The sequence below is a fragment of the Dendropsophus ebraccatus genome, chromosome 3 (assembly GCF_027789765.1).
Source record: "Dendropsophus ebraccatus isolate aDenEbr1 chromosome 3, aDenEbr1.pat, whole genome shotgun sequence".
Taxonomy (NCBI): domain Eukaryota; kingdom Metazoa; phylum Chordata; class Amphibia; order Anura; family Hylidae; genus Dendropsophus; species Dendropsophus ebraccatus.
Genome location: NC_091456.1, coordinates 95,152,832 through 95,416,953, shown reverse-complemented (window position 1 = coordinate 95,416,953; position 264,122 = coordinate 95,152,832). Strand labels below are relative to the sequence as shown.

General features: G+C 44.3%; 4 protein-coding genes across 8 annotated transcripts in view; 2 read left to right on the top strand and 2 right to left on the bottom strand.

Moving 5' to 3' along the window:
* Positions 1–106,494: 106,494 nt before the first annotated feature.
* SUGP2 (SURP and G-patch domain containing 2) lies at positions 106,495–159,901 on the bottom strand. The gene is made up of 11 exons (XM_069962256.1): positions 159,819–159,901; positions 144,142–144,266; positions 133,322–134,653; positions 130,085–130,235; positions 125,959–126,431; positions 123,895–124,006; positions 122,879–123,219; positions 121,549–121,610; positions 111,121–111,257; positions 110,392–110,521; positions 106,495–109,250 (listed from the first exon to the last, which is right to left on the bottom strand). The coding sequence occupies exons 2-10, from the start codon at positions 144,254–144,256 to the stop codon at positions 110,392–110,394; spliced, it is 2,853 nt and encodes a 950-aa protein (XP_069818357.1). The 5' UTR covers positions 144,257–144,266; positions 159,819–159,901; the 3' UTR covers positions 106,495–109,250.
* Positions 159,902–159,939: 38 nt separating this feature from the next.
* ARMC6 (armadillo repeat containing 6) lies at positions 159,940–176,288 on the top strand. 2 transcript variants are annotated; one of them, XM_069962254.1, is made up of 8 exons: positions 159,940–160,203; positions 165,525–165,678; positions 166,187–166,269; positions 168,633–169,203; positions 170,288–170,433; positions 174,055–174,186; positions 174,482–174,619; positions 175,861–176,288. In XM_069962254.1, the coding sequence occupies exons 2-8, from the start codon at positions 165,558–165,560 to the stop codon at positions 176,071–176,073; spliced, it is 1,404 nt and encodes a 467-aa protein (XP_069818355.1). In that variant the 5' UTR covers positions 159,940–160,203; positions 165,525–165,557; the 3' UTR covers positions 176,074–176,288. The 2 variants fall into 2 exon arrangements, with proteins under 2 accessions (XP_069818355.1, XP_069818356.1); XM_069962255.1 differs by having other exon boundaries at positions 159,940–160,272.
* A 6,388-nt stretch (positions 176,289–182,676) lies between these two features.
* On the top strand, positions 182,677–233,342 carry SLC25A42 (solute carrier family 25 member 42). Of its 2 annotated transcripts, none has more exons than XM_069962253.1 (8): positions 182,677–182,803; positions 189,602–189,724; positions 190,303–190,417; positions 197,260–197,285; positions 204,979–205,145; positions 219,035–219,151; positions 223,687–223,838; positions 230,260–233,342. In XM_069962253.1, exons 2-8 carry the CDS (start codon positions 189,641–189,643, stop codon positions 230,583–230,585), a joined length of 987 nt encoding a protein of 328 aa, XP_069818354.1. In that variant the 5' UTR covers positions 182,677–182,803; positions 189,602–189,640; the 3' UTR covers positions 230,586–233,342. The 2 variants fall into 2 exon arrangements, with proteins under 2 accessions (XP_069818354.1, XP_069818353.1); XM_069962252.1 differs by lacking the exon at positions 182,677–182,803 and adding an exon at positions 182,849–183,031.
* A 26,560-nt stretch (positions 233,343–259,902) lies between these two features.
* Positions 259,903–264,122, bottom strand: part of TMEM161A (transmembrane protein 161A) — a 15,882-nt gene continuing 11,662 nt past the window's right edge. For all 3 annotated transcript variants that reach the window (XM_069964414.1, XM_069964415.1, XM_069964413.1), the window contains exons 9-12: positions 264,040–264,122; positions 263,702–263,876; positions 261,440–261,536; positions 259,903–260,648 (exon numbers count right to left, since the gene is read on the bottom strand). The exon at positions 264,040–264,122 is cut by the window's right edge and continues 31 nt beyond it. In XM_069964414.1, the coding sequence (XP_069820515.1) occupies positions 260,371–260,648; positions 261,440–261,536; positions 263,702–263,876; positions 264,040–264,122 (633 nt within the window). In that variant the 3' untranslated portion in view covers positions 259,903–260,370. The remainder of the gene's footprint in view (positions 260,649–261,439; positions 261,537–263,701; positions 263,877–264,039) is intronic.

Below are 264,122 nucleotides of genomic sequence, written 5' to 3'. Positions count from 1 at the left end.
CGTTAAAAGTAACCAATTATAAACGAATAGGTTGAACAGATTCATAAATGCAGCGTGAACCCAGCCTTAGCCCCATGCGCTGCTGCTTGGATCTCCGCCTGTCCCATAGACTCCATTCTTTGCTCCGGGGGACTCCGCCATCCGCCCAAGGAATTGACATGTCAATTCTTTGGAGTCTATGGGACGTGCAAAGATTTAAGCGAGGGCGAGCGGCGGAATCCACGGTAAGTTCTCAGCATGGATTCCGTAGTGTGAAGTACCCTAAGAGGTAGGGAGCGGAGGCGCGCAGGCCCTCCCATAGACAAACTATGAGGCAGGTGGGATTCCACTCCGGAGACATCTGCCACAGAATTCCACCACATTTACTAAGTGTGAACATACCCTAAGGCAGTATTTACATCTATATGTGTGCACAGATATTAAAGAGGAACTACACATGGATAAAATTGTTGTTACCCCTCTTTAATGAAAGAAAAACCCACGATGGGCACAGGAAAAAACGCTAATCTGGCAAAATTAATAATACATTGAAATTCTATGAAAATGAACAAATGAAAGTCAGACAATACTTTTCAACCAAGCTTCAACAGAATTAAAAAGAAAAAATAAAACTGATAAAACTGCCTGGACAGAAATGATGGTACCCTTCTTATAATAATCAATGAAACAGGCGGGCCGGATTGGAGTTCTGGGGGCAGTGCTGTAGACCGAGGATTACACTGCTAACAGCACGGGAACGGCGCAGAGGAGAAAGGTAATAGACATACCTTCCTCCTCTGTGCCCTGTGCGTTATAGGGGGCTAGCAGCAGGTTAGGTTCATCTAACCTGCTGACAGTTCCCTTTTAATGTGGCAAATTATTAGATTCAAGATACGGCTGCTTTTTATACGAATTTTACTGTTGTATTTTGCTTTTATTTTGTTGCTGCAAAAAGTAAAATGTGTACAAGTATACAGCAGAGGAAAACCCTACATAACCACTGGAGAGGCTGTCGCAGCGGCAGTGATGAACTATTACCTCCATACTGCTGCTAAACAAAACGCCCTATATTCAGAAAGATATTACCAATGATAGCCTACCCCAGGCACGTCATACTCTGGCCCATGGTGTCAGGATTTGTGGCCCACCAGGGAAATCACTTGATTCCCTTAAACTAGCTAGCAGGGTGTCGCAGCAGATTATAATATAGGCGGTCCAGACAACCATGTGGACTGCCCATACTATAATCTTCTAGGCCGCAGGCAGTTTTCAGCCAGTGACCTAGAAGTGAGTCGCATCCCGGCAGGAATTAAAAGGGTATTTCAGGATGAACCCCTCAAGAGTAGGAGATCTCGGGGGGTTAGACCTCCGTACCCCCTGCCACTCTCTGTATTGGGCTTTGTTATGAATAAAGCATCAGGTACGATGCAAGCCCCGCAGCTCTATTCATTCCTATTAAGCGACGAAACGAGCCGAGTGCGCCAGAAGAGTGCTATACTTGGCTCTTTCCATTGGCTCCATAGGAGTTAATACAGCTGTGGGTCACACGCCATACACACGGCTCTATTCATAACAGAGTAGTTAGGGTCAATATGGAGATCGACAGGATTACAGAGGTAGGACATGCCACAATTTCCTACTTTTCCCCTATCCTTGGAACTCAGCAGTGGTCCTGGAGCCAGTGATGAGGCGCTTTAACCACTAACTGTTAGGGGATTAACTACTAAATCTGGCACTTTTATGGAAATTAATTACTATATGGGGCACTATTATGGGGTTACCTACTGCATGGGGGAAATAATAGGCTAACTTCTGTGTGGGGGCAACTACTTAACAGGGAAGTATTAGGGGGTTCTATTAACTAATAGCACATGGAATACATAAATTTGGCATTATTACCATTTTGGCCACTGTGGATTGTATAAAGGTGGGTAGGAAGTGATAGAAAGGGCGGTGCCTCAGGTAAACTATAGATATGGCATGGGGGGAAGTGAATAGCCCATGGCACTTGGTAGAGTTAATTCCCCACTGGTGTCCACATCACTGCCATACATACCGCCCATGACACTAAATGGTAGCCTAGCCATCTCCATAGGATGGTGGTACGTGTATCATGGCGGGGCGATGTGTCGGGTTCTTACCAGCTCTTCAGTGGTGCTCTGTGTCTCTCTCCTGCTCCTCCCAGTGATCTTCCTTCTTAGGACCCAACTGCTACGGGTAAGGGGGGGATCTTCTGTGTTGGATCTTCTGTGTTGGATGCTCTTTCCCTGGTGGGGCGGTTCGGGGAGAAGGAGGGGGTCAGGTTATGAGTGAGGTAGGCAGCGGTGGTGGGGCGGATCTATGCTGGGTATGAGTGAGGTTGGATATGAGGGTTAGGCTTGGGCTCATGCTCCGGCGGTTTCCATGTAGCAGTAGCCGGCATCCATGGGACCTATAGATGCAAGCAACTGTGCGACTGCTGTAGCGACGCCACTGGATACAGGGGGGCCCTAAAGCTAGTGGGCCCTGTGCAAATGCACCATCTTTCCTCTGGTTAAAGTGAACCTCATTTGCACTATAGACTTGCGGCACTGGGGTCATGGATTCAAACATAATCCCACTGTGTATTTGAGTTTGGCAACCCTGGTCTACACTATGCCAAAACAATGCTTGTAACTGCAGCTCAGGTCCCTTTCAAGGGATCGCCACTGCTACACAGTGAATGGAGACACTGTTCACTGTGTAATGCAGTACCGAAAAGCTGGCACAGGAAAATAGGTAGGTAACTTAGTAGGTATTAGCTAGTCTTCCCCATTAGGTAGGTGCCCCCTGTAAGTAGTTTCCACCATAAAAAAGGACCCCCTCCCCATTTGTAATTTCCCCCATTAGTCCGGTTCCCCCTTTTAGTTAATTTCCCCCATTTGCCAGGTCATTCCTATGGGTAATTTCCACCACTAGACAGCCCGCGCCACTCACCCACCCCCATATATATGTCCTCAAGTAGCCAGGTCCCCTTGAGGTAGTTCCCCCCCAGTAGCCATCTAGGCCCCCCTGTAATTCCTCATTAGCCAGGTCCTTCCTGTGTATAATTTCCAGTAGCCAGTTACCCCATAGATGGTTTCCCCAATAGCCAAATTCCCCTGAATATAGTCTACCCAGTAACACCAGCCAGTCTGAATCAGGCAGATTTCCAACATCGGAAAGCTTATTAATGGGTTTATTTATTATTTTTTATTCAATATACAATATTTCCCCAGAGGAGGTTCAGAAATTTTAAAAGTACATATGAAACAAATTGGCTTTATCCCAGTTAAAACACATAAGTCCAGTGCTGTTATGTTCTGTACAGTGTGCTGAACTATGTTGTAGACCGTGTGTGTGTGTGTGTGTATTATGGAATTGACTGGCACTCACTGACACCCACAGTCAGCGTGTGCCAGGACCATGGCAACCACACTGTCCAAATATTATCAGATTTTCAGTATTATCAGATGTCTTACGAAGATATGCCGACCAAAACCAAAAATCTTAGGTTTAGACTCATCAACTCAAAAAATGGATTTGCTTTGGTCTGATCCTCTTTTCCACTGTCACTTGGCCCAAGAAAGTCTCTTTTTTATTATATTTATGCTTCAGTAGTGACATATTGCTGCCATGAAGGCCTAAATCATGTATATTTTCATGTTTGCTGGCCTATTGGAGATAGTATTGACAGGCCCTTTTTAGAGGCTGGTGACTGTAATAAACTTACATTGTGTAATTCATCACAAATTTATTGTAGTGTTTTATAGTTTTTACCCCAGAAACTTAATTACATTTTCTGAATCTTTGCTAATTGAATTTTTTGTTTCTCATATTATAGACTATAGACCATTATGTACTGTATTATAAGCTGTTTAACCCTTTCAGGACCTTTCAGTGACTTAAAGAGAACCAATCACCTGAAATTAACTGTCCCTATAATAAAAGATTATCTCTCCCTAAGTCTATTCCTGAAGATACAGACTGCCTGTGCAGTCTGTATCTTATGCTTTTACCTAATCCTGTATAGCGGAGAAGTAAGGCCGGGGGCGGCCATCTTGATGACGTCACTGTGGTGCGTTCCAGCGCTGGAACGCAAGGGATGTAATCAAGATGGCGCCCGGCTTTACTGCACCACTACAGAGGAGTGGGTAAAGTGTAAGATACAGACTGCAAAGGCAGTTGTCACAGCTGCGGCGGCATCCCGTGCTCCGGGCCGCCGCCGCAACCTCCCTCTGCCCCATGCAGCCGCCGGGGTCCATGTGCAGGGACCTGGCGCTGCTACTAGTTCGGCCCCGGGGGGCGCCTTACCTTGCCATGCTCCTGTCTCCGTCTGACCCGGCCGACTGACCCTTTAAATCTGAGACAGCCGGCGCGCGCGCCCTAGGTGGCGGGGACGCGCGCGCCGGCTGTCTCAGATTTAAAGGGTCAGTCCGCCCCTAATTGGAAGTTGCACTAAGTCACTCCCTATAAATCCCAGCATGCCCTGTCCCTCGTGTTGGAGCCTCTACTTGCTTCCCATAGCGTTTGGCCCAGCTCCCTGTTGTTCCTGTCCGCTGTCCCTGTCCTTAGTTCCTGTCCGCAGTCCCCGTCCTTAGTTCCTGTCCGCTGCCTAGTCCATTGTTCCTGTGCTCCGCCTGTCATCCGCGGTGACGCCTATCGACCACTGCCAGCACTATCACCTACCTACTGCTCCTGCCACACCTCGCCCGCCGTCACTAGCAACCAAGCCAGGGGTAGCGACCTGGGGGTCGCCTGCCGCAGCAAGTCCATCCCGCCTTGCGGCGGGCTCTGGTGAAGACCAGCGGCCCCTTAGACTCCGCTCCCTGCTGCGGTTTATGCCATCGCTAGTGAGGGTACAGAGGATCCACTACACCAGGCGTTACAGCAGTCTGTATCTTCATGAAGTTTATTTCTGAAGATACAGACAGAGCCGTTTTAATACATTGGTGGGCCCAGTGCACAGCCCTCAAGAGTGGGCCCCCCCCCCCCTTCCCTTTCGGCACATTGTATAATGTACTGAATTTGCCCCCACACTGTATCAAGAGCCCCAATACATACAGTAGTTACCTTATAACACTATTTCCACCATACAGTGATTACATATTACATAAAAACTGCACTGAACAAAACAGAAAGATATCACCAATGATACCATTACATAATACCGCCACATCATGACCCCTAACACTACAACCCTATAACAGAGTGCAGTTACATCCAGTGACTCACTGGGGGAGTCTTCTCCGATCAGAGTCTGTCACCTTTTCTTTTTCTCTCCATCCAGCCTGGGCCACCTTGAAGTCTTCTCCTGGCTGTGAATCTTCTCTCCAGAATCTGCCAGACAAATATTTTAGGCTCCAACACATACAGTAGTTAGTTCCCTTGTACCCCTATACAGTAGTTACACCCCTCTGTACCCCTACATAGTTACACCCCTCTGTGCCTCCATAGTTTTAAGGTGTCCCTGTAGTATATAGCCCCTCATGTGCTCCTCCAGTTATATACAGCCCTCCTGTGCGCTCCCCCATTAGTATATAGCCCCCCTGTGCACTCTCCCCAGTAGTATATAGCCCCCCCTGTGCTCTCCGACAATAGTATATAGCCCCCCTGTGCTCTCCCACAATAGTATATAGCCCCCTGTGCTCTCCCCCAATAGTATATAGCCCCCCTGTGCTCTCCAATAGTATATAGACCCCTATGCTCTCCCACAATAGTATATAGCCCCCCTGTGCTCTCCCCCAATAGTATATAGCCCCCTGTGCTCCCCCCAATAGTATATAGCCCCCTGTGCTCTCCCCAATAGTATATAGCCCCCCTGTGCTCTCCATAATATATAGCCCCCCTGTGCTCTCCCCATAGTATATAGACCCCTGTGCTCTCCCACAATAGTATATAGCCCCCCTGTGCTCTCCCACAATAGTATATAGCCCCCCTGTGCTCTCCCCCAATAGTATATAGCCCCCCTGTGCTCTCCAATAGTATATAGACCCCTATGCTCTCCCACAATAGTATATAGCCCCCCTGTGCTCTCCCCCAATAGTATATAGCCCCCCTGTGCTCCCCCCCAATAGTATATAGCCCCCTGTGCTCTCCCCAATAGTATATAGCCCCCCTGTGCTCTCCATAATATATAGCCCCCCTGTGCTCTCCCCCATAGTATATAGACCCCTGTGCTCCTCAATAGTATATAGCTCCCTGTGCTCCCCAATAGTATATAGCTCCCCTGTGCTCCCCAATAGTATATAGCCCCCTGTGCTCCCCAATAGTATATAGCTCCCCAGTGCTCCCCCAGAGTATATAGCCCCCTGTGCTCCCCCATAGTATATAGCCCCCTGTGCTCCCCCATAGTATATAGCCCCCTGTGCTCCCCAGTAGTATATAGCTCCCCTGTGCTCCCCAGTAGTATATAGCTCCCCTGTGCTCCCCCATAGTATATAGCTTCCCTGTGCTCCCCAGTAGTATATAGTCCCCTGTGCTACCCCATAGTATATAGCTCCCCTGTGCTCCCCCATAGTATATAGACCCCTGTGCTCCCCAGTAGTATATAGTCCCCTGTGCTACCCCATAGTATATAGCTCCCCTGTGCTCCCCCATAGTATATAGCTCCCCTGTGCTCCCCATAGTATATAGCCCCCTGTGCTCCCCAGTAGTATATAGCCCCCTGTGCTCCCCCATAGTATATAGCCCCTTGTGCTCCCCCATAGTATATAGCTCCCCTGTGCTTCCCAGTAGTATATAGCCCCCTGTGCTCCCCCATAGTATATAGCCCCCTGTCCTCCCCTATAGTATATAGCCCCCTGTCCTCCCCATAGTATATAGCCCCCTGTGCCCCCCCATAGTATATAGTCCCCTGTGCCCCCCCCATAGTATATAGCTCCCCCTCCCATATAACATTGAAAAAAAATAACACTGTTACTCACCTAGGTCCTCGCGTTCCTCTTCTCTTCCCTCTTGTGGCCGCACTTCCTGCAGTCACAAGAGGCTGCACTCCCCTCACCCTCGCGCCGACGCTCCAGTGACGTCGGGCGCTAGAGGGAGAGTGCGGCCTCTTGTGACCGCAGGAAGTGCGGCCACAAGAGTGACTGACAGGGAGGGAGCCAATGGCTCTCTCTCTGTCAGTATCGCTGCTGCTGCAGCGCTGAAGCGCCGCAGCAGCAGCGGGCGGGGGCATCGGCGAACGCCGGGGGGGCCCTGCAGGGGGCGCCATGGAGGGGTAAGTAGATTACCCATCCATGGCGCTCCCCCCTGACAGGCTGGTGGCCGGAGCCCTGTGTGACCGCATTGGTCGCACATAGCAACGGCTGGCCTGCTCGGGGGGCCCCTTTAACCAGTGGGCCCGGTGCACGTGCACCATGTGCCCTCTGGTTAAAGCGGCCCTGGATACAGACGTCCTGTGCAGTCTGAATCTTATACTTTACCCAGTCCTCTGTAGCGGTGCAGTAAAGCCGGGCGCCATCTTGATAACGTCCCTTGCGTTCCAGCGCTGGAACGCACCACTGTGACGTCATCAAGATGGCCAGGGCCTTACTGCTCCGCTATACAGGATTAGGTAAAAGCATAAGCTACAGACTGCAAAGGCAGTCTGTATCTTCAGGGACAGACTAATAGGCCCAGTTAGGATAGACATACACAGCGATCTCGCGCTGTATAGCGCGGGATCACTATATATTTACAGAGCAGCGGCAAAGGCTTATGGGAGCCCTTCCCGCTGCTCAGCATGCCGGGAGCTTCCTGTCGGGAGCTTTCCTGAGACAGGAAAAGAAAATGTGTATATTGCGAAAACGCGGCCATAAAAGTAATTAATTCTAATTACAAATATTAATAAAATAACAATTTTAATCTAATTATTGAAAAAAAAATTAATTTTCGCCCATGATTGGTTCTCTTTAAGGACCAGAGCCCATTTTTTAAACCTGACCTGACTCACTTAATGTGGTTATACCTCCCTGATGCTTTAACTAATCCTAGAAATTTTGAGATTTTTTTTCTGACATATTGTACTTTAGGATAGTGGTAGATTTTGGCTGACATCCATGCAATTTTCTTGTGAATAATGTCCATTTTTCATTAAAAAAAAATTACAAATTAGCATTATGAATTTTTTGCGGTCACCTTGCAGGTTTAATCACATGCTCATTTTATTGCCAGCATTGTTACACACGCAGCAATACTAAATATGTATACTTCTTTTCTTTTTTCTTCGTTTATTATTGCATTGGAGGCTATAGGGATTATGTGTGTATTGCATTTTATTTATTTAGATTTTTATTTGTTTGTTTTTTTACTTTTAACTTTATTTCACTGTCCCACCATCGTGACATCACTTTCTGATTGCCTGATGACAGGCACATTACATTACATAGTTACATAGTTAGTACAGTTGAAAAAAGACACATGTTCATCAAGTTCAACCAAGTAGGGGATGAATGCGGGGAAGAAGGTATACAGGGAAGGGATGGGGAAAGGGAAGGGGGATTGGTGATAGGTAGGTTTTATACATATGCATTAATGTTATTTTGTTCTAAGAACTTGTCTCTGCCTGTTTTGAAGCCCTCTACTGTTTTTGCTGTGACCAGATCCTGTGGTAGACTGTTCACAGATTCACAGTTCTCATGGTAAAGAAGGTTTGTCGCCTCCGGAGATTGAACCTTTTTTTCTCCAGGCGGAGGCAATGCCCTCTTGTCCTTTGAGGGGGTTTTACCTGTAACATCTTTTCCCCATATTTTTTCTGGGGGTTATTGATATATTTAAAGCGAAAATACCATCAGGTACATTGCTGCTTTTTTTTTTACTTTAATCGATCAGCGCCAGTGTGGGGATGCCAGTGGTGTAGTCCTTTTTTTTTTTGAAACGCTGTTCAGTTTTTGTGCCGGACATTTTCTGAGCACCAGCGTCACAGGTGTAGAAGTTTAAGAGGTGGCTATGGTCCGGAGGAAACAGGCAGGAGTGCACCGAAGAGCATGGACAGGTAAGTATAAAACTTTATTGTTTTCACTACCTGTACACCCTGGCCGCCTGTCACCAGATGACCCTGGGCGTACAGATACATCCTGGGTGTATACCTCGCTATAAAGTGTGTTCTGGAGCGGAGCGCGCTTCATAGCAGGTGGGGGCCGTCTGCTACCAGCAGCCAGGCCCTCACCATTAATGACAGGCTGCACCGATCACGCTGCACAATCGCAGCGTTAATGTGTAGCTCCTGTCACTTACCGATCGGGACCCTGGCAGTGTGACTGCGGGGGTCCGGATCACTGTGTCGGACCACCAGAGGTCTCTTACCTTCCTCTGTGCAGTTCGATTGGCGCTCTGCTCATTAAGTCTGCCACAGAAAGGCTTAATGAGCAGAGCACCTATAACTCTGTTCAATGCTATGCCTATGGCATAGCAGTGATCAGTGTATGCAATCTAACGATTGCATGTAAAAGTCCCCAAAGGGGACTTAAAAAGTGTAAAATAAAAAAATAAAAATCTTTTTCGGGGAAAATGTATGCAAATGGGTAAGTAACTGGTTGTGTGATAGAAAACAGAGGGTGGTCATTGATGGAACATGTTCAGATTGGGTTTTAGTTACTAGTGGGGTACCACAGGGGTCAGTGTTGGGTCCACTTCTTATTAATATTTTTTAATAATGATCTTTATGAGGGGCTACAGAGCAGAATCTCCATTTTTGCAGATGATACTAAACTGGGTAAAGTAATCACCACAGAGGATGATAATATCATATTACAGAGGGATTTGGAGAAGCTAGAGGCTTGGGCGGTGAAATGGCAAATGAAGTTTAATGTGGATAAATGTAAAGTTATGAGCTTGGGCCATAGAAATAATAAATACAGTTATGTGCTAAATAATAAAACACTGGGTAAAACTACTTCCGAAAAGGACCTGGGGGTATTGGTGGACAGTAAACTCAACTTTAGTGATTAGTGCCAGGCAGTAGCTGCCAAGGCTAATAAAATAATGGGATGCATCAAAAGAGGTATAGATGCTAAAGATGAGAACATAGTTTTGCCTCTTTATAAATCACTAGTCAGACCACGTATGGAATACTGTGTACAGTTTTGGGCACCGGTATATAAGGACACAGCTGAAATAGAGCGGGTGCAGAGGAGGGCAACAAAGGTCATTAAGGGAATGGGTGGGTTACAGTACCAAGACAGGTTATCAAGCTTGGGGTTATTTACGCTAGAAAAAAGACGTCTTAGGGGCGATCTGATCACAATGTACAAATATATGAATGGACAGTACAGAGAGCTTTTTAGTGGTCTTTTTACTCCTAGGTCTGTAACAATGACAAGGGGGCATCCTCTACGTCTAGAGGAAAGAAGATTTTATCATCAGCATCAACGCGGGTTCTTTACTGTACGAGCGGTAAGACTGTGGAACTCTCTGCCACATGATGTTGTCATGGCCGATTCATTACATAAGTTCAAGGGAGGCCTGGATGCTTTTCTTGAACAATATAATATTACAAGTTATGGGCATTAGATTTCCGGTGATACGTTGATCCAGGGATTGTTCTGGTTGCCATTGGATTCGGGGGGGGTGGGGGGGGGGAAGTTTTCTCCCTGTGGTGGGGTGCTTGTCGTCTCCTTGCCTTCCCTGGATCAACACAGTAGGGTTTCCCTAGGTTGAACCTGATGGACTCTTGTCTTCTTTCAACCTTATTTACTATGTTACTATGTTACTATGAAATACCCCAAAGCCCCTCCCCCAATAAAGATTAAAATCACCCCCCTATTCCATAATATAACTAAAACATATAAAAATAATTAACCCCTTAAGGACAGAGCTTGAAATGGCCTTAATGACAGAGACAAATTTTATGAATATGACCTGTGTCACTTTATTCATTAATAACTTCGGGATGCTTTTACCTATCCGGCTGATTCTGAGATTGTTTTCTCGTGACATATTGTACTTCACATTTCTGGTAAATTGGAGTCGATACTCATAATGAATCTTTATGAAAAAAACCCAAATAATGTGAAAAAATGTGAAAAACTGCATTTTTCCAACTTTGAAACTTTTTTGCGTATACAGAAATTGGCTATACCACATAAATTATATATTAAATAGCATTAGCAACATGTCTACTTTATGTTGGCGGCATTTATTAAACGATTTTTCATTTTTTTTAGACGATAGGAAGCTTAAAACATTAGCAGCAAATTTCCAAATTTTCAGTAAAATTTCAAAATCAGATATTTTTAGGGACCTGTTCAGGTTTAAAGTGTATTTGAGGGGCCTGTATGTTAGAAAGCCCCACAAAGCTCCCCATTTCAGAAACTGCACCCCCCACACTCTGCAAAAGCATATCCAGAAAGTGTTTTAACCCTTTAGGGGAGTCACAGAAATAAAAGCTAAGTGTGTAAGGAATTTGAAAATTTTAATTTTCTGTGCAGAGATTTTATTGTAATCCAATATTTTTCATAATTATAAACCTATTACCAGAGAAATGCACCCCAATAATTATTGCCCCGTTTCTGCAGTTTATAGAAATACCCCATATGTGGCCCTATTGCGCTATTTGACGCAACCACAAGCCTCAGATACAAAGGAGCGCCTAGTGAATTTCAATGCCTCCGTTATATTTGGTCATTTCTGACTGTACCACTTCAGGTTGGCAGAGGCTCTGGGGTGCCAAAACCTAAAAAACACCCCTAAAGGGACACCATTTAGAAAACTACACCCCTCAAGGAATGTAACAAGGGGTGCAGTGAGCATTTGGACCCCACAGGTGCTTCACAGATTTTCCGAATAATGTGGCGTGAAAAAAGAAAAAAAATTTTTTTACACTAAAATGTTGTTCTAGCCTTCAATTTTTCATTTTCTTAAAGGGATAAGAGGAAAATAAAGACACAAAATGTGTAGCGCAGTTTCTCCCGAGTACGGAAATACCCCACATGTGGCGATAAAGTGCCAAGGGGGCGCAGGACGAGCCTCCAAAGGGAAGGAGCGCCAATTGGCTTTTGGAAGCTGAATTTCACTGGAAAGGATTTCAAGGGCCATGTCGCATTTACAGAGCCCTCGTGCTGCCAAGACACTGGAAACCCCCCACAAGTGACCCCATTCTGGAAACTACACCCCTCAAGGAATCTAACAAGGGGCACAGTGAGCATATGGACCCCACTGGTGACGGGCACAAATGTGGAACAATGTGACGTAAAAGTAAAAAATTTAATTTTTTCACTTTCATGGCACAAATGTGCCCGTCATCAAGGGGTCCATATCCTCACTGCACCCCTTGTTAGATTCCCTGAGGGGTGCAGTTTCCAGAATGGGGTCACTTGTGGGGGGTTTCCAGTGTTTTGGCAGCACGAGGGCTCTGTAAATGCGACATGGCTTTCATCATCCATTCTAGCCAAATCCAACCTCCAAAATCCAAATGGCGCTCCTTCCCTTCGGAGGCTTGCCCTGCGCCCACATGGCGCTTTATGTCCACATGTGGGGTATTTACAGACTCGGGGGAAATTGCTCTACACATATTGTGTGTTTTTTTCTCTTTTAACCCCTTGTGAAAATGATAAATTCAAGGCTAAACCAACATTATAGTGTAAAAAATGTAATATTTCATTTTCACGCCACATTGTTCCATATTTGTGCCAGTCACCAGTGGGGTCCATATGCTCACTACACCCCTTGTTACATTCCCTGAGGGGTGCAGTTTCCATAATGGGGTCACTTGTGGGGGGTTTCAACTGTCTTGGCAACACAGAGGCCTTTTAAATGCAACATGGCCCCTCGAAATCCATTCCATTCAAATCCAGCCTTCAAAAACGAAATGGCGCTCCTTCGCTTTGGAGGCTTGCCCTGCACCCGCATGGCGCTTTATGTCCACATGTGGGGTATTTCCGTACTCAGGGGAAATTGCTCTACACATTTATTGTTTTTTTTAATCTTTTAGCCCCTTGTGAAAATGAAAAAATCATGACAAGATTAATGATTTAGAGTAAAAACTTTACAAAAATTACACTAAATGTTGGTCTAGCCTTGATTTTTTTCCATTTCCACAAGGGGTTAAAAAAGAAAATGAACACAAAACGTGTAGGGTAGTTTCCCCTGAGTACGAAAATACCCCACATGTGGGCATAATGTGCCATATGGGCACAGGGCAAGCCACCAAAGGGACAGAGCGCCATTTAGAGGCTGGAATGGAGGATGGAGGCCATGTCGCAATTACAAAGCTCCTGTGCTGCCAGGACAGTAGAAACCCCCCACAAGTGACCCCATTCTGGAAACTACACCCCATAAGGAATCTAACAAGGGGTGCAGTGAGGATATGGACCCCACTGGTGACAGTCACTTACGTAGAACATATGCCGAGAAAATAAAAAATACCATTTTTTTTCATTTTCACGTCCCAAATGTGGCCGTCACCAGGGGGCCATATCCCCGCTGCCCCCCTTGTTAGATTCCTTATGGGGTGTAGTTTCCAGAATGGGGTCACTTGTGGGGGGTTTCTACTGTCCTGGCCGCACAGAGGCTTTGTAATTGCATCATGGCATCCTCTAATGGGAATAGCGGCCATACCTATTTAGCTGGGGAAAAGGGACAATTCTAATTTATTTGGGGGTATTAGGCCAATTATTAGTTTATAAGGTTGAAAATGACAGGTGTCCATCAAATTCAACCTGTGTTGATCCATCGTGAGGCAGACGACAGTAGCCTCATCACAGGAGAAAAATTCCTTCCCGACTCCATAATGGCGATCAGAATAATCCCTGGATCAACGTGACCCCTGAAATAGGAATAAGGGACAGAATTTAGATAATGTAGAACCCCAGTGACGTGTGGTGCGCCTTGGAGCGATCCAGTATGCAGAGGTCGGGGGGATCAGGACAGGCGTCACACTGGAAAATGGTGTCCTTCCTGATCCCCCTGTTACGCCACACTCTGCACTTCTTCTGGGGTCTCCCGTTCTCCAGTGTGGGGGACGTCACCTGGAAAATGTTGTCCTGGTGCGATACGGGGTCCCTCATATCCAGAAGCGCTGGGGCCGCTATATGGCTACTAAATATTAGGGCTCTATTACTACTTCTGATATGTTCGGATCATGCCGCAAGCTACAGTAGCTCGGGCAGCGAGGGACCAGAAGAGGGGGTGCTGGTATAAAAGTTATCCCCGTACAGGTGGTGACCTTTATCCAGCAGTGGGAAGATCAGTTCCCGGATGATCTTCCCACTTGTTCCGAGGATGGGGGGGGAGGGGGCATCTGGGGCTGGATTTGGGTGTCCCTTCCTACATACACTCTAAGGGTACGTGCACACTGCGGAATCGCGACAGATAACCCTTCGTGCATTCCGCAGTTGGCACCCGCCGGCGGACTGATGCAGGCGCACGTCTCCGTCCGTGTCATAGACTCCATTCTATGCACGGGCGGATTCCGCTCTCCGTCCAACGTATTCATTCTTTGGATGGACGACGGATTCCGCCCGTGCATAGAATGGAGTCTATGACATGGGTAGAGACATGCGCCCGCATCAGTCCGCCGGCGGGTGCCAGCTGCGGAATGCACAAAGGGTTATCCTTCGCCATTCCGCAGTGTGCACGTACCCTGGATCTGTAAGTGTACCCTGAGGTACTCTCACAGAGTTTGTAGAATTTCACGCCATACCGTCATCTCTTATTGGGACGGTACTGGCGGAAAAGACGTGTCTGGGAGGCAGCATACGCTACGCTACCCCCCAGACATGTCATTGGAGGATGAGGATGAATGGAGGAAAGAAGGATCCCCCCCATTCATCCTCACTGGCTGTTTCGGTGTCGGAGGCAATAATAACGTATCCCTCTGACGCCGAAAACACCCTGGGGGCCATCTTTATACGGGGATTGGTATATGGGGTATATAGTGGTGTAGTGTCAAACTTTATTCAATGTAGTGTGGTGTAATGTAGTGTTTTTTACGTGTTTTTTTTACAGTAAGTATAAAAAAAAAACCTACGCCAACAAAGGAGTTGCTGATAAATGCCGCACTTATGTTCGGCACTTATCAGCAGACCGTGGCAGTAGGATATAGAAAAAAAACACCCTACGCCAAAAAGGAGGAGTTGCTGATTAGCAGCGCACTTTCGTGCGATGCTGATCAGCACTCAGCGGCGATAGGGTGCGGAAAATAGAAAAAAAAAAATTGGGAAAAAAATAAATAAAAATTTCTACATTCTGAACATCCCTATAGTGGCTGATACGTGTATTACACATATCAGCCGCTAGAGGGCAGCAGAGCGCAAATTCCGGAAAATGACGAGGCTGGAGCCGAAAATAGCCGAGAGAAGACGACGGGGATCGCCGGAAAGACCCGAAGACCGAACGGAAAGATGGAGGACGCCGCGAACCCGGAAGACGCCGATCAGGAGCCCGGGACAGGTGAGTAATGTACAAATACCTGCTCTGGACCCCTCCGCTACCTAGCTGAGGGGTCCAGGGCAGGTATTTACTATTTTCTGGGACTCTGATCGCCGTGCCACCGGCCCGATCGCCGTGAACGTCCGGGCGGCCGTTCACGGCGATCGGGGCGGTGGCACGGCGATCACCATTACTTTTTACAGTAATGGCGGTCGGTGCCGTCCTCGGACAGCACCGACCGCCATTTTTTTCCGGGTCATCGGGTCGCCGATGACCCGGAAAGGTTCCGATCGCCGCTATTGGCTGATCTGAATTGATCAGCCTATAGCAGCGATCGTAAGCACGGGGGGTGTTAACCACCCCCCGTGCCGTGAAGCTACGATGGCCTGCTATGATTTATAGCAGGCCATCTTCCCCGACCGCTGTGTGTGAACACGCAGCGATCGGGGAAACATCGGGCGTAAATTTACGCCCTGATGCGCCAAGTACCAGGGCGCGAGGGCGTAAGTTTACGCCCGATGTCGTTAAGGGGTTAAACAAATAAACATATTATATATTGTAGCGTACGTAATTGTCTATCTATCTGTCTATTAAAATATAACAATTGTCATCCCGCACGGTGAACGGTGTAAATGAAAACAGGGAGAAAAGCACCAGAGATCATGGTGCAAAAAAGGACACCCCATTCAGCCCCGTAGGTGAAAAACTAAAACCGTTATAAGAGTCAAAATAGGACCATTTTATTAATAATTGCGAAAAAAAAAAGCATTTCATGAAAAAAATATATAACATTAGAGAATCTGTGTAAACCTGCATATGGTTGTGTTCGGACTGACCTATAGAATAATTATTTCATGTCACTTTTATCGTATAGTGCATTAGGTAGACACAGGAACCCCCCCTATTGCATTCTTTTTTCCAATGTCACCAATTTTTATTTTCATAAATAATATTTTTGGGATTCCGTCATACATGTTATGGTAGAATAAAAGACGCCATTACAAAGTACACCTGTTCCTGAAAAAAACAAGCCCTTACATGGCCCTGTAGATGGTAAGTTGAAGGTGCTAGAGCTCTTAGAAGGGGAGGAGGAAAAAACGAAAACGCAAAAATGAAAATTAGCGTAGTCATTTGGGTCATTTTGGGCTGGGTCTTGAAGGGGTTAATCAGCTGCCAATCGCTCGCCTCCTACGGTATTCCACAAAGCAATGCATGGTTGGTGGACAATGATTGTACAACATGCCAAAAGACAACAATGAGCCAATGATAGGCTTCTCGGCTGATCATTGTCTTTATTACATGGGGCAATATCTGCCCAATTCTGCCAGATTGAGCAGATAATCATTGCATGTAATAGGGCCCTAATGCTCAGTATCTGATTGCCATCACCCAGACCCTATTGTACGCTGACAGCAGAGTGATTCTAGCTATTGGCTAGGTTAGACAATAATAGCTAGCGCACCAGAAACCACTTCTCATAAGCACTGAATATGTTTGACACTGACTACACTGAATTACATGAACACTAAGGGGATACCATAACAAGTATGGAAGAGAAACATCAAGACAAATACTGTACTATGTTTTATTGGGGACAACGCTTTACATTATTAACCACTTCTTGACAGCCAATTTTTGTTTTCGTGCTTTCATTTTTTCTTCCTTGTGTATCAAAGGCCATAGCACTTACCTTTTTTCACCTACAGACCACCTACAGACTTTTTTGTGACACCTATTGTACTTTTCAATGACACCTAACAATATGGTGTGAAAAATATTTATTTGTGTGGTGAAATAAAAAAAAAACTTTTTTTTCCATTTTAGTGGGTTTAATAGGCAGTTTATATAACTTTTATTTTATTTGACTGCTTTTAAAAAATTCTAACTTTTTTTATTTAAAAAAAATGTATTTGAAATTGCTCTATTATGAGCTTTATACATTTTAGAAACTTTAGTTTTTGGTCTATGGGGCTATTCGAGGTGACAGTTTTTGCGCCACTTTTTATCGGTACCTTGCTTGCGTTTATGCAACTTTTTGATCACTTTTATTTACATTTTTCTTCTTGTGATGTGACAGACTTCATGTGATGTGACAACTTTGCTGCAATCGCATTGCAGCAAGTTGACCCTGCCATTGGACCATCAGGAATGGCTTCTACAAGCCATTTAAAAATACCACTGTCAGTTTTGACAGTGACATGTAAATGGTGATATCAGCCGGGAGTGGCACAGTACAGAGTGGGCTCATGTCTCAAACCTCCTGTATACCCAATTGACAGCATATTGGCATACAATTAAAGGACAAGTGCCATGAAAAACTTTTTCCCAGTAATTGAAGCCCATTACAAAGTTATATAACTCTTTAATATGCTTCTCCCTGCCTCCCTTCCCTGTCTTTTCCCCCCTCCACCCCCCACCAGGAAGTGTCCTAACTCACACAGACCTAATGACTGCCGTCACAGTCACCAGGCAGCTCCTTCTTGTGAGGATGAGTCATCAGCAGGAGGGCTGGTCTAGGTCCTGTTATAGCAGCCCCCCCTCCCCAGTCCAAGTGATGGCTTGCAGTTGTTCAGCCAATGGGAGCTGAGCAAGCTGAGTCACCTGACAAGGCAGGGGAGGGGGGGGGGCTGCTGTAACATGAGAAGGAGCTGAGAGAAGAGCTTGGTGACGGTGATGACAGTAATTAGGTCTGTGTGAGTTAGGACACTTCCTGGTGGGGGGTGGAGGGGGGAAAAGACAGGGAAGGGAGGCAGAAAGGTGATTGAAGCACATTACAGAGTTATATAACTTTGTAATGTGCTTCAATTACTGGGAAAAAGTTTTTCATGGCACTTGTCCTTTAAGTCTTACAACGTTAAAGGGTTAAGGGTGGTTTTAAGGCCCTATTACACCAAGTGTTAAAAGACAGAAATGTGAAGAACTTACTCTCGTCAAATAGATGGTACCAACGGTTTGGGGAGGGGTGAGTTGGTGTATACATTGTCGCTTTAAAAACTAGGGCCCGTGCAAATTATTGTGATATGGTTTGAATTCAAACAATGTGTAAATGCAGGAATCTATCAAACTACCAATGAGAAATTGTTCATCGTTCGTTTGGTGCTGACACTAAAATCATCATTAACCGTTTACTGTAATTCTGAATTCATTCGCTGAAATTCTGCATTTGTTCACTAATCGTTCAGTGTTATTTCACATTTTCCCTTCATTTGCTGGGATGAGACGGAGTAAATGATTGTAGTAATGATCGTAACTAATGACTACTGTTCTGTGTAATATGGTTAATGATTGCAGGTTAACAATAAACAATCTTGTTTGTGATTGTTTATTGTTAATTGTTAATCGTTAAAAATTGCTTTGTCTAATAGGACCCTTAACCCTTTGAGGACCAGCAAATTTTGATCTTAGTGTTTTCGTTTTTACCTCCTCCCCTTCTAAGAGCTCCAGCACTCTCAGTTTTCTATCTACAAGCCATGTAAGTGATTGTTTGTTACAGGAATAGTTGTACTTTGTAATGGCGTCTTTCATTTTACCATAACATGTATGATGGAATTCCAAATATATTATTTATGAAGATATAAATAGGTGAAATCGTAAAAAAGAATGCAATATGGTAACGTTTGGGGGGTTCCTGTGTCTACGTAATGCACTATATGGTAACAGCGACATGACACTATTATTCTATAGGTCAGTCCGAACACAACCATATGCAGGTTACACAGATTCTCTAATGTTATATATGTAATTTTTTTATGAAATCCTTTTTTTTGGCAATTAAATATTAATAAAATGGGCCTATTGTGACGCTTATAACGGTTTTATTTTTTCACCTACGGGGCTGTATGGGGTGTCATTTTTTCCGCCATGATCTCTAGTTTTTATTAATACCATATTTGTGAAGATCGGACGTTTTGATCACTTTTTATTGATTTTTTTTTATATATAATGTAACATAAAATCGGTAATCTGCGCACTTTTTCCCCTCTTTTCGTACACGCCGTTTACCGATCACAATGACGCTTGTTATATTTTAATAGATCGGACAATTACGCACGCTACGGTATATTATATGTTTATCTATTTATTTATTTTTATATGTTTTATTTATATAATGGGAAAGGGGGGTGATTTAGACTTTTATTAGGGGAAGGGGTTTTGGGGTAGTGTAATAGTGTTTTGAACTTTTTTTTTTTTACACATTTGAAGTCCCTTTGGGGGACTTGTACATACACTAGTTTGATCTTTACACTGACCATTGCTATGCCATAGGCATAGCATTGATCAGTGTTATCGGCGATCTGCTCATTGAGCCTGCCTGTGCAGGCTCAGTGTAGCAGATCGCCGATCGAACCGCACGGAGGCAGGTAAGAGACCTCCGGCAGTCCGTTTCAACGATCGGGACCCCCGCAGTCACACTGCGGGGGTCCTGATCGGTAAGTGATAGGGGACTCCCCCTGTCACTTACACTTAAACGCCGCGGTCGCCGCGGGGTTAATGACACGTGGCAGCGCGATCGCTGCAGCATGTCATTACCGGTGAGGTCCCGGCTGCTGATTGCAGCCGGCCCCCACCTGCTATGAAGCGCGCTCCGCTCCGGAGCGCGCTTCATAGCGGGAGAAACACCCAGGACGTAGGGTTACGTCATGGGTCGTCTGGGGACAGACTTCAATGACGTAACCCTACGTCCAGGGTCGTCTAGGGGTTAAAGGGATACTCCGGTCCGGGGGTATTTTTTACCAATTGCCAGGGAGGGGGTGGTTATAAACAGCGCAGGTGACTGAATGGCTGAGCTGCCTTGAGACATCACGTCTCATGTGGCAGCTTACACCAGGAAGCAGCCGTGGGACAGGGGTACAGGGTGCCGCGATCCGGGACCCGGCGCTGGAACCGGGGAGGTAAGTCACCTGCGCCATTTATAACCCCCTCCCCTCCCCAACCATTGGTAAAAAATACCCCGGACCAGAGTACCCCTTTAATCTCATAGGTCCCAGGCTGGTTTTAACTTGCAGCCCAACACATGTTATAATTGCCTAAATAGGAAAAGGAGCTGAATATGAAGTAGTGTTATCAGTAATTGACTACAATGTAAATGTCCATATCTTAGTGTGGTCTAAATATAGCCTCATTTTGATACATTTCTTTTTTTAAAACATGTTTACATTGACCCTTACTATAAAACTATAACGATTTGATTTGGTGGATTTGGTGAATAAGTTATAATTACATTCCAGAATTACTAATCTTGGTTGCCTTCCCTCCAAAAAATAAAAATGATCACAAGGTTAGAAATATTGCAAGTTTGGTACTAATACAAAGTATAGCTCATCCTGCAAAAAAAATCCCTCCTAGGAGTCAATGATTATATTATGCAAAGGAAGACAAACATGACTGAATTACTATTTTATTTCTCCTGCTTCCTCCAAAAATGTAATAAAAATGATCAAATAGTCATATGTACCACATAATAGTGTAGTTGGTGGTGAAGGCTGGAAGGACTGGTTAGAGATGGTGATATTTTTCAGTGCAGGGTGGGGCTAAAGCACAGAGACAAGATCCACTCTGTCACAGGAGGAGTCAGGGAGCTGTAGACAATATAAATTTTGTATTTCTTACATTTTTATCTTACTGTCAGGGGTAAAAACGCATGCTGAAGTCCGTACTGTTAGTGATAATACTATAGTCTCTATATGTAATGGGATGAGTTTTATTTAATTACACTTTTCTGACATTGGAATACCCCTTTAAATCAAGTGACTCATAAATGAGATCTTGTCTAATTGGAGTCATTCACTTTTTCTAACCTTTTTAATCCATATTAAATCATGATTGAATACTTTTTATTGCCACAAATCATCGCAGCAGTATTTGCTTCCCAAACTTCTTTGTCTCTTTTCTTTTCCTGTAGACTGTGTTCTCAAACTCCCCATCCATAGCATACCATCGGTAAGAGTAAATATAAAGACCCAGGCGGGCACCACAAATATTCACTAGGATGCTAGTCAGCCTGCTAGAAAAGTATACAATAGACCCAAGAAAAGATAGGCAGGTATACACAGATTGCACATCCAGATATAGAAAATAAACAAAATTTCTTCATTAATTACACACAAGAAACACTCTCAGCAGATTAAAATAATTTATGAGTACATAATCATCTCACCCCCATGTGGTATGTGGGAGAACAGTATGAAATAGCAACATCAAATATGTAAACACTGTAACCAAACATCAGAAAAGTCAAGTGCAACATATACTCAAAGCAAACTGTCATGACTAGTAACACCTAGAGTGAAGAAATAAGATCATAGCTACTGTTCTGTGGGGCGGGTGCCACCAGTGGCATTGCAGAACTGGCCTCTGACGTGACAGGCCACTCAGCCAAACTCTGCCCGCAGCCAGTAATTGGATAAGCGGCCTGTCACTTCAGAGGCTGGCTATGCAGTACTCATGGAGCTGCAGGACCAGTCAGAAGACAGGAAAGTACTATGGGGTGGGCAGAAACACTGGGAAGCATGGTATGGTATGTATGAACTTTATTAGGCAAGGGTTGCACAGACATCACTGCACAATGGTCGAGCCGTGCAATGCGCTCAGTAAATAAGTGCTGATTTAGCAGATCGGCACTTGTTTACATTATTGGTCGGACCATGTAATACAGCCCTAAGGCAGAACACCAAGCCTTTAAATCATTACATGATAACACCTCCTTTGTTATAAAGGTGGCAGACAATTTGTGGATATGTGTTGGTGGCAGACAGTTTGTGGATATGTGTTGGAAGGAAGCTAAATGTCAACTAGCCAATACCAAATTTTATGTGTCTTTACCTTCAGATCCCACCAGCCAGGACTTATGATATACTGTACTTACCAAGAGACAGATTGATTATATCAAGGTTGAACTGGATGAACTACCTGGCCGTCCCATTGTGGAACACTTTCTCCAACGTGCATAACCAGCTGATACTATGGTGAACTAATTTCTGATTAATCTATTGGTATTAAGCCATAATTATTTTGTTTTTGATTGTGTGTTCTACCTACAGGTTTATGGCACTGCAAAAGGTGTTCGCTGTGTATCCTCCTATGCCAATCTCTTCATAGGGTGGTTGGAGGTTGACAGTGTGTATGCGTGGCTGGTGTTTCACAATTTTGATTTGCATTGGTATGGATATTTAGATTTATTTTTAACAGGTAATGAACAACAAGAACCTAAAGGGACAACTGATGAACAACTGATGTGGATAGAGGTAGACCATTGGCTCCTTCCCTTACTGTTCACAGGGTCCTACAAGATGTGACAACAGGGAGAAAATAGATGGGATCCTCTCTAGCAGATGTGGATTACATGAGAATGAGGTATAGTATATATTTTATTGTTTGGGTTTAGTTGGTTTTGTTTCTGTTTTTGGTCAGTTTCTTGACATTTTCTTTTTTTTTTTTTTTTTCACACATATTTTACAACACAAATTAACTCTTTTTCTTCACAAGCTTATATTAGTTCTTTATTTTATTATCATACACATAACATTTCGCACAAAATTTTACATTTTTCATATAATAGGGATATGCCCCTCTTCTTCACATACACATGTGTTTCATATTAATTATCCTCTTAACTCCACTTAAGTACACCATAAGAAATATTGTTTTTCTTTTTTCTTTTGTCATATTTATTCATAATTTAATGATAAAATTACTATTATTTTACGGTGTTCAAATATTTACCGTGCAAGGAACTTCACAGTCGGGATCTTAGGTCCCAATGGATATGGGACTATTTGAACATTACTAGAGATGAGTGAAAAAGTGAAATATTCGATTTGATTGGATACGATTTGAATAGCTCCCGATATTCGACTATTCAATAGAATATCTAAACCCATTCTAGTCTATGGGAGAAAAATCCTTGGGACCTGGAAATCAAGATTTGATGAATTGGAGGTCACCAAGTCCAAGACATCTTTAGAAAGTGATGAAAACACCTCTGGAATGCATCGGGGAAAGCAGGGAATCAGTATAACAGGAATCGGTAGTACTGGGGTTAGCGATCCCCGGCAATAATGCAGATTCCTGTAATGGTTAATATTTAACCCCTTCAAGACCAAGCCTATTTGCACCTTAATGACCAGGCTCATTTTTCAAAATCTGACCTGTCTCACTTTATGCGCTTATAGCTCAGTGATGCTTTAACGTATGCTTGCGATTCTGAGATTGTTTTTTCATCACATATGGCACTTTATATTAGTGGCAAAATTTGGTCACTACTTTGTGTGTTTTTTGTGAAAAACATCAAAATATCATGAAAAATTAAAAAAAATTTGCATTTTATCAACTTTGAAATTCTCTGCTTCTAAAAAAAGAAAGTCGTATCAAATAAATTAGTTACTAAGTCACATAACCGATATGTCCTCTTTATTCTGGCTTCATTTCATAAACATATTTTACTTTTTTAGGGTTTTACAGGACTTAGAAATGTATCAGCAAATTACCACATTTTCGTGAAAGTTTCCAAAACTGATTTTTTTAGGGACCAGTTCTTTTTTTAAAGGGAACCTGTCACCCCCCATGCCGGGGTGACAAGCTCCCGACCCCCCGCTACAGCCCCCTATACTCACCTGATCCCGCCGGGTCCCGCTTCTGGATCCGGTCGGGTAACGGAGATCTCAGCCGCTGCAGCCCGGTGCAACGCTCATAGAGAATGACGGAGCGCTGGACTCTCCGTCATTATCTATGAGCGTTGGACTCATCTCTCAGCGCACGCGCCGGGCTGCAGCGGCTGAGATCTCTGTGACCCGAGGGGATCCAGAAGCGGGACCTGGCGGGATCAGGTGAGTATAGGGGGCTGTAGCGGGGGGTCGGGAGCCTGGGAGGACAGGTTCCCTTTAAGTTGATTTAGGAGGTTTGTATACTGGAAACCCCCATAAGTGACCCCATTTTTTAAACTTCACACCTTAAAGAATTAATCCAGGGGTATAATGCTCATTTTAACCCTACAGGGGCTAGAGGAAAGTATTCACCATTAGGCCGTAAAAAAATGAAAAATTAAAATTTTCCAATAATATATAAGTTTAGATTAAAGTTTATCATTTTCAAAAGAAACATGAGAGAAAAAGCCTCAAATATACATAGTGTGAACCCAGCCTTAGTAAAAATGAAAAACTCGAATTTTTCCAATAATATGTTCCTTTAGTTTGAAATTTCTCAATTTCACGAGGAACAGGAGAGAAAATTCACCCCAAAATTTGTAACGCAGGTTCTCTTGAGTACAACGGTACCCCATATGTGGGCATAAACCACTGTATGGGCACACAGCAGGGCTCAGAAGGAAGGGAGCGCCAATTAGCTTTTCCATTGCAGATTTTGCTGAAGATGTTTCCAAGCGCCAGGTGCGTTTGCAGAGCACCTGTAGTGTCAGCAGAGAGAAAAAACCCCATAAGTCACCCCATTTTGGAAAGTACACCCCTCAAAGAATTCATCTTGGGGTAGGATGAGCATTTTGACCCCACAGGTGTTAGAGGAAAGTATTTAAAATTAGACAGTAAAAATGAAAATCTCAAATTTTTCCAATAATATGTTTGTTTAGTTTGAAATTTCTCAATTTCACGAGGAACAAGAGAAAAAAAGTACCCCAAAATTTGTAACGCAGGTTCTCCTGAGTAAAAAGGTACGTCATATGTGGGCATAAACCACTGCATGGGCACACAGCGGGGCTCAGAAGGAAAGGAGCGCCAATTAGCTTTTTCAATGCAGATTTTTCTGAAGAAGTTTCTGAGCGCCAGGTGCAATTGCAGGGTCCCTGTAGTGTCAGCGGAGTAAAATCTCGCCATAAGTCACCCCATTTTGGAAAGTGCACCCCTCAAGGAATTCATTTTGGGGTGTGGTGAGCATTTTGACCCCACAGGTATTAGAGGAAAGTATTCAAAAGTAGACAGTAAGTAAAAATGAAAAACTCAAATTTTTCCAATAATATGTTCCTTTAGTTTGAAATTTCTCAATTTCACGAGGAACAGGAGAGAAAATTCACCCCAAAATCTGTAACGCAGGTTCTCCTGAGTAAAACGGTACCCCACATGTGGGTATAAACCACTGTATGGGCACACAGCCGGGATCAGAAGGGAAGGAGCGCCAATTAGCATTTTCCGTGCAGATTTTTCTGAAGAAGTTTCTGAGCGCCAGGTGCGTTTGCAGGGTCCCTGTAGTGTCAGCAAAATAGAAACCCCCCAAAAGTCACCCCATTTTGGAAAATACACCCCTCAAAGAATTCAACTTTGGGTAGGATGAGCATTTTGACCCCACAGGTATCAGAGGAAAGTATTCATAATTGGCCAGTAAAAATGAAAAACTCGAATTTTACCAATAATATGTTGGTTTAGTTTGAAATTTCAAAATTTCACAAGGAACAGGAGAAAAAACGTACCCCAAAATCTGTAACGCAGGTTCTCCTGAGTACAATGGTACTCCATATGTGGGCATAAACCACTGTATGGGCACACAGCGGGGCTCAGAAGGGAAGGAGTGCCAATTTGCTGGAGCAAAATCGCAGCTAGTAATAGTTATTAGAATAGCACAGTTACTAAAATTTAAAAAAAAAAAGATGACAGGTAATGCGGGGTGGTTACGGGTAATCTGGAGGTGGTTACAGTCAATCTGGGGTGGTTAGAGGCAACCTGGGGTGGTTACGGGAAACATGTGGTGGTTACTGACAATCTGGGGTGGTTAGAGACAACCTGGGGTGGTTATGGGCAACGTGGGGTGGATACGGACAACCTGCTGTGGTTACAGACAATCTAGGGTGGTTACAGGCAACCTGCTGTGGTTACGGGAAACATGGGGTGGTAACGGACAATCTGGGGTGGTTACAGGCAACCTGGGGTGGTTACGGGCAACGTGGGGTGGATACGGACAACCTGCTGTGGTTACGGACAATCTGGGGTGGTTAGAGGTAACCTGGGGTGGTTACGGGCAACGTGGGGTGGATACGGACAACCTGCTGTGGTTACAGACAATCTAGGGTGGTTACAGGCAACCTGCTGTGGTTACGGGAAACATGGGGTGGTTACGGACAATCTGGGGTGGTTACGTATAAACTGAAGTCTTATATGTAATCTGAGGTGGGTACCTGTAATCTGGCATGGCTACGGGCAATCTGGAGGGGGTCATTGGCAATTTGGGGTGGTTAGAGGCAAGGTGCGGTTGTTAGTGGCAAGGTGCGGTGGTCAGTGGCAAGGTGTGGTGGTCAGTGGCAAGGTGCGGTGGTCAGAGGCGAGGTGCGGTGGTCAGAGGCGACGTGCGGTGGTCACAGGCAACCTGCGGTGGTTGCGTGCAATCTGGGGGGTTACATGTAATCTGGCATGATTACGGGCAAGCTGGGGTGGTTATGTGCAACCTGGGGTGGTTATGGGCAACCTGGGGGGGTTACAGACAATCTAGGATTGTTACGGATAAACTGAAGTGCTTATAGGTAATCTGAGGTGGGTACATGTAATTTGGGGTGGTTACAGGCAATCTGGGGTGATTACGGACAATCTGGAGGGGGTCACTGGCAACGTGCGGTGGTTACGGTCAACGTGCGGTGGTTAGAGGCAACGTGCGGTGGTTACGGTCAACGTGCGGTGGTTATGTGTAATCTGGGAGGTTACGTGCAATCTGTCGTGATTACGGACAACCTGGGGCGGTTATGGGCAACCTGCGGTGGTTACGGGTAATCTGGGGGGGTTAGGGGTAATTTGGGAGTAAACTGCAATTATTACTATAATAAAAAGTGTGTGTTTTATTTTTTTGTATGTTTGTCACTTTTTGTACTTTTATACATTCATTTTCACTGTATTACTATGATTACTGTGATATATTATATCAAATTGGTCTCTGTCACTTTAAACTTTCAGAGTTGGCTGGTTCTGGAGCGCATGCGCACTTCAGAAACAGCCTGGACGTCGAGGAGGAAGGACCTCCCAGGATCAGGTGAGTATATGGGTAAGGGGGGGGGTGACTGAGGGATGGGGGGTGACTGGGGGGGTAAGGGGCGACTTGGGGGATGGACAATATCACTTTTTATCCCCTGTCACCAATCATTCATGGTGACAGGGGATAAAAAGTGATGGCGGCACATGGCACAAGCGATCAGCACAAGCTCTCCTTCCCCCCCCCCTCCCCGCAATACACGGGGGGGGGGGGGGGAAGGAGAGCTTGTGCTGATCGCTTGTGCCATGTGCCCCTGTCACCGGTATTTTTATTTGAATAAAAAATATTTTTCACTTGTGTCGTGACTTTATTTCTTTACTATATAGAATTAGTAGTGGAAGCCGTCGGATAGACGGAATAAATTACTAAGTTAGGGCTTAGTGTTAGCCGGTATAAAATGGCTAACATTAACCCCCCCCCATTATTACCCCAGTACCCAATAACACCAGGGGTACTGGGAAGAGCCGGGTGCCAGTGGTCCCGGAACGTCAAAATTGGCCCTCCGGGACTGGGCGGCAGCAGGCTGGTAATATTAAGGCTAAAAAAGGCCAAGAACAAATGGCCCTTCCCACCCTAGTGTTACTAGGCTGCTGTTGCTTGGTTTTTAACCCGGCTGGTTATGGAAATAGGGGGAACCCTACACGTTTTTTTTTTTTATTACTTATTTTAAAAAAACGTGTAGGGTTCCCCCTATTTTCATAACCAGCCGGGTTAAAAACCAAGCAACAGCTAGTAACACCAGGGTGGGAAGGGCCATTGTTTTTGGCCCTCCCCAGCCTTAATATTACAAGCCTGCTGCCGCTCCCAGTCCAGGAGCGCCAATTTTGGCGCTCTAGGACCACTACCATGGTGGGGAGGACCATTGTCTTTGGCCCTCCCCAGTCGCCCAGTCGAGGAGTGCCAATTTTGACGCTCCGGGACCACTGACACCCGGCTCTTCCCAGTACCCCTGGTGGCATTGGGTACTGGGATAATAATGGGGGGTTACTGTTAGCCATTTTATACCGGCTAACACTAATCCCTGACTTAGTAATGGATTCTGTCTGTTAGACGGCTTCCACTACTAAGTATATATAGTAAAGAAATAAAGACACAACACAAGTGAAAAATATTTTTTATTCAAATAAAAACACCCCCACACCCCTTGTTGACCATTTTATTAAAAAAAAAAAATCCCAACAACCGCTGGTCATCAATCACACAAACAGGAGCACAACACCCATCATTGTAAGCGGTGTTGTCCATCCTTACAGTATGCAGCATCTTTACAGATCGCTGCTTACAATGTTGCACCCAAGGGGTTAAAGGAGGATACATTGCATCCCCCTTAACCCTTTGGGTGCCATATTGAACAATCTGGCCCCCAGGGGGTTAAGTAAGGGTCCCCACTTAACCCCTTGGGGGCCAGACTGATGTCAGACTGCACCCATACCAGCAAGGAAGGGGTTAAGTGAACCCCCTTCCTTGCTGGGATGGGTGTAGTGTTGGGGGGGAGAGAGCTTCTACTCACCCTCCGATATCTTCTATCTTCTCTCTTCTATCTTATCTCTTCTTCTTCTATCTTCTCTCTTCGGCAGTCCCTGGCACACTGAGCTTAGTGTGAGGGGACCGGCTCTTTATATGTCCGCTCAGCCAATCAGCTAATCATCTAAATGTTTCTTCTAATGTTGCTATTGTGATAAAAAAATAGCATCATTAGAAGAAACAATTGCTGTTTTAATAAAAGTAAAGTATTAATAATTACATTCAGCTGTATTACCGGCAATAGGTTTTGTCGGCAATAGAACTTTGTGTAGTAGTTAATATTTAATTAATAAAACACATTTTCGTTCTAATAAAGTTATTTTCATTGTTCAATAGCTTAAAGGAGAAGTCCGGCCAAAATTATATTTTTTATATGTTATTACTTATGGAAATGCTCATATACTGCTATTTCCCTTAATTAAGTGACGTCACGACAAATGGTGTAATTCCTATGGAGTGTCCAGCAGGGGGAGCTCTATATATAGAAGTTAATTAGTCCTTGCTCCCCAAAGTATCCCATAAATGTATTCAATAAATACATTTGCAGGGCACCGAGCAGGGAGGAAGAGAAGTGCCATCTACCTCCCCCCTCCCTCCCTGCTCGGTGCTGGGCACATATACACAGTACTACTCCCCCATTATCTGCAGATAATGGGGGAGTAGTACCTGTGCTATCTATGCCCATCATATCGCCGCCGCTCACACAAGGGCCGCCCTTCATGCCCTCTCCTCCTCCGCTCCCCCTCCTCCTCCCGGCTTCAAACTAACTATCGCGCCACTGACTCCCCGCCGCCTGCGCCGCTGACTACCACCCGCCCGCTCCTCACACTATCCCGCCGCCGGCCGCCGCTCTCTGCTCCTGCATGCCGGCCGCGTCAACCCTCCCCCACCCCGGCCGGGGACACCAGGAAGCATCGGGAGCGCCGTTTGAAGCCGGGAGGAGGAGGAGGGGGAGCGGAGGAGGAGGGGGCATGAAGAGCAGCCCTTGTGTGAGCAGCGGCGATATGATGGGCATAGATAGCACAGGTACTACTCCCCCATTATCTGCAGATAATGGGGGAGTAGTACTGTGTATATGTGCCCAGCATCGAGCAGGGAGGGAGGGGGGAGGTATATGGCACTTCTCTCCCTCCCTGCTCGGTGCCCTGCAAATGTATTCATTGAATACATTTATGGGATACTTTGGGGAGCAATCACAAAGTACAGTACAGTACATAACATTACATTACATACAGATCAAAATATTCAATAGAGTGTCCAGCAGGGGCGCACTATATAGAAGTCAATGGTACTCATTGACTTCTATATATAGAGCGCCCCCTGCTGGACACTCCATAGGAATTACACCATTCGTCGTGACGTCACTGCTTCTGAGAGAATTCTAACACTTCCTGATACACTAAATTAAGGGAAATAGCAGTATATGAGCATTTCCCATTATTAATGTACATTAGAAAATTGTATTACTTTCCATAAGTAATAACTTATAAAAAAAATAGTTTTGGCCGGACTTCTCCTTTAATTAAAACAAATACATACTTCTGCAATTAAATATACTGTAAATAAATAAATATATACATATTTATTTCTTTTTTTATTAACAGTATATTTAATTGCAAAAGCATGGATTCGTTTTAATTAAGCTATTGAACAACGAAAATAACTTTTTTAGAACGAAACTTTGTTTTATTAATTAAATATTAACTATTACAGGGATCAGCATTATTGCCGGGGATTGCTAACCCTGGTAATACCTATCCCTGTAATATTGCTTCCCTGCTTTCCCAGGGAGCAGTAAACCTTATTAAGGCTATGTTCACACACCGTTAGATACCGGCCGTTCCGTGACCCCAGCCAGGTCACGGAATGGCTGGTCTCTGCCTGGATCATCCCGGCCGGTACTCAAGTGCCGGCCGGATGATCCGTCCGGCCGCGGAACTCTGATGCGGGTGCATCAGCGTGCGCCTGCATCAGAGCTTCCCATAGCACACAGTTTTTTGCAGCCCCGCATGGGCTCCCGGCCGGAGCGTATTCATCAATAGGCATTGTTCCACCCCGCAGAACGACGGCCGTAGTTGTACGTTGTGTGAACATAGCCTAAAACAGCTAAATAATTGTTTAGCTGTTTTAGTAAAGTTAATTTAGATTTGAATATTCGATCACATATTCAATCGAACTCGAATCTTTCGAACACTGCAGTATTCGATCGAATAGCTATTCGATCGAATACTAGTCGCTCATCTCTAAACATCACCCATCGTGGGCAATCGGCTAATGATGATGTGCACCCTTGAAGAATATTAGTGGCGGACATAAAGAGAAAGAAAAGGAAATAAAGGACTGCAAAATAGGATAACAGACTACAAGAGAATATACAAGAATAAGGAATAAAAGAAATTAAAAGTACTAATTTGTGGATGTTAAATAATATAGTTACTTTAACGTAAGAAAAAATAGAGTCTAAGCAGCACCAGAAGAAATATATATATATACATGTATGCTGGCGCAACTCTCACCAGACCAGGTCTAGGACCGTATAGTAATCCAAAAAAGTACACAGGAGACCGCACTTCCAAAGGAAACAAAAACACAGAAAAATTCAACAGCTCACCACAATGGTAAGATACAGACCCACTACAGACATGAAAATAGTTAAAAGCAGCACACCAGTGCAATGTTTCAGCTATAGATGCAGCCTTTCTCAATCATCACTTAAGAAAGGCTGCATCTATAGCCGAAACGTTACACTGGTGTGCTTAAAGAGTGAGGATTCCTTTGGAAGTGCGGTCTCCTGTGTACTTTTTTGGATTACTCTAACATAAGAGATTATGTCGCTTTGAGTTAATGTGAGCTGCAAACAATTGGGACGTGTCCTTGATTTATGAATAACCTATTCACTATAAGTAGAATCCACATGAAAAAGGGAGATATGTCCCCGCGCAGACCATAAGTATAGAAGATAATTTTATTGGTGTATATCCACAGGTACCTGTGGATATACACCAATAAAATTTGCTTCTATACTTTTGGTCTGCGCTGGGACATATCTCCCTTTTTCATTTGGATTCTACATATGACTACGCATACCTGAGTGTTCTGCGGCTGAGAGTCTCCTGCAGCGGCCAAGTGTACATTATACCGTTTACATACTGTTATAGTGGTTGTGGTTCCTCACAACCACATCAGGTGAGCGTAAACCTGTGTGTAACTTCATCGCCACGGTGCTTTTGAATATACAGTGTCACCCTATGAGGCGCTGCCCTGTGTTTTTTCTGTTTCCCCATTTGCTATTCACTATAAATGATTGTTGGCCCCAGTAGATAGTGTGTTATAAATATTGTGACCTTAATACTTCTACTTATACTCTCACAACTACATGTGTGTTATGTCATAAGGCTACATTAGACACCATTGTAACAAGCCGATACACACATGCGCTTGCGGATCAACCATGGATTTAATTCTGTGACTTGCACTGTAATATTAATCTTTGCGCAATGCGACTTTATCAGCACTCTACATGATAGTATTTAGAATACATGTTATGGATATTGGTCCTGATGTACTTTTTTTGATGAGAGGAATAGCATACTCCTTTTCATCTCCTTGATCGTTATTTATGGAGCTACCAACATATATGTATGATCGCATCATTTTTTCCCCTCGATATGGGTGCTTTGCTGATATTTGGCAGGTGTGTGGATGTATAGTGAGATAGACTGTACATTGTATATAGTACATTTAGTACAGAATCCTTTATAACTTCATACTTTACCATGATATACCTAAAGATCACATTGTATCCATCAGACTATGATTTATATACTTGTTTGTTTACGTTACTCCTACAAAGCACCCCATACTTGGGTTGAGTGCTGGTTAAAGGGAACCTGTAACCCCTGGACGGTCCCCAAACTCAGCCTACCCCTGGAAACAGCCGCCCATCCCACTGTGGAGATACGGCCACCCACTCATCTGCGTGCTCAATATGCAAATAAGCGGAGATGAGTCCAATCTCCATAGGAAATCACCCAAATGTAAGTGCACTTGTCTCCTGTCCATTATGCTGGACATGGTACATCATGAATGTTCAGTCTGTGTATACCTGCTTATCTTTTCTTGGGTCTATTGTATACTTTTCTAGCAGGTTGACTAGCAGCCTAGTGTTTATCTGTGGAGCCCGCCTGGGGAGTTTGAGTATAAAGTCTACAGGAAAAGAAAGGAGACAAAGAAGTTTTGGAAGAAAATACTGCTAAAATAATTTGTGGCGATAAGAAGTATTCAATGTCATTTATGAGCCACTTGATTTAAAGGGGTATTCCAATGTCAGATAATTGTATTTAAATAAAACTCATACTAGTTTCATGAATAACAATAAACGGCCTTAGCTTCTCAGATATATGAGTTTACTCACTGTTCGGAGGGGAGTAGTAGCCAGATTGCCCCCCAGGCCAGGAACATCCTTTTCTTATATCTCCTTATGACATTGGGAACTCCATGGCTGCTCAAACTCCAACTTGTCCAGCTCAGCAGTAGCACACACCTTATTGCAGAGGGAATGCTTCAGACACTTCAAACCTCCTTGAGCTTCACCATTCACTAACTATATATTATTGGCACTTCAGGTAAGTAGAAAACATTTATTTAAATACAATCCAACGCGTATCGGGGGAACACTGTACCCTCCCTTCCTCGGGGATAAACAGAATGAATGACAATACAAGACTTTTAAAACCACATATAGGCTCCTTTCCCCTCCTCCCCACTGCCATGTGCGACCAGAATCCTCATCAGACCTGTCCATCGGACTTTCTCTAGCATTTCATTTAACCCATTAGGCACCAGAGTGCTCATTCTAAAAATCCAGTTACTCTCCCTGCGGCAAAGTTTACTGAATCTGTGCAGTTGTGTGTCTATTTTCTCTATCGGATACACTTTAAGATCATCTGCATTAGCTTCATGATATTGCAAGAAATGTATAGAGACACCATGTTTATTAAAACGGTGACTAATGTTAAAACGATGAGTATTTATTCTACGCCTTAGGGTCTGGCTTGTTCTCCCTATATACTGGAGGCCACATGGGCACTCCAGTATATAGATAACGTACTCGCTACCACAAGTTAGGTGACTTTTTATCTCAAATTCCTCTCCTAAAGTATTCTTTATCACTTTTTTTGTATTATTCTGTATATAAGGGCAGGTTTTGCACATCTTTTTACCACATCTATATATTCCCTTCTCATTTTCATTCTTCCTCCCTTTCTTCTTTTTATTTTTATTTAAATCTGGAAAAAAGAGGCAATTATTTGTCCTAGTGTCCTTGATCTTCTGAAGACCTTCTTGGGTCCTTTTTTCACATATATTTTTTTAAAAAACAGATCTTCCAATAAAATACTCCAGTTTTTCTTTAAAATTTGTTTGATGTCTTTAGGGTTAGATGAGTACTTTGTAAAAAATAGAACTTCCTCCTTTTTCTCTTCTGATTTTTTTGCTCTTTTTCTTGATCCTTCTATCACCTTACTTAGGAAATTTTTTTGCTTCAGTCTTTTTTCTATCACTTTTACTTGTTCGTTGAATACCAAATCTTGTGAACAGTTTCTTCTTATTCAAACCATTTGCCCAAATGGGATATTTGTTTTCCACTGTTTTTGATGTTCACTTTTAAAATGTAGATATCCATTTGCATCAACTGGTTTAAAATATGTTTTGGTATTCTTGATATACAAATTGATATACAAATTTAGATCTAAAAACGAAATCTCTTGGTTACTAACATTTTCAGTGAAAGCCAGACCCCACTCATTTCTATTTAAAAATTCCAAAAACTTTTTTAATTCCTCCCTTGTACCACTCCAGATAAAAAACAGGTCATCAATAAAATGCCCATAAAATCTAATATTTTTCATAAAATTACTTTTATAAAAAAAACTCCTGCTCGAATACCCATATTTGCAAAAACTGGTGCGCATTTCGCGCCCATTGCGGTACCAAGGTGCTGTACTTAAAAATCTTCCTCAAAAATAAAAAAATTATGTTTTAAAATAAATTCAAGACTTTCCAAAATAAAGTGCTTTTGTGCATCCGGCATTAAAATATCTTCCTCCAAGACCTTCCCTACCGCTCTAATACAGTACCTCTATCATGGGGGATGTTGGAGTACAATGCTGCTACATGTAAAGATACCAGTAAATCACCATTTTCCCAGTTCAATGTCTCTAGTTGAGTTAAAAGATGCCCTGAATCTCTTATATATGACGGAAGAGATAAAACATATTTCTGTAAAATTCTATCCAAGTACTCTCCTAAGTGACTTTTGAGGGAACCTACTCCCGCAATAATAGGCCTTCCAGGAGGACGCTCTTGATTTTTTTGTAATTTTGGCAGAAAATAAAAATATGGAGTGGAGGGATTGCTTACTTTCAGATATTCTTTTTCTTCCTTTGTAAGGATACCATTTTTACTTCCCTCCTCTATCAGGGTAGACAATTTTTTTCTGAAAAATATCACTGGGGTCTTTCTCCAATTTATGATAATACTTTTCATCTTTGATTATCCTATGTGCTTCCTCTATATAATAATTTGTGTCCATAACCACTATCCCTCCCCCCTTATCTGCCCTTTTTATCACTATATCTTCATTTTCTCTTAATTCTTTAGCGCTTTTTGTTCACCCTTGCTTAAGTTTGAGCTAGTAATATTTCCTTCCCTAAGATTCTTTTTCTCTAATTTTCTAAGATCTTCTAGAGTCATTTCGTAGAATGTTTCCAAGAAATGACCCCTAGATTGAGTGGGGTAAAATTTTGAGGCATTCTTCAGGCCTGACACTATAGGTTCATTTAGAATATTGCTTGTAAGGGTCTCCAAATCTTTATTATTGTCTCCCTTCTCTATTTGTTGTATATAAAGGGGAACCTCTTTCTTCCTTTCTTTTACTTCAAAAAACCTTTTTAGAGTTAACTTCTAATGAAATCATTTAAATCTACAAATATTTCAAACAGGTCCATATTGGAGGAGGGACAGAAGGTTAGACCTTTGCTAAGGACCTCTAGTTCTTCCCACGTTACCTGGTGCTGGGAAATATTAAACACTCCACCTGTTCTCAAATCTTCTCTATTGGGGAGTTCTCTTTCTCCTTTTCTTTGTTTACTTTTGATTTTTTGGATACGTTTTCCCCCTCTCTTTCTTTTTCTTCTTTTTCTTCCACTTCCATCTCCTCCCTCTTTCTGGTCCTTATCCGCCCGATGGGCTTCTTATCCTTAGTTGCATTTGCTCTGCACAAGTAATTATTGGGAATTTTTTGTTCTGGTCCACTATACTGAGGTTCTCTGGGGCAGGACTCGCACTCTCCTCCGGTCTGTTTGCAGCTCTTAATGGTAGGAGACTTACTGACTGTGGGTCCTTGAGTGCGAGTGGTAACCCTAAAAAAGAGAGGGGGGAATGGGTGGGCGCTGATATAGAAGATTCTTCAAGGGGTGTGGATTGAAGCGATTTATCCCTTGCTCTCTCCGTCTCTATAGTGCATTTCTTATTGGTATAATTAAATTTACTATTATAAAAAGTTCTAGTCAATGTCCTAGTTACTTGATTGGAAACCTTCCCCTCCTTCGCATATTGTTCTGTATTCTCTAACCTTACATTTGTTCTCCTATCCATATTGTGTGTCATCTATTTTTGGTTCATGACAGGTTTTTCCTCTAAGTTATTGTAGTTCCTCTCATATTTTTGCACTGCTGCACCAAATCTTCCTTCATACCTACCTCCTCTTATTCCAAAATCTCTTTCTATCTTCTTTGTTTTTTTATCTATTAACTGTCTTTCTATTCTATTAACTCTATAACAAGCTTCTTTACTCAATGTAATACCTATACTCTTTCTAATAATTCTTTCTAAAAGAACTTTGCAGAGGGCTTTTCGTTTAGCCACTAGCAGGTGCATCAAATTACCTGAGAGTAGCAAAAAAATGTGCTTGCCACCATGCAGTAAAAAAAACTATCATTCTCAAAACTGGACTTGGTACTAAAATCAAGCCCTTTTGGAACCTTCTTATTAGCCATACATAAATTCAAGAAATAGACATCTATTCTATGTCTCAGGTACAATTCCATATCTTTAACCAATAAAAGATCTTCCTTATATGGGAGGAGGGATGTACCAGACATAACTTCATTCATTTTAAAAGTACACAGTTTACTCAAAGTCCTATCTGTCTTAGTAGGAAGTACATAATTACTAGTCAGAACCTTAATAATGTCAAAAAAACAATCTTCAACCTCCAGCAAGCTTTTTGCTATTTCCATATTCAAACACTGCAAAATCGTGTCCGCTTCAACCTTGTATTCCAACCGTTCCTTAGAACATGGATGGTAGAATATCTAGACTATATTATAAAGACTATAGTATTATCACTAACAGTACTGACTTCAGCATGTGTTTTACCCCTGACAGTAAGATTTTTATCTAAGAATGAATGTAAGAAATATAAAATGTTTATTGTCTACAGTACTCTGACTCCTCACTCTACAGAAAACGCATCAGCCTGTCACAGGGTGGATCTTGTCTCTGTGCTCTAGCCCCACCCTACACCGAGAAATATCACCATCTCTGACCAGTCCTTATAGCCTACAACACCATTTTCCTGTAATATACACAGATACATATCTATCTTTATTAGGAATGAGGTATAATTACAGCATTCTGCCTTTTGGGATAACAATATCTTTTTTTATTTTTTTAGTTAACATAGTTGTGAGGGGGGTTGTTTTTTGTAGGATGAGCTGTAGTTTTTTTGGTACTATTATGGGGTACACATGACTTTTTGATAATTTTTTATTAAATTTTTTTGGGGAAGCAGGAGAAATAAAATAGTAATTCAGTCATGTTTGTCTTCCTTTGCATAATATAATCATGAATTGTAGGAGGGATTTTTTTTGCAGGATGAGCTATACTTTGTATTAGTACCAAGCTTGCAATATTTGCAACCTTTTGATAATTTTTATAGTAATTCTGGCATTCTGTTAGAGTTGGGAACTGGACGACAAAAGACAGGTGCAGCCCTGACACTGGCACCGACCCCGCTGTGCCTGCCTATTTGCCTAAACTGCCCTAGATGGCAGCAGACAACTAGACAACAGTCCATAAGTTGAATAAGTGAACACAGAACAAGATAAGACTGACAGATAACACAATAAAACAGGGTCAGAAGTCGGGGCAAACATGAACAGGCAATGCAGTTCAAAAAACGTATCCAAAAGTAAAGTCAGAAATCAAAAGCCAGAAAGCCAAAATGCCAGGGGATGAATGCAGGAACAAATGCCAGGTTAGGAGGGGTCTGAGGTTCTATCACAGACAAGGAGGGAGGGGAAATACACAGGTTATATGAGAGGTGAAGTCCCAGCCCCAGAACTGATTGGGGCCTGGGACTCCAGCCTCCAAACAGAGTCCGATGAGTGCCCGTCAGAGTCCTCAGCATCATGACCAGGCCGGTTACCATGGACGCCGTCGGCGTGGCCCAGCTCATGCTTTTTTATAATGTATTTTTTTCCAGCATCCACCAAATGGGATAATAGTTCTAGTTTTATAGTAAGGATCCTTATTAACTGTTGTATGCATTTGCTCCCCAACTTTTGTAGGAATCACTAGAAAGCTTAAAATGTCACTGTCCTTCTAACTTTCAAAATGTAAATTAACAGTAGATGTGAAATAAAACAAGTTTGCAATATACATTCATTGTTTTATTTACGTATCTTGCTATACCAGAAATCCAGGTCCAGTCTCCTGAAGGCAGATTTTGACTGGCATGTTGAAAGACAAACGACTAATATAGCAACGATCTGCCTCCGTCGCTCCGTGGAATAGCAGTGGTGGCAGCAGACTGCTGCTATCGTCCATGGGCTGCCCGGACGGTCTAGCAATGACCTGGGCAGCCCCTCCGCAGCTCCCCGTGGCCCCCCCCCCCCGATTCTCACCCACTCGCTGCCGACGCATGTACTAGCGCCGGCAGCGTGCAGGGAACAAGAAGCAAATGAGAGCTGACAGCCCCCGCATAATAGGGGCTTCACTCTGCAGCACATAAAAGAGTATTGATAATCTGGAAGGGAGATTACCTTCAAGACAAAACAAAGGGGTCATTTATCAAGACTGTGTACTCGTACGTTAGTCTTAAATAAAGCCCTGCCCGCTTTTCCCCGGCTGGATATACTAAGAGGCGCATGCCAGCCAGCCCTGCGCCTGGCACAGACATTGCTTGAGCAGGTGTAAATTTTTGCCTGGTTTACACCAGGGGCGGGGCAGTGCTCTTAACGATCTTATCTAAGTGCACAATAAGAGGCACAAGTTCATCCTCGGCCCCTCCTGTGCAATAGGGGGCTATTAGCAGATTCATCTAACCTGCTGATAGTTCCCCTTTATATATCTTCTTCTGGGAAAGTTTTGTTTTGCACTTTAACAATTCACCCAACTCAAAATGAGTTCACCTAGTTTAAAAATATTAATGGTGAAGTCATATCAGCTGTCACTGTTCATTAAAAATAATTAGAATAGATAATGATATTTGCTAATATTAGATGTTTAATTCTCAAGTGTTTTGTACTAATGAAAGTAATGTTTTGTAGGCGCTTTTTTTTCATAGTAGAGCAGAGTGCAATGTCCAGTACAAGCATTCACTCGTCTTTGCATACATTTTTCACTTTCCCACTCTGTTTGGAACTGTTTTGTATGTCACAGCAGCTTTACAATGCAGATATGACATCTAAAGGGTGTAAGGGTCAAGTTATGTAGCATTTTTAGCACTGTAGGCAGCAGGATTGTGATAAAAGGCATGTGAGCTGGGCACAACATAAAAGAAAATCTGGTCATCACAAGAAGTGTTTAATCTGCAGACTGAGTTCCTTTTCCAGATGTTGTGCAGAAAGAAAAAAGGCAAATTTTACAGAAATAAAACAGACTAATAGCCAGCAATTACTAAAAATAAAAACAATGAATAAGAATGTAATTAGCATAAAGACTTTCGGCTATCTGGTGGATTCACTGGGTTATTACTAACAGACTGTTTATTTTTATTACAGGTAGAAAAGAATGAAAAGTAAAAGATAATGATAAGTGGCTAGAATTTACCCCTTTAACCATACAATTGCATCAAAGGACATAGGGGGAGATTTATCAAACATGGTGTAAAGTGAAAGTGGCTCAGTTGCCCCTAGCAACCAATCAGATTCCACTTTTCACTTCTTACTTCTCACAGACTCTTTGAAAAATGAAAGGTAGAATCTGATTGGTTGCTAGGGGCAACTGAGCCAGTTTCACTTTACAGCATGTTTGATAATTTCCCTCATAGTTTCTTATACATTTGTCAGGTAGCCCTGCTACCATTTTGATGCAGGCCAGGCATGGAGTCTAAGGAAGAGACCAATGTCAGCACCTGTGAAGTCATATAAAGACAGCGCTCTAATGGTTCTGACAGAGCAAAGAACCATTGTCTCCTTGTCCTACTGATCATTCTTGTTTCAGTATTGTAGTAATCTAAATTCGGACTACTTATCTCCAATGTCCATATGCATCAGAAAGTAAATATATCTCCTACAAAAAAATGATGCTAGACAGTACACCCAAATCAATAAATCAAATCCATACTTTATTGTCACATATAGAAAAAAGAATATATATTTAAAAACATATTAAAAACAAGGAGGCATGAAAATAATACAGTACATGCATCGGATGGCTTACAAGGCAGATGGGATAATATATACTCTGTATAGCAGGCATGTCCAAAGTCTGGCCCGCGGGCCATTTGCGGCCCGCGTTCCGAACTTTTACGGCCCCCCAGGTATCCGGCAGCAACAGATACCTTGCGCCACGCCACTCTAGTGCACAGAAAAGGAAAGCCGAAATCTCGCGATGTCCGAGATTTCGGCTTTCCTTTCCCGTGCACTAGAGCAGTGTTTTTCAACCAGTGTGCCGCGGGCGCCGCCCCCCTCACCTACTGGCCCGGACGTGCTCCTCCAATCAGGGGAGACCAGGAGCGTGGTGCGCCACACACCACGCTCCCGGTCTCCCCTGATTGGAGGAGCACGTCCGGGCCAGTAGGTGAGGGGGGCGGCGCCCGCGGCGAGCATCTCAAGGAAGGTGAGCAGGGATGGGGGAGAAACAGGAGAGAAGCAGGGGGGAGAGAAACATGGGGATGGGGGAGAAACAGGGGGGAGAGAAACATGGGGATGGGGGAGAAGCAGGGGGGAGAGAAACATGGGGATGGGGGAGAAGCAGGGGGGAGAGAAACATGGGGATGGGGGAGAAGCAGGGGGGAGAGAAACATGGGGATGGGGGAGAAACAGGGGAGAGAAGCATGGGGGAGAGAAACATGGGGATGGGGAGAAACGGGAGAGAAGCAGGGTGGAGAAAAACATGGTGATGGGGGAGAGAAACAGGGATATCCCTTTTGAGTTTATTGAAACAGGCCCAGGTTTCACACTGAGTGAGTATAAATACATTATGGGTACAAACCCACACACCGTATACACAGCAGATACACATCAAAAACGCAGCAGATTTGAAGCAGATTTGGTGGTGCAGATTTGATGCTGTGTCCAGTTATTTAGATCTAATCTGCTGTGTGTTTGTTGCGTATTTGCTGCGTATCGCAGCAGTAAATAAGCTGCGTATACGGTGTGTGGGTTTGTACCCTTAGAATCTATATTATTAACTATATGTATAATATGTACTGTTTTAGTGTCATTTTGTTCCATTTTGGTTGGTGGTGTGCCCCGGGATTTTTTAAGTATAAAAAGTATGCCGTTTTCAATAAACTTTGTAAAAAAAAGTTTATTTGCATTCATTTTAATGGTCCAAAGAATGTCAAGCAAAATGGTCGGCCCTCGCACATGTTCACTTCATCAAATTTGGCACTCTTCGAAAAAAGTTTGGACATGCCTGCTGTATAGCAATTAAATTGATGATATGTCACTCAATCACAAGGGATAACAAGGTGTATGAATCTAGGAAAGCAATATACTGCTAAAGTGCTTAAATCTTTAGTACATATGTATATGCACAAAAGGGTGAGCTGCAAGCGCAAATGAAAAAAGTACAAAAAAATACCAGTGCAAAAATTTACAAAAGAATATGATCAAAGAGAAAAACAAGTATAAGAAAGTGATGCAAAAAAAGATACTTAGACCTCTGATACCAAAAATATGTTCTGCCCAGTAAGACCACTCACCCAACGCTGCTTTTCGCTAAACAAGCTTTGTCAAGGCTTGAGCGTGAATTTGTGCTGTGCATTATTAGGCAATAATCACACACAGTAATTTTGCTTAGTATTTTGGTGAGAGTTTTTCAACTAAAACCAGGAGTAGATTGAAAACACAGCTTACATTGAGTTGAGTGCATGGCAAAAAAGCAACGTACCTAGTGGTACATTGACTTAAAGAACCCTTTTAGCCATTTATACCAAATAAAGATATCAATTCTTCTGTTACTCCTTTATGTCTCAATTTTGTTACTGAGTTTTTCTTCTTGGCTAGATGCCTGGTTCATTGCATGTTAAGGAAGTAATAACATTTTAAAAAACTCTTTCTGGGAATGTACAGTAAAGAGAACTGCAGACAAGAGTATCTTGCTAGTGGCTATTGCCACAAACCAGCAATCACACAGTACTCTGTCAGGATTAGTTACACTGAATTTGAGCGATCCTTGCCCCACAAAAGATTATTTTTTAAACATCTGATGCTACTAAACACAGTTTTGCTATGGACCAAATTAGATACAGATGTGTAAGGCAAATATTTTCAGCATCTATCCCTGAATTGATAAAGCATGTTGTCATTTGGAAGAACATCAGAGTTCCTCTTATAACAAATCATGACAACCGACAATAGCTTTGTATGTAAACAGGAATAGCCCACAGATGTATAAAACAAGTTAGATAATAAGATGATACTGTAAAATGCCCTAAAATAAATATAACTGTAAATGCCATAAAAATATTGAATTGCATATAAGATATTACCTAATAGTGTATATCTAACTATTGCCTAATATACAACAAAAACAAATTAGAAAAGATTTTAAATACATTTATTAAACAAATAGAAAAATAATGTTTGAACAACTTGCACAAAACAAAATTTTCTTTACTATTTCTTAAGACGATCTGTCAGCTATTTTAATGAAGGCTAAAAATACATACAAGGCGCCATAGGGTGATACCGTAAGGCAGAGGAAACAAGTGAATAGTTTAGAACTGCTCACCTGATGGTGTTGTGCTCAGAACACAACACCTCTATGCGTATTTAGTGTAGAAGATGATGGTGTTGGTAGCCGGAGCAGCCTGGCTACAAATATGGTATTAATAAAAACTAGAGATCATGGCAGAAAAAATTATGCCCCATACAGCCCAATAGGTGAAAAAATAAAACCGTTATAAGCGTCACAATAGGCCCATTTTATTAATAATTAATTGCCAAAAAAAGTATTTCATTAATATAACATTAGAGAATCTGTGTAAAGCTGCATATGGTTGTGTTCGGACTGACCTATAGAATAATGGTATCATGTCACTTTTACCATATAGTGCATTACGTTGACACAGGAACCCCCCAAAAGTTACCATATTGCATTCTTTTTTACAATTTCACCTATTTATATCTTCATAATTAATAATAACTTTGGGGTTCCATCATGCATGTTATGGTAGAATGAAAGACGCCATTACAAAGTACAACTATTCCTGTAAAAAACAAGCCCTTGCATGGCCCTGTAGATAGAAAACTGAAAGTGCTAGAGCTCTTAGAAGGGGAGGAGGAAAAAACAAAAGCGCAAAGATCAAAATTTGCGCGGTCCACTGGGTCATTTCGGGCCTGGTCCTCAAAGGGTTAAGAGCGACTTGGGTACCGTCCCTTTAAGAGCGAATTATGTAATGCCCCTTTAAGAGCGGCTTGGGTACCTTCCCATCTGCTCTGCTACTTTACTGACTGAACTCTGCTACTTATAATGCTCATGCTACTTATAATGATCATTGCTGTTACCATGATAATCTTACATATGTCAGTGAGACAAAATCTTTAAGGGCCTTCCATCTTCTACATCTTCCATTGGCCAATAGTGGACATGTGACTTTTGCCTTCCTCTGGATCAACACAGGTTAAATTTGATGGACTCCTGTCCTTTTCAACCTTATTAACTAATAATTGGCCTAATACCCCCAAATAAATTAGAATTGTCCCTTTTCCCCAGCTATATAGGTATGGCCGCCATTCCCATTAGAGGATGCCATGATGCAATTACAGAGCCTCTGTGCTGCCGGGACAGTAGAAACCCCCCCAAGTGACCCCATTCTGGAAACTACACCCCATAAGGAATCTAACAAGGGGGGCAGTGGGGATATGGCCCCCTGGTGACGGCCACATTTGTGCCGTGAAAATGAAAACAAAAATGGGGTCTATATGCTCAATGCACCCCTTGTTAGATTCCTTCAGGGGATGCATTTTCCAGAATGGGGTCACTAGTGGGGGGTTTCTACTGTCCTGGCAGCACAGGGGCTTTGTAACTGCGACACGGCCTCTATCCTCCATTCCAGACTCTAAATGGCGCTCTGTCCCTTTGGTGGCTTGCCCATTATGTCCACATGTGGGGTATTTTCGTACTCAGGGGAAATTACCCTACACGTTTTGTGTTCATTTTCTTTTTTAACCCCTTGTGGAAATCAAGGCTAGACCAACATTTAGTGTAATTTTTTTTTTATTTTTACACTAAATCATTGATCTTGTCTTGATTTTTTTATTTTCAGAAGGGGTTAACCCTTAGGCGACCCTGGACGTACCCTGGCTATTAGTGGGCACGGTGCGATCGCCGTGCCCACTCATACAGTAATCGGATGCAGCTGTCAAAGTTGACAGCTGCATCCGATTACTTGATGCAGCCGTTCCCTGGTATCTAGTGGGGAGGATCGCTCCTCCGGGACGTTGTCACGGAGGAGCGATCCACACATCTTATCCCGTAGCCGTAATGGCGCTGATCCCGGCTTGACACTCGATTGCTTCCGGCTGCAGCAGCCGGAAGCAATCAATGTGCCTATCTCATCGATCTATGCTGCATGTCTATGCAGCATAGATCTGTATGAGAGATCAGTGTACTTATACTAGAAGTCCCCCAGAGGTGCTTTGTGGGGCTTTCTAACATACAGTCCCCTCAAATACACTTTGAACCTGAACAGGTCCCTAAAAATATCTAATTTTGGAATTTTACTGAAAATTTGGAAAATAAATGCTGATGTTTTAAGCTTTCTATTGTCTAAAAAAAATGAAATATTGTTTAATAAATGCTGCCAACATAAAGTAGACATGTTGCTAATGCTATTTAAGACATAATTTATGTGGCAAAACCATTTTCTGTATAAGCAGAAAAGTTTCAAAGTTGGAAAAATGCATTTTTTCACAATTTTCCACGTTATTTTGTTTTTTTCACAAAGATTCTCGTACAATATTACACGAGAAAACAATCTCAGAATCAGCCAGATAAGTAAAAGCACTCCCAAGTTATTAATGAATAAAGTGACACAGGTCATATTCATAAAGAAGAAAGTGGGAAGAAACCCCAGCCCCTCCATGACGTGACTCCATTAGAATCAATGGAACCCTATCATAGAGGGATGGGGGTTTCCTCCCACTAAGGGTGGGTCGGCCCGCCTCCAGTGCTTCAGCCTGGGCCTGGTGGTACAGTCACTTTAAGGCCATTTCAGGCCCGGTCCTTAAGGGGTTAAGCATGGACTGGAAATGGTGAATCGACCTGTTACAGCTTTAGGAAGTGCTGGAGTCGAGTTTCAGAGGTAGTATGTCTTGCTTGTAGCTTGTCATATTTGCAGTTACTGAAGTAGTCAGAGGCAAGGTCTCTGCTTGTACCTTGTTATTTTTACAGACACTTCTAGAACCTTGAAGAGGAAACACGTCTCTTTACTGTGGAGGAAAAATCTTCTCCTTTGGCTTGACCTTTACAGACTATCAGGCTGAGCTCAGAGGCAACTTCAGGAGCTGTAGCTTGTCTCGGAATATCTCTCTATTTGCTTGTATCTTCTGGTCTATAATGTTACACAGGATACTGTCACCTCCCCCGCTGCCTCTCTCCCCTCACCTTGTAGACTGTAAACCCTTGCGGGCAGGGTCCTCTCTCTCTATGTACAAGTCTGTCAATTATTTTGTGTATTTTCATTAAACATAAAAAAAACTATTGGTACATAGATGTTTAGGATTTAAATTACTCCAAATACCACTCCGATGCATGTTCAGCAAGGAGTATGAAGTATAACCGTATGAAGGGATGTCACGTTAACTGTTACCCAAGTGAAATCCACTCTCCACTTCTTTATCAACTTATATTATTAACATAACATGAAAGTCATCATTAGCTGCATAACTGGCTTGCTAGGACTGATCTTCCCAAAATTATTTTTGCATTAATACATTGCCCACCCGTAGCTTTCCATCTTTCCAATATAAAGTTATTATGGATTCTGCATAGCTTTGCTGTTAGCTAAATGCATTCACCCCCACCGAATGCATAGAATCATCAAACCTCATCACCCGTGGCAGGCGTCCCCTGGGCCATCACCCGCGGCACCCCCCCCCCCCTCCCGGTCATCACCAGTGGCAAGCCAACGCCCCCCCTCCCCTGGCCATCACCCATGGCACCCCTCCGCCAGTTATCACCCGTGGCACCGCCCCCCCTCGTCCTCACCTGTGGCACCCAAATACCCCAACTTTGCTACTCCGCTGCCTCAACTCTGCTGCCTCAACTCTGCTACTCCGCTGACTCAACTCGCCTATTCCGCTGCCTCAACTCTGTTACTCCGCTGCCTCGACTCTGCTGCCTCAACTCTGCTACTCCGATGACTCAACTCTGCTACCCCGCTGACTTAACTCCGCAGCCTCAACTCTGCTACTCCGCTGCCTCAACTCTGCTACCCTGCTGCCTCAACGCCGCAGCCTCAACTCTGCTACTCCGCTGCCTCAACTCTGCTACCCCGCTGCCTGAACACTGCTACCCTGCTGCCTCAACTCGGATACTCCACTGACTCAACTCTGCTATTCCGCTGACTCAACTCTGCTACTCCGCTGACTCAACTCTGCTGCCTCAACTCTGCTACTCCTCCGCCGCCTCAACTCTGCTACTTTGCTGACTCAACTCGGCTACTCCAACTCTGCTACCCCGCTGCCTCAACTCTGCTACTCCACTGCCTTACCTCAACTCTGCTATATCTTGTGGATATCAGCTCTGCTACATCATGGACCAATCAGGCATAAGCATTGCATGATGGGAGATGTAGTTTTCTGGCCAGTGCCATGTTGGATATATTTGGGCTTTTTAAAAAACTTGTAACTTTGGCCAATTTTCTACCTGTCTGTTTTTTTTTTTTTGGCTAGCTTATGTTATACCTTGACGTTATTGCCTATGTTGGGCATATTGTTTGTATGTCTTGTATGTTTGTATGAAAAAACTTAATAAAATCTTATGAAAATTAAAAAACTTGTAACTTTGGAACGGAAGCAGCTAGAGCATTTTATTTTTTTAGCTCTTGGGGGGAATACCCCTTTAAGTCCGTGGAGCCTCAGTTACGAGTCTCAAAACACGGGATAGCCAGATATCTCTGAGAGATATCTGGCTATCCCGTGTTTTGAGACTCGTAACTGAGGCTCCACGGACTCTTGTTTTGCATATTTAAATTTTTGGGGGCATCAGTGGAGACTCTTGATTGAGTACTTCATTGGAATTTTTTTCGCTGTTCTCCCTGAGTTCAGTGATTACTGGGTTTTGTTGGTTGATTTTTCATTGCCCCAACTAGCCAGAATCCTACCCCACACTGACGAGGGGCAAAAACCCCGAAACGGCTGTCTGTGGGTGGAAGCCTGCCTTTGCAAGCCCTTGTCATGATCGCAATACTCGCACCTTGAGTTAGACATTGACAAAAGGGGCCACCCTGTTGTTTCCCTGTCTATGTTCCAATACTCGCAACCGAGTGGGACTTAAGGGGCTATTTATCAGGGTGGTGTGGTGCTCTCCCCATCATGGAGGCACCCCGTTGGCAACAGGCTAGAGATATCTGGCTATCCCGTGTTTTGAGACTCGTAACTGAGGCTCCACGGACTCTTGTTTTGCATATTTAAATTTTTGGGGGCATCAGTGGAGACTCTTGATTGAGTACTTCATTGGAATTTTTTTCGCTGTTCTCCCTGAGTTCAGTGATTACTGGGTTTTGTTGGTTGAATACCCCTTTAAGGCATAATAGATAAAGCAAAAACAAAGTGTAAAAAAGAAGAAAATCAGAGGGCACTCACCGTTCAATTATTTTTTAAATCTTGCGTACTTCGCATAGACGCAGACGCCATGTAGATGGCGGGGGCGCCTTGTGCAAGACAAACTAATGAGTGACAGCTGTTTTGCCACTACTGTGCCTCTACTGTGCTTCTACTTTCTTCCGGAAAGTGTATAGTCTCTAGATAGAATTGTACATAACAATTTTGTTACACTAGAGTGCCTTCATGCATGGAACGGATGATCAACGGATCAAAACAGAGGAAGATGACTCAGTTATTAAATCCTGTCAAGTAGTCTAGACACTTGGGAGTCTATTATGCATGCCGAAGCTCCACAATTCAATAATCTTAGAAAGAAAGAATATAAAGAGGGGAAAGGAAGGGGGTTGCCCATGGGAATAGGAGAAGGGGAGCTGGGATCAGAAGTGAACCTAATAGCCAGCGATAAACAACTGGCTCTGACTTTACTTTATACTGGATCAGGAGCTCGGACCAGAGACTGATTGGTCCGGTCTCCTGATTCCAGCCACAGTACAGCTGCGGCGCTGCAGGCCGAGTGGCAGAGCGATCTGTCACTAAGCCTGCGCAGGAGCCGCATCAGCCGTGCCGGCCGGTCGACCATCACGTGGGACCGCGGCCATCCCGGTTACTAGGGACGCCGTGACGTCACTCTGCTCCAGCGGGCGTAGCGACGGCGCGCTCTTGAGCTGGCCACCGAGCCAGAAGAAGACGCCGCAGGAGCCAGGTCAGGTAAGTTCCTGACACTTTCCTTGCGTATTTCCACACTTTAGTGCTAAACTAGTGGGTTACCTGCAAGTTCTCTTGTAAGACACCACGTGGTGTCTTGAAATGTTTGTTTAATTTTGTCTTGGATTTGGAGGGGTAGTTTAGGGATAAAGGTTTCCCAAATGATTCTGGCACATTTAAAGGGGTATTCCCCCAAAGAATTTTATTGCATTAATACGTTGCCCACCCCTAGCTTTCCATCTTTCCTATATAAATTTATTATAGATTCTGCACAGTTTTGCTGTTATCTTGATGCACTCACCCTCACGGAATGCATAGAATCATCAAAGCTCAGTCCAACCCGACACCGCTCCCTGCTCCTGGCCTGCACCCTCCGAGACGGCATCACATGTTCTCCCTCTCTTCAATGGGCTGGGTTAGCGCTTCTAACTCCACTGAAGAGAGGGAGGACAGTGAGACGCTGACAGCTGCAGCTACTGATCAGTGTCTCCCGACTCCCCCCCCCCCTCCTGAGCTCAACTGTGGCCCCTGACGTTCCTCCCCCCCTCCCCCCCGGGAGACAATGGCCATATGCTGGAGGTGTATGGGACTCGCGGCACCCCACACCACCTCGGACTCCCCCGCGGCACCCCGCACCCCCCTCCCCTCAGGGCTTACCCCGGGAGGGGGGGGGGCGGGTGAGCCCGGGGGTGCGGGGTGCCGCGGGTGATACCGGGGGGTGCGGGGTGCCGCGGGTGAGTCCAGGGTGTGTGTGTGGGGTGCCGCGGGTGAGTCCGGGGTGTGTGTGGGGTGCCGCGGGTGAGTCCGGGGTGTGTGTGGGGTGCCGCGGGTGAGTCCGGGGTGTGTGTGGGGTGCCGCGGGTGAGTCCGGGGTGTGTGTGGGGTGGTGTGTGTGGGGTGCCGCGGGTGAGTCAGGGGGGGGGGGGGTGCCGCGGGTGAGTCGGGGGGGTGCAGTGGGTAAGTTCGGGGGGGGGGTGCAGTGAGTAAGCCCTGGGGGGTGCAGGTTGCCGGGGGTGAGTCCAGCACACCTCCAGCACATGGGCATTGTCTCCCCCAGGGGGGGCAACATCAGGGGCCACAGTTGAGCTGGGGGGGGGGGCGTAGTCGGGAGACACTGATCAGTAGCAGCAACTGTCAGTGGCCTGCTACATCATGGACCAATCAGGCATAGGCAATGCATGATGGGAGATGTAGTTTTTTGGCCAACGCCATGTTGGATATAGATCAGCTTTTTAAAAAAACTTGTAACTATGGAATGGAGGCAGCTAGAAAGACGGGAGATGGCTCAAAATTCTCAGGGGGGCTTGGTGAGTAAGACCAGCTAGGTTTGGTAGCATATTATTTTTTTAGGTCTTGGGGGGAATACCCATTTAATGCAATCATGCACTCTTGTGAGATCAACAGGTGGCGCTTTGCATGCTTAAAATTTATAATAAAAAAGTCTGGTAGCAAGAGAAGGAAGGTTCCTGGCCTACAGTTATTTTTCACACTGTTGCTCTTTCTCAAGGTGCAACAATGCGTAAAACTGCCATAGGCTGGGAACCAAGTGCTGCATCAGCATTTTCTTTATGATTTGAAGTAACAATAGATTATGGCATGCTCTGTGGTCTGTGGGGGAGTAAGCGGTGTGTATCGCTTATCATGAATGACTTGTACCTGTCTTATATATATACTCCTGTCACCTTGCACTGTCTGTGATAAGGAGGAGACCTCTAAATAGGTTTTCTGTACAGACCAGGAAGTGTCAGCTTATTATTAGGCTCAGTGACCAGAGTTAACAAAATTTCAGGATTATTTTTTAATAAAGATAGTAAAAACTAAAATTAGAAAAGAAAAAGCTTTAAAAATATGTTTAACATAAATTATATTTAGTTTATAAATAGGTAACTTTCTGATTACACATTCCCTTTAGGAAACATTTCACATTTTTTGTGCTGTTCGTACCTCTTTAATAGGGAAAAATATACATTTCCAAGCCAGGAAACTACATGTCAAAACCACAAACAGCTTCTTTATTTGACTAAAATATTAATAGACAGATCACAAAAATACATACTTTATACTTTATCCCCAAGAGATTTTATAAGTATAAAATCAATACAACCCCTATGTGAATTGAAGCCATTGCTCATGCAGTACATTTCTCCTGTGGGGACCAAATTACTTTGCAAATAAAGGCATAAACGGATGAAAATGCAATCAGCAAGGGGACTCTCGAAAGGTGTGAAAGTCAATTACAGTTACAGTGACCCCTTTATGCCAACAGGATTTTGAAACGCATTTAGACCATACATTTTCTACTATGTTTCATAGACCTATTGTTGTAAAGACTAGAGGAGTTCTACACTGGAGGACACATCCAATGGAGAAAAATATTCTCTTTTGTCTGAAACTGATTCTGTCACTGGCAACAGTTTTTCCTTCTTTTCTTTTTCTTTTTTTTATTATCAGGAACATTCATTCTTCTGTGACATCTGCATCAGTTTTGAGCCTGTTTTTTAGCAGTTTCAGTATTCAGACTTCTTAAATGTTCCTATATGTTCACAGCAGGGACGGCCTTAGGCTGAGGGGTGTGCGACCTGTGCAACTGTACCATCAATCAAAAGGGGGTGCAAGCACCCAGCAAGTGCTGGGGCCACCACCGGGTGCTGCGCAATTTCCTTTAATTATAAGCATGTCTAATCACGTTTATAGTTGAATACTATACGAGGGTGGAGAATGATACTATATGGTGGTTGTGTAATGCCAGAAGGTTCTGCTGCAGTATTAGAGCATAGAGGTTGGATGTTATCACCTCCGTCCAGCAGAGGGAGTCAGTTCCCAGCTAGGAGTAACAGAGGTAACTGGGGAAGGAAAAGCCAGAGACTCAGGAAGTGTGACCCATCCAGTTCCTGTAGGAAAAGAGAATTCCAGTGCTGGAGGTCAAGGGCATTGACCTGTGCCAGAGCTAAGGAGAGTTGTGACATGGTGATCCCAAGCAAGCAGGACAGCTCAGCCAGGTCCATGAGAGCTACAGCAGACAGAGCAGTGTGCAGCAGTGAAGGAAGAGAGCAACACAGCCCAGTGCTAGCAAGTGAAGTGCAGCGCACCTGGGACAAAGAGACACTGACACAGGAGTGTCCAGCCAGCCTCATCACTGCAGGAAGAAGGAAGGTACTGACACAGGAGTGTCCAGCCAGCCTCATCACTGCAGGAAGAAGGAAGGTACTGCTCAGGGGAGATAGAGCTGGTGCTGCAGGGGAGTCCATTGTTACCAGCAGGATCAGGAAGTGGGGCCCCCTGAGAGACTGTATATCGCTAAGCTATACCACATAGACTGAAGTTATATCCTCACTGATACTTACCTAGTTTCTAAAAGAGACAGTATCCCTGCTATATAGGAATCTTCCTGTTGCACAAGTTGAAGAGGATGTTGTGGTGTTGCTGAATTATCATCAGTAAAGTTATTCTAACATTACTCAGCTGTCAGAGTGAGTTTGTCGCCATCCACCTGCACCCTTACAGTTGCACAGGGAGGACTCATACTATATTGGGGTGCACAGAGATGCCTGAAACTACACGGGGACTGCACAGAGGGGCCTATACTGTATAGGGACCTTATTATATAGAGGCATAGAGTATACCAAGCTATTAAATGGGGGTATAGGGGAGCTTTAAAACAGTATGGGGCACAGAGGTGTCTGACTACTTTATAGGGGCACAGGGGGCCTAAGCTATGCTATGCGGTGAAGCAAGGAGCCTAAAATGTTTTTCTGGTAGATTTTAGAAAGTGGATTCATGGCCAGGAGAACACTTTCAGATAGAATAGAGAGAAAAAGGAAGACACCAATATGTATGAGGCAATATGTAATCACTCTATGGTGGTAACGTTTATTGTTAACAATGTTATAAGATAACTATGTTTGTATTGGCCACTTGATTCTGTGTGAAGGCACTTTGAGGGTATTATACTGTGTGTGAAGCACTAAAGTAGGCATTATACTGTGTGGGGAGACTTAAGTCCCTATAAAACAGGGCGATGCAGAAGAGCAGAAATGAGTGCTGACCTGTCAAGTCAGTGCTCGCTTGCTCTAGTTCCCTGCTAATACAAACTTCGTCAGCAAGCGGGTAAGAGCCAGGGGGCCGTGGGGAGGATTCCCAGGTGATCGCCGGATCGTCTGGGAAGCCCATAGATGATAGTGAAGGTCTGCTGCCGCTGCTCCTGTTACAAGGAGCAATGGAAGCATATCGCTGCTATCATGATCATTGACATTTCACAATATTGAAAGACAACGATTAGACAAATATGGCCGATAATCGATTCGTATAATAGGGCCTTTAGATTGTGTCCTTAAAGGGGTTTATATGGGCAATAAAATTATTAACAGACTACTTCATATATATATATATATATATATATATATGTATATGTGCACACTTCCTGTATGCATTCTGGTCACATGTCCTGATGATTTTGGGAGTTGCCAAAATGAAAATTCTGCACAGGGTGCCGTCTACCCTAAGGCCGTCCCTGGGTCACACAATCGTATTTATGGCTTGCTGTCCTAGACACTAGCCCCCATTAAAAACCTATTTACACTCATTTTATTTACTCTCATTCCTGAAAAATGTAAATGACATTTGGTTATAGTTAAGGGAAATGAATAATAAAGTTATTGTTTTTATAAATGTTCAGAAAAGGGATATACACTTTTAAATTTTGCATAATGCTATGTACGCTCTCAATCTATCATACAGGGGTGCACCCTTTCACTCCCTTAGAGGCTACCCCAAGTTCCGCTTAAAGGGGAACTCAGGGTAGAGGTTAAAAAAAAATTTAACTTCTGCAGAAGCATATAGTATCACTAACCTACCTATCCCAGTTTTGAAACCAAACCAAAAATCCATGGGGGGGGGGGGGGTTGTTCTGTATTGTGTTTTTGTACTTGCTGGTTGAGCAGTTCCCAGAATGCAGTACTGGTTCCAGAATGCAATGCTTTCCCTCAGCTGTTCATCACAGTCCTCCACCATGACCATTCCTTGCCAGATTTGTGGCAGAACATCTAGGCTGTGTTCACACATTGCAGTTTCATTGTGTTACTGAATTATTTGCAGTACTTTATCATTTCATTGTGATCCCATCCACACAGCATGCTGCATTCTCTACCCGTAACACCACACAGTACACAGTTACTACCTATAACACCACACAGCATGCTGTATTCTCTGCCTGTAACATCACACAGCACGCTGTATTCTATACCTGTAACACCACACAGCATGCTGTATTCTCTGCCTGTAACATCACACAGCACACTATATTCTCTACCTGTAACACCACACAGCACACTGTATTCTCTACCTGTAACACCACACAGCACGCTGTATTCTCTGCCTGTAACATCACACAGCACGCTGTATTCTCTACCTGTAACACCACACAGCATGCTATATTCTCTACCTGTAACACCACCCAGCACACTGTATTCTCTACCTGTAACACCACACAGCACGCTGTATTCTCTACCTGTAACACCACACAGCACGCTGTATTCTCTACCTGTAACACCACACAGCACACTGTATTGTCTACCTGTAACCCGACACAGCACACTGTATTCTCTACCTATAACACCACACAGCACGCTGTATTCTCTACCTGTAACACCACACAGCACGCTGTATTCTCTACCTGTAACATCACACAGCACCCTGTATTCTCTACCTGTTACATCACACAGCACGCTGTATTCTCTACCTGTAACACCACACAGCACCCTATATTCTCTACCTGTAACACCACACAGCACGCTGTATTCTCTACCTGTAACATCACACAGCACGCTGTATTCTCTACCTGTAACATCACACAGCACGCTGTATTCTCTAACTGTAACACCACACAGCACGCTGTATTCTCTGCCTGTAACACCACACAGCATGCTGTATTCCCTACCTATAACACCACACAGCACGCTGTATTCTCTACCTGTAACATCACACAGCACGCTGTATTCTCTACCTGTAACATCACACAGCACACTGTATTCTCTACCTGTAACATCACACAGCACGCTGTATTCTCTACCTGTAACATCACACAGCACGCTGTATTCTCTACCTGTACCATTACAAAGCACACTGTATTCTCTACCTGTAACTCGACACAGCACACTGTAATCTCTACCTGTAACAACACACCATTTTTCTTCACTTCCTTGATTTCAAACAGCTACCAGTGTAATTAACCCAAAACATATATAGCGTATAGCATATATGAATGAATAATGATGAAGAGGAGGAGTGCAAGCTACCTCAGAAAGTAGTAACCAGAATAAAAACAAAGAGCAAGTCTAAGGAGAAAACACTCTGCACTTTTTTTTTGGGTGTTCAAGGAAACCAGAGTACCCGGAGGAAACCCACACAAACGCAGAGAGCACATACAAACTCTTTGCTGATGTTGCCATTGGTGGGATTTGAACCCAGGACTCCAGAGCTGCTAGGCTACAGTGCTAACCACTGAGCCACCGTACATTACAGGTATACATATGAAAAATAAACATAATACAAAAAATAATACATACAATATTGTACAAACTCCCCTGATCGTTACCCCCTTTCTTCCCCAGCAGATAGCATCTCCCCTGATAGTTACCCCCTCCTTCCCCAGCAGATAGCATCTCCCCTGATAGTTACCCCCCTCCTTCCCCAGCAGATAGCATCGCCCCTGATAGTTGCCCCTCCAGGTCATAGCATCTCCCCTGATAGCAGTGGCGTAGCTACCATAGAGACAGGGAAGGCAGTTGCTATGGGGCCCATGGGGAGAGGGCCCAGGGATGCACAGGGAAGATGAGCCTCCTGTGTCCTTCTGCTTAACCCCTTATGTACTGCAGTGTGTAAGTGGCCCAGTGTTCTCTTACATGCTGCAACACAAAAAAGTGTTAATAAGCTAAAGACAATTAGCTCTCTGCTTCACTGCTCTGATAACCTCTGACCTCTGAGCGCCTGCTGAGGTCAGGAGTTATCAATGCAGGAGAAGTGAAGCAGAGAGCTAATTATCTTCTGACTATTAACCCTTTTTTGTGTTGCAGCATGTAAGAGAACACTCGGTCACTTACACACTGCAGTACATAAGGGGTTAAAGTAGAAGGTAGTCTGCTCCCGCACCTATGTATAAAACCATGGGGCTCCTTATAGGATGTCATAATTTTTGGGCACATCACTGAGTGTGTGTGTGTATATATATATAATCTATATCATAAAAATGAAAGTCTGTCTGGCTGTCCTTCTGTCTGTCTGTCCTTCTGTCCCATATAGACTTCCAAACGCCTGAACCGTTTGACCCCAAATTTGACACACAGATATACTGGGTGCCCGGGAAGCTTTTAGCGAAGGCCCCGTCCTCGCAAGATGTACAAGAGGGGAAGGGGAGGGGGAAGAGCGGCACCCCATAGAGATGAATTGGAAAATCTCCACACTGCACACACATAATTAGCTGCAGCTGCCCAGAGAAAACGGCAGTTGAGAGCCTTAGCAACCAATAGGATTACTGCTTTCATTTTCACAGGGAGTTCTGGTTGCTAGGGCAGCTGCCTCACAATAGATCCACAGAAATAAGTGGTAGACCCCCTACTCCATCTATACAGTACATGTATATACAGGACCCCCTACTCCATCTATACAGTACATGTATACAGGGCCCCCTACTCCATCTATACAGTACATGTATACAGGGCCCCCTACTCCATCTATACAGTACATGTATACAGGACCCCCTACTCCATCTATACAGTACATGTATACAGGACCCCCTACTCCATCTATACAGTACATGTATACAGGACCCCCTACTCCATCTATAGCCTTACTGTGACTGGATAACACTGTCATATCAGACCTGACCAATACCGCCATACTGTGACTGGATAACACTGCCACACCAGACCTGACCAATACCACCATACTGTAACTGGATAACACTGCCATACCAGACCTGTCCAATACCACCATACTGTGACTGGATAACACTGCCATACTAGACCTGACCAATACCGCCATACTGTGACTGGATAACACTGCCACAGCACCTCCACCAACTCTATACTACAGGTATACAGAACCCCAAACTATACACTACAGGTATTCAGGACCCCAAAACGATACACTACAGGTATACAGGAACTCCACCAACTATATACTACAGGTATACAGGACCCTCAAACTATACACTACAGGTATACAGGACTCCCGAACTATATACTTCAGGTATACAAGACCTCCACCAACTCTATAATACAGGTATACAGCACCTCCACCAACTCTATACCACAGGTATACAGGACCCCCTATACACACTGACACTTTATACCCAGGCAGCGCTGGGTACATTTTCTAGTATATATAAGAAAAAAACATTTTTTTAATTATATATATATATATATATATATATATATATATATATATATATACATATACACTCACCGGCCACTTTATTAGGTACACTATGCTAGTAAAGGGTTGGACCCCCTTTTGCCTTCAGAACTGCCTTAATTCTTCGTGGCATAGATACAACAAGGTGCTGGAAGTATTCCTCAGAGATTTTGGTTCATATTGACATGATGGCATCACACAGTTGCCGCAGATTTGTCGGCTGCACACCCATGATGCGAATCTCCCGTTCCACCACATCCCAAAGATGCTCTATTGGATTGAGATCTGGTGACTGTGGAGGCCATTTGAGTACAGTGAACTCATTGTCATGTTCAAGAAACCAGTCTGAGATGATTCTAGCTTTATGACATGGCGCATTATCCTGCTGAAAGTAGCCATCAGATGTTGGGTACATTGTGGTCATAAAGGGATGGACATGGTCAGCAACAATACTCAGGTAGGCTGTGGCGTTGCAACGATGCTCAATTGGTACCAAGGGGCCCAAAGAGTGCCAAGAAAATATTCCCCACACCATGACACCACCACCACCAGCCTGAACCGTTGATACAAGGCAGGATGGATCCATGCTTTCATGTTGTTGACGCCAAATTCTGATCCTTCCATCCGAATGTCGCAGCAGAAATTGAGACTCATCAGACCAGGCAACGTTTTTCCAATCTTCTACTGTCCAATTTCGATGAGCTTCTGCAAATTGTAGCCTCAGTTTCCTGTTCTCAGCTGAAAGGAGTGGCACCCGGTGTGGTCTTCTGCTGCTGTAGCCCACCTGCCTCAAAGTTCGAGATGCTCTTCTGCCTACCTTGGTTGTAACGGTTGGCTATTTGAGTCACTGTTGCCTTTCTATCAGCTCGAACCAGTCTGCCCATTCTCCTCTGACCTCTGGCATCAACAAGGCATTTCCGCCCACAGAACTGCCGCTCACTGGATGTTTTTTCTTTTTCGGACCATTCTCTGTAAACCCTAGAGATGGTTGTGCGTGAAAATCCCAGTAGATCAGCAGTTTCTGAAATACTCAGACCAGCCCTTCTGGCACCAACAACCATGCCAAGTTCAAAGGCACTCAAATCACCTTTCTTCCCCATACTGATGCTCGGTTTGAACTGCAGGAGATTGTCTTGACTATGTCTATATGCCTAAATGCACTGAGTTGCCGCCATGTGATTGGCTGATTAGAAATTAAGTGGTAACGTGCAGTTGGACAGGTGTACCTAATAAAGTGGCCGGTGAGTGTATATATATATATATATATATATATATATATATATATATATATATTAGTGTGTAGGGAAGGGGGCCCCATACAGTTTTTTGCTATGGACCCTAATGGATCCTAGCCACGCCCCTGCCTGATAGTTACAACCCCCAGCAGATAGCATCTCCCCTATAGTAACCCCCCCCCCCCGCAGATAGCATCTCCCATGATAGTTACCCCAGCTTTCTTCAGCAAATAGCATCTCCCCTGATAGTTACCCCCTCCTTCCCCAGCAGATAGCAGCTCCCCTGATAGTACCCCCCCTCCTTCCCCAGCAGATAGCATTTTACCTGATAGTTACCTCCCTCCTTCCCCCGCCCATAGAATCTTCCCTGATAGTTACCCCCCTCCCTGCCCAGAAGATAGCATCTTCCCTGATAGTTACCCCCTCTTTCCCCTGCAGATAGCATTTCCCCTGATAGTTACCCCCCTCCTTCCACAGTAGATAGCATCTCCCCTGATAGTTACCTCCTCCTTCCCCAGCAGATAGCGTCTCCCCTGGTAGTTACTCCCCCTCCTTCCCCAGCGGATAGCATCACCCCTGATAGTTACCTCCTCCTTCCCCAGTAGATAGCATCTCCTCTGATAGTTACCCCTCCTTCCCCAGCAGTAGCATCTCCCCTGATAGTTACCCCCTCCTCCCCCAGCAGATAGCATCTCCTCTGATAGTTACCCCTGCTTTCTCCAGCAGATAGCATCTCCCCTGATAGTTACCCCCCAAGCACATAGCTTCTCCCCTATAGTTACCCCCCCAGCAGATAGCATCTCTCCTAACAGTTACCCCCAGCAGATAGCATCTCTCCTAACAGTTACCCCCAGCAGATAGCATCTCCGCTGACAGTTACTACCCCCAGCAGATAGCATCTCCCCTATAGTTACCCCCCAGCAGATAGCATCTCCCCTGATAGTTACCCCTCATTTCCTTGCAGATAGCAGCTTCCTGATAGTTACCCCACCTCCTTCCCCAGCAGATAGCATCTCCCCTGATAGTTACCTCCCTCCTTCCCCTGCAGATAGCATCTCCCCTATAGTTACCCCAGCAGATAGCATCTCCCCTGATAGTAACCCCCTCCTTCTCCAGCAGATAGCATCTCCCCTGACAGTTACCCCCCCCCCCCTCCCTGCAGATAGCATCTCCCCTGATGGTTACCCCCTCGTTCCCCCAGCAGATAGCATCTCCTCTTATAGTTACCCCCTCCTTCTCCTGCAGATAGCATCTCCCCCAATAGTTACCCCCCTCCTTTCCTAGAAGATAGCATCTCCCCTGATAGTTAATCCCCTCCTTCCCAAGCGGATACCATCTCCCCTGATAGTTAATCCCCTCCTTCCCCAGCACATAGCATCTCCCCTGATAGTTACCCCCTCCCCCATGTAGGGACAGTTGGTAGATTTTGGGGGGTACTGTATCATACAGCATCCACTCCCCATATACTGTTCACTAGGCCCTGAATGGGGGAGGGGGATCCTGTATGATACAGTACCCACCTGTATATTGTTCACTACATTATGAATAGTGTATGGGGAGGGGGTTACTGCACAATAAAGACCCCCATGCTCCACCCACGAATGTAGGCCCCGCCCCCTGATCACAAGCCCCACCCCTAGCCTCCTGCAACCCCTATCTCCCCACCTCCACCACCACCCTGCCTTTCCTTTACCTGGTCTTGCCAGCGCAGGCGGTCCTCCTCTTCTCCGGGCATAGACAGCCCTGCAGGAGGGGGCGGTCTATCTTCTCCCTGTTCTCGCGTAGTCCTCACAGCTCAGCTCCTTGCTTCATTGGTGGTGCAGGGGAGCTGCTTGTGTCGCTTCAGCTCCACTAATGAAGCAAGAAGCTATGGGGGCCCTGGGCAATTGCCCAGTTTGCTACCCCCTAACGCCGGCCCTGAGCACAGGCCTGCACCATCTGCCTGCTCTGGAGGCTGGCTCTGCTCTTATCCTCCAGCATCACCACCAATGACCCGATTAAGATGTCAGTGCTCTAGGGGGAAACATTTTCAGCTGTTACCACATGGGATCCACCACCATCTTATGCACACACGTACAATACATCTAGGTACGTGGCAGTGATCTTCTGTGCCTCATCTCCCACTGCCACCACTGGTAAGCAGGGAGATTTTAGGCAACCATTGCCCAGTGGGGACCACCATTTTGACCACATAGGCTGCCACCACACGCTGCAAGGAAACTGCCCCTCAGATCTCTGAGTTTTGTCTCCAGCCTAGCTGCATGACATCCTTACAGTGGTAATTACACTTTTCTGATCCATGGAGGTATTTCATATAGACATTGCTACTTCCACAGACTGTCGTTGATCCTGATGATGCTTCTGCGGGAGTGAAATTAGTTGACGGGCTATGCGGTCTTAATAGTATCACTACTTCAACACTAGCCAATAAATTAGTAATTGCCAGTAGCCTGCAGCTACATAAAGACTAGGAAACTATGCCAACATGGTGATGATACAATACACTTGTGTGGGCTAGTGACAAATGTGTTATTAACCATTCACTACGAATATTATTTGACATTTTATAAGGAGCTTAATAAGGCTATGTTCACACACTGTACAAACAATGGCCATTTCACATGAACGGCTGTGCTTTAAAGGACAACTCCGGCGGGACCCCCCGCAAAAAAAAAAAACAACACAGACACCATACTCACCATCCCTCCGGTGACGATCGGCACTCCATTCGCCCGCCGTCCGCCTCACCGTCACCGCCGTCCAGCGATGTCTCTGACTTACGGGTCCTGGGGATGGAAAAGGCTGCCAGTGCGCTTGCGCACCAGCAGCCTTTTCAGTGGCTGGAGCGCATCACATGGCTTCCAGCAACCTCAGCCAATCAGGGCTGAGCAAGCTGGAAGCCATGTCATGCGCTCCAGCCAATGAAAAGGCTGCTGGTGCGCATGTGCACCAGCAGCCTTTTCCGTCACATTCACTCTCTATGAAGACGCCGAGGAGGAAGAAGACCCGGACCGCCCCCGGCTCTGACGTCGTCGTCACCAGATGCCGCCCGGGAGAAGAGGGCCGTGACGAACGTAATAGGTAATGTATACATTCTTTAACTTCCGGGCGGGGGGGTCGGGGGTCCGAAAGTGGGGAAAGGGGGCCAGACCGGGTATTTAACCACATTACAAAGTTATATAACTTTGTAATGTGTGTTAAATAAGCTAAAAAAAAAATTCGTCGGAGTTGTCCTTTAATGCTACCTATGGACAGAATCAATGATCATCATTATTAATTGCGGCAGAAGGTATTGTTAAACAGTGGCCATTGTTTGTACAGCGTGTGAACATAGCCTAAAATTTATATTTAAATTGGTGGGGGCCACTTAATGTTAACCTATTGTTATAACTTACAAAAAGTAAATCACTGACCACTTAACCCCTTAGGGACCAAGCCTATTTGGGCCTTAATGACAGGCTCATTTTTCCAAATCTGACCTGTCTCACTTTATGCGCTTATAGCTCAGTGATGCTTTAACGTATACTAGCGATTGTGAGAATGTTTTTTCGTAACATATGGTACTTTATGTTAGTGCCAAATTTGGTCACTGTCTTGTGTGTTTTTTGTGAAAAACATCAAAATATCATGAAAAATTTGAAAAATTTGCACTTTACGAACTTTGAAATTCTTTGCTTCTAAAAAAAGAAAGTCACATGACACAAATTAGTTAGTAAGTCACATTATCAATATGTCCTCTTTATTCTGGCTTCATTTCGTAAACATATTTCACTTTTTTAGGGTGTTACGGGGCTTAGAAATGTATCAGCAAATTATCAAATATTCATGAAATTTCCAAAACTGATTTTTTATAGGGACCAGTTCTTTTTTTAAGTTGATTTAGTAAGCTTGTATAATGGAGACACCCATAAGTGACCTCATTTTGGAAACTAGACACCTTAAAGAATTAATCTAGGGGTATAATGAGCATTTTAACACTACAGGGGGTGGAGGAAAGTATTCACAATTAGGCCGGAAAAAAATGGAAAATAGAAATTTTCCAATAATATATTTGTTAAAATTAAAGTATCTCATTTTCATAATAAACATGAGAGAAAATGCACCCCAAATTTTGTAACGCGGGTTCTCCTGAGTACAATAGTACCCCATATGTGGGCATAAACCACTGTATGGGCACACAGCGGGGCTCAGAAGGGAGTGCCAATTAGCATTTCCAGTTCAGATTTTGCTGAAGAAGTTTCTGAGCGCCAGGTGCGTTTGCAGAGCCCCTGTAGCAGTGGCGTAGCTACAGTGAAGGCAGGGAAGGCGACTGCTATGGGGCCCCTGCATGAAGGGGGCCCGAGGAAGCCTGCCCTGCCTTCATGGTAGGTACCCCGCTCCCCCAGGGGTCCAGAGAGGAAGAGGGATCCCCACTGCACTGTTCTGCCCCCTCACTGTAGTTCCGGGTGAATGGGCTGAACAGAGGAGCAGGACCTGCCAGACGGCACAGGAGAGAGATGAAGGACCTTTGGGTCACATGACCCAAAGGTCCTCAATACTTCTATGTGAAGATCAGCCCGGACTACAGGAGGAGGAGGGGGAAGCCTGGGAGATGTGCTGTGTATTTGTGTCAGTGAGTATATATGTATCTGTGTATATATTTATATGTCAGTATGTGTATGTATCTGTGGCTATATATATATGTGTGTTTGTGTATGTATCTGTCGCTATATATATATGTGTGTGTATGTATGTCAGCAATGTCTGTAGCACTGGTGTATATGTGTGTCTTTGTGTATGTCAGTAGTGTCTCAAGTGATTGACAGGTTTGCTCCCAAAGATGTTCTGCAGCAGCTTCTTTTAACCTCTTAAGGACCCATGACGTACCGGCACGTCATGGATCACTGTCACTTAAGGACCCATGACGTGCCGGTACGTCATCCCTTTAAACGGGCGCCGCGGCCGGCCGGGTCCCGATCGGGGGAGATAGCCTGCTATAATACATAGCAGGCCATCTCTCCCTGTCGGCATGGAGGGTTGTTAACCCCCCCCATGCCGACGATCGCCGCTATTGGCTGATAAGCCCATAGCGGCGATCGGAACCTTTCCGGGCCATCGGTGGCCCGATGACCCGGAAAAAAATGTCGGTCGGTGCTGTCCGAGGACGGCACCGACCGCCATTACTGTAAAAAGTAATGGTGGTCACGGTACCACCGTCCCGATCGCCGTGAACGGCCGGCCAGCCGGCCGGCCGTTCACGGCGATCAAAGTCCCCACAAGTAATAAATACCTGCTCCGGACCCCTCAGCTAGGTAGCTGAGGGGTCCGGAGCAGGTATTTGTACATTACTCACCTGTCCCGGGGTCCTGATCGGCGTCTTCCGGGTTCCCGGCGTCCACTTCCTCTTGTCGGGACTTCGGCTTCTTCCGTGAGTCCCGATCGGCTGTTTCCGGCTCCAGCGTCGTCTATTTTCGTATTTTTCCGGCTCCAGCGTCGTCTATTTTCGGATCTTGCGCTCTGCTGCCCCCTAGCGGCTGATAAGTGTAATACACGTATCAGCCACTACAGGGATGTTCAGAATGTAGTAAAAAAAAAAAATTTTTTCCCAATTTTTTTTTTTTCTATTTTCCGCACCCTATCGCCGCTGAGTGTTGATCAGCATCGCACGAAAGTGCGCTGCTAATCAGCAACTCCTCCTTTTTGGCGTAGGGTGTTTTTTTTTTATATCCTACTGCCACGGTCTGCTTATAAGTGCCGAACATAAGTGCGGCATTCATCAGCAACACCATTTTTGGCGTAGGTTTTTTTTGTATACTTACTGTAAAAAACACGTAAAAAAACACTACATTACACCACACTACATTGAATAAAGTTTTACACTACACCACTACATACCCCATATACCAATCCCCATATAAAGATGGCCCCCAGGGTGTTTTCGGTGTCGGACGCATACATTATTATTGCCTCCGACACCGAAACAGCCAGTGAGGATGAATTGGGGGGATCCTTCTTTCCTCCATTCATCCTCATCCTCCTCATCATCCAGTGACGTGTCTGGGAGTAGCGTAGCGTACGCTGCCCCCCAGACACGTCTTTTCCGCCAGTACCGTCCCAATAAGAGATGACGGTATGGCGTGAAATTCTACAAACTCTGTGAGAGTACCTCAGGGTACACTTACAGATTTAGGGTACGTGCACACTGCGGAATGGCGAAGGATAACCCTTTGTGCATTCCGCAGCTGGCACCCGCCGGCGGACTGATGCAGGGGCGCGTCTCCGCCTGTGTCATAGACTCTATCCTATGCATGGGCGGATTCCATTATCCGTCATTCCATCAACACGTTGGACGCAGAGCGGAATCCGCCCGTGCATAGAATGGAGTCTACGACACGGACGGAGACGTGCGCCTGCATCAGTCCGCCGGCGGGTGCCAACTGCGGAATGCACAAAGGGTTATCCTTCGCGATTCCGCAGTGTGCACGTACCCTTAGAGTGTATGAAGGAAGGGACACCCGAATCCAGCCGCCAGATGCCCCCCCCCCCATCCTCGGAGTTAGTGGGGAGATCGTCCGGGAACTGATCTTCCCACTGCTGGATAAAGGTCACCACCACCCGTACGGGGATAACTTTTATACCAGCACCCCCTCTTCTGGTCCCTCGCTGCCTGAGCTACTGTAGCTTGCGGCACGATCCGAACATATCAGAAATAGTAATAGCGCCCTAATATTTAGCAGCCATGGAGCGGACCCAGCGCTTCTGGATATGAAGGACCCCGTATCGCACCAGGACAACATTTTCCAGGTGACGTCCCCCACACTGGAGAACAGGAGACCCCAGAAGAAGTGCAGAGTGTGGGGTAACAGGGGGATCAGGAAGGACACCATTTACCAGTGTGACACCTGTCCTGATCCCCCCGGCCTCTGCATACTGGATCGCTCCAAGGCGCACTACACGTCATTGGGGTTCTACATTATCTAAATTCTGTCCCTTATTCCTATTTCAGGGGTCACGTTGATCCAGGGATTATTCTGATCGCCATTATGGAGTCGGGAAGGAATTTTTCCCCTGTGATGAGGCTACTGTCGTCTGCCTCACAAGAGTTTTTTGCCTTCCTCTGGATCAACACAGGTTGAATTTGATGGACACCTGTCATTTCCAACCTTATAAACTAATAATTGGCCTAATACCCCCAAATAAATTAGAATTGTCCCTTTTCCCCAGCTAAGTAGGTATGGCTGCCATTCCCATTAGAGGAGGCCATGATGCAATTACAAAGCCTCTGTGCGGCCAGGACAGTAGAAACCCCCCACAAGTGACCCCATTCTGGAAACTACACCCCATAAGGAATCTAACAAGTGGGGCAGCGGGTATATGGCCCCCTGGTGACGGACACATTTGGGACGTGAAAATGAAAAAAATGGTATTTTTTATTTTCACGGCACATGTCCTACACATGTGCCCATCACTAGTGGGGTCCATATGCTCACTGTACCCCTTGTTAGATTCCTTATGGGGTGTAGTTTCCAGAATGGGGTCACTTGTCGGGGGTTTCTACTGTTCTGGCAGCACAGGAGCTTTGTAATTGCGACATGGCCTCCATCCCCCATTCCAGCCTCTAAATGGCGCTCTGTCCTTTTGGTGACTTGCCCTGTGCCCATATGGCAAATTATGTCCACATGTGGGGTATTTTCGTACTCAGGGGAAACTACCCTACACGTTTTGTGTTCATTTTCTTTTTTAACCCCTTGTGGAAATGGAAAAAAATCAAGGCTAGACCAACATTTAGTGTAATTTTTTTAAAATTTTTACTCTAAATCATTGATCTTGTCTTGATTTTTTCATTTTCACAAGGGGTTAAAAGATAAAAAAAAAACACAATGTGTAGAGCAATTTCCCCTGAGTACGGAAATACCCCACATGTGGACATAAAGCGCCATGCGGGTGCAGGGTAAGCCTCCAAAGGGAAGGTGCGCCATTTGGTTTTTGAAGGCTGGATTTGGATGGAATGGATTTCGAGGGGCCATGTTGCATTCAAAAGGCCCCTGTGTTGCCAAGACAGTTAAACCCCCCACAAGTGACCCCATTATGGAAACTACACCCCTCAGGGAATGTAACAAGGGGTGTAGTCAGCATATGGACCCCACTGGTGACGGGCACAAATGTGGAACAATGTGGCGTGAAAATGAAATATTAAATTTTTTACACTATAATGTTGGTCTAGCCTTGAATTTATCATTTTCACAAGGGGTTAAAAGAGAAAAAAACACACAAAATGTGTAGAGCAATTTCCCCCGAGTCCGTAAATACCCCACGTGTGGACATAAAGCGCCATGTGGGTGCAGGGCAAGCCTCCCAAGGGAAGGAGCGCCATTTGGATTTTAGAGGTTGGATTTGGCTAGAATGGATGATGAACGCCATGTCGCATTTACAGAGCCCTTGTGCTGCCAAAACACTGTAAACCCCCCACAAGTGACCCCATTCTGGAAACTACACCCCTCAAGGAATCTAACAAGGGGTGCAGTGAGGATATGGACCCCTGGATGACGGGCACATTTGTGCCATGAAAGTGAAAAAATGAAAATTTTCACTTTCACGTCACATTTTTCCACATTTGTGCCCGTCACCAGTGGGGTCCATATGCTCACTGCACCCCTTGTTAGATTCCTTGAGGGGTGTAGTTTCCAGAATGGGGTCACTTGTGGGGGGTTTCCAGTGTCTTGGCAGCACGAGGGCTCTGTAAATGCGACATGGCCCTTGAAATCCATTCCAGTGAAATCCAGCTTCCAAAAGCCAATTGGCGCTCCTTCCCTTTGGAGGCTCGTCCTGCGCCCGCTTGGCACTTTATGTCCACATGTGGGGTATTTCCGTACTCGGGAGAAACTGTGCTACATGTTTTGTGTTTTTTTTGTCCTTTTATCCCTTTGTGAAAATGAAAAATTGAAGGCTAGAACAACATTTTAGTGTAAAAAATACTTTAGTCTTTTTTCAAGCCATATTGTTTGGAAAATCTGTGAAGCACCTGTGGGGTCCAGATGCTCACCGCACCCCTTGTTACATTCCTTGAGGGGTGTAGTTTTCTAAATGGTGTCCCTTTAGGGGTGTTTTTTAGGTTTTGGCACCCCAGAGCCTCTGCCAACCTGAAGTGGTACAGTCAAAAATGACCAAAAATAACGGAGCCATTGAAATTCACTAGGCGCTCCCTTATATCTGAGGCTTGTGGTTGCGTCAAATAGCGCAATAGGGCCACATATGGGGTATTTCTATAAACTGCAGAAATGGGGCAATCAATATTGGGGTGCATTTCTCTGGTAATAGGTTTATAATTATGAAAAATATTGGATTACAATAAAATCTCTGCACAGAAAATTAAAATTTTCAAATTTGTTACACACTTAGCTTTTATTTCTGTGACTCCCCTAAAGGGTTAAAAAACTTTCTGGATGTGCTTTTGCAGAGTTTAGGGGGTGCAGTTTCTGAAATGGGGTGCTTCGTGAGGCTTTCTAACACACAGTCCCCTCAAATACACTTTAAACCTGAACAGTTCCCTAAAAATATCTGATTTTGAAATTTTACTGAAAATTTGGAAATTTGCTGCTAATGTTTTAAGCTTCCTATTGTCTAAAAAAAATGAAATATAGTTTAATAAATGCCGCCAACATAAAGTAGACATGTTGCTAATGCTATTTAATATATAATTTATGTGGTATAACCATTTTCTGTATAAGCAGAAAAGTTTTAAAGTTGGAAAAATGCATTTTTTCACAATTTTTCACGCTATTTTGGGTTTTTTCATAAAGATTCGTTATAAGTATCGACTCCAATTTACAAGAAATGTGAAGTACAATATGTCACGAGAAAACAATCTCAGAATCAGCCGGATAGGTAAAAGCATCCCGAAGTTATTAATGAATAAAGTGACACTGGTCAAATTCATAAAATTTGCTCCGGTCCTTAAGGCCATTTCAGGCCCGGTCCTTAAGGGGTTAATGTTGGGCTCTAATAAAAGAACCCACCAGTAATATCTGCAGCATTTTCTTTTATTTCTGGTTGAGTATTTCTTATTAAACTGAGATGATTTCCCTGTATACAGTCTATTCATGGTGTATACATCAGCACTAGTGTAATCACATTACAGCGTATATATGTGTGTATGTCAGTGGCGTATCTGTATATATGTTATTGGTGCCTCTGTGTGTGTATATGTGCGTCAATGTCTGTGTTAGGCAGTGGGGGGGGGGGGCGTACAGGATTTATGGGGCCCCATACAGTTTTTTGCTATGGGGCCCCATGAATCCTAGCTACGCCCCTGCCCTGTAGTGTCAGCAGAATAACCCCCCTCCCCAAAAGTCACCCCATTTAGGAAAGTGCACCCCTCAAAGAATGCATCTTGGGGTGTGGTGACTATTTTGACCCCACAGGTATTGGAGGAAAGTATTCAAAAGAAGACAGTAAAAATAGAATTTTTCCAATAATATGTTTGTTTAGTTTGAAATTTCTCAATTTCACGAGGAACAGGGGAGAAAACTCACCCCAATATATGTAACGCAGGTTCTCCTAAATAGAACGGTACCCCATATGTGAACCACTGTATGGGCACACAGTGAGGGTGGTTATGAGCAGTCTGTGCCAATCTGTGGTGGTTACGGTCAATCTGGGGTGGTCACGGTCAATCTGGGGTGGTTATGGGCAATCTGGGGTGGTCACGGGCAATCTTGAGGTTTTACTGGCTATATGGGGTGGTAATGGACAATCTCGGTGTGGTTACTGGCTATCTGAGGCGGCGACAGGCAATCTGGGGTGGTCATGAGCAGTCTGTGCCAATCTGAGGTGGTTATGGTCAATCTGAGGTGGTTACGGTCAATCTGGGGTGGTTACGGTCAATCTGGGGTGGTCACGATCAATCTGGTGTGGTTACGGGCAATCTGGGGTGGTTACGGGCAATCTTGGGGTGTTTACTGGCTATATGGGGTGGTTATGGGCAATCTTGGGGTGTTCACTGGCTATCTGGGGTGGTGACGGGCAATCTGGTGGTGTTCACTGACTATCTGGGGTTGCAACGGGCAATCTGGGGTGGTGACGGGCAATCTGGGGTGGTTACAGGCAATTTGGGGTAGTTACAGGCAGTCTTTGGCAATCTGGGGTGGTTACGGGCAATCTGTGGTGGTTACGGGCTGTCTGGGATGGTTATGGGCTATCTGGGCGGGGGATAAGGACAATCTGGGGTGGATACGGGCAATCTGGCAAGATTACGGGCAATCTGGGGTGACTACAGGCAATCTGGGGTAGTGACGGGCAATCTGGGGTGGTGACGGGTAAACTGGGGTGGTTACAGGTAATCTGGGGTGGTTACAGGTAATCCAGGGTGGTTACGGGTAATCCAGGGCACTTGACTTTGGTGACAGGCGTAAAAAAGTGCCGGCACCATTTGGAACAAGCGATCAGCGGTATATAGTATATACGGCTGATCACTTGTACTGGGACCACATCGGGTGGTCACCGATCATTGCGCCATGCTCTCTGCCACCTCCGGTGGTGGAGAGAATGGAGCTTTGATCATTTTTAGGAATCCATCACTGTGAACAGAGTCTGTTCACAGTGATGGCGGCAGCCATCTTGGATCAGATGGCCGCCCAGGGAGGGGAGGGTCAGTGACCAGGTCACTAGGGTTAATTCTGGGATGGGGGGGACATGTTCTCATCTCCTCTCACCGTGGATTCACGGTGAGAAGAGATGAAAGCATTCAGCAGCGCTGGCAATGTCCGTTACCGGTGGCCGCTGTTATAATGATAATAACGGCGATCATCAGTGCGGGGACTGGCCGGGACTGACCCCACACTCTGCCCCAACCCCTCAGCTACCTACGATAGCTGAGAGGAGGGGGCTGCAGGCATTACCGGCGCCTCTGCACTATTCTGCGCCATCGCCATAAAGAGCTGATGGCAGCAGCATAGAGGCCATTAGTGATCGCCGTAAAAATCCGTATCGGCGGTCACTAATAACATAATACATTTTTTTTTTTCACTTTTACACTAGTGTACATTACTGTACACTAGTGTACTACTGATCAGTCATCATTGATCACTGATACTCAATTCACTGCATTACTATTGTAATGCAGTGTATTGAGTATGTGTCAGCTACTTGCTGACAGGCATCTGCTCGGCCATACCTCTGTATGGCTGGGCAGAGGCATCTCCATGGTGAGCCCGGGGGCCTTCATTAGGACCCCGGGATCACCATGGAGACCGTCGGGGGACCGGACTTCACCGCGGGACTTCTGATCAGGTCAGTATACCCGCGGCGCCGACCAGAACCCGTTAGATGCCGCTGTCATGCTTTGACAGCGGCATTTAACGGGTTAAACTGCCCGCAGTGGAGAATCCTCCGCTCCGGGCAGTTACAGGGGGGGGGGGGGTCAGCACTGACAGCTGATCCCCCGCACTGCTGCCGCCGCTGGGCGGCAATTCATTCCGATGCGTACGCTGTTAAAAGGCGTACGCATCGGAATAAAGCCCATTAGTGACCGCCGTGAAAAGGCAGCATAGCGGTCACTAAGGGGTTAAGATAAGCCCTTGTCCCAAGAACCTTGTCAAAACCTGATACTGACTGTCTGTGTATAACCTGTTAATATAAGGGACTCAGGACTTCAGGATATAACTTTAAAAAAAAACTGTACATTGTTACACTGGTCCAGTGCAGTTTCTAGGTAATTTGGACTACAGGGCCAATCTTGCCAGAAGCGCCCTGCCCCCCCCCCCCCCCCTCACTTCAGACGCATGCTGTGAGAGATCAGGGACAGAGCTGCTGCTGGTCAGGGAGAGCGTCAGTGTAGGATTTAGCGTTCCAGTAGGCAGGGTATATACTAGCAATATAAACAAACAGCCCTTTTCAAGGTTTAAAAGCTTTTATTAATACTATTACTACAGACTGCTGGCTGGGAGTCGCAGTGCTGCTACCACGATTTAACCAGCACATTGTGGTGACCGGCTGCTGGCAGAAAGGGGGCATTAGGTGTTGCACAAACCCCCCCCAAAGAAATGCTCAGTGTACTCCTTTTTGATTTTGGGGCTGGTGGTCCTGGTGTACTGAACTGTATAGCTGGGAGTTGTAGTGCATTTCGCATAGAACTTACTTCACTGCTTATATTGTATTGGGGTGACAAAGCGTGTGTACAGTTGTTGCCCATACCAGATAGCACCACCTAAACTAGTGTGTACTGTACTGTATAGCTGGGAGTTGTAGTGCATCCCGCATAGAACTTACTTCACTGTTCATTGTATTGGGGTGACAAAGTGTGTACAGTTGTTGCCCATACCAGATAGCACCACCTAAACTAGTGTGTATTGCACTGTATAGCTGGGAGTTGTAGTGCATAGAACTCACTTCTTTGTTCATTGTATTGGGGTGACAGAAAGTGTGTACAGTTGTTGCCGATACCAGATAGCACCATCAAGCCCCCCCCCCTAAACTAGTGTGTACTACACTGTATAGCTGGGATATGTCGTGCATCCAGCATAGAACTTACTTCACCTCTCCTTGTATTGGGGTGACAGAAAGTGTGTACAGTTGTTGCCCATACCAGATAGTACCATCAAGCCCCCCCTAAACTAGTGTGTACTGCACTGTATAGCTGGGAGTTGTAGTGCATCCTGCATAGAACTTACTTCACTGCTCATTGTCTTGGGGTGACAAAGTGTGTACAGTTGTTGCCCATACCAGATAGCACAGTCAAGCCCCCCCCTAAACTAGTATGTACTGCACTGTATAGCTGGGATATGTAGTGCATCCTGCATAGGACTTCACTGCTCATTGTAAGGGGGTGTCACAGCGTGTGTGTATAGTTCCGGCCAATACCAGAATGTACCGTACAGCCCCCCTTAAACTAGTGCGTACTACACTTTATTGCTGGGATTTGTAGTGCACCTGCATAAACTTCTCTGCTCATTGTAAGGGGGTATCCCAGCATGTGTCTAGGTCCAGCCACTACCAGATTGTACCGTACAGCCCCCCCCTAAATTAGTGGGTACTACACTGTATTGCTGGGATTTGTAGTACACTACCCCTCAAGTGATGATCCCTTTGCATGAGACAATTGCCAGATCCTCAAGGATGAAAGTCAAATTCAAAATCAAAACAGCGGTGGGGGGAGAGGTGGTGAGTCACATTATGCAGGGAATGCAGTCAAATTGAAAATCAAAAGGGTGGTGGCGGGGGTAGAAGTCAGTAGTTACATTATGCAGGGAATGTTAGCCCAACTGCTGCAGTCAAATTGAAAATGTGGTGGCGGGGTTAAAAGTCAGTAGTTACATTATCCACGGAATGTTATGTCAAATTGAAAATCGAAAGGGTGCTGGGGGTTGTTGGCTACTCCTGGGCCTTAACTGGCACCCATGTAGCCTACTAGTGTGCCTGCCCTTCCCTCGTTGTTGCTGGGCCTTAACTGGCACCCATGTAGCCTACTGGTGTGCCTGCCCTTGCCTCATTGTTGCTGGGCCTTAACTGGCACCCATGTAGACTACTGGTGTGCCTGCCCTTGCCGGTAATGGCCACTTAATTTTTTTTTATTTTCTAACCTTCAATTTAAATTTTAAAATCAAATCGACTTCAATTAAAGTGCAATTTTCCCTGTTCAAAGGAACAGACAGTGATAATGGTGGATCCTAATTTAGCATCCTTGTGTTATCCATTTAAACCATATGGATGTGAACTTGCGGGGATTCTCTGCTGTCCTTTCATTTTTTAGCTCAGGGCCTCTTAAGAAGACTGTATTGTTATTCTTCATCCCTTCCTCCAAAGAGATGCCTATCACGCACAACTGCATGAGGGTGTGAGGCTAAATGTAGCCATAATACGGCTATTTTACTTTTAGGTGCAGCAGCACTGCCGTGGGTAAGCTCCAACAGGCGGTGCTCAAACTGCTAAACAGCACCTTCTACCTTCCTTGGATGTTTTAGCCGTTTTGAAGGCAGGATTGACCAGGCCTTTTACCAGTAGCTTCTTTCCTTTCTTGGATGTTGTAGTAGCCTTTTTGAAGGCTGCATTGACCAGGTCTTTTTAATACACAGACTACCGCACTTGCCGTCTCTTAGAGACTCTTTAAAGGATTGAAAGTGTATTTGATCAAATTCTGTGGCCTCTTAAGCAGACTGTATTGTTCTCTGTGTCCTCACTGCCATGCTCTGACGTCACACTACGTCTGCGGAGGAGCAGGACTGGTTGACTGTGGCCCGCCGATCGCGCCCCCGCCAACCAGCCTGCTGTTTTATTTTTTTTGTCTAGCCGTGGCCGGGGCCTCACCACCCCCGGTCGAGAGGCATTAAGTGTACCCTTGATGGTGAGTGTTGACTGACAACTGGCCTAGCCAGTTAGCTGTCAGCACCCGAGTTCATGTCCACTACATATCCCAGCCCCTGGACTCACTCCAATTTTTGGGTGGACTCACTTGTAATGGCTCTCTTTGTCTGGCCTAATTTTTGGGAGGCTCACTAGCTTCCTCACTCACTTGTAATGGTTCTCTGTGTGTTCAAGGCCCTGCACTGTCTGACCTAGTTTTGGGGAGCCTTACTAGCTTCCTCACTCACTTGTAATGGCTCTCTGTGTGCTAAATGACATGCTGTGTCTGGCCTAGTTTTGGGGAGCCTCAGTAGCTTCCTCACTCACTTGAAATAGCTCTCTGTGTGTTCAAGGCCCTACAGTGTCTGGCCTAGTTTTAGGGAGCCTCACTAGGTGTGCCTGCCCTTGCCTCCTTTTTGCTGGGCCTTAACTGGCATCCATGTTGACTATTGCTGGGCCTTTACTGGCATTCATGTTGATTACTGCTGGGCCTTTACTGGCATCCATGTTGACTACTGCTGGGCCTTTACTGGCATCCATGTTGACTACTGCTGGGCCTGCCCTTGCCTCCTTTTTGCTGGGCCTTAACTGGCATCCATGTTGACTATTTCTGGGCTTTTACTGGCATCCATGTTGACTACTGCTCTGCCTGCCCTTGTTTTTTTTTTTTTTTATTATTTGTATAGTGCACACAGATTCCGCAGCGCTTCACCTATCTGTATGTTTTTGGGTGTGGGAGGAAACCGGAGTACCCGGAGGAAACCCACGCAAACATGGAGAGAACATACTAACTTTTTGCAGATGTTGTCCTTGGTTGTCTTTGAACCCAGGACTCCAGCGCTGCAAGGCTACAGTGCTAACCACTGAGCCACCGTGCTGCCCTTGCCTCCATGTTGGCTACTGCTGGGCCTTAACTGGCATCCATGTTGACTACTGCTGACTACTGTGGTGCCTGCCCTTGCCTCCATGTTGGCTACTGCTGGGCCTTAACTGGCATCCATGTTGACTACTGCTGACTGCTGGTGTGCCTGCCCTTGCCTCCATGTTGGCTACTGCTGGGCCTTAACTGGCATCCATGTAGACTACTGCTGGGCCTTTACTGGCATCCATGTTGACTACTGCTGACTACTGTGGTGCCTGCCCTTGCCTCCATGTTGGCTACTGCTGGGCCTTAACTGGCATCCATGTTCACTACTGCTGACTACTGGTGTGCCTGCCCTTGCCTCCATGTTGGCTACTGCTGTTCCTGCCTGGCCTCCATGTTGGTTACTGTTGTTCCTGCCTGGCCTCCATGTTGGTTACTGTTGCTCCTGCCTGGCCTCCATGTTGGCTACTGCTGATCCCGGCAGTTCTCTGTGTGCTCAATGCCATGCAGTGTTTGGCCTAATTTTGGGGAGGCTCACTTTCTTCCTCACTCACTTTTAATAATTCTCTGTGAGCTCACTGCCATGCTAGGTCTGGTAAAATTTTTGGAAGGCTGACTGGCTACCGCTTCTACCTTGTTCACTCTGTCCTCACCGCTATGCTGTGTCAGGCTGAATTTTTGGGTAGTTCATGATAAGCTACCTCTGTTTTAATGGTTCCCTAAGTTCTCACTGCCATGCTGTGTCAGGCTGAGTTTTTGGGTGGTCCCTATGCCTACCTCTGTTTTAACCAGGCTGTTGCACAGAATTAGGCATAATGGTGCCATTAGGCAGCCTCAGAGGCATGCATACTTGCTGCCCCTGCTGTTTCTTGTCCATTTCCGTTGTGTTTCCATCAATTTCTGAGGTTGACAGATTTTCACACGACCTTCTCTCTACCGAACTTGAGTCCCCTCAAAAAATGCTCGAGTCTCCCATTGACTTCAATGGAGTTCGTTACTCAAAACGAGCATCTGAGCATTTTAGTACTCGCTCATTACTACTCAGCGCTATACAATAACAATAATTAAAGAAAATACTGCAAAAACAGCTAGGCAAGTAAACAGAGCATAAATAAATGAGCAATAATAAGGAATAAACATGTACTTACATATATACGCCACTTTTCTGTATAAGCCATTATCACCCCCAAAGATGGCGACTGGAGAGCCCACCACTCCCCTTTGCAAGCTCATCGCCCACCATATAGTGCTCAAGGTTAGCCCTGAGAGAAAGAGCGGGGGCAGCGAAGCTGCGCAGTCTAGTGTGTAATAAGAGAGTAACGCGAACGCCCTAATACGAAACATGCGTTGGGGAGGAGAGGAATCCACACTGCCACCAGGTATCTATTACTATAATGCAATTTGTTTGGTATGTTCATTCAGGGAGTTGGACACTTGTTCTACCCTCGTGATTGTGCATGGTATTGATTCGGGATAAGGTGGAGATTTCAGCCATTGATTTTGGAGGTGTATATACACTCACCGGTCACTTTATTAGGTACACCTGTCCAACTGCACGTTACCACTTAATTTCTAATCAGCCAATCACATGGCGGCAACTCAGTGCATTTAGGCATGTAGACATGGTCAAGACAATCTCCTGCAGTTCAAACAGAGCATCAGTATGGGGAAGAAAGGTGATTTGAGGGCCTTTGAACGTGGCATGGTTGTTGGTGCCAGAAGGGCTGGTCTGAGTATTTCAGAAACTGCTGATCTACTGGGATTTTCACGCACAACCATCTCTAGGGTTTACAGAGAATGGTCCGAAAAAGAAAAACATCCAGTGAGCGGCAGTTCTGTGGGCGGAAATGCCTTGTTGATGCCAAAGGTCAGAGGAGAATGGGCAGACTGGTTCGAGCTGATAGAAAGGCAACAGTGACTCAAATAGCCAACCGTTACAACCAAGGTAGGCAGAAGAGCATCTCTGAACGCACAGTACGTCGAACTTTGAGGCAGATGGGCTACAGCAGCAGAAGACCACACCGGGTGCCACTCCTTTCAGCTAAGAACAGGAAACTGAGGCTACAATTTGCACAAGCTCATTGAAATTGGACAGTAGAAGATTGGAAAAACGTTGCCTGGTCTGATGAGTCTCGATTTCTGCTGCGACATTCGGATGGAAGGGTCAGAATTTGGCGTCAACAACATGAAAGCATGGATCCATCCTGCCTTGTATCAACGGTTCAGGCTGGTGGTGGTGGTGTCATGGTGTGGGGAATATTTTCTTGGCACTCTTTGGGCCCCTTGGTACCAATTGAGCATCGATGCAACACCACAGCCTACCTGAGTATTGTTGCTGACCATGTCCATCCCTTTATGACCACAATGTACCCAACATCTGATGGCTACTTTCAGCAGGATAATGCGCCATGTCATAAAGCTAGAATCATCTCAGACTGATTTCTTGAACATGACAATGAGTTCACTGTACTCAAATGTCCTCCACAGTCACCAGATCTCAATCCAATAGAGCATCTTTGGAATGTGGTGGAACAGGAGATTCGCATCATGGATGTGCAGCCGACAAATCTGCGGCAACTGTGTGATGCCATCATGTCAATATGGACCAAAATCTCTGAGGAATGCTTCCAGCACCTTGTTGAATCTATGCCACGAAGAATTGAGGCAGTTCTGAAGGCAAAAGGGGGTCCAACCCGTTACTAGCATGGTGTACCTAATAAAGTAGCCGGTGAGTGTACAATACAGCACTTGGCACTTTATATTTATATTTTTTGTGGCTGCTATGTTATCTTATTTATATTCCTGTTTTATTGTTTTAATTATGTAATCTATGCCTAACTGTGAGATACTAAAAAAAAATGTTAAACATATTTTTTGTGCATTATTTAAGTATACTTTGTGATTTTATTTGTGGTACTGGTATATTATTTGAACTTACCTTTTTGTAGGATTTATATGTGTAATAAGAGAGCAGTGCTAGTTTCTTCTACAACACTAAGGAAAGTCGAGTGACTTTTGGAGGAACATGTATTGAGCCCACAGTTTTCACTAGAGATTGTATTTATATGTGCATATATGTAAAATTATTATTCTACATATGTTTTACATTTCATTTTCAAGGTGTCTTTTATTTGATTTATGGCAAAAGATCGATATGTGCATCCTAGATGCGTTTTGATCCCATACTGATAGCTTTCCATTAATTGATGTGCTGAAGTGGAAAAGTGTTCCCTTCATCCTTCACATGTTGGATGACAGCAACATCTTTATCAAGTCCCCTTCGTCCGTTGCCCATGCATATCAGCATCCCACCACATGCTTGATGCACCAATGGTTGTCTCTACCCACTTCGAGGGCAAGATCCTTGTCTCTGGGTGTTACTTATTTCCATTGAAGACATTGTGAGACCCACAGCTATCATTAGATCAGGTGACATCAACTGGAGAATCTTGAGAACCCTGACTTTTTCCATAAGCCACGTCAGTCTCCTGACCTCAATATCATTAAGCCACCAGCGTCAGACTGGGCCACTGGAGGACTGGATATCCTCCTGTAGGCCCAGGGCCCCTGCGCATCCAGCATACTGACTGTTAGGCGACAGGGCCCCCCAACAGCAATAAAGTGCTGCCGCTCTATCAATGCTGTCATCTGACTGGGCCCTCACTTACCCAGATGACAGCATCAGTGTTCAGATGCTACCGACAGGACTGACAAAGGAGACCGCAAACCTCCCCAGCTGGCACCTCAGATGGAGTCCCCTCTACATAGGTCATTACATAGTGTAACTTTTTAACAAGACTAGCACAGCAAATATAAAAATGTGAAAGATACTGGAATTAAACAATATATATACACACACACACACACACACACACACACTTCCCCTCTCCACACGACCATGTGGAAAGGAAGAATCATCGGAAAGGGAACGCAAGACACACATAGGCCTCTGTCTGTTAACTCTGTCCATGACAACTGTCCAAAGCAGGAAAGTTTTCTATGGGGATTTGCTACTGCTTTGGACAGTTCCTGTTGTGGACAGAAGAGCCTCCTTCTTTCTGAAGAATTGTTTTGGACACTATTATGGCTAAAGCAGCAACATACCCAACTTTACCCTACCTTCTACTGGGAGATTTTATTGCTACCTTAGATAAATGGCTTGACCAAATAAACCCCCCACCATTCCACAATAGATCTCTCTTAGATTGGGCCAGTGCTCATAACCTTGGCGTAATCCTACCACCCACCAGTATTCCTGTCATGCTGCATCCATAGACTCTCTCACCCAGCCTTTGCAAACAAAGACCTTCTCATGCAATTGTCCAAAACTGCCTACTTATCATGGGGGATTTCCGACCATGCACCACTGCTAATTAACCATAATTGGACATTTAAACCCAATGTGGCCGACTGATACCTCATTGCCCAAACCACCTCTAAAGAGATAAAACACTTAAAATCCTCTAACTGAATGGGATTCTGTTAAAACTGTAGTGTTTTGACCAATGCTATAGCAACTAATAGGATAGAACTGTCCTTTAAATGCATTGCAATTGAACCACTATTGACGATAGCAAAAGCTGCGTACATTTGGGACCCCAAGTTGAAGAAGAAAGCACATTTGATACATGCAAAAGACTAACAAACTACACCTCACTGAATATATGCAGAAAAAAATCCTAGAGCAAAGACAGTCTGCATTTGCGGAGAGGGACAAAAATGGGAGGTCTAAAACCAGTGTTCCACCAATACAGTGACCATATACTGGTGGATACCGGCTCTACACACCAAAGAAATTATGACAGTGCACTTATATCCATTGACTCAGACCATATAGTATAGTATAAGGCCCATCTGTGTCCCTATATAATAACAGTAAGGTCCTTTCTGTGTCTCTATATAGTAGTTAGGCTTCTGTGCCCAGTAGGTAGTATCTCTCATATAGGAAATTCCCCTGTAGGAAACCGCCTGCAGTATGGCTCCCCATGTGGGTAACCCCCCCTCCCATCCATAGGCAATTTCTCCTGCAAAAAAAAAAACCCTTTTAGGTAATCCACCATGTAGGTAATTTCTATGAGCAGAAAGCCCCTTAATGACCTTAATATAAGGTTATCTTTGTGCCTGGGGGAGGACTAGGGACCAGCCTTATTAAGTGAAAGGCCCAGGGGGTCGTAGCTCCCATGAATGGGTCCTCCTGAGAAGGGGGTGCCAGGCGGGGGTGTGAGACCAAATGGGCCAGGACAATAATTAGAGGGTGTAATAGGGAAAAGGGGTTTAGTCGGTGAGTAAGAGTTGAGTAAGAGTTGAAGGAGTGAGTCGCCCGGCGCGCGCCCTCTGCCCCCTCTGCCACGGACATGTCTCCCAGGGGCGGTAGATAAAGATATGAAGTGGAGGGTGGGGGAGTAATGGGATACCTTTGGAATACATAATAGCTTTAATGCGGATTGGGGTGGTGCTTCGAGTAATCGAGAGAGGTTTAAGGGGGAAGAAGGGGGGAGGGATGGGGTAAGTAGTTATGATAGCTAATTAGAGAGGGTTGTACCATGCCGATCCAGGTCTGCCCTTCTAGAGGGGAAGATTGTAAAAAGGGGGAAAAGGGAGGGAGGGGGTAGATCTTAATTGGGAGTTTTGTTGGCCTCTCCTTGGACTGTGGGAGTAAAAGAACTAAAGCCCTACCTTCTATAGGAGAGGGGAAGGAAAGAGGTTATAGTCAAACCCTGGATGTTCATTTTTAGTGTTGGTGTATATATGTGAAGCTTAATAAAAATTATTTAAATAAAAAAAAAAGAAAGCCCCCTATTTAGGCACCCCTCTCTCTGTAATATTAAAAAATATATCAGGCAACTCCTCTTCCTCTCCCCTCTGCAATGTTTGAGTGACATCACTTGAGTGCCAGGGTGCAGGGGGAAAGAGCAGCGTCTTGTGACCATAGGGATAATGCTTCCTGCGGCCAAGAGTAATTGGCAGGGGAATTGCTCTCTAACAGTATGTTCATATTGAGTAAATGTGGTGGAATCCCGCCTGCTTCAGAGTCCTATAGTTTGTCTATGGGAGGGCTTGCGCGCCTCCACTGCCGCTACTCTCCACGCAAAGAATTGACATGTCAATTCTTTGCAAGGAGAGCGGCGGGAATGAAGACGAACGAGCCCTCTCATAGACAGGCTATGGCACACTAAAGCAAGCGGAATTCTGCCACATTTACTCATTGTGAACACACCCTAATGGCTCTTAAAATTCATTTTAGGCTGGGTTCACACTAAGTTTTCTCAGAGCAATTTTTTTTTCATCCATTTTTTGCAAAAAAAAAAACAAAACAAAAAAAAACCCCAGATCAAAACAGATGCACACAAATGCATTCATTTTTTTCTATCTGCAAAAAGGCTGTGGAAACCCAGCCTTAAAAATATAAAATATGTTAGACCCACTTCTGGTTTTGGCACAAAAACTGCAGTGGCAGTTTTTCAAATAACTGCTGAGTTTCAAGCTTCATGGTCGCTTTGAGGACAATTTAAAAAATCTTATTACATCTTGCACAAAAGGAGAAGTTTTTCTATTGAATGCCCATGTAATACACTATGTATGGGACAAACCAAGGGCCCATTTATATAAAGCTTAGGAATAAATGAAATGGCAGTAAAGGGGGATGTTAACATTTTCCCTAAGTCCCATTAGTGGCACAATAATGGGGTATTATTGCCCCATGTGCTGGGCAGGACAAAGGAATATTTAAAAGAACTAACCAATTAAAGAAAAGGTACCTACACTTTGGGGTACAAAGGTAACCCCCATCCAGCAAGGAATGAGTTTATTATAAAGACACAAAACAAATTATACAAGGGAGGGACACTTGTGCCGCTGATGGGACTTAGGGAAAACACATTAACATACAGAATGTTAACTTCCCTGACGTCTCACAGCGGCACAATAATGGGGATTTAGCACGAACAACCCCCTATGGGAGGGCATTATGCACAGCTGATTGTATCACACAAGTAGAAAAAAAAAACAGAAGAAGACAAGGATCTGATCCTGTAGTGCGTAAAAAAGGTCTTAGGAGAAGACCAAGATGCAGGAAGGCAAATTTGATCAAGTGCAATTAATGTTTTCTAGGACTAGCTCCATTATGGGGGAATAGCAACATAGAAGAGTTAAAGAACTTAGGGGTTATAAAAGTTCTTCGGAATGCAGGGATACAGCACGTGAAAGATATCTGTGTAGGTAAGGTAGTTAAAAGTTGGGAACAGATTAAAATAGAATATTATCTTCCGAGTAGTGCATGGTTCGAGTTCGGTCGATTGAGACAGGCAATACGGGCTTTACAACTAGCCAGTAAAGATAGGGTGGGAGTTGATTGTGCCTTTATTAACCAACTTAGGGACCAGGCATTCAGGAAAAAAGAGATCTCAAGGTTATATAACTATTTCATAAGTTTTAATACACTAGGAATTAAAAGTCGGCAGAAATGGAATGAGGAGCTGGGGGAAATTAGCGATGAGAGATGGCAGGAAATATATGGTAACATACGGAAAGTTTCACGGTCTGGGGACCATCGCATCGTGCAGTTTAACATACTGCAAAGATTGTACTATACTCCCAGTTTTTTCTGTCATATAAAAAGAAGGAATGACAGCAAATGTCCAAGATGCTGTCAGGAAAATGCAGGGTTGATTCACATGTTATGGTTATGTGGGAAGCTGGAGAACTTTTGGAAACAAGTATTTGGGAAAATAATTGAGAGAATTGGGGTACATCTGGATATTTCTCCGACTTTGGCAATCCTGGGAGATACATCAGGGATTAATGCAAATGGTAAAGTGAAAGGGAAAATCACGATACTTCTTTTTTATGCAAGACTGTTGATAGCCAGAAAGTGGTTGGCACCTAACTCACCTTGTATAAAAAAACTGGGAACATTGTGTTAACAAATATGAGAAATACTGGGACCAATAGGGTTTTTGTTTTTTTCCCCCCCTTCCTTTTCCACTTGATTGGGGCGGGTTGGGGGGTGGTTTTTTTTTGGGATGGTATGGTTTTTCTTTTTCTAGGTAGCGGGACATTTAGTAGAAAGACTAACTCACTTATCCTTGGAATATTGATAAAGTAAGAATTAAGATAGTCATCATTGTGGGAAGGTCATTATTAAGAAGGGTTGAATATACTTGATGCTTTTTATTGTCCTTCTGGATTTGTGTATCAAATGTAATGTTTGTAGTTGGTAGTTGTAGTAAGTGTTAAACAAGTTGTATTGAATTTTATTGGAAAATTAAATAAAGATAAATAAACAAAAAAAAAAAGAAGAAGACAAGGATCTGATCCTGTAGTGCATGAAAAAGGTCTTAGGAGAAGACCAAGATGCAGGAAGGCAAATTTGATCAAGTGCAATTAATGTTTTCTCTACCCAGGAAGAGGCCACTGAGGAATTCAAGTGTGCCTTTGTGAACTGGGAGGATCCAGGCTACCCATTGAGTAACACATATTGATGCACTCGAAAATCCACCTGGAAATTGTAGGTTTAGAAGCCTTCTTCCCTTTATTCTTTCCCATAAAGAAAATAAACAAAATCTCTAAACTTCTGAATTCTTCAGTACACTGCAAGTAGACCTTTAAACACTTAGGGGGGCATTTATTAAGTCCGGCGTTTTTTACGCCGGACTTAAAAATGCCCCCGCAGCTCCGGCGCTACGGAGATTTATGTAGAGGCGGACTGCCTCTACATAAATCCCGTGCGCGCCGGTGCGCACTGCCGAAAACCTACGCCAGCTGAGGACTGGAGTAGGTTTTCGGTGTATATTTGGGCGGAACGGATGGTAAATCGCGCGGACTCTGAGTCCGCAACCTCCGTTGCGCCCACTACACGCCCCCTTTCCGCCCCCCTGGTGTACTCGGCGGAAAGTGCCGATTTGCAAATATTTTATTCGCAGATCGGCCATTTGCGTATAAAAAAATACGCAAATCGGCACTTTCCGCCGAAAATCATCCGTTCGCAGGATGATACATGTGGCCCTTAATGTCCAATTTTTCCCAAATCTGGTCCTCCGTGATCGGTGGAAATCAACTAATTTAAGTTTGCAAAAAGACAGAACCTTAGGAGAGAAGTTAGGTAAGTATCTTAGGAGAACTCTGTATGGTAGGAAGGTAGTGTAAGGTTCAGTGGATGATAGAACTTGTAAATGTCTTACCCTGTTGGCCAAGATTATGGCCAAAAGAAATACTGTCGTAAGGGTTAACAGCTTTAGAGAAATCTCCAGTAGAGCCTCAGAGGGTTGGACAGCAAAAGTCTTCAATACTAGGGATAGATCCCAAGAACATACAGGTGAAAATCTAGGACAAAAATGAGAAACGGTCCTTATAAAACTCTTCACCTGGAATCTGCAGTAGTTTCTTCTGTAGGAAAACTAACATGGTTGCCAGTTGAACTCTAAGGGTGCTAGGTGAAAGTCCTTTATCAAATCCGTCTTGAAGGAATTCTAGAATCTGAGAAGTGAAAGATCATTATTAGAGATGAGCGAACCGGGTTCAGGTTCGAGTCGATCCGAACCCAAACGTTCGGTATTTGATTAGCTGGGGCTGCTGAACTTGGATAAAGCTCTACGGTTGTCTGGAAAACATGGATACAGCCAATGACTATATCCATGATTTCCACATAGCCTTAGGGCTTTATCCAAGTTCAGAAGCCACCGCTAATCAAATGCCGAAAGTTCGGGTTCGGATCGACTCGAGCATGCTCGAGGTTCGCTCATCTCTAATCATTATGGTCTATCTGTCTAGAAGAGCATAAAGTCTGGAAAACTCTTCTGACCTGTTGGTTGCATCACTTCTGCTAAGTGAAAGTGTGTCCAACAATCTATTGGGAAAACCTTTATTTATTAATAGGGGCTGTTCAATCTAAAAGCTGTTAGGTGGAGAGAGGTATTTGCACGTGTTGCCATTAGATCTATCTCTGGGCGACCCCACTTCCTGACGATCTGATTGAAGATAGATGGATTTAGGGACCATTTCCCTGGGATTGTCATGTCTCTGCTCAACCGATCCGCTAGCACATTGTGAGTTCCCCTTATGTGAACAGCCATGATGCGAGGTATGTTTGCTTCCGCCCAATTCAGAATATTCTCTACTTCAGATAGAAGAGATTTCTATCTCTTCTATTCCCCGTTTGTTGATGTAAAAGACAGACGCCATGTTGTCTGTCTTTACTTTCACTGCCAAACCCTGGAGATGGGGAGAAAATTGTAGCAGGGCACTTTAAATTGCTCTCAATTCTCTATCGTTGGAAGAGAAGATTCTTTCTGAGGATGACCAAGTCCCTTGTACAGTTAGATCTTGGAGGTGTGCCCTTCACCCTAAGCCTGAAGCGTCTGTTGTTAGGATCTTCCAACCTGGTTCTTCTAGGCTGGCACCATTTTTTATTTAGGACCACCACTGGAGAGATAGCCTCATTCTTTGAAATAACGTAATCTTCCTGTCCAAATCTGAAGACTTCTGGTTCCACACTTGTAGAACTTCTGATTGAAGAGGTCTCTTGTGCCATAATGTCATAGTGCCATTTTTTTCTTTCTCTCTTGAGTAAGGAAAAGTTGCATCCTTTTGGAGTCTATTATGAATCCCAAAAACTTGTTTGTCATGGAAGGCCTAATGTGTGACTTCTCCCAATTGACAATTCATCCTAGAGAGGAAAGAAGGTTCAACGTATTTGACACATCCTGGTTCAAATGGCCGACTGATCCTGCTAAAAGAAGCCAATTGCTAAGTAAGGAATGACATTTATGCCTTTCAACCTGAGTGTTGCGACAACTGTGGCTACAATCTTTGTAAAAACGAAGGGTGCTGAGGTAATCCAAAATGGGAGGACTTTGAATTAAAAGTAATGTAACTGACCTTTGATGTATACAGCTACTCTCAGGAATCTTCTGTGGTTCTTGAAGATGTGATTGTGAAAATAAGCATCCTTGAGATCCAGCGATGCCATGAAGTCTCCCTTGTTAAGAACTGATTTCAACAATCTTTTGGTTTCAATCCTAAACCTGTTCTTTGTAATGTATTTGTTTAGAAATATTAAGTCTTTTATTTGTCTCCACTTGCCTGAGGGTTTTGGGACTAGAAATACGGGTGAATAGACTCCGGTACCTCTTTCTGCGAGGGGAACAGATTACAAGGCGTTGATCTTGACCAAGTCGAGGATAGATTGTTCAAGGATGGCTTGTTTCCTGAAACAAGACGGGAAGAAACAAGAAACTTTTCTGGAGGCAGGGGGTGAAGAGGTAAAACATAGCCTTCCTTTATTATATTTGTCACCGATACATCGGATACACAATTTTCCCAAGCTGGAAGAAACTGGGCTAGGCGACCCCCCACTTCTATGATGGCTTCAGAAGTCATTTTATTATAAGGGGACTTGGATACCTTGGGCTGGCCTCCTCTTTTGGAATTACCAACACCTTTGCCTCTGTATCGGTACTGTCTATTTCTCTCAGTTCTTCCATGAGATTAACTCTGCTCCAAACAGTTTCCCAGTTAAATATTCAAGATTATACATAGATTATACTTGGAAGGGTTGTCTCCCGACCAAGGACGTAACCATAGGGCTCTACTGGATAGATACATAGCTGAATCATATAAACAATCTATAGCTAAAGAGATGTTTTGAAAGAAGCTAGAATAGAGTCTTTACTGATTCCAGAATCAATGTGGTCCTGGATCTTGGTTAACCATTTTTTTTTAAGTTTTAGAAACCTCATGATTGGTAACAGCAAAGGCAGTCTGACAGAGAACAAAACAGTTTGCTAATAGGCGGAGCCTTATCCAGCTTTTTCCATTCTCCCTTGATAAGATCGAGTAGGAAATCATCTTTACGAAACCCCTTCTTAGAAGAACCCGTGGCATCAGAATATTCGGACATATTATTGGCTTGAACCACCTTAAGCAGTTTAGAAATCTTCTCAGGATTAAATATGAATTTATCCTCCTCTTCCTCCTCGACATGAGAAGGTAAGGAATAAACATCATCAAGAACTCTATACTCTTCACCCAACAGTGAAGGGAAGGATGAGCTCTTCTAAGTCTCTTTTTGGGGATCATGGCAGCAAATTCTTGCTTCAAGAAATCTCTCATATCCTTCATAGAAGACCTAAGAAACACGAGTATAAGTGTCTGAATATAAGATTTTAAATCAAACCTTATTCCAGGAGCCTACTGCATAAGATCCTTGACCCAGATAACCATGTCATGAACGTTAGGCTCATTCTTGTCTTGAATTCTGGGACGACAGGATAAAAAGTTGGTGTAGTAATTGTTGTCTGGAAGCAGAGTCTCTAGATAATAAAAACTATACTTTTTAAGCATACCCGCAATGCAAAAGATGAGCAGCTGCAGTATGCACCACAATCTCTGCAGATCAAATGCTGTCTTTTGGAAGAAGACTTTCTGTCTGCAAACTCTCTACAGGACATCCTGAAGAGAGGGAGAATCCTAAGCCTAAATAGACCAAAGTGGAACAAAAAGAGAAACAAGGAGGTAGATCCAAACCTAAGCAAGATTAAGGATAGAAAGAAATATGAGAGATGCCAGACAGCTTAACTGAACTAAAAGTAGCCACAAGTGGACTGAGGGCCACTTGTTTTAAATGCATAGCTGGCTTTTATATTACAGTTAATAACCCCCTGTATATTAATAATCCTAGATGAAAATATCCAGATTGCTGTTCTGTCACTTTAAGAGAATGCCAAACATGTGGTACTTCCAATCTCTCAGGTACAAGAGTATTATAATTTTGCCCTTCACTATAGCTATATTTTAAAATAAAAATCATAGCTTCAGGGTTTTTTTCATTGATTCTTAAAGAAAAAAAAGACACAAAGGACAATGTTATCCTTTTTAGATGGTAATCATGAAGCACGGGAATATTTTACAGAATGTGAATAGTTCTAAGTTGCTCATCAATTAATCACAATGAGTAATTACTCTAACGATGGGGAAGGGGCAAAGATTTTGAAATAAGCTATTTCAGAACAAGAAGGCTCAATGCTTGCCATATAATCACAAGTTGGACAAAGAGCATTTGTTCCGCACACATAAAATGCAGAATTACTGAGCAGCTAAAGTAAGGGGATGTAATTTCTGTATTCTGCCTACACAGTAAAAAAGAAAAAATACTTTCTTTGCTTTATTTTGAAACATCAGGAAGGCATTCATATACACAGAAAATCATATGATAAACACAAAGTATATCCAAGCTCCATCGAGCAGTAAGAATATAGTCTGTTTCCGAGTAACACAAGAGACTCAGAAACTGATCAAATTATGACTGCACTCATTAGTAATCCTATACTACCTGATTCCATTATAGAATTTTACTTTTTAGAGAGAGAAAAATAAAACAGTACAACTTACATAAGCGAACAAACATGTACATGTTTTTATATATTGCTGTCACAGGCTTTATAGATTTGGGCATAATTATTTGATGTTTGGCAATTTGAAAGCCGTTTCTCACAATCTGTGGTGCTGGACATTCAATAATCCCCAGTGGGCTGTTTTAATACACTGGTTGGCCAACCTCAAGAGTGCCCCCCCAGACAGACCCCCCCCACCCCTCTGTTACAATATTTACCAATGTGCATTGGTGAGTATACAAAGTATACATCTGATAACACAGTATACAGCAGTAAGAGCCTCCAGCAACTAGTGATGTCACGATACCAGAATTTTAATTTCGATACAGATACCAACTATCAAATTTCGATACCCGATACTAATTCGATACTTTTAAAAGTATTTTTTAAAAACCACAATGAAAGATTTTGCCAAATTTTTCAACACCAAATTTTTATTGGCTTGAAAACTACAAACAGTCTTGCATTGACAATGGTTGATCTGGAGTTTTACACAAAATATTTCTTTTACTTTTCTATTCCCTTATGATATTCTAAAGGGGAACTATCAGCAGGTTAGACAAATATAACCTGCTAATAGCTCCCTAGTGGGCACAAGGGACTGAGGATGAGGAGGTCTCTATGTTCCTGTGCTGTAAATTGTGCCCTGTAAGCACAGGGGTTGTGCCTACTGCCCCTCCAAGCACCGTTCTGTGACTGCCCACTCCATTGATGATAATCAGGGGGGACAGGCTGCCGGAGGCAGATTGCCACGTGGGGAGCGGGGATGCACCACTTGGCCAACCCACCCCCTCTAATGATTATCAATGAAGGGGTCAGGCCAGATCGGTGCTTGGAGTTGTGGTAGCCACGTCCACAGTGCTCCTAACGGCTTACTGGGCACAACTGGGGACATACCCCCTGTGCCCACTAGGGGGTTATCAGCAGGTTAGATTCTATTTTAAGGCCTTAGCCAGTGAGTGGGTTTCTGTTTCCCTTGGGATCCATTTACACATACATGATGTCATTCCTTTGTTCAATTACATTAATATCTGCAGCAGTAAATGTGCAGCAGATCCTGTATGTGTGAATGGTAGGGACCATTTGGGTGCCTTCACACATAGCGTATTGCAGCACACTGTGAGTCTCACAGTAAAGTCCACTGCAATACTGAGTAATTTAACTGATTTAGATGCCCAGCAGGCTCCTGCCTGCTTCTCCAGGGTCCCTACTCACTGACCTCCCGCTCAGCCAATCACGGCTATGTTCCTGCGCAGCCAGTGATTGGCTAAGCAGGCTGTCAAAAAGTAGGCAACCTGGAGAAACAGGCAGGAGTCTGCTGGGCATCCAAATCAGTTAAATTACAGGGCTATTGTTCTATATTGTTGCAGCAGAATGGAGTGCCATAGACTTTAATGCGACTCTGTACCCACAATCTGACCCCCAGATACGCACGGATACGCCCGTAGGGCACGGAGCTCCAATTTTAAAAGTATTTTTTTTTATGACAATAACTGCATCACCTGCCAAACGGACCGCAGGACAGATCTTGGAGTAAAAGCAGCTATCCAAAGGTACAAGCGGTTTGGGGGGGGGGGTGGTCAGATTGTGGGTACAGAGTCGCTTTAATTGAAATCAGTATCGCTTCAGATTTGACTGCCAGAGTGGGATCCATAAACTCTGCTGTGATATCCTAAGGTGGGAAAAGGCGAAGGGTCCTTTATTTATTATTAGATGGATTGATTTGTACTGCACTTCAAGTCTAATATATATATATATATATATATATATACACACATATATATATTGTACATAGGTCTGGGCGATATTGGCCTAAATCAATGTCGTGGTTAATCGTACATGTAGCAGTGGTAACGATAATTGACACGCCTTTTTTTGGAAGCCACACTGGCGCTATTTTGTTTCAGCTAAATTCTCCATGTTCCTATGCCCCCCCCCCATCCCCCAGTGTTTGTATATACTCTGAGATGGCAGTGTCTGTATATATCGTGGCACTGCAGCAGATAGGACATAGATAGATAGATAGGACATAGATAGATAGATAGATAGGACATAGATAGATAGATAGATAGATAGATAGATAGATAGGACATAGATAGATAGATAGATAGATAGATAGATAGATAGATAGATAGGACATAGATAGCTAGATAGGACATAGATAGATAGATAATAGATAGATAATAGATAGGACATAGATAGATAATAGATAGGAGATAGATAGATGATAGATAGATAGATAGATAGATAGATAGATAGATAGAAAGATAGATAGATAGATAGATAGATAGGAGAAAAGAATCATTAGGCTTACAGCATGGGATCCTGGATGCTGCACCAGAGACTGAGGAGGAGGGAGGACGCAGACAGGCTGGGCAGGACTCACAGGTCACCACACTGCCCGGGAAGCACGGCCTGTGCTACGGAGAACGCCGCTGCAGCTGAAACACACACACGGGCCAATGATTTATGTCATGTGGACCTGTCTGGCGGCTGCAGCGTTATCTTCAGACCCCCTGCTTCCCGGTTAGTGTGATGAAGTTTGTTTTCTCCCTAGACGCTGTCTGCACAGGAATGCAGTTTCTTCTAATAAAATGAAGGCAGCACAACCGGCTCCCGTGTGAGAGGGTAATATTCAGGTTACATCCCCCCTATAGCCAGAGCCGATCCCCCAGTCACCCCCACATTACTCTGATGTCCGCACTGGCAGGATGCTGACACCCACCAACACACAGCAGTTTCATTTGAATGCCGCTGTTAGTTTTGGAAAGCGGCATCTAAATGGTTACAGGGGTTTTCCTATTGAACTCTACTTGTAAGAGATCGTAGATAGGAGCGTGCATACAGGATCTGGAGAGCCGAATATAGCACAACTTGCGGGCAGCTCTACTCATCCTCTATGCACACTCTGAAAGTTGTGCTGTATTCGGCTCTCCAGATCCTGTATCCCGTGGCCACAAAGGAGCCGAGGTGGCGATATAAAGCTCCCTTGGGGGGATGGGGGCAGAGGTTAGAGCATGCACAGAGGATCAATAGAGCTGCCGGAAAGTTGTGCTGTATTTGGCTTTCCACATCCTCTATGCATGCTCCGATCTACGATCTCAGTAAGGTTAAATCGGAAGGGCTGAACCTGCACAGGAACGGGGAGAAGCTGGGGCAGCAGCCTAAAGTGGTGAAGTTTGTGACCACGGAAGTAACTAGGACTAGGCAAGTTTAGCATCCAATGGAGTATGAGAGGCGGGCAATAGGAGTACAAGTTCGGCGAATCAGGTAAATTTTAGCAGCAGGGGGGCGGCGGACAATAGCAAACCGCAGCAGGGAGGAAGCCGGTCACTGAATAAACACATAGCAGGCCTTCATCTTGTCGCCTGCAATGTTTTCCGCGGTATATTCCATGCGCCGGTTAACATAAAGAATTCGATACCAGGGAGTCCTCGTATCGAATCGTTTTTTTGCCCGAAATATCGATAGTAGTATCGATATTTCGGTGCATCGTGCATCCCTACCAGTAACTGAGCCAGTTTCACTTAACACCGTGTTTGATAAATCTTCCCCTTAGTGTTTGGGAACTGACACTTGTTAATTATGTATTCTGCCCCCCATGTATAATGATTGGAAAGGTTTTAATTGTTGCTGTATAGTGATTGGCAATTGGTATAATATAAAATAGTGGTTCGCACAACATTTGTATATGAGAAATTTTTGTGGGGTTGTCTTAAGAGCTTAAAGGGAACCTGTCACCCCCCGTGCTGGGGTGACAGGCTCCCGACCCCCCGCTACAGCCCCCTATACTCACCTGATCATGCCGGGTCCCGCTTCTGGATCCGGTCGGGTCACGGAGATATCAGCCGCTGCAGCCCGGCACGCGTGCTGAGAGATGAGTCCAACACTCATAGAGAATGACGGAGAGTCCAGCGCTCCATCATTCTCTATGAGCGTTGGACTCATCTCTCAGCGCCCGCGCGGGGCTGCAGCGGCTGATATCTCTGTGACTCGACCGGATCCAGAAGCGGGATCAGGTGAGTATAGGGGGCTGTAGCGGGGGGTTGGGAGCCTGTCACCCTGGCACAGGGGGGGGGCAAGTTCCCTTTAAAATGTAGCATTTTTATTATATGTAAATGGCACAATAAACTGCATTATACTATAGAAGAAGATGTGGTCCTCCATACCCTTTTGTTTCGAAGAATCAAAATGACCTAGTCATTCATGGACACGCATGTCTGGACACAACACCACCTGCTTACTCCTTGTACCATCACTGTCTCCACCTCTCCTCCAGCTGATTTCTGCTGCATGACATACCAGTGAATTTGTCTCAGGAGTGACAACCTGCTCAGCCAATCACTGGCTGAGACAGAATAGCCCTGTGGCCAGTTACTGGCTGAGCAGACTGTCACTCCAAGTTAGTCTCGGAAGTAGCAGAGCTGCAGTGAGTGGGGGACAACAGAGAAGCTGCATTGGGACACCAGGGGAGCGGGGAAAGGTAAGCCTAACATTTTATTATGTTTACCAAGAGTGCAGCAATAGGTACAAACTTTTAAAATGCTAGCTAACTCTTTAAAGGGGTAGTGCAGCGAAAAGCTTTTTCCCCCATTCCCTCCCCACACGAAAAGATATATAGATGCATAATATACATTAGTAGCAAATTCCAGACCCTTACCCGACTTTTCCTGGTCCTGCTGGCTACCGGAAGTGGCTTACTTCCGGGTTCGGCAAGGACCATATTACAGACCAGGGCCGCCATTTGTGGTCGACACGTAGGGCCCATACGTCACAATCTGGGGTGTTCCTGGGTCTCCTGGCACTCCCCTCTGCCTTGACACGCCTCCTAAGCTCTGCTATTGGTTATCCTCTAGCACAGTAATTCCACTACTATTAGAACTGCAAGTCCTAGCGCACCCAATGGCCATACACTGAACTGACAAATGTCTGGCTATCGGGTGCGCTGGGACTTGCAGTACTAATAGTAGTGACATTACTGTACAAAGCGCGGCAGGGTAAAGCAGGTCATACACTGACTGACAGTGTACAACCTGCTTTACCCTTCTGTGCATTCACCCATATCCACCTACATGTTCGGCTGTTCCCCATACATTATATAGTATCTGCAGTGGGGGAGGGCAGTCCCCGGAGTTGACCCGGCTCCGCTATCCTCCCCCTCTGCCGGGCTCCGTATCCCCCCCCCCCCCCAGCAGTGCCACCGGCCCCGACAGCCCAGCAGCGTCCACCCCTCCACCTCGTTCCGTTATCCACTTCCCGGGAGGAGCAGAGAGCATCGGTGGGATGCTTTGAGCTGCGGCGCTAAAATCACACGGGGTGCAGTGGCCGGAGGCGGGCGGTGAGCAGCGCTGACAGCTCACGAGTCCCAGACACACTGAGCCCATCTGCTGCTCCAGCGTCTACCGGTCAGCAGGAGCAAAAGAGCGTCCCACCAATGCTCTCTGCTCCTCCCGGGAAGTGGATAACGGAGCGAGGCGGAGGGGTGGACACTGCTGGTGGTGGATTACGGAGCCAGTCAGAGGGGGGGGGGGGGGGTACAGAGCCGGGCAGAGGGGGTGATACGGAGCCGGGCAGAGGGGGGAGGATAGAGGAGCCGGGTCAGCTCCGAGGACTGCCCTCCCCCACTGGAGATATTATATTATGTATAGGGAACGGCAGAACATGTAGGTGGATATGGGTGAATTTGCGGCAGGGTAAAGCAGGTTGTATACTGTCAGTCAGTGTATGACCTGCTTTACCCTGCTGCGCTATCTACAGCAATGTCAGTACTATTAGTACTGCAAGTCCCAGCGCACCCGATAGACAGACACATGTCAGTTTAGTGTATGGCCATCGGGTGCGCTGGGACTTGCAGTTCCAATAGTAGTGGAATTACTGTGCTAGAGGATAACCAATAGCAGAGCTTAGGAGGATTGCCAAGCCAGGGGGGAGTGCCGGGAGCCCCAGGAACTCCCCAGATTGTGACGTATGGGCCCTATGTGTCGACCACAGATGGCGGACCTGGGCTGTAACATGGTCCTTGCCGAACCTGGAAGTAAGCCACTTCCAGTAGCCAGCAGGACCAGGAAAAGTCGGGTAAGGAGCTGGCATTTGCTACCAATGTATATTATGCATCTATATAACTTTTCATGTGGGGAGGAAATGGGGGAAAAAAGCTTTTCACTGCACTACCTCTTTAAAGGTAAACTATTAGCAGGTTAGATAAATCTAACCAGCTGAGAGCTCCCTAGTGCGCACATGGCGCTGAGGAAGGCATGTCTTTTACCTTCCTCCTTTGCACCGTTCCCGTGCTGTATGTTGTGCAACCCTTTGGTAAGGGCGTTAAAAGCACCGCCCACCCCTTCTAATGATTATCAATGAAGCGAAGTATCTTTAGAGTAGGATTTCTTAATTCCAGACCTTCCTGCCTCTTAATTTGGACATCTTCTTAGTCAGTTTACACTGACTTAGTATGTTAAAGCTCTTATTTTAAATGCATTCCTTTTAACTCCACGTTATTGCACTGTTGCCAAGGCAATATTTACATCTCTTTTTATTAAATCTTGAAAGTGTAATTACAATTTGCCTGGAGCATCAAACCCACAGTTAAGAGTTTCGATCACCCTTTGAAGCTGATACCAAGGGGATATGAAATTAAGAAGCCCTCAGCAATGACATAGTATGAAATAGATATAATAAATAAATATGAGAGAAACATTGAAAACCAATTTATGCATTTGGCCATCTAAAAGGGCCATGCGTGTAAATATGTATTAGGGTACAAACCCACTTGGCGGGTCTGCAGCGAGTCTCCATGCTGCGTTTTTGCAGCGAGACTCGCTGCAGATCCCGGCCCTATACTTTTAATGGCAGACAAACACGCAGCAGGGATGTACATCCCTGCTGCGAGTTTGTCTGCAGCCCACCCCATTAACCCCCCGGCCGCCGGAGCTGATACTTCACCTGATCCCGCCTCCGGCGGTTCCCGATGTCTTCAGCAAGCCGGAGCGGGGACCAGGTGAAGTATATGCTCCAGCCAGCCGCCCGCAGCCCTGGCCGCCCGATCGCCTCCCCCCCCCCCGCAGCCCCGGCCGCCCGATCGCACGCCCCCCCCCGCAGCCCCGATCGCACACACGCCCCCCCGCAGCCCCAATCGCACACACGCCCCCCGCAGCCCCGGCCGCCCGATCGCCCCCCCCGCAGCCCCGGCCGCCCGATCGCGTGCGATCGGGCGGCCGGGGCTGCGGGGGGGCGATCAGGCGGCCGGGGCTGCGGGGGGGGGGCGTGTGTGCGATCGGGGCTGCGTGTGTGCGATCGGGGCTGCGTGTGTGCGATCGGGGCTGCGGGGGGGGCGTGTGTGCGATCGGGGCTGCGGGGGGGGCGTGCGATCGGGCGGCCGGGGCTGCGATCAGGCGGCCGGGGCTGCGGGGGGAGGCGATCGGGCGGCCGGGGCTGCGGGCGGCTGGCTGGAGCATATACTTCACCTGGTCCCCGCTCCGGCTTCCTGAAGACATCGGGAACCGCCGGAGCCGGGATCAGGTGAAGTATCAGCTCCGCCGGCCGGGGGGTTAATGGGGTGGGCTGCAGACAAACTGTTTGTCTGCCATTAAAAGTATAGGGCTGGGATCTGCAGCGAGTCTCGCTGCAAAAACGCAGCATGGAGACTCGCTGCAGATCCGGCAAGTGGGTTTGTAACCTTAAAGAGTGTTTTACACTGCAAAGAATCGGTGTTTGCAAGCCTATTCTGTGACATGTCTCCTTCAGAACCAAGTCTGGTTGCGTCACTGAGTGGAAGAGATTTCTGTGTACTGGGGGCGCAGGGCCTGCCTCTAGTGCATAGAACGGTTTTTATATTAAAATACAATATACATCACTGGAACATACACAGACAAAGAAAAAGGGCTGGGACACACAGCTGATTGTGGGGGGCTATAGAATAAATACCTAAGTTGTCATGTAAAATAAGATTATAGACACACACACTAGAATGGGTATAGCCAAAACAAAAGTCTGCTTATGTTGATGATATTTTGAATTTGTTTTTTAATTTTATTCCAAAGTCCTTTTCAATTTTCTGTGTTTGGGACTGTGTGTTTGCAAGAATTCATTTGTGAAGAACATGACACTATGGCGTGCAGTGAATGCAAGGGATAAGTTTATTGCCAGATCATTCGTTGCGATTATGTTTTTACTAAAATCCACACAGCTGCAGTTACAGTGGTACCTTGGTTTAAGAGTAACTTGGCTTAAGAGCGTTTTGGTTTAAGAGCTCAAAGTTTTTCAAAATTGTGACTTGGTTTAAGAGCTTTGCTTTGGTTTAAGAGCTCCCTGTGCTTGGGGGGAGCGCGAATGGAGGAGGGGCGTGCTCTGCATAGCTTGGTCTACAGCACTGTACTCTGACCCAGGAAGTCTCCCTCACCTTCCAAATCATAGCAGATCCACTTCAGGCTGGGGCTTGCATCAGGGGACAGGACTGTGGAAGTAATCTGTCCATAGCTGTAACCCCTCTCTCCCCGGACAGAGAGTGCTGCATGTATGTGCCCACACATGTCCTGCTCATTCCTTCATGCTCCCCGCAGTCTCTGTCCGCCGTTGTGTTTCCCATTTTCTTCATTACTGTACAGTAACTTATAATATCACATATTCTGCTGTTTCTAAATGTTGGTTTCATTAGTTTTAAATGTTATTTAGAATAATAAATCATTATTTTTGGGGGTGTGGAACCAACTGTCTGCATTTCTATGATTTCTTATGGGAAAATTAGCTTTTGTTTAAGAGTGGATTTGTATTACAAGCACGGTCCCAGAACGAATTATGCTCATAATCCAAGGCACCACTGTATTGTGCTATTTTTTCATTTGAATACTTTTAGTTATTAGTAAAGCATTTTGGTATAAATTTCAGTTTGCGTTTGATGATGCCAAATAAATTACTTCAAAGTTACGTTTGATATCATAACTGAGCTAAACTAGCAACTATAGTAACAAAACCCAAAATTGGGGCTGTGAGGGGGAGAAAAAACAAACAAACAAACAAAAATTCCACCGCGACTACCGGGGCCTCTGTACAGCCTGACACCTGTTTCGCTACCCAAAGCTTTGTCAGGAGCTGCTGTCATTACCTTACAGAACCACCTATATACCCCTCACATCTCATGCCAACCAATCCATATCATCCCCTCATCAAAGACACCTTGTAGCTCCTACCCAGTTTCCAATTCATTGACGCTCATCTGAATCTCCTCCGGCAACAGGCCTGCACAGCATGTGGGATGCCAGCAAAACAACCCAAACACCCAAACCGCAGTTGGTACGTGCAGTCTTGTGCCCCACCTCCGGCCCATCATAAACAAGTTGCCGATGTACCAGAACTGCGACAAGATGGCGCCCGCCATTGAATCCCACGACCTTAGACCTCCCCATACTCATGACTACTTCCAGCGCGTCACACGCGTATTGGAACTGCACAAATATGGTGTCCGCCATAATATTGTCTAATCTAAACACTGTTGCATATACCAGAGACTACAGTTAAAACCAGTATTGGCCCACACTAAGATGGCACATATCTATATAACATATTGGCAGGCCACTCAAACATGGCCTCTATCTAAGTTATTCATTCCGCAGTATTAAGTGTTCATACTCAGTACATAACCTACATTTAAAGTGACAGTGCATAAATATAATAATATGAATTTATAAAGCCATGATCAATTAGGTATTATGGGTGTGAGGGGCCATATTTTCTTTTTCATTCCAGGGTTTGGGGGATTAAAAGCTGCACACTTCCCTGGGAAGGTGTGGACATTGCTGTAGATACTGGTGGTGTTGTTCTCGCTGCTACTGTGACATCTTCCATTTGAAGGCAGACAGGTAGGCCTGTCACTCTGTAGGCTGACAAAGCCGAAACAACAGAAGCAGAAAAGGGAGCCACAGATGTTTGATGGCTTTTTGGTATCTGATCTACTGCAGTTCATGCTTAGAATTAAAATACTTGCGGTACTAAGGTTATTAACAGTAACACCTCGGCAGAGGGGCTGGTGGCAGAGCATGCACACCACCCGTGCCTGGTTTTCACCCATTTCACAGAAAAGATGCCAAGCCGCAGAGTTCCTATGTTTTAGGAGCGTCCAGTCCCTTGGTGCGTTTGTCACCACTGGCCAAGGTATTGGCCACAGGCCCTTTGCTTGGCTTTTGCCCCTGCTCCCTCTTCTGCTTTCTTTCTGGGGCTCACTGACCATAACCTCTTTTTCTGGATTGTCATAGCCTTCAACAATACTTCCCAAGACAGTACTTGGAAAGTATTTGAAGGTTTTGAAATAAATCCACGAAGGCCTTTATTCTACCATTGCTGTCTTGGAAAAGACTGTTGAGCGTGGCGGACCTTGGATTAGGTCCGGTAAAATGTGCACTTCCGATCACCTGGGTCTCATAGAGGTTAGAAGATTTGCAAGGGGGGGTGGTGGAGGGGGTTGGAAGACAACCCCATGGAACTGGTGGCACTCTGTGCCATGTAATCAACTAAAGCCTCCACTTGATCGCCAGCCAAGATTGGTGCCTAACATGTGACGCTGTAATCCAAGTCACCTGCTTGCACCAGTGGAAGGTGTTATATTTTCTAGCTTAGCAGACACAGATCTCCCACGTCCACTCCCTAAAACAGCAGCAGCCCCATCACCGCCATGTGTCTTCTTTGTGGCTTTTTCCATCTTTTGGTTCAAACTATTGCCTCTCTCTGTCAGTCTTCCAATTCCTAACAAAAAGATCAGTTGTGTTTCAGTTAAAAAAAACAACAACACTTATTTCGGTTTACAAAACACCCAACCAGGTATGTGGCCTCTGACTCTGAATGAAGGCCGCAACTGTAGTGCAATTTAAAAAAGAACCCTTATTTCGGTTTAAAGAGAACCAAACTATGCTTGTAGGCCTCTGACTCTTAACAATGAGCACAACTGTGTTTCAATTTAGGGAAGAACCCCTTTTTTCCCCCCTTATACACTGGACAAACCTATCTTACTGCCTCTGAACCATTTGAGCCTGTTAAATAAGCCCAGCTGTGGTTATTCTCATGCAGCAAACACTTTCTTTTTTTTTTGCAAATACACTTCAGAAGACCTTGACTCCCTTCTCATTTCAGTGACCTTCTGACAGCCACCTGCATCTCAGCACAACACTTTTTCAGACCTTTCTATCCTTGCCTAGCAACCTTTCCCTAGTGTGAACAGAGCTCTGAACCTGCAGACGTTTTTCACCCACTTCTCTTTTCTGATGTTCTGACATGTTATGCGCCCTAACGCCGCTGAGTGCTGATCAGCATCGCACATAAGTGCACCGCTGATCAGCAACTCCTCCTTTTTGGCGTAGGGGCTTTTTTCCCCCCTATATCCTACACTACACATTTACATACCCTATATACCAATCCCAGTATAAAGATGGCCCCCAGGGTGTTTTTGGTAGAGGACGCATACGCTAATATTGCCTCCGACACCGAAACAGCCAGTAAGGATAAATGGGGGGATCCTTTTTTCCTCTATTCATCCTCATCATCCATTGACGTCTGGGGGTAGCGTATGCTGCCCCCCGACGCGTCTTTTCCCCCAGTACAGTCCCAATAAGAGATCACGGTATGGCGTGAAATTCTACAAACTCTGTGAGAGTACCTCAGGGTACACTTACAGATTTAGGGTACGTGCACACTGCTTAACGGCAAAGGATAACCCCTTGTGCATTCCGCAGCTGGCACCCGCCGGCCGACTGATGCAGGCCCGCAACTTCGCCTGTGTCATAGACTTTATTCTATGCACGTGCGGATTCCGTCCATAAATAACCCACATGTGGACATAAAGCGCCAGGGCAAGCCTCCGAAGGGAAGGAGCGCCATTTGGATTTTAAAGGCTGGATTTGGCCAGAATGGATGATGAACGCCATGTTGCATTTACAGAGCCCTCGTGCTGCCAAAACACTGGAAACCCACCACATGTGACCCCATTCTGGAAACTACACCCCTCCAGGAATCGAACAAGGCGTACAGTGAGGATATGGACCCCTTGATGACGGGCACATTTGTGCCGTGAAAGTGAAAAAATGAAATTTTTCCCATTTCACGTCACATTGTTCCACATTTGTGCCTGTCACCAGTGAGGTTTATTTGCTCACTGCACCCCTTGTTAGATTCCTTGAGGGGTGTAGTTTCCAGAATGGGGTCATCCATTCCAGTGAAATTCAGCTTCCAAAGGTCAATTGGCGCTCCTTCCCTTTGTAGGGTCGTCCTGCGCCTGCTTGGCACTTTATGTCCACATGTGGGGTATTTCTGTACTCGGGAGAAACTGCGCTAAACATTTGGTGTTTTTTCTTTCTTTTATCCCCTTGTAAAAATGAAAAATGAAGGCTAGAATGTTTTAAAGTTTTTTACGCCACATTGTTCTGAAAATCTGTGAAGCAGCTGTGGGGTCCAGATGCTCACCGCACCCCTTGTTACATTCCTTGAGGGGTGTAGTTTTCTAAATGGTGTCCCTTTAGGGGTGTTTTTTATGTTTTGTCACCCCAGAGCCTCTGCCAACCTGAAGTGGTACAGTCAAAAATGACCAAACATAATAGCGCAATATGGCCACATATGGGGTATTTCTATAAACTGCAGAAACGGGACAATCAATATTGGGGTGCATTTCTCTGGTAATAGGTTTATAATTATGAAAAATATTGGATTACAATAAAATCCACAGAAAACTTAAAAACTTTAAAAGTTAAAAACTTTCTGGATGTGCTTTTGCAGAGTGTGGGGGTGCAGTTTCTGAAATGGGGTGCTTTGTAGGACTTTCTAAAATACAGTCCACTCAAATACACTTTAAACCTGAACAGGTCTCTAAAAATATCTGATTTTGAAATTTTACAGAAAATTTGGAAAATTGCTGCAAATGTTTTAAGCTTTTTATTGTCTAAAAAAATGAAAGAGTTTAATAAATGCCGCAAAGTAGACATATTGCTAATGCTATTTAATATAATTTATGTGGCATAACCATTTTCTGTATAAGCAGAAAAGTTTCAAAGTTGGAAAAATGCATTTTTTTCACAATTTTTCACGTTATTTGGTTTTTTTCCCCATAAAGATTCGTTATAAGTTTCGACTCCAATTTACCAGAAATGTAAAGTACCATATGTCACAAGAATACAATCTCAGAATACGCCGGATAGGTAAAAGTACTCCCAAGTTATTAATGAATAAAGTGACACAGGTCATATTCATAAAATTTCTTTCTGTCCTTAGGGCCATTTCAGGTTCTATCCTTAAGGGGTGAATACATTTTTCAGGCCTCTCTTTCCCCATAGAGGTCTGAATTTCTGAACATTTTTTTTTTACCCATTCCCCCCCAAATGTCCCACTGACATTCTGAGCCATCAGACCCTCAGCACAGATGACCCCAATGTTGTGGCCTGAAAAGGGCAGTTAGTAAAGTTTTTCAGCCTACCTAACTCTCCCTCCCTGCAGCTCCAACTTCTCCCTAAACTAACCAGTAGCAGAATGGCGTTGGGACATTTGACCGGCTTTATTATTCAGCAGAGTCACATGTCCCACCTGACCAATCACAGCCATGCCTCTATGTGGGTTAATGTACAAACTCAAACCTGATGGTTTGAGTTAGTTCACTCATACTTGTAGCTCCTCCCCAAACTCCCAACATTAGCCAACAGCCTTACTGCAAACTGCCACGCCAATAAGATATCAAGATAGGGTAGTAAAGGATTGCTCATCATTCCCCACATGTCAAAGTCAGCCCAACAGCCAATCATAGATTACACAATCTATGCAAACAATAGTTAACCCTGTTACGATTATAGCCTTGCAACAGTAAACCCTATCATTACTGATATAACTGGCACCCCAGTGAGCTGCATGGACTTTGATGTCTTTAGTCCATCCATATAGCTAGTGCACATGACACAGGGCTTAGACGTGATTTCTAAACACCATATATAGCCATTTGTGCATGTCAGAAAATTTAACCATAACTGTATATAAGACAAATGCCACATTAGTTCAGTGCCCATGGCAGAGAAATTAGCCACAATTGCTCATATTGTGGACTTAAGCTATATCCAATCCGTATGTCATGGGACTCAGATGCTCAACATACAGAGGCTGTGAGTATACTCCCCATAAAAGATCCCATCTGTATCCACAGATCCTCATATGGATATATAGGCATTTGTTCTTCATTATTTGATGATTAGAGCACGTCTGTCCCATCTTATTCTTTGATGTTGTACAGTCATGGCCAAAAGTTTTGAGAATGATACAAATATTAATTTTTACAAAGTCTACTGCTTTAGTTTTTAAAATGGCAGTTTGCGTATACTCTAGAATGTTATAAAGAGTGATCAGCTTAACAGCAATTACTTGCAAAGTCAATATTTGCCTAGAAAATGAACTTTATCCCCCAAAACACATTTCAACATCATTGCAGCCCTGCCTTAAAAAGGACCAGCTAACATCGTTTCAGTGATTGCTCCATTAACACAGGTGTGGGTGTTAAGGACAGGGCTGGAGGTCAATCTGTCATGATTAAGTAAAAATGACACCAGTGGACACTTTAAAAGGAGGCTGGTGCTTGGCATCATTGTTTCTCTTCTGTTAATCATGGTTATCTCTAAAGAAAGACGTGTAGTCATCATTGCACAAAAATGGCCTGTGGCATTTCAGTTTCCAGGGAAAGATGCAATGATTCTGCAAATGGCCATCAGCAAAGACCAAAGGCATCATTTGTTTTATCTCCCTAAAACTGCTTGTGTCTGCAGCTCTGTACCTGGGACAGATTTAATAAGTTCTCTTTGAGGCTAAGTTAACACAACATATTTTTTGATTAAGCAATGGCCATTGTTTAATGATAGTGGCGATCGCATTAACCCCTATGTAATCCCGTCCGGAGTCTATACACACTGCATACACTCTGGCTGAGAAGATTCTATGTGGCCGCACAGAAAACTGACTTGTCTATTTTGTGTGGCTGTTATTTACTGAACAGCGGCTCCATGAAATAGACTGTGCAGACAATGTAAAGTACGTCTCCAGCCGTACTTTACATTATCTGCTATGGCTAATTGGAGTGCGGGCACACCTGAATGTGTTGAACACGCCCGAAGTTGAACATCTCAGACAGCAGCCGTTCTGTGACACGGATGCTGTTTTACCACGTCTGAATGTGGCTTATGGCTGGGTTCACACACAGTATATTTCAGTCAGTATTGTGGTCCTCATATTGCAACCAAAACCAGGAGTGGATTGAAAACACAGACTATGTTCACACAATGTTGAAATTGAGTGGATGGCCGTCATTTAATGGCAAATATTTGCTGTTATTTTAAAACAACGGCTGTTGTATTGAAACAACGGCAGTTATTTACAGTTATATGGCGGCCATCCACTCAATTTCAACATTGTGTGAACAGAGCCTTTCTGTGTTTTCAATCCACTCCTGGTTGAGGTTGCAATATGAGGACCACATACTGACTGAAATATACTGTGTGTGAACCCAGCCTAATAATGTACTGTATTAAATACTGTTCGGTCACACTCTATACTTTATTATTGACACTTTTGCTTCCTCAAGATGTGGCTATTATATTTTCTTCTGGCTATATGTGAATTAGTTTTGTGTAATAGGGCCTTAAGTGACCCCCGAAGGAGGGGATTTTAAATGTTTTTATGGGACTTGGATCATGTACATTTATGTATATAGTTATATATTTGAATTTTGCAATGCATTAATATTTTGGCATGCCAGTCTTTTGAGTTTTTCTGTATCAAATAAATGGCAAGTATAGAAATTCATTATTACTGCAAATTATAAATGTAGGTCCAAAAACTGGTCAGATTAACCAAAAAGCAAAAAGTCTTTAGGAATGCAGCAAAAGAGAAGTCCTCCTTAAAGGCCTGGGGGCTTTGGCTACGTCCCTTAAATATCCAATTGGCTTCTTTGGCAGAGTCCCTAGAATAACAGGTACTTCAAATATCCTCCATGTGTTGTGACTTGGGTATATGGACCGATACATGGAACTAGGTCCACAACAGATAAAGGAAGGGTCCCCTGCTACTCTCAAAATCATATGTAGTGATATGTAACATGGAAGTACAGAGTGATAGCACTTTGTTCTGTAACGGTACTTAATCCCCACTTTCTAGCTCAGCTGCTTTGGTTTCCAGAGTAGTGGAGTGCTAGGGCACATAATGCATAAAAATGCTTGAACTCTGCTGACTCAATAACTGAAAAGCTCCAAGCCTCATGTGGCATTAAAATCAGCACAAAAACTCAGCACTGGGAGCTTTAATGCATGAGTTTCCATAGCCTAGCAGCTGCATGTAAACCAGAAAGCACAAAATCAAAATATAAATAGTTGTATAAAGAGTTGTGTATAGCATGCAGCCATTGGACTCTGAAGCAGTGTAAATATGCTTGATACAGCCACCTTGATATGATCTTTGTTAGTCATCCCCTCCTCCCCAAGAGCTTCCACTGACGTTATTGTTTGGTCCAACTAATGCCCTGTGCTTTCAATGTTCAGTTTTGCTTGTGGACCACTTTAGTTCATCTCCTGGAGGCTGAATAATCTTCTTATAGGGATTGTCTGGCAGTTGGCCATTTTTTATATCTATCTATCTAGTGGATTTAAAAGAATAAACTGAGCGGAATGACGACTGCCATACAACCCCTAAATATGTGGTTTGTCAAGCAGAGATTAATAGAGCCATCACTAATTTCGAGACTTGCAGGAACAATTTCACTTCAGCAACTGTCAAATGGTAAGTGCTTTAAGCGACTCTGTACTCACAATCTGACACCCCCAAACTGCTTGTACTGTCAGATAGCTATTAAAGGGGAACTCCTGGTAGAGGTTAAAAAAATGAAACTTCTGCAGAAGCATAACGCATTACTTACCTGTCTATTCCAGTTTTGAAACTACCAAAAATCTGTGTTTTTTTTTTTTTTTGGGGGGGGGGGTTGCTCTGTTTTGTGTTTCTGTTCTTCCTGGTTTGGCATTTCCCAGAATGCAATGGTTATCCAGCCAAGCCTCCTGTGAGATCACGCCCTGCCCCCATATGCATCATCAGCAAACACACACAATGTGAGACAGAGGCATGTAAGATTTGTCTCCTAGGGGGGATAGCAGAAGGAGCAGGAGACAATGAGGATTTGCACAGGGGCCATTTTTTTCACTTCCTGGACTTCTATCAGCCACCAGTGTGGCAGAACTGTACAGATACAGTAATACAATATATAGACACACATATATAACTTTTAATTTACTTTTAATAGAAAACAAGTTTTTCTTATCCGGAGTTCCCCTTTAATCCATGATCTGTCCTAGGGTCCTTCGGAAGGTGCTGCAGTTATTGTCTTTAAAACAACTTTTAAACTTGCAGCCCTGTGTCAAATTGGCGTGGCCTAGTGTCTATGTGCTAGGCCTGCGACACCCCTCTGTCCCTCCTCCCCACCCTCTTCATCATTAGGAACCCCCAAGAACAATTTCTCCTGTTCATCACCTGTGTGAACACTGCACATGTGCTGGATAGTTAAGGCACCTGTGCAGGGTTCAGGTAATGAATTGGAAATATCTTCCCGGGGGCACTCCCAGTGATTAGGAGGGTAGGGAGGAGGGATGGAGAAGCTGTGCAATCCTAGGGTAGACACACACTGTAGGCCACGCCAATTTGACACAGGGCCGCAAGTTAAAAAGTTGTTTTTTTAGTACAATAACTGAATCACCTTCTAAACTGACCCCAGAAGAGATCTTGGATTAAAAGCAGCTATCTGAAGGTACAAGTGGTTGGGGGGAGGGGGGGGGGGTGTCAGATTGTGGGTACAGAGTAGCTTTAAATGTACTTTGTGAGGCATCACCCACCAAAAAATACACTCTAGCCCCACCAGGGCTACTTTGAACAAGCTGGCAAAAGTGGTACTTGGATATTCCAGGCCCTCAACCTCAGAGACTACTTCCTAATTCCTTCTCTAAACTATCCTAACAGAAGGTGAAATCCATACCACACAACAAATTGAGTATTATTCCTACTACGAGACCCTCTACCACAGGGGTGTCAAACTCTGATTCCCATCATGCCTGGACAGCCAACGCTAACTTGTATGGTCAGTTATGAGGTTATCTTTTCCTGCCCTTTACCATGTTGCTATATTTTTAGTATTATTTTCCAGACCAATATCACACCATTTTCCCATGCTTTTCTTTACTGTAATTTCAGTAATTTAGGAAGAGGGCCTATGTGTATTTTTTTTTTTTTTTTTACTAGTGTTCGTTACTTGTCATTTCCATAGTTCCTGATAACATTTATTGCTTATGTGCAATGTGTACTGCTACCTCAGACTGTAGGACAAAACAGTGTAGTTCACAGCTTAAGTGTCAAAAAAAACAAAACAAAAACACACACCAAAAGAACTTGTTTCAACAATAGTTTTATTTTTCCCCAAAGCTTTGATATGAAAAAAAAAAAACAAGCATCATTCTAAAACACTGTTCCTTTCCATGTAAACCAATAGTAAAACAAATACCTAATCCCTAATCTCATAACTTTTAGCGTTCCAATTCCAAACTGGGTGAGCTGTGAGGAATTAAATCCCCTAAATAATGCAGTTTACAGAAGCCTGAAAACTGCATGTTAAATGGAAGGAGCAGGCCACTGTAAAACACCATGGGTCTTCTAATAGGCTGATGGAAATCTGACATTTACTGTTACAGACATTTCTTGCATAAGAACACAAAACACAAGTGATCTTCATTTAGGCAGTATGTAGAGATATACACTAAATTGTCACTTTATTGGAGACACCTGGGGGGGGGGGGTAGTTTTGGTCATCTGAGCAACTTCAAACAAACAGTCATTGCTGCTGTACTAGCCAAAGCCACTTTCAAAAACTGACAACCTTGTGGCATTTTCTCGCGAAACTGTGTCAAGAGTATATCCAGAAAGTTGCAGTTGAGTAAATACCTCCAGCAAAAGGAGATTCTGTAAGATTACACAGCACAATGACAAAAGGGGTCATTTCGACGAAAAGGTTGAGAATTGTCAAGCTAATAGCAGCTGAATACAATGTCAGTACTCTAACACATGTGAATGAACAACCCGTTGTTCCTTTGCATGGATGGACTTTAACTGCAGATGACAAGTTTAATGCTCTTGCAGGCTTAGGGAAACATAAAAGGCAGTTGGCATAAGAATGCAAAAATTGTATCCCTGAGTAATGGAAAAACATGGACTAAATTAATTCCAAATTTCTGTTGTACCACGTAGATGGGTGGGTCGAAATTTGAAGAAAGGAGCATGAATCAAATCTGGTTTCAGCAGCTCAGGTTGATGAAGGTGGCATAATGGTGTAGGGGATGTCTTCCTGGCACATCTCCGATCCCAGTGATGGAAGTTCGCCTATGGAAGCCTTGATGGAAGTCTTACCTATGCATCCAGACTGACCAAGTTCATACCATTATGGCCACTGCTTAACTTACGGAATAAGGACTTTCAGTAAGAAAATGCACGATATCACAAAGCTTGTATAGCTGTGGATTTGTTCCAGGAACACGATAGCGAGTTTTCCTTGCTTCCTTGGCCTTCACAATTACCAGATGCTAATTCTATAGAGCATCACTGGGACATAGCCCAGGCTGGTCAGACATAACAGTACTTCCATCTAATCTGTAACAACTACCACATGGTAGTTGTCCTAGCCACATGGGTCGATATAGTTGTAGGACACCTAGTGAAATCTATGGCACGACACATCAAAGGAGTTCTGAAAGGAAAAGGGCTTCCAGCGCGCTACTAAATTGGTGTCTCAAATAAAGTGGCCAGTGTATAAAATATAGACAGTGTGCTAAAGCTTTTTTTTTTTTTTTTTATTGTACTACAAAACATGCTCGGAACAAGATAACCAACTCAGCCTATGTGCCAAAAACAAAACTAAGTACAGCTTGAACACACATATACACTTAGAAATGTTTTTCTTTAAAGTAATGTGCATCTTCTATATAGAAAAATTCCATTAATACCCTTCTACAACATAATGAAAACATATAGATTCACACCAAAAGGAAAAGCATATGGCCATTTTTCTTATCTAATAATGGACTACATTAAAAAAAAAGTCTATAGAAAAAAATAACTACGCACAGGAAAGGAACATTTTTTCCTTCATTTGTAGCTGTATTTTGTTTAAATTTTACTTACTGTGTGTGAATATAGCCCAACTTAACTTTAGGGGGGGATTCCCATCTGGAGCCATAGGATATACCATAAGTGTCTGATAAATGAAGGTCCCATGCCTATCTTTAAGGAGTTGATCCAAGAATAAAAAAAACACGACACACACAGCACCACCCCTGTCCCCAGGTTGTGTGTGGTGTTACAATTTAACTCCATTCTCTTTAATGGAATTGAGCTGCAAAAACTACACCCAAATTAAGACTTGGGTGTAAAACAGCATCTGTCAGCATCTGTCACAGGGTAGGATTTGGCTCCCTTCACAGGTCTCTGTATGGGGCCATCAGTCATTCTGATAATTTGTAACTGCTAAAGATTAATGGGAGTTGCACAGACAGCAAAGCACTATGCCAAGCGCATGACTTCTGAAGAGAAAAAAAAACAAACACAAAAACAAACAGTGTAGCTTGTAGTGTGGACACTGAAACACAACTGTAATTAACCTTGACAGGCATTACATGAACCATATAAAACAGTACATTGCGCTGTTCTCGGCTTCAAGACCACCTCCTGTGGCTGCAAGCAGGCCGGCGGGCTCGAGAACTTAAAGCTGCAGGTCCCATAGATGGATATGCCATAAATGCACCAGATGGGAATATTTTCAACTATGTCCTAAAGGGTTAACAATTCACTTAAAACAGCTAAAATGTCTAATAACCAAAGAAGCTTCTCATGAAGAGTTAACATACAACATTTTGTTTCTTAAAATGTTTATTAAAAGTTGTAACTTAAAAAGTTAGGCAGACGCTTTCTTACATGAACGAAGCGTGTTTAATCAGCACATTAATGAGAAGAAAACAAAACAAAACACAAGAACACAACATCAACTTGTTGGAAGATTATGACGACGCATTTTCTAGTGTGAAAACTATAGGGTCCTACTCGAGACCCAAAATACACAGAAAAAGTGACTTCCTAGATTTCAGTAGTCTTGAGCCATCCTGTGAAATGGGAAAAATAAGAAAACAAGCTGAATATTTGAAAACTTTCACTGAGTACACAAATCCAACCACGCCCGCAAGAGCTGCCTTACCACTGAAGGCAAAACACACAGCATATTGCAAGGCATAGTGGTCAACATGGAGCATTGTGATTACAATAAAATCCTGCTACCAAACTAATCACACAAATGCCGTGTGCGATTTGGGCAAGAAGCTGTTTAAAAGTGTGATAAATCACTCCAAAAGGTTGGTTTCTGAAGATTTTTGAAAGTAAAAATACCGTAAGAAAAACCCATTTTAAGAATAAGGAAACTTTTCAGGGTTTATGCCTAATTTGAAAATTTTTTAGTAAGAGAATTGAACATATGACTTCCATAGAGAGAAACAATAGAATATAAATGACCCTGAAAATCCAGGGCAATTTTTAAAGAAAAATCCAACTGAGGAGACGAGTCTATATATTAAATCTACAAAGTTGTTTTCTGGATCAGAAGTTCAAATTCGGCAACACGCTGCCAAGGTTATTACAAAAATGAAACATTCAAAAATGTTTCATACGTCGATGACCAAATAACCCATGCACAATCAAGTTGTTGGAAGATTGTGCAATTTATACCCATCACCTCCAGGCTCCAAATGACAGGAAACAACTCTTGGTGGTAAAAACTAAGTTTTCAGGTTTTTGAAGTTAGAAAGGTAGGGCTAAGCACGAAGGCAAACCCAACTGGGTATGGCGAGAGTCACTATACAAGAATGGAAACTCACAGTGAGCCCCACAGCTGGGACTGAAGAAATTGCCTGTGCCATGCCAAAAAGGGCAAGGAAAACATGAAACTGGCATAATACCAACATTCAAACGTTTCTAAATAAATGTATCAACTGTAATTGTACCATAACATCCAGTCCAACCATCAAGTGGTGAACAGAATATAGGCCTCAGCCTATGGAACTGATGAGGTTAAGGGGTGTTTGAAAAACACGCAAAGTGTGGCAGTGAATCTTTGTGTTTTTAAATACACTGCAAATATGAACGTTTCCTTCCTAATCTACATTCCCCCCCCCCACACTTTTCTTAACAGAAAGGACCATTAATGTAGCATGGTGAAAATACAAGTAAACACTGAGTATTCTCCAAGCTTACCTATTCATTTGGTAATTTTTTCTTTGTATTGTACATTTGAATCATTCTTTGACGAAAGGCATCAAAGTTTGTAGAATTGCCAGCCTTCTTTTCTTTAGAACCCAGGCCCTCTCCAGCAGATACTGCGCCCCTAAAAAAATGGCAAAAGTCGATCCTTATTTTAAAACATAAAATCTAACAGGTAGTTAATGCCTTCCTAACCTCGACAGTATATGACAAAATATATTCTTTAGAAAGCTGTAGCATGAGTAAGCTTGACTGAAGTGTCAGGCAAGTCATGTACATCACTAAAGGTCCAAGCTAAACAAATTCCTGACATGTAAGGGAATGAAAGGAACAGGGCCTGCATGACTCCCACCAAGGGCAAACTGCACACTGGGAGCCATGGAAAAATAGATCAATTCCCACATATCATGTCCCATCATATAAAATCAATGATGTACAAGCAAGCAAGGGACTGGAGAGCCATTGTCTAATGTGTCAGGAAGCCTACATATTAAGTATAGTGATATACAGGTCAAGGTAGGAGAAAATATACTGTTGTCCAAAGAACCTGTGGGCCGCCAGCCTAAAGTTTCCAAGACGAACCTAGTAGTAAAAAAGGCTTCTTAGTAAAGCCATGGATGCATGTAGACTACGAGGTGGATTTAAAAAAATAAAATAAGTGTACACTAAAAACTTGCTGAAAAAACATCCAGATGTGTTAAATAAACCCGTTGTAGAACATACACGTTTATGGGATTTTTGATGCCTAATCCACGAGATCCAAGTCCTTCACCTTCTTGCCAGCCCATCTTACTCAACATCTGGAAACCCACATTCTGTTGGGTAATCTTTTTATTGGCAAACTCTAAATCCACTGATTTCTTGAGGGGAAAAAAAAGGGAAAAAAAAAGTTAAAATGTATACAGATTTTACAATTGACCACAGAACACTGTTACAGCTGGCACCACTAGCTGAAGAGGAAAGCACACTCAGCAGGTGGTTCTACATACTAGTTGCTAACCTATCAGTTCACATGGTGAACATGTATTCTATTAGGTGACGTGTTATATAGGTGGGGGGTGTGTTTAATGGGAGGGACACGGCGGGGCTGGATCCAGCACTGCCAACATGAGGAGGGGGGAGGAATGGGGAGAGGGTGGGCACCACTGACGTCTGCGGGTGACAGGCTGGGCTGCTCTCTCTGGTCCGAGAGGGGGGAGTGAGGGTAAGTTATGGATGGAGGACTGCTGTGCTGTCTCTCAGAGGTGGCGGTGGGGGGGGGGGTTGTCGCTTTTTGCAGTCACTCGACCTACCTGTCGGCCGTCGGCCTGTCACCAGTCCCCAGCCCCAGCCTGTAACCTGAATTCCGGACGCTTTCCTGATGTGCATCTGTGCAGAGAGTTTCCAGCCAAAAATGGACAGGATTTTAAAAAATCCTGACCTATTTTCCGTAACGGTTTATTATTTACATCGTTCTGTTCAGCTCTTCTCCTAATATGCAGGAGAATAGGCCAAACCCAGCTGCCAATTGACAGTTGACTGACTATACACAGCATGGATAGATAACTGCCAATCAGCAGCTGGTAGGTGGAGTTTTCTGCTTTTCAAGAATATCCGGGAATACTGAGCTCACACTCAATGGAGAGGACTACTTCTTGTCCATGTTATTCAAGAGGATATCTCCAAATCAGCTGTACAGAACAATGTAAGTGATATATCATTCTGTTCAGCTTCTCTGAATATAAACCTGCTGGCAGAGTCTCTTTAACAATCGAGGTTGTTCATCATTAACCTGAAATCATTCATTATATTACACAGAATTGTCGTTAGTTACGATCATTTACCCCATCTGATCCCAGCACATGAACGAAATTTGTAGAATTACACAATGATTACAATGATTAGTGAACCATCAGCAAACTAATGCCGAATTACAGTGAACAATTAGACAATGATTAACAATGATTTTGGTGTATCCGTATTTTTTGTGAATCCACAAAGAATGGGAAGGGGATAGATAAATTAAAGTGTCACTGTCATTAAATTTGTTTTAGCAGAAATCAATAGTCCAGGCAATTTTAAGAAACTTTGTAATTGGGTTTATAAGCCGAAAAATGAATTTTTATCATGAAAAAGCAGTTTGAAGCTCTCCCCCCTGTCTTCATTGTTCTCCTATGGAGAGAGTGAAATGAGACACCAAAACAGGACAACAAAGAGTTAATTTACAACTACATGACCCGGATATCTCCTCTGACAGTCACCACTGACCACTGAATTCAGCTTTCACCCAAGCTCTGTGCCTGTAATTGTTTGTTCTCTGCTCTCTGCTGCCGACTAACTCCCTCCTCCTCCCTCCCCTCTCTATAGAACAGACTGGTTGTGCCTGATGCAACAAGTCACAATTTCCTGATATTTTGCAGTGAATGGAAAAGAGGAGGAGGGGGGGCTGGGAAAAGGCTTTTCTAATAAACCCAATTACAAAGTTTCTTAAAATCGCCTGGACTATTGATTTCTGCAAAAAAAAATAAAAATAAAAATATATATACGACTGACTCTTTAACCCCTTAGTGACAGCCATGCTGCCTTTTCATGGCGGCCACTAATGGGCTTTATTCCCATGCGTACGCCTTTTAATGGCGGACGCATCGGAATAAATCACCGCCCGGCGGCAGCAGAGCGGGTGATCAGCGGTCAGTAATGTACACTAGTGTAAAAGTGAAAAAAAAATGTGTACCAAACACAACACATCCCCCCCCCCCCCAATAATAAAGATGCATTACATTCCCTATACCCAATAAAACGTTACATAAAAGTGATCAAAAATACAAAATCATATACATTTTTGGTATCATTACGTCCGTAACGACCCAATCTATAAAACTATGTTAATAATTATATCGCACGACACACGCTGTAAATAAAAAAAAAAAAATTAAACAAAACCGTACCAGAATAGCTGTATTTTATCAATCCACTTTAGAAAATACATCATAAAAGAGATCAAAAAGTCATATACATATAAAACTTGGTATCAATAGAAACTACAGATCTTCCCGCAAAAAATAAGCCCAAAACCAGCTCTGTCACGCAAAAGATGAGAACGCTATGGATCTTGCAATGCGGCGACAGTTTTTGTGGGTTTTTGCTAGGAAGACAGTTAAAAAAACCTATACAAATGTGGTATCGCTGTAACCGTAGTGACCCAGAGAATACGGATTTTTACGGCGATCACTAATGGGCTCTATACTGTTGCCATCAGCTCTTTATGGTGATGGCGCAGAATAGTGCAGCAGCGCTGGTAATGCCCACAGCCCCCTCCTCTCAGCTACTGGAGGTAGCTGAGGGGTTGGGGCAGAGTGTGGGGTCAGTCCCGGCAAGTCCCCTCACCGGCAATCGCCATTATTATCAGTATAACGGCGGCCACTGGTAACAGACATTGCCAGCGCAGCTAAACGCTTTCATCTCTTCTCACCGTGAATCCACAGTGAGAGGAGATGAGAACATGTCCCCCCCCTGTCCCCAGAATTAACCCTAGTGCCTGTAACTAAAATGACACTCCTTCCCTTCTGAGCCCTGCTGTGTGCCCATACAGTGGTTTATGCCCACATATGGGGTACCATTGTACTCAGGAGAACCTCCGTAACAAATTTTGGGGTGCTTTCTCTCCCCTGTTCCTAGTGAAATTTCAAACTAAACAAACATGTTATTGCAAAAATTCAATTTTTTTCATTTTTACTGTCTTCTTTGAATACTTTCCTCTAATACCTGTGGGGTCAAAATAGTCACCACACCCCAAGATGTATCCTTTGAGGGGTGCACTTTCCTAAATGGGGTGACTTTTGCAGGGGGTTCTATTCTGCTGACACTACAGGGGCACTGCAAACGCACCTGGCGCTCAGAAACTTCTTCAGCAAAATCTGAACTGGAAATTCTAATAGGAGCTCCTTCCCTTCTGAGCCCCGCTGTGTGTCCATACAGTGGTTTACGCCCACATATGGGGTACCGTTGTACTCAGGAGAACCTGCGTTACAGAATTTGGGGTGCAGTTTCTCTCATGTTTATTATGAAAATGAGATAAGATACTTTAATCTTAACAAATATATTATTGGAAAATTTCTATTTTCCATTTTTTTCCGGCCTAATTGTGAATACTTTCCTCCAGCCCCTGTAGGGTTAAATGCTCATTATACCCCTAGACTAATTCTTTAAGGTTTCTAGTTTCCAAAATGGGGTCACTTATGGGGGTTTCCAGTATACAAGCCTCCTAAATCAACTTTAAAAAAGAACTGGTCCCTAAAAAAATCAGTTTGGGAAATTTGGAAATAATGTGACTTACTAACGTATTTTGTGGAAACGTTACTGACTGTTCTTTTGCAGAAATTACAGACAATCCCATAGACTTCTATAAGCGAATCTGTACCGCTATTAAGAGCCATACTAGGACATAGTGATGTCACAATACCAAAATTTTGAGTTCGATACCAATACTCGATTTTTTTATTTCGATACCCGATACCAATTCGATACCTAAGTATGAGAAAAAGCTACACCTCCCAACCGTTTTTACGACGTTAAGGTCTTTAGGTCTGCACTATTACGGATATCTTTTGGTGTAATAGGGCCCTTAGGGGTGATACGGTGTGTCCACAAGATGGCAAGTGAGCTTTAAGGTAAAAGTGTACAAGAAAACTTTGTGGGTGGGTAGTAGGAGCTGCAAGGTGGTAGGGGTTTGTCTGAGGGATGGAGTAGGAGACAGCAAAGGGGACACAAATGGTTGGAGCAGATTGGGAAAGTAGCAGAAAAAGAAAAGAAGATAGCGACTGTTTGGGGACCATATTGAAAGGGAAGGGGCACAAAATGACGGGGGGTCTGGAGCAGAGAGACACAAGGTAGAAATAAGAGGTGGAGCAGCATTTGGGGAGGGAGTAGGATGCTCCATGGAGGGGAGCACAAAATGGCAGGGGAGCTTTAGGGATAAGAGGGGCTAAAAAATGGGTAGAGAACTCTGGCCTGGTTGTGATCCCTAGAGGTGGTTAGGGAGCAGATAAGGCAGCTGTACCCAGGCTGGAGGGGTCCGATGTTTTGTACTGGTCCCAGATGGCACCTGCAATAACTGGACATACATAGCAGATAATGAGGGTATGCAACACACGTCTTCATGGGAACACCTCTAACTGCCACTGCAGGATTTACATGTAGGGGCCCCCCATTCAGTGTACAGCAAATTAAGGCCGGGCAGTTTTGTACTGCAAAAACTACATGAAAAATAAATATTAGTGGCTTCTCTGCAGGGGTCATGTACTTAGCAGGTGACTCATGGTGTATACTCCTCAGTGTTATCTATGAGGAGCAGGAGATACAGGACCTTCATTGGCTCACAGGTCACTCTCCCTGACCTCTGCTTATAGCCCGTAACCCCTGCCGCACAGCTCACAGAAGAGACAGAAGAAAGGTGATTTATTACCTGTTCTTTCTGCTGTGTCCCGACACTGCCCTGCCTTATAGATACAGAACTGACAGGCGCCCTGTGCTGGGGCAGGAGGGATTATGGGAGCCAGGCAGATGCTGCAGTTGCTCCTTACACAGATCACCCATGCCTGCACACAGCTCCTGTCAGCTGCTACTGAAGATGCCTCTACCGGTCTCACTGCCCACTCATCGCTCCCTTCCTCCATGCTGCATAAGTGCTCACACTCCAGGAGCAGCTGGAGACAGAGGCAGGCAAGGCAGTCTGGAAGCACACAGACAGGAAAGGGTTACTTGCCGGGCAGGTCAGTTTCCCAGACGCAGCTCCTCACTCCGGCTGCATGCCAGGAAGGACAAGAGGCTGAGGTGTAACGGGCTGGGGTCGTTAGCAGCGGAGGGTCTGCTAGACATAGCAGCTGACCCCACTGCTTCTGGAATGGATCAGGAGGGATTAATGCCGCTATCAGTTGTGACAGCAGCATCTGCACAAGTTACATAGCAGACACAGGCGATCGCTGTGTGCGGCTATAACTTATCACTGCTGTGAGCAGAGGAAGGGGTGGGCGGAAGAGGTGACTGCAGGGGGCTGTACTCAGAGAACATGGCCGGCGCTCAGCTAGCCGCCCGCCGTGTTCTCTGCACTATACTTTATGTTAAGCTGCGTTATTAGGCAACTTAACATAAAGTATCGATACCAGGAAATCCTGGTACCGAACCGTATTGTTGCCAGAAATATCGATAGTAGTATCGATATTTCGGTGCATCGTGCATCCCTGCTAGGACATGTGCTACTTTTATTGCAGCAGTAACTGTGGGCAGTGTGAATAGCACAATAGAAACCAACATGCCCTAAATTTTCCTGCAATTATGGATACATTTAAGGAATGTGTGAATAAGGCCTTACTCATCTAATAAGCACAGTCACATCATAAATCCAAAATGGCAAAGTGAAAATTAAAATGTACCACTTTTGGTAACTAGGAGCAGCTGGAATGGTCACTGAGATTTGCTCTGCAATAAATCAGCAATTGGGAGCATTGCTTAACTCACCAGAGTAGAGATGAGCGAACTGCTGATCTCAGCGAAGCACTTTGCTTGATCATTAAGCACACAGCCTTACAGCTCTGTTCTGCTCCATGCTGCTCCACCATGGGTGCCGGGGAAAAGATGGATCCAATCCTGTGAAACTGGAGGGGGGCGTGCTGGCGCGATGTGATAACGTCACGCTGAGAGTTGCACGGCCCTAGACACGCGGCGGCTGCTGCGCGGGGGGGTTGGGTGGGTGAGATATGAAACGCAGGGTCCGAGGGGGATGGTGCTGTCTGGGACTGCTGTGTCTGAAGGTCCTGTAAGGTGAAGAGGCATCCGGTTGGCAGGGATGTGATGTGAACGAGGAGGAGAGTGGCAATACAGCGAGGTCGGGGTGTGCATGTGACAGCAGGACAATGGAATTCAGCTTCAGCTGTGAAGTGTGCTGGTGTAGCTGTTGCAGCGTTCTGTCAAGCAGAAAAAGGACGGAGGGTTGAAGCACGAGCCAGAGACAAGACAAGTCCGGTTGAAGCTGAAGTGTGGAAACTCGGGTGCGATTGTTCCAAGTTCCACCGGGGGGAGCAGTGATTTGTTTAGGGCTGCTAGGACACAGATTTGGTGTAGTGTGTGGAACCTGTTCCTCGGGTTGTAAACTCTCCCTGTGCACAGTAGTGAGATTGTGGGAGGCATGGTCTGAATTAGTAAAAGTGTATGTGCCAGGGGTAACATTGCTATGGATGACATCTATTGCCTAATCCCACAGACAGTGTCTTTTTTATCCAGCTGGCAATAAGGGTTTCTCAGTAGTACAAGTATTTTCTGTAAAGTCCAGACTGTTATAAGCACACCTTATAAGCGAACTGCTGAGTGGGTCGGCCCAGGTGGTTTTTGGTGCATTCGAACTGCTGCGTCAGGACTACCAGCTAAGTTAGTATCTTGAGTGCATCTGAACTACTAACTGTGTCCGCCTAGACTGTCATATGTGCATCTGAATTACTACCTGTGCTAGCTCATACGAGCACTTGAATTACTATTTGTGCTAGTCTGTTATATGTGTATTTGATACATCACGGTGTCCGTCCAGTCCGGACTGTTAGATGTGCATTTTTTCTTGCAATAAGTGGTGGATTTTTTTTTTCTTCTCACCTTGGTTATGGGAATTCTGAACATGTTCTATGTGCTGATTTAATTTGCTAATAGTACTCTCCTATAACTGTCTGTAACATAGAAATTGATGAGATTTTTTTAACACTCAAAACCATGTCTTCAGGGAAGACGCCAGGTCCTGACGGACTGCCTATAGAGATATTTAGACTGGCCAACCAACAGATGATGAAGCATTTTTGTGAGGTGCTAAAGGATACATATATGAGAGGGCGCCTGCCTGAATCAATGTATGACGCAGAAATTGTATTAATCCTCAAAGCTGACAAGGATATTAGTGAGCCAGAATCTTTTAGACCCATTTCTCTGATTAACTCAGAGAGGAAGGTACTATGCAAGTTACTAGCTAATACAGTCATGACAAACTCTGGCCGGCAGTGCCATTATTTTTGGCCCGCTGAGCTTATCCATTGTCTGTATTAAATCTGGTCTGTCTGACGTTGCAGATTATAATATGGGTGATCCAGACAGCCGTTCGGACTGGCTACTATATAAGACACTATTGGGGAGAGCTGGCTACTTTCTAAGACTGTTAGAGAGAGCTGGCCATTATATAAAACTATGGTGGAGGGGTGGTATTGTATTAGAGACTATTTTAGGGACTGGCTTCTATATAAGAGATTTTTGGGGAGGTCTGGCTACTATATAAGAGACTATGGGGAAGGGCTGGCTATTATATTGGGCACTATTGAAAGGGCTGGCTACTATGTGGGGCTCTAATAGTAGGCCTGGCTAGTATGTGGGGCACTATTGGGGGGGGGGGGTGTTACTAGGCAGTGCTTGGAACGCTGCACGCTGCTCTTCATTAAATATTAAAGGGGTAGTGCGGCGGTAAAGAATTATTCACAGACTAACACACATTACAAAGTTATGCAACTTTGTAATGTATGTTATGTCTGTGAATGGCCCCCTTCCCCGTGTCCCACCACCCCCACCCGTGTACCCGGAAGTGTGGTGCGCTATACATACCTGTCACGTGCCGACACCCGTCTCCGATCTACAGTTCCGACTGTCTTGAATGCCGGCCGCTCTCTGCAGCGTCATCCGATGCTCAGCCATGATTGGCTGAGCATAACTGTGCTCAGCCAATCGCGGCTGAGCACAGTTGTGACGCGGCGGAGGGGGGATGGGCGGCAGCGACTCAGCCGTCCGTCCAAAGATGAGGTTTGGCACAAGGTGGCGGACGGCCCTCGACACGGATCAGGTAATGTATAATGCACCACACTTCCAGGTACACGGGGAACGGGGCGATTCACAGACATAACATACATTACAAAGTTGTATAACTTTGTAATGTGTGTTATTCTGTGAATAATTTCTGAGCGCCGCACTACCCCTTTAAGGTTGGCCCGCGACTTTCTCCAATTTTATTATTTTGGCCCACTGTGTATTTGAGTTTGACACCCCTGAGCTAATAGATTGATTAAGATGATTCATGACTTAGTGGGAAGAGAGCATTGTGGGTTTGAACCCGGCAGGACCACATATGACAACATAAGGCGGCTCTACGCAAACATCCAGATGGGGAGGGGGGGGGGGCATTCCATACTGTCTTTGGACAGTGTGGAGTGGCCCTTCCTCTGGAGAACTCTGGAAGAATTTGGAATTGGGGAGGTTTTTTTGAACTGGTTCAAAATTATTTACTATAAACCTAGAGCTTGCATCTCCATTAATGGTCATCGTTCAGAGAGTTTCGATTTGCAGAGAGGGACCAGGCAGGGTTGTCATCTCTCCCCCCTGCTCTTTGCCCTGGCGATAGAGTCTTTGGTGAGGAGTATCAAGAGGAATGTGGAGCTGGAGGGGTGTGGGGCCAGGGGGAGAAAGGACAAGCTGGCGTTATACACGGACGACCTGTTGATGTTTCTGGGTAACACCAAAGTGGCAATGGTAGAAGTAGAGAGGTTTAGAAGACTCTCTGAAATAAGGACCAACTGGGGAAAGTCTGTGTTATTACTGCTGGACCCAAAGATCAAGCCAAAAGTGCAGGCAGAACTTAAGATATTAGGCCCAGAGGGTTGTTTTAAATATTTGGGTATCTGGATATCGGCGCCCCTAGATAGTTACGAAGACCTGAATATTGCTCCTAGGCTTAACAGGATGAAGCAACAAGTACTGGTGTGGAACAGATTGCCCCTCTCCAGGGCCAACAAGGTCGGCTTAATAAAAATGATTTGGTTACCCCAGTTAAATTACGTTTTGGGGGTTTCCCCGATTTGGATAAGTAGAAAATGGTTCGGGAGGATGGAGGGACTATTTAATGAGTTGTTTTGGAAGTTGGCCAAAAAAACACAGTTATCACTGAACTCAAGGAGAAAAGTGAAAAAAAATTCCAATGAAGTACTCAATCAAGAGTCTCCACTGATGCCCCCAAAAATTTAAATATGCAAAACAGGAGTCCGTGGAGCCTCGGTTGCTAGTCTCAAAACACGGGATAGCCAGATATCTCTAGCCTGTTGCCACGGGGTGCCTCCATGATAGGGAGAGCACCACACCATCCTGATAAATGGGGCCACCCTGGTGTTTCCCTATTTATGTTCTAATACTCGCAACCGAGTGGGACTTAAGGGGCTATTTATCAGGGTGGTGTGGTGCTCTCCCTATCATGGAGGCCCCCCGTGGCAACAGGCTAGAGATATCTGGCTATCCAGTGTTTTGAGACTCGCAACCGAGGCTCCACGGACTCCTGTTTTGCATATTTAAATTTTTGGGGGCATCAGTGGAGACTCTTTATTGAGTACTTCATTGGAATTTTTTTTCACTGTTCTCCTTGAGTTCAGTGATAACTGTTTTGTTGGCCGATTTGCTATTGCCCCAACTAGCCAGAATCCTACTCCACACTGACGAGGGGCAAAAACCCCGAAACGGCTGTCTGGATGGAAGCCTGCCTTGGCAAGCCCTTGTCATGATCGCAATACTCGCACCTTGAGTTAGACATTGACAAAAAGGGGCCACCCTGGTGTTTCCCTATTTATGTTCCAATACTCGCAACCGAGTGGGACTTAAGGGGCTATTTATCAGGGTGGTGTGGTGCTCTCCCTATTATGGAGGCACCCCGTGGCAACAGGCTAGAGATATCTGGCTATCCCGTGTTTTGAGACTCGCAACCGAGGCTCCACGGACTCCTGTTTTGCAGTTTTGGAAGTTGGAACAGAAAGTACGCTTAAAGTTGAGGGTGCTGACACTTCCTGAGGATAGAGGGGGGTTGACGATGCCTGACCTCTTTAGGTACTACCGGGCTGGTATTCTCGCTTGGTTGGTGAAGTGGAAGGAAGACAAATTTTTGGCTGGATGGGTTTAGGATCAGAAGGGATCTGCTAGTAATATCTTTGAGGTACTAGAGACGAAATTGGCAGTTTAATACGCCAAGTATACAAGGCTCGCCAAGGGCCGTCGCACAGCCCCAAGATGGCACCTCATCCTAACCAGCGTGACTTGACTAAAGCATTTTCCTATGTAGTAGGAGAGATTATGCTTTCTAAAAATTTAGAGGATACACTGATTTGTAAAGCTTACCTTTCTTTTATTGGAAGCACGTCCCCGTGGACGTTCATATTCAATACGTACTGGATCATGAACTATGTATTTAAAAAAAAAAAAAAAAAAAAATTAAGACACCACAAACATTTTATAAAAAGTAAAACATTTAAATTCAGTCAGTAAAATGCAGTTAGTACAAAGAGTATGTAAATATCCTAGCAATGAGAAACATAACCAACTGGAACTTACGAAAACCATTAGCAGAAATCTTTGCACTTTTATTATTGATTTGTCTCCTGAATGCAGCTTTCAAAATAGTCTAAAAGGTCCCCATACACCTTAGACTTCAGGCGACTGAACCTGCCGCCTATGGAGGATTCGGCCGCCTGTATGGGGCAGTCAATAACAACAACCAACATGATGTTGGTGGTTATAGGGGATGGCAAGGAAAAAGAAATCGTGGCCAACCATTTTGTTTGGTGAGAGATAGCGTCTCGCCGCAGCTTAACCCTCTCCATAGAGAACACAGGAACGCTCGGCCGTGCTGAATGATCCTATGTGTGGGGAGGATGGGAGACTGGCAGGAGATATAACTGATGGCCAGACGATTGGTCAGTTACTGAAGGTGTAAGGGGGCCTTAATAGAAATTTCCTTCCATTTTGTTCCTACAAGGGGAAATATAAAATGAAGACATCGGTATGAAGGACTTTTTGCTCTCTTTGTTAGAAATAACAGAAGGAAGTGGGTTACAAAGCAATTCAGATAGTGGACAGTAAGGAAAAAAATCACGGTAGACAGCTTACAAAAGGCGTGTACAAGTATAAAGCTCATACAGCATACTGTAAAGGATGTAGAAGCAAATGAAAGCTTTTTTCTTTTAATAAGAAGCTATAGGAGAAAGCTTATAGTGCACCATTAGTACAAAACAAAAAATACATTGTTTTTCAAAAGCCTTTCAAGCCGTGAGGCTATTTAAAACTATTTTGCATATTTTGACAGGGGCATCAATATCTGACACATTTGAAATTCAAGTTGTTTCAAAAATGTTGTGTGTAATTGAAAGTAATAACAATGGCCACTAGGTGTCACTGTTTCTACTTATCTGCCTGCTGTCAATATAGGTTTGTCTGTGACAACTGTAGGGCTTAGATGGAAAATACAGGAAGTGCAGGCAGGATATTCAGAGCTCTGTGCTCTCACAGTGCGGTGAGAGAGCTCTGTGCACTTCCAGCTTAAAGTGTCATAGTGCAAAGGCTCAGAACTAATCTTCAGTAAGATGTCTGCTGCTGGAATAGGTCCAGACGCAGATCCCGAGCAGAGCCTACTGCTTGCCCTGACAAAGCAAACACAGAAATATGTTCTTACCTTCGCGCTCCTCCACAAGACACACCCTTTTGGGTGGAAGCATGCCAACCTTGAGATTAGCTACTCTTTTACGAGCTATAGGAGGCCGAGCTGGAGTAGGCATTTGGCTAAATGCAGCTACAGGAGTAACCTCTACGCTTGGAGCTTCAGCAGCTTCACATTCAGTGTCAAGCTCCCCATCAGAGTTATCTTGTGATTCATCGCCGGTCCTTATGTTTTCTAAATCACAGTCCTCTAGCCCAATTTCCTCATCAGAAGTCGCCTCTTCCTCAGCTTGCTTAAACTCCTCCACTTTACGCTTATAGAACTTGTATGCAGAGCTGTCTTTGTCACATAAAAACCTTAAGCGTTGGTAAAAAACAAGCACACCATATGAATTTAAAAAAAAAATGAATAAAATTGTGTAAACCTTGCTTCAAACCTTGTTGTGGCTCACTTTAAAGGCTGGCTTCACGAAAGTGTACTCTGGATGCATATACACATGTGTATTACAAATGTACGCGATTGACACCTGTCAGTATTGGTCATCAGATCTGCACTTAGGCAGAGACTTGCATTTGTAATACAGATGCATGTATGCATTTTTCAGTTTTTAAAAAATAAGTCAACGACACATGGGAATGTGAAATGCCATACCTACATGGTATTCAATCTTCAGCCAGTGTCTCCCTGGCTGTTTTTAAAGCATCTGTGATCAGACTCAACTTCCTGAAGGCGCAAAGTATTTCTATACTCATTTTTAGCAAATAACTATGGCAAAGGTCACAGAATGTTCTCCTTATTCCCCTCCCTCCCAAAGAGGTCGATATAGCATACTACAGGGGAATTTTAAGTGCAAATAATTCAAGTTTAGGGTGCGTTCACATGTACAGGATCTGCAGCAGATTTGATGGCACAGATTTGCTTCATATCTGCTGCAGGTCCTGTACGTGAAAGCACCCTAAAGCAAAAAAAAAAAAAAAAGTTATAAATGACATTAGACATGTAAAAGTAGTAATCAATTCCTCCGCTCTTACCAAAAATCTGGGTTGTTTGCACTGTTCTCCATGCTGAACTGCTCTATTTCAGGCCCCATTTGAGCAACAAACTGAGCCAACTTTATAGCAGTATCCTGTGTTTTTTCATCAACTATGGATGGAAAAAAAACAAAACAGGTTACATCACTGAGGAGCAACGAAAACAGAAAGCCAAATAAGTGAATTATGAGTGATCCCTTATTTAGGGTCTGTCCACACGGACAGACTCGCAGCGTAAATCTCGATGCGAGTCTGTCAGGTCCTGGCAGTTTCCTGTCACTACATACTCGCAGCGGTCTGAACGACTGCTGCGAGTATGTGATTCTGCCGGCCCCTTAACCCCTTAGGCTCCCGATCTGCTGTGTCTGTATATACGTTACCTGTTTCCTGCACAGGGTCCCGGCGTCCTGCTCTCCCGCTGGCCAATCAGTGTGTTGCCCAAACGCAGCCACTGATTGGCTTGGCGGGAGAGCAGGACAGCGGGACCCCGTGCAGCGAGGACAGGTAACGTATATACAGACACAGCCGGCGGGAGCCGAAGGGGTTAAGGGGCCGGCAGAATTACATACACGCAGCGGTCGTTCAGACCGCTGCGAGTATGTAGTGACAGTGAACTGCCAGGACCTGACAGACTCACAGCGAGATTTACGCTCCGAGTCTGTACGTTTGAACTGACCATCAATATGAAAGCAATTCAAAGAAAGACTGGAGGAGGTGGTTATAAGCTTTATAGTTGTGGTAAGGTTTGACTAATAGAAAGGAGTAGCTAGCGCTAACCTTACACAAGATCGGAACCACCGTGCTTAATCCAGTGACGTGCTCCTCTTTAAAATCCAAAGTCTGCTTCATGAGTTATACTCAATATTCTTAAATATGCTAAACAGATTCTCTGGTGAACTGGACACAGTCCCAATGCTTTCTGAGGGTCCGGGAAAGCAGTGCACTGGGAGCACTTGGACTGCCTACAGTGCAACAGAGAAGCATATTTGGGAATATTTGGAACAACCCATGAATATTAACGACCCTTGGATTTAAAAAAAAAAAAAAAAAAAAAAAAAGTTTGTATGTGTAAGGTTATTGCTAGATTATCAGGCACAAATTAACAGGGTGATAAAACCAAAGCTAAAGTGAAATATATAAAGCTTTAAAAGGGAAACTCCACCTAAAAATATTCTATCACTAAAGCTATGTTCACACAAGTTGCAATTTTATTGCAGTACTGAGGAGGTATTGCATAATTTTCAAAATAAACTTGCAATGTGTGAACACAGCCTAAGGGCATTAGCATGTTCCCCCACCCCCTTACCGACGAGCTCAGCTCATTAAAGTGTACCGGTCACTACAGTTGCTGCCAGATCAGCAGCGAATTTCTTGTGCATTCTGCAAGTTTGGGTAACCATGTCAACGACCCACACAGAAACCTTAATTCTGATCTGAGAGGTCACGCTTTCCTCACTGCGTAGTTCATTGTCATGGATAACCGAATGTCCAGACTACAAGAAAATGCACAGATGATCCGGCGACGGCTGTAGTGACAGGTACACTTTAAAGTGTCTCAGTTACATAAAGACTTGTGTTCCAGGCACAAACGCTGTGTGAATTGGCGAGCAGGCAAATTATTAGTAACAGGTAAATATCATAGAAAGTAGAACACACAGTAAAAGGGAAAGCAGCAAGGCAGCCTCTAAGGCTAGGTTCACACCACGTTTTTCCTATCCGTTTTTAAATGGTTACTTTTAATGGACAGAAAAACGTAGTCAACACTTTTTGTTTACGTAAAAAAAAAAAAAAATCAGTTTCAATACTTTTCTTTTATAATAGAAGTCAATGGAAAAATGGATGGAAACGGATGGCACACAATTGCATCCGTTTTCCCATAAAACATGTACGTTAAACTGATAGGAAAAACATAATGTGAACCCAGCCTTACTGAAAAATATTTTTTTTCCCCTTAAATTTCGCTTTAAGACTAAACAGCAGCCTAGGATAACCCTCTAAACAGGTCAACTATACTATAACCACTCAAACACCATGTACACAAGTGTAAATTAATTTGTTACAAACCATCTACAGCCAGTGGGTCTATTATTTTTTCCTCAGGTACTTCATCCGTTTGAGAATTTGTGGTATTAGACATAGAGCATTCATCTGGAGATCTCGGTGGACTGACACCTACTTCACAAGCAGAATTCTCTGTCGTGGTTTCTTTTTCTGATATAATTTCAAGCTCTTGTTCTTCACTTTTGATTATCTGTTCCACCTTAACAGAAGGAGATGCCTTTGTCACGCGGCTCTTAAGTTTGGCCTGCTTCCTTTTTCTTGAGAAGGCCAAGGTCCTGTGAAGCCTCTTTTTTAAGGCTTGTACCTTCCTTGCAAACAGCATTGCCCTTACTGATTCACAAGCCAACTCTTCAGGGGACCGCTTGCATCTTTTTGTCTGTGTGCTTTTTGTATCTATTAGACCTTTGGAAGTTTGATATTCAGCAAATTTCTGACGATAATATTTATACTCACTGCTATTTTCATCAAACAAGAACCTGGAAGAAGAAAACAAACAAAAAAAACCCTTTATAAAATAAAAAATCCCTGAAAAGGTTATTGACACCATATAGGGAATATATATTTTACACACGCCAGCTAAAAAGATGGCTAGAAGAGAAGGGCTGTAAAGAAACCCTAAAACACTGCTTCTCTAGTGGACTTTACAGATAAAACTGTAGAATGTTTTTAATCCCTTAAAGAAGCAGTTCAAAAATTATTTTATTGGCCACCCTGCAGGGCGCTGGCACATATCTCACCACAGGTGATCGGTGTCCTGCGGCACAGTTCAAATCCTGCACACGATCACATCATCCGCTGCTGTGACCCCTCTTCTGTCTCCTGTGATTGAACACCTGAAGTCACACACTCCCATAGAGAATGCATTGAAGAGCGTGACTTCCTGTGTTCAATCACTGGAGACAGAAGAGGCGTCACAGCAGCGGATGACGTGAGCGCGTGCCGGATTTGAATGGCACCGCGGCACAACAATCATCCGTGGTGAGTATATATGCAAGCCCAATAAAAAAAGGTTTGTGAATTGCTTCTTTAAATACCAATCCATTTTTCAATTTACCTTTTCCCCCCTCCCTTCTCGAATTTTAGGAGCCATAACGTTTTAATTTTTCCATCTAAGGAGGCTTTTTAGTGCTTGGTTTTATGCAGTATCAACTGTACATTGTAAAGACATCCTACATTTTACCATAAAGAATACTGCAAAAATTAAAGATTGTGAAGTGTACTTGGGAAAAAAAACCTTGCAACCTTCAGCAAACTTTTTATTTTTATTTATGTCATTCACCATGTGGTAAAACTGACAGGTTATCAGTAGCCTTCAGGTCAGGAAGATTACAATGACACCCAATATGTATATATTCATGTATAAAGAAGAGTCCATTATAAACTACTGGTATGCCGATCACAAAGAAACCTTTGCTACGAGATATCTCAATTCTAAGAAATATGATAATCCTCTTGTCTACAGGAGGCCTTGCCTAGCCGCCAAGTGTATGGTTTTGCTTGTCAGCTCCTGTGAGAACTCCCCATGAATATGTACTGCCATGTAACATAACTAATGTTCAGCCAAGTCTCAGCACTGCGCAATAATGATCCAGCAACAGCATGCTCTACACCAGAGCTTCTCAAACTTTATACTGGAGCCTCACCCAATAGACCAAGGGGATGCCTGAGCCTCACCATCTGTGGTGGAAGCCCATGCAAAAATAAGAACTACTGCTCAGACTACCTTTCATTTGTTTACTAAACTCTGTATAACATTACCTTATTATGGGATTTTTTTTAAGGCTATGTTCCCACACAGTATGTTTGCTTAGTATTTTGCAACCAAAATCAGAAGTTGATTGAATACACAGAAAGGCTATGTTCGCACACTGTTGAAATCTAATGTAGTGAAGCTAAACAACAAAGCGGCTTCTCCGTGCAGTAACATGCAGATACACATGTCCCTTTCCCAGCGTGACCTGGGGAAGGATCTACAACCCTGCGGCTGAAGAGTGTATCCCCTGGAGACTGGTGCCGGCTATAAGTACGGGGGAGGGCCGTGTAGACGGCGGCAGCAGCAGTACAGTAGTAAGTTTACCTCATGAAAGCTGCTGCGGGCTGTTAGGGTCCTATCCCACGGGCCGAGCAGGGCCCGAACAACGATGTAAACGAGCGCCGACCTGCTAGAGCTGCGCTCGTTTACTGGGCCAATTCAACGGCCCGACATTCGTTTAGCGAAGGCTGCAAGGAAATCGTTACCGATGTCCTTGCAGCCCTTGTTTCATACATTACCTGTCCAGGCGCAGGTCTTCTTCTCCCAGTCCCGCGCCACAGCAGCTTCGGAGCAGCCTGTCTGAACAACCACTAAAGAAACAGAAATGTCATATATAGGAGCACACCAACAATGATTGAGAAAATACAAAAATATGTTTATTAGTAACCACACAAATACAAAAACACAAAAAATGGCAAAGGAAGCCAGATCCATGCACATTAAAAACATTTAAAATTCCCAAAAAGGGAAAAACACTGTGGGACCCACACAATAATGGAAACCCACAGGCCAGCAAGCGGTCATGAAATGTAGCCCTATAAACCCTCAAACAACATGAAGTGAATAAACAACATAAAAAAGAATGGAAGTGTCTACATCAAAAAACCAATTCCATTCTTGTTTATGTTGTTTATTCACTTCATGTTGTTTGAGGGTTTATAGGGCTACATTTCATGACCGCTTGCTGGCTTGTGGGTTTCCATTATTGTGTGGGTCCCACCATGTTTTTCCCTTTTTGGGAATTTTAAATGTTTTTAGTGTGCAGGGATCCGGTTTCCTTTGCCATTTTTTGTGTTTTTGTATTTGTGTGGTTATTACTAATAAACATATCTTTGTATTTTCTCTATCATTGTTGGTGTGCTCCTATATATGACATTTCTGTTTCTTTAGTGGTTTATGTATATTGGTTTGTCTTAGGAAGCACCCTATTCTTCTATATATTGGTAGTGCAGGCCCCCCCTCTTTTCTGTTTGGTACAACTGTCTGACCAGACCGCCAATCACTGTCCGCGGCGGTCCTAGCCAGTGATTGGCTGAGCGGTCTGTCAGTTTAGACATGCCGCTCCGAAGCTGCTCCGGTGAGGTAACGGGAGAAGGACAGGTAATGTATGATGTATTAAATTGTCCGTCGCCCGCCGCTATTCCACGTAGCGATGCGCGGGTGGTGACCGATGATTTTAGGTTTGAATCTAAATGAATGATCAGCCGATGACGAGATCGTTCTCTCTATTCCACGGAGCGATAATCGGCCGAATCGGGACGATTATCGCTCTGTTGAATAGGCCCCTTAGTTACACAGAGGGGGAAAGCTGTGGCAGTGCACAGTGACTGGAGCCTAGAAACCGCTCTGGCTCCAGGTCACATAGCTCTCTTCAATGGGCAGGGTTATAATTGCTAAACCAGCCCATTAAAGAGAGAGAGAACACGTGGTCTCAGTCTTGAAAAGGTGGGGGCCAGGAGCAGGCAGCAAGACTGAGTTCAGATTAAGGCCCTATTCCACGGAACGATTATCGTTCGTATTCGGCCGATATCGGCCCCTACAGACGATAATCGTCCGGTGGAATAGAGTGCAACGATCAGCCGACATCGTTCATGTCGGCTGATCGTTGCAGTCGCTTGTTTTTCAACATGTTGAAAAACAAGCGACTGATATAGCAGCGATCTGCTGCCGTCGCTCCGTTGAATAGGAGCATCGGCAGCAGACGCTGCTATATCCTATGGGCTGCCCGGACGATCAGCGATCCCCCGGGCAGCCCCCCCGCAGCTCCCCGCCGCCCCTCCCGCACTCACCCGCTCGCTGCAGCCGCGTTGAATAGCGGCGGCAGTGAGCGGGGAACGAGGAGCAAACGAGCGCTGAGAGCGCTCGTTTGCTCCTCTAAACGACCTGTGGAATAGGGGCATTAGCTCCTTCTTTGTGTTCAGAGAGGGTAAATTAGGGGAAATAGCAAGAAAACAAACTCAAAACACTTAACTACTTGCTTTGAGCAATATGTTGACCTATGGGTGGGCTATTTAATGAGAGAAAAAATTTTTGGGGTGGAATACCCCTTTAAAGTCAATATTGCGTTGACCATGCAAATTTGTAAAATGTTCTTACCAAAATTCTGATTTTCGTTTATCAGCCTGGTTCTCTTTTTTTGCATTTTCTAGAAGCTGATCAATAGTAGAAACAACTTTTGCATCAGAGGCTTTCTTTTCGTTTTCCATAGTAGAAACAACTTTTGCATCAGAGGCTTTCTTTTCGTTTTCTGTAATATGAGAGCGAAAATTTGAAGAGCTTACAGAAACTTACAAGACACTGAACATCACTCTACTCACAAATAAGATATTTTTGCAACTATTCTGAAGCAACTTCTGCTTCTTGCACACCTACTGCCAGGGGCTGATGGGATTGAGCAACATGTGACTTTAGAATCAGGTAAGATAGAGGATTTGTTTAATGTGCAGTCTGTAACCAGTATCAGACATCGACACCAGAGGACTGGAGGAGCCTCCAGTGGGCCCAGATTTATACTGGCCGCATAAATGGGACAGGCTCCGGGGCAAGCAATGCTTTAAACTGTGTATGTGAAGGCAGGACACAGATACAGTTGTAAGCTATGATGAAATAGAGACCCATTAGATCCCTCTCCTGTCACCAGTAGCAGATTATAAACAGGTCAAGCTTGGTGAACAGCCCAGGGCCCATGGTAAAGCTAATCCGCCCCTGCCTGTCTCACTCCCTCATAGGCTGCTGTTATTGCTGCCTGCATCAGGAAAATACGAGGAGGTTAGACACATCTAGGAATAACTCCCTATAGCACATGGGGAGCCAAGGATGAAGGCAATTTTCTTACCATCATCCTCAGCCCCATTTTTGTGCCCACCCTCAGTGCACTTAACCTTATTTGCGTATGGATTAAACTCTTAAAGGGGAAGCTGGGGAAAATAATTTTAGGATATGTTATTGCCCAACAAAAGTTATGAAAATTACTAATAGACATTTATTATGAGAAATGCACCTATACCTATACAGCATGGCCTGTTCAGGTCTCTGAAAAGTTGGTGATGTCACGTCACATAAACTGCCAACTACTGCTGCAGCGGTGGGACAGACTGGAGCAGCAGGAGTTGGCAGTCTATGTGACTTGACATCAACTTTACAGAGACCTGAACACGCCATGCTTTAGTAAGGGCAGGGAAACTGCACTATAGGTGCGTTTCCCATAATAAGTGCATTAGTAATTTTCATAACTTTTGTTGGGCAATAACATATCTTAATTATTTTGCCCGGACCTTCCCTTTAATATCGTGGAAATTGTGCTGGGGGGTGGTGTCAGGGCAGTGGAATCCCACAAAAATGGAGCAAAGGCATGCACTTGCTGTTCTCATGATTCATTCAATCTCTACAGAACTTCTGAACACTGCTGGGTTGGCTTACATACATTTGTATGGACGCCATTCTGTGGACGCCGATACGGATCCTCTTATCTGGTGATATACATCTTTTTTGGCTTTGGCCCTTTTTTCTATTTATCTTGCATTATCTTTGTACTTGTGTCTATCTTACTTACGTTACTCTCACCAGTGAGGACCCCCTATACCCTTATGTCGGCTTGTCTTTGTACCGTGCTTATCATACACGGCACAGTGTTTGGTTTGCTTGTGCATTTTAAGTGTTTTTAACCTGTGTGTCCCACTTGCTTTTTTGTACCAATAAAGTTTATTCCTGTTACACGTTAATTGATTTACTTTGTCAATATCTATTATTGGATGTGCCACCGATATATTTGGCATGCCTTTGTTTGTGGGTTTTAAATGTTCTCTTAAGACATTATGCTATCATCAGCAGCGCTACGTATCCAAAGAAGGCTGGGCAGGAAAGGAAATGCTGATTCTTAGAAGAAGCACAGATGACATTTGGCAAGATAACAACCCTCAGGTGGTATTAGAACATATCAGTGAATATGAATGAATAGCGTCAATTTACCAAGTACTAAGGTATTTACAGCTTTACTTTATACACTTTATACAGACATCTTAGTAGACAGCACCTAGAGGTATTGTAAAACCCTGTAAAGAAATGTGTAACTAATGCTTCTCCTTATGCCCTGTATCTGGGACAGATTGCCTAAACTCACCCCACGTACCTGTAGTCTGCTGCAGGCTGGCATTTTTAAAAAGAACACTTTAATACCGCTCCTGGTGCCTGGTAGGTAGGCGTGGGGGCAGAGCCGTAGTGGCATGCAGTCAGACTGCCTCTGTCTTTCTTCCAGACCCTTATGCTTCATTGGCATCCCGAGTGATGGGAACTTCATGCAAAGCCCAGCACCCAGGTTGCCAATAAAGAATCAGTGGTTCAGAGGAAGCTGAATGGAACGTGACTGCATGCTGTTGCAGCTCTGCTCTCATGCTTACTTACCAGTAGCCAGAATAAAAGTTTATTTTTTGTTTTATTTCACCCCACAGCAGACACCATGGCACAAAAGGTAAAGCTAAAAGGTAGCTATAAGGGAGTAAGGGAGGGCATAATGAGGGACTAGTTACCTTCAAGGGAGTTCTTCAACCATTAGACATTCCCCACTATGCTTTATCTGTCGCCCCCTAGGGGGGGAGGGGTTCAAGTGCTGTCCAAATGGGCAGCAATGCACACACAATTTAAATTTTTTTTTCTCTCTCTATTGGTACTAGCCAAAATGGAACATCTCTAGTGGGAGATTCTCTGTCTTCTCAAGAAGAGTCCCCCTACTTGAGAAATGGTGGGACAACCCAATTTTAAGTACATGCAAGATTAGAACAGTGCATGCAAGGCTCAATTAATAAATAGGCTGTGTTTCAGGAGGGAATCATTATTCCTGGTACCCATTTTAGACTCATTTTGTCATTGAGGAGTGTGTGATACCACGCAACCTTTGTTGTATGCTGTGGGTGCTTTCCTTTCTCTCTACTCAGCCAATGTGGATTTCTGTGCTGCATTCCTTACTGGACGATTTCCTCTGTTGTAGGCTGTAGTGCAAAGCCTTACCTACCGTCTGCTGTTTTTATAGGGCTGGGTTGATATGTAGTGTTTTGGTCAGTATCTTTAGCTAGGGAGTTCTAGGTATGAACCCAGCCTAACTTCAAGAGAATGAAGGTGAATAGCAGTGAGAATCAGAGTCAGGACCAGTATGCTATCAGATCCAAGTTATAAGCATGAAGAAAACTAGCTATGTGAAGTGTTACACAGACTACACAGCAACAAAATGGACTAAATTTTAGTAAACTAGAAATCAATGCAAAGTCCATAGCCAATAAGCATTCAATTACAATTTAAAGCAATAGCCGATTTTTTCTATTGTAATAATAAATAACAAACCTTGACTTCCTGCATCAGTCTTTACTTCTTTTTTCTTTGCAACATAAGTAGTAACAGGTGCTTTCACTTTGGATTTCAAGGTAAATTTATTGTTTTTATTTTTAAGCCAGTCTCTCAATTTCAAGATGAACTCCTCTCCAAACAGAGAACAGTTTTTGTAATTTGGATAGGCTGAAGGCTTCAGACTTGCATCACAGATACCCAGTACATCAAGAACATTTTTCTGTCTGCCATCGGAAATTAACGCAAATGTTTGACCAATTGCAACCAAAGATCTCTTGCACAGCGACACACTGGTCTGCAGGGCATCAAGTAGCTGTCTAGGGTCTGCGGGGAAAGACTCCATCAGCTCGACTGTATTGGAGGCAAGCAGCAAAGGTGAAGCACACTCAAGCAAACGCTGCTGAACCACCATCATCTCTTTGTCATAAGGTTTGATCATTTTAAAAAAATCATCCTTAATGGACACAGTTCTTGTTCGAAGCAAGATATCCAACAGATCGTTGTCAATTTTGGGGCTTGCCAGTGGAATCCTAACGTTTGATCTTGCTTTAGAAAAGCACTGCATTCTGTGCTGCGATGACAATAATACTTTGAAGGAATCCCATATCATATTATATGTATCACTGTTATCAGTGAACACAGCATTGAGTTGTTTCATAAGCTCCACATTATAATCATTGGAATCAAATTTGGCCCATTTCATAAGGTCTATGCCTAGTTTATTTACCGCATTCTTGCTGTCTAAATCACTGGGAATATTTATTGAGCCTTGCTGCTTAGAGGCTGCACCTGCTTTTCCTGATTTACCACCAAAACCCTGAAGAAGTTGTGGTATAGGGCCTTTCTTCTCTCTGCGCTTCATGGGAACTTGCCCCATACTTCCTTGTGGTTTGAAAACATTCATAGGACCCATCTCATTCTGAGGATGGAAATCCCTGAACATTTCTGGCTGGCCCACTCCAAGGTCTTGTTCATGAGGACGACCAAGTTCCCAGTTTCTACGAGCCTGGCTCATTTCCCTAGAAAATAATTCTTCCCGGTCTAAAGACCTAAAGTTCTCAAGATCATTGAAGCGGCGATCTGCACTATTTAGCTCTTCTCTGTACATCCTCTCCTTTAAAACTGGGTCAGGACCCCATCTGTCCAAATCCATGTTTCTTCCACCAGGGGGTTCACGAGGGTAAGGTTGACCCGGAATACTGTCTCTTCTCATCTCCATATCCCAGTTTCTATCTAGGGAACTGTTATGAAGATCACGCACTGAATACCTTTGTCTATCTCTGTAAACAGATTCCATGTCATTTATTGGTCTTCTTGTTGAGGATGGACCTTATAAAAAAAATAAAAAAAAATTAAAATAGCTCACATAATAAAAATATGGGCAACGTCTGATTAACATCATGAACAGTTACATTTATTGTGCAAAAAGTAACAGTGAATACATCAGAGGCTGTGGAGTCAGACAGTTTTGGTTGGAGTCGGAAAAAATGTACCGATTCCAGCTTTAAAATAAGAAATTAAAATAAAATGTTAAAAAAGTTCTATCAATCTAAGGATCTCATTTAAAAATAAACACTTTCTCAAACACATTTAGTTAGAATAGGTGAAGCATTCACTCCATATATCAGTAATAAATCACTGGCCCTATTAGATATGAGTGGTTGGGGAGATGTTGGTCACTATTTGGCAGCTTGTTTCTGAGCTAGAAGAGTCCATTGTGTGGGGGGAGATCTGTGCTGTTCTCTTGCTGGATAATTGTATATGAGCAGCAGTGTAATATGAAGATATCCTGTGTAATATAGAGGAGGAGAAGTCATAAGTAGTGTAGCAGTGACCTCTGTCCTCAAGGTGGTGTTTTCACCCTGGGAGAAGATTGTGGGGGACATTCTAATTAGACCCCATTCACATTCACCCTGCCAGATTTGGTAAAAGATACACACCTCTTAGAGAATCTGGCGGGACCTTCTCATGCCTCGAAATCATAGGTATCTGGCATAGTTAGTAGTTTTCCTTTGTGTATGGTGAATAGTTAGTAGTGAGTTGTTCAGGACATGGAGGCTGGAGACTGGCTGCATCCACTGCACACACAGGAGAACCTGCTTAATATCTTTCCTTATTCACTGCAGGAGTGGGAAAGACTGGCAGATAACAGCAGGGACACTCATTGATTTACCCCTTCGTTCTACTCCTGCAACTTTAGGTGCAGGGCCGACGTCAGCACCCGGCCGACTAGGGCAAGTGCCGGGGCCCACAGCGCCTCAGGTGGCCCAGTCCCGTCTGATGCTACACTTTTTTTTCTGTCAGAAAAAAAAAAAAGTGTAGTAGGGGACTGGGCTCCTAGAGGCCGGCATAGCACAGCTAGGGGGCGCCAATACATACTTGGAGTCCCGGGCACTTGTTTCTCTGCACAAAACTTCCCTGCAGCTGCCGAGTAGCTGCTGCAGCTATGGGGGATGAGGGACCTTTCATGATGTCACTGGTCACACCTATGGGGGATGAAGGACCTTTCATGATGTCAATGGTCATGTGATTGGACTCTGGATGGAGCGCAGGTAGGCTCTGGAAACTAATAGTGTCCTGTATGGGCTTCTAATTGCTTTCTGTGTACAGGTCCTGCAGTGATGTATATAACACATGGACATGCTGAGACCTCTAGACTAGAGGGCTCAGCATGTCCATGTGTTATATACATCACTGCAGGAGCTGTATATAGAAGAACTAGAAGCACCAGCATGTCCATGTGTTTTATACATCACTGCAGGAGCTGTATATAGGAGAACTAGAGGCTCTATATATACAGCTCTGTATACAGCTCCTGCAGTGATATATATAGAGATTATATATATAGATATAGATATAGAGAGATAGAGAGATAGAGAGAGAGATAGAGAGAGAGAGATTATATAAACACAGACATGCTGGTGCTTCTAGTTCTCCTATATACAGCTCCTGCAGTGATTGATAGATAGATATTTCTATCTATCTATCACTGCAGGAGCTGTATATAAGAGAACTATAGGTCTCAGCATGTCTATGTGTTATATATATCACAGACAGGAGCTGTATACAGGAGAACTATAGGTCTCAGCATGTCCATGTATTGTATATATCACTGCAGGAGCTGTATACAGGAGAACTAAAGCTTCTAGTTCTCCTGTATACAGCTCCTGCTATGTGTATTTAACATGGACATGCTGGGTCTTCTAGTTCTCCTGTATACAGCTCCTGTCTGTGATATATACAACATGGACATGCTGGGGCTTCTAGTTTTCTCCTGTATACTGCTTCTGTAATGTGACACCCGCAGAGATCAGGAGATACAGGAGGAGAAAGATATGCAGCAGCCGCAAATCTTTCCTCGTCTGTATCTCCATGATTTGTTCTTTAAAGGGGCCCACCGAGGCTCTGTCGCCCAAGGGCCCACAAAAACCTGGAGCCGGCCCTGTATAGGTGGGTGTATTTCAGCAGGGGGGGGGGGGGGGGGGGGGAATCTTGTAATGTCCCCGGGTGGCATTACATGACAGCAGGCTTCTAAAGGTCCCTGCCTAGCCAGCCTGCTTTTCTTTAGCCTCACCTGGGATCCCTTCATTGCGTCCGGTCTTCAGAGAAGTCCATATACAGGGCTTCAGTGTGCAGAGACATGCTCCGTACGCGGAAGACCATTGGTGCGACGTTCTGTTTACAGGGTGGGTCTTTTAAATGCCTCTACAAGCCAGGTCGGTGAAGTCACTGCGTCACGTGTCTGACCCAGGAAGCACGAAAACCAGCCAGAATTTTTAATATCTCACAATTAAAGTGCTAGGCAGACCAAGTTAACTGCCTAAATTTAAAAAAAAAAAAAAAAAAAAACCCTTAACCCCCTTCCTGACCAGGCTCAAAATGTCCAGGCCAATTTTCATTTTTGTTTTTTCCGCCTTGCCATCTAAGAGCTCTAGCACTTTCAGTTTTCTATCTACAAGGCCATGTAAGAGCTTGTTTTTTCAGGAACAGGTGTACTTTGTAATGGTGTCTTTCAATATGTTATAACATGTAACATAGTAACATAGTAACATAGTAAATAAGGTTGAAAGAAGACAAGAGTCCATCAGGTTCAACCTAGGAGAATCCTACTGTGTTGATCTAGGAAGGCGAAAAACCCCTATGGGGCAGAAGACAACCGCCCCACCACATGGAGAAACTCCCCCCCCTCCCCCCCCCCCCCGACTGCAATGGCAACCAGAACAATCCCCGGATCAACGTATCACCAGAAATCTAATGCCCATAACTTGTTATATTATATTGTTCAAGAAAAGTATCAAGTCCTCCCTTGAACTTATTTAATGAATCGGCCATGACAACCTCATGTGGCAGAGAGTTCCACAGTCTTACCACTCGCACAGTAAAGAACCCGCGTCGATGCTGATGATGAAATCTTCTTTCCTCTAGACGTAGAGGATGCCCCCTTGTCATTGTTACAGACCTAGGAGTAAAAAGACCACTACAAAGATCTCTGTACTGTCCATTCATATATTTGTACATTGTGATCAGATCGCCCCTAAGACGTCTTTTTTCTAGCGTAAATAACCCCAAGCTTGATAACCTGTCTTGGTACTGTAACCCACCCATTCCCTTAATGACCTTTGTTGCCCTCCTCTGCACCCGCTCCAGTTCACCTATGTCCTTCTTATATACCGGTGCCCAAAACTGTACACAGTATTCCATATGTGGTCTGACCAGTGATTTATAAAGAGGCAAAACTATGTTCTCATCTTTAGCATCTATACCTCTTTTGATGCACCCCATTATTTTATTAGCCTTGGCAGCTGCTGCCTGGCACTGATCACTAAAGTTGAGTTTACTGTCCACCAATACCCCCAGGTCCTTTTCGGAAGTACTTTTACCCAGTGTTTTATTATTTAGCACATAACTGTACTTATTATTTCTATGGCCCAAATGCATAACCTTACATTTATCCACATTAAACTTCATTTGCCATTTCTCCGCCCAAGCCTCTAGCTTCTCCAAATCCCTCTGTAATATGATATTATCCTCCTCTGTACTGATTACTTTACCCAGTTTAGTATCATCTGCAAAAATGGAGATTCTACTCTGTAGCCCCTCTACAAGATCATTAATAAAAATATTAAAAAGAAGTGGACCCAACACTGACCCCTGAGGTACCCCACTAGTAACTAAAACCCAATCTGAATATTTTCCATCAATGACCACCCTCTGTTTTCTATCACACAACCAGTTACTTACCCATTTGCATACGTTTTCCCCGAGTCCCAGCATCCTCATTTTGTAGACCAACCTTTCATGCGGCACAGTATCAAATGCCTTTGAAAAGTCCAGATACACAACATCCACAGCCTCCCCCAGGTCCAGTCTATAACTTACCTCTTCATAGAAGCCGATCAGATTAGTCTGACAGGACCGATCCCTCATAAATCCATGCTGGTGCTGCGTCATAAGATTATTTTCATTAAGATACTCTAGTATAGCATCTCTTACAATCCCCTCAAATACTTTACCTACTATAGATGTTAGACTTACGGGCCTGTAGTTTCCAGGATCACTCCTTGACCCCTTCTTGAATATCGGTACCACATTAGCTATGCGCCAGTCCTGTGGAACAATCCCTGTCGTAATAGAATCTTTAAGTATTAGGAATAACGGTCTGTCCAACACAGTATTTAATTCTTGCAAAACTCTAGGATGGATACCTTCTGGGCCCGGTGACTTATGGATTTTAATGTTTTTAAGGCGTTTCCCCACTTCTTGTTGTGTTAGGCAGGTGAGATTTATGGGAGGATTAACATTATCCCTAGTCATGTCGTCTGTTATGGGATTCTCCTCTGTGAATACAGTAGAGAAGAATGTATTTAGTAGATTGGCCTTTTCCTCTTCCCCCTCCACCATTACACCCAGATTATTTTTGAGGGGACCAACATTTTCGGTTTTAAGTCTTTTGTTATTTATATAAGTGAAGAACATTTTGGGATTTGTTTTACTTTCTGTGGCTATCCTTCTTTCTGTTGCTATTTTTGCTTCTTTTATTTGCGTTTTACACATTCTATTCTTCAGTCTATAGTTGCTCAATGCTTCCCCACTACCTTCTTGTTTTAGTAGTCTGAATGCTTGTTTCTTATCATTTATTGCACCCCTTACAGCTGTAGTTAACCACATTGGATTTCTCTTATTTCTACTACGTTTATTCCCATATGGTATGTGTCGTTCACACGATTTACCCAGGATGCTCTTAAATATGTCCCATTTCTCTTGTGTACTTTTATTTCTGAAGGCATTGTCCCAGTCTATGTTCCCAAGGTCCTCTCTTAGTTTTTGGAAATTAGCCTTCCTGAAATTTAATGTTTTTGTAGCCCCTCTACTAATAATTTTATTGAAGGATAATTGAAAACTTACTATGTTATGGTCACTATTACCTAGGTGACCCCCCACCTCTATTTTTGATATTCTGTCGGGCCTATTGGTTAAGATCAGGTCCAGAAGGGCCCCCCCTCTTGTTGGTTCCTCTACTAGTTGGGAAAGGTAATTATCTTTTACTATTTCCAAAAACACGCTTCCCTTCCTGGAGCTGCAGGTTTCTGCTTTCCAGTTTATATTTGGGTAGTTAAAGTCCCCCATAATAATGACTTCCCCCTGCTTCGCTGCCACATCTATTTGTCTTATAAGAAGATTTTCTGATTTTTCCACTATACTTGGAGGTTTATAACTCACTCCTATAAGAATTTTATTATTCTTCGTCCCTCCCCTTATTTCTACCCAAAGAGACTCCACATTATCATCACATATATCCTCCCGCAGAATAGGCTTAAGGCATGATTTAACATATAGACAGACCGCTCCCCCTTTCTTATTTTTACGGTCATTTCTGAATAGACTATAACCCTGGATATTAACAGCCCAGTCATAACTCTCATCCAGCCATGTCTCGCTTATCCCCACTATATCATATTTCTCTTCAACCATTATGAGTTCTAATTCCTCAGCTTTATTAGTGAGGCTTCGAGCATTAGTATACATACATTTAATATATTTGTCCATATTCCCTTTCCTCTTGTCACTAGTGACTGTTCTAACCCCTCCCGCCGCTCCACCCCCAGTTCCATAATCTAGGCCCAGCTCTCCATCTACTCTGTCTTCACTTACTATATTGTAGTTGCCCTCCCCCCCGGGCCCTAGTTTAAACACTCCTCCAACCTCTTAGCCATCTTCTCCCCCAGCACGGCTGCACCCTCCCCATTGAGATGCAGCCCGTCCCTACCGTACAGCCTGTAACCGACCGAGAAGTCGGCCCAGTTCTCCATGAACCCAAACCCCTCTATCCTACACCAGCTCTTGAGCCACTTATTTACCTCCCTAATCTCCCGCTGTCTCTCAGGTGTGGCTCGTGGTACAGGTAATATTTCAGAGAATATCACCTTGGAGGTCCTAGTTTTTAGCTTCCTGCCTAAGTCCCTGAAATCGTTTTTAAGGACCCGCCACCTACCTCTAACTTTATCATTGGTGCCAATGTGCACCATGACTGCTGGGTCATCGCCAGCCCCTTCCAGTAATCTGTCAGCCCGATCCGCGATGTGACGAACTCGAGCGCCAGGAAGGCAACACACTGTTCGACGATCCCGGTCTTTGTGACAGATTGCCCTGTCTGTCCCCCTAATAATTGAGTCCCCCACTACCAGTACCTGCCTGGCCTGCCCTGAACTCCTGTTTCCCACCTTACTGGAGCAGACACCCCCCTGGCTTTCAGAGGCAGTGTCCTGCTGCAGCAATGCCACCCCTGAATCAACATCCCCCTCATCCGCCAATTTGGCAAACTTGTTGGGGTGTGCCAGATCAGGACTGGCCTCCCTCACACTCTTCCCTCTACCCCTTTTTCTAACTGTGACCCAACTAGCTGCCTCTTCCTCCTGTACCTCCATGCTATCACTCTCTCCCCCATCTACCCCTTGGAGTGCTTGCTCAGTGAGCACCAGACCCCTTTCCAGTTTGCTAATGCATCTCAATCGTTGCAGCTGCTCATTTAGATCCAGGATCTGGGCTTCCAAACCAGCAACATGCACACATCTCCCACAATGGTATGCACCCTCGATCGGTTGATCAAGGATTGCATACATCGCACAAGATGTACATTGGGCCGCATTGTCAAACATGGCGCTCATTTATATGGGGATATTATGTATAAAGAAAGAAAAAACAAACAAGCAACAAAAGCAAACAATGTGTTCAAAAGTAAATAAACAATTTGTTTTCCTCTAAAACTCCCCAAATCTAAAGTCCCAGAATATTAAAGTCCCACACTTGAGACAAAAACACACTTCAGATCTAAAACTCGCACGCTCCAAAACTCGCTCACAATACAATATAGAAGTACTTAGCTTGCAGAGTTTGTTGCTTCTGGCTCCTGTGTTGGAAGAGACTGGCAGGCTTCACACAGATGTAATTTATCAACTCTTAATTAGCAATCAGTCCCCTCCCCCTCCACCTGTGTAACCTCCAGCAAGCTTGTGTATATACAGGCTATAGTAATGTGTCCCAAGTAAACCAGGTACAATGTATATAACCCCTAGGAAAATAAATACAGATAAACTAATCTATAGTACCTTGCTATATACTATATGTGTACAGAGATTTGTTATCTATAAACCCAGTAAGGACAGATATCACTCAGTAACAGTATGACAGAACCAAATTATTTATGAAAATAAAAATTGGTGAAACTGGAAAAAAATGCAATATTGTAACTTTTGGAGGGTTCCTGTGTCTACGTAATGCACGCTTTAGTAAAAGTGACATGACACTTTTACTAAAGGTCAGTCTGCATACAACGATATGCAAGTCTACACAGATTTTCTAATGTATTGTTTTTAATTGAATCATTTATTTTTACAAATTAAAAAGGGCATATTGTGACTCTTATAACTGCTTTATTTTTTCACCTATGGAGCTGTATGGTGTGTCATTTTTTGCGCTATGATCTCTAGAAACAAAAAAAACAAAAAAAACAAAAAAAAAGAACATTTACGCTGTTCGCCATATGGGAACACTATTGTTATACAGTACAGTGGTACCTTGGTTTAAGAGTAACTTTGTTAAGAGCGCTTTGGTTTAAGAGCTCAGTTTTTCTAAATTGTGACTTGATTTAAGAGCATTGCTTTAGTTTAAAAGCCCCCTGTACTGGGTGGGAGGGCGAGTGGAAGAGGAGCATGGTCTGCATAGCAGGGTCTAGGGTTGTCTAGGAGTTCAAGTGACTGTACCCACAATTTGACCACCCCCCTAAACCACTTGTACCTTCAGATAGCTGCTTTTAATCCAAGATCTGTCCTGGGGTCCGTCCAGCAGGTGATGCAGTTATTGTCCTAAAAAACAACTTGTAAACTTGCAGCCCCGTGCCCAACGGTAGTGTCTGTGCCCTAACTCTGTCCCTCCTCCCCACCCTCCTCCTCATAAGGAATGCTCCAGGCAGATTGCCTCCTATTCACTGGCTGTGTTAGCACGGCACATGGGCTGGATCGATAAGGCAACTGTGCAATGTTCAGACAGGAGTAAAATGTTCCAGTGGCATTCCTGTCAGCCTAATGCATACACAATCTAAGCCCCGGTCGTTGGGCATGGGACTGCAAGTTTAAAAGTTGTTGTTTTTTTAGGACAATAACTGCATCACCTGCCAAACGGACCCCAGGACAGATCTTGGAATTAAAAGCAGCTATCTGAAGGTACAAGCGGTTTGGGGGGGGGGGGGGTCAGATTGTGGGTACAGAGTCACTTTAAGATCACTGCTCGCTAGCAGTGCAAGTAGCATTAGCAATCACTGCTAGCTGTTCAGTGCCTAAAGTGCTCTGCTGTAGTAACGGGAAGCCTCCCTATAACCCCCCAACTACTGTATTATCTGATTACCCACAGCTGCCGATGTTGGATGTCAGCCTAGGGCTGCCAGGAAAACATGAATACAGCCTATAGCAGCATCCAACTCCTGAAGCAGCAGGAAATCAAATGCTGGGCATTCTGGTTCGGAGAACGCTTCCAAACCCAAAAAGTGTAACACACTAGATACTACTATTTTCTTTCATCTTACTAATCCAGAGATACAGTCTGTATTATAGTTTATGTCTGCATTTCTAATAATTCTCTATTCAGAGGCAAGAGCTCCTGTCAGCTCAATACCTGCACTAAGCGCGCTATAGTTATCATGTAGTTTCATCAGGCATGTCCCACTGCATTACAGGAGCACTACTAGGTGGTTAAAATGTGACAAGCTTATTGAAAATTTTCAGGAGCCACCAGAATTGTGAACAAAGCTCTAGACTGTAATACGGTTTTTACAGTTTTGGGGGTATTTACCAACTCCTCAATGGTAAAGTAAAAGAAAAACAAACAGATGTTTAGAGATTGACATGCTTTCCTCTATTTCTCCTGCTTTTTTTCTCCTTCAGTCTCTCACTCCAGGTTTGGGCTTACACTTCCCCTACAAAAATTAGCTGCCTTCATTAAGCCTCATGAGTTTTTGTTTCTTGTTCTGCTCTTTCCCACTTGTGATGAGGCAGCCTCCTGAGCAAAGGACCCTGCTTGTGGTCCTTGTCCTCCTGAAGCCTGACTCAACTCTGTTTATTGTTCTTGATACTTTCTGTATAACTATATTTCTGCCACTTAGCAACTTGTTGGCTATTACTGCTTACATCTTTGTTGACTTCTTTCTTTTATTTTGTTCTGTCTTATCATATTGGAAAACCTAGGGGCCCAAGTGCTACAATTATTTGTAAAGTGCAGTTTAGCCAGTGGCATTCCATAATTTCCAGCCAGTTTAAACTACTTACCTTCCAACTCGCGTAAAGTATCCGACATGGCTTGGTCCATGCTTAGACGGTACCTTTTCATTCTCTCCTGTACTAGTGCATCAAAAGATTCTCGAGTCATTCTTTGGCCTGCCATGCTGTCAAACCTGTAAGGCAATAAAAAAAAAAAAAAAAAAAAGTTATCAACTTCTGAACAATTTATTATTGCAAAAAACAAACAAAAAAAAGTCTCTAGGTGCCTTTGGCTCCTAAAAGAAAAAAAGCATCCAAGAAAGGCATTATATAGTAAATAAAAAATCTATCAGCAGGTTAACAACAGGCTCCAGTGTGCCATTTTTATAATAGATGTTTTACTGCTATGCTAATTAGTCCACTTGCCTAATGAATACTGAGTGGCCATCACTGTAGACGGGCATCGCTAGAAGAGCATGCAGTTCTTTCTGTACACTGTGGGGTAAGAGAAAACTGCCAGGGCACAAAATGGACTTTACACATAAAAATGGCTCTTTGCAAAGTTCCCGACTGGAATCTATCAGCAGGTTAGGACCCACTAAACTGCTGCTAGATTACCTTTAAAGGGAATCTGTCAGAATCAGGAGTTTGGAATCGCAATTACAGCTGACAGAGTCAACTCCTCTGTGATCAAGCGGAACGCGAAACGTGCGTTAGAGGTGGTAGCACGCAGCTTACATCAGGTACTGTTTTCAGGTCTTTGGGATTGAACTTTCTATGTGACTCGGAACTGTCTATTCACTATGGCACTTTTGTTCATCCGGGACTGGTGCAATGGCATGCATATAGCTTAGTCTGTGCAGGTACATTCCAGCCCATGCTATTCTGTAAGGATTGAGAGGGATTCACCTACCATCCCCAGTGGTAAATAATATACCTATATCCCTTGTACAGATTCAATATTTTGTCTTATTATTCTTGTGTAATTTTACAGTACCTCTTGTGCGCATAATTTTACTCCATTATGTGATTTTACATGTGATATAAATAAAGTTATTAGTATTTTGAAGTAATAGTGGTGGCCTTTTTGTATAGGATTTTAGGATTACTGATGTTTAAATAGGGACTAAGAGAAACTGGCCTAATTACAGCAGGAAAATCTGTCCTACAGCCCATCAGAAATGCAGCACTTAACCTAAGTGATCGCTAGATTGTCCAAGCAGCCCATAGAAGATAGCGGTGGTCTGCTGCTGCTCCAATTACGCAGAGTGAGGGCAGCATATCCCTGGTATAGTGAACGTTGATCTTTCAACATGTTGAAACACAACGATCAGCCGACATTGTGCATGTCGGATTATAGTTGTCTTCTGTTACACAAGACGATTATAGGCAGATTACGGACGATAATCATTGTGTAATAGGGCCTTTAGCCATGGAACAGGTTGCTATAGACAACGTTTTCTGAAACAGTTAAAGTGGACCTGTCACTGGGTTTAAGGTGGTTAAACTAAACGCATGTTTGTATAGGGCTTCTGAAACTGATTTCATGCATACCTCGCTTTTACAGTGTAAGCCCTCCAGCGCTGAGAGCGGTCTTCATTATGGAATGAGCTCCATTTGCTGTCACTCACTTCTATTTGCCCTCAGCTGTTTGATTGACATCCACTAGGCTTTACTTTCAACTACACAGTCTGAGAAAAAATCCTGCAAACCATACTCAGAACCAGGGCTGTGGAGTCAGAGCTAGTTTTGGCTGGAGTCGGAGAAAATCTTTTAAAATTTGCCCTATAGTTTATCAATCTAAGTCCTTTATTTATAACAACCAAAAAAAAACAGTCTCAAACATTTAGTTTCCTCCGTATATCAGTAATCTGGTCTCTATTTGGCAGTTTCTGAGCTGGAAGAGATTGTGTGGGGGGAGATCTGTGCTGTTCTCTTCCTGGATGCTTGTATACGAGAAGCAGTGTAATATGTAGATATCCTGTGTAATATAGAGAAGGAGAAGGAGGGGAAGCCATAAGTAGTGCAGCAGTAACATCTGGTCTCAATGTGGTGTTTTCTCTCAGAGAGAGAGAAGTGTTTTTCTTCAATGTGCTATGGCTGCAGCAGGCTGCGTGTGTGTGTGTGTATGCTATGGCTGCAGCAGGCTGTGTGTGTGCGCGCGCTATGGCTTCAACAGGCTGTGTGTGTGTGTACTATGGCTATAGAAGGGTGTGTGCGCTATGGATGCAGCAGAATGTGTGTGTGTGTGTGTGTGTGTGTGTTAGAGAGAGGCAGAAATTAAAGGGTTAGTCTGGGCATTTGTGAAAAATCCAGGGAGGGAAGGGGGTTGGGATCAGAATAAGGAAGTCCTATTTACCAGTCCCCGCACCACCACAGGGCACTCAGAAACTCCCGCTCAGCCAATCAGTGAGTGAGGCAGCAGTGGCGCCGCAATGATGAGGCGACCTGAGTCGTCTGCCTCAGGCGGCGCCACCAGCTGTTATCATGGGGGCGGCATTCAGTGGCGTAGCTACCACGGTCGCAGCGGTCGCCGCCGCGACCGGGCCGCTACTGTACTGCCACTGTACTGCTCCCATCCCACTCCTTCTTGTGACCGCAAGCAATGTTTTGCCTGCGATCACAAGAGGCAGGCTGGGACGGTCCCCGGCTGACTTGCGGGGCTGGGAGCATCTTGAGGGCAAAAAAACAGGTCCCGCGAAGCTCCGCCCCCTCCGCTGGAAGCCCCGCCCCCAGCCGCGGTAAGCCCGCCAGCGCGCCTGACAAGAAGACTAGAGGAACCATTCAGGTGAGTAAAGATTTTTTTGTTTTAAAGGGCATGATGGGGGGTGTAGTGGTATGGTGGTGGAACAAGAGGATGATGAAGGGTGTAGTGGTATGGTGGTGGAACAAGAGGATGATGGGGTGTAGTGGTATGGTGATGGAACAAGAGGATGATGGGGGGTGTAGTGGTATGATGGTGGAACAAGAGGATGATGGGGGGTATAGTGGTATGATGATGGAACAAGAGGATGATGGGGGGTGTAGTGGTATGATGGTGGAACAAGAGGATGATGAGGGGTGTAGTGGTATGATGATGGAACAAGAGGATGATGGGGGGTGTAGTGGTATGATGGTGGAACAAGAAGATGATGGGGGGTGTAGTGGTATGATGATGATGGAACAAGAGGATGATGGGGGGTGTAGTGGTATGATGATGGAACAAGAGGATGATGGGGTGTAGTGGTATGATGATGATGGAACAAGAGGATGATGAGGGGTGTAGTGGTATGATGATGATGGAACAAGAGGAGGATGAGGGATGTAGTGGTATGATGATGATGGAACAAGAGGATGATGGGGGGTGTAGTGGTATGGTGGTGGAACAAGAGGATGATGGGGATGTAGTGGTATGATGGTGGAACAAGAGGATGATGGGGGGTGTAGTGGTATGATGATGATGATGGAACAAGAGGATGATGGGGGGTGTAGTGGTATGATGATGAAGGAACAAGAGGACGATGAGGGGTGTAGTGGTATGATGATGATGATGGAACAAGAGGATGATGGGGGTGTAGTGGTATGATGATGATGGAACAAGAGGATGATGGGGGGTGTAGTGGTATGATGATGATGATGGAACAAGAGGATGATGGGGGTGTAGTGGTATGATGATGGAACAAGAGGATGATGAGGGGTGTAGTGGTATGATGATGGAACAAGAGGATGATGGGGGTGTAGTGGTATGATGATGGGGGTGTAGTGGTATGATGATGGGGGTGTAGTGGTATGATGATGAGGGGTGTAGTGGTATGATGATGGAACAAGAGGATGATGGGGGGTGTAGTGGTATGATGGAACAAGAGGATGATGGGGGTGTAGTGGTATGATGATGATGATGATGGAACAAGAGGATGATGGGGGTGTAGTGGTATGATGATGAGGGTGTAGTGGTATGATGATGGAACAAGAGGATGATGGGGGGTGTAGTGGTATGATGGAACAAGAGGATGATGGGGGTGTAGTGGTATGATGATGATGATGGAACAAGAGGATGATGGGGGTGTAGTGGTATGATGATGAGGGTGTAGTGGTATGATGATGGAACAAGAGGATGATGGGGGGTGTAGTGGTATGATGATTAAGGAACAAGAGGATGATGAAGGGTGTAGTGGTATGATGATGAAAGGGCAGGAGGATGAAGGGGGTGGTAGTATTATGATGGAGGTGTTTGTAGTATGATTATGAAAGGGCAGGAGGATGAAAGGGGTAGTAGTATGGTGATAAAGGGGCAGAGGAGGGGACAACATGGGGGGCATCTGTAAGGGGGATAAAATGGGGGGCATCTATATGGTTGATAACATGGGGGCAATCTATATGGGGGATAACATGGGGGGCATCTATAAGAGGGACAACACAGGGGGCCATCTATAAGGGGGAAACATTGGGGGCCATCTATAAGGTGGACTACATGGGGGGTGTATACAATAGGGCATGCACAGAGGGGGGCATGTACTTTAAGGGGGGTCACATAGTGTCAGGGCTACCTACTAAATGAGGGTGTAAAGGGGACAGTACAGATGTGCAGTTTTTAGAGAGATGATGGTGTCAGTGTGAGGAGCCTAATATGTCTGTCTGGCAGATTCTGTGGATTCGTGGCCCAGAGAAGTTCTCAAAATCGCCCACAACAGATGGAGAAGATGAAAAGGGAAGAACTCCGATCAGAGAAGACGTCCCCTGTGAGTCACTTGATATAACTGCACTGTAATGTATATGGTGTATAGATCCTGTGTACAGTGCGTCCACCTCTATATGACTGTATGAAGTGATAGTGGTCTATGTACAGAGGATTATATTCAGTAGCAGCGGTGGTGTTAGTCACTATGTGGTGGTATTATTTGTTACTTGTTATCTGGTACTGTGTTTTATTGGATTTAGTATACTGGATTTGGTCAGTAACAATATGGTGGTGATAGTTGTGGTGTGGCGGTAATATTTCCCCTTGTGTACTGGTAATATTGGCAATATTGGTCTCAGTAAACAGGATTTGTTTAGTAACAGTATGGCGGTGATAATATTTCCTGTATACTGGTATTATTGGTAATATCAGTCTTGAGATAGATTATATATATATATATATATATATATATATATATATATATATATATATATATATATATATATATATACCAATAGCATCGAGAAAGGGGGGGCCCAAGTTGACCTCTTGCACCAGGGCCCAAGAGACATTAGCTACGCCCCTAGGGGCGGCATTCAGTGGCAGATTATAATATGGGCGGTTCGGGCGGCCGCCCACATTATAATCCGCCACTGATTGTACCATGTACCAGAGACCCCCGCGCCCGGACAGCATCTGTAATTAGATGCTGGGAGCGGGGGAGACTGTATTCATAAGCGCCGCGGTGTAATGAATCAGCCACGTGGTGCTGTTACTACAGCGCGGCGCTTATGAATACAGTCTCCCCCGCTCCCAGCATCTAATTACAGATGCTGTCCGGGCTCGGGGGTCTCCGGTACCGGCATTCCACGGAACGTGGGAATGCAGCCTTTAGTCTCCCGGCTGATGTGTGGCTGCCGGAGGTGTCCCATCCTGTCCCCGGCAGCGCACGCATCAGAGAGCTTCCTGTGCACTGGAAGTCACAGCCACAGGCGCACGGGGAGCTCTCTGATGCGCGCGCTGCCGGGGACAGGACGGGACACCCCGGGCAGCAGCACATCAGCCGGGACCAGACCAGAGAGGCTCGAAGGGGGAACGGATGGCAGGTGAGTTATGTGCTGTTTTTTGTTTTTGTTTTATCTGCTGTGCAGGGGGGGACCATCTATAAGGGAGAGGGAAGAGGGGGACCATCTATAAGGGAGGGGGGGGAAGAGGGGGACCATCTATAAGGGAGGGGGGGAAGAGGGGGACCATCTATAAGGGAGGGGGAGAGGGGGACCATCTATAAGGGAGGGGGAGAGGGGGACCATCTATAAGGGAGGGGGAGAGGGGGACCATCTATAAGGGAGGGGGAGAGGGGGACCATCTATAAGGGAGGGGGAGAGGGGGACCATCTATAAGGGGGGGGGGGGAGGGGGACCATCTATAAGGGAGAGGGGACCATCTATAAGGGAGGGGGAGAGGGGGACCATCTATAAGGGGGGGGAGGGGGACCATCTATAAGGGAGGGGGAGAGGGGGACCATCTATAAGGGAGGGGAAAGAGGGGGACCATCTATAAGGGAGGGGGAGAGGGGGACCATCTATAAGGGGGGGGGGGGAGAGGGGGACCATCTATAAGGGGGGGGGAGAGGGGGACCATCTATAAGGGGGGGGGGAGAGGGGGACCATCTATAAGGGGGGGGGGGGGAGAGGGGGACCATCTATAAGGGAGAGGGGACCATCTATAAGGGGGGGAAGAGGGGGTCCATCTATAAGGGGGGAAGAGGGGGACCATCTATAAGGGGGGAAGAGGGGGACCATCTCCTAAAAGATCAGCACCCTCCTCTCCTGACATCCTCTGTGCTGCTGGGACTTCTCCTATAGGATTAGCACCCTCCTCTCCTGACATCCTCTGTGCTGCTGGGACCTCTCCTATAGGATTAGCACCCTCCTCTCCTGACCTCCTCTGTGCTGCTGTGACCTCCCCTATAAGATCAGTCCCCTCCTCTCCTGACATCCTCTGTGCAGCAAGGGACCAAACATTATGTTTATTGGGGACAGCAGTTGGGGGGGGGGGCAGTAGTGGATTATAATGTGGGCGGATTGACCGGGGAGGGGGGGGGGGCGTCATCCTATAGTTCGCCTCGGGCAGCAGAGAGGCTAGAATCACCCCTGTGAGGCAGGACACAGCTGCAGTCAATGACTGGCTGAGCAAGTAGTTCCTGTGGGGCCTCGATGATTCAGGAGCGCAGACGCTGACAGAGAGCTGATAAATCTGGGCCTATGTCTGACATCTCTCTCTCTCTAGCTAGCTCTATATTACAGGTATCGGGCATTGTAAGCAATGTTTCTTTGTGTCTGGTGAATGTTAGTTAGAAACATAGATTGTCAGCAGGAAAAGACCATCTGCTCCATCTATTTTAATTCTGAGTTGTTCAGGACATGGAGACTGGCTGCATCCACCACACACACACACACACACACACACACACACACACACACACACACACACACACACACACACACACACACACACACACACACACGTGAGAGAAGCTGCTTTATATCTTTCCTTATTCCCGCAGAAGTCACCCCAGGAACTTGTAAGAATTTAGATAGAAGCTGCTGCGCCAGTTCTATTTTACACTAGTTGGACAAATAAGTCCCCTGGTGTCTGATTGGCCAGTTATGAATTAGCTGGAGTCAGGGTCGCTCATAAAAAAAAAAAAAAAAACACAACACAACACACAACAGGTATTTCCTTGCAAGAACTGTCCCTACATAGTGTGCTGTACTGCAATTCAGCTCCACTCATGGAAGTGAGCCGCCAAGCCACATCCAAACTGAGGACAGGAGGGGTGGTGTTTCTATCTAGAAGGCAGACATGTTTTTCTAAGCCTGGATTAACCCCTGTAAGCCTCAGGATGCATACCGTCTACCCCTCCCCCCCCTTCTCTATTCCTTGTTTGATAGACAAAGGGTGGAACTTGTCAAAACTGGTGTACCTGTATGACAGTCTTAAAGTCCTGCCCCCATGCACCCTGAAAGATTTACTAAAGGCCCTATTCCACGGAACGGTTATCGTCCGTATTCGGCCGCTATGGGCGATAATCGTCCCGTGGAGTGCAACGATCAGCCGACATCGTTCATGTCGGCTGATCGTTGCAGTCGCTTGTTTTTCAACATGTTGAAAAACAAGCGACTGATACAGCAACGATCTGCTGCCGTCGCTCCGTTGAATAGGAGCGTCAGCAGCAGACGCTGCTATATCCTATGGGCTGCCCGGACGATCAGCGATCACCCGGGCAGCTCCCCCCCCCCACCGCCCCTCCCGCACTCACCCGCTCGCTACTGCCGCGTTGAATAGTGGCGGCAGAGAGCGGGAAACGAGGAGCAAACGAGCGCTGAGAGCGCTCGTCTGCTCCTCTATACGACCCGTGAAATTGGGGCTTTAGAGGCACAGGCTTTTCAACAGATGCAGCAGATATGTGGCTGCCACACAGAGACACAGAACTCTACACCTGCTTCAGAAAAGGGTGTAGAGGTTTGTCAAGATTTATGCTGACGTAAATTATGATAGATGAGGAGGAGTGAGAGGAGGCTATGCCTTCTCCCTGCCTTGCGATGCTAGAAAACCTTTTTAACATCACCTCCCTGACCCTTCAGCTAAGTTTAATTTTACAATTCTGGGCAAATCCAGATTTGTGTGTTCTAATACATGCCCAGCAGAGATAAGCGAACCTCGAGCATGCTGGAGTCCATCCGAACCCGAACTTTCGGCATTTGAATAGCGGTGGCTGCTGAAGTTGGATAAAGCCCCAAGGCTATGTGGAAAACATGGATATAGTTAGGGCTGGGCGATAATGGCCTAAATTAATATCGCGGTTTATCGTACATATTGCCACGGTAACGATAAATTGAGCGATAATTATGACACGCCCCCCCTTTTCGAAACACGACGTTTCGGCGTCTCCTATGCCATTTTCAAGTGGCACTTAGGAGACATAGGAGACTCCAAAACCCTGTGGTTTACTTATGAAGTTTGCTGCACATCATTATATGGAATAAATCCACATTTTCACATTTGTACTACGATCAGAGTGCTGCAGAGTATTTTTTACTAGCTGATTTGATCCAAGGTCTAGGATTTGTCTGCTGGCACTCACAGTGCTGCCTATATTGTTTGCTATAGCTATCTATCAATCAACCTATCTATCTAAGATAAATAGATTATAGATAGATATATTATAGATAGATAAGAGTCCTATCTATCTATCTTCTATCTGTATATATCATCTATCTATAATATATCTCCTCTTTCATATCTATCTATATATCATCTATCTCCTATCTATATATAATCTATCAATCTAAGATAGATTATATATAGATAGGAGATAGATGATATACATGATATACAGATAGTAGATACTAGAGATAGATAGATAGAGATAGACAGAGAGGAGATAGATAGATGATATATAGATATGTCTCATATATCTGTATATAATCTATCTAATTTCTCTCATATCAATCTATCTGCTGTTCTGCCCTGACCCCTCCCGCACATACAATTGGGGTCAGGTATGGGGTCGGCACCTCCTTGCTCCACCGGGCACCGCTCTCTCCCGCACAGGAATCCTCCCTGTCACATATCTGCTGTTAGTGTCCCGAGCAGAGCATCGCACACAGCTGCTTCCAACACTGGCAAATGATAACAGGCGCCGAGGATTCCTGCACGGGACAGAGTGCGGTGCCCGGTGGAGGGAGGATGTGCTGACCTATACCTGACCCCCTGCAGCCACTGTATGTGAGAGAGAGGGGGGGGGGGGGGGCCACGGCTTGCTTTTAGTGCAGCTTCCAGAGCCGTCCGGCAGCAGCAGCAGCGATGAGCACACACTGGAGGGAAGGCTGCTACCTGGAAACAGCCTGTCAGATCTCCAGCCTTCATCCTTACCCCCAACAGCACTGTTAACCGCGTCCTGAGCCGAGCGTCACACATGGCGCACCCCCCCCAGACAGCAGAATAGTTTTACCCAGGCCAGGCAGCGGAGGAAGAGGGATGCGAGGAAGCCTGAGGGGAGCAGAGCAAGCGGCCACTGGGTGAAAGGAGGAGAAATACCGCAGATACTGTCCTGGCAAAGTTGAGGTCGGTTAACCGACGCCAGTATCGGTATTTTTGCGGTATACCGCCCAGCCCTAGATATATTCATTGGCTGTATCCATGTTTTCCAGACAACCTTAGAGCTTTATCCAAGTTTAGCAGCCACTGCTAATCAAATGCCGAACGATCGTGTTCGGATAGACTCTAACCCGAACCCGGTTCGCTCATCTCTAATGCCCAGATTGTAACAAAAACCATCAGCAAACATGAGAAGGAGTAGTAGTCTCCCTGCTACATTTAACAGAAAAAAGGAAAAAATTGGCAGCACATCTGCAATGCAGGTTGCACGCTTCTTGTGGTTTAAGTACACACAAAAAAAAAAACTGAAAGTGCAACAACAACAACCCACAGGTGCAGGGGCTCACCGTATATACTCTTTACAGTGTATACACGATAAACACCTGCTCTGTAGATATTAGAAAGTGAGGATCTTAGCAAACTATTTGATCTAACAGAGTGTACCATGGTGCCTACTCTAGCATTTTCATACTAGCAATGGCCTCTCCTGGGCTGAATAAGCCTACAACTGGGGAGATAGGAGCCAAATTATTGGCTTTATTATAGCACCCTTGGGACATGAGTGGAGTGCAAGCCAACAGGAGGTAGCCATACCCCCCCACATTCAACAGAAAAGGAAAAAATTGGCAGCACATCTATGACTCTGTTCACATCATTTGGCGCCTATCTGCTCAGTTGTAGGCTCATTCAGCCAAGGAAAGGCCATTGCTAGTATGAAAATGCTAGAGTAGGGACCATGCCTCTGTGAACACCTTAAAGTTGGTGACATGGTACACTCTGATCAAATAGTTTGCTATGATCCTCACTTTTTAATATCTACAGAGCCGGTGTTTATCGTGTATACGCTGGGAGGAGTATATACGGTAAGCGCTTGCACCTGTGGGTTGCTGTTACACCTTCTGTTTTTTAGTCTCCCTGCTAGGCATTTCTGGCTAATGCACAGGTTATCACACTGTGCTACATGTTCGGGGGAGTCCACTGATCATATGGTGACTAAAAACTACAACCTACAATCCCCAGAACTGTTATCAATAGATAACAGTCACACATGAGAACTGCAACACCATTTATTGCCTATAGAGCTGCTGAAGATAGCGAAGTACAACGCTAACCTACTGTACCTTTTGCAGTTCCTGTAGAGAATGAATAGAGTGACGGCATGATGCCTATAATGCCTGGAGCTGCTCCTCCTGCAGAGAGCTGCCGGATCCAGCGCTGCCACGTAGAAAAAATTTGAGCAGGACTGCTTTAGACTAAACCTCCTTCAAAGAACTACCTCCAGAGAATGAGCATATCACTAATATTAAGAAGTACTTGTCACTATGGACACTGATGGATAAGAGGTGAATTCGACTCTCCACCTGGAAGTTAGGGCTTCCAAAGCGCTGATGGAAATGCGCACAAACTTCGGGACGCAGAGTCCAATTTAACACTGACCCGGCAGCGGCCTTAGGTACTAAATTGTGGGAAACACATGTTCTGGAGATCAGTGGTGGTCCTAGCAATCACACCCTCACCAATCTAGTACTGAAATGGTGAAATAGGGCCTTTACAGTTTCAGCAGTTTGGAATATGAACTACAGATGACAGATTCCCTTCATGACAAAGCCAATCTTTGTTTTTGCGCTTTTGTTTTTTCCTCCCTCCTCCATACCTAAAATGCCACAACGCTTTTTACTTTGCAATTCTATAAAATATGCTGCAAATCAAAAATAAAAATTGTGCTCTGTAAAATCAAAAAGACAAAAAAAACCCCTTTATTTTGGAAGGGGGGGGGGGGGGGGGCGTAGTGGTTCTCTCTGTGTGTTGTTAATTTAATAGTTCGGGTAAATCCGCATGCAGCAATAGCAAAAATATTTTCATTACAGCTCCTAGAACCCTTGATTGCTTATAGAGATCAATGCAGTACTACATCGATCTATGTTAGGCAGCCGCTAGTGACTGCCGAACTGAGACCAGCAACAATACTTTCTGGACATTACAGTTGAACACAGCATGCCTGGCTGTAACCAAGGGCAACAGGTTATCAAACAATATGGGCAGATTGGGAATTAGTAAGTCTATGGGGGGAGGATTTACCGCGTACGCCAGGGAGGTGGTGCAGAGAAAAAAAAACAAAAAAAAAACAGGAAAAATTGGCAGCACATGACTCTGTTCACACTGCAGGTTGCACGCTGCTTGTGGCTTAAGTTAAGACAAGCAGTCATGATTGTGCTGCCAATTTTTCCTTTTTTTTCTGTTGAATATGGGGTGTGTGGATACCTCCTGTTGGCGTAAACTCCACCCATGTCCCAAGGGTGCTATAAAAAGAGATTTGGCTCCTATCTGCCCAGTTGTAGGCTTATTCAGTCCAGGAGAGGCCATTGCTAGTGTGAAAATGCTAGAGTAGGGACCATGTCTCGAGGACAGGTAAGTAATGCGTTATGCTTCTGCAGAAGTTTCATTTTTTTTAACCTCTACCTGGAGTTCCCCTTTAACGTGGCGACATGGTACACTCTGTTTGATCAAATAGTTTGCTAAGATCCTCACTTTTTAATATCTACAGGTGTTTGCCGTGTGTACACTGGGAGGAGTGTATACGGTAAGCCCTTGCACCTGTGGGTTGCTGTTGCACCTTCTGGTTTTTTTGTCTGTACTTAAGCCACAAGCAGCGTGCAACGAGTCATAGATGTGCTGCCAATTTTTCCTTTTTTTTCTGTTGAATGTGGGGGGGGGGGGGGCTACCTCCTGTTGGCTTGCACTCCACCCATGTCCCATGGGTGCTATAAACAGGGCTGTGGAATCGGTAAGCCGCAGCTCCAACTCCGACTCCTGAATTTTATCAGGACCGACTCAGACTCCCGACTTAGACTCCTGCTTCTTCATAAATGGCCAGTCAAATACCAGGGGAGTTATTTATCACACTGGCTCAGCAGCTTCTCCCTAATGTCCTACATGATCCTGGGGCGACTTCTGAGGGAATAAAGGAATACTGTATATAAAGCAGATTCTCCTGTGTGTGCAGTGGATGCAGCCAGTCTCCAGCCTCCATGTCCTGAACTACTCATAAGTAGACTAGAAGGAGCAGGTGGTCTTTTCCTGCTGACAGTCTTCTATGTTTTTAACTAAATATTCACCATACTTAAAGAAACAATGCCAGATACCTGTAATATAGAGGTCAGCCATAGTGATATAGAGAGGGGTCACGCATAGTGATAACACCCCACTGAGCACAGAGGTTACTGCTACACTACCTGTGTCTTCTTCTCCTCCTCTATATTACACATATACAATCATCCAGCTTCCAGGAAGAGAACGGCACAGATCTCCCCCCCACACAATGGACTCTTCCAGCTCAGAAACAAATTGCCAAATAGTGACTGACAACCCGCCAGAAGCAGGTGCAGCATAATTTTACTGATTGGGATGGGTGGGGGACTGTGATGGTCAGCTGAGGGAAAACACTGCATTCTGGGAACTGCTGAACCAGGAAACACAAAAACACAAAACAGAACAAAAAAAAAACCTAAAGAAATGGATTTTTGGTAGTTTCAAAACTGGGATAGACAGGTAAGTAATGCGTTATGCTTCTGCAGAAGTTTCATTTTTTTTAACCTCTACCTGGAGTTCCCCTTTAACGTGGCGACATGGTACACTCTGTTTGATCAAATAGTTTGCCAAGATCCTCACTTTTTAATATCTATAGGTGTTTGCCGTGTGTACGCTGGGAGGAGTATATACGGTAAGCCCTTGCACCAGGGAGAAGGTACAGATTCTCCCCTTCTCCCTGGTGTACGCCTCCCGTGTGCCCCGCTCACCCGATGGGCAGGCTGGCGGGGGCGTGATGAGGGGTGGCCTCCTCCTGCTCCTCATTTATCATGATTTACAGCTGCTCATAGGCGCAAATCATGACGCAAATTTGGTACACCGGGCGCAGATTAGCGGGCCAGGACGGATTCACTAAGAGGTGTACGCCTCTTAAAGAATCCTGCCGCAAAAAAAAGGGGGCAGGGCTTAATATAGGACCCTTAGGGCCGGTTCACACGGAGTAAAAGTGGCGGAATCCCCCCTGCCTCAGTGTCACACAGTGTCTATGGGAGGGCTCGCATGCCTCTCCGCTCAAAGAACTGACATGTCGATTCATTGAGCGAAGGTGTGTGAGCCCTCCCATAGTTGGACTGTATGACACTGAGGCAGGCAGGAATCCGCAGCAGAGAGTTCCACTGTGGAATTCCGATACTCTGTGTGAACTGGCCCTTAGAAGGGAGTCATGAGTAAGCATCCAAGAGGTGAGAAACTCATCATATATGAGCAGGGTCTGCCCTCTTCTTTGTTGTATATATGAGCAGGGTCTGCCCTCTTCTTTGTTGTATATATGAGCAGGGTCTGCCCTCTTCTTTGTTGTATATATGAGCAGGGTCTGCCCTCTTCTTTGTTGTATATATGAGCAGGGTCTGCCCTCTTCTTTGTTGTATATATGAGCAGGGTCTGCCCTCTTCTTTGTTGTATATATGAGCAGGGTCTGCCCTCTTCTTTGTTGTATATATGAGCAGGGTCTGCCCTCTTCTTTGTTGTATATATGAGCAGGGTCTGCCCTCTTCTTTGTTGTATATATGAGCAGGGTCTGCCCTCTTCTTTGTTGTATATATGAGCAGGGTCTGCCCTCTTCTTTGTTGTATATATGAGCAGGGTCTGCCCTCTTCTTGGTTGTATATATGAGCAGGGTCTGCCCTCTTCTTGGTTGTATATATGAGCAGGGTCTGCCCTCTTCTTTGTTGTATATATGAGCAGGGTCTGCCCTCTTCTTTGTTGTATATATGAACAGGATCTGCCCTCTTTGTTGTATATATGAACAGGATCTGCCCTCTTTGTTGTATATATGAACAGGATCTGCCCTCTTTGTTGTATATATGAACAGGATCTGCCCTCTTTGTTGTATATATGAACAGGATCTGCCCTCTTTGTTGTATATATGAACAGGATCTGCCCTCTTTGTTGTATATATGAGCAGGGTCTGACCTCTTTGTTGTATATATGAGCAGGATCTGCCCTCTTTGTTGTATATATGAACAGGATCTGCCCTCTTTGTTGTATACATGAACAGGATCTGCCCTCTTTGTTGTATACATGAACAGGATCTGCCCTCTTTGTTGTATATATGAACAGGATCTGCCCTCTTTGTTGTATATATGAACAGGATCTGCCCTCTTTGTTGTATACATGAACAGGATCTGCCCTCTTTGTTGTATATATGAACAGGATCTGCCCTCTTTGTTGTATATATGAACAGGATCTGCCCTCTTTGTTGTATATATGAACAGGATCTGCCCTCTTTGTTGTATACATGAACAGGATCTGCCCTCTTTGTTGTATACATGAACAGGATCTGCCCTCTTTGTTGTATATATGAACAGGATCTGCCCTCTTTGTTGTATATATGAACAGGATCTGCCCTCTTTGTTGTATATATGAACAGGATCTGCCCTCTTTGTTGTATATATGAACAGGATCTGCCCTCTTTGTTGTATACATGAACAGGATCTGCCCTCTTTGTTGTATATATGAACAGGATCTGCCCTCTTTGTTGTATATATGAACAGGATCTGCCCTCTTTGTTGTATACATGAGAAGGATCTACACTACACTACAATAATCTCTATATATCATTCAGCTCAGCTCCCTTGGCCTTGTTCACAACAGGTTCTCTGTAACATCCACAACCTGGTTACTCTCTCATTACTTTCTCCCCTGCATTATCATGAGAAAGTCAGTGAGCTGTAACCTGGCAATGTGAACGTGGCTTGAGCGCTCGTACAAAAAGCGTCAGTATAAGCCAATAGAGGCAATCCCGATAACTACAAGCACTGTGACAATAGGAGCAGAGAAGGGCCATCTGTACACGCTTCTCTACCACACCACACTGTACAAGCAGCCACACAATACTCACAAGGCCCAAACGCCGAGATTCACCAGCTAGCGCCACTCCGCTCCTCTCCGTAACGCCACTTCCGTCTAAACGTCGCGAGTATTACGCAGCGCTGACGCGATGACGCACGCACGTTAAGGAGGAGACATATTTATTAAGGGCAAAATTCTCAAAGTAGTAAAACTAGAGTTCATAGTAAAAGAAACTAACAAAAAAGGCGCGCATGTCAGCAATATATATGTCATATATACGTCACTTATAGACTGAGACCAAATTCATTTATGTTTACGTTGTAGAACGCGTTGCTTCTAACGACCACAACGATGACATCACTTCCGCCCATGGTTGCTATTATGCCTGGACCCTGGAGAGTGACAGTGGAGCTCCTGGCTCGTAGACGTTTGCGGTAATTGTATATAATAACGCGCTGAGGCTGCTCCTGGGGACACCACCATGCCCCGTCACAGAGATAGAGGTCAGCCAGTGATGGCGTGGGATTAGGGATGTATCTGCCAGGCATAGGTGACATACAGTAGGGAGACTGCCTGTCAGGAAGCGCACTGAAAAGCCATCCACATGGTAGATAATGGGGACAATAAGCTGTATCCAGCCGCGCAGCAACCTGTCACCTAGATATTCTTTTACTGATTACAGTCGGATACTTGTACTTTTATTCTAATCTGTTTCTAGTTTTGAATGTAGTTTTATTTATTATATTTCTAGTGCATTGTCATGGGGCAGCCATCTTGCTTGAGCTGTTTTTTACAGCATTTAGTGACATGCTTTATGGCAAGCCTCATGGTGAACATAGAGATCATAAACCTCTCCAGACCATATTGTTTGGTAAGCATTAGGGATGAGCGAACCATCGGACTTTTGGTCCGACGCCATCTTCGCTCAATTACTATGCCTGCAATCCCGGGTGCATAGTTGCGTTCCCGGGAATCTGCAGGCAGGATCTTCCAGAGAATTCAAGATACATTCCCTAGATTTCCAGGGAACGTATCTTGAATTCCCTGGAAGATCCCGGCCGCAGATTCCCAGGAGCGCAACTATGCACCCAGGATTACAGGCATCGCACTGGAGTGAGCGGCTTTCGGACCGAAAGTTCTGCTCATCTTTAATAAGCATGCATCTATGGGTGTCTGTCTGTACAGATCCCTTTCCAGCAGATCCTTACTAATCCCAGCCAGAACAGGAAGTCTCAGCTTAATCCTCTGCCTAGTGACCAGAATAGGAAAATACAAGATAGAAGGGAAAATTTGAAAAATAAAACCAAAATACCTTAAAGTGACTGTACCACCAGGCCCAGGCTGAAGCACTGGAGGCGGGCCGACCCACCCCCAGTGGGAAGAAACCCCAGCCCCTCCATAACAGGGTTCCATTGATTCTAATGGAGTCACATCATAGAGGGGCTGGAGTTTCCTCCTACTAAGGGTGGGTCGGCCCGCCTCCAGTGCTTCAGCCTGGGTCTGGTGGTACAGTCACTTTAAAAATATGTTTAACGTAAAAGAACCTGTCACCATTTTTGACCTGTATGGGGGAAATTCCCTACGGCCAGTCCTAGCAAGATTCTGAATGATCAGTATGGTATCTTACAAGCTTGGGAGACGTGACACAGACACCAAATTCTGTGACCCCCAGGTACCCATTGGCTTAGATGTTGCATACATATTCATTTTTAGTTTGATTGAAGTGGCATGTCAGCTACATATATGGCTATTATGCAGCACATAATTAGCTAGGTTAGAGCCCATCAATGGCATTGAATGGCATGGCTCTACAGTTCAAGGCCTCCTCACCCACTCCTACAGACAACATCCCACAGATTCCATTGTTAACCATTCTCACCCCTGTTTTAGTAAATACTTGTATTCCCCATTGAATAACAATTCTAGAACACCATTTCTTATAGCTCTGTAATGTGCTGTTTAGCTAGGATTCATATTAGAATTGTGGGACTGGATAACAAACTGTTACCAGCTGTGGACATGTCCTTACTCAGGCTGGCTCTGTCAGCTCTGGTTGGATAGCATCAAACAATGTAGACACACTTCCCCAAATAGCAGCACCCAGTTGGTTATTGAGTCATACAATTCTATTAAGAATAATAGAGCTATAAGAGTAGGTGGTCCAAAATTGTTATTTTATAGGCATTGCATGTATTTGCTAAAACCACAGGTCAGGAGTAGGGAATTTCATGTTCTGATGACGAATTCCCTTTAACTTGGGGAAGTATTACAACATATATCTTTTTATATATTGTGGCTTGTTAGTTATTCTCTGCTCACATGAGGATAATATGTTTGGGGTATACGTCGGCATCATGTCACAATGGTATTCAGACATTTTCCACAGTGGACTGTCATTTGGTCTCTTGAGTTTAATTTGTTAAACATAGTCACTAGGTTCAATCCAGATTCAAAGGAACACTACTATTCTGCATGACTCTTCTTAATCTTTTTGAGTCCTGCAAGATAAGAGTATACATTAAGTAATCTTTTCTAGGAGACCATGTTCAGTCCATTAAACTCAATGGGCCAGGCACAGGTATTCCAGGTATCTGTAGACATACCTTTCCGCTGGTATGCCAGTGTATATCCTGAGCATGGAGCAACCTATGGCTGTACCCTTGTTTTCCCAAACTCCCTAGGTTGCATTCCACTTCTTCAGCCACCGGTATTCAAATGGCCAAAAATCAGACAGCATGCTGGAGTTGCACTCATCCCTGATGCTTACCTCTCCGTGGTTCCCAGGTGTTCTCCTGACTTGTCTCTGCATTCCCTACTCACCACTGACACGGCTAATACTTGAGAACATGCCTCTGCAGTGATAGCCCATACAGCCAATCACTGACCAAGTTTGAACAGCATCACAGCCAGTGATTCGCTGAGTGGGCTGTCACTTTAGAGATTTGTTCAAAAGTGTCAGTGGAGAATGCAGAGACAGGCCAGAAGGACATCGAAGAAGGAAGGAAGTTGTGGAGAAGGAAGTATACATCATTATTATTTTCTATACATGCCAGAATACCCTAGCAAGGGCTGCACATATATCGTTAATAATGTCCGTGCAGCCCCAGCCGTCTAATAGGCTCTGTAAGTGAGTACCGATCAGATCGGCACTTGCTTACCCACCATATCAGGCCATGTAATATGGCCCTAATGGTGCATTTACACAGACAGATTTATCTGACAGATCTTTGAAGCCAAAACTAGGCACAGACTATAAACAGGGATCAGGTCATAAAGGAAAGACTGGGATCTATCCTCTTTTCAAATCCATTCCTGGCTTTGGCTTCCAAAATCTGTCAGATAAATCTTTCTGTGTAAACGCACCCTTAGGCTGGGTTCACACTACGTATATTTGAGGCTGTATATTTGAGGCTGTATAGCAACCAAAACCAGGAGTGGATTGAAAACACAGAAAGGATCTGTTTACATAATGTTGAAATTGAGTGGATGGCCGCCATTTAATGGCAAATATTTGCTGTTATTTTAAAACAACGGCTGTTATATTGAAATAATGGCAGTTATTTACTGTTATATAGCGGCCATCCACTCAGTTTCAACATTGTGTGAACAGAGCCTTTCTGTGTTTTCAATCCACTTCTGGTTTTGGTTGCTATGAGGACCTGACAAGAGGACCAAATACTGCCTGAAATATACGTAGTGTGAACCCAGCCTTAGGCTGAGAAATGACATGTCCACCAAGTTCAGCCTATTAACCTGGATATTGATGTAGAGGAAAGCCAGTTTTCCCTCACCTTTGACCAAATCTAGCAATCAGAATAAATCTCCATATCTGTGTCCCTTTTCTCTGGTACTTATCAAAGCCCTGCTGCTGCTACCATTCCAATGCCCACTTTCTCCCCACTGATCACTTCCTGGCTTCATCTTGAGGGTCATGAGGCTCTATTAATGCAGCTGTATGCCCCATTATTACTACTCCAGCACTACTACTTTGCTCTTAAGATGTTGGTCCCAGTGGTTGATTCCATGTTAATCCTGTAAATGGGAATACCTTTTAAAAGTTAGAATATCCCTTGAATTGCGTTAGATCTTGGTGGTATATGCCATCTGGCCCTGTTGATTTGTGTGTTTAAATGATCTTCAGGTGGCGCAGCACTTCATCCTGGGATAGATAGGTGACCGGTCTCTTTAAAAACATCTGACGTGTCTGATTTTGTCGATTATATATGCTGAGTGCTGAGACTAACACAAGCAGGTATAGACATTCAGCTCAGCACCCCTCAGCTCTGCTTGGACATCGGATATTTAGAAATTCTATAGTACTTACCTTACTGGTCCCAGCGTTTCTTGTTCGGACACTTGCTAGGTCCCTATCTTTAGATTGTAAGCTCTTCTCTTAGTTTTTAAGCAGGGCCCTGAATAATTGGGGGGTATTTACACTGAGCAAAACAGGCAGAAATTCAAAGCGAAGCCCATACCGCAGACTCCACTTGGAATCCCGCCTCTCTCACTGTCTCAATGTGATGTCTCTTGTGTCTTTGCTTTCTGCTCAAATAATTAAATAAGTTCTTTCCAGGGCTTGACCAAAGCTGCCTTCAGCAGCTGGAATATATCACTTTTCCTCTTCTGCTTTACAGCCAAGGAGATTGAAGTACCTACTATATTTAGCATTTAATAACCAGACTCCTTGTGATGCCACAAAATAAGTCCAGGACCCCTTTTGCCACTTGGAGTACCTTCATACGGACTCTTTTCCTTCCCAGATTAATGCTCTCATTTTTTAAAAATATTTACTGACAATCAAATATTGGCACAGACTTTCAAAAGATCAGGCTATGTTTCCTTCCCATAGAGGAAAGACATGAATCAGTCACATGGACCTGAAATATTCCTAGACTGCTGCCTACTCCAGTCACGATGCTCATCTCCTGGCAGAAGAAAATATCAGGCATCTAAGCTTTCCTAACCTTGCCAATTCTTCTTAAGGCCCTATTCCACGGAACGATTATCGTTCATAAACTCATAAACGAGCGAATGACAAAGGCAAAATCGTTATACTGTCGTTCAAAATTGTTTTTCAGCATGTTGAAAAAAAGTCGTTGGTCTTTAAAAGATAATTCGCTAATCGGTTCGTAAAATTAGAAATCTTTCAGTCGTTCATAAAAAGCTTTAAAGAAAAAGTAGGTGTGTCGTATGTTCATGATCACCCCAGCAAACATTTTAAATGACCATGTAACGACTGCAAAATAATTGTTACACTACATATATCGTTCACGTTATGTGTTATCGTTCGCTAAAAAAGATCGTTTAGTGATCGTTAACGAGCGGTCATTGGAGTGAGTTTATGAACGATAATCGTTCCGTGGAATAGGGCCTTTACTCCCAAAATAAAAGATGAAGAACTGTAAGGCCACTCTTGACAAACATTAGATTGCTAGCTCTTGTGTATAGCCACTGATAACAAGATGTAGCCAGGCTTAACATGAGTTGTAGCCAGGGTTAACTTGATCCCTGACGCAACAATTGTGTCAGGGAGCTATGTTAAGTCAATTACAAAGTTGAGTTAAAGCCGTTATTGTGATCAAGTTAACTCTGGCTACAACTCATGTTAAGCCTGGCTACATCTGTATGTGTTCAGAATGTGTGTTTGGACTGTTTCAGAGGTTTATATGTCTCAGACAGTTAAACGTAGCAGATCCAATGCTGGTGGTGAAATGAGCTGATCATCATAAGTAACAACTTCTGTTCCATGTTTCAGATAAGGGTGAAGTAGTCAGTTCACATTTCTAAAATGGCTTGTAAGTGGATATCGCAGGAGACCTTTGATGCTGTCGTACAAGAAAATATTGCAGAGTTTGATATGGAACCTGAAGAAGCTTTAAATGAAGCCATTCAACAGTTTGAGTCGCAAGGTACTACAGATCTCTACAGAACAGTAGAAAATGTCATCTAGCGGAGTTGATGGTAGAATTTACAGTACGATTTGCAGAAGCCAAATCTAATGATATGTCTGTCGAGGCTTATAGTCTTGTAAAAGTTCCACTCTCCAGTTGTTCTGATGTCCAGGCAAAGTCTGAAATACAACAGTCTGGGTGTCATTTCAGACTTCCCCGGAGAACTAGAACACTTGGAAAGTGGAACTTTTACAAGACTAAACAAATTGATGGAAGTTACATTAGATTTGGGTTTGGCGACTATTTTATTGATTCACTCAATACTAGATACTAGGTGACTTTTAATTTCTGTTGGTTTCTACCTTTGAAGTAGGGCATGTACTAGATGCATGTGCAGAACTAGCCACCAGCACACCTGCTAAAATGACCCTAGACTTATTTGTCATATAATTTCACAAAATAGTATTGAAAGTAAGGGTAATACAAAGATATTTTGGAACTACCACTTTTCTGTCTGCTTCATTAGGAGTGGACTTGACAAACATAATCAAGGCTGTGCGGATACAATCTGATGAAAGCGAGGCTGCCCCAAACCACGATATCCTGCTGGTATGTATTGGTATAAAAGAAGGGCATATATCCATGTGACTTATGCTGAGGCCAACTTGGTTAAAGTGGAGATCCATCACTGGCACCATTTTATATCTACATAGGTCTAACGTTCTGGGCTGATTAATTTCTTTATATCCCCTGAATAAACATAGAATTAAAAGGGTTTTCCTATAAAATAAAAAAAGCTGATATGACACTTGCCTTATCCCCATGTATTTAGCTTATCTCTGAGGAAAGCAGTATTTAGGCATACAGAGAAAGTACAGCATTACGTGCCAGGCCATGCAGTATATCCATACAGTGTATTATCTGTTCTGGTACATAGAGGGAGATCTTGAATGGGAAATTTCCTCCCTGCCTTGAGACAACCACTTCAAAGGGAACCTGTCATATGAAAATGCAGTCCAATCTGCAGGTAGATCAGAAGGAGATGAGCAGGTTAATATGTAGATTGGTGGAAAATTATTCAAGAGTCCCTCTGCTCTAACCAATGTTGTTGTCAGGAACTGCAGGGCTGTCTAAGCCCCCTGGTTCCCAGAACCTGCTTTGATCAAGTGCTGCTGCACAGCATTATATAGAACAGGGCCCCCTCATTCTTACAATATCCAGGGGGGAGAGGTTCTGTGACACAATCACTGTGTGGGGCAGCCGCTGTACAGCTATCACCAATCACTGGTCGCTGTGGAGAGGCCCCAGCACAGCCATAGTGTTGGACACCATCCCTCTGTAAGAATAACCAGTACGGGGGAGTGATGGGCCGCTGCACTATTTAGCAATGTGCGCAGAGCTTGACGACCACATAGTCTAGGAACTGTGGGGCTTGGACAGCCCTCCAGTTCCCAACAGGAATGTTGGTGGCCTCAGAGGGGCCAGTGTTGCTCCTTACTGCTAAAAAAAAAACCCCAATACATTTATGTTAATTAAATTGTATATACCTTTATTAAAGTGATGTGTTAACAATTTTAAAAAAATCTCTGGAGTACTCCTGTAATTATTTATTTAAAAGTTATCCTGGACCTTTTCTAACACAGCTATATATCAATCCACTTAGCTTTACTGCTCTTTAACAATACTGCTTGCAGATTGAAATTCATTTATAATAAGTTTCTCTTTTAATGTAAAAAATGTGCCTGCTTGTAGACACTGCTAAAGGGATTGTATGAGTTTATTGATTACTGTATATACAAAAAACTCAAAAAGAAAACAGAGTCCAGTAAGCAGTCCACACTTGTAGTACAACAGCACATAAAAAGTATCATCAGGTATTAGGTGGGTGCACGTCTCACCAAACCGGGACAAAGTTTGTAAGCAATCCAATAGAAACGTGGAGACACAACAGGTGAAGTGAAGATATAATGTCACACCAGTTTGCAATGTTTCGGCATAAACAAGCCTTTCACTGCTTGAGAAAGGCTTGTTTATGACGAAACATCGCAAACTGGTTTGATATTAAATTTTCACTTCTCCTTGGACGTGCTGCCTCCTCGTTTCTATCAGTAAGCTCCTAAGATTCCCTCAGTAGTGACTTGAGCCAACCACATTGACACCTTTTAACTTGTGTTACTGTCATTCGTGAAAATTTTAGACATTTCAAGAGACCCTCTGTGATAACGAGATATAGCTGAAAAGGGAGAGGTGCCCAGCAATGTGCTTCACTCTCCTGCCCACCAAAGACCTGACTCCTTTGCTTCATAGAATATTACAAAGCAAAAGAGTCAGATTTGATTGACAGCCGAGGAGAGACCAGTGCTGACGTTCTCTCTCCCTTGCTGTATCTCAGGATCCCAGTGGGTCTCTGTAGTGCGATCAATAATGCTGACATGTTAAGCTTATACAAATGGCAGTAATGCTTTAGCGGAAGCTGTTCTTTTTATTGAAAGATTTTGTAAAACATACAAAGTAATACTCGACTGTACATTTTACATACTCACATGTGCAAAAAGACATCACACAGATTCAGTTAACATAACAGAAGCTATACCATATTTTGTGTCAACGTAATGAACTCATCAAAATATAGAACAATTTCAATAAAACCTGTCTCACAAAAGAAGTAAAGCTTTAAAAAAAAAACTTAAATGTTCTCCTCTTGGAGATCCTGCCTGATGACCATCCCATTCGTATAAATCTATTGTGTTGGAAATTAATTAGGGGTGAGTCACAGTACCAGCCCCACAGCTATTCATATATCATTGTGATAAGGAAGCTAGTCAGTGTTTCATGCTGCCTGTGGTTCATGCAGCATAGAAGTAGTAAGAGATTCTTTTTAATTGCAGATTCATATTTAGGTTTTAAGTAGTTGGGGAAATAATGTGCATGCAATATTATGATTTTTCACCCTACTTTTTTCTTAATTCTAGACTTTGGAGTCTTTGAGGAAGGCTGTGGATACCTCTTCTGTTAGCAGTGTGTCAGAGCTTCTTGTTCAGTTTGGGGATCAGTGTAAGCAGGGCATGGCACATCGGTACCTTGCTGGACAGAAGTTTGCCTACCCTGTGGTACTGGAGGCATGGAAACTGTGTGAGGGTGACAGAGAAGCTCTTTTAAATGCTCTTTATGCTTCGTCTTCCCTCACTGACGGGCAACCTGACTTGCTGGAGTGTGTGGGACAGGAACTGTTAATTCGTGCTATGCAGAATTATTCAAAAGATGCTGAGGTGACTTTATTCGCCATCCGTCTTACTCGCCATGTATGCCTAAAGCATGAACAGAACCGCCAAGACCTTGTTAAGGCAGGAATCTTGAGCTTTCTTACACAAGCCATATCACAGCATGGTACTGATCCAGATATAGTGCGTGAGGCATGCTCTGCCTTGAGGATCATGACCTTTGATGACGACATCAGAGTGCCATTTGGACATGCTCATGATCATGCCAAGATGATTGTATTGGAAAATGCTGGCTTAAAACTATTAATAGAGGCTGCAAAAGGTATTCCTTTTTATTAAATACAGTTAAATATGTTTATATGCAAAATATGTCCACAAATCTGTTACTGGTGCTTCATTTTTTCTTAATTTGTATGTTTCCAATAAGGAGTGTTAAGATAAATAAATCACTGCATTAATAACTAGATTTGTGGTTCAAGAGCCTGGGCAAAGTAGGTGACATCCCCCATGGAAGCCATAATATCCACATCCGCAACTTTGTAGTAGAGGAAATCTCCAGTATTCATACTTACTATTTTTACATGTATTCTGCATGGCTGCTAGTTTCAGCCATCATAGGTTTTTTGATGTCACTGTTTTATAACGTGTGGTTAAAGAGGTATTCCCATCCCATAAAGTGGCATATCGCTATGATATGACATCAGTTGGTTGGTGGGAGTCTGGCCACTGGAACCCAACCAATCCTGAGAATGAAAGGGCTGCAGCATCTTAGACATTGACTCTCCCTGCCACCTGCTTTGCCACCTTGATATCAGGATCATTTTGGGGCCACAGAAGTTTGGCCCCCACCAATCATGAAAGGCTTAAGAAAGACCCTTAGGGGTTGAAACGCTGCCCTGTGTATGTTTTTGTATTGTATTTCTGACTACTGGATTCTGCTAGATCTTTCTTTTCTGGATGTCTCTATGACATGTCAGAAGTTTTCCCAAATGACAGTGACACATTAAGAGGAAAATCTTGATTATTTATCTCCTAGGGAAGATTGGTCATTTTGCAGTGACCCGCTGATCCTTCTGTTTAATGACCTCAGATATTAGGCTGCCCTCACACATATAACTGATGCCCCATACATCCTGCTTTAATCTAAGGTATATGGCCAGATTTAGGGTGCACCTGTAAAACTGATCTACTGTGCATTCTTTAGATAGAGTGTGGACAAATGCAGTTGCAGTGGCACTTCATGCCCAATGTGAAAATCAGTCAGGGGATCAACTTTATAAAAACTTTAACAGAAAATAAGAATTGTAAAGTGCTGCGGAATCTGTTGGCGCTATATAAATGAAAATTTTTATTAAAAAAAATTATTATTGGTGGTAATCTCATGAAAATGTGATTTTGTCTTCTAGGCTTCACAGATAACAGTGTAGTCTTAAGTGAACTGTGTTCTACTGTTGCTCGCTTATGTGTGCGTAATGAGTTCTGCCAAGATGTTGTCGACCTGGGTGGGTTGAACTTTATGCTGGCCCTGCTAGCTGACTCCATTGATTATCAGGTAATATACTATACTAGTTTCTATAGTTCTATAGTTTCTATACTTTAGGACTTTGCTACAAAGCAGTTGTGTATATGGCATTGTTCTGCAGTGTTCCCAATAGCAGTGTTAGAGCAGTCTGAAGTTGTCCTTGAGCTAGTGGGTGAAGACTAGCTGCTATGATGTCTCCCATACACTGTGCACATACAAGGATCCTAATCCCTTATATATTCTATAAGTGCACCATCAGAAGCAGTAGCAGTATGGAGAATGTTACAGAGTAGTACTAGTCAGTGTAAGTGGGGAATACAACACTGGGGTGAGTAATAATATGAACAGGTATGTCTCTCTCTAGTCAGTAGGAAAGGATTATGGTTTGTGGACAAAGAGGCCTTTTTCTATTAAGCTATTCCAAAGCTTTCTATATTTACTTGTACTCTTGATATATGCAAAGTATGTTGAAAAAAATAGTGAGGTCCATGGTTACTATAGTCCAAAAAAAGACTATTGTATGTTGACAACATTGTAACCTGAGGCCATTGTAAGTTGAGGGATCACTGTATGTGAATGCAGGCCATATAACTTAAAGCACAATACTACATAAGCTTCACATGTACATCCTACAATACACTGACAATCAAATGTGTGCCATTTTATGAAGCTTATTTCAGAATATTATATATATTATAAATAATATTATTTTAGAATATTTCACAAGGACAGATCTATTTAAATAAAGGCATCAGTCATACCCTGATACATTTACATCTGAGTACAAGTACCTGCACAATACCACCTCTGCTTTCTCAAACCGGGCTGAAAATAAACTATTCTTAAGGTGTCACTGTTGCTAAATTTTTTTTTGCAGAAATCAATAGTACAGGCGATTTTAAGAAACTTTGTAATTGGGTTTATTAGCCAAAAAAAGCAGTATAAAGCTCCCCCCTGTCTTTATTGTTCTCCTATGGAGAGAGAAAGTAGAGGCACCAAGACAGGACAACAAAGAGTTAATTTACATTCAGATCATGGGCTCTCTCCTCTGCAGTCACCACTGACCTCTGAATAGCTCCCCCCCTCATTATCCTTTGTTTTTGGCTCTCAGCTTTGTTAGCGGCTCTCCTGCTAATCTCGCTCCTTCCTCCTCCCCCCTCCCCTCTCCATAGCTCAGACAGGATCCGACTGATGTAAAACAGTCGAGATTTCCTGATTCTGAGCAGTGGATGACAGAAAGGAGAGGCGGGGGGACCTGGGAAAAGTCTTTTAAATGCAGATAATGGCATATTTGCCTAGTAACCCCAATTACAAAAATTTTTTATGACAGTAAAAATTTTTTATGACTATCTTTGGTATTGTCTCTGTTATACCTGCTTTCACTGAACAGAACCAGGAGGAGGCTTTTTCAGCCCCCTGAATTGCTACCTGGGGTGGTTGTTTTGTGCGGGTCTATTGTATCTATTGGCCATATATATCTGTCATAGTGACATCTGCTTTATAATAATGACTTGTAGAGTTGTTTCACTATGACTATGATACTTTACCATGTCTTGTTTCCAAACTTAGCTTGGTTTCTGTTCATTGAAAGATGGCTGCACAACCTTTCAGATTATCAGGGAACATTCCCTATTAGTGTTACAAAAATTGTATGAGTAGCCAGCTAGGTGTTATCCGTTGGGTGCTGTCTAGTCACAGTAAGCACATCACGAAAGGTCCAAGACTTTCCTTCCGGATTCAGTACACATCCCATGGAGAGTTGTAGATTATTATTCAGCATTGCAGTAAGGTGCCTCATGTTCCAGACATCTAGTATCCGTGCATATGTTGCAGTGAAGTGATAGAATCTAGGGATTTTATGAAATCCCAGGAAATGATGGAATGAACACACCGTTCCATCATTTCCCTAGGGATTTGATCAAATGCCTCACCAGGGAAATGATGGAATGAACGATCGAGGAGACGCCCCGGCTCTATGTTTGGAGGCGGACAAGGGGGCAGAGCGGCACACCTCCCGGCAGGCGTATGGCGGCGGGGCAGACAGGGGATCTGAGCGGCATGCCTCCCCGCAGGCATACGGCTTTCGGGCGGACAAGGAACAGAGCGGACAGGCCTGGGGAGCAGGAGGCATGTCGCGGGGCGGACGGGGAGCAGAGCGGCAGACATGGAGCAGGGGACGTGTAGCAGGGGAAATGAGCGGAACAGGGAGCAGCAAGGAGGCGGACAATGAAAGCAGAGCGGACAGGCTGGGGGGAGGCGATACAGTAAGCGAATTCTATGTCGCAGGAGGTAACGATGTAGTTCGTTCCATCATTTCCCTGAAAGGGGTAAGTGATTTGATCAATTCACTAGGGAAATGATGGAACGCGTGGTCATTTCATCATTTCCCAGTATTTTATCAAATCCGTTAGGGATTTGATCAAATCCCTGATTCTATAATTTCACCGCAACACATTTAAACCATTATGTGATTGAGGATTTGGCTGCTTCCAGTGCTTTGCAATGAGACAACAAGCAGCTGTGTAGCAGTTCACATTTAAAATCTACAATTGCTTACAGTTACAGGGGTATTCTGGTAGAATTTTTTTTTTTTTACATTTCTTAATAATAACTGTCAATCATCATTCACTTTGCCAGAGGCTGCTTCCCAAAGTGTAATGTCTATTCTAATGCTAACATGCAGTAGAAGAAACATTAGGAGAGACTCAGTATCTGTATGCAGCAGTACCACTGTTACACTGATGTAACTTGCTGGGACCTGGGCTTGAGCAGCCCTGCAGTTCCTGACACAGCCCCATACAGCTGCATGTGTGTAAAAAAAAAAAAATGTGGGTGGGGGGTATACATTATACACTTTATTTCATAATAATATATCATATGACAGAGTTATAGAATTGTTAAAGGGAACCAATCACACTAAAATTGGCCATAAAGCTAAGGAAACGTGCTGGTAGATCAGCCAGCTTCCTAAACATCCCCCTGTACCCTCCGTCCCCTGTACATACAGCCCGCAAATTTAGTTTAACAGTCTCCCGCGCTCTATGCAAATTACCATCTAAATAGTCACGGTGGGCGGGTGGCTGGTCATGTAGTCACGGTGGGCAGGTGGCTTCTTCAAGTAGTTACTGTCCTGGGCCGGCTCCGGCGCTGTTATCACGCCCCTCTGGGCGTGTGTGGAAAGCGCCGGATGTTGACATAATTAGGGGGGGGGCGGCATTGCACGTCAGCCAAGCTGACGTCTTTACTAATGCGGAGTGCAGCCGGAGAAGACGCTGCTGTACTGCGCCTGCTTAGTGCAGCTTAGTAAAGACGTCGGCGTGGCCGACGTGCAATGCCGCCCCCCCCCCCCTAATGATGTCACCATGCGGTGCTTTCCACACACGCCCAGAGGGCGCCCATAGAGCGCTGGAGACTGTTAAACTAAATATGCAGGCTGTATGTACAGGGGACGGAGGGTACAGGGGGATGTTTAGGAAGCGTGCTGGCTGAACTTCCAGCATGTTTCCTTAGCTTTATGGCCAATTTTAGTGTGATTGGTTCCCTTTATTTTTTTCCTCTGCCAGAATACTCCTTTAAAAGCAATCTCCTGTATATTTTTTATATATTGGGTCAAAAACACTACAGTGTCATGAATTATATCTATACTTTTAGGAGCTCGTAAAACAGGTGCTTAGCGCCATTAGAGCCATTGCTGGAAATGATGATGTGAAAGATGCCATTGTAAACTCTGGGGGGACTGACCTGATTGTCCTAGCAATGACAAGACACCTCTCCAATGCCCAGGTATTTATTATTCTTTATAATAAAATATTCATACTATCTTCTCACAGTTACAACACTTTAATAAAAAAAAACACCCATTAAAAAATAGAGGAAGTAGTTTTTGTCTGGCTGTTGCCCCTACTGGTTGTACTGGGGAAAATGCATTTCTGGTTTGTAGGTGTTTAATTTCTGCAGAAAATCTGCAGCATATGTAGTACGGTATGTGTGAACATACCCTAATAGTGCATGTCAGAAAGTAAGAAAACCAATTAATTCCCTTTAGCATGAAAATATTAACTTTGGTTTCTTTCTTTAGATCTGTGATCAGGGCTGTGCTGCCCTTGCCATGTTGGCCCTGCGTAAACCAGAGAACTGTAAAGTCATTATGGAAGGAGGTGGGGCTTTAGCTGCTCTTCAAGCAATGAAAATTCATCTCAAGGATTCAAGTGTACAGGTATCAATGATCTAAAAGAGAAGCTAAAACAAAAAATCCAGTGCAAGCAGGGGGGTGCGGGAATATAATAAAGAATGTATACCTACCCGTTCCCATACTCCCGCAGCACCCTGTCACAAGCTTGCTCTCACCCTCTGGGCTCCAGTTTCTCCCGGGTTCCGTTGTTGCCACGACCCAGTGGAAAGGGCCCGGTCAGTTTCCTGTCCCAGTCACTGGCTGGTAGAGCGGGAGCCTCAGGGGGGCGGTGGGGGTCCGTGAACAATGATGCAGTGCTGCGGGGGCACAGGGACAGGTAAGGAAAACATATAGGCCAAATATAGACATTTGCAGGGTTGGAAAATGGTTAAGGGTTAAAGAGGCTGTTCGGCCAGGACTCCTTTATGCTCTCTGAAAAAAAAATAACATACACTTCCCTCCCTGGCTACCCCCTGTACTACACTGTTTTAGGCCCGATTGTGCAGCCGCTTCTGGGATTATCTATGGGGCACCTAAACATTTCTCTGTAAAAATCCTCATTCCCTGGACCGGTGGTGGTCCCATGAGTTGGATCCCTACCGATCAGCATGTTATCCCCTATCCAGTGACTGGGGGAAAACATGGTCAGATGGGAATATCCCTTTATTGATACATCTATACTGAAGCCAGAGCTCAGTTTTTCTTCTCTAGAACTAGAAATTTGCTGCAGAGACAGAGAATAAATACTAAGGCTCAGATTTATCAAACTGTAAAACAGAAACTGAAGTAAACTGCCTGAAGCAACCAATTACAGCTCAGCTTTCATTTTACCAGTGCTAAAAGCTGAGCTGCTGTTGGTTACTATGGGAAGTTTTCCACCATATTCTGTTTCCCACAGTTTGATAACTCTGGACCTAAATTTCTTGGTACCTGCAGGCACCATAGGAAGATTTGGAGAAACTGCAAGTAATTGCTAACAGCTTTCCTCCTAGCCCCTGAAAGTCTCCTGCGCAGTATGTAAATGAACCTTATGTAGGGATCAGGGCGCTCCTCTAGCGCCAAAGTAGTCATGACTGGCTTGAAAATCCTGTGTAGTCTGTCTGGTCATACCTGTCTGGGCATGATTCTCACTGTAGGAGCCTGCAGTGTCACAGAGGGGCTGCCCCTGAGCACCAAGAGGCGTGATTTCACTGGATTTAATGTGTGATGTAAGAAGCCGAATATTTCCTTAAAGAATAATTGTGTGAAGTTGTATTGACGATACATCCTATTAATGTCTATTTTAGAAACAAGCCTGCATGGTAATCAGGAACCTTGTGTCCCGCACTCGTGATTTCTCACAGCCCATCCTGGAAATGGGAGCGGAATCTTTAATTCTTCAAGCCCGCTGTACTCACAAAGATTGTGACGATGTTGCCAAGGCGGCTCTAAGAGACCTTGGATGTAAAGTAGAACTGCGAGAACTATGGACTGGCAAGAAAGGCAACTTGGTGCACTAACCTCAATATACCTTATACCCTTATTAAAAAAAAAAACTAAAAAAAACAGTCAATGGTAACATCAGGAGCACTTGTGATATCTTCACTGTATCCCTTATATATAGGGCAAGTGATCGCCAATTCCTATTAAGTTTATTGCATTATACATCTGTATTTATTGTACATTTTATCTCCTTGTTTATTCTCCTCTTGGGTCATTAAATGTTTTAACACAATTGCCTTACTGTATTTTCTTGTTGCTGCATAAATAATGCAGGAGCCCAGTTAAATGTCAACTTAACATGAGTTCCTGAGACATCAGCCATTGCAGTCATGCGCCCTCTGAAATTATTGTGCTATAAGAACATTGATTAAACTATTATGTTTTTGTGTTTGCATTGCCTTATAGGATTTGTCATTTCTTCATTTATGAAGCTCAGCAGACTACATTACCAAGTGTGCAGCTTCATATTGGGCTCACATTACCACTTTAGCAGTAAATGTATGTTACTTTATCTACCACATTAGTGTTCTTTATTGCAGTTACAGACCTTTTGCTCTCTTGTACTGATCCATACATTTTTGCACTTTTTGTATGTAAGTTAGATAGCTATGCTTACTTTCATTGATCTCACAACATGGACGTGAACTACACAGATTATTTCCATAGTGTTCAGAGATGAGTAATTTGTCCTGGCAATATTTAGAGGATTTGGGCTTAATACCTGTGTAGTACCTGTCACATGTCTGTCTGTATGTCCAGCATGTACAAAAATGCATTTATTCACTGGTGCAAAGACGTCCTGAGAGATGGTCCTGAGGTGCAGCAAGCTGGAATGCCTCCCCTCTCCCCCTCCCATACAGTGGGGAAAAAATAGTATTTAGTCTGTCACCAATAGTGCAAGTTCCACCACTTAAAAAGATGAGAGAGGCCTGTAATTGACACCATTTGTAGACCTCAACTATGGGAGACAAAATGAGAAAACCAATCCAGAAAATCACATTGTCTGATTTTGTAAGAATTTATTTGCAAATTATGGTGGAAAGTATTTGGTCAGTAACAAAATTTCATCTCAATACTTTGTTATATATCCTTTGTTGGCAATGACAGAGGTCAAACGTTTTCTGTAAGTTTTCACAAGGTTGGCACACACTGTTGTTGGTATGTTGGCCCATTCCTCCCTGCAGATCTCCTCTAGAGCAGTGATGTTTTGGGGCTGTCGCTTGGCAACACGGACTTTCAACTCCCTCCAAAGGTTTTCTATAGGGTTGAGATCTGGAGACTGGCTAGGCCACTCCAGGACCTTGAAATGCTTCTTACGAAGCCACTCATTCGTTGCCCTGGCGGTGTGCTTTGGATCATTGTCATGTTGAAAGACCCAGCCATGTTTCATCTTCAATGCCCTTTCTGATAAAAGGAGGTTTGCACTCAATCTCCCGATACATGGCCCGATTCATTCTTTCATGTACCCGGATCAGTCGTCCTGGCCCCTTTGCAGAGAAACAGCCCCAAAGCATGATGTTTCCACCCCCATGCTTTACAGTAGGTTTGGTGTTTGATGGATGCAACTCAATATTCTTTTTCCTCCAAACACGACAAGTTGTGTTTCTACCAAACAGTTCCACTTTGGTTTCATCAGACCATAGGACATTCTCCCAATACTCTTCTGGATCATCCAAATGCTCTCTAGCAAACTTCAGACGGGCCAGGACATGTACTGGCTTAAGCAGTGGGACACGTCTGGCACTGCAGGATCTGAGTCCCTGGCGGCGTAGTGTGTTACTGATGGTAGGCTTTGTTACATTGGTCCCAGCTCTCTGCAGTTCATTCACTAGGTCCCCCTGCATGGTTCTGGGATTTTTGCTCACCGTTCTTGTGATCATTTTGACCCCATGGGGTGAGATTTTGGGTGGAGCCCCAGATCGAGGGAGATTATCAGTGGTCTTGTATGTCTTCCATTTTCTAATTATTGTTCCCATAGTTGATTTCTTCACTCCAAGCTGGTTGCCTATTGCAGATTCAGTCTTCCCAGCCTGGTGCAGGGCTACAATTTTGTTTCTGGTGTCCTTTGACAGCTCTTTGGTCTTCACCATAGTGGAGTTTGGTGTCTGTCTGTTTGAGGGTGTGCACAGGTGTCTTTTTATACTGATAAGTTTAAACAGGTGCCATTACTACAGGTAATGAGTGGAGGAAAGAGGAGACTCTTAAAGAAGTTACAGGTCTGTGAGAGCCAGAAATCTTGATTGTTTGTAGGTGACCAAATACTTATTTTCCACCATAATTTGCATGTGATTTTCGGGATTTGTTTTCTCATTTTGTCTCTCATAGTTGAGGTCTACCTATGATGTAAATTACAGACGCCTCTCACCTTTTTAAGTGGGAGAACTTGCACTATTGGTGACTGACTAAATACTTTTTTCCCCCCACTGTACCTGTCAGGGAAGGGAGAGGAGAAAGGAGGTGTTTTAGCCCGGTGGAACCACCTCTTTAACTTCTTAATAGAAGCATTTTTCTAATTTTAGGAAGCACAGATGGACATATGAAACTTAATAAAGAACTTGAGCACAGCGTCACCAGCTCACTCTTAGCCTCCGATATTCAGTTTTCTTCCAGTTCCTGAGTTGTCACGATCCGGCAAGAGCTACCCACTAACCCAGTCAGTGACTGAAGAGGTATCTCACCTCAATCACCAGTTGAGTGGGCATTTTTGAGCCTGATCATGATGTCACAGGATTGGGAGCTACAGGTGCTGCAGGTGCATGGGGATGAGTAAGTATTACTTCCTTATATTCCCCCCCCCCCACCTTGTTTTTGCCCTGAATTTTTACATTTTGAGTACTCCTTTTACAGTAATCTAGTTGCATATGTGTGGATGCACACATCAGTCTTCATGGATCTGCCCCATTCAAGCCCTTTCAAGTTAGGGGCATGTTCCACAGAGCAATAATCGGCCGAATCGGTAGACCACGCATCGCTACGTGTAATAGCGGTGTGCGGACGGCGACTGCCAGTTTACACTACCTATCCAGGCTGCAGGGCTCCTCTAGTGGACTTCTCCCCGGATCCCGCACGCTCCAGCGTCAGAACAGCCTGTCTCAGCTGACAGGCCGCTCGGTCAATCACTGGCCAGGACCGCCAAGGCCAGTGATTGGCTGAGCGGCCTGTCAGCTGAGACAGGCTGCTCTGAAGCTGGAGCGTGCGGGACCCGGGGAGAAGAAGACCGGAAGAGGAGCCCTGCATCCTGGATAGGTAATGTATAAAGTTTAAAGGGGTTATCCAGCACAACAAAAACATGGCCACTTTCCCTCTACTGTTGTCTCCTGTTTGGGTGGGGTTTTGAAACTCTGTTCCATTGAAGTAAATGAAGCTTAATTGCAAACTACACCTGAACTGGAGACAACAGTAGGGGGAAAAGTGGCCATGTTTTTGTAGCGCTGGATAACCCCTTTAAGCAAGGGCCAATCTAGGAGATTGGTGCTCTTTTACAGTTATTATCGGCCCATTTAATAACACCCTTACATTCATATACCTGTATGTTGCAATATGCTAGCATTGTCTATAGTAAATTGCTATCTAGAGGGCTATTTACATAATTATTCTTAGTTTGGTATGTCAGCGATAACCATCCTCAGTTACATGCCCTTGTTTATATGAACTTATTGTACCTTCCAAAATCTTTGTGCTTGTGAGTCATAGATGCCAAGAAATTAACACATTGGGTGTGACAGAACTCCCTAAGGCCCTATTTACACATCAGTAATCCTGTCTGTAATTGCAGACCTGCAACTACGAGCAGCATTCGGATGTGTACCCGTCCCTGCCAGTAGTAATTACGGATGTGTAAAAGGGTCCATTTAAATCAGTGGGTACTGAGAAACCGATGTGTGAAAGGTTCCTAAAAGTGAAACGTTTTACAGGGTTTTTTTTTTATATTTAATTTCCAGCCAAAAAGTATACTTTTTAGTTTCCTGAACATACATTTTTTTTGTGGAATTGAAAAGCACAATAAGTAGATCTTATTCAAGTGTGAACTATATTTGAGCCATTGAAGTCAATTAATGCATATTTTTAGCTGGTATCCCAAAATATGCTAGTGATGCACTGTCCAAACATAATGTGAATCGAGCCTTAGGCCATTCACAATTGAACATAATATGGACACATTTCTGGGTCTGTAATACGGTTGCAAGAACCTAGCTGTGGGTCCACACATCTGAAATGATAGCATTATAGATCAGTGCTTGTTTGCAGTGCCTTTACAGGGCGTGACAAATTGAGGGGCCTGGGCTGCACAAACAATCCTTATATCGTTTGTGCGAAACCGACAGCACAGATATGTAGATATCTGTATTGTCAGTTTTAAGTGATACTGTCACTCCCTTACTCTATGTGCTGTTCTCTGCACCATCCACAAGCTTAGATACTTCACATTTGATACAAACCTATATAAAACTTGTCTGCGTCCTCCTCCTGTTCTAATCTCTTCATTTCGTTAGTGGACAGTGTCAACTAGGCGGGGCTTCATGACCGTTGGGCCCTCTCCCAAGTCAGAAGATGGGGCCCAACTGCTGTGAAGCCCCACCCAGTTGACACTGTTAACTGATTTAATGAAGCAAGAGTAAAGAGGGGGGTGACAGTATCATTTTTTAAAGATCACAAGCAGCAATGTATAATTACTTCCGCGCTGCTTGTGATCTGTGACAGGAATGGGGAACCTTTGGCCCTCCAGCTGTTGAAAAACTACAATTCCCATCATCCAAAGCTTTGGCTGTCCAGGCATGATGGGAATTGTAGTTTTGCAACAGCTGGAGAGCCAAAGGTTCCCCATCCCTGCTCTATGGGGTTAAGGTCAGGTGACTTTGCTGACCAATTAAAGGGGTTGTCCGGCGATAAAAAATTATTCACAGAATAACACACATTACAAAGTTATACAACTTTGTAATGTATGTTATGTCTGTGAATGGCCCCCTTCCCCGTGTTTCCCCCCACCCACGCTAGACCCGGAAGTGTGGTGCATTATACTCACCGCATCTCGTGTCGTCCACGGTCTCCGATCCTCAGCAGTGACGTCTTCTTCGGGAGGCCCGCGGATCTTCCCGAGTGCCGGCCGCCCTCTGCAGCGTCATCCGAAGCTCAGCCGCGATTGGCTGAGCATAACTGTGCTCAGCCAATCGCGGCTAAGCAGCTGATGACGTGGCCGCGTCATCAGCCGCGATTGGCTGAGCACAGTTATGCTCAGCCAATCGCGGCTGAGCTTCGGATGACGCTGCAGAGGGCGGCCGGCACTCGGGAAGATCCGCCGGCCTCCCGAAGAAGACGTCACTGCTGAGGATCGGAGACCGTGGTCGGCACGTGACAGGTAATGTATAGCGCACCACACTTCCGGGTACACGGGTGGGGGTGGTGGGACACGGGGAAGGGGGCCATTCACAGACATAACATACATTACAAAGTTGTATAACTTTGTAATGTGTGTTATTCTGTGAATAATTTTTTATCGCCGGACAACCCCTTTAAGCTCATTGATGCTGTAGTTATTAAACCAGGTATTGGTACTTTTGGCAGTGTGGACAGGTGCCAAGTCCTGCTGAAAAATGAAAATTCTGTCCCCAAAAAGCTTGTCAGCAGAGGGAAGCATAAGGTGCTCTAATGGACCTACCCCAGCAGAGGCCATAACTCCCCAAACCATCACTGTTTTTTTCACTGCAAAGTACAATTAGTGACGCAAAAAATAAGGGCTCATGTGGGTCTCATAGCAGCTACTATGGCCTTTTAAGCACAAGGAGGAAAAAAATAAAGTGCAAAAATCAACATAACAGAAATGCACAGTAGGAAAAAAGTCTGTGTGTAATATAGGTGGTTCTCTTTTTGAATTGAATTTCTGGGGGGAAAAAAACCTTTTTGCTGATATTCTAATTGATTGACATGCACTTATATATTGTGCCAGTATAATGCCTATGTATACCAAGGACATGTGTTGCCACCTATGCATACTAGCACATGACGCCAGGGAAGGGGTATTCATAGGGGCTCCCTATATGATACGGTATGGATGACCGCACGGGCTGGCCCGCAGCTGCGGCATTCTCCAGCATGCAGGAACATGGCCACCGGCTCCTCAGCCTCTCTTCATTATGGGCTGCACTTTGGTCCATTATCAGCTGAATAGGAAGGCACACGGACCAGGAATGTCCCTTTCATTAGGTTATACGTGTTGTGGATGGAGAGAAGGAGCAGAACCTCCTGTCCATACCCAGCTGCAGCCGTGAGGCGGAATCAGCAACAGGTTCTTCTACTGCTGCAGGCGACCCCAAGGTTTCTGGAAAGTTCTGCAGCGATATAGACACACTCCACGCCTGCAGGCTGCACATTCACACGCTAATACACAGTGCACGACGTCACCCGCACCTGTCACCTTTCACCCCGTTTCTTATACCCTCTGTTCACCCTTCTCCCATCCCCCAAAATAGCGGCCACATGGGATCATTAACCACGCCCCTCTCCTGCAATTGGATTCTTCCTACGTCAGTCATCTTTCTAAACCCAACCTCTTAGCCCCGCCACACAGCGTTGCAGCCTCTCGATTGTGATTGGTTCACAGGCCCGTCAGTCTCACTTTGCAAACCAATTGACTAAGTTTTGTCACTGGGCAACATTGTGAAGGGCGTATCCCCCGGGCTACTCAGTCCTGTACGGTGGCCTGGAGTGAACGTATTTTAGAAGCGGTTTAGTGAGCGCTAGCTGCGAGAGGTGAGTGTGTCACCTGCCGGCGGTTGTATTTACCCCGTGTAGGGCTGCCAGTGCCGAGGAGCGGGCTGTGTTGGGAATGGGGCGCCCCTCCCTTCATGACATTTGTATCTCTCCACATTGAGCATATTTGTTGTTATGGAGGCGGTGGCAGTCACGTGTGCTGTGTGGGATCCATGACCCCGCTGTATGTATAGGAATCTGGATGTGCTGTCTGTTTGCTGGGCTGAGGTGGGTGGCTCTGCCCTGGCATCACATGCTGCCTGCTCTGTGCACATATTAAAGGGATATTCCACACAAATGAAAAATCTAAATCTGATGCTGTATATTTTTGTACTTTATCTCGAGTTAAAAAATAAAAAATCAAGCCTTCCAGTACTCCTCCACCTGCTTATGCCCTGGAGGATGTCCCAGAGTTCGTTCTAATCCAACTCAGCGCTCACTGCTGCCTCCTCTGGCCATGGCGGGAACTGCCCAGAGCAGGAGAAGGTGATGGATTGCAAAGAATACCTGTCATTCTGTGCAGGGTATAGGCTGATAACTACTGGAAGGCTTGAATTTTTAAAAACAAAGGCTGGGAAACATGGATACAGCCTGGCTATATCAATGTTTCCTGGGCTCCCTAGTGCTGCATCCAACTTCTTCAGGCACCGGTAATCAAACGCAGAATGATCAGACTTTAACATGCTGGAATTGTGCTCATCCTTAGTACTTATATCACATGGCCACTGTGTAATTCTACATTGCCCTATGAATTTGGTTGTTTACTGGGGGACTTGTACCCCTCAACCATCCTGACTAATCTGTTTAGTAAGTTTTTACACTCCAGATAAAACAACAATTTAGTTCTATTGCTCTTATCAGGCACCTAAATGTACAACAGTGGATAAATGCAATGTGAGTGTGCTCTCCATATTATGCCAATCCCTTTGTTTTCAATGAGTATGTGCTCCATATTGAGTGTGTACACCAGAATAAGCCCTGTTAGAAATCTAGTATGCACATAGCCTTACCTAATACTAAAAGCACCTTTAATTTATAATGGATTGTACATAGTGACCTACTTACAGCTGTTCACTAATACAGGTAGGGTATAGTGTGTTTTCCTGTCCTGCTAACTGAGCAGTATACCATCCAGCAAGATCAGTTTCATGTACTCTTGTAGGAGACGGTCATAAAAGGTCTGGAAAAAAAACAGTTTCCTTGAGGAGATTTGTTGCTTTGTGGGTTAACGGTATATGCACACAGAGTGATTCTCATGGAGAACTTTGTGCGGACTCCGCTGCGCTCGTCCCCATGCGCTCCTGCTTCCCTCTCCGCCAGCTGCATAGACTCCATTCAATAGTCTGGCGGATTCCACTGACCGCCCAAAGAATTGACATGTCATTGGGAGGATGACTGAATCCGCCCGAGCATATAATGGAGCCTATGTGACAGGTGGAAGTTTAGGTGGGAGCGAGCGGCTGATTCTGCACTAAGTTTTCCGTGTGCATATACCCTATCTTAGTGAAAGGTTAGAAGTCAGTGGCGGTCCATCTATCTATAGGTAATGTGTGTGATGCAGAATTTACAGGAATTCATGAAGTTTACAAATGGTAACGGGTGCTGTAAGAAAGGTACGGGGTTAACGTTACACACCTTGTACCAGGTCATAGGACAAGTCTATTGGTTTTGCTTATGCTACATTTACACGGAACGATAATTCGCCCGATCGTACGATTAACAATTTCGAAGTAACATTTTTTTTTAAATAACGATCAGCATTTAGATGGAACGATATATCGTATAGAAAATTCATTTTGCGATCGTTTTGCAATCGCTTAAGCCTATCTAGCACATAGGTAAAATAGGTGAACGACTGTTTACACGGAACGATCTGTGAATGTTTTGCGAACGACGAGTTAAGAACATGTTCAAAGATCAAAATGAACAATTTCTCGCTCGTCGTTCGATCGTTCGTTGCGTTTACACGTACGAATATCGTTCGAATTCAGTCATTATCGTGCAAATTCGCACGATAATCGTTCCATGTAAACGCAGCATTAGCCACTGTAATAATGTCATTGCAACCTCTGTTGGTGTAAAGACAAGTGATAGTCTGCCAAATGTGTGCATCCAGATGGCAGCGTGTGAGCTATAACTGCCCCTCTATAGGACCATTGCCCGTTTTCTTTCCCCATTTCTTTCGCCACACAGTTGATTGTGGTAGAAGTTAGGAATTAAAGTGTCAGTTTTTAAACTTGCTTTATTTCACATCCCCTGTGGATTCACAATGATAACAGCAGGGACACTTTAAGAAGTACTGTACATCCATTGTTTTCTGGAGCAGGTGTCAAATTCTCATATAAATGTATTTTCTATGCAGCTGATGAATGTCGTTTGCCTTTAGCTAAAGTAGCAAACATTTCTGTACTGTGTGGTCCTGTCTCCCATACATCTGCCTGCTTTCTTACCCGTGGGTGGGCAGTTGTACTGCTGCTGCCAAATCTTCATTCCTTTTCTATATGTATACTTCGGATCCACTTGAAACAGCAGGTCTTTTGTCACTTTCTTTAATCCTTTTATACATCTTTAACTAGCAGTAATGTTCTGTAGGCAGCATGAAGGTGTTCTGACGTATACCACAGCAGATCTATAGGCTGACTTATTGGGTGGCATAATCGTGATACATATTTTATTTGTGGGACAGAATAGTATAGTGGACTACGCTTGTATGCCTCAGAATCTTTTTGCTATTTTTCCAACATATACTATTGACACAATGCATTGAATATTGCTTCTATTTAGTTCATTGTCTTTCACGGAGGACAGCAATGTTTGATACTTTAAAATATACAGTACTTTCTCAATTCCTACCATTTCACACACACAAGCTGACATCTAGCGTGGTGGTTGGTGGGCCTCATATTACAGAGTTACTGTTTTTGGCTGTGGTGTGGTGGAAATTGAAGGTCACTGGTGAATTGCTAACCTGTCCCCACTATGTCGGTGACCACATTTTTTCTTCCAATTTGCATGCAAGCACAGGAGCAGCAAAAGCAACTTGACACTGAAGTGCCAGTTATGTGTACCTGGCAAAGCCCAGACAGTCAATGGAGACAGAGACTCAATTAAACTGTGAATGTATGGACTCAAGGTCCCTTCTCCTGAAATATCACCTGTACATGTGTCCTTCAGTTATTGCTGTTCTGTCAAAAGTTGTTACCAATTCAGTTCAGTCATTGTAGTTGTACCTTTCTCTGTATACTCTGATAATAAGAGGTCTTATGAACTAGTCCTAGTCGTAATCATGCTGTAGCTAACAGCTAATACTTATTTAAAAGACAACGTGGAAAAACACTAATGATGCGTTTATCTGACAGATTTCTGCAGCCAAAGCCAGGAACAGACTATAAACAGGGAACAGTTCATAAAGGAAAGACTGAGATTTCTCTTTTCAAATCCTTTCCTGGCTTTGACTTCAAAAATCTGTCAGATAAATCTCTCTGTGTAAACGTACCATAAGAATGTAAAAAAAGAAGCCTGCCAAAAAGAAGCCATGTGTGCACTATGTACGCGGCTAATCCAAATCATTATATTTAGTTATAAAATATGTAAGAATAATCTTTGCAGAACAAACAGAGAGTATGCCAGAGCACTGCCAACTCTAGGTTACCTCATCTTTATGGCTTGAATGGCCTTATCTCACTGAAATAGCCTGTTACACTGTGTTATCTCAGCTACTGTTAAGAGGCAGTCATAAATGTCTGACATGGTGGTGTTTTACTAAAGACCTTATTACATCAGACGTTCTGGAGGAGCAAGTGAGCGCCAACCTGTCATGTCAGCTTTCGCTTGCTCCTCGTTTCCCGCTCCGTATCAATACTATTACTCCTAGGCCAAACTTTAGATTGGAGATAGCATAGGAGATAGTAGGGGTCTGCTGTTGCCGCTCATATTACGTGTAGTGACAGCCAGTAGACCATTGCTATTTTAGTTTTTTTTTCCTTTTTTTTCTCAACATCTTGAAAGACAAGGATCAGCCGATATTGTGCATGTTGGCTGATTGTTGCCTTTTGACACTGGCAATTAGACCAAGCGATTGTCGGCCAAATAACAGGTGTAATGTGGACCTTTAGTGCAGGGGTGTCAAACTCAGGCCCTCCAGCTGTTGCAAAACTACAAATCCCATCATGCCTGGGCAGCCAAAGCTTTAGCTTTCGCTGTCCAGGCATGATGGGAATTGTAGTTTCGTAATAGCTGGAGGGCCTGAGTTTGACACGTGTGCTCTAGTGCTTCACCCTCGGCCTGGTAACCATGAATAGAGCGACGCCATACGCGGGAACTGGGACGCTGTTCAGAAAAGGGACTGCGCCACCGCCTTCCCTGAGCTGGCGCCATTCGATTCATGTGTAATTTTAAAGAGAGTGTACCTGATGGTACATCCACTTTAAGGCAGATTTCATACTTTATCCTAAAGCTGCCATTAGACTATAGGGGAAATATATGAAGCGGGTACACCTTTAGCATACAAAAGTTGCAGGTTTATGCTCAAGCCCCATGCTCTTGCACAAAATTAGCAACTTTTTGTTTTTGTACACAGCAGTGCAACAGTTCACAAATAGGGTGGGGCTTGTAAAGGGTGAATGGCCCCTTGAACCCACCAGGTTTATTGTAACTTATTTCAGAGAACTACCATGTTTCTCCAAAAATAAGACCTACCCTGAGAATAAGACATTTTTTTGCAGGATTTTGGTGTGAAATATAAGCCCTGCTCCAACAATAAGAGCTAGTTACAGTCAGCTGACCAGATTCCCGACACTGGGTGGCTAAACATCAGCCAATCGGTGTCAGACTTATATTCCACTACTACCTGCTCTGCACAAGCTGCAGGGGAGGGAGGAGTGGTAAGAAGATGCACAGCAAGGCATACTGAATATGGGGGATGGAGGGTATGTGGGTGTACTACACAGGGGGGAGGTATAAAGTATGGAGACTACCTGCAGAGTCGGGATATGGGGGAATAACTACAGAGAGGGGAATGGAGGTATACCGTATGGGGAGCCTTACTGCAGAGAGGGGATGAACACAGTATGGTGGAAGAATTACAGAGGTGGAAGGGAGGCATGGCCATCCCAACAGCATTATGGGCCCCTAGGCAGAGCTGTGAATGCCCCCCTGCTGACCAAACCCCCCCCTACTTTGCAACCCCTCCTACCTTCCCAGCCACATCCAAACTCACTCTCTCTCTCACTGCTCTTGAAGCCCCACCCGGAGCAAACACCCACAATGATTAATGATTAGAGATAAGTGAAGAAGATTAGTTTTTTTGTGTACAAAGCAAAACTGATCTGTGCTCCCTCAGGCTGTTATCCTGTGCAGTGGGAGGATACCACCCGGGGGCCATGGCTGTATCTATGGTGGGCCCCGGGCAGTATCATCTCTCTCCATAGAGCCAGCAGCCTGAGGGATATGAGCGTAGATCAGTGCGGTGAGTGGGTCAGTCGCACTCTCGTCGCAGAGATTTGTGAAACGGAGCGCAGCTCCTAGTAAGTGGGAGGGGGGGGGAGAGACATCTCCCTGCAGTGTGGTCCGTGGTCCCCTTTCTTACAAGAGAGAATGACATTGACAGACAGAGGAGTGAATTGCTCAATACTCCCTTGTCTGTGTCAGTCAGTTCAGTGGGGCCCCCTATGAGTCATTGGGCCTACCCTGAGAAAGATGGCTTTGAAGGGAGCCATTACTGAGGCCTAACTACAGGGGAATTTACAGTATAGGAGCCTAACTGTGGAACATACAGTATGGCAGCTAACTACCATATAGAGTGGGGCTACAGTGTTGGGGCATACTGTGTTTCTCTAAAAAAGACATACCCCAAAACTAAGCCCTAGCCCTTTTTTTTTTCAAAAGGAAACGTATATAAAAGATCCTGTTCTTTTTCACAGAAACACAGTAGCATTAGTTGTAACCAGCTGAAATGTTGGTCTTAGTAAATCCCCCACTAGATTTTAATTTATGGGATCCACAATTTGATGTACCACAAGGGAAGAAAAAAAGTCCCTGGTGCTGAAGTGACTACATCTATGTACTGTCATGACAATTTTAATTCTATTGAATGCTCTTGGAAAAGGCCCAGGAGGTAACCAGCAGGAAACTCGTCGGAACAATGGCTGAGCACTATGGTGCTACCCTGTACACAACTCCTATTTATCTTGATAGGAGTTACACATTCTGCATTTTGCAGTTTTCAGCATCTGCCTCTGGCTGCAGCAACCAGGCCATACAGGAAAGGGTCTCTCATTCCTAGAGAATAATGCGGGTTCCAGAGATCGGTGGTGGCCAAGCTTTTAGCAGGACTGCTGATCAGTGGGGCCCAATACACCCTGAAAAGTACATTGAGTTTTTTAGTGCTCAAAGAGCACTTTCAACACCATCTCTTGACAACACCCTGCCAATCTGCTGCTTTAAAGGGTGTCATGCCAATCTCAGTACTTCTGCATCCCATTGAAGTGCATGGGACTGATATGTAATACAGGCACAACCACAACTAAAAGTACATAGCTGTGTTTGGTAAACAGTGAAGGGGACATGACTCCCTTTAAAGCAGCTTGTTGAAGTGCGGGATAACCCCCTATAGTCCGGGCTAGAAGTCACAGTTTTGTGAACATTTTATTGCAGTTATTCTTTTATGATCTTGGTTGATTTTATGATATGGTTATAGAATTGTCTAATTTTCTAGGTTAGCATAACAATTATGCTTTCTTGTTTTATATAACTGTCTCGTAATTGGTCTAAAGAGATTTTTTTTTCTGTTTTTTGTAGGAGTACTTTTTTTCAGTTAATTTGAGGAAGAATTGTGGTATGGAGAATGGTATTAAAGAAAGCAAAGTGGGTCTAAGCAAAAATGGCACGCGCACTGTACTGCCTTCGGCAATGTTGTCAGAGGTAAGGAAATAGAAAAGTATACAGATTCTTTAACACCTGCAGTTGTTGCAGAAAAAGTTATGTTAGTATTAAAGTTTCACTGTTGTTTTATAGAGACATGTCAGAAGTTTTATCCTTAGACCCATACTGATGGTGAGATTGAGCCGAGAGAAGTTCACACTCAGTGCAGTCCTCTCCCAGGTCTGTCATGTGATGAGGCGGGCTCATAATGTAAGTCTATGGAGCCCGACTCTTACTGTCACAAGGCAAGAAGCTGACCGATTAAAACTTTTGACATGTTTCTCTGACTTATACAGTAACACAATAAGAAACAAAAAACAGCCAGACCTCCAATACCACTGTTTACACTATGCGGGTTGCACACTGCTGTGGCTAATATACAGTCAAAAACAGCAGAGTGCAACAGCAACCTACAAATACCAGGACATACGACATACTGTATATACTGTATCGTAGTGCTGGCAATTTAGTTTTTTTATTGTGTTCTGAGTGGGTGGGGTGCTTCCTTCTTTTGGCTAGCACTCCACCCATCTCCTGGTGTTATAATGATATTTACAAACAGTGTTTTTTATTTCTAGAAAGGAAATAAAAATGATAAAGGAGTGCTCAACTCCTTGATGTCTGGAGCTCTGGCTGGTGCTGTTGCCAAAACAGCTGTTGCCCCTCTGGATCGAACCAAAATCATCTTCCAAGGTAAATGTTTCTAAAGATTCTTGTAAGTATGGGAAATTTACATATAAAGCTATTGTTAAGCACATTTAAAGCTAATTTTATGAGAAACATTTTAATTTACCATAATTGAAGTAAATCCAACTAATTGCAGTTTGCTAGAATGAGATAAGCAAAGCTGTTTTGGTACCTGGACATAAATGGGAAGTCTACCGCCTGCTTTTAATAACATTTGGATTGCTAGCCAATCTGTTTTTCTGGTGAGCTGTAATGCCTGTGTCACATTCCCTGTTGTAATAGATCTACTTTGTAAAATGATAGGCACACTTTATTATAGAACAACAAACTCATTCACTGGAATATTCCAAAAACTGTTTAGAATCTAGTAGTACCAGCAGCCTTTCTCCCCTCCATGAATATCACAACCGGCTTAGGAAAGGAACTTGCCAGTCTTACATTGTTTCCATGTCAGTTAAAACATACTGAAGAAAAAGCTAGCTGGGCTGTGTCCTTTACCTAGAGGCTGTCCTTAAAATACAGCTGTGGGTGTTATTTAAAGTAGGGATGCACGATGCACCGAAAAATCGATTCTACTATCGATTTTTGGGGCATATTTTCGCTTCGATACTAGGATTTCCCGTGCCTCCCCTGGTGTCACCTCCTCTGTCCACCCGCCCTCCCTCTCCGCTCCCGGCGGTGCTGACTTCCAATAGCCGGCACACATTGATCGTATGTGCCGGCTATTTAACGGTATAGATGCCGCTGTCACACTGACAGCGGCATTATCCCCCTCTCCTAACCTGCTCCCTATGTAGCAGGGGTTGGCTACTGTGTGTAGCAGACCCCCGCTACTAATGACTGCGGCCCGCAGTTATTTACCCTTTAGTGAAAGGGTCAGAGCAGGGTCGGCGGCTGCAGAGGTAGAGCGGTTGGCGCTTTATGAAGAGGAGACCGGAGCATAAGGCTGGAGACGGGGACGAAATGCGGGCACTACATCTGGCTGCACAGCACTGTGAGGTGGGGGCCACAGGACTGTGAGGGGGCGGCAGGCAGAGGCCGACAAGACACTCCCGGGGCGGACATCAGCTATGTGAGAGAGGTGAAAAGGGGGTCGGCCTGGCTCTCACTGGGAAGGGGGGAGGGGGGTCTGCAGCCTGCAGTTTACCTTGCTGCCCAAATCCAGGTCACCCTGCTGGGTCAGTGGTCACCATGCCCTGACAGCAGGAATACAGCTCCCATCATGCCCGATAGCTGGTGTGTGTGTATGTATGTGTTACATGACTACAGCTCCCATCATCCCCCTGATAGCTGGTGTGTTACATGACTACAGCTCCCATCATCCCCCTGATAGCTGGTGTGTGTGTGTTACATGACTACAGCTCCCATCATCCCCCCTGATAGCTGGTGTGTGTGTATGTGTGTGTGTTACATGACTACAGCTCCCATCATCCCCCCTGATAGCTGGTGTGTGTGTGTGTGTGTGTTACATGACTACAGCTCCCATCATCCCCCCTGATAGCTGGTGTGTGTGTATTACATGACTACAGCTCCCATCATCCCCCCTGATAGCTGGTGTGTGTGTGTTACATGACTACAGCTCCCATCATCCCCCCTGATAGCTGGTGTGTGTGTGTGTTACGTTACTACAGCTCCCATCATCCCCCCCTGATAGCTGGTGTGTGTTACATGACTACAGCTCCCATCATCCCCACTGATAGCTGGTGTGTGTGTGTGTTACCTGACTACAGCTCCCATCATCCCCCCTGATAGCTGGTGTGTGTGTGTGTTACATGACTACAGCTCCCATCATCCCCCCCTGATAGCTGGTGTGTGTGTGTTACATGACTACAGCTCCCATCATCCCCCTGATAGCTGGTGTGTGTGTGTGTGTGTTACATGACTACAGCTCCCATCATCCCCCTGATAGCTGGTGTGTGTGTGTTACATGACTACAGCTCCCATCATCCCCCCTGATAGCTGGTGTGTGTGTGTGTGTGTTACATGACTACAGCCCCCATCATCCCCCTGATAGCTGGTGTGTGTGTGTTACATGACTACAGCTCCCATCATCCCCCTGATAGCTGGTGTGTGTGTTACATGACTACAGCTCCCATCATCCCCCCTGATAGCTGGTGTGTGTGTGTGTGTGTGTTACATGACTACAGCTCCCATCATCCCCCTGATAGCTGGTGTGTGTGTTACATGACTACAGCTCCCATCATCCCCCCTGATAGCTGGTGTGTGTGTTACATGACTACAGCTCCCATCATCCCCCTTGATAGCTGGTGTGTGTGTTACATGACTACAGCTCCCATCATCCCCACTGATAGCTGGTGTGTGTGTGTGTGTGTTACCTGACTACAGCTCCCATCATCCCCCCTGATAGCTGGTGTTTGTGTGTTTTACATGACTACAGCTCCCATCATCCCCCCTGATAGCTGGTGTGTGTGTGTGTGTGTGTTACATGACTACAGCTCCCATCATCCCCCTGATAGCTGGTGTGTGTGTGTGTTACATGACTACAGCTCCCATCATCCCCCTGATAGCTGGTGTGTGTGTGTTACATGACTACAGCTCCCATCATCCCCCCTGATAGCTGGTGTGTGTGTGTGTGTGTTACATGACTACAGCCCCCATCATCCCCCTGATAGCTGGTGTGTGTGTGTTACATGACTACAGCTCCCATCATCCCCCTGATAGCTGGTGTGTGTGTTACATGACTACAGCTCCCATCATCCCCCCTGATAGCTGGTGTGTGTGTGTGTGTGTTACATGACTACAGCTCCCATCATCCCCCTGATAGCTGGTGTGTGTGTTACATGACTACAGCTCCCATCATCCCCCCTGATAGCTGGTGTGTGTGTTACATGACTACAGCTCCCATCATCCCCCTTGATAGCTGGTGTGTGTGTTACATGACTACAGCTCCCATCATCCCCACTGATAGCTGGTGTGTGTGTGTTACGTGACTACAGCTCCCATCATCCCCCTGATAGCTGGTGTGTGTTACATGACTACAGCTCCCATCATCCCCCCGATAGCTGGTGTGTGTTACATGACTACAGCTCCCATCATCCCCCTGGTAGCTGAAGTGTGTGTTACATGACTACAGCCCCCACCATCCCCCTGATAACTGGTGTGTTACATGACTACAGCTCCCATCATCCCCCTGATAGCTGGTGTGTGTGTTACATGGCTACAGCTCCCATCATCCCCCTGATAGCTGGTTTGTGTTACATGACTACAGCTCCCATCATCCCCCTGATAACTGGTGTGTTACATGACTACATCTCCCATCATCCCCCTGACAGCTGGTGTGTGTTACATGACTACAGCTCCCATCATCCCCCCGATAGCTGGTGTGTGTGTTACATGACTACAGCTCCCATCATCCCCCTGACAGCTGGTGTGTGTTACATGACTACAGCCCCCATCATTTCCCTGATAGATGAAGTGTTAGGCCTCTTTCACACTATCCGTGCCGCGATTTGGATGAGGATCGCGGCACGGATCCCCTAGTCGGAGCCCCTGCCGTCCGGTCTCGATTTTTAAAAATTTTTGGACGATTCTCGTTTCAAATCTCGATTTTTTTTTTTGTTTTCTTTTTATTTTTCTAAATAAACAGAACATTTTTCTCCCTGCAACGTCAGATACTATTTTAATGAGTCTGAGACAACAACTGTATTGCTTCCCAGTGTAACAGTGCTCCCCCTGTGCCCCCATGTAGTATAAATCCCCCTCTATGCCCTATATAAGTAGTTTTCCCAAATATGTGCCACTCTGTGCCCCAATATAGTATAGATCTTCTTTGTGCCTCCATCTAGGTAGACTGTAGTAGTGGAGGTATAGTGGATAAGGGGTATGGTAGTACAGGTAAAGATGAGGGGTGTAGTAGTAGTGGTACAGGAATAGATGAGGGGTGGCTGGGGTAGCTGAGGGGGACTGGGGCAGCTGAGGGGGCCTGGGGGTCACTGAGGGAGACAGAGGCAGCTGGGGTTGGCTGGGGCAGTTGGGGGTGACTGAGGGAGACAGGAGCAGTTGGGGGTGACTTCAAGCACATCACACACACACAGCTCTGCTAGACACATTAGCACATGTAGGGCTCTGGTGAACACTTTTCACATAGAACTTGCAAAGAGCTTTGCTGCCTGCAAGTACATTACATACACAGAGCTCTGCTGTATGCAAGTCACACAAGCAGCCCTTTGCCGTGTATATTACACATACAGCTCTGCTACATAGATATCACATACAGAGCTCTGCTGCATGTATATTTCCCACCTGCACAGCTCCACATCTCCTGCTTACGTGACCACAAGGCTCCAAATGTCATCATTCCGGCCGGAGCGACTCCTCCCCGACACGTGAGCGGCAGTCACATGGCCGTGACGTCATGAAAGGTCCTTCGCCCTCTCGGATGTAGAGGGGCTTCTTTTTTCTCCACCTGCCCCGGTGTACGGGAGGCGGCGGCCATGCTCTGCTCTCCTGGAGACCGAGCTCAGACTATCTTCCCTGCACCGCTCCGCCCGCAAAGATTTTTTGTGAAAATCGAATTTACGATTTTCACAAAAAATCAAATCGATTCTAACATTCGGGGCGAATTAATCAAATTAATTTGATTAATCGCCCAGCCCTACCTCATACATACAGTCCCATGTATTCCCATATATAATATATATGTATGTATAATATATAACATATAATAATAATGCCCCTTGCAGTATGCCCCCATAAAGTAATAATGCCCCCTGCATTATGCCCCCATAAAGTAATAATGCCCCCTGCAGTATGCCCACATATAATAATAATGCCCCCTGCAGTATGCCCCCATATATTAATAATGCCCCCTGCAGTATGCCCCCATATAATAATAATGCCCCCTGCAGTATACCAATATGCACCAATAGTTTAAAAAAAAAAAATCATACTCACCTAATCCGCGCTGTGTGGCTGCAGGCAGCAGCTATCCCTCCTCTTCAGGCTCCATCCTGTGAGCTGCGGGGACTGAACCTCCGGCAGATGTGATGACGTCACATCATCACGCTTGCCGGAGAGGTCACGTCCCGGCTTCCCATAGGCTGCTGGCATGAAGTGCAGCGGCCTATGGGAGTGAATATCAGAGCAGGATGCTGACACGTCCTGCTCCGACATTCTGCTAGATTGAATATTTCACACAGTGAGCGGGCGGAACATCAAATCGATCGTCATATCCCTAGAAGCTGCGCGGCCGCAGCTTCTAGGGATATAAAAGGGTCAGTGTCGCGGCACCCCGGTTGGGAAACGCTGCCTTAATGTAATGTCCCTTAATGTAAATAATGTCAACTTTATTTTTAAAGTTAAAAAATTAAAGAAACATAAATTGGTTCGAACGGACCTGACAGTTAGGGTGTGGGGGGCATTTCTAATATTGAGGGTTTGTTTTTTATGTTTTTTTTTTAAATATAATTTATTAAGTATCGAAGTGGTATCGAGCATTGAAAAAAAAATGTTGGTATTGGTATCGAATTCAAAATTCTGGTATCGTGACATCACTAATTTAAAGAAAGTTAATATTAAGCCACTGAAAGTAATTTATTAAAGGGGCAGTCGAGAAATACGAGCGGTGTCTGTGTTTAAACACCCTAGCTTCATTTTATCATGTCTTATCTATATTATCAGTCTGGACTGTAAGGACCCTATTACACCGACCTATATCTGACAGATTTTTACAGCCAAAGCCAGGAATGGATTTGAAAAGAGGAGAAATCTCAGTCTTTCCTTTATGACCTGTTCCCTGTTTATAGTTTGTAAAAATCTGTCGGATATCTGTTGGTGTAATAGGGCCCTTAGTGATCATGGCCTCTGGGTATGATCCAGAGGTGTCTTCTGGTGGTAGTGAGGGAGTCCAGGGCACTAATAATCTATTGTATCCAGCAGCAAAATTATAATAAGCTTGATCATATGAAAGCATTATATAACATTTTTTTTTAAGTGATTTTAAGTAGTACTTCTGGCAAAAATTTTTTACTGAAGTATTGTATTGCCGCCAAAAGTTATACAAATCACCAATATACACTTATTACGGGAAATGCTTATAAAGTGCTTTTTTCCCTGCACTTACTACTGCATCAAGGCTTCACTTCCTGGATAACATGGTGATGTCACGACCCGACTCCCAGAGCTATGCGGGCTGTGGCTGCTGGACAGGATGATGGCAGAGGGATGCTCAGTGTCCCTCCAGTGCCCTGTGTCCCTCAGTGTCCCCCTGCCATCATCCTCTCCAGCAGCCACAGCCCGCACAGCTCTGGGAGTTTGGTAGTAACATCACCATTTTATCCAGGAAGTGGGGCTGGAACTGGTCTGGCTGTTATACTGTGTGATAACTCTGTAATTGAGTTCTACAGTGTCCACTGTACTGACCTGTACTGTTCCTTAAAGGGGTTGTTCACCCCCCAAAATTTTTCTTTCAAATCAACTGGTGCTAGAAAGTGTCAGAGACTTACAGTTTACTAATTAAAAAAAAAAAATCTCCAGTCTTCCAGTGCTTATTAGCTCCAGTATGTCCTGCAGGAAGTGGTGTATTTGTTCTAGTCTGAAGAACAGGCGAGGTTTTCTGTGGAGATTTGCTACTGCTCTGGACAATTTCTGACATGGAGGGAGGTGGCAGCAGAGAGCACCGTGTCAGACTGGAGTGAATACACCACTTCCTTCAGGACATACAGCGGCTGATAAATACTGAGAGACTGGAGATTTTGTAATAGAAGTGAATTGCAAATCTCTGAGCATCCATTAATTTGCCTTGTAATCCAAAGTTTAAAAAGCTGTACAATCTATTGTATTAATTGCAGTGCCCAGCCACTCATACTGTTCATTTGTCTCCTATACAGTGTCTTCAAACAGATTCTCTGCTAAGGTAAGAGAATCTCTCTCTCTTTTTTATTCTTTGAAAACTTTTTATTCAAAAGTACAAACCTTAGAAACAGGTTGTAAATGCTCACACCATACATTGCAAAATTAGCATAGAATAATCAGCAAATAACAAATAGAGCAAGGCAAGCTGACTGGCACATGCAGAAAGAATTAGGCCTCATTCACACGATTCGTGCCGGGATTTGGAGCAGGATTGCGGCACAGCCCCCCCCCGTGCAGGCCAGCTTACACACGCTCACCGGTAGTGACTACGCTGCCGGGAGAAGAAGGTAGAATAGTCCAGGAAACATGTAAGCCAGCCTGCACGGGGGAATAGGTGAGTAGTCAGATGCTATGACAGGAGCGCACGTTCTCTGCACTACAATCATCTTTGCTGGTGGTAGTGGTGGGGATCCGTGCCGCGATCCGCACTAGGGCATGTCCTATTTTTTCATGGTGAGGGTCGTGGCACGGATCGTGTGAATGGCTCCATTCACTTTAATGGTTCCAAAAATTGTCGCGGATCTACGACCACGGACAATTTTACGGGTCATGTGAATGCAGCCTTAGGCTGGGTTCACACTATGTATATTTAAGGCTGTATGTTTGAGGCTGTATAGCAACCAAAACCAGGAGTGGATTGAAAACACAAAGGATCTGTTTACATAATGTTGTAATTGAGTGGATGGCCGCCATTTAATGGCAAATATTTGCTGTTATTTTAAAACAACGGCTGTTATATTGAAATAATGGCCGTTATTTACCATTATATGACGGCCATCCACTCAGTTTCAACATTGTGTGAACAGATCCTTTCTGTGTTTTCAATCCACTCCTGGTTTTGGTTGCTATGAGGACCTGACAAGAGGATCAAATACTGCCTGAAATATACGTAGTGTGAACCCAGCCTTAGGGCCCTATTCCACCGGACGATTATCGTTAGCATAATTGTTAACGATTAACGATCTCAAACGACCGCTATTGCGAAAGACCTGAAAACGTTCACTCATTTCCATGGAACGATAATCGTTACTTATGATCGTAATTGCGATCGTTTCTTCTTCCGTATTTATTCGCTATTGCGTTCGTATCTATTGCGAACGACCGAACGATGTCTTGTTCAATGCGAACGATTTGCGAACGAGCAACGATAAAAATAGGTCCAGGTCTTATAAAGCGATCAACGATTTCTCGTTCGGTCGTTAATCGTTAACTGCATTTCAACCGAACGATTATCGTTTAGATTCGAACGATTTAACGATAATCTGAACGATAATCGTCCGGTGGAATAGGGCCCTTAGACTGGATATTCCCTTTTTTCTCTCCACTGGGAAGAGCCAGAGCCGTGTTAACTGTACTTTTTTGCTTTCAAACTAGGAAGTTTGAGGGAGGGGTTGAGGGAGAGTAAGGATCATCAGAACTGCTGAGTTGTTGGCAGAAGTGGAGAGTCTGTTAATACCTCAGGTAATCTTGACAAAGGCTGTGTGGTGTCTCAGAGATGCTGGCCCACTCAGCGCAAACTGGTAAAGCTGGTCCACTGACGTTTTCTTGGGAAAGTTGAATGTAGGATCAATTTTTCAAACCATGTGGGTTGTGAAGTTCCCCCAGGGTTATTGCTAAGTGGCTTTAGTGACCTGAGTCGTTTGAATAGGTGAAGAAATCTAATTTCAGGCAGTTATCTGGCACAGTTCCTCGTGTGAGGGTAAAAGAACTTCTAAAGGCAGTATTACACGTAGCGATTATCGTTTAACGATTCGCTATGACAATCGTTTGCTAGCAATAACTAGCGATTTTTTTTTAGCGAACGATTCTGAGTTTATTACATTCACTGATTACTGTTATGAACGATCGCTTTTACGTTGTTATATTGTCGCTAATCGTTCCTCAGGAAAGACAACAGAACATGTTTTATCAGCGAACAATTGGCGAACTACCAACGATAATTTTTCAACATGTTGAAAGATCAAAACGATCAAACGATTTTTTATTATTCGATTCATCGTTGGGTGTTATTACACGGACAAATAATCATTAATTTCGATAATTTTAGCTAATTTTTAAACGATTATCGTTCTGTGTAATAGGGCCTTAAGAGAAGCAAGAGAGAGGGGTTGTATGTCCAATATGTCTCGGATTTTTAGTAAGGTTGACAAGTGGGAGAGGTAATGGGAGGAGTATTTGCAATCAAGCCAGATCTCATTAACTCTAGTCAGCAAAGGGGAAGGAGACTGTTTGGGGTTGGTATCATGTCACTGAGAATTAGCTTTCTCCCAGGGACAGGGGAGAAGTGGTCCTCAATAGCTTCCCATAATTTCTGTGAGGGTTGGCGTAGCTGGTCTATGATTCTTTTGAAGTAGCATTGCATGTCTGATAGTCCTATACTCCCTCCAGTGTCTGATATGTTCTGTAGGCTATTCTGGGTCTTGATAATCCCCAGATCAAGTGAGAAATGAGTGACCTTTGGATTGGTAGAGCCTGGAAGAGGTATAGGACCCTATATCCAGAAGCAGAAGGGTAGTTGCCAGTCCTGGAGCTGTTAATTTTTTTCAGACCAGTTGCATAAAGAACCTTTTTTTTTATCCTATTGGCCGTTGAGGCTGACAGAGTAACATTTATTATTTGTGATTTGACTACATTAATTTTATATCCTGACATGAAGTCAAAGGAGGAGGATTGCGGGTATGTAGTAATCCTGCCATGTTTTTTTATGATAAATCATTTTTTATTTTATTTTTTATATTAAGAGGCACATCCCTTAAAGCGACTCTCTACCCACAATTTGAGCACCCCCCCCAAACAGCTTGTACCTTCGGATAGCTGCTTTTAATCCAACTGTCCTGGGGTCCGTTCGGCAGGTGATGCAGTTATTGTCCTAAAAAGCAACTTTTAAACTTGCAGCCCCGTGCCCAACGGGAGTATCTGTGCCCTAACTCTGCACCACTCCTCCGTCCCTCCTCCCCACCCTCTTCATCATTAGGAATGCCACTGGAACATTTACTCCTGTCTATACATTGCACAGCTGCTTAACGATCCAGCTGATGTGCCGGGCTGACACAGGTGATGAATAGGAGGCAATCTGCCTGGAGCATTCCTAATGATGAGAAGGGCAGGAAGGAGGGATGGAGAGGTTGTGCCAGCCTAATGCATACACAATCTAGACCACGCCGTTGGGCACAGGGATGCCATTTTGAAATTACTGACGAAGCGAATATCGCAAAACAGCTGTTTGTTGGAGGTGTTTGGCGTCCTCGCCGCCTGCTATACTATGTTTTAAGAAGAAGATAATAAAGACTACTGCACATATTGCTGAGTGCCCTTGCATTTTCTCTACCTATAGACTGTATGTGGAAGTGCTTGACTGCCGTTCAGCAACTGAGCACCATCGTGCATAGCACAAAGAGTGTACTACTCTACTCACTCTGGTATAGATCCAAACCGCATGGAGAGAGTTGTAGTGCCGGTGTCTGTAACTTTGTGAATAGGACCAGTTTGAAATTAGTTTTTTAGGACAATGACTGCATCACCTGCCGAACGGACCGTAGGACAGATCTTGAATTAAAATCAGCTATCTGACGGTACACACGGTCATACGGGGGGGGGGGGGGGTCATATTGTGGGTACAGAGTCGCTTTAAAGTGTCACTGTCTTTTCTTTATTATTATTATTATGAATTTTTTTTTTTTTTGCAGAAATCAATAGTCCAGGCGATTTTAAGAAACTTTTGTAATTGGGTTTATTAGGCAAATATGCCATTATCTGCATTCAAAAAGACTTTCCCCAGGTCCCCCCCCCCCCCCTCCTCTCTCTCATCCACTGCTTATTATCACAAAATCTTGACTCTCTTACATCAGTCGGGCCCTGTCTGTTCTATGGAGAGGGGAGGAGGGAGGAGGGAGACTAGTTGGCAGCAGAGAGCAAAGGATTACAATGCGGGAGCTCTGTGAAAGCCGTATTCAGAGATCTGAGAGGTCAGTGCTGACCTCAGAGGAGATAGCTTGGATATGTAGCTGTAAATTAACTCTTTGTTCTGTTTTGGTGGCTCATCTCCCTTCACCCCTCCCCTCTCCATAGAGAACAATAAAGACAAGGGGGAGAGTTTCAAACTGCTTTTTCATGATAAAAATGCTTTTTTCGGCTAATAAACCCAATTACAAAGTTTCCTAAAATCGCCTGCACTATTGATTTCTGCAAAAAAAAATTAACCGACAGTGACACTTTAAAGTAATCATTACCTTGCTTCTTTGAATAGTTACCGCAGTGTTCCCACTTCCTCCTTGTTCAGTAGTCACAGCAGGGCTTCCCCTTCCCCTTATATACCTTTTGACTTTGTTGCTTCTCAAAAACTTTTAGGAGTATTCAAATAAATCTTTTCAGTAGTTTTCCACATAATCACTCGCCACTTACTGGCCTTAAAGGGAATCTGTCAGCACCTTTTCTTGTTCTGAGGTGCTGACAGTGTGAGGAAGGTCAGTGTGTTGTAGTGGCGTCTCATACCTTTATTTTTCCAATCGGTCCTGTGCTTTCGATAATTTATCTTCATAACTGTCAAAGAGGGGGAGTGGTGATGGCTTTGTGCCACACTTTGGCCCGCCTCACCACTCCCCCTCCCAGCTTGTATTGCATATTCATGGAGCCGGTCCCCCGGCCTCCTGGCGGCGTCATCAGTATCTTCCTTTTTCTGTGAATTGTGCGCACGCTCCCGCGGCGATTCGCGCATGCGCCGTAGTTCGTCTGAGCGGCGCAGTACTCCGATGCACTACGGCGTGCGCTCACTTCATAGAACAAGGAAGATACTGATGACGCCGCCAGGAGGCCGGGGGACCGGCTCCATGAATATGCAATACAAGCTGGGAGGGGGAGTGGTGAGGCGGGCCAAAGTGCGGCACGAAGCCATCACCACTTCCCCTCTTTGACAGTTATGAAGATAAATTACCGAAAGTACAGGACCGATTGGAAAAATAAAGGTATGAGACACCACTACAACACACTGACCTTCCTCACACTGTCAGCACCTCAGAACAAGAAAAGGTGCTGACAGATTTCCTTTAAAGTGAATCGGTACCTCATCATCACCCACCCCAAACCGTCAATACTGTTGTCTAGACTTCATCATGCCCTGTCCAGTCCCAGGGTCTGCATTTCTCGTGGGGTCAGTATTCTGGCTAAAGACAAGTTTTATTCCAGCAGCAGCAAGGCAGGGTAACAACTTTTAAATTTGCAGCCCTGTGTCTAATTAGTGTGGCTTATTGTGTCTGTGCCCTAGGCCTGCAACGTCCCTTTTCCCTCCCACTTCATCATTAGAAATGCCCCAGGCAGGATTTCTTAACAATCCAGCACATGTGCAGTGTTCAGGCAAGTGATGATTAGGGAGAAATACTGCCTTGGGCATCCCTAATGGTGAAGAGGGTGGGAAGAAAGGATGCAGAGATGTCGCAGGCCTAGGGCACGGGTACTCTAGGCCATGCCAATTTGACGCAGGGCTACAAGTTTAAAATTTATTTAGGACAATAACTGCATCACCTGCCAAACAAACACACCAGGTCAGATCTTGGATTAAAAGCAGCTATTCAACAGTACAAGAGGTTTGTTTTTTGTTTTTTTGTTTTTTTTTGTTGGGGGGGGGGGGGGGGCGGGGTGTTAAATTGTGTGTATAGAGTCCCTTTAAATGGGGTGTATGTAGTTGGTCTGCTTTCTAGTCAAGCATGCACTTATCCAACACTAGGAGTTATAGGGTGCATTGGAACATGGTTTTTAGCCATATTCCTTCCTAGGTTTTTGAGAATATGGCAATACTGGGAATTAATGTAACAGGCTTGGCTCTGAGGGGATAAAATATAAAATGCTCAAGTCAATAGAGACAGGCAATACAGGGGGAGAAGGCAGCCTGAAATAGATGTCAGCAGTGCACAATGGAGGCCGTAGTTGGCTACCCACATGGGCTGCTTCCAAAGCCATGTCTATTTTCGTTGTACTGAAAAGGAGCATATAGGGAAGAACAAAAAACTCGACATGTTCAGGATGTAGGATTGTAACCTACAACCCCCGGCGGGCGGAGCATACGTTACCTCCTCCTCGGTCCGGCTTGCTTCGGGGGTTCTCGTCTGGACGTCCAGCTCAGCCTATCAGTGCACTGCAGCGGGGCAGCGCACTGATTGGCCGAGTGGGACAAGCAGATGCCTGGAACCCCCGAAGCAAACTGGATCGGGGAGGCGGTGATGTATGCTCTGGCTGCCAGGGGGTTATCTTGCATACACGCAGCAAAATTGTCAATCCCGCTGCGATTATGTATTCTCATAGGGATTCACTGACGCCAGATCCGCAGCGTGAAATCCGCTGCAGACCTGGTGTGTGTGTGAAGGCGCCCTAAGGGTAGCTTCACACGTACCGGATCCACAGCGGATTTTACATTGCGAGTTTGCAGCGAAATCCGCTGCGGAGGCCCCTTTAACCCCCCGGCCGCCCGCTTACAGCCCCCTGCCCCGCCCTCAAGCATACGTTACCTGTTCGGCGCCGTGGCTGTGTGCGACGCTCCCGGGAGCGTCGCACACAACCGTGGCGCCGAGCAGGTAATGTATGTTTAGGGCTGCAGGCGGGCGGCCAGGGGGTTAAAGGGGCCAGGTCCCATACACGCAGTGGACTCGGCTTCACAGTACAGGATCCGCAGGCTTGCAGCGTGAAATCCGCTGTGGATCCGGTACGTGTGAAGCTACCCTGAGGGAGATATCTAAAATAGGGAAAAGTTTCCTTTTATTCAGGAACTGTTCCTCTTTTGTTTATAGTCTTTGCCCAATACTACACCTCAGTCTTTTATTTAAACAGCACTTCCAAAGGCCTGTATATTTATTTAGGAAAAGTAGCTGCTTTGCCTAAATATGTCCATTTGGGTCTCTTCTCTCTCATCATCTTTTTAGAATAAGGCAATTCCAATGCCACTATATAAGATTTGAAGTTGGTGGCACAGGATTATTTATTGTTGCCTGCACAGTTTTCAGTATAAAAAAAAGTACATTTTTGTTTGTTTAAAATACAGTGGTACCTCTGTTCTCGAACTTAATTGGTTCCGGAAGGCAGTTTGAGAACCAAGCAGTTTGAAAACCGAGCAGTGTCTTCCCATAGGAAATAATGTAAATGTGATTAATTGGTTTCAGCAGCCACCAATAATTACCTACAATACTCATTTATTACACTGATAAGTGCTCAGTATAATCACTACAGTACAGTACAGAACAGCACTATACTGTACAGGGCATTATACATAAGAAATGTTCATCAGAACCTGCAATTATAGTACAGTAGTCACCAACTCCTCACCCATGCTTTACTGTATAGCGCCCCCCCCATCCAAGCACTGTAATGTATGGGAGATGGTGGTGCACTGCCTGTACTACTACTGCACTGTATATGCACTCCAGCAGTCTTATACAGCACTGTACTGTATGTGAAGCCTCACCACTGCTTAACTCGCCAGGTACAACCCACCATCCACGCTCGCAAAAACATTGAAAAACGTTCGAAAACCGAGCAAAGTTCGAATTCCAAACACTACTTCTGGGTAAATTTTCGTTCGAATAACAAGCAGTTCGAGTTCCAAAGCGTTCGAAAACCGAGGTATTACTGTAACTGCAGTAGTTGAATGAATTGTGGACACACTCTTAAATGGTCATATATTGTACAAACAACTGTTCGTTCTTTTGCAGGAAGCCTACAGGTTGATATATCGCACCTACCTTAATGAGGGATTTCTGAGTCTCTGGAGAGGCAATTCTGCCACTATGGTTCGAGTTATCCCCTATGCTGCCATACAGTTTTGTGCTCATGAGCAGTATAAAAAACTGCTTGGCAGCTATTATGGCTTTCAAGGAGCGTAAGTATCCAGAGCGATCTCTTTTAATCTGCATGAAAATGAAAACACTTGTAAACACAGCTTGGGCAGTGTCACTGCCCATCAAAGAAAGTTATTCTTGGGGCCCACCCTTAGCCCCCACACTTCTTCGCAACAGCATTGTGAGGACATGTTCACGTGAGCATTAACTATGTGGTTTTACTTGCATGAAAAAGAAGTGGCATGTCCATGTGGTTATATTTCAATAACATATTGAGACCAATATCGCCAACAATACCAGTATAATAGGGGAAAATAATGCCTCCCCATTATCACCACTGCCATCATTACTATATGGTTTCTGACCAGATCCACTATACTAAGACAAATAAAACTAATGGTACCCGTTTACAGAGCATATAATACCACCACATAATGACTTATACTACACTGCTACTGAAAAGAGTCTACTACAAGGAGACCAATATTCCTCCCATACACTGATCCATAAAGAGGATACATCTTCTTGTAATCACTTCCTTTTCTTCTTCATTTCCATTCTTATCCCTGCAGGATATGCCAAACCTTTTGGGCTCCTCACCTCTATACACACTTCATCTGTATGTCCCCTTTGTGCCCTCATGTAGAAGTGGGGCCAATCTCTGTGACCTTATATACCATTAGGTCAACCTTTGTGCCCCCATATAGTATAAGGCCCCCTCTGTGCAGCCTCCATATGGTATGAAGCCCCCTCAGTGCAGCCCTAATATAGTATTAGGCCTCCTCTGTGCAGCCCCTCATATAGTATTAGGCCTCCTCTTTGCTGCCCTTGTATAATAGATAACACCTTTGTTCGGCATGCTAATTTGTCTATTGCCCAATTCCTGTGTTACAAAGCTTCAGTTTCTTAGATCCCACTGCTTGAATTGGTTGGTTCATATATAACTTTCTGTAGCACACAGCTATTCTTAGGGGGATAAAACAGAAGACAGACTTGTACATTGAGCTCCATCCCTTATTATAACAAAACAATCCATAAACCAACAACTGATTTGTGAAATACAAGGCAAAATAATAATTTGCTTTTTTCAGCAAGTTCAGAAATATGGAAAAATACAACACTGATGATAGAACAGATGGTGTTGAAAACCTGTTGTTGTTTTAAATAGTAAATCTCCAAATACTGTAGTATGTACTCTATAACCGTGTCCATTCTCACCTAGGTAACTGTATTTTCCTGATTTAGTAGTCCTCAAGGACAATGGTTGGCGTCATTTAGGTGAAGTAGATGCAAGTGAAGTCATATGCTTGTTAAATATTACCTGATCACACTACTTATCCTTTACTACTTACAGATTAATTCACTTAACACAACAATTTTGAGATCCATGGTACATGTTTAGGGCATAAACAATTGATTTTACACAATCCATCAGCAACCAGTTTTAGAATTCTAATTTCTGATGTGATTTTCTTTTTTTTAGACTTAATCAGTGATCAGCACAATACTCATCAGTGTCCGCCTATTTCACAGATCTCCTGATATGTCTCAGCTGTGTCACTGTACTTGTTCCAGAGTTCACTTACAAAACATAGAAAAAAAAGTCTTTTTACACAACTGATTATTTTTGCAAACATTGGGGGAGATTTATCAAACATGGTGTAAAGTGTAACTGGCTCAGTTGCCCCTAGCAACCAATCAGATTCCACCTTTTATTCCTCACAGTCTCTTTGGAAAATGAAAGGTGGAATCTGATTGGTTGCTAGGGGCAACTGAGCCAGTTTCACTTTACACCATGTTTGATAAATCTCCCCCATTACGTCCAATACATCACCCGACATACTAGCAAACATTTATACACTGCCGCCAAATATGCACACTTTTGCATTAGGCAGTTTAAGGCTATGTTCCCATGCTGTATAAGCAACGTTTGTTTTGTTTAATGTACTTACAGACTTTAGCCACTGTTACACGGGCCAATCAGCAGGAGCGAACGACGACCTGTCAGATCAGCGCTCACTTGCTCCTTGTTCCCTGCTTGCTGCCGACGCTTTTACACGTGCCGTCAGTGAGGGGGGGGGGCCGCAGGAGAAGCTCCCCGGACGATCTTTTGGAGATAGCAGTGGTCTGCTGCCACTGCTCCTGTTGCGCAGAACAACGGCCAGCAGATCATTGTTATCGTTGAAAATTTTTCAACATGTTGAAAGACAAGGATTATGATGTTGGCTGATCGTCGCCTTTCGACATTAGCCATTACACCAAGCGATTATCGGCCATAACTGTTGCATCAAACTTAAAGCAGACCCTTGAAAATAAGTGGCTAGATAGCATATCTGTTTACCATTTACTCAAAAAGCACCTGTGGCTGCACTTGTTGTGTCTATTCTAGGGAATATATGTATTCCTGATGCAACAACAACTTTTGCACATAGCTCGGCGTTATTCCATTCCTCTGTTGTTCTTATAAGCAATGTACAATCAATTTGTCAATTGGGTGCTACCAGTTGGGTTTGTGTTTCTACACCCTCTGGTAATGTCGGCTTGGGTGGTTTCAGATAGTGTAGGGACATGCCTCAGCTGAGAATGCCCAGTTGGCTATTTAGTCATACATTTCTAGTGGGAATATGGAATGATACAAAACATCAGCTGTATACTGCAAAACATAATAGGAGAGCCTAAGAACTATGAATAGTACTGTGTGTGTGATAAAATAACAGTATCTTTGTAGAGATCACACAGTCTGCATTTGGTTACACTGCTGACTTCTTGTAACTGGATGTCATGTGCCTTATTTGAATTACATACTGATTTACAAGAGTAACGTGGTGTCTTGCTTGTGTAACCTCTAATATAACCTTTAGTATCTTTGGTTTGTTACTCACAGGAATGTGTTTTTGATAAACCTCTAGATGGATGGAAACTAGCCTTTGGCATATTCGCAAGTAAAGTTGCTAAGCCAACCCATACTCATCTTCCCACACTGATGGAAGCTTGTTTATCTTCTTATTTATTTTTTCTAACAAAATACTTTCTATACGTATCCTTTTTGATGGTGAATTTTTTCCGGATGTCAATAGCTCTGGAGAGAATGGAGAGACAGATGGACAGGGAGAGGAGAAGAGATTTCCATATTCTATTTTCATATTAGATGGACAGGGACATGGTAGGCTGATAGGGGCAGGTTCCGGACGGGGTCGCCCTTTTTAGGGCGAGTGCTCCGTATTAGATAGGATCTATAGGGTTATATTAGGGACCCCAAGATGTAGGGAAGTTTAGTTTCCTGGATAGGTAGGGAGGGTTTCTATCGGTTTATCTCTTTATCCTCCCTCTGAATCATGTAACATTATAATAGATCACTAACATCACATGATACCACTACATGCTATCACCAATGGAATATCTAGTAGCAGGATAACCTGGTAGAACATATACCCCTACAGGGTCTCTGTAGCCTTATAGGTCACCTAGCCCTCTTGAATGGTAATATTTCCATAGTTATGTGTACCTTATTTTATAAAGGATGTTGTTTCATAATTATGTTTATTTTATTCCATATTTAATTCCATCCCTGAAATCATGTCCACTTTGATCTAAGAGGCTGTTATTTGAGCCTATTTCATTTTATACAGAACACCAACTGTACAACCCTGTCCACTGTAGTCTGCTTCTCACTCTATCCTCTCCAGTTGCTGATCCCCTCTGAATCCACTCCGGCTCCAGCTACACTATATATCAATCACTATGTTTTAAAACACAAGCTGCATTCCAGAGTGGGGCAGCCCCTTGGATCACATGACTGACAGACAATGTGTTCATCATGAGGGGTGGAGCGCAGGCTGTGCTCCAGCACTGATCTGCCTGCTGGTCATGTGACTAAGGGAGCATGTGATCAGGGAGGAGACCACAGACCCAGCAAGGCTGTGGAACGCTGAGTGCGTTCCACAGTCACACTTACACAGCAGAGGGGGAGGGACTGGCTATACCATCAGATACTGAGGCACAGGGGAGACATGCTTTATCTGTATACAGCAGGCGGCTTCTCTGTAGCTTATATCTATTTCAGTCACCATGCTATTCCCCCCCAGATACTGAGACACAGGGGAGATATATTCTATCTGTATATAGCAGGTGGCTCCTCTGTAACATATATCTATTCCAGCTACCCTTTTATCCCCCCCCCTATTTATTTAAACACAACAATTCTATAAGATCTCTAAACAGCAACCATTGTGTTTTGTGAAGGTCTCCTGATGATCCCAGGGACATATCTGGGTGAAACGCGTAGAGACTTGGATTGAGACAGAGATACTTGTTTATCGCAATTTTTTCTGAAGTCTGGTTTTATCCCTATATATCTGGGCTAATCTATCCCTAAATATACCAGTCTATCAGAGGGTCAACACCCTAGATCTGTTGTGAAGTGCCGATTTCATATGTGTAGAACACTTGTTTTAATACATTTTTTACTTTTAAAGGGGTAGTGCACCAAATTTTTTTTTCTTTCAAATCAACTGCTGCCATGAAGTGCCAGAGATTTGTAATTTACTTCTATTAAAAAATCTCAAGCCTTCCAGTACTTATCAGCTGCTGTATGCCCAGCAGGAAGTGGTATTATTTCCAGTCTGGAGAGCAGGAGAGGTTTTCTATGGGGTTTTGCTCCTTCTCTGGACAGTTCCTGACATGGACAGAGGAAGCAACAGAGAGCACTGTGTCAGACAGGAAAGAAAACACCACTTCCTGCTGGACACACAGCAGCTGATAAGTACTGGAAGGCTTGAGATTTTTTAATAGAAGTAAATTACAAATCTCTGGCACTTCATGGCAGCAGTTGATTTAAAAGAAAAAATTTTTTGGTGCACTACCCCTTTAATGCATATCTAATAAAAGTTAGATTTTATACGTGATTCTGGAAATTAAATATAATTTACACGTATTTGGACCGTGGTTACTGCACGCCCACACGAGGTGGTGCATCTGTGATTTCTATAACCTTTAGTATAGCCTGTGGTAGGAAAGGTCTGTGTGTGAAACTGTGATTAAGGCCATCAACTTGACTTCAGTAATTCCTTTTTCCCAAAATGAAAAGAGATGTGCTTCATCAGTTGCGTCCACTATAGCAGTCTACTTAGGATAGAATAGGTTCTAAATGTACCACCGCTTGAGTCTTCAAAGGGGAACTCCGGATAAGAAAAACTTGTTTTCTATTAAAAGTACATTAAAAGTTAAATGTGTCTATACAATGTATTACCGTATCTGTACGGTTCTGCCACACTGGTAGCTGGTAGAAATCCAGGAAGTGAAAAAAAATGGTGCCTGTGCAAATCCACATTGTCTCCTGCTCCTTCTGCTATCCCCCCTTAGGAGACAAAGCTTCCATGCCTCTGTCTCACATTGTGTATGTTTGCTGAGATCAGGCTGATGATGCAGACAGGGGGCAGGGCGTGATGTCCCAGGAGTCTCGGCTGGATCCCCCAATCCGCTGAGCGATTCACCATCTCTGACCGGCCAGAAGCAGGTGTTGCACTGATTTACCCAGACGCCCTATGACAGCACCCCTGGAGAGGACCTCCCACCGCTTGACAGGAAACCTGAGAAGATAAAAGCTGACACACCTCTCCACACCTTCAGTTTAGGTTTCCTGTCCTGCGGATAGGAGGCCTCAGAAGAGCCCATCCTGGGTGAAGATGGCACAGAACTCCATACCTTCTTGGCTGCAGGTCCCCCGTAGTTGAATCTTAGTAGTGGGGCTCCCTGGAGGCAGAAGCCTGCGGACAGCAGCCGGATAAGCCTGGGCTGAGGTCCCTGGAGGGTGCTGCAGGCTCCTGCGGTTCCTGGGGGATCTCCGCTCCCGGGGGGGGGTCTTCCAGGGGCTGTGGTTTGGGTAGGCCGTGTCCGTCCCGCCAGCTCACTCACGGAGCGCATTTTGCGCATGCCCGGAGTGCCGCTGTTGGCGCGGCACTTCCGGGTCACGTGACGTGCGTGCGTACGCACGCGTGGTGACGTCAGACGCCGCGTACCCACCCGAAGGACGCGGGGCTGCGCGGCGCTGGCTGATGACGTCACACGCCGGGACGCCGGATCCAGCAGCTGTGGAGGAGGCGGTCCAGGTGCTTATAGGGCCAGGGGCACTCCAGCACTTCGTCCATACTCCTAGGGCGTCCAGGAGAGGGACTCACCCAGCCAGCCTACAGTTATCAGGAGATAACAACCTGCCTTGCCGACATTATGTCTGAAAGTTCGGGCAGGAGAGATCGGGGACGCCATGAGAGATCGTCCAAATCTTCGAGAGACCGTGACACGGTACCAGTGGGACGAGGGGCATGTTGGTGAGAGTATTCCCTCCTCTTTGTCTTATATTGCTAATTTGGCGTTAAATTATTGCTTTATAGGCATCTGATAGATCCCATAGGAAGAGATCATCTAAACACCACCATAAAGAATGTGGGGAATGTGGAAATTTACTGCCAGATGATTATTCCAGGTCACTTTGCCAATACTGTGTGGATAAGTTAGTGGCTCAGGAGGCCTCTTCCCTGGCGGATAACTTAAAACAAGTGGTCAGGGACGAAGTGCAGCTTTCCCTAAGAAATCTAGGATTTGATAGGCCAGCTGCAGAAACCCCACTCATTGCTCCTGGATTTTCAGTAACCTCTGAACCTCCAATAGCTCCAAGTGAGGATCAGGAAGAAGGAGAAGTGTATTTAATTTCTTCTAATGAAGATCAGGAGCAGCCTTCCACTTCTAGAGCTCTCTGTCCTACAGAAGATACTGTACAGCTTATTAAAGCAATCAGATCCTCGATGAATATAGTGGAGGAGGAGGTGACGGTGTCACCTGAGGATGCGTTATATGAGGGGTTAGCTCCCAAAAAGATGCATAACTTCTCTGTTCACAAAAGTATTAAGGCATTAATTGACAACGAGTGGCAAAACCCAGACCGAAAATTTTTTATTCCCAGGTATTATAAGAGGAAATATCCCTTTGAGGAGGGCGAATGTAGCTCATGGAATAAGGCCCCGGCTATTGATGCACCTGTGGCAAAGATTGCGAGAAAGAATAGCCTTCCCTTTGATGATCTCGGGTCTCTTTCTGATCCCATGGACAGAAAGTCTGACTATTTTTCCAAGAGAACTTGGGAGGCAGCTACAGGTGCATTAAGGACCAGTATCGCAGCTACCTGCGTGGCAAGACCCTTAAGAATGTGGCTAACTAAATTAAAGACTCAGTTAACTAATGATCAGGATACCACTAAGGTACTGGATGACTTACCTGTGATATCCAAAGCGGTAGACTTCCTAGCAGACGCCTCTACAGACACCATAAAGATGTCAGCAAGGGCAGCAGCGCTGTCTAATTCCGCAAGAAGAGCACTTTGGCTCAAAGCATGGAAAGGGGATGTAGCCGCAAAGGGAAAATTATGTGGTATTCCATGTAATGGAGATTTGCTATTTGGTCCTGTCCTAGATTCTCTCCTAGAGAAGGCATCAGACAAGAAAAGATTTCCCGCTCCCCCCAAACAGCAGGAGTCCTTTCGTGGCAGAAGACAAACCAGGAGGTCCTTTCGTCCCAACCAGGACAACAGGAAGTTCAGAGTGCCAGGGAAAGGCAGAGGATTCCTGTTCAACTCCAAGGACGATAAACCTAAACCCCCTCAACAATGACGGGATGCGGGTGGGGGGGCGCCTGTCTTTTTTTGCCCAGTACTGGAGGGAAATTTCTCCCAGTCCTTGGGTTCTAAATACAATCTCTTCTGGTCTGCTTCTGGAGTTCAGAAGCCCACCAGTAGACAGATTCCTCCCCACCAGAATCCTGTCAGATCGGGCGAAACAAATGATTATAGAGGAAGAGGTTTTGTCTATGATCAACAAGAATGTTTTGATCCCAGTTCCTCCATTACAACACCAGCAGGGGTTCTATTCCCCACTGTTCTTGGTAAAAAAGCCAAATGGCTCTTACAGAGTCATCATAAACCTAAAGGGTCTCAACAAGTTCCTCCTATACAAAAGATTCCGCATGGAGACCTTGAAGTCCACAATAAATTTGTTGTCCCCACACTGCGTCATGGCGTCAATAGATCTGGAGGACGCATACTATCACGTTCCCATCCATCCGATACATCAAAGATTTCTCAGAGTGGCAGTATGTATAGCGGGAAAGTGGACTCACCTCCAGTACAGAGCCCTGCCATTTGGAGTATCTCAGGCGCCAAGAGCCTTCACAAAGATTGTGGCAGATATGACATCTTATATCAGAAAACAAGATATCCTCATAATACCATACCTGGACGACTTCCTGCTGGTAGCAGATTCAATCCCGCATCTTCAAGCCCAGATCCAGCTAGTATCGGACATTGTCAGGAGATTAGGGTGGAACATAAATCTGAAAAAATCAAACCTATGTCCCTCCAGGCAGTGTGTATTTCTGGGCACTCTACTGGACTCAGAGAGACTATTATCCCTTCTCCCTCCCCCAAAGAGAGAGGTAGTTATCAGGAGAGCAGAAGAACTCTTTCTCTGCCCCAAACCGGTGTTGAGACATGCAATGTCGGTGTTGGGGCTACTTACATCCTGTATCCAATCAGTACTCTGGGCTCAGTCCAGAACCAGAGCCTTACAATGGGACATTCTTCAGCATTGGAATGGCAGTCAGCAAACGCTAAACAAGACCTTCCATTTATCCTCCAAAGCAAGGATAAGTCTCCGTTGGTGGATGGACCCCAAAAATCTGGGGAGGGGGGTAAGATGGTCCCCTGCACAACAACTAAATCTAACAACGGACGCCAGCCCCTGGGGCTGGGGAGCTCACCTGGGCAATACCTTTACCCAGGGCACTTGGCCTCCTCATCTCAGACAGCAGACTTCCAATTTCAAAGAACTGTATGCGATCTTTCAAGCCCTACAAGACCTAGAGCCTTTAGTGTCCTCAAAGGATGTCTTAGTATACTCAGACAACACCACAGCTGTCTCTTACATAAATAAACAAGGGGGGACACGCTGCCAGACTCTCCTGCAACTATCAGCCCAAATTTTCCTGTTCGCAGAGCAACATCTACTGTCACTAACAGCAGTGCATCTCAGGGGGGACCAAAACATCCTGGCGGACTTCCTAAGCAGGGTGAAAATAACCCAATCAGAGTGGTCTCTCAGCGAGGAGGTGTTTCAGCAGATCACCAGCAGATTCATGCCTCCAACAGTCGACCTATTTGCGACCAGGGCGAACAGGAAAGTCAAGAAGTTCTACTCCCTCAGGCCAGGAGACTGCCCAGCGGCGGTAGACGCACTTTCTCAGAGTTGGAAAGGAGAGATAGCTTATGCCTTCCCCCCCCTCAACCTGATTCCCAGAGTTCTGCGAAAGATAATAGAAGACAGAGCTCAGGTCATTCTCATAGCTCCGTTTTGGCCAAAGAGACCCTGGTTCACGCTGCTGAGAAGGCTGTCAGTCGCCCAACCATGGATTCTCCCGGAGAAGAATCTTCTCTCCCAGGGCCCAGTACAGCACCCGACCTGTCCACACTTGCACTTGACTGCATGGATGCTGAAAGGCTAATCCTCAGAGGTAGGGGCCTCACAGACGATGTCATAAATACTATGCTAGCAAGTAGAAAAGAAGTCACGTCTTCAATCTATTTAAGAACATGGAGGGCCTTTCTAAAATTTTCTCAGGGAAAACAAGACCCTTTAGGGGAACCTAACATCCCATTAATTCTTAGCTTTCTGCAGACAGGGCTGGATAAAAATTTAAAACCTAGCACCCTCAAGGTTCAGATTTCAGCCCTAAGTACATTCCTAAACCATAAACTAGCAGATAACCTACTAATTAAAAGGTTTATCACAGGGGCGCTCAGGTTAAATCCATCAGTTAGTCACTATTCCCCCATGGGATCTAAACCTGGTCCTAGAGGCCTTAACTAAACCTCCGTTTGAACCTTTAGAGTCTTTATCACTAAAAATGCTATCTCTCAAACTCACCTTTCTTTTAGCTATTACGTCTGCTAGGAGAGTTAGTGAACTCCAGGCATTATCAGCCTTTCCTCCTCACACCATTATCCTGGAGGATAGAGTAACAATGAAGACCCTTCCATCCTTTCTTCCTAAGGTGGTATCTGAATTCCATAAAAACCAGAATATTGTTCTCCCGTCTTTCTGTGACAGACCCAAGAATGATGGAGAAAGGAACTTTCACAATTTAGATGTCAGGAGATGCTTGATACATTACTTAGAGTCTACCAAGGACTTTAGAAAATCAGAGAACCTACTAGTTCAGTTCTCAGGTAAAAACAGAGGGACTTTAGCTTCCAAACCTACTATTAGTAGGTGGATTAAGGATACGATTTCACTAGCCTACACTTCTCAGGGGAAAGACCCGCCTACATACTTTTCCGCACATTCCACTAGGGCAGTAGCCACATCTTGGGCAGAGAGAGCAGACGCCTCTCTAGATCAGATCTGTAGGGCCGCAACATGGTCTTCTCCTCACACTTTTCTTCGTCACTACAGACTCCAACTGAATCCACTTTCTGACCTATCCTTTGGGCGCAAGGTTCTTTCTGCTGTGGTCCCACCCTAATTCGTATATTTACTTGCTTATCCTCCAGGGGTGCTGTCATAGGGCGTCTGGGTAAAACCAGAATTACTTACGGTAATGATGTTTTCATAAGCCCATGACAGCACCCCTCCGGTATACCCACCCTATTAATCTTACCTATCCTTACGGATTTCTCTTTTTTTTTTTTTTCCTCTATTTTTCTATCAATTATCATACGATATGTTTGCTCCGCTGGAGTACTTTTATATGAACTGAAGGTGTGGAGAGGTGTGTCAGCTTTTATCTTCTCAGGTTTCCTGTCAAGCGGTGGGAGGTCCTCTCCAGGGGTGCTGTCATGGGCTTATGAAAACATCATTACCGTAAGTAATTCTGGTTTTCTCTAATTGTGCAGAAGTGTGCAGTGAAATTACGGCTGTGTTCACTCATGTTGGAGTTTTATTGCAGTACTGCAGCGTATTCACAAAAATGTGAATACGCAGCAGCCGGAAGCAATTGAGTGCCTATCTCATCGATCTATGCAGCATAGATTGTAATGAGAGATCAGTGTGCTTATACTAGAAGTCCCCCATGGGGGCTTCAAGTATAAGTGTAAAAGTAAAAAAAAAAAAAAGTGTCATTAATAATAAAAAGTCCCCCCCAATAAAAGTTTGAATCGTCCCCCTTTTTCCAGGTTATAAATATAAATAAATAAACATATTTGGTATCGCCGCGTGCGTAACCGCCCGAACTATTAATTTATCACATTCCTGATCTCGCACGGTAAACGGCGTAAGCGCAAAAAAATCCCAAAGTGCAAAAGTGCACATTTTTGGTCGCATCAAATCCAGAAAAATTGTAATAAAAAGCGATCAAAAAGTCGCATATGAGCAATCAAGGTGCCGATAGAAAGTAAACATCATGGCGCAAAAACTTTACACCTCACTCAGCCCCATAGACCAAAGGATAAAAGCGCTATAAGCCTGGGAATAGAGCGATTTTAAGGAACATATATTTGTTAACAATGGTTTGAATTTTTTACAAGCCATCAGATACAATAAAAGTTATACATGTTACATATCGTTGTAATCTTAATGACTTGAGGAACAAATTTAACAAGTCAGTTTTACCCCAGGGTGAATAGCGTAAAAAAATACCCTTCAAATAAAAGAAATTCATTGTTTTTGTTTTTTGTTCAATTTCACCACACATTGAATTTTTTTTTCTGGTTTCGCAGTGTACTTTATGAAAAAAAGCCTGTCATTGCAAAGTACAATTAGTGATGCAAAAAATAAGGGCTCATGTGGGTTTCTAGGTGAAAAAATGCAAGTGCTATGGCCTTTTAAGGAAAAAACAAAAATGCAAAAATTGAAATTGGCCCGGTCCTCTAAGGGTTAATACCTTTTTGGTCACATGTTACATATAGCGAACCTGACATGTCGAAAATGCTGAGCAAATTGATTAGGCTAGGTTCACACGGCGTTTTCAGCATCCTTTTAGCGTATCCGTTTTTTGCAAAAAATGGATGCATTTGTGTGCATCCGTTTTTGATCAGTTTTTCCATTGACTTCCATTATAAAAAAAAAAAAATAGATCAAAACGGATGCTTTTTTTGACGCACAATAAAGTACTGTTAACACTACTTTTTTGACCGTTAAAAAAACCCGGATCCATTAAACGGATGCTGAAAACGCAGTGTGAACCTAGCCTTATATAGGTTTGTGGGAAAAGTTCCAAGATAACTCTGTGGCTTAAGTAGGCAGTCCTACCGTATAGGAGCTTTCAGTCACTGAGATGGACTTGCCACTTCACTGCTTAGTCCATATTGAAAGAAGAGCTTCATGAACAAGTAAAACTACTACTTTCCCATGAACTATGTTTCATAGTTTTTTTGTTCTCCTGTTGTACAAGATGCTTTCAGATTAGACTGAATTTTCAATGTGTAAGTTTCCCTTTTATTAAAATATGCGGTAGGTATAACTATTACTTGCCACAGATTATCGAAGCCTGTGCGACAGGGCTAGTATGTTGTAGGTGATGTGTACCTTCATTCTACCCATGAAAAACCTTTGCAGATCATTCTAAACTGTTTCTATTTTCTGACTTTAATTTCACTGTTTGTGCATTGTTATGCGGGTTGCGCTGCCTGGGCTGTTTTATTTTTTTTCATTTGTTTTTTTAATATGTTAAATCTTTTTATAGAAAAGAAGAATTCAAAAACAGATACACATAAAATAAATCACTAAGCAGAGCCCAAGTGCATATAACGATGACCAATTAGAGATATAGTAGTTGTTGATGCAAAGAGATGCATAGGATTGACATTCAGTCCCTATGGGTCAACATAGAGATGCAAAGATCCAGCATCTATGGGAATTAATTTGTGTATGCAATTCTAGATACCATCATAGAGTCTGATATCCAAGTATAAGAAAGAGTAAAGAAAGAAAAAAGGGGAGAAGGGGGGTTATAAACAAATAATAAGATAACCAAGTAAATAATAATAAAACATAATATACAAATAAATAAAAGAAAGGGGTAGAAATAGGAGGGAAGGGAGGTGCAGGTGGGGAATAAAATTACCACAACGACATAAGAAAGGCCATCCACATTGCTACAGAGATGGGAGCCAGGTAGCCATTGCTGGCCTGTCATGGAATTCCAGCCATACAATCCAGGTGCGACTGAATTGATCATTATAGTATTTATCTTTCGCTACCATCTCCTCCATACGGATAATGTGGTAAACTCCAGCCACCCACTCAATGAGAGATGGGAGAGAGGCAATACTATTCTGGCAGCAGCTAAGAGGGCCTGGCCTGCATTTTAGTCACATGCTTTACAGCAAGACTCATGGACGTAGACAACAATAGATAGATTCTGTCCCTTTCAGATGAATGTAAAACATCATTGAGCGTGCTCTGTGACCTTTAAAAAGGTAATTGCACAGGGAGCTGCTATTGTCTTGTATTGATGCGATCTACCTACTGGTGTCACATATTGCTGTAATGCTGTACAGAGCACTTTACAGCAGCTTCCTCTAAGTACAGACACAACAGGACACAACAGTCTCAGCTTAGTTTTAGCCCCAGTGGAGAGAAAGGAAATTGCAAGATTTCAAGATTTTATAGTATAGATAGAAAAAGGGAAAATTAGAAAGAATTTCTACGAAAATTCTTAACAGTGCATTTACACGTACAGGATCTGCAGCAGATTTGATGGTGCAGATTTGATGATGTGTTTAATTATTTAGATCAAATCTACTGTGCATCTGCTGCATAAAATCCACAGCGATACGGTGTATGTGAAGGTACCCTAAATAAAAACATTATTTAAACAAAAACTCTTTTTCTGATGACACTTTCCATTTAAGAAGTCTTTTTTTTTTTTTTTTTTTTTTCCCCACCAGTGCTTTGACACCTATCCCCCGCCTACTGGCAGGATCTCTCGCAGGTACAACGGCTACAGTGTTGACTTACCCACTGGATCTTGTTCGTGCACGTATGGCTGTCACACCAAAGGAGATGTAAGTTTACACCTGTCTAGCAGCCGTAGTGTTTCTGTCTATAATATTTATTAGACTCACATTTAACATTTATAGCAACATTTTGCCATGCAAGTGGTTTCTTATTTAAGCAATCACAGCAGTGTGCGAACAATACTATGCAATACACCAACCAAAAATAATATCACTGGAAGAAAAAAATGGTGTCCTTCTAAAATATAACTTTTAATAAGATCACTTAAAAACATATACTCCTAATTAAGTGCTGTATTAATAATACTCAACCATGCCACACAGCGGCATTTGACAGATAACATAGTGATATCTCTGAGTACAGATAATGTAGTAGTCACCTGCAGTCCTATGTAACACCACAGATAACACCGTGATATCTCTGAGTACAGATAATGTAGTAGTCACCTGCAGTCCTATGTAACACCACAGATAACACCGTGATATCTCTGAGTACAGATAATGTAGTAGTCACCTGCAGTCCTATGTAACACCACAGATAACACTGTGATATCTCTGAGTACAGATAATGTAGTAGTCACCTGCAGTCCTATGTAATACCACAGATAATACAGGGGACAGGGGCACACTATAGGGCACACCCTGCATTACCCCCATAGTCCCCCTGCATTGCCTGAACATAAAAGAAAAAAAAACAAACCAATATACTCACCTAATCCTGGCCCAGGTCTTCCTCTCTTCTCTGCTCTCCAGCCTGTCAGCTACCGCACGGATCCTCCAGCAGGCCCGATGACGTCATCACTGGCCTGCTAGAGGATCTGTCTGAGAGAGAGGCAAGTGAGATCCGCGCAGGGGGAGAGGGGGCTGCCTCCGTCAGCGCAGAGGATGTCAGTGAGGTCTGTAGAGGTGGCGGGGGATTGCGCCAATTACATGGTCAGGGCAGGAGCTGGGCCCGCCCAGCAGAGCCGAGCCCAGCCCGGCAGAACATTACTCAGGGGCCCACTGGGCCCCGAAAGTGATGCTCTGCTCTGTTGCATCCTAATGTGGGCGGCGTGGAATGGGTCCCCCGGAGCCTCGGGCCCCGGGTGGCCGCCCAAGCTGCCCACATTATAATCCGCCACTGGGTGTAAAGGGTAAATGTTACAGCTTTCATTACTTATTTTATATCACAACTCATGGTGCTTGTTCTGGTAAAAAGTCTTTTATCACCTGTGGATTGGTATATGTGGGCGGGTCCTCACGGCCTATGTGCCACATCGCTCTGCCCCTAGCGCCACTTAGCCCCGCCTCCATCCATGGCATCATCGCCACATAAGCTCCGCCCCCTCAGCAGCCATTGGTGTGGGACAATCTAGGGGGTGGGGCCTAGAGCTTTAGGCTGGCCCTTCCAATGGCTGCTGAGGCGGCGATGACTTCACGGATGGGGGCTAAGTGGCGCTAGGGGCGGAGCAATGTGACACATAAGCCGCGAGGCCCCGCCCAAATATACCAATCCACAGGTGATAAAAACGAACAAGCACCATGAGGTATAATATAAAATAAGTAATGAAAGCTGTAACATTTACCCTTTACACCTGTGGAGAGGAGTCAAAATGCAAATACGGTTTGACAGTGTCACTTTAAGTAACAATGAACAATACACACAATACATACAAAACAGGAGCAGTAAAACCAGGGAGACAAGCCCTAAATGCCACTCCTCATTAAAAACATTAAAATGTCATCCTAGGCCCTGCTGGCGTCCCAGACACTGGACACAGCACATGATCTGTGATGCAAATTAAAATCCCCAAATCTATCCCAAAAATAATGGATAATGCAGTGACTGTAAATACTAAGTGCAATAGAAATAATATCACCATATGTGGTCCAAAAGATCAAAAGCAGCAAACACCCACGCGTTCTGCCGTGCCCGGCTTCCCTGAGGAAGATTTGGGGATTTTCATTTGCATCACAGATCATGTGCTGTGTCCAGGGTCAGGTGGGGTGTTGTGTCCTGGCTGGGACGCCAGCAGGGCCTAGGATGACATTTTAATGTTTTTTATGTGGAGTGGCATTTAGGGCTTGTCTCCCTAGTTTCACTGCTCCTGTTATGTATATATTGTGTGTATTGTTCATTGTTAATTCATAAAGATTTTTCCTTGATGTGCCACCTTTATGTGCATATGCTTTTTCTTCATAGTTTTTTGTGCTTTTATATGCATTGGTTTAGCACTCAGGTCACAGGGTGGTGCCCACTATATTCTCTTGTTAGGCATACATAGATGTGAGACAGCACCAGACTAACGCTGCTAGAAGGATTATATAATGCTATGCCACAGAACCCCTCCCCTAACAGTTATTAAAAGTTGATTCATAAATCCAAAACATCAGATAGAATATTGACAGTGCTGAACTTGCATAAAACAAGCCGTTCGCAGTTCGCACTCCATCACGGCTATCTGTGCATGCGTACTGAACTTAACCACACGCTTGGATGTTTTCCGGTGCCGCTCGTGACCAGCAAGCACCATATGTCACTTAGGTGAGCGATCAGCGGTCATCACTTCCTACAATTGTAATGCATTGTCAGCCGAGCGGCGCCGGAAACATCCAAGCGTGCGGTTCAGTTCAGTACGCATGTGCGGATCGCTGTAATGGAGCGCAAACTGCGAACAGGCGTGAGTTGTTTTATGTAAGTTCAGCACTGTCAATATTCTATCTGATGTTTTGGATTTATCAACTGTTAATCTCTGTTAGGGGAGGGGTTCTGTGGCATAGCATTATATAATCTTGTTAGCAGCGTTAGTGTGGTGCTATCTCACATCTATGGCGCCAGTTCCTTGGCTGGGCTACCATCGAGTCCCCTAGGAGTATGACCACAAGCCTCCTGATGAACTCCTCACATCTTACTTGTTGAGGAAAGAAATCACTAGCCGCAAAAGTGTAAGGTGTATGGGGACCTTTACAGTGTTGGCCTCTCTCCTCTGATGGAATTAAGCACTCCAGCCAGAACCTTTGGTAATAGGCTATAGTTACAGACCTTTTATTGTGGATGTGCCGACTTGTGTTCACTGGCATTTTCTTGTATACTTTTTACGTGCCATGTGATCATTTTAGGAAAATCCTGAATTGTGCCATACACGACAACTTCTTGATCTTAATAAATAGTAAAGAGTGCCATATACAAAAGGAAACCTAAAAACAATCAATTAATTATTGACTGACATATGAATACCTGTGTGTAAAGGCCCGACAGTGAGGAGCAAACGAGTGCTATCAGCTCGTTCCCCCTTGGTGCCGCCGCTATTCCATGTGGCTGCAGCGAGCGGGGGGGCTGCCCTGGTGATCGATAGAGCGTCCGGGCAGCCCATAGAGGATAGGGGCAGTTAGGGCTGGGCGATATGGCCTAAAATTTATATCACGATATAATTTGATGCATGCACGATATAACGATATATCACGATATATAAATTTTTTTTTGTGTGTATACTCACCCCCCCCCTTGCCAGTCATCAGCCTTCCCCTGTGCCAGTGATCAGCCTTCCCCTATGCCTTCAGCCCCCTTTGTGCCAGTTATCACCCCCCCTTGCCAGTCATCAGCCTTCCCCTGTGCCATCAGCCCACCCTGTGCCAGTGATCAGCCCTCCCCTGTGCCATCAGCCCCCCTTGCCAGTCATCAGCCTTCCCCTGTACCATCAGCCCTCCCTTGTGCCAGTTATCACCCGCCTTGCCAGTCATCAGCCCCCCTTGCCAGCCATCAGCCCCCCGTTGCCAGTCATCAGCCCCCCGTTGCCAGTCATCAGCCCCCCCCCCCCCCCCCCACAGTGCCAGTCATCTCCCCTCTCAGTTTTCCAGCCATTTCATGTGCCAGCCAGCCAGGGCCATCATCAGCCCCATGCCAAGCCATCTGCCGCCCCCGACCCCTCTGCTACTTACCTTTCCTGCAGGGCTGGCTGATGGAGTCCGCGAGGCGAGACGGGCCGCGTCTTCTTCCCAGCATGCACTGGGAGACCTGACGTCACACGCATCAGCGCGCTAGCGCGCTGACGATGCGTGAACGGAAGGCCCTGCAGCGCGGTACCACGGAGCGGTAAGTGAGAAGCTTATTCACTACCGCTCCGTGGTATATCGCGATATGACGATATGCCAAAAATCTATATCGTCAACCAAATTGATGACGATATTTTGGCATATCGTTTATATCGCCCAGCCCTAGGGGCAGTCTGCTGCCGCCGCTCCTGTTCCACGGAGCGACTGCAGCAGATCGCTGCTATCTCAGTTCGTTTTTCAACATGTTTGAAAGACAAACGACGCAACGATCAGTCGACGGGAACGATGTGGGCTGATCGTTGCCTTCTATTCCACTGGACGATTATCGTCCGTCATTGCTGAATACGGCCCATAATCGTTCTGTGGAGTAGGGCCTTAAGCCATCTTCAATTAATTTATATCACACCTGCTGCAGATGGATAATTCTTATCCTAAAATATGTGCCTTCTGTTTGTTTCTGTGAAGGTTGCTACTTGAAGCTATTGCTACAATTAGTTTCACATAGGCTCTTTGTTACTTGGCAGCTAACGATTGTGTTTTGTATATAACAGGTACAGTAACATTTTTCAAGTTTTCATACGTATGTCCAGAGAAGAAGGGTTAAAATCTCTGTATCGAGGATTCAATCCTACTATTCTAGGAGTCATTCCCTATGCAGGAATCAGCTTCTTCACTTATGAGACGCTAAAGAAGTTACATGCAGGTGAGTACACTTGTACTATGCTCACACCTGTGTAACCATTTCCATCGTTCTGCTCTCTCCTAAGAGCAGAACAATGAAAAGAGAAGCAGTGCTGGATCCACTATTTGCTGATCACTAATGGCTCCCAATAGACCCCATTGACTTTAGTGAGGTCTGTCAAATATCTATCATTATGTCCAATATTTTAATAGAACACAGTGCTATTAATAATGCAAACCACACCTTGTCTATTTATTTATTTATATATTTATTTATTATATCAATTTTTTTTTTTTACCTCAACATTCAGCTACAACCTTATATACTGTGCTAATAATTTTACTTTAGCAAAACTCTTCCTCCCACATTGCCATGTGCAGTAGATGATGTTGGTAGAACTGACTGAGTTTCTAATGCACGTGGGATTGTCCTGACTCTTCCTGGGTTGCTTATGTTGGAGTTATGCCTGGTCCTTTCATTCTATGGGACACTGCCAATGAGATTTGGGAGTGGCTTTTCCCCTCTCTCCATTAAAAACATTTTCTCCTGGCTGTGCATCCTAAAGTGTATGGGAAGCTTTAGATGAAAAATCATATCCTTTCCTTGTTGAATGCCTTCTACAAATTTTTTATATAATGCAAGGCTATATGCATTGTCTAATGGTTTCCAAGCCTTACATGTCCCCTGGGGGATAATCCCATTGTATGGAATGCATACCGCTTCTACTATCTTTAGTCACCCTAGTTAATATTAAGAACTGTATGCAAATATATTGTCACCTAAGTAACCAAGTGTTGGATGAAGTGTTGTGAAGCAGACTGCCAGTGGAATCTGGGACAGTGGAACTGCGTTTTGTGGTGTGGCAAGCCACACATGCCAGGGGAATGTTACCCATCAGACTGCATTGTGCCAACCTGTTGCATAATAGCTATACCATGGCTGTTTGCAAAACTTAAGTCCCCCATGCCATGTGTATAGTTCATACAGAAGCAGGCACGCTAGATATTTTCATAAACAATTTACAGGGAACAGATAATATCACAGTACCATGACCATATATTACCACCACCAAATAACATACTGTATGCATACCATTTTTACCTCCATACAGTGGTCATATAATTAGATCACAGTTACTTGTGTACGCAAGTGATGTTTTCTCTGGTTGGGGTCTTCCTCTGTTGTCTTCTTCCCTATTTAACCCCTTCAAGACTAAGCCTATTTGGGCCTTAATGACCAGGCTCATTTTTCAAAATCTGACCTGTCTCACTTTATGCGCTTATATCTCAGTGATGCTGTAACGTATGCTAGCGATTCTGAGATTGTTTTTTTCGTCACATATGGCACTTTATATTAGTGGCAAAATTTGGTCACTACTTTGTGTGTTTTTTGTGAAAAACATCAAAATATCATGAAAAATTAAAAAAATTAGCATTTTATGAACTTTGAAATTATCTGCTTCTAAAAAAAAGAAAGTCGTAGCACATAAATTAGTTACTAAGTCACATTACCGATATGTCCTCTTTATTCTGGCTTCATTTCATAAACATATTTTACTTTTTTAGGTTGTTACGGGGCTTAGAAATTTATCAGCAAATTACCACATTTTTGTGAAAGTTTCCAAAACTGATTTTTTTTAGGGACCAGTTCTTTTTTTAAGTTGATTTAGGAGGCTTGTATACTGGAAACCCCCATAAGTGACCCCATTTTGAAAACTACACACCTTAAAGAATTAATCTTGGGGTATAATGAGCATTTTAACCCTACAGGGGCTGGAGCAAAGTATTCACTATTAGGCCGTAAAAAAATTGAAAATTAAAATTTTCCAATAATATATATGTTTAGATTAAAGTTTCTCATTTTAAAAAGGAACATGAGAGAAAAAGCACCCCAAAATTTGTAACGCAGGTTCTCCTGAGTAGAAAGGTACCTCATATGTGGGCATAAACCACTCTATGGGCACACAGCAGGGCTCAGAAGGGAAGGAGCGCCAATTAGCTTTTTCAATGCAGATTTTGCTGCCAGATGCGTTTGCAGAGCCCCTGTAGTGCCAGCGGAGTAAAATCTCCCCATAAATTACCCCATTTTGGAAAGTGCACCCCTCAGAGAATTTATCTTGGGGTGTGGTGACCATTTTGACCCCACATGTATTAGAGGAAAGTATTCAAAAGTAGACAGTAAAAATGAAAAACTCAAATTTTTCCAATAATATGTTCGTTTAGTTTGAAATTTCTCAATTTCACGAGGAACAAGAGAAAAAAATTACAGCAAAATTTATAACGCAGGTTCTCCTGAGTAGAACGGTACCTCATATGTGGGCATAAACCACTGTATGGGCACACAGCAGGGCCCAGAAGGAAGGGAGCGCCAATTAGCTTTTTCAATGCACATTTTCCTGAAGAAGTTTCTGAGCGCCAGGTGTGTTTGCAGAGCCCCTGTAGTGCCAGCAGAGTAAAATCTCCCCATAAATCACCCCATTTTGGAAAAGTGCACCCCTCAGAGAATTCATTTTGGGGTGTGGTGACCATTTTGACCCCACAGGTATTAGAGGAAAGTATTCAAAAGTAGACAGTAAAAATAAAAAACGCGAATTTTTCCAATAATATATTCCTTTAGTTTGAAATTTCTCATTTTCACGAGGAACAGGAGAGAAAGTTCACCCCAAAATCTGTAACGCAGGTTCTCCTGAGTACAACGGTACCCCATATGTGGGCATAAACCACTGTATGGGCACACAGCAGGGCTCAGAAGGGAAGGAGGGCCAATTAGCATTTTCAGTGCAGATTTTTCTGAAGAAGTTTCTGAGAGCCAGGTGCGTTTGCAGAGCCCCTGTAGTACCAGCGGAGTGAACCCCCCCCCCATAAGACACCCCATTTTGGAAACTGCACCCCTCAAAGAATTCATCTTTGTGTGTGGTGACCATTTTGACCCAACAGGTATTGGAGGAAAGTATTCAAAATTGGCCAGTAAAAATGAAATCTCAAATTTTTCCAATAATATGTTCATTTAGTTTGAAATTTCAAAATTTCACGAGGAACAGGAGAGAAAATGTACCCCAAAATCTGTAACGCAGGTTCTCCTGAGTACAGCGGTACCTCATATGTGGGCATAAACCACTGTATGGGCACACAGCAGGGCTAAGAAGGGAAGGAGCGCCAATTTGCTGGAGCAAAACCGCAGCTAGTAATAGTTATTAGAATAGCGCAGTTACTAAAATACAATAAAGAAAATGAGATTACAGGTAACGTAAGGTGGTTACGGACAGTCTGGGGTGGTTCCGGGTAATCTGGGGTGGATATGGACAACCTTGGGTGGTTATGGGTAATCTGGGGTGAATACGGACAAACTGGGGTGGTTACGGTGAACATGGGGTGGTCACAGGCAACCTGGGGTGGTTACGGGCAACGTGGGGTGCATACGGACAACCTGCTATGCTTACAGACAACCTGCTGTGGTTACAGACAATCTGGGGTGGATATGGTCAACATGGGGTGGTCACAGGCAACCTGGAGTGGTTACAGGCAACCTGGGGTGGTTTCGGGCAACGTGGGGTGGATACGGACAACCTGCTGTGGTTACAGACAACCTGGGGTGGTTACGGGTAATCTGGGGTGGATATGGTCAACATGGGGTGGTCATGGGCAACCTGGGGTGGTTACAGGCAATCTAGGGTGGTTACAGGCAACCTGCTGTGGTTACGGTAAACATAAGGTGGTTACGGGCAATCTGGGGTGGTTACGGGCAATCTGGGGTGGTTACGGATAAACTGAAGTGCTCATAGGTAATCTGAGGTGGGTACCTGTAATCTGGCGTGGTTACGGGCAATCTGGAGGGGGTCATTGGCAATTTGGGGTGGTCAGTGGCATGGTGCGGTGGTCAGAGGCGACCTGCGGTGGTTGCGTGCAATCTGGGGGGTTACATGTAATCTGGCATGATTACGGCAACCTGCGGTGGTTATGGGCAACCTGGGGGGGTTACAGACAATCTGGCATTGTTACGGATAAACTGAAGTGCTTATAGGTAATCTGGGGTGGGTACATGTAATTTGGGGTGATTACGGACAATCTGGAGGGGGTCACGAGCAACGTGCGGTGGTTACGGGCAATGTGCGGTGGTTACGCGCAATGTGCGGTGGTTACGTGTAATCTGGGGGGTTACGTGCAATCTGACGTGATTACGGACAACCTGGGGGGGTTACGGGCAACCTGCGGTGGTTACGGGTAATCTGGGGGGTTAGGGGTAATTTGGAAGTAAACTGCAATTATTACTATAATAAAAAGTGTGTGTTTTTTTTTTTTTGTGTTTGTCACTTTTTGTACATTTACACAGTCATGTTCACTGTATTTCTATGATTACTGTGATATTTTCTATCACAGTAATCATGGTTCACTGACAGAGACCATATTGGTCTCTGTCACTTTAAATTTTCTGAGTTGGCTGGTTATGTAGCGCATGCGCACTTCATAACCAGCCTGGACACCGAAGAGGAAGGAGCTCCAGGATCAGGTAACATATAAGGGGTAGGGGGGGTGACTGGGGGACAGGGGTGACTGGGGGGGGGCGACTTGGGGGACGGACACTGACACTTTTTATCCCCTGTCACCAATCATTCATGGTGACAGGGGATAAAAAGTGCATCCCTGCACTGGGAACAGGCGATCGGCGGTATATAGTATATACCGCCGATCTCCTGTTCCGGGACCCCACAGGGGGTCCCCGATAACTGCCCCATGCTCTCCGGTACCTCCGGTGGCGGAGAGCATGGGGTTTTAATTCATTTTTACATTTCAATCGCTGTGAACAGATATACTCTGTTCACAGCGATGGCGGCGGCCATCTTGGATCCGATGGCCGCCGGGGGAGGGGGGTTAGTGACTGGCTACTAGGGGGGGGTCTGATTCACATATTTCATCTCCCCCACCGTGGATTCACGGTGGGGGGAGATGAAAAGCACTGCAGCGCCAGCCCATTAGTGACCGCCGTATTGGCGGTCACTAAGGGGTTAACTGCCGGGCAGTTGCGGCAGGTGCCCGTCTATCACTGACAGCCGGGCCCCGCCGGGGATGACAGGAGTGCAGCTCCTGCGCCCCTGTCATCCCGTGGACGTACCGGCACGTCCATCTGCAGGAACTACATGCAGATTTGGACGTGCCGGTACGTCCAAATGCGGCAAGGGGTTAAACAAGACCATCAAGTAGTCATGATGACTGGTAACAATTAATCTGCGCAGAATCTGTCAGACAATATCTTCCCACCAGCATCTGCTACTACTGCTTACTTCTAGGTTGCTGGTCTTAAATTGCCTGTGGCCTAGAAGAGGAATGAGAAGTGGGTGAGCCCATTGTTCTCTGATCTCTTATTAGGTAGCAGTACTCGCCAATAAATACAGGGAAAATAGACGAGGCTTCCCGAAGCAGGGGCTGCAGGGAATATGGATGGTTTAGGCTGTGGGCCCCCTGGAAACTTGTGGGCCCTTGGTGGCCATCTGAACCAACTATATTAGAATCTGCCTCTGGTGCCAACTGTAAAGTTTGATGAAGGAAGAGTAGTGCTTTTAGATAGTGTTTTTTGTTTTTTTTAGAGGTTGGCTTAGGACTTTTAGCTTCAGTGAAGGAAAATCTTAGTGTTTCAGCATACAGAGACACTGAACACCTTTAGGGCCCTTGCACACCGAGGAAGTCACACAGATAGCTTGCCGCGGATTCTGCACGCGCTCCTGCTTGACTATCCGCCTGTCCCATAGACTCCATCCTATGGTCAGACAGATTCCGTCGTCCGCCCAAAGAATTGACAAGTCATGACTATGGGACTGGCTAAACGTCAAGTGGGGGAGCGAGCAACGATATCCACGTCATGTTATCCGCGTGATTTCCTCAGTGTGAATTGGCCCTTAGGATGAACTAAAACAGAGATCATGGGTCAGACACTCTCATTCATCATCAGTGTCTGACCTCACAAATGCTTTTCTGGATAAATGGGTAAAACCTCCCACAGATGCACTGCAACATCTTGTTGAAAGGCTTCAGAAGAGATAAAGCTGTTTATAACTAGGGACGAGCGAATTTACAGTACTAGCGAACCACTAGCCTCGGAAGTCAGCTTGTCAGCCACCCGTCTTTGAATTCCATGCCGCACCTTTCTGGGTGCTTGGAAAAGCTGTATCCAGACCTGGGAAACTGGGTCCCTAGAAAAGCTGGATCCAATCCTGTCCTGGGAATTTTCTACCAGAGTGGAGTGGCAGAGACTTCAAAGGCAACCGGCTGATAAGCATATTGCCGAGCTAACAAAGTGGTTTGCTTTGTACTGTAAATTTGCTCATCTCTAATCACAACTTTTGGCATGTATCTGCAACAGATGACAGGTTCAGTTTGTTATTTTATTTATGTCCTAGATATAACCAGTATTAGTAAAATAATGGTATTCTCTGTATTTGTCATTTCAGAGCATAGTGGCAGGGCACAACCATATCCTTTTGAACGGCTGCTGTTTGGAGCCTGTGCTGGACTTCTTGGTCAGTCAGCCTCTTACCCACTGGACGTGGTTAGGAGACGCATGCAGACTGCTGGCATAACTGGACATACATACAGCTCCATACTTGGAACCATGCAGGAGGTGGTGTCAGAAGAAGGTTTAATCCGTGGATTGTATAAAGGCCTCAGCATGAACTGGGTAAAGGGTCCAATCGCAGTTGGTATAAGCTTTACTACCTTTGATCTAACACAGATTCTCTTGAAGAAGCTCCAGCGAGTAGCTGATATTCAGCGGTAGAGTGGTTGGTCATTTGTCAGTACTTTTTAACCTGTTTGCTGTTTCAGAAGAATCCTTTTTGAAAGTGGGGATGTTAGAACAGCAAATGTCTCCTTCCCAGTGTGAAGCTCAAGGTTTGCTTTGCATTTTTAAAGAAAGCTATTGGTGCTAATTAGTTAGCCAAAACAATATGGCTACAGAAGAACAGTTGCTTTTGCCAAAAGAAAAGTTAAAATTGCCATTTTTTGGAAGTGTTTGTTTAGCTCGTGGGTGGTTGTGTAAGAGGTATCAGAGGATCTCAGAAGCCAAGGTCAGTTTCCATGTCACTCTTCATACAATGTTATTGTCACCTCTAAGTTATTTTGTGTGCAAGAACAGCCTCGTAGGACACTGATGATTTTGTCATATCCTACTTGGACAGTTGAATGCCAGTGATGCAGATAGTGTCTAAAATCAAACGTGATCTCCGGGTCTCCAAGGGCTGTAGTGCTGATATCTATACAAGGGACTGAACAAAGCCAAAAGTACCTTGATTTTCAAATATTTATTTTTCTTTTCTCTACTGAAGTCCACTGAATCAGTGTGCTAAGATTGTGCCATTGCCTTTCAAAATTCATTTGTACCCTTTAAGCAGCAGAATGATGTGAAGTGCCATTGCTTGGTTAAAACATATATATACTTGCACATAGCTGTGCACTTTCATCCATGTTCCTGCGTATGCTGCTTTTTTTTGCTATGTGTTTGTGTACAAGTAGACTGTATACACATGGTAATTTGATATGTGCCTACCCTTCCAAGTGAATAAAACATTTGTGTGATAGCTGTTAGAGATTAATAATCCATATTTAGCACCTGTTTTATACCAAAATATTCTGCAAGGTAAGGGTGGTTTGGAAAAGGGGATGACAAAATTTTTCTGTAATATGCATTTACACAAATGGCACCTGTATAGTGTTAATAGCACTGGCTAGCGCAGATTTCCTTGTGCTTACTCTCTACTGGTAGCATAATGCAGCAAATGAATCTGTGTTAACCAGTGTCTTTAATCCAACCTTGAATTATCCAGTTTGCTGCCATAGTCAGCACACACAACACAAATGGCCCAATGTGAACCTACCCTAAACTTACAGTTTTTAGATGTGAGTGTTTAATGATGACAGTTTAATGTAACACTGTCAACCCCTTTTTGCATTCTGACTTCTCTACACAGATGTAATGGGTAAATTTCTCAGTTTTCATACCTTATTTTATATCATATGTCATGGTGCTTGTTCCAGTAAAAAGCCATCTTTTATCATCTGTGGATTAAGCTACCTGGGCAGGAACAGGTCAGCCTAAAGGTCTAGGCCCCACCCCCTCTAGGTCAGGCCATACCAATGGCTGTTGAGGGGATGGGGCCTATGCGTTGATACCGTCACATGGGCGGGGCTAAGTGGCACTTCAGCCATGAAACCCCGCCTAGGTAGCACAATCCAGAGATGATAAAAGATCACTTTTTACTGGAACAAGCACCATGACATATGAATATGGTATGAAAACTGCAAAATGTACCCTTTACACCTGTGTAGAGAAGTCATAATGCAAAAAGGGGGTGACAGTGTCACTTTAAACCTTTACTACTCTTGTATGTAGTGTGAGCAATTTATCCTGACGATAGTTATTTAGTATAGTAATACACCACACAAGTAGAGGCCTGAAAGTGTCAGGAGACTAGTACCAAGTTTATTATATTTCAGAGGGGGACATATTAAAAGGACTGCATAAGGAAATTGGAACAGTTGAAACAATTTGCAAAAATCACACCAGTATATACTGTCTTTAGCTTATCACAAGCTCTACATTGGGCATTTCATGGAGAGCGTCAACTTCTGCTACAAAGCATAGTCAAGGATGCTTCAAGCATAGTCATGGATGCTTGACAAAGAGGAGACTCTTGAAACATGGTAGAAGAAGCAGCATTTCCTGGCACTGACTCCCTCCATGGAATGCCCCACGTTGTGATGAGCTAAAGACAATACACATTACTCGGATTGCATACTAATGCAAGGGCTATTGCACTATTGGGTGAGTATGCTACTTTTGTATGTGAAGTTGAATTGTTCCAGTAAATAAGAGAACGCAAAGTATATACTGGTGTGATTTTTGCAAATTGTCTGGACCAATACCCAGGATTAACAAGCTCCTGGTTTACACACCAACTGAGTAGATACGTGGGCATTTTATGCTATATGTTGGACAAGATTGCTTCTGTATCTTAAACTCATAATGTGGTGACAATTTTTTGGTGCATGTTATGTTAGAATTTGCCTCTGTCTTATATGATGGAGCTCAGGTAAGACAGACCTGATGTAGGATTGTGTCTGGTAATGATAACAATTCTCATTAGACTCTCAGATTGACGGCTCTTCCATAGCTGTAGAATGCATTTCTGTACCTCTATTGATACGTCTGCCCCAGTGTTAGTTCTTTGGAAATGTGATAGAGTTTATAAATTATGTATCAGAGCCTGAATACAAATAACTCCATATAAGAAAGCACATTGCACAGAAACGCACAACTATAGTGTTGCACAATGCTAAATGGGCAACCTTGCTGCTGAAAAGTCTTTCTATGTTCTAGTATCTGACAAGTAAGAGAAATCGATGCTTTTTGCCCCCTGTTCTGCTATGTTGCAGTGCCAGCACTTTTGGAAGAGGTTTATATATCAATATATAATTACCTATATTTTAAAAAGTATTGCAAGAGATTGTATATTTAATAAAACATACTATAAAACAATTGTGTGTATTATTTCATTGTTTCAAACTTGGGGTTGTAAGGTCTGCAGACCCTACCTAGTAGGCCTGTTTTTGTTTGTCTTAGGAGCTGCATACATGGCATATTGATAGGATATACAATAAATATGTGAGTTGTATTGGTCTTATCAAACATGTATAACATACTGTATCAGTCAATCCAGGCATTTCCTATCATAACATAGTCCGCAGCACTGTACTTATCATTCAGATCTGTGCCTCTTGCCAAGGGGGCTTGTGATCGTATTCACCATCTCAAACACACTTGCTTCAGTTTACCTAGCAGTATGCTTTTGAATATAGTAATAGAGGAAATATGCGCAGGAATAGGGAAAACATAAAAACCCCTTTGTTGTCCTTTAGCAGTAGAGCGGATTCCCAGCAGCAACCAACTGGGACAGGAAAGAACCTTCCAAACGAGCCTGGCGCAGGTGTAGGGAAATTCAGTATATCATACACCACCCAGGAGAATCTCCAAGCGGTATAATATCATAACAAGCGGTATTTATTAACAGATGCAACGCGTTTCGGCTCATATGGCTAATATGATATTATACCGCTGTCCTTTCAGCTAATAGGGGGCTGCCCTTACACTGGGTAACACAGGGTTGGTATTTGGATTAATGGTATGCATGCGCCAAATGCCTATGCCTACTAATATACAGAACTCAACAAGATGGACACATTTAATTGTGGTGTAGGGCTAGGGGGGGTAACACCACTATGCAATTGCAATGTAGCCTGTGTCATAAAGTGACTGTGCCACCAGGCCCAGGCTGAAGCACTGGAGGCTGCCCGACCCACCCTTAGTGAGAGGAACCCCCCGCCCCGCTATGATAGGGTTCCATTGATTCTAATGGAGTCACGTCATAGAGGGTCTGGGGTTTCTTCCCACTAAGGGTGGGTTGGCCCGCCTTCAGTGCTTCAGCCTGGGCCTGGTGGTACAGTAATAATTTTTAGTACACAGTCACTTTAATCACTAACACAGTGATTCCCTATTGAATATAGTGCAGCTACCGAATACTGTTTTGTTCTGCAAAGAAGCACAAATCATAATATATGAATAAATGTGTTCTTATTCCTGAAAAGGAAATAATGCCAGAGAACTGTTGAGTTGTATGACAGCTAGTGCTTGTAGGGGATTCCATACTCAGGAATACAGACAGAATAATTTGTTGCCAAGACCGCCTCAACCAAATGGTTTGCTGTCTGCCTGGTGCCAGGGTTCTGCATGTGATAGAAAGGGTGGACAAATTGCTTGGGGGCTGGGGTACATCAGAGGTACATTCAGAATAAGTTTAGAGAACTAGGTGCTAAGTTAAAGGGAAGGACCAAGGTTGTTTTATCTGGAATACTGCCTACGCATTGCAGGAGAGACAGCGGGAGCTTGGGTAATTAAATGCATGGCTGATGTGTAAGGGAGCAGGGTTTGGGGTTTAAGAGCACTGGGCTGATTTTTTTTATTGGGGTACAATCTGTTTTCCTCAGATAAATTGCACCTGAATGGAAGGGGGTCCGCTGTGCTGGGGAAGAGAGTCCTAGAAGGGGTGGAAGGGTTTTTGAACTAGGGATGTGGAGGGAGAACAAAGCTGACACTAAAGTATATAATAAAGTAGCTGATAGGTTAGAGAGGGGTCAGAACATAGAGAGGATAAAGATCCTTTTGTTACAAATGAGCAGTGAAAATGATTGTACACTCAGCATTTCAATAAATCATATTACTGATACTGAAGGTGTTAAACTAGATGGTAATATAAAGTATATGTTTTTCAATGCCAGAAGTCTAGCCAGCAAAATGATGGGGGGGATAGAGGCCTTAATTCTGAAGAAACACATTGATGTAGTTGGTGTCACTGAGACGTGGCTGTTCTGAGAAACTGGCGTCTCTGTCGCTATCCTTTCCCTGCATTTCGTTTTAATGGATCATCTTCAATAAAGTTTTTAATGGTGAGTGCCCTTCACACTTTCTGTTTTTTTTCTCCTCATCTTCACGACGGCACCACAGGAGTTAACTCGTACCCTAAGGACAGGAAAACACACACGAGAGGTTAAAAGCCCCTCCCCTTCCCACTCTCACCAGTTTTTCCTGTCCCTGCAGGACAGGCACGAGAGGTGGGGATCCATCGTGAAGATGAGGAGATCCCCTCTAAAAAAGAAGAAAATCATGGTACCTCGCCAGCGCGTCGATCAGGGTTCGCCTCCTTCCTTCCTGAGGGCAGCTGGTTGGATCTTCAGATCCAGAGGTAAGGGGAAGGCCCGGAGGCCCATGCCTTCCCTGTCAGTGACGGGTCCCACTCTGGAGGCTCCCGCTTCTATGTGCCCACACATCCTCCTTCGGGGGGGGGGGGTGGTTCCCTTCCTGTCACACGTGCAGGTCCCTGGTCTGAGGAGGAGGCGGCACGGACTGCAGCAGAAGGAGATAGCGTCGCTGCCCGCTGTACAGCTCCAGGACCCGTAGCGACGCTATCTCCTTCTGCTGCAGTCCGTGCCGCCTCCTCCTTAGACCGGGGACCTGCAAGTGTGACAGGAAGGGAACCGGACGCAGGTCAGCGCGGCTCTGCCGTGTAAGGGGTGGGACAGCTCAGCCGCGGCTCTGTGGAGAGGCTGGAGCCGCCGTTACCACATCTCTCCTGACTGCCGGCCCTGCTCCTCACCGTGCCGGACCCCACACTTTACCGCGCCTGCCTTAGTCCCCCTCAGCTGCCCCATACCCCCTCAGTGACCCCCAGTCTGCCCCATACCCCCTCAGTGACCCCAGTCTGCCCCATATCCCCCAGTGACCCCCAGTCTGCCCCATACCCCCTCAGTGACCCCCAGTCTGCCCCATACCCACTTCGTTATCCCCAGTCTGCCCCATACCTTCAGTCCGCCCCGTCACCCCCAGTCTGCCCCATACCCCCCCAGTCTGCCCCATACCTCCTCAGGCTGCCCCATACCCACCAGTCTGCCCCATACCCACTTAGTCACCCCCAGTCTGCCCCATACCCCCTCAGTCACCCCCAGTCTGCCCCATACCCCCCAGTGACCCCCAGTCTGCCCCATACCCACTCAGTTATCCCCAGTCTGCCCCATACCTTTAGTCCGCCCCATACCCCCTCAGTGACCCCTAGTCTGCCTCAGTCACCCTTAGCTGCCTCAGCCCCCCAGTCACCCTCAGCTGCCCCAGTCCCCCTAATCTATTCCTGTACTACTACACCCATCATCTATACCTGTACTACTACCACCACTACTCATCTTTACCTGTACTACGACACCCCTTATCCACTATACCCCCACTATTACACCCTACCTAGATAGAGGCACATAGAAGATCTCCTATACTATATGAAGGCACAGAGTACATAGGGCACATATTTGGGAAAACTACTTATAGGGGAGGGGGCTTGTCTACTACATGGGGGCACAGGGGGAGCACTGTTACACTGGGAAGCAATACAGTTGTCTCAAATATTAATAAAATAGTATCTGATGCTGCAGGGAGAAAAATGTCCTGTTTATTTAGCAAAAAGAAAAAAAAATTGAGATTTAAATCGAGAATTGTCCAAAATGTAAAAAAAAATCGAGAAATACTATTTCTCTGCTGAGCGCACAGGTCAATTGTTAAGAGCTGTCCGTCAGACCTTAGCGGTGGAAGAGGTAAAGGAGGAATTATCTGCAAAAGATAAATTTTTTGCGGGCCTCAAAGTTAAAGAGAAACTAACTTTCCCTGTGCATGAGACTCTACAGTCACTCATCTCTGATGAATGGCAGGATCCAGAAAGGAGACTAGTTATTCCAGGGGAAATGAGAAGACGTCTTCCCTTTAAAAAAGAGGACTTAGGGAATTGGGGGAGATACCTAGAATAGACGCTCAGGTAGCAAAAGCCACTAAAAAATCGCTCTTACAGTTTGAAGACTCAGCTTAAGGATCCAATGGATCGGAAGGCCGAAAATCTTCTCAAAAAATCGTGGGAAACAGTTTCCTATTCACTAAAAAATAATATCGCTGCAACTTGCATTGCCCGGGCGCTGTATGTATGGATAGATCAGCTGGAGGAACATCTGAGAAGTAAGGAGACAACCCGAGAAGAGATGATTGATTCCCTTCCGGTGCTTAGAGACGCTGCGGCCTTTCTGGCGGACTCCGCAGCAGACTCTATTCGGGTAGCAGCTAAGAAGGGTGCTCTAACTCAGTGATTTTCAACCTTTTTTGAGCCGCGGCACCCTTTTTTTACTTAAAAAATCCCACCAACCAAAATGGCACAAAATGACACTAAAACAGTACATATTATACATATAGTAAATAATATAGATTCTAAATGTATTTATACTCACTCAGTGTGAAACCTGGGCCTGTTTCCATAAACACAAAAGGGATATCCTGGCAGGAATGTTGGAAAGACACACACGAAGCTCTTCCTCAACAGTTCTCAGTCTCTCCCTGTTTTTAGTTTTTATTGCAGTCAAGCTTGAGAAGCCCAGCTCACATAGATATGTGGTTGAAAATGGGAGCAATGTCAAAATAGCTTTGTTGGCCAGAATGGGGAACTCCAACAGAGGATGTCAGGAGAGGAGGGTGCTGATCTTATAGGGGAGGTCACAGCAGCACAGAGGATGTCAGGAGAGGAGGAGACTGACCTTCTAGAGGATGTCAGGAGAGGAGGGGGCTGATCTTATAGGGGAGGTCACCGCAGCACAGAGGATGTCAGGAGAGGAGGGTGCTGATCTTATAGGGGAGGTCACCGCAGCACAGAGGATGTCAGGAGAGGAGGGTGCTGATCTTATAGGGGAGGTCACCGCAGCACAGAGGATGTCAGGAGAGGAGGGTGCTGATCTCATAGGGGAGGTCACAGGATCACAGCAGCACAGAGGATGTCAGGAAATGAAGGTGCTGATCTTATAGGGGAGGTCACAGGAGCACAGAGGATGTCAGGAGAGGAAGGTGCTGATGTTAGGTCACAATCCCTCCCCCTCCCCCCATTAACATCTTGTTTTTTTTTTAACTTATTGCCCTTTATAAACATGGCCATCTGGCCCCCCTATGCAGCCTGGCCCTGCCCCAGTAATCATTGTGCGCTGGGCCCAGTCCTACTGCCAGGCAGCCTCCCCTCCAACCAGCCCTAAACAGTCTGTCCATTTTCCGGCCCGGTCCGGGTCCCCCCAGTGCCTAATTTAACTTACATGTTAGACAGGCACAGGCAGCTCCTCTGCTTTGCTGTTCTGGGCTGCTCACCTTGTCTTCGGCATGGGCGGCGGACGCCAGACGTGCTTCTTCTCAACGCTGCGCTGCGTCTCAAGGCCCGCCCACCTAGAGCAGCGTACAGCCGCAGCGTACGTACGTACACACGCACGCAGGGCAGGGGTCAGAGAGCTAAGTGCGGCACGGGGGTGGCGGACTTCACGGATAGCGCGATCAGGGGCCCACTCTACTGCTGTGTAGTGTAGTAAGACAAACTTTCCGCGCGGCACACCCGACCATGTTTAGCGGCACACTGGTTGAAAATCACTGCTCTAACTAATTCAACTAGAAGAGCGTTATGGATGAAGAACTGGTCAGGAGACAGTATTTCCAGAACTAAATTATGTGGCATTCCCTTTTAGGGTAAATATGTGTTTGGTTCTGTTCTTGACACTATTGTGGAAAAGTCGGTAGACAAAAACAAAGCGCTCCCAGAGGTGAAAGCGCAAAAGAAGAAAGAACAGTACAAGCGCCCCAGAACTCAGGAGAGTTATAGGGGTAAAGGAAAAGGGGGGCGCTGGAGCTACCCCAAAGGGGGGAGTAAAAAGAATATTTTTTACAACCCCAAATCCTCCCAGGACAAGCAATGACACGGTCCAGGTTGGGGGGAGATTGACCAGGTACCGAGAAGCCTGGAAAAAGATAACACAAAATCCTTGGATATTAGACATCATCAATCAGGGATACAAAATAGAGTTTACAGCTTCTCCCCCCAACAAGTTTCTAATTTCTCGGCAATCTTCTCCTGTTCTTCAGGAACATCTGATAGGGTCAGTGAAGAAACTGATCTCCTCAGATGTAGTTACCCCAGTCCCAGTAAAGGAACTCGGGACAGGACATTACTCAAGCCTCTTTTTGGTGCCAAAACCAAATGGGACTTACAGGTTAATAGTAAACCTAAAACCAGTCAACGAATTTGTAAAATACAAATGCTTCAAGATGGAGTCAATCAAGTCCACCACTCCCCTAATACAGAAGGAAGCAGTGATGGCCTCAATAGATCTGACCGACGCCTATTACCACATTCCAATACATCCAACATCTCAGAAGTTCCTGAGGTTCGCAGTACGAATAAACGGTAAAGTACAACATTACCAATTTAGAGCTCTTCTCTTCGGAATCTCTTCTGCTCCTCGCATTTTTACTGCTGTCATGGGGGAAGTGACCTCTTTTCTCCATCTACAGGGTATAAGTATTGTTGCCTATCTTGAAGATTTATTCCTTATTTCAGAGTCCTCACAGAAACTCCTTCAGGATCTGAAAATGGCGGCCGATCTTCTCCAATCTCTGGGCTGGCTGATCAATTATCAAAAATCAGACCTCACTCCGGGCACACAAAAGGTATTTTTAGGAATAATTTTGGACTCCAATAGACAGATGTCTTTTCTCCCAACGGAAAAAAAGCAAGCGCTAATACAAAAGATAAAACCAGCCTGCCGTATCAGAGAAGCGATGTCTATTCTGGGGTCCATGGCGGCTTGCATTCCAGCTACTCCATGGAGTCTAGCGCATTCCAGAGAATTGCAGAATCAGATTTTATCATTCTGGAATAAAAGTAAGTCTGGTTTAGACAAAAAGTTTTCTCTGTCTCCTCAGGTTCGACGTTCCCTCATTTGGTGGTTGAAGTCATCAAACCTAGAGAAGGGGGTCCATTGGAATCCTATACCCAAAAAGATTGTGGCAACAGATGCAAGCAAAACCGGTTGGGGAGCGCGTATAGACTCACAGCTCTTCCAGGGGGTATGGACAAAGAAAATTGAAGAAAGATCTTCCAATTTCAGAGAGCTCATGGCAGTGTGGATTTTATTACAACAGGCCGAGAGTATACTAAAGCAATCTCACATTCAAGTCCTCTCGGACAATGTAACAGCAGTGGCTCCCTTAAGACATCAGGGTAGCACAAAACAGAATTCACTACGCCTCATTTCAGAGAAAATCTTTGCTTGGGCAGAAAAGAACGTCCTTTCCATCTCCGCAACACACCTCAGAAGGACGGAAAATGTGCATGCCGATTATCTGAGCAGACACACCATTCATCCAGGCGAATGGTGTCTCAAACAAGAGATCTTCAACACATTGGTACGCAGGTGGGGCCAACCACAGATCGACCTCTTTGCCACGAAGCAAAACAGGAAGGTAAAAGCTTTGTTTTCCCTAGATCCGAGGGATGGTCCGGAAGCAATAGATGCGCTCTCCCAACCATGGAGCTTCACACTAGCTTACGGGTTTCCTCCGATTCCCTTAATTTCGAAGACTCTTCAGAAGATCCAGGCCGAAGGGACAATGGTCATTCTCCTAGTCCCTTACTGGCCCAGGAGAGCGTGGTTTGGACTTCTACTAACCCTGGCCTTGGAACCTCCAATGCATCTTCCAAGGATTCCGGACCTTCTACATCAAGGTCCATTACATCATCCAGACCTATTAGCACTAAAGATGTTGGCATGGATCCTGAGAGGGCAATGCTCAGGAGCAAAGGCCTCTCAGAGGACGTAATAAATACTTTACAGAACAGCAGGAAACCGGTCACCTCGAAAATTTATCGGAAAGTTTGGAAGGTCTTTTCTTCCTGGTGCCCGGAAGCTACAAAAGCTTTTCCTGATGAACCAAATTTTGCTATTATTTTGGATTTTTTGCAGGCCGGATTAAAGAAAGGACTGAAACCAGCCACATTAAAGGTCCAGGTGGCAGCTCTTTCTTCAATATATGATTACAACATTGCAGACCATAGATGGATTAAAAAAATTTTGCGAAGTGCGACTAGACAAAATCTTACTATAAGGAACCTACACCCACCATGGGTTTTGAACACTGTCCTAGAAGGTCTATCTAAACCTCCCTTTGAACCTATTAAGGAGTCCAACATAAGGTTTCTCTCCTTCAAGACAGCCTTCTTAGTAGCAATTGTCTCAGCAAGGAGAGTAGGGAAAATCCAAGCTCTTACTATACAGGAGCCGTACTACTCTATTCAAGATAACCGCATTGTACTAAAAACAGACCCAAGCTTTCTCCCGAAGGTGATGTCCGCATTTCATCGCTCACAGGAAATAATCCTTCCTTCTTTTTGTGCAACACCTAAGAATGATCTAGAAAGGAAGTTTCACTCTTTAGATGTAAGAAGAGCCATCCTACAATATTTACAATCCTGCAGTACATGGAGGAAAAATCAATCACTTTTCATATAATTTTAAGGGCCTTACAAAGGGAAGAAAATTTCAAAATGTGTCTTATCCCGTTGGATAAGGAAAGCAATAGAGGAAGCCTACAAGATCCAGGGTGTCTCATGTCCTCTTCAAATAAAGGCTCATTCCACCAGGGCAGTATCCACCACATGGGCGGAGAGAGCCTGCGCATCTATTGATCAAATTTGTCGAGCTGCCACTTGGTCATCTCCACATACCTTCACAAGGCATTACAGACTGCAACTTCAGCGTAATGAAGATCTCTTGAAGGTTCTTCAAGAAGTGGTCCCACCCTAAGGTAATGGTTGGTATTCTCCTGTGGTGCCGTCGTGAAGATGAGGAGAGAAAAAAGCATTAGTCTTACTGATAAGACGTTTTCTCCGAAGTCTTCACGACGGCACCAACAACCCTCCCTATGTATAAATCACACTCCCGTGGTGCCAGATATGGTTAAAATTACACTGGTGAGAGTGGGAAGGGGAGGGGCTTTTAACCTCTCGTGTGTGTTTTCCTGTCCCTAGGGTACGAGTTAACTCCTGTGGTGCCGTCCTGTGGTACCAGTCAGACTAATCCTTTTTTTTTTCCATGAGACATAGCTGGACTCCTCACATGACTGGGCTTTCAAAATTCAGGGATTTACATTGGTCAGAAGGGATCGGGTGGGCAGAAAGGAAGTAGGAGTATGTCTGTATGTTACAAAAGATCTGAAAATGAGTGTAAAGATGATGACTGTGATGATGTGGAATCATTGTGGGTAGAGCTACAGAGGGAGGTAAAACACTGAAAAAAAATTCTGTGTAATCTATAGACACCCCCCCCCCCCCCCCCCAACATTACTGAGGTGATAGATGGTCAGCTGCATAGACAAATAGGGGGGGCTGCCCGGGAGGGGACAGTAGTGGTAATGGGTGACTTCAACAATCCTGATATAGATTGGGGTCACGGTTAAGCTAAAACCACAAAGGGGAGAGAATTTCTTAAAGAGTCACTCACTGTCGTATTCCCCCCCCCCCCCCCCCCCCCCCCAAGAAATCAATACTCCAGGCGCTTTTAAGAAACGGTTTAATTGGCTTTATTAGCCAAATATGCCATTATCTGCATTTAAAAAGCCTTTTTCCAGGTCCCCCCCTCCCTCCTCTTTTCTATCCACTACAGAAAATCAGGAAATTGTGACTTGTTGCATCAGACATACCCAGTCTGAGGGAGGAGGGAGTTAGCGGACAGCAGAAAGCAGATAACAGGATTACAGGCAGGGTGAACACTGTAATCAGAGCTCAGAGAGGTCAGTGGTGACTGTCAGAGGAGATAAATGGGTGACTCTTAACTCTTTGTTGTCCTGTTTTGGTCTTTTATTTAGCTCTCTCTATAGGAGAACAATGAAGACAGGGGGGAGAGCTTCATACTGCTTTTTCATGATAAAAATGCATTTTTCGGCTAATAAACCTAATTACAAAGTTTCTTAAAATCACCTGTACTATTGATTTCTGCAAAAAAAAAATTCACAACAGTGACACTTTAATCTCCTGCAGGATAATTTTCCGCGCCAGTTTGTGGAGGAGCCAACTAGAAGTGCGTTGTTGGATCTTGTGATTTATAACAAGGCCGAGCTGGTTGAGAATGTCCTTGTCCATGGACACCTGGGTAACAGTGACCACAATATATAGTGACTTTTGGCTTGAAATGTAGAAAACAAAGACATGTTGGGAGGGCAAAAACAATTTAATTTTAAAAGGTCCAATTTTCCTGGGGGCAGCTGCAAGTGAAGCATAAGGCAGATGTAGTGCTGATCTTCAAAAAGGGCTCTAGGACTTCCCCAGGTAACTATAGACCGATAAGCTTAACATCCATTGCGGGGAACTATTTAAGGGGCAATGACGCACATATACACACACAAAGAGGCACCATTAACATATATACAGATACGCCACTGACATACACACATATATACGCTGTAATGTGATTACACTAGTGCTGATGTAAACACCATGAGTAGACTGTACACAGGGAAATAATCTCAGTGTAATAAGAAATACTCAACCAGAAATAAAAGAAAATGCAGCAGATATTAATGGTGGAATCTTTTATTAGAGCCCAGCATTAATAGAAGCTGCTGCAGAACATCTTTGGCAGCAAACCTGTCAATCACACTACGGACATACACAAACACACACTGTAACAGTGTTACAGACACTGGAGAGAAGTCAACTACCCAGGTATAGGATGGTTTCAAGTTTATCTACAGCTGTAACCTGCAGTATTACCAACTCGTCACTTATAAATCACAGACACAGATAAGACAATGTATCAGGATTAGAAGCCTGGATAATGGCTAAGTTTTATTATGGAAATCACATTTTATAGTCAGAATATGGGGCGGTACTACTCATGCGTAGTGTATTCACAAGAAATATGTAAACATCCAATACAGGTGGGGTTCCAAGTCACAAGACACATACATGTCACACTCTGGTAGGCCAGTCCATAAATGGTAGCAGTTTCCTGTACTGCGCAGTCAAGCTAGCACAATGTATTATTTTCCATGAATTGTTTATAGATTACTGGCTCTCATTTCCTTGTGTATTATGACTACAAATGATAACTTTCAAGGAGCTGTGCTCATTGACGCGCTGCCAGCATTCCTTTCCTTCTTCCAAACCATCTCTCTGTCACCCTCTGATTACGCTCCTAATTCAGAGGGCAGTATATATAGGTGTATTCATATAGGTATGGTGCAAGTAGGTAAAATCACATCACCTAGCCTTATCAATACCCACAGATACATACATACACTCACTCCCTCACAAACACATACACAGCACTTACAGCTCCCAGGCTTCCTCCTTCTGTAGTCCGGGCTGATCTTCACATAGAAGTATTCAGGACCTTTGGGTCATGTGATCATAAGGTCCTATATCCCTCTCCTGTGCCCCTGGCAGGTCCTACTTCTCTGTTCCTCTCCTTTTAATGTTCAGCCCGCTCACCCGGCACTACAGTGAGGGGGCTGAACAGTGCAGTGGCGGGGCCCACTTCCTCTCTGGACCCCTGGGGGAGCGGGGTACAGTGGTCGGCTGTCAGTGACATACAGTACCTACCATGAAGGCAGAGCAGGCTTCCTCGGGCCCCCTTCCTGCAGGGGTCCCATAGCAGTCGCCTTCCCTGCCTTCATGGTAGCTACGCCACTGAGCTGTGCTGCTCTGTCATTACAGCATGGCGTATATTCATACAGTTCCCCCTGCTCTTAGCATCTTATCACAGATGCTGCCAGGGCGGAGGGGTGACTTTGTTACAGGAATTCCATGTCTGTGTTCCCTGCAGAACATGGAACATGTGAATGCGGCCTAATAGTATTATGAGTATTGATAGCCAGCATGGTTTTACTAAGGACAGAAGCTGTCAATCCGACCTAATATGTTTTTATGAAGAGGTTAGTAGAAGCCTGGATGGGGGCAAGGCTGTGGATATGGTGTACCTGGATTTTGCAAGTGTTTGACACAGTTCCTCATGGGCGTCTGATGGGTAAATGTAAAGTGATGCACCTGGGTACTAATAACCCACATGCATCATATGTCCTGGGGAGAGTTACTCTGGGAGAGTCGCTGATGGAGAAGGATCTGGGTGTACTTGTAGATAATAGACTACAGAACAGCACACAATGTCAGTCAGCTGCTTCTAAAGCAAGCAGGATATTGTCATGCATTAAAACAGGCATGGACTCTCGGGACAGGGATATAATATTACCGCTCTATAAAGCTTTGGTGCGGCCTCATCTGGAGTATGCCGTCCAATATTGGAACCCGATTCATAAAAAGGATGTTCTAGAGCTGGAGAGGGTACAAAGACGGGCAACTAAACTAATAAGGGGAATGGAGCATCTTAGTTATGAGGAGAGATTAAAAGAATTAAATTTGTTTAGTCTCGAGAAGAGACATTTATGGATAGATATGATTAATTTATTTAACCCCTTAAGGACTGCGGGCGTATATTTACGCCCTGCTGTCGTTCAGGGAGTTTAGAGCGGGGCCCGCACTGAACTGCTGCAGTCCTAGGTGCTGCATTTAGCCCGGGACCGCGGCTATTAGCGGGCAGGGTCCGATCGCTGTGCCCGCTAATCAGGTAATCAGATGCAGCTGTCAAAATTGACAGCTGCATCTGATTACTAGTTGCAGCCGATCCCTGGTGTCTAGTGGGGTGGATCGCCCCCCCCCCCCCCGGGGCGTTGTCACGGAGGAGCGATCCACACATATTTACCGTAACAGCGCTGATCCCGGCTCGCCACTGGATTACTTCCGGCTGCAGCAGCCGAACGCAATAGAATGCCTATCTCATTGATCTATGTTGTATAACTTTAAAGCATAGATCTCAATGAGAGATTAGTGCACTTATACTAGAAGTCCCCCATGGGGGCTTCTAGTATAAGGGTAAAAGAAAAAAAAAGTGTTATTATTAATAAAAAAAGCCCCCTCCCCTAATAAAAGTTTGAATCACCCCCCTTTTCCCATGTAATAAATAAACATATTTGGTATCGCCGCGTCCGTAATCGCCCAAACTATTAATCACATTCCTGATCTCGCACGGTAAATGGCGTAGGCGCAAAAAAATCCCAAAGTGCAAAATTGCGCATTTTTGGTCGCATCAAATCCAGAAAAATTGTAATAAAAAGCGATCAAAAAGTTGCATATGCGCAATCAAGGTACCGATAGAAAGAACACATTATGGCGCAAAAAAATGACACCTCACACAGCCCCATAGACCAAAGGATAAAAGTGCTATAAGCATGGGAATAGAGCGATTTTAAGGAACGTATATTTGTTAACAATGGTTTGAATTTTTTACAGGCCATCAGATACAATAAAAGTTATACATGTTACATATCGTTGTAATCATAACGACTTGAGGAACATGTATAACAAGTCAGTTTTACCCCAGGGCGAACGGCGTAAAAACTAAAAAAAAAAAAAAACAAATAAAAGAAATGCGGTTTTTTTTTTTTTCAATTTCACCACACATTGAATTTTTTTCTGGTTTTGTAGTGTACTTTATGAAAAAATTCAGCCTGTCATTGCAAAGTACAATTAGTGGCGCAAAAAATAAGGGCTCATGTGGGTTACTAGGTAAAAAAAATGCAAGTGCTATGGCCTTTTAAGCAAAAAACGAAATTGGCCCGGTCCTTAAGGGGTTAAATATATAAATGGCCCCTACAAGAAATACGGGGAAAAGATTTTCCAGGTAAAACCCCCTCAAAGGACAAGGGGGCACTGCCTCCGCCTGGAGAAAAAAAAGGTTCAATCTCTGGAGGGAAGAAGCCTTCTTTACCATGAGAACTGTGAATAGCCTACCCCAGGACCTGGTCACAGCACAAACAGTGGAGGGCTTCAAAACAGGCTTAGACATGTTTTTAGAACAAAATAACATTAATGGATATGTATAGAACCTATCATCATCTCTACCCCATTCCCTCCATCCATTCCCTCCTTGGTTGAACTTGATGGACATGTGTCATTTTTCAACCGTACTAACTATGTAACTGTGTGTGAAAATACAAAAAAAAAAGACTAGCATTTTTTGAGATCTTGTGTAGAGAACGTTGTGCTGCAGCAAGTTCATCATTCCATATGTGTGCACAATTGACGCGTTTATGTGCAATCTCCAATAGAGGGCGATAGCAGCCTTCATACACACAGGCTGCAATTCGGGTCTCAATATGATTTGTGAAAATTAGAGATGGCTTTATCCATGTTTTCTAGGACTACCTAGGTCTGCATCCAACTTCTTCAGCCACCAGTAATGAAATGAAGAACGTTTGGGTTCAGAGGAACTGGAGCATGCTCAAGGTTCCCTCATCCCTAGTGAGGAAACGTGCTGCATTTTGCATGTGACTGTTTTGATTCTGCCTCCCTCATATTTACCTCCCTCACTGCTCTGACTGTCATATCTTCCAGACCAAGCTATGCACCCATTCTGCCAGCGTCTGATGAGGTCCCGCTCCCCCACTCAATATGTACATACAGTGGAAAGAAATAGGGCCGTTACACAGAGCAATAATCGGCCAAAAAATGTATTGTTGTTATTGTGTAAAAAAAACCTGTATACATTACCCCTCCATGCTCCCTGGTGGCGTTCAACCTCCTGCACGCTTCCAGGAGCTGCCGCTGTAGGTTCAGAGCAGGTCTCTGAACTAACAGATCACTTAGCCACGTATTGGCCAGGGATTGGGTGAGTGGCTCTGAAGCTGCAGTAGGGGCTCTGGGAAGCGAGCAGAGGGCAGAAGAACACCAGGGAGTGTGGACAGGTAATGTATACAGCTTAGGGCAAGGGCTGCACGGACATCACTAATGATGTCCATGCAGCCCTTGCTAAACGATTATGCGAGCTGCATAATAATGTATATGATTACATAAAGAAATTAAAGCTAAATTATTGTATGATGAAAATTCTGGCAATTTTCTTTTTGTATACTTTATTTCTTGGTCCCTTCGTGGCTAGAGACAGATTAACAGATAAATCTCTGTGTAAAGGCTCCCTTAGGGTGCCCTCACGCCCATTTTTTTGTGTGTTTTTTTTCAGGCCCCCCAAAAAAGCCAATGTGGCGCATGGCGTTTTTTTTCTTGCATTTGCATATTTGCCATTTTTTTTTACCGTTCTTGATTTTGTGTGAATTATCTTTTTTTGTGGTTTAGGTGTTTTTGTGTGCTGAACTTTTTTCCTCTGCCATCACATGACCTAGTTACTGAACCATAAAAGGTGACAAAAATGCCAGAAAAAAAAACTCCATACCCACAGCAATGGCATTTTTGAGACAACCAGAACAGGGATTTGTTAGTCTTATACAATAAGTGCTCAAAAGATGAAAAAACTTTGATGTCAGCGCTACATATACAGTAGGGAAAATAATTATTTGATACACTGCTGATTTTGCAAGTTTCCCCCCCTACAAAGAATAAAGAGGTGTGTAATTCAACTGTGTAAGACAGTCTATATAAAAAATTCCAGAAAATCACATTGTATGATTTTCATATAATTGATTTTCATTTTATTGCGTGAAATAAATAATTGATCACCTACCAACCAGCAATAATTCTGCAAGACCTGCACGTTTTTCTTAAAGAAGCCCTCCTACTCTGTACTCATTACTTGTATTAATTGTACCTGTTTGAAATTGTTACCTGTAAAAAAAAAAAAAAAACACCTGTACACACACACAATCACACTCCAACGTCTCTATCATGGCTAAGAACAAAGAGCTGTCTAAGGACACCCGAGGCAAAATTGTAGACCTGCACAAGGTGGGGATGGGCTACAAGACAATAGGCAAGTAGCTTGGTGAGAATTATTAGAAAATGGAAGAAACACAAGATAAATTTTTTCCTCAATCTGGGGCTCCATGCATGATCTCACCTTGCGGGGTGAGGTAGATTTTAAAAAAGATCAGGAATTAGCCTAGACCTGTTCAATGGTGTGAAGAGAGCTGGAACCACAGTCTAAGAGGTTACGGTTAGTAACACACTACGCCTTCATGGATTAAAATCTTACAGGCCACACAAGGTCACGTCTCAGAGCTCATGCCAGCACATTTCCATGCTTGTTTGAAGTTCACCAATGAACATCTGGATGATCCAGAGGAGGCATGGGAGAATGTCACGTGGTCAGATGAGAACAAAAAAGAACTTTTTGGTATCAACTCCACTCACTGTGTTTGGTGCACAGTCCCAACCATGAAGCATGGGTGTGGGAATGCCATGCTTTGGGGGTGCTTTTCTGCAAAGGGGACAGGATGAATGCATCTTATTGAAGGGAGGATGGATGGGCCATGTATCGCAAGATTTTGGCCAACATCCTCCTTTCCACAGTAAGAGTATTGTAATAAAATGTAAAATATTTAAAAATCATACAATGTTATTTTCTGGAATTTGTTTTATAAATTGTGTCTGTCACAGTTGGCTTGCACCTACAATAAGGCCTTGTTCCCACTGAGCAAAACTAGCGGAATTCCGCGGTGGAATTGTCTGCCGCAGAATGCCGTTAGCCTCCGCTCATAATGGGAGTCTATGGGAGGCGCGCGCTCCTGCTCTGTCCACGCTGAAGAATGAACAGACCTATCAAATACTTATTTTTCCCACTGTAAATGCATGTGTTTGAATACAATGACTCACTATTATGTATCTCTAGGAGTGCTTCTTTAAGCTTAGTGACTGTTTTTTTTTTAACAATATAAATGTATGTATAATCTATATTACAGTTTGCATTAGACCACCTTTAGTGGTCAGAATAATAAACTATAGTTGCATTTATACACTTCAGAGCACTGATAAAAGATGGACTCAACCAGTAACCAGCTTTGTTACAATTTTTTTCTCCATCCTTTTAAATGCTTTTGGCATGATTACATTGCCCTTAATAGACATGGGTAAAGATGACCTCTTACAAATGACCATTGATGTCAGAATCCCAGGGCTGTTAATACGTACTGTGACATCTATGTAGCCCAGACATCCCTTCTTGTATCCCCTTCCCCCTCTCATTAGTTAGCCTCTATTAAGACTGCGTGTGAACATGACTGAGCTGTGTCGTACACGCTCTGTCCCAGGCTAGTGGGTCACGTCTGGGTGAGACCCCCTGAGAGCAGTCAGCCTGCAGCCCTGAATTTATTAGCACCTGAAATATTCTTCTGATGATTAGTCATTGTCACCAGACACTTTTCACATATCCAGCCCCATTATCTGCCTTTATTAGATCATGCCTTCTTCTCCTTGGAGCAGGCTATTATCAATTATTAATTATAATTATCATTCAAAATTGTGGGTAGGTGTCGCAAAGCAGAATATTCATACTATTATCGTTACATAAATATTTTAATATATTCTGATAATACCTTATATTTCACATTTTAGTGTATATATATATATATATATATATATATATATATATATATATATATATATATATACACACACACACACAAATGATTACATAAAGAAATTAAGACTTAATAATTGTTTGATGAAAATTCTGGTAGGCCCTGCTTTGTGTCAATGAATGGAATATGTCTGGTTGACATTAAGAAGATGAAAACTATTAAGGCTATGTTCACACTGGATTTCAGCATCCATTTAACGGATCCGTTTTTTGCAAAAAACGGATGCATTTGTGTGCATCCGTTTTTGATCAGTTTTTCCATTGACTTCCATTATAAAAAAAAAAACGGATCCAAACGGATGCGTTATTTTTGATGCACAATAAAGTACTGTTGACACTACTTTTTTGACCGTTAAAAAAAAACTGATCCGTTAAATGGATGCTGAAAACGCAGTGTGAACCTAGCCTTAGACCTACTGTAATACATTTGCTACAAATGTATCCTGTTGAGGAAGTGGGTCAAACAACCTAGACTTTAAATGTGTTTAACTTGCAAAGGAAGTCTAGACTGGATACATTTGTAGCAAACACTAAAGGTGGTAAAAGTACTGTTTTTTTTTTGTTTTGTTTTTTGTATCATTTTGCTGTATAAGTAAACTTTTCCATCCTTTACTAGCATACCTTTTTATTATACAATGGTTTAGCTTTGTTATCACCTCTAAGGGTCTGTGCGCATAAGTAGCAGAACATCCCTGCTTTCCATTTTTTGAATGTGACAGGTACTTGCATGGATTATTGATCTTGATAGAGTAACCGACTGTCCATTGTGGGGTGACTACAGAAGAAGTGCCAGAGGAGAATGAAGGGATAGTAGAGTATGTTCAGCATTTCCTTTCACATCCATCTTCTTTAGTTCCCCTGTGAATGGGTGTTTCATTGCTCCATAGAGATCAATAATCTCTATGTGAGTATCTGCCCCCTGTCAAATAATAGAATGGAGAGGTATGGATTAGTAGGCACCCATGTGCAGGAGCTCTAAGTGATATCAACTAACTCCAACAAAAACCCTATTATCTTTGGTTTCTGATTTTTCTTTTAAATATACCTACTGGCTAAAATCATGGAATCAGCACATGTATAGTAAATTAACCCAGCTTTATTTGCTTCATTTCACAGATATGATACAAAACAATGTTCAGTAGCTGAACACTGTGTCTTGATGCGACATCCCTCAAAAATAAAAATAAATTAAGAAATTTCATTAATTGTGTATGTTTTCTAGAGCAAATAGAAGAAAAGTTCTGGAATTAACCAGTGTTGGTATCTCCCAGCATAGTGTGTGGTAATATACAGGACTACATCTCCCAGCATGCTGTGTGGTAATATACAGGACTACATCTCCCAGCATAGAGTGTGGGGTAATATACAGGACTACATCTCCCAGCATAGAGTGTGGGGTAATATACAGGACTACATCTCCCAGCATGGTGTGTGTGGTAATATACAGGACTGCATCCCCCAACATGGTGTGGGGTAAAATACAGGACTACATCTCCCAGCATGGTGTGTGGGGTAATATACAGGACTACATCTCCCAGAATAGTGTGTGGGGTAATATACAGGACTACATCTCCCAGCATAGAGTGTGGGGTAATATACAGGACTACATCTCCCAGAATAGTGTGTGGGGTAATATACAGGACTACATCTCCCAGCATGGTGTGGGGTAACATACAGGACTACATCTCCCAGCATAGTGTGGGGTAATATACAGGACTACATCTCCCAGTATGGTGTGTGGTAATATACAGGACTACATCTCCCAGCATATAGTGTGGGGTAATATACAGGACTACATCCCCCAACATGGTGTGTGGTGATATACAGGACTACATCTCCCAGAATAGTGTGTGTGGTAATATACAGGACTACATCTCCCAGCATAGTGTGGGGGTAATATACAGGACTCCATCTCCCAGCATGGTGTGTGGGGTAGTATACAGGACTACATCTCCCAGCATGGTGTGTGGTAATATACAGAACTACATCCCCCAACATGGTGTGTGGTAATATACAGGACTACATCTAACAGCATAGAGTGTGGGGTAATATACAGGAGTACATCTCCCAGTATGGTGTGTGTGGTAACATACAGGACTACATCTCCCAGCATTGTGTGTGTGGTAATATACAGGACTACATCTCCCAGCATGGTATGTGTGGTAGTATACAGGACTACATCTTCCAGAATAGTGTGTGGTAATATACAGGACTACATCTCCCAGCATGGTGTGTGGGGTAATATACAGGACTACATCCCCCAGCATGGTGTGGTAATATACAGGACTACATCTCCCAGCATGGTGTGTGTGGTAATATACAGGACTACATCTCCCAGCATAGAGTGTGGGGTAATATACAGGACTACATCCCCCAACATGGTGTGTGGTAATATACAGGACTACATATCCCAGCATAGAGTGTGGGGTAATATACAGGACTACATCTCCCAGCATGGTGTGGGGTAATATACAGGACTACATCTCCCAGCATAGTGTGGGGTAATATACAGGACTACATCTCCCAGCATGGTGTGTGCGGTAATACACAGGACTACATCCCCCAACATGGTGTGTGGTAATATACAAGACTACATCTCCCAGCATGGTGTGGGGTAATATACAGGACTACATCCCCCAACATGGTGTGTGGTAATATACAAGACTACATCTCCCAGCATGTTGTGTGGTAATATACAGGACTACATCTCCCAGTATGGTGTGTGGTAATGTACAGGACTACATCTCCCAGCATGCTGTGTGGTAATATACAGGACTACATCTCCCAGCATAGAGTGTGGGGGTAATATACAGGACTACATCTCCCAACATGGTGTGGGGTAATATACAGGACTACATCTCCCAGCATGGTGTGGGGTAATATACAGGACTACATCTCCCAGTATGGTGTGTGCGTTAACATACAGGACTACATCTCCCAGAATAGTGTGTGGGGTAATATACAGGACTACATCTCCCAGCATGGTGTGTGTGTGGTAATATACAGGACTACATCTCCCAGTATGGTGTGTGGTAATATACAGGAGTACATCTCCCAGCATAGAGTGTGGGGTAATATACAGGACTACATCTCCCAGCATAGAGTGTGGGGTAATATACAGGACTACATCTCCCAGCATAGTGTGGGGTAATATACAGGACTACATCCCCCAACATGGTGTGTGGTAATATACAGGACTACATCTCCCAGCATAGAGTGTGGGGTAATATACAGGACTACATCCCCCAACATGGTGTGTGGTAATATACAGGACTACATATCCCAGCATAGAGTGTGGGGTAATATACAGGACTACATCTCCCAGCATGGTGTGGGGTAATATACAGGACTACATCTCCCAGCATAGTGTGGGGTAATATACAGGACTACATCTCCCAGCATGGTGTGTGCGGTAATACACAGGACTACATCCCCCAACATGGTGTGTGGTAATATACAAGACTACATCTCCCAGCATGTTGTGTGGTAATATACAGGACTACATCTCCCAGTATGGTGTGTGGTAATGTACAGGACTACATCTCCCAGCATGCTGTGTGGTAATATACAGGACTACATCTCCCAGCATAGAGTGTGGGGTAATATACAGGACTACATCTCCCAGCATGGTGTGTGGTAATATTCAGGACTACATCTCCCAACATGGTGTGTGTGGTAATATACAGGACTACATCTCCCAGCATAGTGTGGGGTAATATACAGGACTACATCTCCCAGCATGGTGTGTGTGGTAATATACAGGACTACATCTCCCAGAATAGTGTGTGGTAATATACAGGACTACATCTCCCAGCATAGTGTGGGGTAATATACAGGACTACATCTCCCAGCATAGAGTGTGGGGTAATATACAGGACTACATCTCCCAGCATAGAGTGTGGGGTAATATACAGGACTACATCTCCCAGCATGGTGTGGGGTAATATACAGGACTACATCTCCCAGTATGGTGTGTGCGTTAACATACAGGACTACATCTCCCAGAATAGTGTGTGGGGTAATATACAGGACTACATCTCCCAGCATGCTGTGTGTGTGGTAATATACAGGACTACATCTCCCAGTATGGTGTGTGGTAATATACAGGAGTACATCTCCCAGCATAGAGTGTGGGGTAATATACAGGACTACATCTCCCAGCATAGAGTGTGGGGTAATATACAGGACTACATCTCCCAGCATAGTGTGGGGTAATATACAGGACTACATCTCCCAGCATAGAGTGTGGGGTAATATACAGGACTACATCTCCCAGCATGGTATGTGTGGTAGTATACAGGACTACATCTCCCCGCATAGTGTGGGGTAATATACAGGACTACATCTCCCAGCATAGAGTGTGGGGTAATATACAGGACTACATCTCCCAGCATGGTGTGTGGTAATATACAGGAGTACATCTCCCAGCATAGAGTGTGGGGTAATATACAGGACTACATCTCCCAGCATGGTGTGTGGTAATATACAGGACTACATCTCCCAACATGGTGTGTGTGGTAATATACAGGACTACATCTCCCAGCATAGTGTGGGGTAATATACAGGACTACATCTCCCAGCATGGTGTGTGTGGTAATATACAGGACTACATCTCCCAGAATAGTGTGTGGTAATATACAGGACTACATCTCCCAGCATAGTGTGGGGTAATATACAGGACTACATCTCCCAGCATAAAGTGTGGGGTAATATACAGGACTACATCTCCCAGCATAGAGTGTGGGGTAATATACAGGACTACATCTCCCAGCATGGTATGTGTGGTAGTATACAGGACTACATCTCCCCGCATAGTGTGGGGTAATATACAGGACTACATCTCCCAGCATAGAGTGTGTGGTAATATACAGGACTACATCTCCCAGCATGGTGTGTGTGGTAATATACAGGACTACATCTCCCAGAATAGTGTGTGAAAATATACAGGACTACATCCCCCAACATGGTGTGGGGTAATATATAGGACTACATCTCCCAGCATGGTGTGTGGTAATATACAGGACTCCATCTCCCAGCATGGTGTGTGGGGTAATATACAGGACTACATCTCCCAGCATGGTGTGTGGGGTAATATACAGGACTACATCTCCCAGCATGGTGTGTGTGGTAATATACAGGACTACATCCCCCAACATGGTGTGTGGTAATATACAGGACTACATCTCCCAGCATGGTGTGTGTGGTAATATACAGGACTACATCTCCCAGCATAGTGTGGGGGTAATATACAGAAGTACATCTCCCAGCATGGTGTGGGATAATATACAGGACTACATCTCCCAGCATGGTGTGTGGTAATATACAGGACTACATCTCCCAGCATAGTGTGTGTGTGGTAGTATACAGGACTACGTCTCCCAGCATAGTGTGTGTGTGGTAATATACAGGACTACATCTCCCTGCATGGTGTGTGGGGTAATATTCAGGACTACATCTCCCAGCATGGTGTGGGGTAATATACAGGACTACATCTCCCAGTATGGTGTGGGGTAATATACAGGACTACATCTCCCAGCATAGTGTGGGGTAATATACAGGACTACATCTCCCAGCATAGAGTGTGGGGTAATATACAGGACTACATCTCCCAGCATGGTGTGTGGTAATATACAGGAGTACATCTCCCAGCATGCTGTGTGGGGTAATATACAGGACTACATCTCCCAGTATGGTGTGTGTGGTAATATACAGGACTACATCTCCCAGTATGGTGTGTGTGGTAACATACAGGACTACATCTCCCAGAATAGTGTGTGGTAATATACAGGACTACATCCCCCAACATGGTGTGGGGTAATATACAGGACTACATCTCCCAGCATGGTGTGTAGTAATATACAGGACTCCATCTCCCAGCATGGTGTGTGGGGTAATATACAGGACTACATCCCCCAGCATGGTGTGTGGTAATATACAGGACTACATCTCCCAGCATGGTGTGTGGTAATATACAGGACTACATCTCCCAACATGGTGTGGGGTAATATACAGGACTACATCTCCCAGCATGGTGTGGGGTAATATACAGGACTACATCTCCCAGCATGGTGTGTGTGTGTGGTAATATACAGGACTACATCTCCCAGCATGGTGTGTGTGTGTGGTAATATACAGGACTACATCTCCCAGCATGGTGTGTGTGGTAATATACAGGACTACATCTCCCAGCATGGTGTGGGGTAATATACAGGACTACATCCCCCAACATGGTGTGTGGTAATATACAGGACTACATCTCCCAGCATAGAGTGTGGGGTAATATACAGGACTACATCTCCCAGCATGGTGTGTGGTAATATACAGGACTACATCTCCCAGCATGGTGTGTGGGGTAATATACAGGACTACATCTCCCAGCATGGTGTGTGTGGTAATATACAGGACTACATCTCCCAGCATGGTGTGTGGTAATATACAGGACTACATCTCCCAGCATGGTGTGTGTGGTAATATACAGGACTACATCCCCCAGCATGGTGTGTGGTAATATGCAGGACTACATCTTCCACCATGGTGTGTGGGGCAATATACAGGACTACATCTCCCAGCATACAGTGTGGGGTAATATACAGGACTACATCTCCCATCATGGTGTGATAATATACAGGACTACATCCCCCAGCATGGTGTGTGGTAGTATGCAGGACTACATCTCCCAGCATGGTGTGATAATATACAGGACTACATCCCCCAGCATGGTGTGTGGTAGTATGCAGGACTACATCTCCCAGCATGGTGTGATAATATACAGGACTACATCCCCCAGGACTACATCCCCCAGCATGGTGTGTGGTAGTATGCAGGACTACATCACATAATAGGAGTTCTAGTTCTGCAACAGATAAGATGATGACAGGGTACGCGAGGGGGAGATGGTGGCACAGTGCACTAGCAGCCATGTGGGTACACGTATACATGTAGGGCTGACAACACGTTGGTGGAGACAGCTGTGCGCCAACAGCCATATGTTGGGGAAGGGAGGAAACCTCATACAGTATTTTTGCTATGGGGCCCCATAAGTCCTAGTGTGGGGTATAAATAGATGATAGGAGAGATCTTTTTACTTTGCCCTGATTTATATTTATTAGGGATGGTCCGAACCCTCGTATGAACCCGAACTCTTGGTAATGATTCCCTCTGTCTGCTCTGTCTACACCTGGAAAACTGGGATACAGCCTATGGCTATGGCTGCACGGAGCGGGCAGACAGCGGGAATCATTACCGAGAGTTCGGGTTCGTACGAACCCGAACCGAACTCTGTTCGGACCATCCCTAATATTTATACATAGTTATTAGGTCACCTGTTATATTTTTGCTAAATTAAATTACCCTAATTGTGATAATCTTTCTGAATAGTGTAGTCCCATTAAATTTAATAATCTGGTTGCCTGTTTCTGACCCCTCTCCAGATCTACTACTTCCTTCTTGTACATGATGCACCAAAATTTCTGTCCACTATTCTGGTTTGAAGTTTAAGTGGGTAACTGGGCTACATTTCTTTCAAAGTTGATACAAAGTGATTGTATCAGTTTCAGTAATAATGTCCCAGTGCCCCTATATGGTAATAGTGCCCAATGGCCAGACAGAAAACAATTACTCACCCAGTCCCCACGCCACCATTTAGTGCAGCTGCTGTTCCATTCTTCAAGCCCGCAGTCTTTGTTCAGCAGCGATGGAATACCTGGACAGACTATGATTTTATATCATTGTTGCCCAGCGCAAAGATCCAGTCTTAGGGCCCTATTCCACAGAGCGATAATCGGCCGAATATCGCTCGGTGGAATAGAGCAAACGATCAGCCGATGAAAGTGTCATCGGCTGATCGTTTATTTAGGCCCAGACCTAAAATCATCGGTCACCCACCGCACATATATTACCTGGCAGCACTTCTCCTCCCAGTCTCGCGGCGCAGCATCAACTCCGGAGCGGCCTGTATGGTGCAAGGGCTGCAAGGACATCGATAATTGGGCCGTGGAATAGGCCCAGTAAAAGAGCACCGACCTAGCAGATCGGCGCTCGTTTACATCATTGATCAGCCCATGGAATAGGGCCCTTAGCCAATCATAAGGCTACAGGTGTGAACTGCACGAGGCCTGTGAACAGTGGAGGATGAAGATACAGTGAAGGTAGATGGTAGATGGTCAACACGATATCCACAGCACTGACCTAAAAATCCAGATGCTAGTGACCACCACTGGGAGCTGTATGTGGCAGCCTTAAGTCATATGTTTGAGACCCCTTAACTAGACAGTCTTTAAATACACCAGATTTATCAATCTGCCTCCTACACTTTCACACATCTGGTGCATATATAAAGACTGGTGCATATATAAAGACTGTCTGGTCTAAGAGCCGTATTAGGGTGGGTGCAAAGCTCAGATAGCTGCACAAAATAGGTGATTTACTAGAAGTTAAAGGGGGGGGGGGGGGGGGGTTCCCTGGTGGGCAGGTCACATGCTCCTCCATGTCAGCCATCTTATGGACAGACTTACCCCTTAGCAGGTTCAGGAGGAGCTGCGGTAAGTGCTGCGAGTACACTTACTAATACTGAACAATTTTATGATAAATTTGCCAGCCCCTTTAACTAAAAAACTGACAATAGTTCTATATTCACTACAGTGTTCTATAGGCTGAAGTTCAGGTTTAGTTTACAGTATGTTCAACAAGCTACAGTTAAACCTTATTGCGGTCAGATTAGATTACAGATGAAAATGACAGCATGCCTTGCAGATGCCTTACATGTGGGATAGTGATGCAGTTTACCCAAAACAGCTAAGGTGGTATAAGGGCCCTTAAAAAATGGGAATGCAGTGGGAAAAAAGACAAAACCTATACTCACCCCTCAGCCACCCATCACATTGGTGTCTCCTTACACTAAGCATGGGATGCTGCAACCACCCACTGGCCTCAGCGTTGACATGCAAGTGCACTTGGTTTAGTGGATGCCAGTGATTGAAGTCAAGTTGAAATACCACACACCACCTGAGGGCAGGTGGTGTGTGTTTCGTTTTTTTTTTTTGGACGGAGACAAATTTGTTTTTCTAACTTTGGATAACCCCTTTAATTGCATTTGAATGGCCACTTTAGACAAACCTCAGCAGATCATGTAAGAAAAACTGTATTCCCTTGTCTGTTCCACAACTTTTGTCACTCATCAACCATCAATGTAAAGGATATAAAAAGGTACATATTCTATTTTGATACATTCTCACTGTGTTTAACAGTTTTTTGTTTTTTTATTATTAATTTACACAAAGTAAAAATGTTGCAGATGGGGTTAGGATGACCCAATTTATTACAATATCATGTGCCAAACCCAATAAAATCTGCCCTGGGGGAAAAAAAGCACACTCAGGAAAAAAAAAATTAAAAAGGCAAAGTAAAAGAAACAGATTATAAAACTTCTCATTCAGTCTGTGTAACATTGCAGTGGGTTACTAATTTGTCTGGTTACAAGTAGGACATTTACTTACATGCCCACTCATTTTTTTAGTATTGCTCTTTTCTCCACATGCTAGAATTATTGTTGTCATGGTATTTAAAGTCCTTTTTTCTTTATGGTTACTTTGGTTGCGATTTCATTCAAAGTGGCTACATCACGAGTGATCTTCAGTACATTTGTAAAGGAATACATTTGGCAAGAGTCTTAGGATCCCTTTGCGATCTTTTTACACCTTTATCTAGGAGGCTCCTAGGTACTGATGAAAGTACAGACCAAAGAGGCTACTGACAATTTGGCACACCGAGACCCACCAGGCCAAAAAGCCAAACAGGCCACGGAAGAACATGGTGGAGAAGATGTTTCGAAAAGCACCCAGCGCTCCTATTATCTGCTCAACAGCAATCTGCACATCCTCAGAGTCCTCCTCTTCTTCAGATGTTATGGGTGGTGGAGCAGACGTCTCCACTACAGGAGTAACACCAACAGTCTCTGGATATAGACCCCAAGAATAATCACCTGGAAATATGCAAATAAAATATAAGTAAAAGGGCACACAGCTTTATACATTGCAAGATAGAAATTTACTTATGTACCATTGGAATGCAATGTATGGGGTATTAGCACCCCCCCCCCCAACCTCCACACTTAATCCCATCCTTTCTGCCAGGACGACTTTTGCCAAGTCAGTCCTCAATGCTGCCATGCCTTAGACTGTAGAGGCTGGGGGGGGGGGGGGGGGGGCTCCTTAAGTACTTCCTGTAGGTGGGGTTAAAGCTTTGTGTTTTGTTACTTTCAATAAATATTCCTTCGTCCCAGGGGTGATTATATCCCATACATTAGGATGCCAATGGGTCCCAGGCAAAACAAATTAACATAATTTTAGCCTATGCAATACCTTTTTTTAATGCCTGAAAAAGAAGGGACACGATTCCTATCATAATCTTCACATAAATAGGCATAAATCATTAATGTGCCTAATTTATCACATATGCACACACAAATGTATTCTCTGCATCCTTTTATTGCATACTGCATAACATTGGTTTTCACTGTAAGTAAGCCGGTTTAAAAGACCCTAAAATTTATATAGCATTAGATATTAGTAAATTTGTCCCATAATCTATCATAATGCTATTTCAGACAAATTAATCTACACTCATTGGTGGTTTTAAAAAACACATGGTGTTCAGAGTTGGAGATTCACTTTCATATAAACATTTACATTACACCAAATTCAAAAGGATTGACAAATTATCTACAGGGACTGTTGGCTATCCCAATCATCTGTTCTCAGGGAAAACACCTACCCATAGACTTCAGGAGAAGAACACAATAAAGGGTTAACATAATCGGTGCCAAGTACTGCAGAGCCACCACGGTAAGGTAACAAAAGATGCGGGAGATCTGCATGAGAAAAGATGACCAGGTCACATGTCATTTAAAAACATACTTTTTACACTACAAAAATAATGCAAGTACAATACAAAATACAGACCTAAATATATTGTATGGACCAATATATAATGTGAGTGCATATTATGTGTTCACTTAGGGTCCTTCTCGACTGAAAGATATGTTGGCTGCGGGGGGCACAAATGAGCACCAATTAGTGGCTGGTTTGCTGTGCCTTTACACAGCATGAGAAATAAAGCACCCAGGCTGCAAAACTGATCACTGTATTGTTTGTGCAACCCTGGAAACTGACAGCATATATATGTACATCTGTGCGGTCAGTTTGCAGATCACAAGTAGTCAATACTTACCACACTGATTGTGATCCGGCATCTCGTTGTATGTTCAGGCTCCGCCTCCTCTAGGTGTCAATCATTGAGGATATACATAAGTGGGCTGTCAGGTTTCCTTTTTTTTTTTTTTTTTTTTTGTAAATCAGAGTTTATTGGAAGAATTTTTTAAGTATAACAGAAAGAAAAAAGAAATTGCCCGGCGGGGCATAGTCCCAGCCATACGAATCATTAAGCCAATCAATACAGAAAAATGCCGGGTTGTGACCACCAGAAATATCATCATATCGCAAATGAAGAATGAACAGTTGTGTATAACATATTAAAGCAGAGAAATGTATCACTAGCTCGCTAATCATTGAATGTTATAGTGGGCTGGATTCCGACCTTGCGTTTACGCGAGGCACGTTCTGAGTCTTGGGCTCCAGCAATAAGTTGGTCTAAGCAAACTTAGCAATCAGCGTTTAGGAGCCGCAGAGTAGGAGGATAAGAAAAGATCAAAGGAAAAGTATAGAAAGAATGGGAGCTGGGAGGGGGCAGAGGCAAGGACACTATCCAGAAAAGCGAGGGCCGATCAGTCAGAGTGAGCAGTGGGGCGCATCTAGAGTGATTGCCTAAAAGGTATGGTGCAAGGGCCTGGCTCTCCTTGAAAGAGGACCATGGAAGCCACAAGTGTTCCACCTTAGACCCCCGGTCGTGGTCATCCGCCATCAGGGATTCCATACGAAATAGAAAGTCTGGGCTGTCAGGTTTCCTTTATCGTTACCAGCCACACACACCCCTGTTTACACAGGAAGATGTGTGGGCAATAAAGGTACATTTCAAAGCAGGTTCTAAACAGACAATCAGCTGATAGGTGTTTGTCTGGTCTTCGGCTGTCGGCTGTCACTTCAAATGTTTGCTGGGCCGATTATCAGCTGCAGGCCCTTTAGGTTCCCATACAGCACATTAAAGATAATCTATTGCTTCTTCTGGCCTAATTATTCCAGTAAATACATCCCCCATAAACATAACGATTCTGTATCTTTTTGCGTCTAGAGCTCCATGATGTGCTGTACCTTTGTTATTTTTACTAGATAGACTGCTAGACTAGTCAGTTGGACTGGGTGTTACCAGATAGGGCCCATCTTTAGTATGTTAGACAAGGTAATACAAGATGTGGCCAATGTCCCTACACTGTATGACACTGTGAGCATTAATAGTAATCTCAGTGTACAAACACACAGTTGTAAATTTTTAGAAATAACATATTGATAGGAGCACAATACAGACAGTTACAAGAGATGTTCCAGAATTGTTATTTTTATTTTGGGAATACAAGCATTTATTTATACTGGTCAAGAGAGGTTAAAAGTCTTAGGGCGGGTTCACACTACGGAATTCTCGGGGACAATGTCCGCGGAATTCCGTCAGCTGTCCGCTCGCACGGGCACGCGCTTTTCCGCCGGCTCCATAGACACCATTCTATGGGCCGGCGTATTCCGCGATCCGCTAAAAGAAGTGACATGACACTTCTTTCAGCGTATAGCGGAATACGCCGGCCCATAGAATGGTGTCTATGGGGCCGGCGGAAAGGCGCCCAGATGTGCGGGCGGACAGCTGACGGAATTCCGCGGACATTGTCCGCGAGAATTCCGTAGTGAGAACCCGCCCTTAGAGAGGAGTCAGAACCTTCAGCATTTCCTGGAAAATATAGATACAGCCATAGGCCTATTTTTTCCAGCACTATCTATGGCTGCATCCAACTTCAGGCACCAGTATTCAAATGCAGAATAAGTTGCGCTCATCTCTAGTCTTAATATTTACGTTTATTTGTTGGCTACTTACTTTACGCTGGATCTCCAACATGGAAATCCGCCCAGCCTCTCTTTTCATTTGTTCAACCCAGCTATGTGCCAACCCAAGATATGCTTGCAAATGGTAGCGAACCAAGGTGAGACGTAGAAGGCATAAAATCACTATGACCCATAGGCGAAAAGTGTTGTATGTAGAATCCGACATACTGGAAAGATAAAGACATTGTTTAGTTCTAAGAATTTTAAAAGTATAATTCAGAATAAAAACTGAACTCAAAAGCAGAAGACTGAAAGAGGAGTTGTTCACTGCAATGTGTAAATAACTGCGTATACCTAAACTGTTGCTTACATTTCATTTTGTTTACTTACAGTCGTACAGTTTCTTTACCCAGAGGAGCATTTAAAAGAAAGTCCCTGGTGATTGGGCGGATCCACATTACCACCACAATGAC

What these genes read in the sequence shown, in the direction of transcription:
- SLC25A42 (XM_069962252.1), top strand. Translation starts at nt 182,990, where the DNA reads ATGTATAGGAATCTGGATGTGCTGTCTGTTTGCTGGGCTGAG. An exon ending in TATTATGGCTTTCAAGGAGC is followed by an intron (nt 205,146 to 219,034) that starts GTAAGTATCCAG and finishes TTTCCCCACCAG; the next exon opens with TGCTTTGACACCTATCCCCC. An exon ending in GCTAAAGAAGTTACATGCAG is followed by an intron (nt 223,839 to 230,259) that starts GTGAGTACACTT and finishes TTGTCATTTCAG; the next exon opens with AGCATAGTGGCAGGGCACAA.
- ARMC6 (XM_069962254.1), top strand. Translation starts at nt 165,558, where the DNA reads ATGGCTTGTAAGTGGATATCGCAGGAGACCTTTGATGCTGTCGTACAA. An exon ending in TCAACAGTTTGAGTCGCAAG is followed by an intron (nt 165,679 to 166,186) that starts GTACTACAGATC and finishes CTGCTTCATTAG; the next exon opens with GAGTGGACTTGACAAACATA. An exon ending in TCAAGGATTCAAGTGTACAG is followed by an intron (nt 174,620 to 175,860) that starts GTATCAATGATC and finishes TGTCTATTTTAG; the next exon opens with AAACAAGCCTGCATGGTAAT.
- SUGP2 (XM_069962256.1), bottom strand. Translation starts at nt 144,256, where the DNA reads ATGGCAGGCCAAAGAATGACTCGAGAATCTTTTGATGCACTAGTACAG. An exon ending in GTGCTTCCAATAAAAGAAAG is followed by an intron (nt 111,258 to 121,548) that starts GTAAGCTTTACA and finishes TTTCCCCTCAAG; the next exon opens with AAATCAGTGGATTTAGAGTT. An exon ending in ATCAAAAATCCCATAAACGT is followed by an intron (nt 110,522 to 111,120) that starts GTATGTTCTACA and finishes CCATTTTTTTAG; the next exon opens with GGGCGCAGTATCTGCTGGAG.